Source organism: Microcebus murinus, chromosome X, assembly GCF_040939455.1.
Source record: "Microcebus murinus isolate Inina chromosome X, M.murinus_Inina_mat1.0, whole genome shotgun sequence".
Classification (NCBI taxonomy): domain Eukaryota; kingdom Metazoa; phylum Chordata; class Mammalia; order Primates; family Cheirogaleidae; genus Microcebus; species Microcebus murinus.
In genome coordinates, this window is record NC_134136.1 from 112,843,110 (window position 1) to 113,131,467 (window position 288,358).

The 288,358-nt window shown below is 38.4% G+C and overlaps 2 protein-coding genes and 1 non-coding gene across 3 annotated transcripts; all 3 read left to right on the top strand.

Annotated features, from left to right (window-relative positions):
- Positions 1 to 4,044: 4,044 nt before the first annotated feature.
- On the top strand, positions 4,045 to 125,618 carry TSPAN7 (tetraspanin 7). Its single transcript, XM_012736681.2, has 8 exons — positions 4,045 to 4,167; positions 103,946 to 104,134; positions 109,179 to 109,253; positions 111,871 to 111,966; positions 113,273 to 113,428; positions 118,411 to 118,494; positions 124,257 to 124,332; positions 124,600 to 125,618. Exons 1-7 carry the CDS (start codon positions 4,087 to 4,089, stop codon positions 124,323 to 124,325), a joined length of 750 nt encoding a protein of 249 aa, XP_012592135.1. The 5' UTR covers positions 4,045 to 4,086; the 3' UTR covers positions 124,326 to 124,332; positions 124,600 to 125,618.
- Positions 93,315 to 93,418, top strand: LOC142866141 (small nucleolar RNA U13). Its single transcript, XR_012916201.1, has one exon. It is a non-coding gene; the product is annotated as a small nucleolar RNA U13 (small nucleolar RNA).
- A 112,248-nt stretch (positions 125,619 to 237,866) lies between the features above and the next one.
- Positions 237,867 to 240,158, top strand: MID1IP1 (MID1 interacting protein 1). Its single transcript, XM_012736682.2, has 2 exons — positions 237,867 to 238,125; positions 238,381 to 240,158. The coding sequence occupies exon 2, from the start codon at positions 238,650 to 238,652 to the stop codon at positions 239,202 to 239,204; it is 555 nt and encodes a 184-aa protein (XP_012592136.1). The 5' UTR covers positions 237,867 to 238,125; positions 238,381 to 238,649; the 3' UTR covers positions 239,205 to 240,158.
- Positions 240,159 to 288,358: the final 48,200 nt, after the last annotated feature.

Here is a 288,358-nt window from a genome sequence, read left to right on the forward strand (position 1 = left end):
AGCTGATAGATATTCACTTGTTTCCACCTTTTGGCTATTGTGAATAGCACTACTGTGAATATTCACATGCAAGTTTTTTGTTTTGTTTTTTTTTGAGACAGAGTCTCACTCTGTTGTCTGGGCTAGAGTGCCATGGTATCAGCCTATCTCACAGCAACATAAAACTCCTGGGCTCAAGCAATCCTCCTGCCTCAGCCTCCTGAGTAGCTGGGACTACAGGCATGCACCACCATGCCTGGCTAATTTTTTTTCTATTTTAGGCAGCGATGGGGTCTCAATTTTGCTCAGGCTGGTCTCGAACTCCTGAGCTCAAACGATCTGCCCACCTCGGCCTCCCAGAGTGCTAGGATTATAGACATGAGCCATTGCACCTGGCCTACATGCAAGTTTTTGTTTGAACACCTATTTTCAGCTCTTTGGGGTATATATCTAGGAGTGGTGCTTGGTGATATGATAGCTAGGGTTCTATTTTGATCAACTGTAGAACAACAGTGTGTTAGTTTCTGGTGGCAGCTGTAACGAAGTACCAAACGTTGAGTGGCTTACAACATAAATTTATTCTCTCATAGTTCTGGAGGCTAGGAGTCTGAAATAAAAGTGTCAACAGGGCCATCCTCTCTGAGACTTGGGGTAGAATACCTCCTTCCTTCTTTCTAGCTTCTAGAGGAGACCATCCAACCTTGGCATTCTTTGACTTCCAGCTTTATCACTCCAATGTCTGCTTCTGTTGTCACATGTCCTTCTCCCTGTGTGTCTCTGTGTCTCTTCTTTAGGAATCCATACTTAAGTCCTTGAATTAAGGCCCCTACTACTCCAGTATGGCCTTGTGTTAATTTAAATAATTATATTTGCAACAATCCTATTTCCAAATAGGGTTACATTCTGAAGTACTGGGTTTAGGCCTTTGACATATCTTTTGGGGTGACACAATTCAATCATGACAGACTGACAGATATTACTGTGCATCTGAATCCTCTGGAACTCATGCTTACATGGGCTTGGAGTGGGGCTTGAGTTGTACATTTTCAACAAGCTCTCTCAGTGGATGTCAATGCTGCTAGTTCAGGAATAGTGAGACCAATATATCCTGGTTTGCCTAAGACTTTCCTGGTTTCAGCAATGAAAATCCTGAATGCAGAGAAACTCCTCAGTCCTGGGCAAACTAGGATGGTTTGTCACTCTATATTATGAACCATAATTGGAGTAGCAAGGATCTAGCTACAAGCTATGTTAATTCATCTATTAATTACATTACCGATTATTCATATTAATCTTTACATTTAGATAGTTTATTTTTGCTAGAACAGTACAAGTTTTCTAGAATCTGGACCTAATAGATATTCCAAAAATGCTCCAGACAAACTGTGAAATGGTGAGTTAGTTTAAGCTGTTGGGTGTCATATATTAACTCACCAAATTATCTACAGTGCTTGGCAGTGTTCCTGTTGGGCCGAACATTGAGATTTCTGACCTCTTTACAGAGTAATTATACATGGCCAAGATCTTTTGAAACTAAGGATACCCACTGGGCTTGAAGTCTTCAGTATCCTTTCCTTGCTGCTGCAACAGTAGGCATCAGCCTGAAGACTGTAAAAGTAAAAGAGAGCTTCTTTCTGAAGTCGGGTCTAAGTTCATCATGGTAGGGGCAGTGGCCCTCAACTCTTGCTTCATATTAGAAACACCTGAAGAGCTCTAAAAAGTGCTGAGCCTTCACCTCCACCCCACCAGATGACTAAGAATAGCTGGGATTGGGCACAGGCATTCACAGTTGTTTTTAAACAACAGGTGATGCAAATGTGCACCCAGTGTTGAGAATCACTGTGCAAAGTCCCCCTTTATAACAGGTACCTTGCTCAGTTTGTCCTCAATCTTCTTGCATCTGCACTCATACTCCACTCCCTTCTATACCCACATACCCTTGTTATATTTTAGCATTTCCTTAACCAGGCTCTTCTCTTCCTCATATTCGTGCCCTGTTTATACAATGACTTCACTGACCTGAGACCAGGTATAACTCATTGGAGGTAATAATTACTGCTGTAACAACTGACCTTGGCAGGCTTTTCCCAAGCCTTATTGACTCTATTTTTTACTCTTTCATAAGAGGTATCCTTAATGTCACCCGTGATTGACATAGCCTGTGACAGTGTTGCTGCTTTGACTGCAGATTCGCTCAAGAATCAAGCTAGGCAGGGCGCGGTGGCTCACGCCTGTAATCCTAGCTCTCTGGGAGGCCGAGGCGGGCGGATTGCTCAAGGTCAGGAGTTCAAAACCAGCCTGAGCAAGAGCGAGACCCCATCTCTACTATAAATAGAAAGAAATTAATTGGCCAACTGATATATATATAAAAAATTAGCTGGGCATGGTGGCGCATGCCTGTAGTCCCAGCTACTCGGGAGGCTGAGGCAGAAGGATCGCTGGAGCCCAGGAGTTTGAGGTTGCTGTGAGCTAGGCTGACGCTATGGCACTCACTCTAGCCTGGACAACAAAGCAAGACTCTGTCTCAAAAAAAAAAAAAAAAAAAAAAAGAATCTGGCTAAATCTCCCACCTGTGTTTCTCTACAAACCAGCCATGGGAAATCTTGGTAGAATGTACATTATTTTTTATTGCAATATAATTCACATTATAAAAGTTGCCCTTTTAAAGTGTACAATCCCATGGTTTTTAGAAATTCACAAAATTGTACAACTATCACCACTATGTAATTCCAGAACATTCTCATCACTCCAAAAGGAAACCCCCTACCCCCTAATTAACAGCCATTCCTCATCCCTGCCACACACACCCCTCCACCACTAATCTATTTTCTGTCTTTATAGATTTGTCTATTCTGGGTGTTTCCTACAAATAGATCATTTTTTACAGTCTTTTGTGTCTGGCTTCTTTTACTTAGCATATTTTCAAGGTTCATCCATATTGTAAGATGTATCAGTAGTACTTCATGCCTTTTCATGGCTGAATAATTTTCCATGTATGTATGCACCACATATGTTTTGTATGTATGCTTTGTATGTTTTGTATGGATGCACCACATTTTACCTATTCATCAGCTGATGGACATCCATATTTTGGCTATGAATAATGCTGCTATAAACATTCATGCACACATTTTTGTATGGACATATATTTTCATTTCTCTTGGGTAGATACCTAGGAGTGGAATCACTGGGTCATAAGGTAACTCTGTGTTCAACTTTTTGAGGAACTGCCAAATTGTTTTTGAACATTATTTTTTAACCTCCTTGATGCAGCTCTCCTTTATGGGTGTGAGGTGTTTTGTACTTGCTAGGGTGGGGCAAATGAGTCTCAACCACTTTAAACATTTTTTTGTGTGTTCCAGTAAACATTTTATGTACAGGAAGAATGATGTCCCATACAGAACCTTCCTATCATTTGGCTTCATCGTTTCAAAATGTGAGGAATCTAAAACATGGCACTTACAAATAACCATTGTGGCAAGGATTTGGGGTCTCTGAGCTCCTGAGTTCCTGTCCATCCCTCCAGCTGCTTCTCTGGCCACCTGTCACAGTCTGTTCCTGGCACAGACAAGGCCTGCTTGTTGCCAAGGACATGAGTACTCAACCACTTCCATCGTAGAAGGACGGGTCGGATGTCCAAATGCAGAAACGTGACTGATTTGGGGGAACATTCATAAACCTCTCATAGCCAGGTGAAGACATCCCTGCAAATGTAAGATTCTACTGTGTACAAAGTAGAAACCTAAATGCCAGGTTGGTCTGGGAGAGGCCTCCCTGACCTCTGACCTGGCCTCTAGGCTCTCCCCTTCCTTTCCTCCCCACTGCGTTGCCCTGTCCTTTCCTTCTCTTCTGCTCGACTGGGGGTCTGAGCCTGCGCGAGATTGCGGGTGCGGACGGCCTTCCCAGCATGCGCAGTCGCTGCCCGGCCCGGCTCCTTGAGCAGGAATCCACGAGTGCGCGCTCACGCACGCGCACGGCCTCTGCTGCGCGCTCACTGGGCCTCTCGCGGCACGCGCCCCCGCCCCGCCCCGCCCCGCCCCGCCTCTTCCCCCCTCCCGCGCGCCCGCCCGCCGCCTGCCGCCGCCGCCGCCGCCGGAGCTCCGTAGTATGGCATCGAGGAGAATGGAGACCAAACCTGTGATAACCTGTCTCAAAACCCTCCTCATCATCTACTCCTTCGTCTTCTGGGTGAGTGCCCACTCCAGGCCGGTGGCCGAGCCGCTGTCCATCCGTCTGTATGATGATGCTCTGAGAAAGGAAGGGGGGAGGAAAACCCAAACCAAAAATCAATCTCAGCCCCCTCTTTAAGAAGACAGGCGCGGGGCGATGGGTCGGGGCTTCGGGATGGCAGGGTGTAGGTCGGGGCTTCTCGGACCCTGGACCCTGTGCAGCACAGGCTACAGGGGGCTGCGTGCGTAGTGGGGGAGACTGCATGTTGTCGACCTTTCCAAAAAAATTTTAATGAACTGATTTCTTTTTTAAGAACGCTATCGCGGGATAGGGTCAGCCCCTGGGGAAAGTTGCGGGTTTATTCGTCTGTTTTCTTCCCTGGACACCCATCTGTACCCTCCCTTACCAGCCGGTTCGCTGCACCTCTTGGAGCTAACCTGTGGCCAGCTAGGAGCGGGCGCGGGAGCACGGGGTTTAATCTCAGATTCCCAGTTATTCCCAACCCCTCGGGGCTGCGGGAGTGAGGCGCCACCAGAAGCGCTTTGCCTGCCTAGCTGGGCAAGGGCGACCAGAGTCCCCCAAGCGCACTGATGAAGGGCAGGCGCTGTCACCGCGTGGAGGCGCACAGAGGGGAGAGGGTCTTACATAAGCCTTGGGCATCTTTGAGCTTTCTTGGTGACCCAGGAGATGAGTCTTTCGACCCTTTTCCTACCTCCCTCCACCTTTACACTCCCTATCTGGTCATTCTATCACTGCATGAAGCCAATCCGCAGCGCCCTGGGGGAGGACCCCGGCCACTTGGTGACAGAGGTAGAGCCCCAACTCTGCTCCCTCTCTAACCAGGGCTGCCACGGGTCCTTGAAGCTCAATGCAGAAGGGTGACGTCAGCCCCTCAGCAGGGGCTGGGGTGGGGAGGCTGTGCGGTGCACCTAGCGGAGGGATGCGCTCTTCTGCGCGCTGGGGAGAGGGGGAGGAGGGGGAGGAGGAGGAGGAGGGGGCTCCAGGCTTGTGCCTTACCTCATCTTGTTTGGCAAATCCTGGAATCAGTGCAGGGCTGGTTCTGCAGTCATTCACTTGGAGAGGTGGGGAGCATCTAAAGACCATTCGCTGTTCTTGTTGTTCCTGTTATGTAGATGACCCCCTTTCCCCAAGTTCCCCATTCTCAAGCCAAGCCACAGCCACCAGGCTGGGGAATGAATATTTGCCCTCTCCCCTCTACCCCCCAACTCCCAATCTGGGTCATTTCAGTTTCCAAGGCAGTCATTTTGAAATCTGAGGCTCTATAGGAAAAGCCAGTGCCGCCTTTGGTTGTTTTTCTCCTGTCCCCACACACCATCACCACCACCACCACCACCACCACATATTAGCCCTAATTTTGCTTTGAAACTGAAGCACAGTGCAGTATAAGGTACCCAAACTCAGCTTGATGGTGAACTGGGCTGTTTGCACTGGTCAAGGCAGGAGCTGAGATTTATTAAGGATTTAAAAAAAATCCCTAATGCCTCCTGAGGCATTTCCTTGTTACTGGTGTTGGTGATTCTTCAGGTTGGGGCAACTATGGATTCCAAGGACCAGACATAGCGGAACTCTGCAATGAGATAGAATAAATTAACTGATATATCGCACGAGGCAAACACAGAAACAGACTTTATTTGGATTGAAAATGACACAGGTTGAAATAGCTCAGAAGTGGAATTGTGAGCTACGCACAGATCATATCCTATTATGATCTGCCTGGGAAAAGCAATAACGCATGCTGATTACCAAAACTTCCCAGTAGCCATTCCTGGGAACTGGTTTAGTTTTTTATGTTTCCTTAAATCTGTTTTTGTTTGGCCCATTATTATTTACTTAACTTCCTATTTGTTACTGGAGTAAATCATATGGAGGATTGTTTTAGCTTCTTGAAAAATACGGTTTACAGTGCATAAAAGGAATGTTTTTCTTTCAACATCTCTGCAATGTGATAGAGGGTCTTCAGATTGAGGCTTTTCATAAGAGCTCCTTAACTCTCCTTGCTTGCATCCCTCCCCACGAATCTAATTACTTAATGCCACCAATACATCTTAAACAATCACTGAATTTTATATCCTCTGGAAGTTCCTGCTGCCTGTGTTTTAATTTTTTTCTGCTTTCAAGAGTTTCATAGTCTTAAATAAAATATTTAGCTGGAACATTTCAATAATTTAAATTGTATTCAATAATCATTTCCTATGTCACAATCAAAAGAATGAGATCTCTTCAGAAGCAAGGGTATTTTAAGCAAGACATTTTCATTAATAAACCATAGTCCCAGTGCTATGTTTTCCATTGTACCTTAAATGCTGTTTTTTTAAAAAAAGCAGCTTTATTGAGACATAATTCATATGCCATAAAATTCACTCATTTAAAGTATACAATTAAGTGGATTTTAATATATTATAAACACTATACATTTTAGTATGTTTTAATATATTTTTAGTATATTCATAGATATGTATAACCATCACCCCAGTACATTTTAGAATATTGCATCACTTCAAAAAAAAACCATATTTCTTTAGCTGTCATCTGCTTTCCCCCGCAATTTCCCACCCTCGCCACTGCCAGCTTTAAGCAGCCACTAATCTACTTTCCATCTCTGTAGATTTCCCTATTGTGGCCATTTCATAGAAGCGGACTCATACAATATTGATCCTTTTGTGACTGATTTTTTTCACTCAAAATAATGTTTTTAAGGTTCATCCATTTTGTAGCGTGTATCAGTACTTCATTCCTTTTTATGGCCAAATAATATTCCATTGTATGATAATAGCACATTTTATTTATCTATTTGTCCATTAGTGGACATTTGGGTTGATTGGGTCTTTTGACCATTATGAATAATGGTGATATAAATATTCATTTACAAGTTTTTGTGTGAACATGTTTTCATTCTATTGGCTATATACCTAGGAGTGGAATTGCTAGGGCACATGGTAATTCTATGTTTAATTGTTTGAAGAACTGCCAGTCTGCTTTCCAAAGCAACTGCACCATTTTACATTCCCTTCAACAATGAGGGTTTCAAATTTCTCCACATCCTTGCCAACATTTGTTATTATCTGACTTTTTGATTATCACCATCCTCGTAGGTGTGAATTGGTATCTCACTGTGGTTCTGATTTGAATTTCCCTGACAAGTACTGATACTGAGCATCTTTTTATGAGCTTATTGGTCAGTGTACATCTTTTTTGAAGAAATGTGTATCCATATCCTTTGAACATTTTTTATTTGGGTTATTTGTCTTTTTTATTATTAAGTTTGTAAGAGTCTTTTGTATATTCTTGATACAAGCCCCTTATCAGATATATGATCTGAAAATATTTTCTCCTGTTCTCTGGATATCTTTTTACTTTTTTGATGATATCCTTTGAAGTACAAATTTTTTTTTTAATTTTGATGAAGTCTGGTTTACCTGTTTTTTCTCTTGTTGCTCATGCTTTTGGTGTCATGTCTAAGAATCCTTTGCAAAATCCAAGGTCACAAACATTTCCCTATTAAATAAGGTTTATAAGAGTGATTTCTCAATTCAGTAAATGCAGTTAATACATTAATCTTTCGTTAGCACCTGGAACTATGTCTGGCACATAGCAGGTACTCAAATATTTCTCAAAACTTCTGGGATTATGCTAGGTAACTAATGAAAAGATGACCTTGGCATTCTTTAAAGTGGAAGATGGAGCAGAATTGTTTCCTGTGTGTTCTTTGTGAGTTGTTTTAATAGGACTTCTTTTCTTACCTCAATTTAGATTTAGGCCTAGAAGACATTTGACCTTAAAATTTGGTAGACCAGTAGCATCAATTCTAAACCAGAATTCTACAGTTATGAAAGAGAGGTCATTGTTTTATTTGGCCTCCTTTTTCTATCTATAATCACTTTCCCTCTCTGATGTGTTTCTCTAAAGTGATGGTTCTCAACAGGATTCAATTTTGCACCCTCTCCCATATTTGGCAACATCTGAAGAAATTTTTGGTCATAGCTAGCAGGAATGATGATACTGGCATCTAGTGGGTAGAGACCACAGATGCTGCTAAATATCCTACAATTCACAGGTTGACCCCCTAACCCTTACAACAAAGAATTACCTTGCTCAAAATGTCAATAGTACAGCAGCCTCTGCACTACTGGACTTACATAGCATATGAAGAAAAATAAAGACTTATGCAAAACTCACTATATTTACTGGTGTTTGGAACCACTATGCTCAACATAATGACATGTAAGAAGAAAAACATTCTCTAAGGTGTAACATAATTCTTTATTTGAAGACAGAAGGTAGGTACCTCTTTGCGTAATTGTATTCAAATGGATAACATGATTTGTCTTCCAGTTAAATAACTGCAATGCAAGGTAAACAGATCCATTATTTTCCTTGATTTGTATGTTTTATTTTCAGGTTTATAGAAAAGGATGGAAAATCATACCTAAGAGTAAATTATCCTGTGCTTTAAAGACTAATAAATAGTGCCTAGCACATAGTAGGTTTATTTAACAAATATTTACTTAATGAATGAATGAATAAATAAAATTTTGTTGACTACTCTTGACTTGGGCTCAGTTATTTATTTCAACTCAATTCAATGGAGAGGCTTTTTAAAACAGTGTTATTTCCAGTCTACCTGTGGTAATTTAAATGTTCTTTTCTCATTAATGTGTGCAAAGGTAAAAAAGAAAACTTTACTAATAAATGTTCCACTAATAAATGTTCCACCATTATATTTTTTGTGATCAGCTAGTTTGCCAGACATTCTGGTTATCTAAATTTTTAATTGGAATTTAATTTGTTAAGCTTGAATAAAACTGTATCTGTCTTGCGTTATATAAAACAAAGTATCCTTCCTTTATGACAAATATAACTTTTTCAAGAACAAGCAGGAAGACATTTTAAATATGTTGCTTACCAGGTAAATTGTTTTGATTTATAAATTTTTAAATGTATTTTAAATACTCATCTGAGTCCTAAGCTAAGATTTAAATCTATCATATCTAAATGCGCTAAATAATATTGAAGAGAAATATCCCTTGCCTCATTCTAGTATATGTTGGATTTGATTTTTTTTCTTGATTATCCAAAGAGGTAATTAGCATATTAATAGTGCTATCAAATTCTCTTGTGAAATACCTGACTTTTTTTTTTTTCATTTGGGAAGCATCATTAATCTTTTTTGGTAAAAAAATTAAAAATAATAGTCAAAAAAATTTTTTTTCATTCAGAAAGTTTAGGTACTTGGGTTAAGTAGAAGGGAAAAATATCTTAAAGAGCAGCCCCTACCATTTTACAGAATGTTTGAATTTGGGCATATATTTTATAGTTATTCTTTTGTATATTAGTACAATTCAACAAACATTCATTGAATGTCTGTTACCTTCCAGGTACTGAGTATTCAGTAGAATATTTACCAACATTTACTAGCTGCTGCTTTTGGCATTTTACCTACCTTTTAAAGTATGTATTCTACTACTTCTCAACTTTTCAGTTGTAGGTGTTACATATTGTCTTCCCACTATGGAAGATGAAGTTTTAGCTTTCCTGCCCCTGTTCCCTTCACCCATACTCATGTTTTCCCTATATTGTATTAGATTCTAATATATTATTTATCATTTTGTCATTATCATATGTCATATTGGTTAGAGCAGGAGTCAGTGATTTCATTAATATGACTAGGTAAGCCTATTCACCGCTGAGTCATGTAGTGTGTATATTATAATTACTTGCATAGCTTTTTGTTTTTCCTGCAATTAAGAATTGCCTTGTTTTATCTTTCACTCATTTGTTTCCTATGTTCACTGCTAATTTAGCTCCATATTCTCCCGAAGAACTGTGTTTCTTCACTCAGTATGTTCAAATACTTCATGTATCATATCAGTTTCTTCTTGGAGACATTTTGCCCAAAGTATTTTGATCTTCAATCTGGACCAGTGTTCTGTGGGCCTTTGAAATAGCAGACATCATTATAATCTTCCTTCACCATTGTTCTAGGGAATCTTCTCTTTTATGTTGGATCCTCAGTTTCTGAGGTGTCATTTCTTTCTCTTTCTTGGTTTGTTCCTTTATTTTGGTGAAGCAAATCTAGTAATTTTCTGGAAAAGGGTGAATGGGAGATTAATTTTTGAGGCCTTACAGGTATGAAAATCTTATTTTTCTCTTGCACTTAATTTGATAGTTTGGCTGAGTATAGAATCTTCATTTGGAAATCATTTACCTGAAGAACTTTGCTGTCTCTCCCTATCCGATAGGGAGAGATCTCTATCTCTCCCTATTCTTGTTGTTAGTGTTGGGAAATCAGATGTTATTCTGATTCTTCTTCAATCTTGCTTTGCTTTTCTGAAAGTTTTTGGGATCTCTTGCTTGTTCTTAGAGCTCTGAAATTTTACAATAATACTTTTTGGTGTTTGCGAGTTTTTAACTGTTTCCCGTGTACCCTTCCAATCTGGAAATTTTCTGTGTACCTTTCAGTCTGGTCCTTGAGTTTGAGGAAATTTTCTTGAATTGTTTTTATTTATTTATTTATTTATTTACCTGTATTTTCTCTGTTCTATTTGGATGTTGAATCTCCTACTGAACCTCTAATTTTCTCCCCTTCTATTTTCTACCTCTTTGTCTTTTTGCTCTACTTCCTGGAAGATTTCATCTACTTTATCTTATTCCTATTGCATTTTTCATTTGTTTTGTATGTTAATTTCCAGAAACTTCTTTTTGAGGTCTGAATGTTCTTTTTTAATAGCATCCTGCTCTTGTTTCTTAACTGTAATATCATTTTAAAATCTCTCTGAGAATATTACTAATTGCTTTTTTAAAAAGTTTGTTTCTTCCTGCATTGTTTCCTTTAGACATCTCTGTTTTATCGCATATTACTGGCTTACCTCAATTTTCTGGTCATGTTTTTCTCTCTGTTTTGTACATGTTTAAGAGAGGGCACTAAAAAGCTGATCAGAAGCTCTTAGCATAAAGTGGGAGTTTGTCTCTGTATGTTGGGTGATTTGGCTGGGCAATTGAGTTTTGGAACCAAGATCAAGAATATCTTTAGGTCTTTTGGTCTCATCAGATTTCCTACAAAATAATCTTTTAATTGCTCTCTGAATAAAGAAGATAGGAATATGTAAATTTCCCTATGCAATATATTAATCTTTGCTTACACTTTTCAGTATAGAATCCACATCCACTCTGTTTATATTCCCTAATTCAGAGACACTCTGTTTCACCCTCCAAAGAATAAATATCTGAACCTATGGTAGAATGAGGCAAGGCCAGAGACAGGAAGCTGGAGGAGATCCAATTGTCTTTCAGAAAACTTTTTACTGGATCCTACTTATTTTGTCCCTACTTCCAGGTGTGCATGGAGCTGCTAACTCCTGAGTCTTTTAGGGGTATTTGGGTACAAACACTTTATTCTGGGCTTCTTTCAGAGCTACCATAAGATTTGGCTTTTTGTCAGCTTCTGGGATATCATTGTGGTTGTCTCCTCTTCCATTCTCTTTGTTATTGTGGGTTAAAAAAATCTTTTTAGTGTCATTTCAGTGGAGTTTTGGGAGACAGCCAAGATAAATGGATGTGTTCAATCCATCATCTTTAGCTGGAAGTCTTTTATATTTGTATCTCTACATTACATGGTACTAATTAAATACACAGTTGATTGTGAGTGATTGAATAGAGCATCTGAAACAGCAATAGTTGAGCCATTCTAATACAAATTGGTGTCTACTTTTCAATTTTTAAAAAGCTTTTGGATTTCAAGAGAAGTGTTGTAGGTTGAGACAGGATTACTAAGGCACATCATCTATAAGTACAGTCCCCAACCCCTGGGCCATGGACTGGTACTGGTCTTTGGCCTGTTAGGTACTGGGCACACAGCAGAAGGTGAGTGGCAGGTGAGCCAGTGAAGCTTCATCTGTATTTACAGCCACTCCCCATCACTCTCATCACTGCATAAGCTCCGCCTCCTGTCAGATCAGTAGTGGCATTAGATTCTCATAGGAGCTCAAACCCTACTCTAAACTGTGTATACGAGGGATCTAGGTTGTGGTATCCTTATGAGAACCTAATGCCTGATGATCTGAGGTGGAGCTGAGGCAGTGATATGAGCACTGTGGAGTGGCTGCAAATACAGATTATCATTAGCAGAGAGGTTTGACTGCACAGTAAATGGAATGTGCTTGAATCATCCTGAAACTATCTCTTCCCTCCGTCCCTGGTCCATGGAAAAATTGTCTTCCATGAAACCAGTCCCTGATGCCAAAAAGTTCGGAGGCCGCTGCTCTATAAGGTCATCTGGTCATCAGGTACTCGACAAATGGGAATGACTCTGAAGGTTGCTGCTGCTTTTTCTGCCCCTCATATTTCTTCCTATCAAGTAAAGTCCCATGTGTCTTCTAACCTAATTTAGACCTTGTTGGATTAATTTAATGTTAATAGTACGATATGTGTGTGTGTGGGGGGGGTTGATGTTAAACTGATTATTGCTCTGCTATATTTTTGTTACTATAATGATAACCTTTCATATTTATTATAGGATTTGAATATTATAATCTGGAGTCTTATTTAATAAACTTTATTTTCCACATACAATATATAGTTAGGATGAGTGCACTACCTTTTATAGCATTTGGGGAACATTAAGTCTTTTTACATTTAGTAGTTGCTTAGAAACTAGCTGAATTTTGGTCCAAACAATGAAATACTTTCCTCTAGTCTAATCACAGCTAGAGTACTTGATTTGCCCCTACCATGAACTATATTACTTATGAATCATTGACTGTTCAGCATTATATACTGTTTTAAGTATCTCAGAAGATAATGAGAATTAAAAGTCATCTGTGATTGTGTTTCTTTGTTTAAACATGCTGAACCCTTGACATAGATGACTAATGCTAAACCAATTTGAAACATACTTTAAAAATATATCCTTATGTCTTTTTCTCCTTTAGTCCCATCATAGTGGCTTCTAATTTGAGTTATCTCCTCATGGCAAGCAGATCATTGGATTAGTGCTCTTAAATTTCTTCTTTTGGCTGTCATCCCTCTTACCATGAAAGAATGCTTTTCATTCTTGGCTGTACATTTTTGTTTTCTTTTATATAGAGTCCTAATATTCATCAAGAAAATGATGTAGGGTAAAAGATAGGAATGAGGTTTTCTAGGTTTTCTTTTTTCCTTTTTGGTTATTTGACCAGTTGAACATGTAAGCATTTTAAATAGTTTGATGATAGAATTAAAGATCAGTTTTACTATGGAAGATTTTCTTTAGTGCTTTCTGTAAATTCCATAATCATCTGTTTTAGGAGAAATTACAGATGCTTTATACTAGAGGGTGATGGTGTGGGTCAGGCACAGGTACTGGTTGAGCAATCTAAATCAGTGATTCTCACCTTATTTGCTTGTTAAAATTGTCTAAGTAGCCCTATAAAAGATGGTCAGATCCCATCCTAAAAGATTATGATTCAATTGGTCTGTGTGGGGGTTCAGTGTTGATATTTTACAAATAAGCTCCCAGGTGATTTAACTGTGCAATTAGGATTGAGAAACATTGATCCAGAGAGAACTCAGTAGATAATAGCAGGCCTAGTTCATCTTGACCCTCCTGTATCTGGAGGTAGCTAGGGAGCATCTAATCTAGTATTTGCCTATTGATTTGGTTTTTGCTGCCCAAGAGGGCCAGGTCCACTGTCTCTCAGTAAACCAAAATGACTTTGTCACTCTTAGGAGACCATGCTAATCATTCCTGACCCAAGGAATGTTTATCAGAATCACTACAGGCCTTTGTAAATCATCGATTCCTCAGTCCTATCTCATGGAGTTTCAATTTTAATTCATGTGAAGGGGAGCCTAGGTGTGTGAATTTTTAAAAAAGCGTTCCCAAGGTGGTTCAGTTTCCTCGGTTGTAGCTCTATGGCCTGTGATGCAGTTTGTTGCAAATGAATTTTTACCTCATAAATGTTTTCCTCTGATGTGATCTGTGATACCATAAAGCTACTCTGAGGAGAGCATTCCACAAAGCAGGATGTAGCCAATATAGTATTTCTTTTACCCACTGAACTGGTCTCTGGTAAAGGTCTCTAAGTGAACTCTTGGAGTTTGGAGTAGTGTCCATTCCTTCGGGAGAATCTCTTTTTGTTCACAGTTTCTTTCAGAAGTTAGGAGAAGTCTTGGTTTGCCCTCTCTCAAAAGAAGAGACCATCATCCAATAAATATGTAAAACAAAAAGCAAAATTCTATTGCTTACCAAAGTAAGAGAGAGTTATGTTAGCACTGTCTATGAGTGAGGCAGATTGTTGATCTTTTTGGGAAGTGTGGTGGTGTTTGGGAGTTGTTTTGGTTACAGAGATGTGAGTGGTTGACCTTGGTCTTGGAAACAGCTATTTGGGTGAGACTATTGTTGATTAACTCTGAGAAGCATGTTCACTGCAATATGTCTGCTACTGATTGGTTGACCTTGAATTGTGTGAGGCTTATAGTAATTGGCTTCAAGAAGTGTGTTCTCTGAAGCAAGTTGAGATGTCATTGATGATTAATCTGAGGTGAATTGCCATAGGTTTAAAGGGTTAGGTTTAAAAGTAGGTGTAGGTGATTACTAGTTACCATTGCTATTTAATAGTCAATCTTTTTCTTCCTAGGAGTATAGAGACTTTTATTCTTGCTTCAGACTAGCCAATTCTTCTTAATGAGGTTGCTTCTGCACCCCAATTACCATTCTCTAGGCATCATCATGGTGATATGTATAACTCTAGAGTAGGTCCATTGTGCTAATCATTCCACAAACACTAATTTAGAGTTTATGATTTCTAGGAATTGGACAAGGACTTCCCAAAGTAGACTCCATTGGATTGAAAAGGAACCCAAAACTTGATAATGAAGATAGGTGGAAAATGTTCCTAAACATCCCTTCTACATCCTCATCTCTACTTGTGTTCCAGTTTTATTTCTAGTGAAGCTTTTGAGGCCTAGCTCCTTCCAATTTCTCTTTCATATTCTAAAGTATATCACTCATGTGGTATTCTTTTGACTATTGCCTTCTATTGCAGGGAATTTGAAATTAGACTTATGGGAAATTTTGGCTTAGACATTTGCTGTGTGACCTTAGGCAAGTCATATCATCTCTTTGAGCCTCAGTTTCCTTTTCAGAATTGAGGATATCTGTGCTTATTCACCTCAGTCAAGTGTTGAAGGTCAAATGACATTCAAGCACTTTGCAAACTAAAGCGTGATACATACTATGTTTTGGTAACATTCCTTAGGGTGTAAAGTGTTTTGTTTTTCCTAGTTTCTTACACATGGGAGACAATATTTTAGTACTTGTTAAATGAATAAATCGATCAGGACATTCTCCATCCTGGAAATTAACGATGATTCACTTTTTGGGTTTTATAGTTTGCTACCAAAGAGAGCTGGGATTCCACATGGGTTTGAATAGGAACCAACAATATAAATAGTTTCGTCACTGAGTTCATTCCTGTCATTGAGATAAGGTATTCCTACATGAGATGAATAAATATGAATCTGACACTTAAAGTCAAATAAAGAATTGATCACTTCCATTCTTTTTTAAATAAACTTTTAATTTTAGAAGAGTTTTAAATTTATAAAAAAATTATGGTGGTAATAAATAGAGTTCTCATTATCATATAACCAGTTTCCCCTATTATTAACATCTTTCATTAATATGGTACATTTCTGATAGTTAACCAATATTGATATATTTTTATTAACAAGAGTTCACAAGAGTTCATAGTTCATACTATATTCATATATTCTTTGTTTTTACCTAATACCATTTTTCTGTTTCAGGATTTCAGACTACCACATTACATTTAGTAGTCATGTCTCCTTAGGCTCCTCTTGGCTGTGACAGTTTCTTAGACTTTTCTTGTTTTTGGTGATTGTAACAATTTTGAGGAGTACTGGTCATGTATTTTGAAGAATGTCTGTCAATTGAGATTTGCCTAATGTTTTTCTCATGATTAGACTGGGGTTGTGTGTTTTGGGGAGGAAGACTACCCAAGTGAAGTGCTTTTTCCATCACATCATATCAGGGGTACGTACTATCAATATGAGTGTTGATATTGACCTTGATCACCTGGCTGAGATAATTTGTCAAGTTTCTCCACTGTATAGTTGCTCTTTCCCCCAATTTCCATATTGTACTATTTCAAAGAAAGTCACTATGCACAGCTCACACTTGAGTGGAGAATTATGCTCTGAGGGTGAAGTATCTACCATTATTTTTATTTATGGAGATGATTTCCATTTAACAAATATTAAAACCACCAGCAAGTATTTGTTCAAAGAGTAAAATGCTAAAATAATTTGAATCAATCTGGAAATAGTTAGGTATTCTTGCCTACCATTATTATTTATGATTTGGTTTATCTAGCAAATACAGTAAGACAATACAATTAACATTGGAGAAAGAAGAGGTAAAATTATCTTTTTACAGATGCATTCATTGTATACTAAAAGACTCAGGAGAAACTAGTAAAACACTACTAAGAGAATTTGGTAAGGTGGCCAGATACAACAGAAATATGCAAAAATTAATAGCTTTTTATTACTTCAGTATAAGCCTTAGAAAAGGAAAGGGCAGAAAACATTTCATTTGCATCCACATCAGAAATCATAACTATTTCAGAATAAAGTTAACAAGAAAGGCAAGGCTCTTCTGTGAAAAAAAAATCTTACTGAGGGTTTTAAAAAATTCTTAACAGATTAAAGTATACCTGATGTTCTTGGGTGGGGGGATTTAATATTATAAAAATACCAGTTTTCTAAAAATGTTTTTAATCCATTTCCAAATAGAATACCAACAGGATTTTTTTGAGGGGAGTAGATGGTACTTGATAATATTCTATTGTTTATATAAAAGAATAAATATGTGAGAAATCAAGAGATATTTGGGGAGAAAAGGAAGAATGTGCCTTCCCCTTTATCAGAATATACTGTTGTGGCAGACTATAAGATGGCCTGAATGATCTTCACTTCCTGATATTCACGCCCTTGTATAATCCTCTCTACTTAGCTGTGGGAGGGACCTGTGATTTGCTTCTGATTAATAGAATACAACAAAGGTGATTAAATGTGTGGGAATACATGTGCATGATTATATTACATAAGATTGTGAAGTATGTCTTGCTGAGGTACTCTGTCTCTTGCTGGCTTTGAAGAATCAAGCTTTCATGTTGTGATCTGCCCTATGGAGAGGGCCACATGGCAAGGGACCTGGAGCAGGCTCTTCTTGACAGCCAGCAAGAACCGGAGGCTCTCAGTTTGGCAAGCTGCAAGCAACCGAATGCTGCCAATAATCAAGTGGTCTTGGAAGCAGATTCTTCCCCATTTGCATCTCAGATGAGACCATAGCCCCACCTGCCACTTTGATTAAAGTTTTGCAAGACTCTGAAACAGAAGACCCAGCTAAGCTGTGCCCAGACTTTTGACCCCACAGAAACTGTGATATAATAAATGTGTTTTGTTTTGAGCCTCTACATTTGTGGTCATATTGTTATGCAGGAATACATAATTAATACAACTATAAAGTCACTAACCAATATGATGTTGGTTTAGAAATCGACAAATAGATCAGTGGAACAATAAAAAACCCAGAAATAAATTCTATCAAATATGATTTAGTAAATGAAAAGGAATATTCATTTCAATAAGAGAATGCTAGGTTTAAATGATGCTGGTAGTATTAGATATTTATATGGGAGAAAATAAAATTAGAGCCCTTAAATTATATGAAAACTTCCAATAGATTTAAATGCTCAAATATAAAAATAAGACAAAATCCTACAAGAAAATATAGAGCCCATATATATTATATAGGAGTCAAGAGACTTCCTTAACTAAGCTGGAGACTCAGAAGCAATTAAATAAAAAAATAATGTATTTGGTTATAATTTTTTAATTATATGGCAAAAGGTACGATAAAGTAAATTAAACAGTTGTGGTGAGATAAGGAGCTTGTGACAGACTTAATTAATATCCTGCTTCATTCAGAAACTCTTGTTACAAAAAGTCTATTTACTTTCTGATGCAAGCTCCTTCTCCATGTGGACTGACAACACAGTTTGCTGATCAGCACTGGTTCACTAAACACACTTTGGGAATTACTAATCTAGAGAACAAGTCAGCAAGCCTTTTCTGTAAAAGGATAGATAGTAAATATTTTAGGCTTTGTGAGCCATATGGTCTCTGTTGCAGCTATTCACCTTTGCCCTTATAGTGTGAAAGCATATACAATATGTAAATGAATGAGCAAGGCTATATTCCAATACAACTTTATTTACAAAAACAGGTGCCCAGCCAGATTTGATATATGGGCTGTAATTTACTGACTCCTGCTCTAGGCAATATAAATATAAGGAAGATATAATCCTTACCCTCAAGAATTCAAAGTCTGAATTTTAATATGGGCCTATAGGAGGGAGTATGAAGCAAGCCTCACATTTTTCAGCTTGAAAAAGGTAGTCATGCACTAACCAATAAGGTAACCACCTGAGCATGTTAATTGTGGCTAGTCCAAAGCTGAGATGTGCTATAAATGCAAAATACATACCAGATTTTTAAGATTTAATATTAAGCATGTAAAATATCTCATTTTTATATTGATTACTTATTGAAATGGTAATATTACATATATTGGCTTAAATAAAACATTGGTAAGATTAATTTCCCCTCCTTTTTACTTTGTGGCTTTTGATTGAAGCTTTGTGAGATCCTAATTTAACATCAGACACATAGCTTGCCAATATATCTCTATTGGACAGCACTGAACTAGATACTGTAAGTCTAAATTAAGTGCTGTGCAACCAAGGAAGAAAGCTCATTGGACAGGGGAATTTAGAAAGTTTATGTGAACATAATCGACTTGAAGAATGATAGTATTTTGACAAGTGATTCTCTGGGAAGATGAAGGCTCTCAGATGGAAGAAGTGGCATAGGTAGAGGCTTAGAGAAAGCAGAATGGTTTCTGTATTTGGGACAGGAGTGAGTTTACCTGTAATAAAGGGAGAGATATGCAGTGAGTCTAGGTAAGTAGGCATAGGCCTTATTGTAGGTTGAATGCATGGGTTTGGGCTTTGGGTCTATTTTGGCTGGCAGGAGGATATTAATTCATGTTTTTGAGCTGGGAGTAGTAACTTTGGGGACTATATGTTACAGATCTTACCTGGAAACAGTATATTGATTGCGTTGGAATAACACAGGCAAGAAGTGGTGAAACCAGGTCAACTAGGTAAGAATGAAGGTCTAATATAGGGTGACAATCGGAATGAAGAATGGAGGATAGCGGATAGCTACTTTATGATGTGGCAGGGATATTTATGAGAGAGAACCCCAGTGTTCTGTGCTTAAAGAACCTGGGTGGTGGTGAGACCTCATGGAAATATGGACCTTAGAAGGAGCTGGTTTGAGACTAATACGATGTGTTCCATTTTGTATGTGTTTAGTTTGAGACAGCAGTAGATATAAAAGATAGGCTGCTTCTCAGAAGCTTGCTTGCCTATGTTTTTTACTGATTGAGTTAGCCTTGGGCAATTCTTTACTTTTGATCATCTTTTTACTTCCTGATCCTCCCCACTGTCCACCACGGTCATGGTTGATTGACCCAAGGAGAAGATCTGACCCTTGGATATTTGTTGGCTCGTCAGTGATCAGGCTTGTAAAACCTGAATGGAGCAGTTCTTTTTTATAATAGGATTTTGAACTTGAGATACAATTCTTTTTTAAACAACAAAATTACTCTGGATACTTTGTTTTATTTCTCAGAGATGGAGTGCCTTTTTAAACCATGTATCTCATTTATGATGCAGCAGAGATGTGGCTGGTATAGGGGCAGAAGGAGAAAGGAACCTAGAGGGAAGTAGCAGAGACAGACGAGTGGTGGACAGCTGGAGTGCGAGCAGGGAACTCTTGGTCACTACACCGTGTAGGCTCTGGAGAGCTCTACAACAGCCATGCTTTTCCCTTCTGGCCTGGAAGAGTGGCCTTTCATGGTTCTGGTGAGGCCTGGTTAAGTGAGTGTGATTCCTAGCCTCCTCTTAACCCCCTTGGCTAACCAAGAAGGATGATCAGGTATATGTTTGAAGTGGTTAGAAAAGCAGAATTGGAATTGAAAGAGGAGGCTGGGGTGGAGATGCAAAGTTTTGAAAAGCCCATATGTTCATCTAAGAGGCATGAGATAGATAGTAAATGGTATTCTTTTCAACTTCCATAGTAAGCCCAGAGTTCTAAATGCAGTTAATGCTAAGTGGCTTGCTGATAATAGGTGTAATAGGTGTAGCAAAGCATTCAGCTGGCAGCACTAATGGAAGCCTGTGATTCCAGTAAGTCTTGTCTAAGGGATAAAGGTTCTCCTACAGGGTAAGAGCAAGTTACTTATTAATCTCTGTAACAGCTGCTGCTCTATTTGGGAAGTAAGGCTAGTGGCTGCTTTAGTTTATATCCTTCAGAGATATTTTGAAGACAAACAAGTAGCTGCTTTGTATGTTGTATTATTTCAAAAGATAACCCTGGTAATCAGAGGTGATAGCTAGCTTAGTGGTTTTCATAAACAACCTAGAACAGGAAGCTCTTTGGTGCCTCAACGAGTGCTTTGGGGGGTGTTTTTTTTTTTTTTTTTTTTTTTTAGTCTTGATGACAAGTAGAGGAAAAATACATTTCTCCACATCATCAAAAACTCAGATCAAAATCTTTTAAGATGTCAGAAGTGAACTCTGGGTATGTAGCACACCAATTATTTTGAGATAAAAAATTTAGGAAAATAGAGTTGCATAGGTGAATATTGTACTCAAAAGCTGTTCAAATGAGCTTTCTGCACAAAATATGTATATATGGTATGCTATTTTTGTAAAGAAAAAACATATGTAACAGATCCTGGAGGGGGATCTTCATCGAAATGTTAACAGTTATGGCTGGGTGGTAAGATAATATATGGCTTAATTTTTTCTATGTGCTTTCCTTTATTTTCCAAGGTTTTTTCCTCCTTTTATGTATAACACAAATTACTTTTGTAATGAAAAAAAAACAGTCAATTCTTTTTTTAAACAACAAAATTTTTCTGGATACTTTGTAGTATATAGTTTTATTTCTCAAAGATAGAGTACCTTTTTTTAACCACATATCTCATTTATGCAGCAGTTCATTGACCCAGTCAATTTTGGGATTGGATTAAATTAATGCAAAATAAAAACACATTTAACTTGATTTTAAGCCCTATCTCTTCAAAATAAAGGGAAATAACTCTTCCTATTAGGCATTTAAAAATTTTTTGATGCATTTCAAATATAATCCTAAAACAGAGAATATGATCATTTCCTGTGTATCTACTAACTAGCTTTATCAGATTTTGGCATTATGCCTTATTTGCCTCAGCTATTTAGTTTTTACAGAAATATTAAAAATTTATAGTTATTGCCCCTACATCTCCTTCTCTGTCATAAATTCAGAGTTTATCAGTTGAGCCTGTTTTTATACATTTACTAATATTTATATATCTATAATTATTGTAAAGTATTTTTTTTCATATTTTAAGACTATATAAATGAATCATGCCATGTTGTCTATTGTTTTGAAACTTGCATTTTTGTTCAACATTGATTTGTTTCCATATTGATAGATGCGGCTCTAGTTTAGGGGTTGACAAACTATGGCCTGTGGGCCAAATCTAGCAAGCTACCTCTTCTTGTAAATAAACTTTATGTATTATCTATGGCTGCTTTCACACCAAAACAGCAGAATTGAGTTGCAACAGAGACCGTGGGACGCAGAAAGCCTAAAATATTTACTGTCTGGCTCTTCACCGAAGAGGTTTGCCAACCCTTGATCTAGTTCATTTCTTTGTATGTCCAGTGTAACATATTAAACATCAAGCAATTTAGCTTTTATATTTTGGTCCCATTTTCCATTCTTAGCAAAATAAAATAAATAATAATAATAATCCAAGGCAGACATGGGCCCTGTTACTTGCTAGGTGTTTTATTTAGTGGTTTTAGATAGAGAAGATATTTTTATTCTGGATTTAGATGTTTTTTCTCAAAGTGGATTATTATTGCTTGAAGAGGAAAAGGCTGTGTGGTCCATGTGGAGCAAAATGAGAGTTATGAATGGTCTTGTCAGCAACAAAGGAGTACTCGATGTATATAGTTAACTGTGTTAGGTTATGGTGATGTTGTGATTACTATTAATAGCTGCTACTATGATTATCGAGCATTTAATAAGGGTCAAGGATAGTACTAAGCACTTCACATGCATTATTTTGTTTAATCCTCACAACAACCTGTTAAGGTAGTAATTACTGTTCTTCATTTTGAGAGGAGGCAGCTGAGGTCCAAAGTGTGGCCAAGGTTGTGTCTAAAGTGAGATTTCAATTCAGACCTCTCCACCCCCACTGGGCCCAGTGAATGTCCAGGAGAACCAGCACGGTTCTCCATGGTTAACTTTTGGAGATTAGTTCGAGGGTATTCTTTGAGAATCCCTGCTGCCGTAAGGGACGAATTCTCATTGGCTCCAGTGTTGGCTCCTGTAAGTTGGCCAAGGCTTCACACCAAAGGGAGAAGCCTCTGTTTTCTAAGAAGGTCAAAGCTTACAACTGTAGTGGACATAATTATCCCACATTGTTCCTTTATAGAAACTGAGGCCTGGGCCATCTTGTCACATTGTTTTCTATCTTGCCAGCTCAAAACTTCAGTTTCCCAAGTGAGAGTTATAATGCTTTACATATAGTGGATGCTAAAGAGATGGTCCAAGGAACCCTACTGTCAGGCCTGATGCCTTGTGAACAGCTGAATAACTGCTTATTCACTTCCAAAGATTTGAATCTGTAAGCATCTTTTCTACCCCTCAGTTTATGGCTCCTGTGGATAAGACATAAAAAATCCTAAGAACTTTCATGGGGATAGATAGTCCTTCCACTCTGTCATTTAAAACAAAATTATCTTATGCTTAAAACATTCCAACTTACTGCCTCAAACTGCATGGGTATTATTTCTTCTGCTGCTGTGAAACATGGTAAGGATGTGAACTTGTATCCTATGGCTATAAGCCCCCAACCACTTTGAACAAGGCAAAAGCCAAATCATTAAAAGATGCTGGAGGTACAGTTTTTTTTTTTCTTCTTTGCTTTAAAGAAACAAAGCTGAAAGCAGTGGAAATCATTGGACATTTTTCTGTGGAGCTGACACTAGCTAGACAGTTATCTAATCCACACATGGACACACAGATAAGGCTCACTGGCACATCGCCAAGTAAAAGATTGGCAGCTGGGGTGATCCTGTGTCCTCTCCCTGAGCCTGCTTTCAGGAAATAATTTGACCAATTTTGTATACCCCCTCTGAATGGCAAGAAAAATTCTTGCCTGTATCAGGATAATTAGCTATATTATCTCGGGTGAGAAGAATTTAAGGTATTAGGGAAAGTCTAGTTCTAAGAAAGAAATCCCTCCTAGGCTGCTAAAATCACATCCTGTAGATGGGCCTCATTTTTCGCTTGTAAGACCAACAGTAGTGATGATAATTTCATCATACATTACAAACACAAAGCTCATTAACATAAATTATTCTTTAAATTATACTAGTTAATGCGCAGATGTTCTACTTTTATAATCACACCAAACTGGGGTAACATTTTCTGTCCCAGATCTGTCAGGTGGCAGAAGGAAGTATTTTTGACCTTGGGGCCTGTTGACTTGGGGACTAGCTTCAACAGATGTAGCGAAAATTAAGTGTTCCTATGTAACCATGGCAATATTTTTCTAACCCTGCTTTGTCTGGAGCCTCTGACTTCTGTCTGCATCAGGTTCCCGTAATTGTAAAGGTTTTAGAGAATTTGTAATTTAAAAACATCTATTTGTAGATGGGAACATTGGTCAGAGAGAAAGAGAAAGCTGCATTCAGATTAAGGCTAAAGTGAACAGAGTGTTCAAAGTTATGTTGCCTTTTGTATGTAAAGTAGTCCGCTACACCCCCTCCAGCAATTAAAGAATGGTGTTTGTCTTTTTTTTCTCCTGCTCCTATCTCCCCCAAATCTGCCTCCCTGGCATATGTTGTATCCTGTTGCCTCAGCTACAAAGCCTAGATTTTTGCTTGTCCTCACCCTCACTCATATCTCATGAATCATGAAGCCTTGTTGAGTCTAAATCTTAAATAGCTCCGGCATCTCTTTCCTTCTCTCTATCTCACTGCCACTGTCTTTTCTCTGATTTGGACCATTATAGCAGTTTCCTACCTATTTTCTCTACCTCTAGCCTCCTCATTTCATCCCGTCTATTCTGTTGAAATAGTTACTCTAAAACAAAACAATCTGATAAAACTGATATAAGATCAGTAGTTGATTCATATCAAGACTCAGTTCAAAATTCTATGTGTGCTGATAAAAGACCTTTTATGATCCTCACTGCATGTCTCCTCCTACCCCCATGTTTTCAGCTTCCATTCTGGTCACTAGCTCCAGTTCCTCTGCTTAGTGAATCTCACTTGTCTTCAAGTTTGCATTCCTTTCTGGGAAGCCTTGCCTTTTCTGACAGCCTCTTCCTGCTACTCTAGAGTCAGGCTCCTTCCTTTATGCCCTCTTTGAACTTTGCCCATCCATTATAGTACTCATATAGTAATCACTTATTTACTTAGTAGTCAGTCTTCCCCATTTACTCATTGCATTTATTTAAGGAATATGCTAGGAATATTGAGTTCCTGTTAAATACCAGATACTGGGATTTAACTGTGAACAGAATGAACAAACATTTGTTAGGGAGGAAAATAGACAATAAATAAGAAAATAAATAATTTCAAGCAGTGATAAATGCTCTGAAGGAAAGAGTTCATGGGTTGGTGGTGTGGGAGCCTACTTGATAAAGTAATCACAGAAGGCCTCTCTGAGGAGGTGACGTTTGAGCTGAGACCTGAGGGATAAGGAGGTCCATAATCTAGAATCTAGATGATGCAGAATTCAGTATGTTTTTTTGCCGACCATTATTAACTTTATCATTCCAGGTATCTGTGCTGAAGCAGATAACTTAGAAGTCAATTTACAGTTTTGGATTGCTGTCACTTACCTCCCCTTGATTGATAGCAGCATCAGATTTGCCTTCCTATTATTAATATTCTGTTAGCATGAAACAACATGGACCTGATTTTTTTTTATTTCAGTATATTATTGGGGTACAAACATTTTGGTTACATGTAATACCTTTGCCTCACCCAAGCCAGGGCTAGATTTTTTGGGGGGTGGTTTTTTAAAGGAGATATAGAAACAATGGAGTAGAAATGAAAAATGTGCATGTGGGCAATTGAGAGATGGCCATTCTTTAAAGTCCTTCATTGTTAAATATAATTGTGATTGGGATAAACTAATGATATTAGGGTAGGCCATTCTGCCATTTCCTGAAACTTGCATGATCTTTTTCTTCTTTATTATTTCCCTTACATCTAAGCTTGAAAATTTCTCCACTCATTTCTCATAGCCAAATTGGTCTGTCTTCATGGCTTATTCACACATACAATCATTATCTTTACTTTTCTGATGATGGGCACTCATTTTTTAAAATATAATACCCTGCTTTTTAATGATGATAAAACCTTTTTGCTATCAAATATATTTGTCAGTCAAAAATTTGCCATGGCTAATAAATTTCAGTTGTAGAATCACCCCACATCTAGATTTCTGTATACAGTCTTAAATTTTTCAAATCCACCTTGTATGTTTGAGTTCTGTAAATGCCTATTAAATATCAATTCAGAGACTTGTGATCTTTCTAAACCCATTGACAGTTGGATCTCTTTTTGTATACTGACTTTTTTGACACCACCAGCTCTGGATTAAATCTGTTATGTGACATTAGTCACATAGTTTTGAAATTATGAACCTAAGTACTTTTCCAGGAAAAGCACCTGATAAAAATGACTTTGTCACATCACATCCAGTTAGCCTGTGATCTTTGTCATCATAGAAATTCTTTATTAAAAGTCTAATGAATATTTTTGTTCTGTCCTCAGAGTATATGATCAATTGTTTAATTCTTCTATGTTCTACTGGAACAAATGACCAATTTATGAAGTTATCGAGAGAGTTGGTCAATCATCCTGAACACACTGAGTTCTATTTTCCCCTTAATGTTCTTTAAGTGTGTACTTTGCATGTGTCTAAGTGGTTGTGTGTCTTTCTGTGTTTTAAAAATGAAGTCTTTATGTTGTGGGAGAAACATAAAGGGCTGTGAAAATGTGCACAGTTTAAAGAATAATTAAAAATCAAGTACTCATATAGATAATCTCCCAGGTTAAAAAATAGAACGTTGTCAGTATTCCTAGAAGCCACCAGAGTTCCCTTCTCTATTATGTCCTCCTCTTTCTCCTCTTCCCTCTTCTTGGAAAACTGTATACAAACTTATTTGCTATCTCCTTGATTTTCTTTATAGTTGTTCCACCTATGAATTAATTCTTAAATGGCCAAATTATTTCTTTATTTTTCTGGCACAATTTGAACATTATATAAATTGAATAATACTCTATGTATTTTTCAACTTCTTTCACTTAGTGTTATTTGAGATTCATCCATGTTGCTGCATAGGGCTATATTCATTCTTTTTTGCTGCCGTATAGTATTTTGTTGTATGACTATACTATAAATTCTCAGTTCTGCTATTGGACATTTGGGTGATCCTGAATTTCCTTTTATGACTAATGCTACTATGAACATTCTGTTTCCTGTTGAACATGCATGAAGATGTAGGTACATCTTTAACTTAATAGATACTCCTAAACTGGTTTTTAAAGTGGTTGTATATTGGTGAGAATTTTAGTTTTTCCATATCTTCTCCAGCATTTGCTCTGTTGAAATTCTCAATATTTTCCTAATCTGGAGGATGTGTGATAGCATCATGGTGCTTTTAATTTGTGCTCCCCTGGGTAATAATAAGGAAGTGTATATTTTCATTGTATATGTATGTGTTCGTTGTCCATTCTTGTATCATTTTTGGGGCCATATTTCAGTTTTTCCTAAGAGGTATCTTATTTTTCCCCTAGCTTCTATGAGTTGAAAGATTTTTTATTAATAAATTGCATTCTAAGAAATGTTTTTATTAATATAATTGTATATATTTGTTTAAAATATTTGTATACAAATAATAATTTTAATACAGTACAACAGTATGTAACTGTTCATCGGGTCACTCATCTACATGACTATGCTTGTTTCTTTGTTTCTCTGAACCATGCAGCTTAGCACTACTACCTGAGTCTTGGTCTAGGTGCTTTTTTTTTTTAAGTCCTGAAAATGCACAGTGGGCCCTCTTTACTACCTTCAAGTTTTCTCAGTGGTTTGGAGACCTGGCATTGAGGATTGCTTAGATTTCTTTCAGCCATCATATGTGTCTGATAAAGCATTATGTCTGTTGTTTCACATCAGTTTGCAGAATTAGGAGTTGTGCAATATTTAACATCAGGAATGCTTTGAATATTTTTGGCCTAATTTCTTTTGAGGGTTATTTCCGTGGAATGTGGAATTATAAAACACTTGATTTCTTTTAACCTTGCATGTTATATAGTAGGAGGATGAAAAGATCAAATTAGCTGCTTACCCAGAATCTGTTCCACATAGGGCCTTATTTAATATGAATTTTGTTAGTTTAATTAGTAGGCAGGGGTAGTATAGATTTTTCTTTTAATTTGACTAAATGTTGAACTTAGGGACTTGAAAGTTTTAAAAGTCAATTTCTTGAAAAATTCTTTATTAAAAGTCTAATGAATATTTTTGTTCTGTCCTCAGAGTATATGATCAATTGTTTAATTCCTCTATGTTCTACTGGAACAAATGACCAATTTATGAAGTTATCGAGAGAGTTGGTCAATGACAATGATTTATGGCTATAAAGCTTAACACAAGTTTAATGATGACTCCTGGAAAATGTACTTGAGCTGTTTCTAAATTTGCACGTGCTCATTAGCTATGGATGAAGGCATTGATTGTATTGATTACCTATATTTGAAAGTGTCATAAGTAACCCTTAAGCTATCAATATTCTTCATTTTCCCCCCTTTCTCTGGGAGTGTTACCTTTCACCATAAGCTTTAGCTCGATTTACATAATGAGCCTTGTTATAAGTGTCTAACACAGAAGTTCCCAACTGGGAGCAGTTTTGCCTCCTCCCCAGGGAACATTTGGCAATGTCTGGAAAGATTTTTGAATGTCACAACTGAAGAAAGAAGGTACAACTGGCATCTAGTGAGTAGAGGTCAGGAATGCTGCTAAATATCCTACAACATTCAGGACAGCCCTCCACAACAAAGAATTATCTGGCCCAAAATGTCAGTAGTTCTAGGACTGAGAAACACTGCTCTAGTGGAAACAAATTTCTCTCCTTCCTTCCATTTCCTCCCCATTCGCTGTTATTTCCATGTTCAGAGAGTAAATCATCAGTTCACATTCATGTTCCTGGGCCTCTAATGTAATCCTGTTTAATCAGCTTAGTTTTGGAGATTATATGTATATATATGTATACACAATAAAATTTGCCAATTTTAAGTGTGCGAATTGATGAATTTTGACAAATGTACAACACAGTTATGTGATCACCACCATAACCATGTTTAATATGTTTAAATTTTAATTCTATAGTTTCAAATATACATTTTTAAAATGATATTATATTCCAGGACAGAAGGAAACCTGAAGTAATTCAGATACTGATGGGTAGTTTGTGAAGGATAACATCCTTGAGCTGGGTTCTGGATTTTACTGTATTTTAATGTTAATTAATAATGCTTTATTTTATTTGGAGGATCATGTTTTGACCCCTGGATGATTGACTGCGTATCTACATTATAGATACATTATAGTATCTACATTATAAAAGAGGAAATCTATATTAGGCTCTATCATAAAATACTGAGATTTATGTCTATAAATTTCTTTGAATTTTCTATTTTGTTCCTGCAGGTATAAAACAAAACGCCTGTTTGAAAGCAAAATCAGAATATATACTTCTCTCCTAAAGGATAATTTGCAGAATATGAGTTGCTTTGGTGATTGAATTTAACCTCAGTAAATGGTAGCAGTTGTCTATGGTAAAGTGGATGGAAACTCTTGCTTCCATTGCTGAAACACCTTCTTAGAGTGAGAGGTCTGCTTTGACCACTAAGTGCTGTAATTGGAGCTGGGGAGATGGTTTGAGATGAGTGTTAGGTTGGTAAGTGAGTCTGACTGCTTGGCGGGTGTTTTCTCTTTCCCTTTAATTCTTTTTCTAGTCAAGGTGACATTCGTATTCAGGGTTTCATAAGGAGTTTGCTAATGTGTCTTCAGGAGAAACACAGAAAAGTTACACAGAAAGATGGTCAACAGTTACTCTTCATTTATGTTCCTATCATTGTGGTATAATGAGAATATAGCAATTCTTGTGAGATGGCAAAAAATGAGGTAAACATTGGAGCACTGAAACATTTAGAGGTATTTGCACCTCAATACTATATAGGCTATGGCTCAGAATAACCATAGGAATCTTGCTGGTTTTATTTGTGGGTTTATTTTAGGCAAGCTATCAACAGTGCTGAAATGATACTCTGTGAAAAGGAAAAAAGAATGTACCCACAAATTGAAAGTGCTGTGTTTGCTGGTTTTCCTCTCTTGGGCTTATCTACCAATCAAGAATTGTTGGAGAAAGAAGTCATGTTGAATAATCCTGCCAATTCCACTATGTAATCTTGGGATCATTTGTGCCTCCACACATGGTAACCTTAGTATTTCAGAACATTTGTGATGAAAATGGTCTTTCAACTTAAGAAAAATCAAGACTCTTTGAAACAATATTTCAAATGCCAAGACAAGACTATTTTGTTGATGTTGTTGTTGTTGTTGGAATGTTGTCCTCACTCCCTTCTTCCTTTGCTTCTTAGCCCAAGGTGCCATCTTTATGTACTGGCTGTCGAGTTTTAAGAGTATCTTATCCAGAAGAAGTGCTGTTTTGAAAATGGTCTCATTTTTTTTTCCCAAAGAAAGCACTGATAGATTGATCCCAGTTTATTGCTTGTAATGGACTAGAATATGAACAAAAATCTCGGGCATTTAAATTCCCCATTTTTCCACACTTTTCTTCAGTGTGTACTTATTATTTTCTATTATCTACTTTCAGTGTCCCTATTGACTTGGAGACCATTTTGCTAATGGATTTTGTGGTTATTACACCGCCAGGTCAAGGCCAGGTTAGCACTAGAAGGATGGATTGGATTTTCTGAGTTCAGAATTTCTATTTGGTGGTACTCAAGCCTTTAGTAGGTCAGCCACTTGATTGACAATGAGCCACAAAGAGGTCACATTTTGGTAAAAGTATTTAAGGAGTAGTGCAAAACTTTCAAAATCTGGAGGAATGCGACGGATTTGGAATCATACTTTCCTAAACAGTTTTGTGTCCTGATGTTTTTTATTCAATCAGAATTTTGTCATGTTTTTAAAAATTCTTTAAAAAATACATTAAATGACCACATATTTTTCCACTGAGGTTCATTTATTTAGCAATTTTCCTGCTGTTGCATATGTAGCTTGTTTCCAGTTTTTCACTAATATAAGATTGTGATCTGCCAGAGCCAGCCTGCGATGTGTGGCACCTGGAGTTAGGGGGCGAGGCTGAGAAATGAAGAGACAACAAACAGATGGGGGCGGGAGAACGGAGTCCTTGGTGACTGCCGTGCCTCGTTTATTTCAGTTGCTATATTTATACAGATAAAAACAAAGGAGAAGTGAAATGCAATGGATACATGTCTTCCTTAAACCAGAAAACACAACAGTTCTTGTTTTTTCTCAACCATGCGTCACTTTGATAACCCCTTTCCTTGCTTAAGCAGTTTTCTCGTCTACAACTTAACTTTCTTCTGATATTAATAAAGCTACAAATACTCAACTATGATCACTCAGACAGTTCACGGGAAAGAGCACCCAAGCATAATTAACAATCCTGGGAAATGAGTGTGCAGGGCTTGGGGGGGGGGCTATAAGCTACGAGGGCTGTGTGCACAGGATTACTTCAGTGACCTTCTATAACTGCTACTGCTATCTCCAGCACCTTCCGTGAGCTGGAAGAAAGGCCAAGAATGTCAGAGCTCTGAGTCAAGGCGCCAGGTGCTGTGTCTCAAGGACCCCAGTTTTCCGGGCAGCAACCGCACTTTAACTCTCCCGTGTCCGGGACAGCTCCTAACAGTGATCAGCACTTAAATCTTAGTCTTTACATTTAATTATTTGCTTAAGCTAACTTCCTTGTTGCAGAAGTAAGTATGAATGTTTTTGAATATTGAAAACTTTTGCTAGAAGAGCTTTCTGAAAGGATGTTTACCAATATCCCCCTGTTAATTGTATAAGAAAATGTCACAACACACACTTCCTTTGACAAAAATTTTATAATTTATAGATTTTAAAATGGTAAATTATATATACATTTTAAATTATAAGGTGAAACGTCAAATCAATGTGTATTTTATGAAATATTTGTTCTTTTGCTCCGGCTATTTTCATGTTTGTTTTATGAGTGTTTATAAATTACACCTCTCAATCCATTGTTTTTATTGCAGATTAGTAAATTTATCATTCTGCTTTTAATTCATGATGTAGAAGTACATAAATTATGATTTTGATAAAACAAAATATAAATTCATATATAGCTATAATGGTATAAAGTAGGTTGGCGTTAATGTCCATTTACATTTCTATAAAGACTTAACAGCATAATTCTAAGGCACTGCGGCTAGGAATTTCTGGTCTGGTCTGGTCTAGTCTGGTGCTCTGGATTCTACTTTTCTGCAATATTTTTGTGATTCCCCTTGCATTCCTAGGAAAAACTACTTGGTCACAATGTATTTTTAAAAAATATATTGTTAGTTTTGATTTGCTAGAATTTTAATTGGAATTTATGCATCCATGTTCATGAGGGTGGTTGGGCTCTAGCTTTCTTGTAATACCTTTGATTTTTGTAAAAACAGAGTGCTAGCCTTATAAACTGAGGTGGTAAGTGTTCCTTTTTATTCTATGTTCTGGCAGTGATTATGTGGAATTGATACTAATTCTTCCTTAAATGTTTGATAGATTTTACCAGTGAAGCCATCTGGGCCTGGAGTTTTTGTGGAAAGGCTTTTAACTATGAATTCAACTTCTTTAATAGATATAGATCAACTCAGGGTTTTTTGTTTGTTTTGAGTGAGCTCTGGTAGTTTGTGTCTTTCAAGGAATTACTCCATTTCATCTAGGATATCAAATTTATTGATAACAAGTTTTTAATAATATTTGCTGATTATGCTTTGATAGCTGTAGAATCTGTGATAATGTTATCTTTCCCAATATTTAGATTGGTAATTTGTGTCTTCTCTCTTTTTTTCCAGATCAGTCCAGCTAGAGGTTTATCAATTTTGTTGATCCTCTCAACGAGCAAGATTTTGGTTACATTGATTTTTCTCTCTTGTTCTTTCATTGTCTTATTTATTGATTTCAGCTCTGATCTCATTTTCTTTCTTCTATTTACTTTGGAATCAATTTCCTCATTTTTCTAGTTTCTGAAGGTAGACACTGAATTCATTGATTTGAGACCTTTTTTCTTTTCTCATATAGCCATTTAATGCTATAAATATTTCTCTAAGTACTCTTTTAGCTGCATCCGCAAATTTTTGATATGCTGTTTTTTTCATTTTCATTTTGTTCAAAATTATTTTAAATTTCTCTTTTGATTTTTTTTCTTTAACCCATGGATGATTTGGAAGTATGTTATTTTGTTTCCAAATAGGTGAATATTTTTTAGAGATCTTTCTCTTGTTGATGTCTAAATTAGTTTGTGAGAAGAACATACTTTATTTGACTTGAATCCCTTTTAAATTTATTGAGATCAGTAGCCCAGAATATGGTCTGTCTTGGCAAATGTTCCATATGCGCTAGAAAAGATGGTATATTTTGCTGTTGTTGGGTGGAATGTTGTATGTATGTCAACATAGATAATATTCAAATCTTCCATAACCTTAACCAATTTTCTCAAAACTAGTTCTACTAATTGAGAGGTTTTTGAAATCTCCAACTATAATTCTGGATTTTTCTATTTCTCTTGTCAATTCTATCAGTTTTGCTTAATGTGTTTTGAACTTCTGAAGTACGTAAACATTTAGGATTATCATGTCCTTGTCACACATTGAGCCCTTTATTATTAGGAAATTATTTCTTTATCCCTGGTGGTATTCATTGCTTTCAAATGTACTTTTTCTGATATTATTAATAATAAAGCCACTTCACTTCTATTTTGACTAGTGTTAGTATGGTATATCTTTTCCCACTCAAAATGTAAACCTATTTGTACCTTTTATGTAAAATATGTTTATCATAGGCAGCATATAATTAAGCTTTACTTTTTAATTTAATTTGACAATCTCTGCCTTTTAATTGAGGTGTTCACTCTGCTTACATTTAATATAATTATTGTATGGTTAGGTTGAAATATATTATAATATGTTATTTTGCTATGTTTTCTATTTGTCCCATCTCTTAATTTTCTTTTTTCTGCATTATTTTTGGTTTACTATTTTTATGATTCTATTTTATCTCATCTGTCAGTTTATTATCTATAATTCTTTGTTTTGTAATCTTATTGTTTGCTTTACGGGTCATAGTGTATATATCTTTAACTTATCAAGATCTACCTTCAAGCAGAACTATAAGTAATAATATACAACCTCACTTATGTTTAAGAACCTTGCAATAGTATACAGTACATCTATTAAGAAATAGATTCCCTGCATTCCTAACATTTTCCCTATTGTTTTATACATTTTATTTTTATCTACATTTAAACACCACACTCCATTGTTATAAGTTTTGTTTCAACAATTTTATTTTAATTAGATTTAAATAAGAAATCCAAGTATTTATTTCCAATACCTTTCATTCATTTATGTAGATTCATATTTCCATCTGGAAGACTTATTTTATCATTTTTATGATTTGCTGCTGATGAATTCTTCCAGCTTTTGTATGTCTCAAAAAGTCTTTTTTTGCCTTTGTTTTAGGGAGAAATCTTTGCTAGTGTAGAATTCTAGGTTGATGGGTTTTTTTTTTTTTAAGAATGTTGTTCCTAGGTCTTCTTGCTTGCATTATTTCTAATGAGAAGTATTTCACCCTTCCTCCATATATAACATTTCTTTTTTTTCTGGTGGTTTTAAAGACTTTATTAATAATCTTGAGCAATTTTATTATCATGTACCTTGGTTTAGTTTCCTTCATATTTAACTTGGGGTTTGTTGACCTTCTTGAACATGTAGTTTTATTGTTTGCATAAAATTTGGAAAATTTTGGCCATTATTTCTACAAATATTTTTATGTCCCACCCTTTTTGGTTACTTTTATGGCAGAATGGTATTTAGAAATGAAGGCCTAGGTACTAGATATGTTTGTTGCTACTGAAGTGTCATTGCTTCTCAGCCCTACAGCAGCTAGGAAATATATGTGAGTATACTTATAATGCAAACACACATGTCTACATCTATTTGCTATGGTTCCCTCCAAAAACTCATGCTGAAATTTAGTTGCCATTGTAACACTATTAAGAAGTGGGACCTTTAAAAGGTGATTAGGCCTTAAGGGCTCTGCCCTCATGTGTGCATTAATGCCATTATTGTGGGAATGAGTTCGTTATCATGGGATTGGGTTCCTTATCAAAAGGACAGGATTTTCTCCCTTTTGGCTCTTTCTTTGCCCTCCCTTTTGCCATGGGATGACACAGCGAGAAGGCCCTTGCCAGATGCCAGCATCTTGATCTCGGACCTCCCAGCCTCCAGAACTGTGAGAAAATAAATTTCTATTCTTTATAAATTACCCAGTCTTAGATATTCTGTTATAGTAGCACAAAATAACTAAGACATTGTCTGCTTTTCTCTCTTTCTCTCTCTTTTTCTTTCTATCTCTCCATCCATCCATTTATCTCTCCATCCATTTATAGAAACTATGAGCTCATACTGATACCCTTGATTCTAATCCAATACTACATGGTTCATTCTAACCTTCTTTCTTCGATGGTGAAAAACACGTAATCAACAATACGTGTAAATATTTCTGTATTTCTTTAATCCTAATATACACAAAGTAGTTTCAGAACTGCTAACCCATACCTTCATGAGAAATACATTTACTAACTAGTATACAGTTCTGGATACAATTTTTGTTTTTTCGGCTTACAGTATCCAGTCAAGATACTGTTTTACAAAGTTAATAAGGTTAGTGCTTTTCTTCCTTGCCCCTTTCAGTGTGGTTATGTCAGTCTTTTGTGATACAATTAGGTTCTTTTCTTAGTCTTTGTATTCCATTTTGCCTCCTTACCCAAACATACATATCCCAGCTGATTTTATTACTTATTTAATATTTTCAGTATATACTATGCTTCTCAGAGTCAGGGCTATACAAAATGGTATACTCCGAAATGTCATTCCTTCCTCATCCCTAGTACCTCTTCCCATTCTTTCCTTTTTCATCTCTGATCATCATCTTTTGATCTATTGCCTTAGGTAACCACTTTCTTTAGTTTCTAGTTTATCATTACTGTATTTCTTTTGCACAAATGAGAAGATATATGAATGTTTTCTTATATCCCCTTTCTTTCTTACATGAAGGGTAGTATACTATTGATTTTTTTGTACTTTGCTTTTTAAAAAAAATGTTTATACAGTTATACAAATAAATTAAAATGTGTTTTTATACAAGTAAAATTGTATATATTTAAAGCACACAATGTGATGATTTGATATATGTGTACATTTTATAATGATTACCACAATCAAATTAATTAATACTTCCATCACCACCATAGTTACCATTGTGTGTGTGTGTGTGTGCATAGTGAGGACACTTGAAATCTGCACTTTGCCTTTTATCTTGCAAATCATTTCATATCAGTTCACAGAGATCTTCCTCATTCTTTTTTATAACGGCATAGCACTTCATCATGTGGCTAACTAAGCCACGGTTTAATCATTTTACTATTTATGGACATTTAGGTTTCTTCCATTATTTTTTAATTGCAAACAATTTTTCAATGAATGATCTTGTGTATATGCATTTTTGTATTGGGGGTATTTTCTTAGTGAAAATTTCTATAAGTGGGATTCCTAGGACAAATAGCCCTTTTTGTCTCTCTGTTTGCTTGACGAATTTCTGATTTGTATCAAAAAATAGCAGCTTTTCTTCACATTTTCTTCCTCTAGTGGCTTTTAGCAAAGAAAAACCAAATTTGTACTGGAGTGTAGATGAGGACTTTTTCTGATGTGTCTGGTGTTTCAAGTACACTTCTCCTAATAATACTTAACCTTCATCCTTTGAGCATTAGATTCCTGCAATCACATTCCCTCTTTTGTTAATCATTTCTTTTCATAGAACTCTATTCTAAAATATTCTCAATTCACAGCTTAAGCTGAGATTTGCTCATTGAAGTATAATCATCAGTATTTTGTCTTTATCTTGTCAAATTTAAAACTACAACAAAACGAGTGTTACATTAGTCAGATATAGTCAAATGAAGACAGTTATTTTTCTTCTTAACTGAAATTGGTACCATGTGTGCTGAAAGAAACTTGGTGTAAAGAAAAAAACTAGCTGTGGATACTTCTCAAGTACCATGGAAAATCAGACTTGCTTAAGTCATGGAGAACCCTATACTTGATTTCAAATGGAACTTTGAGTTTTTAAATCATTAAGTACAAACTATCGGAATCAGTGTCCTGAAATGATGAGTCTTGAATATCCCAAGGGCCTTTCTTACTCTCTGCCTTCAGTGAATGTCTACCCCTCCAAAGTACTAGTGAACACACTTTTCTTTTTATCTGGTTTGTGGCTATTTTTGTGTTTCTGCAAATATTTGAGGGTAACTAATGTTCCTCCAAATTATATCTTGGAAATCAACTTTCCACTGGGGCGTTTGTATCAAACTGCTCCTCTCATTGGCTTTTTGGTGCCACATTTCCTTCAAAAATGACAGATTGTTTGATCTGTGCTTCTACTGCCCTTTATTTCACAAAATCACCTGTGATTTATTGTGTGTATCTTGGGGTAAGAGAACAGAGGCAAGGAGAAGCAAACGCCTTTATCTGCAGATAACAGCTTCCTAATAATCCCAGCCCTTATCTGCATGTTAAAATGCACAAGTGGTGCTTTGCCCACTTATGTGTCAGCTGCATACAAATGAAGCATCTGCACCTTTCAGACAATTGTTGATTTACTTGCTTAATGCTGCCAATGGTCAGTTGGGAGAGGAGAAAAAATACTCCCAAATCTGAGATCTTATTTGGAAAGCAATATTGAGATCCTAATATACTTCGATTTTCCTCACAACACTAATAGATTTAAGAAAATGAATAGCATTGTCTATTCTAGATAATTTTACATGTGGAAGTGTTTGGAAGTGTTAATATTCTGAAAACTTCATTACTTTTTAGTATCTCATACTAAAAAGTGAAGTGCTTTTTATTATCTAAAAGTAATTATCATCTATTGGATCTAGGACCATGTTGGGGCTATGAATTTCTTGAGGGAGCTTGTGATGTTCTGAGATTTGATTCCAGATGTCTTTGTCTCTCAAAGTATGTATAGCATCAGCATCAACTGGGAGTTAGTTAGAAATGCAGAATTCTCAGGCCTCACCTTACATCTCCTGAATCAGAAGTTGCATTATTCATAGGATCCCCAAGGGATTCCTGAAGACAATGAAATTTGAGAAGCACAGCCATAGAAAATGAAAAATTTGTTTAGAAATCAGGAAATTTTGAATTTATTCCTGGTCCTTTTCATTTTTTTTTCTGAAACAAGAACATGCTTATCAATTTTCCAAAGCTTTGGTTTTCTCATGTTTTAAAAACTGATTTAAAACTGAGGTTTTCCAAGCTCATAAGAGATGAGCACAGTGATATGAAGTCTAAAGAGATACTTTTGAACTAATTTGGGAAAAGCACATAACTATAAAGATTTGGCATTATTACTGACTTGCTCTGCTCATCTTCTAAAGTACCTTTTGAGGCCACAAGGCAGGGCATAATCTCTTGAAAATATAGTCAGTCCTCATAATTTGCAGATTTTATATTTGCAAATTTGCCTACTTGTCTAAAATCTATTTGTAACCCTTAAATCAATACTTGTGGTGCTTTTATGGTCACTCAAAGACATGTACAGAGAGGTGAAAAAATTTTAGTCACCTGACACACACATTCCCAGCTAAGGTCATCAAGGCAATACTCTACCTTCTTATTTTAGCTGTCATACTGTAAACAGCTATCCTTTTTGCAGTCTATTTAGTGTCATGTTTTCCCCCATTTTTGCTTCCTGTTGGTAATTTTGGTGTTTAAAGGAGACCCCAAGAATAGTGCTGAAGTGCTGTCTTATCTTCCTAACCATGAGAGAGCTATGATGTGCCTTACAGAGAAAATACATGTATTAGATAATCTTCCTTCAGGCATGAGTTATAGTTATGTTGACTGTGAGATAATGACAATGAACCAACAGTATATATTGAATAATGTGTCTTTAAACAGAAATACACATAAAGTTATATATTGACCAGTTAACAAAAATTTGGGACCAGAGGCTTAAAGGAGCCTAACCCTATTATTTTCCCTAGGAGCAATGGTTCCATGTTTGTTAATTCAGTGTTTGTGGTGACTTCATACAACATAAATGCTATAAATAATGATAATGGACTGTATGTTTACAAACAAACTAGGATTTCAACTGAACATCATTTTTTCTAGATGATAGCGAGAGTAGCTCGCTAATAAGAAATTTTTTGTACTTGATATAAGAAATTAGTTGTACTCTGTGAACACTATTTTGAATAAAAATAACTGGTAATTTACAAAAACATACTTCATATTTAGAGACTTTCTTGAGATTGAAGCAGTCCTCTAGATAGGTTTTTCTCTTCCTATGGGCAAGGTTGCATCCTTTTAGTTGTGGCACTTGAAGCAATTGTACTACAGTTGCTTCTAGACTTAACAGTTTGTGTGTTATGTTCACTTTTTGTTGGGTCTATGTCTTCTTTTTCAGTCAACTTCGTTGCATAAATGTCACAGAAATTGGTGTCATCTCCTGTATCCATCATCCATGCAGCTACTTCAATCCAGGTCTACATCATGTATTGTTGGATTTTAGACTAGTATTCTAACTGCTTTTGCCCACAGCCTACTCTCCAGTGCCAACCATTTTCTGGCATAGTAAACCTGATCCTATCACTTCTCTGTGAAATCTCTAAGTGGTTCCCTGGGATAAAGTTGCTTTGGGATAGAGTTCAAGATGCTCTGAGATTTGACTCCATACTTCATTGTCACTATGCTTGGAGACCCCTGACCACTTGATACCTCTCCCACCTTTGTGCCTTTGCATAATCTGTCCCTCTGCTTCATATACCCCTTCTTATTCATCTACCAGGAAGTTAATTCCTGGGCTAAGACTTTGCAAATTTCCTTTTGTATTATTGTAGTTTTCTTAATTATTATTTTCTTCCTCCATTAAGCATTTGAGAGTTTTATGGAAAAGGAATGTTTTGTTTTGCTTTTCAGATTGATGTCAGTAGTGCCTTGTATCTTGTTTAGCAGTATCTGACCATGAAGTTATTAGAAATGTTGAACAAATTACAATTTAGGAATGAGTTTAATCTGACTAATGCTGTAATAAAGTGGCTATGTAACAGCAGCCCTAATCTGCATCAGTTCTGCTGTCACTAGTCTTTAAAGAAATCCAGTATAGAATACATAATGAACATTCAATCCTGAAAAATATATATAAAAAAAATTGAGGGTGAAGAAATTAGTTATGAAGTATAATTAAAACCATAGCAACTTGTTTTATATGGTAAGTTATTTTAAAACATATGTTTCATGTAGCATTTGTTTGTTTAAGAAATAAAGAACATAGAATGAATTAATGTTGTAATGCTATAAAACATTAATACTTTAAATTTTAATTCCCCATTTTTCCTGATTAACACCATGAGTAACACACAGTAGTAGACATGAATGAATTATTGCAACACACAACACTATGGTGATGAGTCTGATTAGTATAATAAGTAATAAGTTAAAGTAAGGCACTCAGGATTGCATGATGGAAATATGTCAAAGATGAAGACATGATTCTTAATATTGGTTGCATAGGGATGAGGGAGGCAGAGGGAGGGGACGGAGATGACTACATAGGGAGATGTAAGTTATTGTCCATGTTCTAGTCTTTGTGTTAGGTAGTAGGTTCATGTATGTATGTGCATATTAATATCATAAACACAAACAAGGCTATGATGAGTGGTCATGAATAAAATATTTTGATTAATAAGATTTGTCCAATCCTCTTCACCTGAGCTCCATACTTTAAAAAATCCTACTTGGGAATATTAGAGGAGCCTCTACCCTTTACCCTCTCTTAAAGTTGAATTAAGTGCATATGTAGGAATTTTACATATTTTATATGGAGAAGAGGGTGGAACAAAATGACCAAATATAAAATGTAATGTTAATGGTGAATTCAAAGACAATAGGAATTATGAAAATGGGAAAACATAATAACGGGAACATTGCACAAATTGCCAGTCTTTTTGAGTCAATCAAGTACTGGGGATGTGGAGATGAATTGCAATCAGCTTTAATGGAGTCCCCCATTTTGTGGTGCTTGTATTAGCTTGTCCTACATTTTCTTGGCAGCAGGAAGGAAGCAAAGGGCACTATTCAAAGAAAAACAACTGTGTGGGGCTTGTGAGAAAAATATGCATCCTATTTCTTCCATGTTGCATATGATAGAATGAAAGTCTTGCCTTCCAATTTTGTAAGAAATACCCTTCATTTGAAAATGATTTTGTTTTGCATTTCTCCCAACAGCACTCTCTTCCCATGCTCAGTTTCTTGTCAATTCTACATTCTCTTTTCTGCAAGAATCCTTAAAATTTCTTTCTAGTAGCAGTTGGTGCAAGACAATGTGCATTTATTTTGGTGGCAGCCTTTCCTGGTTTTCATGCCAGAATGTCTGCCTTCACAATGAGCTCATTTTAAGGCACTTTAGATTTCAGCTGATTCCCAGTATCAGAAGTGAACAGACAAAATTCTATCTGGGAGTCAAATCTCTCTTTAGGCAGGAGCTTTAGTTACTCTCTTGGCAGAGTCCAGAAAGAAGAATCAAGCATTGATTGGATTCCCAAGTCATTTAAAAAACTATATTATGAGTGTCTTCCTGTCTCCTTGGTGATATGTGACCATTTTGCTCCTGGAAGAGCTATTCTGTGTATTTTTAGTAACAGCAGGAGAGGATAGATATTTGGGTGAGCTGTGTACCCAGCTGGAAAGCCTAAGCGTACAAAGGGTCTTAAGTTTCCCTTGATCTTGTTTTTCCCCCTAACCCCCTACTTTCTTTTTTCATAAAGCACAGAAATGGAAGGCCCACTTATGAAAAGCATCTCACTTAGAGCTTACTGGCTGTCATTCTCTTCTTTGGCCCTTTGTTCTGCTTCTTCTATCAGCAAGGGAAGCATATAAGCTTTGCCAGCTGTTTGTCACTTCCAGAGATATTATGCTGTTTCTGTCGTGTCTGTCCAGCCCAGCTAAGAGTGGAATCTTACAATTTGATGACCTATAAATAGGAGGCCTGGGAGGGTATAATTTAGCAATGTTTTCGTATTGTCCAAGTCTCATTTCTCTTACCTACAAAGCTAGCAAGTGACATAGACTTACTTCCTGATTGAATTTGGTGGTTTCTAACTAAAACTGATGTTCTTTTCTTTAATTACCAGGAAAGCTGCTTAGTATTATTTCTAATAGCAATGGACCATTATGTCAGCACCTGCCTTTCAAGATCAGATACCCAGGGCTTAGAATGAACTGTGGCTTTAGAATAACGTTTGTTTTGAGATGGTGGTAGTGGTGTTTTTGTTTCTGTCATCTTCCTGAAATAGGCTAACTCGTCTGTTTCAGGCCAAATTGTGACCTCATTAGCACCATAATCAAAGGAGTCTGCCAGCATTATACAGGCATTAGATTGAACTATGTGAATTTTCCTTCATGGTAAACAGAGAGTAGTCCACTTTGAGTTGACCATGGCTATGCTCTTCTCAAATGTCCTTTGCAGAAGGTGCCCCCACAAGAACACACCAGCATAGGGGTCCATAATACAGTGTAGAGTATGGAAGAACATGATATTCTGAAACAGCCATGGAAATTAGAGGTGAACAATATATAGTTGTCAATTAATAAGCAGGGACACTTCGCTTTATAGATGTGTCTATCTTTTTTTTTTTTTTTTTTTTTTTTTTTTTTTTGAGACAGAGTCTCGCTTTGTTGTCCAGGCTAAAGTGAGTGCCATGGCGTCAGCCTAGCTCACAGCAACCTCAAACTCCTGGGCTCAAGCGATCCTACTGCCTCAGCCTCCCAAGTAGCTAGGACTACAGGCATGCACCACCATGCCCGGCTAATTTTTTATATACATTTTTAGTTGGCCAATTAATTTCTTTCTATTTATGGTAGAGATGGGGTCTCACTCTTGCTCAGGCTGGTTTCAAACTCCTGACCTCGAGCAATCCACCCACCTCGGCCTCCCAGAGTGCTAGGATTACAGGCGTGAGCCACCTCGCCTGGCCTAGAAGTGCATATCATACAGGGTATTTCATGCAGATGGGATGACTTCACTTTTGGACTTTATTAATCACATAAAACTTCTTAAACAAGAGGCAAGAGAGTCATTCCTAAGAACACTTTGGTAGAGACTATGGTCCCTGCCATGGGCTAAATGTAGTTGTGGGAGGAGCCCTAGATTAGAACTGCAAATGTATCTTAAAGGTTGTTTTACTGAAATATTTTCAGTTTATAAACTTACAAAGTTCACATGAAATAATAAATATAAATGCAATTAGTAATTATGGAAATTGGCATAAACCATCCACCATTTATTACAGGTCTATTCACACAAATATGCATCCTGCATGTTTTTCTTCTAACCCAACATAAACATTTTTTTGTCTGTTTTGAGAGGCACACTGACTGCATAAGACTTCATTAAATTGAATTACAAGATGCATGTAATGGTAAGGGAATGATTACTTATGGCTATGTAAAAATCCATCCTTAAACTTAGTAGCTGAAAACAACCATTGTTTATTTGTTTTCCATTCTGTGAGTTGGTAGTATCCAACTAAGATGACCTATTTCTGCTCCACATGGTGTCATCTGGGTTTGCTCATGCATTTGGGCTTCAGGTGGAGTGGCACTCTATTTCATCTCCCACTCTCTAGGAGGCCAGTGTAGGTTTTTTCACATCATACCAGAAGAGTTCCCAGAGGTAATGCACAAGCCATCTTCATGCCTGTATCTGCATAATGTTTGCCAATGTCCTACTGGCCAAAGCAAATCACATCACCAAGTCCAGTGTCATTGTGTCAGGGGAGACTACACAAGGGCTTAGCTATGAGGAGGTGTGACTTATCGGGAACATTAATGTAATCATCTCCCACAGTGGATCTTTAAGTTGGCAAATGCTTTTATTATTAATAAAATGGAAGTGACACTGCTGGTTGCTAGGATGAGGGGTGAGAGCTGATGATGGAAGAAAACCAAGTTTCTGGAGTTGTGTCATGAATGTGCTTTCTGAATGAGACATAGAACAGTTTGGCAAACGTATTTTTATGATAAGTGTCTTAATTTTAAAACCTAATCACTTTTGTGTATTCTTGGCAAGAGAGCTCATCAAAGGCAGTGAATAAATGTAAAAATTAATAGATTAGGTTACATAAAAATGAACTCTTGTATGGCAAACACCATGAAAAACAAGGAAAACACAAGCTGGGAAAATTATTGTTAATAGACCAAGGCATAATATTCCTAAAAATTAACAAGAAAGACAAATATGCCAATAAAAATCAGCAAAGGTCATGAATAGGATATTTATAAAAGAAGAAATATAAATATGCACATTTTTATAAACATCTGCCAACAAGTATGTGAGAAAACATTCAGTTTAGTAGTCAAAGAAGGGCAAACAAATATAAGTTTCTGACAAATAAATATCAATTCCTGATATATCTTCATAGCACTTATAAAAAGAAGGTAAGGGAATGGAGAGATGGGTGGAGGGAATTGCAATTTTAGGGAAGGGGGACTGGGAAGGTCTCTCAGAGGTTGTGACATTGAAGCAGAGGCCTGAATAAAGTGAGGGCCAAGACCATGTGCTCCAGAAGCATTCCAGGCTGAGGGAAGAGTAATGACAAGGTCCTGAGTGGGGACCAAGCAGTGGGAAGGCCAGCTAGTGTGTGGCTGCAACCACCTGAGCTGGGGAGTAGCAGGGAATAAGTTGATATTCTCAACTACTTGATTCAGACAGACATATTCAGTGTGATAAGCAAAAAAGCAGATGTCACAAGCCACAGAATGGGAGAAAGTTTTACAAATCATATATCTGAAAAGGGAATTATACCAAGAATATCTGAAGACCTCTTATAAGTCAATAATGAAAAGGCAGATAATTCAGTTAAAAATGGGGAAAGTATCTGAATAGACATTTTTCCAAAGCAAGTATCCAAAAGGCCAATAAACACATGAAAAATGCATGATATCATTAACCATTAGGAAAATGCAAATCAAAACTATTAATATAATGAGATACCACTTAACATTCACTGGAATGTCTATAATAAAAAGATGTAGAAAAATTGGAACCTTCATACATTGCTGGTGGGAATGTAAAATGGTGCAGCCACTTTGGAAAACAGACTGGCATTTCCCTAAATGGTTAAACATCGAGTTACCTTGTCATCCAGCAATTCCACTCCTAGGTATATACCCAAGAGATTGAAAACATTTCTATACAAACACTTGTATATAAATGTTCATAGCAGCATTATTCATCATAGCCCAAAAGTGGAAACAACCCAATGTCCATCAGTTGATAAATGGATAAATAAATATGATATATCCATATAGTAGAATATTATGGGGTGATTAAAAGGAGTGAAGTACTGATTCATGATACATCTTGGATGAGCCAGTCACAAAAGATCACATATTGTATGATTCCATATAAAATGTCCAGAATAGGCAAATCTGTAGAGCCAGAAAGTATATTAGTATTTGCCTAGGGCTAGAGGATATGGGGGGATTTGAGAGCAATAGCTAGGGATGTGGAATTTCTTTAACATAAAAATATATCAATATCTTATGCATTTAATATTTTTAAAAAAGAGATTAGAAATATGACTGTTTCAGGAAAATGGAGACTAGAATTATAAAGAGGCAGGACCTAGCCTAACTAGGGGTGAGGGGAGATGGAAAATATGCTAGATAAGACATCAGTTGATTTTGGTCTTGGTACAAGAAGGACTAGAGCTACAGCCTTCTTCAGGGTATCAGATCAAAGTTTTCTAGGATAGTAGCTCATATGGTTAGTATGGTCTTTTGGTCCTGAAATCCTGAATCCTAAGTCCATAATATTGGGGGTCTACAACCTAGAGGAGATGCGTGCAATAAAAGACATCCACCCACAATGTTTTTGCCTCAACAGAAGCAGAACGCCCATACCCAGAGGAGCCCCCTTCATGACGATGTACCTAAATTAAAGCTTGAAATTTTTTTCCAGTGAAAGTACTTTTAAATGATTCGATTTCTTTATAATGTCAGTTTTATTGTAAATCTATTGTTGATTAGACATTTAAGACCATGTATAACACTGTTTGTATGAGGAAATGTGTTTAGGCTTCAAACAAATGATTTATAAACGATGTTTTGGGAACCCAGATTTTTTTGTGAGATAGAACTGCCTACATTTCAGAGCTCCTCTCTGAGCCTTGGTGTGAATGTAGAGGAGGACAGCCTGAGAAAATAAGATAAGGAACTTCAATTCTTTTAGATTAATAGGTAGTCAAGTTCCTATTCTAGATTTGCCACTCCAATTTTCTGGGAACTAATCTAAAAGACTGCACTTTAGCTTTTTAGATGTGATTTGCATGCAGTTGACATCCCAGAACTCCCATGTATGATGAATTTCATTAATCCAGTGATTTGTAAAAAGAGCTTGAATTAAATGTTTCTTCATGCTCCAGAGGCTGCATTGGGCTGCTCTGTATTGGTTGCCACAGTTTCTCCAATTGTAGTGATGTAAAAATGAAAAGACAGCTAGGAATGAAAGATAATCCAGAGATCTTCAAGTACAACATTGCAGATCTTGAATTAGGGAAAAATAATATAGCTTTTTTTTTAGATGTCTCACTGGTTTTTTTCCTCTCTAGTATTGTGAAGACAATTATATTCTCTCTGTGCTTCAGTTTCTTACTCTATAGCAGTAGTTCTTACTTAGGCAAGACTCAAACACCTGGAGAGCTGGTAAACATGCAGGTACTGGGACCCCCAGCCCAGAGCTACTGATCTAGTAGACCTGTACTGGGGCTGGAGACTCTGCATTTCTAACAAGCACCCAAGCAATGCTGCTGCTGCTAGACCAGTGACCACACTTTTAGTAGTATTCATGTATAAATTTTAGAAAGCCACTTTGACTTCACATTTTCTATAATTCTGTGATTTCATATTCTGACATCTGAGGCATGTGCATGAGACCAAAGGTGAGCACTGATGATTGAACTTGCACGACCATCTTTAAGACTCACCTTCTTCCTGATTTTGCAGAAATCAAAACATGGCTATGCTTTATGTCTGCAGGAGGACTGGTTTCTGATCTGTTTTAGCCTTGAGAAAAAAAAAAAAAAGGTGGGAAAGAGGAGAACCAGTTCTGAGTTAGAGTTAAGATTACCAAGTGAATTTTGAATGGCTTTAGAGCTCTATCATTTTGTTTCCTGGGCATCTACAAACCCTGGTAGGGAAAGATCCCAGCCTTTAGGAAGTATGGGGGAATTGGGAAATACCTCGAAGCAGAGGGAGATGGGGAGGGCAGAACTGCTGTAAGAACTAAGAAGTAAATTGGAGACACTAAGCTTTTGTGGCTTTAAGCATTTGTTTCCTTTGGGCAATTTACACTTCCAGGAGAGTTGTTGAGATATCATTTAAAGAGAACAAAATGAGATGACAGAACTGTTAGCATATATCACAGTTAGGGTCTTGAGAACCTAAAGTTCCAAAAAACCTTGACTCGACTCCTGACTCTTTGTACAGTAGAAACTAGTATGGGCAGCCCTCACTTCAGAAGACAGTATTTTGTTTTAAAATGTTCAGTTCCACTGCCTTGGTTTTCTGGCTACTTCTTAGTGGATAAGTGCTATATGGTAACTTTCCTAGGTGCCATTTCTTAAGCTTGTTGTAGACAACTTTTCAGAAATGTGGGAAAAGTAAAAAAAGCTGTCTGTTCCCCTTCCTTATATATATTATATTATTCAATAGATCTTTATTGCATTTTATTTAAAATTTTTATCTCATATTTTATAATTTTATTATACCAGCCATATACAATTGAATAATTAAAAATTACTGGCCAGGTGAAAATTTCCCACAATCTCATTAATCAGAGATAACTTCCTTTAATATTTTGCTGTACATCCTTACATAGGTTTGTGTCAAAGATTAGTATCTTTGTTTTGTACAAAAATAGAGTCTTGCTATCTAAATAACCTAACTGCCTTTTCCCGATGACATTATTGCAGATATTTTTCCTTTTTTAAAAAAATTTATTGCTACATAATAGCTGTACATTTTTTTGAGGTACATATGATAATTTGAAATATTCATATAAACAAATCAGGGTAATTGGGATATCCTTCACCTTAAATATTTATCTTCTCTTTATGCTAGAAGCATTCTAATTATTCTAGCTTTTTGGAAATGTATAATCTATTATTATTAAATGTAATTACCTTACCAATCTTTTTAAATATTTTTAAATTTTTTATTTATATTTCAATAGATTTAGGAGTACAAGGAGTACAAGGGGTTTTTGGTTACATGGATGAACTGTAGAGTTGTGATGTCTGGGCTTTTAGTGTACCCCTCACTCGAATAGTGTACATTGCACCCAACAGGTAGTTTTTCTTCCCTTACCCCCTCTCTTCCTCCCCACTTCTGAGTCTCTTCCATTGTATCACTCTCAATGCCCCTATTGCAGATAGTTTTCCATTTCACTTAATATGTTGCTATGCCACAGGACTACATTGTATGAATATGTTATCCTCTAGGTAACCAATGGCCTTTTGTGCTATTAAGCAAGTTCCTTACATGTGCATGTTTTACATGAGAGTCCAGTTACTTCCTAAGGATAAATCCTTAGAAGCTGAATCCTGGGTTAGAAGTGTCTGTAAATGCTTTTGCTATCTGGGGCCAAACTGCCCTGTAGAAAGGTTGGGCCTATTTACATGCTCTCTCAGCTGAATAATAATCTGCATGCTTAAGAGTGAGTTTTTATTATTTTTAAGAAGTGACTTCATGGCATTAGAGAATTTAAATGTTGGTTTTTGAATGAAAGTATTAGCAAGCTGAACGTATTTGAAGTGTTGTTGGTGCATATTATTTGGAGCTCTCTTCACACAACTTTCCTGTAACATTTTTGCACTGCCTTGATAATGAACCAATTCTATTTCTAGTGGAAGACAGTGTGAGAGACTCTGAAATGTTTACCATCAGGCTTCCTCTGTGTTTATGTAGACCTCCAGGTATGAAAATATTTTTCCTCAAATACCATTTTATATTTATCTGTATAGTTGAATAGCTATTCAACCAAATCTATCTATCTGTTCACACATACATTTCAAGACTGCATTCGGTTTTGATCTCCTGTTTTAAATATCTCCTAGAATTAATGGAGTTCTATGCCTGGTGCTTGGCATGTGGCTTTTTAAAAAAATTAAAGTGAGAAAAATTCAGGGACCTCTGTTTCCTACAAGGCTACAGAGAACCCTTTGAAAAAATATTCCTTTATCTTCTGACTGAGGCAGTGACATACTCCTTTGAAAATAAAAATTTGGAATTCTAAAGCCATTCTTCCCAATTCCTGCAAATATTCAGCATTCAGATTTCACACAAGGACATTAACAAAGACATGGACATCTGAAATGATGAAGAGAAGGGTGGACACAGCAATAAAGAATGTTGCTATGTTATGTTAAATTTCTCTGTTGGACTTCAAAATTGCCCCTTTGCCAGAGCTGGATAAAGTTCCATTATAAAAATAAGAGGTGGCACTAAAAATTTAAGGGATTTTTTGTCCTAGAAATGTGCAATTGGCATCCCAAAGAAAGTTTTATCTGATGTCTGATTTATTTTAGTTAACACATTTGCATATTTTAAAAATAGTTTCTCATTGGGGCTTGACAGAAATTGGTTTGATAGTTTAACAAAGCATTTCTAAGGCATGTTCTGTGTCATAGCAATTGTTATAAGCATTCTACAAATATCAACTAGTTTAATACCCACCATCCTGTGAGGTATAGGTACTCATATTAGCCCATTTCACAGATGAGGAAATTGAAGCACAGAGCAGTTATACACATTGTCCAAGATCACTCAACCAGTGAGTGACAAAGCTGGTAGTCAAACCCAGGCAGCATGACTCAAGATTCTGTGCTCTTAATTACTTAGCTGTACTGCCTGGCATATATAAACATATACACTTTGTTACAGTAGTGATGGTTTTTGAGAAATGTTAGCTTATATTTTGGACAAGAGGAAACCAGTCATATTATTCTCTAATGGACCATAGTTCTCACACTTCCTTGCACATTAGAATCACCTGGGGAGATTTTAAAACTCATGTAACCCAGGCCACACCTCTAACCTGGTAAATCATTTTCGGGAGGTGAGACATCAGTAGTTTTTAAAGCTCCCCAGGTGATTCTAGGGTGCACCCAAGGTTGAGAAGCTCTGATCTTGGAGAAGAGATATTACTGATGGCCAGTACTTTGTCAGAAACCTCTGATGAAAAAGTGTATTTTGGCCAGGTCTTGATTCACTTCACTGAGTCACCTAAGAGATGAACCTAGTCACAAAGGAGCAATCTTCTTCAAGTTTAGGTTTAGGAAAAATTATTCTTTCTGAAGATTTTGTTTCCGATGATATTTTAGAAAAGTTGGGGTGTGGATCCATTTGTGTTAATATAATGTAGGCAGCTATTTCACTGTGGAATATGATGCTCTTACTTAAATAAATGGACAATTGGTTTTGATTCTCTGTTTCTGAACTTTGGGGTGAATCCCAAAAGAGGTCAGAGAAAATCGGTGGTGGTAGGGAAGGCAGGCCATGTCTCAGCCAGATGGCTGAACAGCGTGAGGCTTGGGCTGCGGCATCTTCCATCCTCTGTGAGTCTGCAGAGCAGTTTCTTTTTTCTTTTGGTGAACACAGAAGGGAAACATTCAGCGCATGAGAATTTGGAAAGAGTTTTTCTGTTGGAGCAGCTTAGTGAAATTGAATAGCAAAATGCCTTTCAAGAAAAGTGGCTTTTAGTCATGCTGGTATGAACATAGCATGGGTAGCATTTAAGGAAATCAACCAAACATGGGTCAGTAGTTAATGGTAAACATTGCTGCTGCTTCATGTCAAGCATACTGGGAAAGTGAACCTGTTGTTTGGGGTATTTATTTTGGAATCACCAGTTTGTTCAAACAAGACTAAGTCATGTTGGGAAAGGGATGAGAGCAATCTCTTCTGGCTAGACAGTTCACTTTTGCTCAGAAGCCTGTCAGCGCGCAGGAGTCCCACTGGTCTAGGAACACTAAGGCATTTCTCATTATGGCTGTGCATGAAAGCTAATTACAGAGGGTCTCGTTTCTATTTGTTCCTGCCATAAAGTGTCGTCTAGAATTGCTTTTCTGTGACTGCTATCTTGGGGCACATAAAAGGATTGTGATGACAGGGACAAACTGTGTCTACTGCTGTTTTGGGGAACAACAGAGACAAATGGTACAGATTTCTGTACCATTTGTAACAATCTGTGACCCAAATTGTCTTGTAAATTGTGAAATGTATTCTAAATGCAACAGAATGGTTAGTAAATGTAGGTTCATAGTAAACACCCATGAGCCTACCCCCCTGTTTAAGAAATTGGACAATGGCCATTCCTTAAAGGCCCCTTCTCTGTAACCTTCCCCAGTTGCATTATACTTCCTCCCTTCAGAGAAAACCATTACCCTGACTTGTGTCACTCAGTTTTTTCTCTTTTTAGCTTCTCCACCTGTGCGTGTATCCCTAAACAATATGTTATTTAGTTTTGAAAACCAACCAGCAAGCATAAACCTAGCTGTGCAAGGAAAGGGAGGCATTGCTTCTGTTTGCTGAAGGTCCCAAGAGAAAGCAAGCTGAACCAAGTCTCTGGGAGAATTCTGGCTTCAGCTTCTATGAGCTTATTGTGGGGAAGTTGTGGGCAAGGCCATGAATGAAACTGGGGGGTAAACGGGGCTCCCTACAGGCAGGACATCTGACAGCTCAGCACCCAGCAGGAAGGTGGTCAGGGCACAGGTTGCCCTGTGTTTCCTGTTCTGCAGCTCCCTGCCACCTGCCTCCAGCTCTCAGGAATAGGTTAAAGCAGAATGCTGCTGCAGAGTGAAATGAGAGTCCTCTTCTGGTCCAGGCAGCAAAGAAGAACAGGAATCTCATCACCCAATGGCCAGGAAAAGCAAAACAGATGAATCTGGGACTGGCTCCTGGTCATTGTTTTTAGATTTGACGGCAGTAAGCATCTTGCAGTGAAAGTCCTCAGTGTTCCCCCATCTTGTGTCGCATTGTGCCAATCTGGACTGGTTACCCTCTTTTGGTGCACAACTATCATCCTGGGATTATCCTGCACTCTGATCCAGAGCTTCCCTGACCTCTTTCCTGTGATAGAGCTTCTTTTCCTTCTATGTCTTCCTCTTTGCTTGCTGGTTTTGGTGGAGCAGGTCTTCCAGTAACTTTGGGAGAGAGGATATAAGGGAAGTAACCTTTTTGAGGCCTAGCATACCTGAAAATGTCCATTCTACCATCACATCTGATGGGAATTTGGGAGTAGAACTCAAAATTACCAATCAAAATTCTAAAGGAAAATTAACCCATTACTCTGTTGTCTTCTATTTCTACTATTGCTGCACAGAAATATGAACCCATTCTGATTCCCAGTAGGCTACTTATGACCTGATTTCTTTTTCTCTCTGCAAGCTTGTAAATTCTTTTTGTCCCCAAGGTTCTAAAATGTCACACTAATGGGCCATGGCATGGGTTTGTTTTTTATCAACTGTGCTGGGCGTTCTGTGACATACTGTGCACCATTTCATTCTGACACCTCAATCCTTCAGTTTTGGGAAATTTTCTTGGAGTATTTCTTTTATTCTTCATTTTTCTCCTCATTCTGCAACTAACCTTCAGGAGCTAGAATTTCCATAGCAGTTATGTGATTTTCCATTTTCTCCTATTTTTAATCTCTTTGTACTTGCTCTCATTTTGGGAAGATATCTTCTAATATTTCTATTCTTTTGATTTCTCATAGTATTTTTCAATTCCAAAAATGTTTATGTTGGCTTTTTAATTTTCTGGGTTTTTAAAATCATTTTCTTATTTTGCAGATCCAGTATCTTTCCAAGGATATCAATGATATATATTTGCTTAATTTTTCTCCTAGCTGTATAGTGTCTCCTCATTAAGTTGCTCTTTTGTTTGTTGGTATTGATCTGTCTTCCTTGGTAGAAGCTTTGCTCACATATCTGGTAATCCTTGGTTGCTTGGGAACTAGAAAGCTGCAGTGAAGCTCTAAGCAGGTTAGTGTAGCTTGTCAAATTTGTTTCACTATAGAATGATCTGGATTGGGTGTTTATTGGGAAACACCGGTGTCAGTATCTTTAGGTCTTTCACTTTGGGTCACCCAGATGTCCTAGAGCATCCCCCAGTCTTCTGCTGGGAGGGATGGGTCTGGTGTCCAGTGTGGGAGCTTTTGGGAGAATAAAGAGAGAGGAGATTGGGGGTGGTGGTGTCTGCATTGAGGGTTTGGCATACATCTGTCACTTAATGCGCCTGTTTTCTGTAGAGTGCTCATGGCCTGACTATGCCTCCTAGGCTAGATGCCCTGTGTTTTACCTTCTTTAGGAAAGGATCCTCCAGAAGGTGCAGTCCCTCAGCAGAATGGAAGGGGAGCTAGATGTGTCAAATTCTCAGACAACTTTCTTTCCAGCCTCTGCAGTGTTGCCACCCCTTTTACCCCAGTTCCAGAGGAGTTTGGTGTCCATTTTCAGTTTTCCTCCCTGCTGGTTTGAGAGAATCTTTTTTCTTCAATTTTTTCATCTCACCTGCTGAGTTGGTTACCATTCATTTGTCTGCTTTGCCGCTTCTGAAATGTTGCTATTGCCCTCTGTCCTATTCTCCTGGGTTTGTCTTAAAAAAATTCCTCTAAGTGGTCTTAGTGAGTTTTCAAGAGAGTGAAATTAGATGCATGTGTTTAGTCCATCAACTTAACCTGGCAGCTGGAACTACTTTTTTACATTATTGAATCCAGTACATTTTTTAGTATTCTAAGCCAAAGGCTTCTAACCATTTATGGAACACCTTTATGCCAGGTACTGTTTAGTTCTTTGCATGTATAGAGATGCAAGTAGGAATGGATGTTGTCCTTAGTTTACAGAAGACAAATTGAAACTCAGATTAAGCAGTACACCCAAGGTCACTGCTAAAAGGTGGCAGTGCTGGGATCTGAATGCAGTCCAAGATCTGAGTTTTGAAACCCTTTGAAAGTTTGTTTGTTTGTTTATTTTACCAAGTCCAGCTCTTTCCTTATACCAGGGGCTGATTTGAAATAATGCCTGTGAATACTATCAGGATCTCTAAGAGTTAATTGGACTTTGAAGGAGAAAACTTTTCCAACATGGATTGAGTAACCTTGCTTGGAATTTTTAAAAGTGAATGGGGGGCACCCACAAAGCGTGAGAAGCACCTGCTTTCCCCAGCTGCAGGGACTCTTCATCTCTCTGCTAGCTTGGTGTGTGGCTGAAGGTCATTCATGGGATGTTGTGCCGTCTGTCTGGAGAACAAAGCATGCATGGTTTTCTGGCCCACCCAGTAGAATGTGTGTCTTACGGGTTAGACTAAGCTGTAATGAAGGACTTATTTTCTATTTGGCTACAAGGCTAGGTAACTCATTACCCATTCAGTGTCATGAGCTCCAGCATCACATTTCTCTATTGAGAGGTTTGCTTTTTTTTTTTTTTTCTGCAACAGTATGAAGCCATTGATTTGCAAAATGAATACAGCCACAAATGGGAGCTTTAGAGTCTTTACAGATTTAGTTATTTATTATTTTTTGCAAACTTTTGTCAAATCACATTTTTGAGACCAAATTTTCGTATCAAAAAATGTTTATTTCACAACTAAAGAGCTTCCCATAGCTTTGAGTGTAGATGGGGTGGATTTGCATATTAGAGTATTAGAAATATTGGTAAACAATGAGACCTCCCCTCCTCCAGTGTGGAGAGTGTTATCATGCTTTTAACAGGTTTCAGCTTCAGTGAGTTTTCTAAGCATGGCTGCTTAGTTGTTAAGAATAAAATTGTTTATATTCTTTCCCATAACTATAGCCAGCCCTTTGCCTAGAAGAATGTAATATAAATTCTGACAAATAGCTGAAAATAAGGTGTTTTGAAAATGCAAAGTAAAGTCAACCTGCTTCTGCCTACAAGCCCTTGAAATGAGCTGGGGTTCCATTTCAATGCAGCGTTTCAAGCCAAATTATTTTTAGTCTCTATAGAGAACCCTTTTCATTTAAAAGGATTAAAAGAGCACTGGACCAATTTCAGCTGCTTTAAAATGCACATTTGGGGCCTCTTTATGTACCCTCAAGTTCCAAAGAAAAGAGCATTATAAGGACACTCTGTAAACTGCTTTACTATATTGGCTTTCAAATTTAACTAGACCTTTTACGTACAGAAGAAATTGATGCTTACAATATATGGTGTATTTTATTTAAGAGAAATAAGATGCTTGTCCTTATAATTTAATTTAATTTTTAACATTTTTACATCATGAGAATATCATCTCTTCCATTCTTAGCCAAAGAAAAATATTAATGTTTAGGTGTCTTCATATCAGAAAAATCTGCTATACCAAAGCCAGATTTCGAATCCTAAGAGAAATTTGGAAGACATTGTGAATGCAGACCTGTGATTTTGAGGTCACTGTCAGTTTAGACCTCGCACAAAGGGGCAATACTGGAAAAAGCCTGAACTTCGGAGTCGGATCTGGGTTTTGATTTTGCCTCCACCTTGCATACTCCAAAAAGTCATTTGACTTCTCTGGGCCCTGTGCTGCATCATTAAATGAAGATAATTTGTAGCTTGCATGGTTATTTTAAGGTTCAGAGAGAATGTACTTGAGGGGCCTACTACAGCAAGTAGTGTGTACATTGGGGACTCTAATCATAGTCGTAGCACTAAGCAGTTCATACCTGTTAGTCTCTGTTCTAAGGATTTTATGTATATGAACTCATTGAAGTTCGTAAGACACCTAAACATTAATATTTTTCTTTGGCTAAGAATGGAAGAGATGATATTCTCATGATGTAAAAATGTTAAAAATTAAATTAAATTATAAGGACAGCCTCACAACAACTCTTTAAGGTAGATACTATATTATTTGGGTACTATATTATATGGGAGGGGTGGGTCTGGTGTCCAGTGTAGGAGCTTTTGGCAGGAAGAAGAGGGAGGGGATTGGGGATGGTGGTGTGTGCGTTCAGGGTTTGGCATACATCTGGTCACTTAATGCACCTGTTTTCAGTAGAGTACTCATGGCCTGACTATGCATTCTAGGCTAGATACCTTCTGTTTTACCCACTTTAGGAAAGGATACTGTTCCCATTTTACAAAATGAGAAAACTGAGTGAATTTAATGTGCTTAGAGTTATACAGATAGTAAGTGGTGGAACCAGGCTTTAAGGCTAAATAGTCTGGCTACAGAGCCTCTCTCTTAACTGCTACATCTTAACCACTACACAGGGGTGGCTGGTAATGATATGCTGAATTGTGGTCATCTCTATGGCAGAGTTCCTGCCTCATCCATCTGGGGGACCCATTGCATGCTGTAGGCGGTGGTAGGTTCTCCATAAGTGCTTGCTAAATGTATTAAGAAATTTCCATAACTTACTGAGATGGGCCACTCTTGCTACACAAAATGTGTTTTTCCTCAGAGCTACTCTACTCAATTTCCCTGAACCCTTGTGAACCTCCTCTCACATTTGAGTGGTGATACCAAGCCCTATGTCAGTATTTCTACTGAGCTTTCCATGGCGTGGCTGACCCCATGGCCAACCTGGCCACAGTCGCCTTGCAGTGACTCTGAAAATTTTGCTTGATAAATATGTCTTTGAAAGCTATTCTTCTAGACCAGGGGTTGGCACAAAGGACCAGATAGCAAAAACTTTAGGTTTTGCAGGACATAGTCACAACTACTGCATTGTAGCTCAAAAGCAGCCATAGACAGTATCCATGGCTATGTTCCAAGAAAACTTTATCTACAAAGAGCCTGGCCGGCTGCATTCAGCCTGAGAGTGCTGCTTTTCCAATTTTGTAGTGCTGAAGAATTACCTTTTAAAATAGAGATTCCAGGCCCTACCTCTGTTAAAAGATGCTGTTCAGAAAAAAATGTAAAATCATTACTTTCATACAGATAAAGATGAACATGTGTTATATTTTATTTTACTCACGTGAGAGAACCTGGCAGATGTTATAAGCAATTCAAAGGGAAAAAGTTAAAAAGCACAGATTTATATTGAGTAAAGGAATTGAACTGCAAACAGAGGCAAACTGATTTTTCCCATAAATGGGGTGGGAGGTAAAGCAAAATTTGACAATGACAGAGTTTTTAACATCCACCAGTCACCTACAACTTATAAACTTGCAAAATAGCTCAAAAGCAGTGAGAGCTTAGAACCTGGTACCCTGGAGGGATGTGCTCTATGTAGACAATTCAGAGTTTTCCTTTGAAGCACACATTTTACATATCCCAGAGAGAATGGCTCTGTGGGCCTGATGTTATACTCAGAAATCTGCATTTTGAACAGATTCCTAAAGCTTTGGTCATGCAGGAAGACTACATAGTACTATACACAGGTCCATTATTTGTATTCTCTCTCTCTCTCTCTCTCTCTCTCTCTCTCTCTCTCTCTCTCTCTCTCTCTCTCTCTCTCTCTCTCCCTCTCCCCCTCTCTCTCTCTCTCCCTCTCTCTCTCTCTCTCTCCCTCTCTCTCTCTCTCTCCCTCTCTCTCTCTCTCCCCCATCCCTCCCTCTCTCCCTCCTCTCTCCCTTCTCTCTTCTCTTCTCTTCTCTTCTCTTCTCTTCTCTTCTCTTCTCTTCTCTTCTCTTCTCTTCTCTTCTCTTCTCTTCTCTTCTCTTCTCTTCTCTTCTCTTCTCTTCTCTTCTCTTCTCTTCTCTCTCAATACTTCTTTCTGCTCTTAGAGCCTCTCCTCTGATTTAGGGAAATCAACACTCATCCTGGGAGGCTCACCCCTCCATTTGACCAGATGGGTGACAAAATGGTTTTCATTGTTGTGGGGATTGGTGGGGATGAGAAAATTAGATATTTGGGGAACCTCATCCTCATATATCTTTACTGTTTGTTTGCTTATGTCAGAGGGACCAAAGGGATGGAGGGAGACTTAAGCCATATGATGATAAAAATATTTTAGATGTTAACAAAAATAAAAAATATTTTAAAAATTAGACTAAAAAGGCAGGGTGTTTGCAGTGGAGGAAGAGTGAACCTTGGAAGCTCTTTGTGCAGCGAACCTCAGGAAGATGGAGGAAGGGAGATGGGGAGAATCAGGCCATCACTGAGAAGAACTGTAGGGTGGTACAGGCTGGGAGAGCAGGAAGCATGAATTTTAAACAACCGGGAGTACAGAGACCTCAATAAGCCTGTTAGAGATGTCAGAACTCATTAAGTTGACAATCCATTTACTTTCTTGCTCATCTTTAACTGCCAGCAGCTGTTCTGCTCCATCAGATGCTATCCCTCCCTGGATAGAATAGCAAATTTGGCTTGTGCATTTCCGGAGGATGGGGAAGTTCAGAAAGCCCCAGACTGTCAGCAGGCTGACTTCCTTTTTCCTGGGCTTTATTTCTGTGTGAATAAGCAAAGGGTTGGACGGATGGGTGGGTGTCCTTGATAGAGGATATTTGAAAATTACTGTCAAGTTGAGGGTAGAGGCATAATTCTCCCTCTGATTTGCTTTCCAGTAGGACCAGTCCTTTGTGTCTGAGAGTGAGGGTGGGAGAATAAGGAGGGTGTGGTCTCCCACAGATCTTTCACTCAAACAGTCCAGCTTCTCAGACTATACCCCTAGTAACAGAGCTACCTTGAGAATGGTACCATTTCACACTAGCTGGGAAAGCCTTGATGTTCATTCCCTTGCTCAGTGAGTTCAACAGTTTAAAGGGCATTTTCCCGCATCAAATTCTCTGAAATATGCTATGTAGAGGTCCAGGGGATTCAACAGAAAATGGACCCAGATCCTGGCTATGTGCAGGGAGTCAGTGGTCAGTAGTCTCTCTGTGGGTGGTAGTAGGTGGAGAGGCATGTTGGGTGGCAGAGTCTGTGGGACAAAGTAGTTGTGTTGGTTGCACTAAAAGCTGGCTGGCTTTTTTTTTTTTTTCCTGGCAATGAAACTGTGGCTTTGAACACATTGCCCTCCTTTGGCACTTGTGTCTTGCTAAGGATTCCATGTCCTTCTTGTCTTTGCCCTGAGATTACATCTCAGGACCTGTAAGTGTTGCTGGAAATGCCAAGTTGCCACTTACTCTGAAATCTCAGACAGCCCAGAAATGTACTTTTCTGCAAGTATCAAGAGCCTACATGGTAAGAATGTCCAAGTGGTGGCCACTTCTGCCTCTGGGATATCCTAGGCCTTCTGCTTGACTAAGAGGAAATAGCCATGGCAGCTGTTTGGCCCCAGGGCCCCCACAGCACTGGAGTCTGCCCTGCTGGAATTTGGGGTGCTGCCCTTGCTGCGTTGACTCTGCCTTGAGTCCTTGGTGCTTCCTGATAGAGCACAGCAAGTGTGCTATGCTCTTTGAAGGTGTTATTCTTCATACTCTCACATTTTTTAGACTGCAAAGGGCACCTGAGATAGGGCAGGTCATCAGTGTTAATTAGCTAAGGCATGGCTTCAGCCTTGAGATCCTCTCAAGAGCTACAGGAAAGGTCTTTGCTTTGTGAAATGATCCTTTGCTGCTTCTTTTTAGAGTTAACCACAGAAGTCTTAGGGGGCTGATAGCTGTATGAAAGGGAGGAGCTTGTTTTCAGGCAGGACATATTGTCTTATAGACTCATAACCCCTGGTTCCTAATTGAAACTGAAAATCTGAGCAGCTCTGTGACTTCCACAGTATTGACGGTCTGGATTTTGTGTTCATGGGTTGCCAACACAGATTTTACTGAGATGAAACTGCAAAATTTTATACAATTTAAGAGTGGGATTTTAGATTTGTTTGGGGGCTTTCCCATATCATGCCAGTCATCTTTTATTTTGAAGTTGTAGATAGTAATAAATACAAAAGTTTTTAAAACTTACATTGGAAGAGGAAATTTAAAAAAAGGCACTAAAGCAGTAAACTGTCCAAGCCAAAAATAAAGCTACTCAGATTTCCCTAATTTAAAGATAATATATTTTCCTATTCTTTTCTCTTAAGACAATGGTATCTATCTTCCATGCTAGAGAAGTGAATGCAATATATTTATTGTTACACAGACTCATTTGTAAATTCTGAGGGGCATGGCGAGGGTGGATGGACTTGTCTGCCTGTGCAGCAGGGTAGAAGAAGCTGTGTTTTTGGGGAGTTATGATGGGACATGGAGGGAAAGCAGCTAGGAGAGTTGTGAGTGGGATAGGGTGACCTCTGCAGGAACACAGTTCTGACATTCTCCTTGCCTTTCAGTTGCAACTCTAACCCATCAGTGATGACAAGCTGTCAGGAAAATCCTCTTAGTGGGTCACACATACCCTGACCAAAATCAAGCAAAGAATTCTCCTCCTTATGGGGGCAGATGGGATGGTCATACGTATCTCTTGTTGTCAAGCAAATCCCTGCTTTGGTCTTTGAGTCCATTCTTGGGAGATAGGCCCTGAACATGTGCCATGTGAAAATCCCTTTCTTAGAGCCCTTGGTTTAGAAATTGCTTACCTTTTTTTCTGTTTGAGATTGGGAGCCAGGTTTATCTTAGTTCTGGGTCACAATGAAGAAACATAGTCACTGTGGACCTACAGTTTCTGTCAAGAGAAAAGTTAGGAAAGGGGTCAGAATCCCCTCATCAACTCTAGCAGTGACCTGGTCTGGCCTCTAGAGACTTGGCTATACAGTGTGGGCAGTTCCTCTGTTGTCTACTCTCAGCCTTCTTGGGAGCAACTGCAGCTCTGGCACTTATAACCTCTCAGAACAGTGAAGAAACCCGCCATCATGCAGAGGGCTGGACAGAAAATAGGTGGAGTCTGAGTATATCTTAGTACCATTAATATATTTGGTGAGGTATAAAGAGTGTGGGAAAACTTGTGACTGGTCTCTGCCCCTTGGTGTCCTGAAATTGTTGACTCATGGCAGGCAGGGCATGTGTTTTTCATCGCTCTATTCCCATTTAGCACCATGCCTGGCACATAGTAGATGCCCAGTAAATGTGTACTTAGAGCCTGTCAGAATTAGAGATGCTTTCCCTCCTGAATAGTTTGGGACAGCCTACAGATCTTAAAAGGCATTGATACAAGTAACCAAGGGTGTTGGACAATGTGGCTATTCATTACCAAAAAAAATTACTATCTTGTACTCTAAGAAGCAACCATGTCTTATGTGAGAAGGCTTAAAATATGAAGACTAGGTATCAGCAAGGATAGCATAGATTTTTAGAGATATTTAGAGATTTTAATTTACCCTTAGAGTACACTACATTGATTTGTTCTTTTTTTAAAGCAAGATCAGCCCATCATATAAATGAAATTAAAAAGAATTTCATTTTTTACTTTTAAAGACAATCCTGTCTTTTATCTGTATTTGCCATAGTGGAGTAAGCAGTCTTCTTAACTTCCAGGAAATAATCCTGGTAAACTAAATCTGGTCCTCTAAATAAGATGTTGTCTGCTGTTACACCTATATGAGAAGATTGGTAGATCATAGGTTTTTCAGTGAAATATCCTATACCAACAACATGACAAAACTCAGCTAGAAAAAGCACAAAGAGTTAAGTAATAAGATCTAAGGTTATAAGGAAAAGAGTGGAAAATCACAGGAATTCTCGTCAAAATATTTCAAACAGTCCCCTCAACACATACTGGTATTGGTGGTTGATTTAAGGGAAGGGAATTGGGGGATTAGAGGCCCTGGGTAAAAGATAAATTCTTTTTTACCATATGCTCCTTTGTATCTTTTAAATTTCATATTACATTTATTTATAATCTTTTAGAAATAAATTAACTAAAACCAAAAATACAATGGCTTCCTAATCAGAAAGAGGGAATAATTGTTGTGGCACTTTCATTTCAGAAACTTAGCATCCAAACTGGTGATTGTGGTGACCCATCCCACTTGGTTTTGCTGATGTACTGTAATTACATTCTCCATTGAGGCTGATTTCAGAAACAGATGTAGATGCAGAATTTTAATCTAGGGTATGCTGTATAGATAAGTAACTTCTGCATTTATAATCTACCATTTGATTTTTTATAGCTAATAGTCCAAAAACATCTAAACTAATTTATAAAGTCACAAGAACCAATTTAATATAGTACTCTGCTTCTGGGTCCCCAAAGTCAGAAAAAATTCAGGTTGCCAGGCCTTAGCCAGATCACAGCATATCAATTATTGGCCCTGAAGTTACTTTTTTAAAAGAAATTAAAATTTTTTATGCTTAGCTTTAGGATCTATGCTTTTTTTTTTTTATTTGCCTGGAACTGAAAGGCTCAAAATAACTGAATTTCCTGGACTCTAAATTACATGCTGTAACTTTGCTCAGGATTCTGACTGGTATGTGTTATATTGCATTATATCAGGATTAGGTCCTATGTGGTCTTATTTGGAAGAGTGGGCGGATTGATTACCATGTTGGCAGTTCACCTTCAGAAGAGTGTAAAGGAAGGCCATGGTGGGGCAAAGAGAAACAGTCCTAGTTCTCATGCCTCTGTTTAATTTTGATTTCCATAACTTGTTCAGTTCAGACTGATTCTTTTCCCTCTTTCCCTGTTGTTGATCATGCGATAGGTGATTCCCCAAAGCAGTATGCAGGCATTAGTTGTGTGCTTATATCTCTGTGTTTGCGGTAGCCCTGCCTACTGAGGAGAATAAGAAGCTGTTTTTTTTCCTCATTTATGTAGCAAGTCACATGGTGTGGGAGGCAGAACCAAAAATTTGAGGTCGGAAGACCCAAGTTCTTGTTTGGCTTTTCTGCAACCTAAACGGTTGACCTTAAATCTCAATTGAGTTGTAGTTTGTTGTGGTTGTTATATCTGCGCACTCAAACCTAAACCTCCTCACCTCCCAGGGAGGTTGTGGAGATGTGTGAGGCAGCACTTTGTAAATTCTGAAGTGTGATCATTCAGTTTTATTTACTCTCATTCGTAGACAGACACTTTGGTTTCTGAGAAACTTGGGTTTCATTGGAATGATGGGACAAGCCACTGAAGCTACTGCCATGTGGTAGAGTCAGAGACCTTCCTGGAGTTCAGCTCCATTCCTCCAAATAATCAAGAGAAGGATTGAACTTCAATCACTGAGAATTTTAAAGCTCACTGGGCATTCTGGGAGTTTCTCTTGACTTGGCTTCCAAAGTACCCCATTCTCTTGGTTTTCCTTCTATCTCACTGGTTGCTTTTTCTCAGCCTCCTTTATCTTCTTCTCCACAATCTCTTAATATAGGGTGAGTTTCATGCTGTGGCTCATTTCTCTATACTCCCTTGGTGACCTCATCCCATCTCATGACTCAAAATACCATCTCAATTCTGAAAACTCCCAGATTTTCTCCTGAAATTCAGACTCTCATCCCACAGCCTTTTCCACATTGTTATCTCAAACTCAATGTCCCAAACATATCCTCAAACTGAACTGATCATCTCCCCTCAAAATAAAAACAAACCAGTTCTGCCTACTGCTGCACCCTTCCTTAAACTCTTACTTCTTCTTTCCACAAATTATTTTCTAGATACTTCTCTGGTAGAGTCACAAGGAGAAGAAATAAGCATCTCAGTGTTAGAACTGAAACACGACCCACGTTGTCATCCACTATGCTTATTTTAAGGATGAGGAAACAGAGCCAAGGTCATACAGCCAGGTTACATGGATTCTTATTCTCTTAGCGAACAACCATGTGAGCTTTTGGGTGTTTTTGTTTTTGTTTTTTTTCAGAGCCATCCAGTGTAGTCATTTATAAAGATGGGATAGCTCAGGCTGGCTCCAGGCAAGAGATAAAACCAAATAATATATTAGCCATAATTTTCCTTTCAGCACTTCTGTTGTCTACCTAGTAAGCTATAACTCCAGCCATCAAAATATTATTTCAAATTTCAAATTGTAAAGCTGTATCAATCCTACTAGCTGGAGGAAATGTTGGCAAATTGGTTCTGACCATGCACATTTCTTGAGATCCTTAAAACCAGATTCATGGTGAAAGGTGCTATCGAAGGACAGATTACTATATTTATTTTTAGGTTATTAAATTATTTATATTAACAGTTGAGAGACTAACAAAGGTTGACTTCTCTTAGTAAGATCTTCTTTTTCTTTTCTATCTTTTTTTTTTTTTTTTTGAGACAGAGTCTTGCTCTGTTGCCCAGGCTAGAGTGCAGTGCCATCAGCCTAGCTCACAGCAACCTCAAACTTCTGGGCTTAAGTGATCCTCCTGCCTCAGCCTCCCAAGTAGCTGGGACTACAGGAATGCATCACCATGCCCAGCTAATTTTTCTATTTTTAGTAGACATGAGGTCTCACTCTTGCTCAGGCTGGTCTCAAACTCCTGACCTCAAGTGATCCTCCCTCCTCGGATTCCCCAAGTGCTAGGATTACAGGTGTGGGACACCATGCCTGGCTTCTTAGTGAAGTCTTAGTGGTGCTCAGTAACCTCACAGGTCACTTAGAAATAGGTCTCAGTTATTAATGTTCTCTAAGATATGTTGCCTAGAAGTAGTTCCTAGAGCCTAAAGGATTGAGGTAAGAAGAAACAAATGATCAAGGCAGGATTATCTTGCTTCATTATAGGTAGTTTATTTAATCTTTCTCACTTGAATTAAAAAGCAAAAATACAATATTGAGTGTCTCTTCCTCTAGGGTGGTGGTTCTCAACCTTGGCTGTATATTGGCATCACTTGGGTGTTTAAAGAGTACTGACACCTAGAGCATCTAATTTAATTGGTTATAGGTGCGGACGAGGCATTAAGGCTTTAAAAGCTCTCCAGGTGATTCTTTATGTGCAACCCAAAGTTTGAGAATCTCTTACAATAAGGTCTTGAAAGCAGTTTGCAGAAGTCTGTCCTATTTTTTTTTGTTTGTTTTGTTTTGTTTTGTTTTCTGGAAAAGACCAGAACCTCCTTGGAATTTTCCATATCTTTTACTCATTTGTGGAAGATATGAAAATGAAAAACAATTCCTCTTTGCCTTTAAACAGTATACTTTTCCAGACTCTAGAGCAGGCGTCCTCAGACTACGGCCCTTGGGCCTCATGCAGGTGTTTTTGCCCATTTTTTTTACTTCAAAATAAGATATGTGCAGTGTGCATAGGAATTTGTTCATAGTTTTTTTTTGTTTGTTTTTTTGTTGTTGTTTTTTTAACTATAGTCCGGCCCTCCAACCATCTGAGGGACAGTGAACTGGCCCCCTGTTTAAAAAGTTTGAGGACCCCTGCTCTAGAGCACTAGCAAGATGCACATAGCCAGTTGCCAGGGCACGTGGCAGATACATTTCCAACCCTATTCAGTTTAGGAAATTCTTATCAGTGTCTCCCTTAATCTGTCTAAATCCCTAGACCAGCTCATCATCACTCAGCCAGTAACTATAGGTCTAGAGATTTGAACCCTGGCACACAGCCTCCTTCAAAGTTAGATGAGGTCATGTGACTGGGTTGTGATTGATACAGTGAAGGCAGAAGTAATGTATGCCACCTCTGGGCCTGACCTCCCCAGGTGATCCTCCATTCTTTCCCCATCTGTCAGCTACACGTGAGGACTACCTTTGGATGGCTGCCTACTAAATACTCACAGTGTAATTCTATGTGAACAAGAAAAATATGTTAAGGGAGAGATTTAAAAGTTTATCTGTTTGTGTGACTAGTTCTATGTAAAGATATTATAACTACTGTGTATTAATGACCCAGTGCAGAGGGGAAAACAATGGTGTAGAAATCCTGGGAGATGGGATTCAGAGCACAAATGGAAGCATTAGTCTTGAACAGGACACATTGTCTTTGATTTTGACAATTAGGCAGGAGAAAGAATCAAGTACGAATGCATGGAAATTTAGAGGTATGGTAGGACATTGAGGCATTTTTTTCTGATAGCTTCAATTTTGTTTGTGATGTATTAGATATGTCATCTATGGGATCTTCATGGGGCAGTGTAGGTAGTTTGAAGAGGTAGTATTTTGAGAAACACTATCTTGTGGATGGTGGGAAAGAGATACAAAGGAGATAATAGCAGTCAGTGCCAGGAATGTATTGGGGATGGAAATCAGGTGAATTTGTCATTGCAAAGACTATGTTTTTTTGTTTGCTGCTGTTTCTTCAGTGGCCAGTGTTGTGCCTGGGACATGATAGGTTTTGAATAAATGAAGAATAAATACAGTGTCACTAAAGAAGTGAAAGATGGAAAAATGGAGTTTTTAAATTGACTATTCTGGAGGTAGAGTGTTTCCAGGTGTTGACAAATTTTATGATGAGAACAAGTGGCAATCACGGAATGGAGGAGAAGGTCATTGCCATTGGTGGTATGTCAGGACTGAGATGATAAAGGCAAGAAGTCTCCCTGGATGATAAGGCATGGAATAAAGAGTGTAACTGTCAACCAGCTGTCAATATTTAAAAATATATAGGGATTAGGACTTGACATTAATGGGAAGAGATAGAGTGTGGCATAGTCAGATGGTCTGAGCATCAGGGGAGCAGGACAGCTATTTAGGAGTGGAAGGGCAATGGTCTGGAAGTTGCATTGGGGCACAAGGAGTGCATTGAGTGTAGGAGAAAGGGCCACAGAAGGCACAGTGTCTTTAGAGGAGAGTTGGGTTCTGGGGAGGGCTAGGAGGTAAAGGCACTTTCAGAGGAGAAGCGTTTATTCCTGAATAAATGAACTCAGTTACAATGGGAAGACTTTGGAAGGGGTTTGCAGTATGTGCTAGTTATCCCTTGCCATATTAATGCTGCATAACAATCAGCCATAAAACCTCAGGGGCATACAACAATAAGTGTTTACTATCCATGTTTCTGGAGTCAGTTGGGGGTCACTTAGGTGGCTCTGATGATCTTGGTTGGGGTTACATGCCTGGGGGGTAGTTACCTGTCAGCTAACCTGTGCCAGCCTTGGCTGCAGTAACTTGGCTCTTCTCTGTGTGTATTTCTTCTACCTCCTGGGACCAGTGGACTAGTCTGGGCATGGGCTTATCATAGTGAAGACAGGGCAAGAATAAGAGTGAGCACAGTTGTTTAAGCACTTTTCAAGCCTCTGCTTGGGTCAGCCATGTTTGCCAACATCCAATCGAGCCAAGCAAGTCACATAGCTAAGCTCAGAGTAAATCACAAAGTTATATGGCAAAGGGTATGAGTATCAAGAGGGGTGGAGAACTGGGGCCATTTTTGCAGTCTGCCACATGTTGGGAAAGTGGATAAAGAGAGACATTGAAGAGACTGTGACGAGAAGGGCTTACTTCTATGGATGACCAGGGACGGCTTATCAGTAAAGCAGGTGTGGTGGTTGGCTAGCAGAAGCATTAGTTCTACCAGGCATCTGATGGATTGACAGCGGACACTCTGATCCCTCTCAGAGGAACGTGCAATCCACTTATACTCTTCATCTTAGTTTCCCTATGTGTAAATGGGGATGTTAACAAACCCTTACCCAAGCTGCAGTGACTCCAACCACAGGATTCCTAAAAAAAATTTCTTTTATCTTTAAGAGACTATCAAACAGTGGATGCGGTTGGGTAGATGTCACATAAGAATATAGACCCTAAACCAGTAATAATGTCTGCCTCCTCTAGAGGGCAGTGCCCTCTACCCAGACGCTGCTAGGTTATCTGGTGGCCACAGTAGGACTTGGCAGCTCTTTCTTCTAGAGAACCTGCTCAGAGCTCTCTGGACTTGAATATGGGAAACAAACCAGTCTAACTCTCAGGGTGGCTTGCTCTGGGCTGGCTTTCTGACCTCCACTGGCTGAAGGTGAACTTCTCTTCTGTCTAGGACAGGCTTTTCAGATGCAAGGGTCTAGAGCCTATCATCTCTCCTGAGCAGTGTCCAAAAGTGAATCCATTAGCATTAATTCCTATTACTCTCCTCATATCTCCCCCCCATCATAATGCCCACATGAGGCATGGGACCTATGTTGGTAAATGGACTCCTAAGAGTGTCCTGTAGGTCCCAAGCAAGTATGCAAATGATTCCTGGAGTGATCCTGATCATATCTCTGAGTGAGAACATATTTGTCACGATGAATGTGGCTTCAGAGGGACTATGGAAGCTATGGGCTTTTTATCTTGGGAGCACTTAAGGTGGCAATTCTGTTTAAAAAAAAAAAAAAGAACTGAAGTTTGCTTTACTGAATAAGGAAAGAGCCCTTGCCTATGTGTAGTGGGCCAGGAACATAGTACCCATCTGTAGAGGCTTGTAGATGAATGACATGCATTTTGGATCAAGTAACACAATAAAAATTTCTGCACGCAAGGTTGTACTATCTGCTTTATTCTTCTCTGTTTCATCTCAGGTCAGTGTTAGAGCTGAATGTCAAAACAACTTCTTTTATATTCAGCAATCAACTAGGTGCATGGTTGTTTTTTTTTGTTTTGTTTTTTTTTAAACACTTCTGCCCTCTTGACCATTCCTTGGTGGATTTGGAAAGCTGAGTTATTTCAAGCATCTATATTTATCAGTTTAATGACTTGATTCTCATTTCACATTTACCAAGTATTTGGTTCATGGGGATTTGATGGCATCATCATCACGTCACCTAGTTTTGTAGTGGCCCAGAGTTGACTATGTGTACTCCTACTGTGAGCTTTTAAATTTTGACCAGTGACCAACTTCTTTGCAAATTTAGTTGGATACAAATATATTGCAGAAACTTGGCAAACAGTTTCAGAAGTTCAAAACTTATAACCAGCTTATTCTCTGCTTATATATTTAAAGAAATGCATTTGTCACTGAGCATTGTTGCCTGGAACAGTGTTAGAATCAGGGTGAGGACTGTCACTCCAGTGTCTCAAAGAAATGGAAACAATGGTCTAGCCCTAGCAAGACACGGAGGCATTGTCTGTGGTTCCTCTGATAGGGACTCTTGTATCTCATGTGGGTATAGGTCCTCAGCTTCTCTGCCCTCAGCCACCATGCTCTGCTGAGATTGCTAACTCTCACATAGCTTGACTTGGGCCCAGAGGTTTTTGTTTTTCTTAATCTGTGAACCCCATTGCTGCCCCTACCTGTTTTTCTATACCACCTGCCTAGTGGCTTTCTTTGAATTCAGGGCTTAGCAGCAGGGAGAGTGGATTTATGTTGAGTGAAATATCCAGAACATCTCCTTTACTTCTGGAGTAAAAATGAGAACCTCTGACCTAAGGAATTCAGTGCAATGCTGGTGGCTCTGCGTTTTTATAGCTATTTTTATGGTCAATAAATTTTAGGCCTTAGATTATCTTTGGGCTTGTGCTAGGTAGCATATATTCAAGAACCATGCCATGTATTTCAAATGTTCTTCCCTTTTGATATTTTGGTTTTCTTTTTAAAGACAGTCTACAGCAATTTTGTTCAATAGAAACATACTGTGAGCCTCATGTAATTTAAAATTTTCTAGTATTCACATTAAAAAGTAAAAAGAAACAGGTAAGATACATGAAATGCATGAAATATTTTGTATTCTTTATTTTTCATACTCAGAAATCCCGGGTAGTTTTATACTTACAGCAGCACATCTCGATTTGCACTAGCCACATTTCAAGTGCTCAGTAGCCACTGTGGCTAGTGGGCTAGTGGTTACTGTAATGGATAGTGCAGACCTACTACATTAAGAAGGTGATATGATGCTGTGCAGAGAATCTTACACCATAGTCCTTAACATTTTGTTATTGTTTAGCAGAGTATCTTGATTAAATTTGGGACAATACACTTCAAGTACTTAAACTGCATTCATAATCATCACACCATTCCCTTGATGATCCTTTAACATCTTGTGGCTTTTTGAGTAGTGTAGCAGGAAAACTTGAGAACCACTGCTGTTTCTGAAAGAGCTTTGGAGTAGCAAAGCTAAGTGGAACTATTCGGCCTGGCCGCTATGAGAGACTATGTTCATGCGGTTGCATATACATGATTAGAGACTTGCCACTTCAGAGTCACTCCTCTCATGAAAAAGGACAGGAGGTGTGATACTCAGGGCCAAAATATCTAAGAGCATTAGAGCTTGTTCCAGCTTAATGCTCCCCTGACCTGAGGCCCTCAAATGCCCTGAAATATATGGCTAGCATCGCATATATATGTAGGACTTTCAGGAATCTGGCCTTCTCATGGGCTTTTTTTTCACCCAGACTTGTTTCATTTTAGGTCTCTGTTCAATTGCTGTTCTACAGTAATAGAATGCCTTTAGAATCTTGTCTGTAAACTCTGGAAACCAGTCCATTTTCATCTAAATGGCATTGGCTTTTTTTTTCACTGGACTCTGAAATCGGCTTAATTGTATAGTTATGGCCAGGGTGAGTTTTGCTTCCAGCTTACAATCTTGTACCATGGGAGATTAATGCTTCTTGTGGTTATGTTTGAGAAGAATGAGGCATTTTCAAAATTTAGAATGTTGCTAAGCAGAAAAGAACAAAAAGTGATAACTTTAATTTCCCCACTTCAGTTTAGTTATTTTATGCCAAGTTACAATCCAAAATGTCCAAACCAGTTTAGAAAATGATTGTGCCCTTCATGTAGTCTAAAAAGTGTTGCCATGCACTGTTAAGTTTGATTTATTGCCAAATGTGTAATTATTTCTTGAAGAAAATATGTAGTAGACACACCTCTTGGTTCTGTAGCTGTCTTTATATTAATGATTTTTGAAAATCAACAAGCCATGGGTCTAAAGGGTAGTAAAACACACCGGCCTCTCCTAACAAATATTAATCTAAAGAGTTTTTTTCTTAGTTTCTGTCGCCTGTGGCAGAACGGAATTTACCTCCATCTAGACTCAAAGTTGAGCCTCATGATGAGGACTATGTCATATTGGTATGTCCAGGTACAGACTGTTTATGGATATAGCAATATCCTCAATACAATGTGATTTTTAAATCCAAACATACAAATATACAGCCAAATATACATAATATGGCAGTTTTTGCATACATTTCTACTATTCTTATATGTAAGGGCTATGTTGTGTTTACTGTATACCTTTAGACCATTTGGGGAACAAGCATGTCTTATCAATCCCTCTTATTTTTTCCTTCAACCTATAGAGCTGTCTTTTTAATGTGATCTAGGATAGATCCAGATGATCTCTTTTTATTCCTTAGTAGCCTTGAGAAGACCCTTGTGATACAGCACCACAATTGTGCAGAAATGTCCCATCTGTGATGACAAGTAAGCGCTGCTCATGTCCAGCTCTGCACAGTATGAGAGCAGAAATAAAACACCAAGGACTGCATAAATCTCAAATACTAGCTTTTTTTGCCTGTGCTGCTCATGTACACATTTGTTTGGGGTGAGAAAGGGTTTTTGTCTCTTTAAGTTGTCTAGTAAATGATCAGTTGGCTAGAATTCTTCATTATCCATAGGTGTAATATTTTTTTAAATGTGAACTTTTATTTTCTTAATTTTTTTATTCCACAAAGCTTGAAAGTAAATATTTTCCATCTGAACCTTTAAACATTGGTTATGCAGTTTTTAATTCTGGCATTCAATGGTGGTGGTGGTAAGTGCATTTTATGGCAGGAAGTTTGAGAATATTTTAAAGGAGAACTAAGTGGGGAAGATTGACATGATGGCTGTGTTTTTGAATTGCTAAACAAGTTTTTTGGAATTTCAGCTCCTCGCCTATTTGCATAGAAACCATTTGAATAAGCATTGCTTCGCTGCTTATTTTGATGTTTTTCCAGAATCTCAGATCTAAAATGGAGTAATTGCTACAGTTTCAAGGCATCTCATCCGTTATTTCCTAATTTGGGGGAAGTGGATTGAAGAAATAGCAGTTGCTTCTTGGCTGCATGGTCCATTATATTTTAATGTAAAGCTGAACGTGCTCACCTAAAGTCTTGGCTTGCGTGCTGTAACTGTACCCTTCCAGGACAATGCTTTTAATAGATGTAAAACTTCCAAAGGTTTTTTCAGCTCTGTACATCTGATACAGCATCTTGTGACTGTTAAACTATGGAGGACACACCATTTAGACAACATTCTCTAGTGGATTGCTTCTAAAATTAAACTTGCCTTAATTGGTGTAAACTGCCCACTTCCTAATTGTGCTAATGCCATTAAGATTTCAGTAGCACAGCATTGCAGAAGTTTCCCCAGACAATTGATTGGCATTTTATACCTGTGGCCATGATGATGCTAATTGGTAAAATTTCTCTGGACAGGATTGTAGGATTCTGAGTTGGTATGTTATTTGTTTCATTTGCATAAAACTCTTCTACTCACAGCTGCTCCAAAATCAGTGGAGCCTTTAGCCTATTAGCCTTTTTTAGAAAATTTTATTTCTAAAGCAACCCTGTTATGAGATATTCTAAAAAGTAAGATCACTAAAATAATAAGTTTGAGCTGGGGGCAAAGAAAATTGTGTTAACAAAAAGAACCAGAGTTAATTTCAACTACTAATTTTATTGAGCTACTATACCTTCAGGAATTCACTTCCATTTGCTTGCTGGCAGCCAGAAAGGAAGATTTGAAATGATTGGCCTTTTGGTGCTTAATAAACCTTGGAAAAAAGTTGAAGTCCAGTTCAACTTCATGATTTAATGTCTTCATATTCATTGACTGTCATTTGCCACCATTACACTGTCAGGAAGGTATCTCTACCAAGTGTTACACATGTGAATATCTACAAAATGGCTGTTATCAGGGAAGGAACATTATAAGGCTTAAATATTTGTTGTTGTCATGGCTATCAGTGAGAAGAATTTTTTTCCTCCAGTATTCAAGAATACAAACCAGATCATTAACTGATAAAGAGGAAGAAAGATAATTTGTAGGAGGGTAAACTTAAGGAGGATTACAATGGTAGAAGACTAGAGGTCATCTGGTCTAGTTCATCTACTGCAGAAGTCTCTTCTGATGTTTCCTGGATCAAGGAGCATCCAACCTCCAGAGATGGGGAATGTACAACCCTGCCAAGTATTCTGAGGCAGTGTGGCATAGATTTGCTTACTAGGAATTTTTCTTAAATGTGTCTTCTTGAAACATCTATCCTTTTAGTTTTAGTTTTGCTTTGGGGAGCAAAACAGAATAAGTCTATTTGAACTTGCATGTGATAAACCATTAAGATGTTTAAAGATATCCATAATGCTTCCTTGATGCTGAAGTCAATTCAATTTAAACTATTTGTCAGGGAGAAAATTTATTTTTGTTTTTCTACTAAGGAGCCGTCCTCCTAATCGATTCAACTATCAGGTAGTTATTGAAAACATACTTTGATTAAGGCCTACAAAGGTAAGTAATGCCTGAATTTGGCCTTAAGGGAACTTGTCCAATAATAGAAGCTATGTATACAAATGACAGTTACAAAGTGGGCCACAAGACCAGTGCTCTTATATAGATGATATTAAATTTAATTTTTAAAGACACTTCTAATTCCTTTAGCAAAATAATTTTTACATCAAAAACGTTGTATTAATTGGTTAGTATATTTACAGTGTTAACTGAGATAATAATATAGCTACTTTCCAAGGAAATCTAACTGGTTAACTTAATCATAAGCATCTTCTTCAACATATACATTCACAAAGCAAGTACTTTCTTTGACCTTCTATCTATTTGTTATAGAATTTGAAATTTTGATACTTTATTCATGTCAACATGAAATTATTGGGCTTTATAGCTAACTGAGAATTTCTTATTTATAGGTTAGTGCGATTTGATTTCTTAAATTTTATTTTCCTTCTACATTTCCAAGTGTTTTCTCAATTTGAATTAAGTAGGCCACAGAAGGAATATTTTAATACCTATAGGTTATATTGCTATTTGATTAAAAGTGTTTAATTAATTAACACCTAATTAATAAATTTAGTGACCTCTTATACTGTGTTCTTAGATGGTATTCACCAATTTACCAATTTGAATTTTAATTTGTTAACTAACTTCTGCGCTCAAATTTTATTATATTTAAGAAGATTGCTAGATATCTATGTCAGAACTAGTTCATATTAGTAAAAGATTGATGTGAGATAGCACTGTAATCCTAGTTCATGGTCATTGATGCTTGAAAGTACACAAATCAAAATTTTTAGAACGTCATTCTTTTAACTCAAATTGATTTGTGTATTAAATATGTATACAAGCTGGGCACTGTGGCACATGCCTGTAATCCAAGCTATTTGGGAGGAAACTGAGGTGGGAGGATCAATTGAGCCCAGGAGTTCAAGACCAGCCTGGGCAACATAGCAAGACTTCATCACAAAAACAAAACAAAACAAATCTGTATACAAATGTTCTTAATGCAAAGAAATAACTGACAGAAAGGTCCTTGAAGTTGGGTACCTCACAGTAAAGGCTACTGGGGCATCTGAAGATTTGGGGAGAGGAAAGGGCAAATCGGCACACATCCTTAAGAATCCAAAAGTTCCAACAGACCTGTGTAAGGCTTTAGAAAATAAACACCATCAAATACTCCTCTATCATTCCACAGCTTGTATGTATATGTGAATAATTGCAGAATTTTGTAAAAGGCGTGTCCATATCAGTTTAGAGATCTGTCTAGCACTTGATTTAAAACAGAACCAATGTTCCTGGTTTCTGGGATTTGGCACTCACCTTGTTCCCCTGTTAGGGCTATGACTCCCCTTGTCTGTGTTTCACCTGGCGATCTCCATCCAGTTATTTTGGCCAGGACCCTGGTTCTACCCTCTCTCTCTCCATCCAAGATGGACTGAGTTTTAGCAGTGGGCAGGAGAGATCCACCATGGTAGCAGCATTACCAATTTCTCCATCTTCTTGGGGACTTTATTCTCAGAATCCAGATTTTCTTTTCTTTTTTTTGTCCCCTTTCCTTCATGAGGGACCTCACATTTATTGACACAACTCTCTTCAGCATCCAGGGGGTCCTCATAAAACTTCTTTCTAGCCTCTCAGGAACAAGAGAAAATTGAGACTCAGAGGTACAAGAACTAGCACTTGAACCTCAGCCATATGATGTTTCTGAACTACTGCTGTTCATGTGCATAGCCTGATAAGAAGCCATGATCAGGAGGGATCCGGGGAGCGAACCCTTCCCTGAAGCACAAACATGAGGACACTTATCTAGGGCAAAGGCTACAAAGGAAGCAAGATGTGTCCCCTGGGGAGGAGGGGCATAGTCCTGCTTCTGACTCCATGGCAAACTTCCAGGCAGTGAACTTGAATGCATGCTGCCTGGACATTCTGCATACGCCATTGTTTCAACTTCAGATTATGCTTCTTCTCCCTGCTTAATAGCCTTATACAGATGTGTATTGGGGGATACTTCTATGACTTAAAACTTCCCTTCACAAAAAGAAATTACACCTTTACCTGGAAATATGAAGGTTAGAAGACAAAAAGAGCTAATTAGTCCAGTCAATGAAATCAATTTTGAATTAATTTTAAAGAAAACATAGCCCAAGATCTAGTTTGAATTTTCCACTTTACATTGGGTGTGGGGATTTTCTGGTAGAAGCTGAGATGCCTTTGAAGGAAGAAAAATGTTATGAAATGTCTCTTCTGCTAGGTTTTGGCAAGACTTTTGAGGGCAGAGGTGGTGTCATAAAAGGATCTTTCTTACTTCTGTACTATTTCAGTTTCCTGAGGAAGACGATGTAGGTCTCTGGTTAAATTTCTTAAGAAATGAACACCATTTCCCATATCTGTTAATGAGGATTAATGTTCTCTTCCTTTTAGAGACATTCTTGCCAAAAAAAGGAAAAATAAAGCAAACTCTGGAATAATCTAAAATGATGATAATGACACTTAATGTCTGTTGAATGCCCTGCACTGTGCGTTACCCCATTTAGTTCTTAGTACAACCTTGTGAAAAAGGTAGTACTATTATCTTCATTTAACAGATAGATGATAAAACAGACACAAAGAATAAGTAACTTGCCCCAAGTCCTAAATTGCAGAGTGGGCCTCTAATGCAGCTCTGTCTGACCCCAAAATTCATTTTCTAAACCACTGTTACACTAGCTGTGTGGGCTTTACCAGGTGAGGTGGGCCATAGGTCTGTGTGGCCACTGCATTTCGAACTGCAGGGGTAGCTGGGCAAGCCTTGCTTTATGAGTAGTACCCCATGAAATTCATCACAGGCTTTTCATTTCTGGCAAAGAATTCAATTATTCATTTTCAGACAAAACTTTTGAAATGCCTTACTGGCAGCCCCACTAATTTATATGCACCTGATAATTAGGTTTTTTATTCTAAAACTTAAATGGGTTATACTCTAGCATCAGACAGGCCACATTTGAGCCAGAGTGTAAAAACCTCTTGCTGGTGATGATCAGAACAGTTAAGTATACTTGCCCTCTCCACTCTTTAGTCAGTCAAACTGCTTAACAGTAGGTTAGAGCACTTTCTTTTGTTTTCTTTTCCCTTGCTCGTACAAATTGTTTCATAACCATTACTATGACTTTGAGTGAATAGCTATTATTCATTCTTTCCTCAAAGAGAAATGTTTAAAATTGCAAATTACCCTCTGTTCCTAACAGTTGTCCCTGTTTGAAATGAAGTTTCTTGCACTTAGGATCAGTGAGACTGCTAAGCAAATCCCCAAGATAAGTTTTGGATGAGAATTAGCTCAGAGTAAAGCATCGTGGCAGATGTTGCAACTTCATGTTGAGGCTGTCATGTTGAGTAAAAGATGACAGCAACAGAAGAGGACAGTGCTCAGGCACCTGGTGGGAGGAGCAGGTCCATGAAACTCAGGCCTATACTCCTTGTGACTTGCAGAGTCAGTGTGAGGGGTAGGCTGGGATTTATTTTCCTGCAACTTCTCTAAGAAAACTCTATAGTCCTATTGAAGAAACATCACATTGGAAATAGCCAAGATGTTACAAAGTATGTGGCTATAAGAACCCCTTCATAATCCGGGCTCATTGTTGTATCCTGACTTCCAGGGAGATGTTTCCTTAGCTAGCCATTCTGGGAGTTCCTGTGTCCTGGTAGAATTTCAGCTTACTGCTGCTTTTGGTATCTTGTAATTTGGTCTTTGAGTATTCTATTGGGCAGGTTTCCTTCCTGTAAAATTCCAGAAACACTTTTTTTCATTCATATGACCTGTATGTTCCGGTGAATACAGTTATCCTGATGTTGCTTTAACCCTTGTGCACCATGGCAAATATTGGCTGCCTCTAAAACTACTTCCCCAGTTTGCTTCTGTTTTACATTCTCAAGGCTGGTCTTTTCTAAGAGATATTTAATCTTGTATCTGTGGTCCTAGACTTAGAAATGTCATGGCTGTCATTGCTTCAGTTCAATACCAGATCCCTTAGGTGGCCCAGTTCAGCAGAGCTTATTTGCCTTCATGTGCTGCTCGGTTATTGTTGGGGATTCTGAACTCAGTGTTTCCTTTCCGGTGTCTCTTGAAACACAGCCATCTTTCCTCACAAGAGAGCAAGCCCCTGCTGATAGGAATCTTTCCATGTGCACATGCACACAGCAGTTTGCCAACATGGGTGGCTGCCAACGATTTTTTCCTAGTTGCAAAGAGTTTATTTTCCCTGGACGACAGTGCTGTGCCACACAGGGGGCCCGTGACACAGTAGGCTCCCCATTGATAGAATCTTCTTTGTGGAGAAGTGCCTCTGGTGTACTTGGGGTTCCCACAGACATGTGTGACAGCTCAGTGATTAGAAAAAAAGTTTTTACATTGCAGTGATTTTCTTCTTATTCTGCAGCAGAAAGATATGTCAACATTAGGGTATGCTGTAGACCAGGCATCCTCAAACTACGGCCTGCGGACCATATGCGGGTGTTTTTGCCCATTTGTTTTTTTTTTACTTCAAAATAAGATATGTGCAGTGTGCATAGGAATTTGTTCATAGTTTTTTTTAAAACTATAGTCCAGCCCTCCAACGGTCTGAGGGACAGTGAACTGGCCCCCTGTTTAAAAAGTTTGAGGACCCCCGCTGTAGACCCTGCAAGAAGGAATGGATTGACCTAGCTCCACGAGGGCTGGCTATCTGTTACATCAGACCTAGAGTCACTGGAGTGCTCTCTCCCTATAGACAGCCACCTATGATTGGCCTACTAAATGAAAGTTTTAAGGATTTCCCACTATTCACCCCTAGTTTGTAGGACATGACATGGGTTCCTGGCTAACTCTGCAAAGTTAGCCATGGACCTACAGCTGCACCTTAGGGAGCTATACATCTCCCCCAACTAACTTTCCAATTCTGGTAATATGCTGCAGTCTTTAATCTTATGCCCATTTTTTTGATTGAAATTATATTGACTTACTTCCTTCACCCTATGTGACTTTCTGTCTCCAAAAACACACAGCAGGCCCCCTATTTTTGTACAATCTGAATGATACCTATAAAAAGGTTTTTCCGACTGTGGGTTACTGAGGACAATTTAGTGGGTCAGGACCAACACATACAAAATTGAAATACAATAGAGTAGAAAACAGAGTAAGTGTTCATAGTGAGAGTAAGTATTGCTTTGAGAAACCCTTGCTTAAGTTATGTACGTGTATATATGGGGATTCGGCATAAATCTTATTCCTTATGTAGATCATGGTCAAGTCTGAAGGCCCTTGTCTTGGGGGGCTCTATCTTCTACCTTAGTCTCAAATGGTCTCCCAATCCCAGCAGCTTGCCTTTGCAGTTAGCCCAACTTCTGATCTGCAAAGCCTCAAGTGTGTGGAACCTTCTTTAATTATATGGACCGAGGGCACCAAGACAGATTAAATTATGGCACACTGCATGTTCTGAGGCAAGGGATATACTCATGAACTTCAGATTTTTTTTGAGTTAAGACAAATTGGTTTTCTATTAATTCTCAGTTAATAACAAAACTCAATGAACCCCAGCAGGACACTCTGTAAGCATTTTGGTTATTTAAGGCTTTTCTCTGGAATGCAGGAATTTAAGGCATACAGCAAGCAGGGACCATGCTGGGGAAAGGCTTTGGTGCCTTTTGTTTTCATGTTTTATTAGGTAGGAGCTTTGTAGTGTATGCAGAGAAATACATTTAACTATCTATACAACACCCTTTGCCTCTAACCCATGGCATGAGTAAGAAATTGTTCTAGCAAGCCCTTCCTAGTCACATCTAGAAAATCTCCTAAAAGGCATATTTATTTCCTCTTTAGAAGGGACTCTCCTGTGTGATAATGAGATGAAGGAATTGCAGCAGATCCAGGTTATTGGATATTTATTATTAGTCACAGGCCTAAGTGATTTAGTTTACATTATTTCATCGGATCCCCTTAACAGCTCTCTGAGGTGGCTATCAATGTCCCCCTTTTAAACATGAAAAATAACTGGGTCTTAAAGAAGTTTAAGTAATTTGTAAGGTCACATACCTAAGTGAGTGGTGGAGAAGGGATTCCATTGAGTCCAATGCAGGAGCCCAGGACCTGCATGCCCCCTTACGTTGTTATTGTACTCTCCCTTCTGCCTGGAATGTTCTCTCTTGCCCATCCCCAGGCACCAGAATCTTGTCTATCTAGTAGACCCTAGTCCGACTGCTAACTTTTGTGGAGCTCTTTTTGCTTTTCCTTGTGAAAAATGATTTCCTATTCTCTGTACTCATGTGGCATGTAGTTGTCCCTCTTGTGGCATGTCACATTCTGGCACATATTGGGTTATTGTTGTCCAATATAAATACTAATTGCTAGTGGGTTGCAGTTCTCATTGGATGGCTCTCTTGCTTCTTTGGTTTTGGGAAGGAGGAATGCAGTATCAGTAGGGTCTGTTTTGGCAACTTCAAGTTCATCTCTTTCCCTCATCTCTGAGCAATGATTCTTGTCCTTGAGGGATGAGAATATTTTTCTTCACCTTCATAGTAATTGCCACATTTTATATGAGGATCATTTATTTTCTGACTGTGATTCTATTTACCAGAGTGATTAATCTAGAAACCTCAGCTGGGAATGGGATAAGCTAAAATATATGCACAAGCAAAAATGCACAGTTTTGCTCTACAATGGATCTGTTCCATGTTTTGCTGTTATGTACCCTTCATTTATTTTGAAAGGGGTGAGGAGGATGCCAGAAGAAGTAGAAGTAGGTTTAAAATATGTTGTGGTCACAATTGAATTTTCTTTGTATTTTAGAAGTCTGAAGGTAACTGAAATTTAGTTGATCAAACTTGAATGTCTAGGATGCCTTCCTTGGAAGGGAAACTACCATTTCTTGAGCCCCTGCTCTGTGCTGTGCTCCATATTAGAAATGTTTCCACTCCTCCTGGCTTCTTCCCCACTCCCTTTCAAAACTCATAAATAGCAAAGTAGCAAAATATGGGAACAAATGGGCAATTCCCAAGATTGCCTCTTATCACTGTTTTTATAGATATGGAAACTGAGGCTCAGTGAGATTGTGCTCAAAGTTACACAGTACCTATCTGATAGGAACCCAGATCCATCTTACCCCAAAGCTCTTTGTCCACAGCATTTTGGTGTTCAAGAAGCCTGGGAATTTTCTATGTGTGATAAGAAGGAGACTCTTTCAATGAGTATCTCCTGAGCAAGCCTTTGCCAAAGCTAACTTGATTAAATCTCATACACTTTGAGAAGGATTGCTATTTTATTGCCTGTTAAGTGTATTTTCTCTCTTAAAATGTTAAAATTCAACTATAGAATATTCCTTTAAAAGTGAAATTTCAGGGACTCTGGCATTTAATGTATGGGAAGGAAAGATTGGAGCAAGATCCTATCTCATGCTTCTTAAATCACTTTAAGTAGAAAGCATCTACCTATGAGTTGAGGTTAATTCTGATTTGAAGCTTAAATAACAATGGTTAGCAATACATTTATTGAGCACTTGTATGTCTTAGGCACAGTACTAAGCACTTTAGCTATATTGCATTTAATGCTCACTGTACCTCTGAGATAGGTTATCTTCACTTGACACATGAGTTAAGGGAGGCTTTGCCCAAGGTCAGTGGTTAGGTATTCTTGGGATCTGGGTTTTACATCTGGTCAGCTGAAAATCCAAAGCCAGTGCTCAGTCTTTCTGCTAGAAAATTTGTGTGTAAATTCTTGGCCTTGGAGCCTGGTGCACACCCTCCCAATAGGAGGTCTCAAATATGTTTGCAGCATGATTGGTGATCAGGATGCAGTCCCTCTAAGTATTTCTACTGTCTGTGATTCTGAAGAGAGGCTTTGAACTTTCTCAAGCAAAGGTTTTTCCTTCCAGATGTGTTTGTAGTTGAAGAACAAAGGAAATTGTATGACACTAGCAGTGCAAGTTCCCTTGTGAAGGCATGTATTTTGTTTTTAGCTTGCTGAACCCAAGTTCTCACTTATCTTTACCTTCAGAATAATGTAGACAGAGTTAAATATGAGAAAGGGAGTCCAAAAGCTTTCTCTGAAGGAAGCAGCCATCCTCTGACCACCTCTACCACCTCTACCCAACAGTAGGGCTCTGTCTGTGATGCCTTTCCCTGGTATACCCTAAAACTGACATGTATAGAGATGAACCACCATTGCCTCTTCACTCCCTCCTCCTTCTTTTCACTTTCCCCTCTTACTTCACCTTCTCATTCTTTCTTTAAATTTCATTCGTGTACTCCTTCAAACTCCTACAAACAATAAGGTTTGATTCAAGGGTGGGGAACCTGTGGCCTTCTGGATCCTTCAGTGTGGCCTTTTGACAGAATCCACATTTTGCAGGACAAATCCTTTTAATAAAGGGATTTGTTCTGTGAAGTTTGGGTTCAGTCAGGTGGCCACACTTGGGGATCTGGAGGGCCACATGTGGCCCTGAGGCTGCAGGTTCCCCAATTTTTTTCTGGTGCCTTCCCATTTTATCCCCACAGCACAAGTATTATCTTCATTGTATACAGATTGGAGGTTGAGGCTCAGTGGTCTTAGCCGAGATCACAGCAAATAAGTGGCAAACATAAATTGTAAAAGAAGAAGGTAAATAGGGACCAGAAAAGAAGAAATACTTTCCCCCTGGGTCTCCTGCTTCTAGTCATTTGGAAAGCCTTCTTAGCATTTGATCTCAGGATTTATGAAGTCTTTCTTCAGTAGCTATATCCTCATGCTGCTACTGCCCCTTCTTTTTCATTACAAAGTGTGAAATAGTGATTTCTGTTAGGTACAAAGAATTCTCCTTTTGCAGTAGATATTTGTCATCTTTCTCCTGAAAGCCATTAGCAGTTTCTGTTCTGTTTCTGGCATGTTCTGGGGTGTGCATTTATATTGCAAGAGTGAATTGGCTGCTGCTTTCAACCCTGTCTGCAATGATTCCCAGGGGTAAAAGAGAACACACTTCAAGGTTATAGGTACCATTAAATAGAGCAGCTGTGGCTAGGATATCTCAAGACTGAACTTAGGATTCAGGGTGACTATGACTAATTGAAAAAGTCAGCAAAATGGTGTTTAATAAGGGCAAGTGGACAATACAATCATGGAAGGAAAAAAGTCACCCAGTTTCCCAGTGGGTATTTAGAGGACAATTATGCTTTGATCATCACTGTGCCTAGTACTGTGGTGGATTCAGCAAAGGCTAGGAGGTTGTCTCTACATTCCAGGAGTTAAAAATCTAGTTGGAAAGCTAAGACCTAAAAACACATAACAAATAAGGAAAGAATAAATGCCTATGAATGTAAATGCAGTGGTCTTTGTGATCTAGGGTGCTAGGGGAAATTGACTTAAATGCAGCAAACATTGAGAGAATGAAAGATTCAATAACATATAAACTCTGACCTAAGGAAGCCCCCCTGTACTAAGAAGATGCATGTATGAATGATTACACTGCAGTGTAATATGTAATATGTAATAGAAACAGCTACAAGAGTAAGCAGGTGGAGGGCAGTGGTTAAAAACAGATAGGAGTGATGCTCCTCTGGTTCAAATCATGGCCCTGGCATTTAGTGATCATGTAATCTTCGGCAGCTTATTTAATCACTACTTACCTCCATTTCCTCATCTGTAAAATGGAAAGTAATAATAGTACCTACTTCATGGAAGCTCGGATTGTTATAATGATTGAATAAGTTGATACATACTTCAGAGAGTTCCTGGCCTGTAGCAGTGCTTTTTATGTTGTGGTGATGGTGACAGGGAAGAGCAGCCCAGAAGGAGAAGAGAACCTCTGCTGGGACAGGACAGGGTGGAGGGCAGGGAAAGTTCATAATGGGTGCTTAGTGCTGGGTTTTTAAAATTGTCTAAGAAGATGACAAGGAAAGGTACAGAAATGTCCCAATGAGTTGGGGAGTCGGGCTACAGCTGGTTAGGTATTGTTGCAGCATCAGATTTGAGTGTAGGGGATTTAAATCCTGGGAGAAAATATAACCCAATTTGGGCTTCAAAGAATGGGTAGAATATTGGTAGTTGGGAAGGAGTGCTTTTCAGATTGGAGAGAATGTGTGAGCAAAGGTATAGAGTAGGGGCTGTTTGTTCAAACACATATAAAAGGGTATGTGTAAATGAAGCAAAAAAGGTCACAAGGGAGGCATGTTTCTGCAATGTGGTTGGTTGCTAACGCTCAGCAGAAAGTACTTAATACTAAAACATTGAATTAAGGTTTAGCCTATAATAAACTAGAATTTCCCCAATTTCACTGAGGAGAGCAAAATTGGGATGGAAGCTGGGCATGAGAGGAAAGATCAGTCTGAAGAGGACTAAGCATAGGTTAAGGAGTGAGAATTTTAGGAATTCAAAGCAGTTTTGCTTTGGTGATAATGAGTGAGAGATGATGAGAGGGCAGGAAGGGTGGTATCTTGGCTATAAAAGACCAACACGGTAACTCTCTGGAGTTCATAGCATCCCACCTATGTGCTTCTGTCACTTTGACAGTATCTATGAATGTTGCTCTCGGCGTAGGTTGGATGGCTCCAGTGGGTATGATAAAATTAGTGGAGCCCAAACTCCCCCTTCTTCCCAAACTGTGCTGACCTCAAGAAACTACGCACAGGAGAGGGGTTTTGATTCAGTAGGGTGATGTATAGGTTAAAATTATTCTGAGTCACTTGTTTTGGGGAACATTTTGCTGAGAAGTGCTGATGCTTCTGACCTTGAGTTTAAGAAACAGCAGCACTGTTGTTCCAGTGGCATTCTATGATGTTAAATCTTCATTTCAACCTTGTGTGACCAGACAGCGATTAGGAATGGGGAAAAGGCACACTAGTATGAAAATAAATCTTCATACTGTATACCATGGCTCAGCTTTCCAGTTATTTAATGAGTGTCCCTTTTGATTTATATCTTTTGCATTTCCTTAATGAGTTTTGAGTTGCAGAATAAATTAAATATTGTCACTATAAACAGTCCTGATAAATCTACCTATGTTCCCCAGAAGACTCTTTTACACTGCCCCTGGTAATAGGAGTTGTTTACAGGTGATTCTTTAAAGGTGACATTTTGAAGGACTCTACGTGGATGAATGAATGACTTGGATTCTAGTTCTGGCTCTGCTTCTAACTCAACGTGTGATCTTGAGCAAATATTTTGCTTCCGCAGGCCTCATTCTTCTCATTTGTAAAATTGCGGAGGTTGTACTAGGTGATGATGTTGATGAAGGTAGCAGCTAACATTGCTTGGATGCTTCTGATGAACCAGGGATTATTACAAATACTTTATACGTATTAACTCATTTAATCCTCCCATCAACACTAGCAGGTAGGTTACTTGATCATTACTATCCCCGTGTTACAAATGAGGGAAGGCACACACACAGGTCACTTGCCAAAGATCTCCCAACTGATAAATTGTGTAGATAAGATTATTCTAACCCAGGAAGATGACCCCAGAGCCTGTCCTCATGGCCACTGTAGCCTCCTGACTCCTACTCTCCTTGCTGACAGTAGATGATTTCTAATGTGGTATCCAGTGGGGCTTTAGAAAATGTTATGACCTCCATATTTCCATTGAAATCACCCCACTCACCTGCACCTGGCAATGCCAGCTTGAGCCCACACAGGTTGCTCATTGCTCCTGCAATATGTGGCGTCACCTCAGTTAGCTAGGGTGGAGACACGAGGCAGCCTTGGAGCCCTTACTGATTCCCAGGAGCTTCTGACTGCTGCTCTGTGAGCACCTTGCTGCCTGGTTCGGTCTGGCCTCCTTGGCCAGAGTCCCCACAGTAATCCTAAGGCAGACCAAAGAACTGACAAACTACATGCTTCTTCCAAGAGCTCAATTTCAAACAGCTGCGATTGCTGATTTGAAAATTAATGACAGCAAACTTTCTGCTAAGAAGTTAGGTAGGAATGGCTGGGCAGAAAGTGAAGATATCAATATTTTCTAGGTGCAAAACAATATGATTTATTTTTCCTAAAAGCCAGAGCAGATCTCTGGATTCATAACTGTATAGATATTTAGCAAAATGAAAGACTCTCCCAAGAGGCAATTCAGAAAATAAAAGGATTCTAGACAGTACAGATTCTCAGTAGCATGCATGGCTGTGGAAATATTTGGAAGTGCTCAATAATAACAATATTAATAATAATAAAATAACAATAGGGAAACCACTGCTTTTGTTTAACATTTCCTGTTTATCAGGCTTGAATATCTGCTGAGTGCACCAGATATATTATCTATTTAAACCACTCATCAACCCTATGAAATAATAAAGTAGAGCCAGTTGACATGTGAAGAGCCTGAAAATATAAGGGTTGTTTTTGGGGTGCCTGCCCAACTCATGTTTAAGTTAGAGTATTTCTTGTCAATCACCTGACAGTGAGCTACTGACCTGGCAAATTCTAGACTTTTACTGGTCAAACAGACTTAAAACTTTGATTTTAGATTGGTAACAGTTGGCGTACTTTCAAACAAAGCCTGTAAGGATATGAAAACCTGGGAAAAATCATCTGGCAAAAAGTATAGATTCAATACCACAGAGCTTTTGCTATAATAGCTTTTATATTACATGTTCACTAAAGAAATAAAAGGCTGTAGGATTTCGCGCAGACAGGATGTGGCTATGACTTCAGTAAATAAATTTTATTTGGAGGGTTGGTTCATACAAATATTAACATGTAGCTGTGGGACTTGGGGAAGATAGTGTTTGTTGTTTTTCTTTTCCTATGGAGGCAGTGCAATAGAGTAGAAAGACTGGGAGGGATGGATGCTTGTAAAAGAGGGGTTCTTAACAGAGGAAATCAGAAACTAAAGGAGAGGGTGGATGTAGTTGGAGAAAGTGTGTTCGCAATTACCATTCCTTGGAAGAGCTTTTGAAATTCCAGATAATCTTAAAGGGGAGGGTATGAGCTAACCAAAGTGAGTATAAGTTTAGAAGTCGAGAAGCTCTAATTACTTCCTAGTTCAAGGACATAATGATGTGTGATTTATATGCTGCAATTATATGCATTCATGTGGAATGGAATGTCCCCAAATTTCAAATATTGCATTACAATGGTAGAATTTGGTGGTAATATTTAATTTTTATAATTCTGCCTTTAATAGAAAGATAGACTGTAAGCATGAGAGATTGTATGCACGCAAACACAAGTGCAATCAAACAACTTCATTGCTTTTATCTTTACTTCTGGGATATATGTGTCTTCACGCTGCCAGAGATTGGTGGCCACAGGAGAGCAGGTTGTCTCAGTTCATGGTCCCTCACTGAGGTCAATGCTTAAATTCCCCAGTGTTCCACTTAGAAGGAACAGTGCTGATGTGTATATTTAAGATAGCTCAACCTGAAAACTATCTGACCTGTGGTGAGAATTAGGGGTACACTGAGGGAGACAATAGGCATCAAAGTTTGGAGAGAGCTGTCCTGCCTATATATTTTTCTAATTATACTCAATAAGAAATGCATACATTTAAAACATTATGCTCACTACTCTGTTTTAACACAAAAGTTTCTACAGTTTGTTTTTATTAGCTAGAGACTTTTAGTTAAGCTCTGTAAATTATTCCCCCACTTGGATTAAAGGGAGATAACACATATAGTTAATACATAAACCATCATGATAATTTTTTCCTGAGTTTTACTGAAATATTTTTTGCCTGTGATACAGAATTATGTGTCACAGAATTCTATTTTTAACACTATTATTTTATAGAAGGTTAAATATATTGAGAAAATATGCATTTATTGAGTGTATATTATATGTAGGACACCATACTGGGTGCTCCAAGAAATATAAAACACAACAATTCAGTCCCTAACCTCAATTGATTGCATGCTATTAAAATGACAAGATGGAACTCATGAAGTTTCAAGACAGATTGAAACTATAATCTTCAAAATGACATAATTGTGGCAGTATTAATATAATAGGCTTTATTTTAACCCTTTGATTTTTAGTGTTTGTTCTTATGGTTTGATTAATGAAGAATCCAAGACACTGGATGTTAGGCAGAGATCGAGGGATTATGGTAGTCAACTCTGATTCCTATATGTTTAGACAATGTTGTTAATAAATTGTTCAGGGGAGTTTACACTGTAGACAACAAGGTTAGGCACAAGTCAGACACACAAAATTCAATGAACTAAACCAAGCAACCAGAAAAACTAATTTATAAAAGTTCCCAGCATGGTGTAATCAAAAGGACTTGGCCTTTAAGTGAGGGCATTGTTCTGTCTTGGTCCCTTATAGACTGTAGGACTTGGGACAACACTTAATTTTCTCTCAACCCTCATTCTTGTGTGCAAAAGGTCCCTGCTACATTAGTGGTAGTCACTTGCTAAGCTTACAAGTTCAGAAGGGAGTAGCAGCCTATCTCAAAAAAAGAAAAATAAAAAAATTAGCTGGGCCTGGTGGCATGTGCCTCTAGTCCCAACTACTGGGGAGGCTGAGGTGGGAGTATCACTTGAGCCCAGGAGTTTAAGACCAGCCTGGGCAATATAGCAAGATCCCATCTCAATAAAAAAGAGGGGGAGGGAGTAGTATTTAATGAGATGTGGTGAGATGCTTAATGCAGGCTGGCGGGAGGATGTCCAAAGGATCCTGCCAATATCATTTGATCATTTAAGAGAGGCCTACTTTGAATGGTCCATAGAGTATAGTGAGTTCGGCAACAAGCCAGTTCCTTCAGGATAGTGTTTCTATTTGTTTGAGGTCACTTGGCATGGAGCCTTGTGTGGTCAAGGGCCAGAGCCACCTCTGGGGAGGAGCTGAGGGAAGGATCTGGCTTCCCAGGAGTTGCCAGTGCTGCATCTCCTTGCATTCACCCTGGTTAGGCAGCCCTGGCATTGTCAGCTGCTTGTGCTTTTCCACAGGATGTCTGTGACCCTCCAGGAAGCCCCGTTGCTCAAGGTGGCTCGTGTGGCTTCTCTTTCCTGTAGCCACATGATCCGTGGTTAAGATACTTTGTGATTGAACGATGCAAGGCAGATTGAGTTGGGAGAATAGTTTAGCAAAAACAAAACTCATTGATTTCAGAGGTCAGAATATAGCCAGGGTGCCTGCTGGTCCACCCTGCCAGTGCAGCAAGCCAGTGCAGTCTGTGGTCACAGTCACTCACAGTGTGTGCCAGGGCTTTAGACAGCCTTTGGCTTTGAGTGAAGGCATATGATAAGATCCAGTGGCTTCCCTATGCCCACAAAAGTGGGTCCTTGACCATTAACTTGTGTGGAGCACAGGTAGAATTCAGCCATTCTGTCCCCTTCCATGCTCCTTTAAAGAGTGGTCAGTGGGCCAGTCACTTTCAGCTGACACTGTCAGAGGGGAAGGATTTCTGCTTCTTGCTGAGAAACCTAGCTTTCTAAAATAAATTGCTGATGGTGACTTTTGGGGAGGGAGGAGGCTTACATCAGTGGTCCCTGATTAGGGCAGCTTGATTACCAAGTTGTACTTTTCTGGACTTCTAATTTGCCTAGAGCCACAGCAGTCGTATTTGTTTCTAAGCACAACATGGAAGGAATGCAACTGCTTTTAATGCTGGTGCTACACTTGACTGTTGTGGCTCTGAAGCCTTTTTTACTTGTCAGGCCCCTGCCCCACCTCTCCCATTCAGTGCCCTCTTAGCAACTTCAGAGACCAAAGGGAAATGCCCTGTTGTTGTGTCCTTGATGAGAGATTTGCTGTCAGAACACTCTTTCTGACCACGTTTCATTATCAAAAGGAAACACTAGATACCACCGGATATATATAGTTAATAACAGTCCCACAAGTGACGCATCTGTTTTCGGGGAGCAGGTGACTGGGGATGCAGATAAGGTGTTGACAAAGCCTTAGAATGCAAGGTAAGAATGTCATTCATAAGAAATATGTGGAAAATCTTAAGCACGTTCAGAGGAGGATGAAATGATTATTATCTTTGAGCATCAGGAAAGGCCTCATGGTGGAAAGGGCATCTTTGTTATGCTCTGAAGGGCAGGTGGGAACTGGCTGGACAGTGATGAGACAGGAGGGCCAAACGCGTAGAACCAGCACTCGCCCTGCAGGAGCAGGTTCAATGGCTGTGTTGCATTGGGGGTCAAAGCGGGGTTTATTTGCCCCTATAACCATCTAAGGAGCTATGCAAGTGTTTCATAGGTATAGAATAGATCTCAGGTGCAATATGCCATTACTAATAGCACCTTATTAGACACTTTCTCTTTTTGGTCCCAATGCGTATCAGGTTTTTTGAAAGAGTCATTGCCTATATGTGAAAAGTATGAAGGTTGCATTTATAGCTTTTGTAAATTTATTTTTAACCAGCTTTACTGATTCTTAAAGTCAGCCAGGATTTCTAATTTTGGCTGAGAAATGGTAGAGAGTGCATTTGCCTAGGGAAAATAGAAGTATTAAAATAATAGGGTAAATGCTCCTTCAAGTACCATAGCCCCTTTACAAGAACACAGTTCCTTTTAGTTCCAACCTCATTACACTGAATTCATTGCATGAATTTTGCATGAATTTTGCATTGCATGAATTCATTGCATGAATGTGGCAAAATTATGTGGCCTATCACTTCTTTTTGGAGGTGAAAGTAATGAAACTTGAGGTCTGGGGAAATGGTTTTTCTAATTTCTGTGCTGCTAGAGCTCCTTTTCATGCATGCATGAAAATCCAGGGAGATAATTGGCTAGGAAAATCACAAGGCTTCCGGGACAGTAGTCAGGATGAGAACAGCTTTTGAAATTCAGTGCAATTCAGCCTTTCCTGCTGGCTTCCCGTCCATAGGACTTCTGTCCCATGATTGCCTCTGGAGACTCTACAGGGATGCCCAGAAAGCTGTTTACCTTCTGTTGTAACACCTCCCAAGGCAACCCGCTCCATTTTGGGCTATGCCTATTATTAGAAAGTCCTTCCTTGTATTGAGCCAAAAATCTGTTTCCCTATAACTTTCCCTAATACTGGCTTAAATATAGATGTTTGAGTTCTGGCCTAGAAACACAGCCACTGTGTATAACACTGTTTCCCAAAGAAAATGCATTTTCAGTTCCAAACAGGTAATGTAAAGTAATCTTCTGGAACACAGCCCAGTTCATGGAACTGGGAACATGCCCAATAGGGAGCCTGGGAGGCATGGCCCAGGAAAGGAGAAGGGACAGGGCCAGTGCCTACAGGGTCAGTCTGTAGAGTCCATCCATCTCTTCCCTCCACCCTGCCTTCTCCCATGTTTCTTGGCTGTGCCGATTAGAAACTGCCCAGGAAACCACGCTGTGGAAATTGGTTCAGAGTGCTGGTTTCCTTCTAATTCCCTCTTAGGAAGCCCATAAGCAGTGTAAAGAAAACCAGGTTTCACCTACCTAGAGAATAGCATCGGGAACTGGGTAATATTGGGTGGAAAGGAACCCAGCTGTAGTCCCTGCCCGCTTCTGCTTACACTGCTGCAGGGGACAGAGTATCACAATGGCAGGGTTGGACAGGATGGATTTGACTCTGGGCCGTACCACATAGTAGCTTTGTGACTTTTAAGCAAGTTGCTGAAAGTCAACAACTGAAAGCCTCAGGTCATCATCTGCAAAAGAGAGATTAAGAATAAATGTGATGAAGCATGTGAGGAGCACAGCACTGCCCAATAAATGCCATTTATCACATGACAGACACTATTAACTGTGTTTCCGGACTGTGCCCTTCGTTTGTGAATGCCAATCAGACCCCCTCCCAGGCTGTGCTGTGAGCAGATATGATGCCCCTGCCTTTAGCTGGTGACTCAGCCCATTGCTTTTGGTCAGAGTGACTTTCAAAGTCAGGTGATTCCACAGCTTGTCAGGTGAACCCATTCCAGAGTGGGTTCTCCTCATATATATTACAGCTGTGGCCTCTGTTTTTCTTCTCAGGGCCCAAACCAGAGTAATTCAGTTTCTTAAACTTTTTTTCCAGAATGTACTTGGTAGAAAAGCAATACTCAAGACACTAAAGTTTTTCTATTTGTATGTCATACTTTATTGATTCTTCTGATTGGTTCTCTTGTAGGTGTGTGCATGGTGCTTGTGATGATGAACATTTCTGGTCCACCCTGACATATACATGAGGATATTTATTCCCCATCCTGGCTTTTACAGATTAAATGATAGCTTGGAGTGGAACATGCTTTCATTTCTATATATTTGCCTACTTGAAAGGAGGAAAATAATGGATAGTATTTTTAAATAAATGAATTAGTGCAGATTTTATGTGTTAATTGTGGCAGTCATATTCTCAGGGTTGTTTCAATGACAAATCAGTGGACAACACTGGTTTGTGAGCTCTTCTTGTAGAAGAGTGTGGAGGAAGAACCTTCTGCAGACAAGCTAAAGAGGACATTAAGGGAAGGCAGTGGTTGGGGGCCAGGGCTTAGAGTACCTGTTCTGCCTCTTACTGGTGATGACCTCAGGCACATTTCATAGGGTTATTAGGATTGAGCCAGATAGGGGTGGGGAACTTGCAGCCTCAAGGCCACATGTGGCCCTCCAGATCCCTAAATGTGGCCCCTTGACTGAATCTAAACTTCACAGAACAAATTTATTCTATAAAATTTGTATTCGGTCAAAATGCCGCACTCAAGGATCCAGAAGGCCACATGTGGCCCCAAAGCCTCAGGTTTAAAGCATTAAAGCACTTAGCATAGTGCCTAGCATTTAGTGAGTACCCTGGTTGTACATTTTTAAAGAGAGAGAGAGAGAAATCTTACTGGTATAAACACTGTTCATTCTCTTGGCTCCTAGTCATCAATTACAGACTTCATGAAGTTATAGGATGTTAGAGCTTTAAATTACTTTTCCATTAGTGTTGATACATTAGAAGGACCCTTTCCCATGCTTTCTCATTTAGTCCCCCCTTGTGGCCAAAAGCAGACATTTATGAAGCAATGTGCTGGATTAGAAGCAAATTGATCAAAGAACAGGTTTTTCTCTGAGTGTAAGTGCCCAGGCCTTAACAGGAGTCAGGCCTACTGTTTGGCCCCTTTAGTGCAGTACTACTGACAACAGACTTCACAGCCCCTAAGCTCACACTTACTCAACTGCCTGTCATCTTGTATTCAGTTCTTTAACAAATATTTACTGAGCACCTACTATGAGCAGGCATTTGTCTTGGTAATGCACCGATGAATAAGGCAAAAATTCGGCCCTCGCAGAGCTTACATTCATTTTGGGAGACAGACTAAGTAAGGTAAATAGTATACAAAGGTGATAAGTGCCATGGAGAAAATTCAGCAGGAGTCCTGCGGGAAAGCAGGGTTCTGGTTTTAAATGGGGCCATCAGGGAAGGGCTCAAGGAGGAGCAGAGACCTGAAGAAATAAGAGATCTTGGAAGTCCAAGCAGAGGGAAGAGCCAGTGCAAAGTCCTGAGGCAGAAGCATGCCAAGAGTGTTTGAGGGCCAGCGAAGAAGCCTGTGAGGCTGAGATAGAGTGAGCCAGCGGAGACTGGAGGCCATGTCAGAGGAACCAGTGAGGGTTACAAGTCAAGTAGGGCCTTGCAGGCCAGGGCAATAATATTGGCTTTCTCTCTAAAGGATGGAACGTGGTGGAAGGGTTTGTAGGAAAGAAGTGATGTTACTGGATTTAGCTTGTAACAGGATCACCCTCACTGCCGTGTTGAGAATAGGGCATGGGGGCATCAGTGGAGGCAGGGACAGATGGAGGCTTGACCCAGGATGGTAGCAGTAGAGATGGCCAAGTGTCCTCTTTGTGCTTTTCTGAAATGACTTTTTTTCTTTTTTGTCAAGAACATATTACCTTAAAGTTATTTTGTTTGCATAATTCCCTGTCAATAATAGATGTCTGAATTTTCCCCGTACATCTTATTTGGTATCAACATCACATATGTGTGCAGTGTGGGCATGTGAGTGTTGAGAGGAAAGTTAATTGAATCACTAAGAGAAATAGTTTTTTTATATATTTGTTTTCTTTAAATCATCTCAGGAGAGACTGGGTGCAGTGGCTCACACCTGTAATCCCAGCACTTTGGGAGGCTGAGGCATGAGTATTGCTTGAGGCCAGGAGTTCAAGACCATCCTGACAACATAGTGAGACCCCATCTCTACAAAAAATAAAAACTAGCTGGGCGTGGTAGTGTATACCTGTGGTCCCAGCTACTTGGGAAACTGAGGCTAGAGAATCTCTTGATCCCAGGGGTTTGAGGTTGTAGTGAGCTATGATGACACCACTGTACTCTAGCCCAGCAACAGATCAAGACCAAGAAAGAAAGAAAAGAAAGAAAGAGAGAAAGAGAGAGAGAGAAAGAAAAGAAGAAGAAGAAAGAAAGAGGAAAGGAAAGGAAGAAAGGAAGGAAGAAAGAAAAGAAAGAATCATCTGAGGAGAAAATTAGAATCCCCAAAAGCAGTTACCGCCTCACTGTTTATATGAGAATCTTGTTCTTGATTACTGCATACATGCTTTCTTCCCTAGGTGTTTTCCCATTTAATAGTAGGTCCTATATCCTTTTGCAGTTCATAAGCATGATGATTGGATTTTCACACTGATGTGTGAGATGTGCCTCCCTTGAACCTTATTACAAAGCAGGCACATTGCCCATCTGATGTGAGGGAACAAAATAGTAGGTCCTCTTCTGACATTATGTCTTGTACAGTTTCACCTGAAAAGAAACCACCCCAACCCGTCACACCCATCAATGCTTAGGCACAAAGAGCACGGGAATTCAGTGCCTTCTTCCCCATCTGAGTTCTAGCTGCTTCCAATGTATAATGTATTTATTAGGACTATGGTCTTGGTTTTGGTATTTTGAATATGATAATCCTATATAGAAATTATGCAAAAAAATTCTCCCTTTTGAAAATAACAAAATTCCAGGAAAGCCAAATCTGTTCGGCAACATAATCATGACAGAGACGTGTGCTGCTCTGTCACTGGTTGGCGTTCAGGTTCACAATTATGGAATAATTGTTAGGATTAGTTAATGTAGGCTCATTCCCATCCAGTGACTCCCGAGGACACAGCCACTTTAAGGGAGCTGAATTTGAAGAAGAGCTGTCTGCTAAGATTCATCCTGTATTTATTGTCCTCCTACTATGTGCTCCAGAGGTATATTGTGCTATAGGCACAGTGACTGGCTTTCACATTTAAAATTGGGAATCATAAATAAGCAGTGATTCTGCTTAAATGGATTAGGATAGAATGTTTAAAGGACATGTTGTCTTAGAAAATAAGGCACAGGGCATGGCTGAGGCTTATAGAGAAGGAAAGAATTTAAAGACTTTATTCCCTCCCACATGACTCTTTTTATTTATTTATTTATTTATTGGGACAGGGTCTCACTCTGTTGCCCAAGCGGGGGTGCAGTGGTATGATCATAGTTCACTGCAGCCTCCAACTCCTGGGCTCAAGTGATCCTCCTGCCTCAGCCTCCCGAGTAGGTGGGACTACAGGCGCATTCCACCACTACTAGCTACTTTTTAAAAAATATTTTTGTAGAGCCTGGGTCTTACTATGTTGTCCAGCCTTACTATGTTGAAGCCAGGCTAGTTGCAAACTCCTGACTTCAAGTGATCCTCCTGCCTCAGATTCCTAAAGTGCTGGGGTTACAGGTGTGAGCTGCCACACTTGGCCCATGTGATTCTTAAAATTAACAATACACAATTAACAATACAAGGCAGGATAAATGTGTGGTCAGCAGAAACTTTCTGTCAGCACACATTAATCACATTAATATAGTTGTAGCTCTTATTTATAAGATTACTGTAACATGATCTCTTTTCAAAGTATCTTTTCTTATTAGTGTGGAATTTGATCCATCTTTTCATGGTGTTGGTCACCTGAGGAATGGAAACAAGAGAAGTGATTTGTTCTACAACTCTTTCTTCAGTGGTGATTGGCTGGCTATCTGCTAACAATGCTAAGATTGTCGGTGCTCTTGGCATTCATGTGGCCTCTGTGTGTGTTAAGTTGTGCCAACAGATTTTAAATACAAGTGAAATCAACTTGGGGGTTTCACGGAAAAGGTGTGGCATAGAGGGAATCGCCCAAACATTAAGCTTCTGTCACTTTAATCACTACAGCTGGTCCTAATTTCTAAGTACATAATCTCCTTGGCTTTGCTGGCCCCAATTCCTAATAGGTATTTACCTATATGACATCTATTTATATATCTGGGTCATTGTGAAACTGGAGGTGTGAGCTACATTCATACAGTCTTAACCTCTGATTTGCTCACTTCCTTTCACATGTTCTTGAACACTAGAAATTGAAATAAGATACTCTCTATTAATGTAAATCAAAAACCTAAGTCTTATGGGCCAGGCGTGGTGGCTCACGCCTGTAATCCTAGCACCCTGGGGTGCCAAGGCAGGCAGATTGTTCGAGGTCAGGAGTTTGAAACCAGCCTGAGCAAGAGTGAGACCCCGTCTCTACTAAAAATAGAAAGAAATTAATTGGCCAACTAATATAATGGAGAAAAAATTAGCCGGGCATAGTGGCACATGCCTATAGTCCCAGCTACTCAGGAGGCTAAGGCAGCAAGATCGCTTGAGCCCAGGAGTTTGAGGTTGCTGTGAGCTAGGCTGATGCCACAGCACTCACTCTAGCCTGGGCAACAAAGCGAGACTCTGTCTCAAAAAAAAAAAAAAAAAAAAAAAAAACAAACCTAAGTCTTATTTTAAAATTTTTCAAGGAGAAATGAACAATGCTTATAAAGAAAAAGTAATGCCAAGAGGGTCACAATGAGCTACCCTTAACATTCCTCCCTGATATAGTGGAATGTTTCTCAGTGTACTGATACACATGGAGTTAAATTCTTTTTTTTTTTGCTTTGGGGGCTTTCTTTGGGGATTTATTTTTTAAGGTGGAGAAGACCTAAAGTCCAGAAGCTTTTAGAGTAATAAAAAAGAAATGAGAAACCAATTCATGGCTGCCCTTTCTTTCTTATTTCCCAGTGGGATATACAGAATCCCTAATAACATGTTTGGAAATTCTCTGTGACCCTATTTGTTGAATAATGAAATTAAGTATAAGGTAGAGCTTTTGGGGCCGCATTCAGAGGGGTTTAGTTATATGAGTAGTAAAAGGCTCTCTTAATAAAGTGGTATTTATTAGCTATATAGCCCTGATTTTCTGTGATAGGCCAATTTTAAAGATCTTTACCATGTTCAGACACTGTTTTTAATTCAGAAAATACTGTCATCATATGGGTCAATTTCTACCACTTCAAGGGCCCACTTCTAAGACATTAAGGAGTGTTCAGTCTCCAGTCACCTCGAGCCATCCCCCAGCTAGACTGCCACAGGCTGAATACTGAGCCCAGGCAGCACAGGCCCTTGGTGAATGCTGTTCTGTTGACCAGTGTGTTCTGTATCCTAGCTAATAGTTGAACTTGATCTTGGTCCCTCTGAAGACCATTGGGCAATTCAAAGAAACACTAAGAACTCTAGTACTAGATAGTCCCCTGTAGATGTCACTGGAGCTAGTCCTGTTACTATATAGATGACTAAGGTGCAGATATGCGATATGACTGGTCCAAGTTGATGATTGCAACTTAAAGATAAGTGAGAGAAGAAAACATTGTCTGTTGGACTTACAGCATGCCTGAAGCCATTTCCTATGAAATGATCAGTTGCTTTCACTACACACATAAAGAGCCTGTGATGGAACCACAGCCCGAGCTGGAATTTCTGACTTTTCATAATGCAGGTTGAAGCCCTTTTCATATTTGCATAAGTATCTGCGATCTGTCAGACAATCTTCATTTCATATCCTGACTGAATGGTCACTGAAAAAATCCAAATAGAAGCTAGAGTTTGTGATAAATTGCTCTAGGCTCAGGATCTAGCTCCTGAAACTTGAAGTCTATGCATTTGCTGGAGGATATAATAATATTTAAATATGAAATATAATCTCAGTGGGCTTTACTGGGCGCATGAGTAAAGACTACCATGTCAGCTCATTAGTATATCTGGAGTCAATGAATTATGCTGGTATTGTATTTCCCAGAAGTCTTTTTTTTTTTTTTTTTTTTTTTGAGACAGAGTCTCACTCTGTTGCTGGGGCAAGAGTGCCATGGTGTCAGCCTAGCTCACAGCAACCTCAAACTCCTGGGCTCAAGCAATCCTCCTGCCTCAGCCTCCTGAGTAGCTGGGACTACAGGCATGCGCCACCATGCCCGGCTAATTTTTTCTATATATATTTTTAGTTGGCCAATTAATTTCTTTCTATTTTTAGTAGAGACAGGGTCTAACTCTTGCTCAGGCTGGTCTCGAACTCCTGACCTTGAGTAATCCACCCACCTCGGCCTCCCATAGTGCTAGGATTATAGGTGTGAGCCACTGTGCCTGGCCCCCAAAAGTCTTAAAAGAGGAAAAATGTGTTTTTTTCCCCGTGTCTCCTACTTCTACTATTGGCAGCTACCTTCGTAGAATTGGCCACTCTGTTCTGTGCCTCCTGTTCCCATCTTCCAGAGTTGTCCTCCCACGTTTTAGTGACAGTAGTCTTCCTTGAGCCTTACCCTTGACTTTCCCACCATCCTCTGCTTCTTTTTCCTGAGACTCGTTGTTCTCTCAGCTGTCACTTCTGGCCTCAGCCCTCACCTGCAGGTCTGACTCACTCCCGAACTCCAGCCCCAAGTCCATAACTGCCATCTGAACATGTTACCTATGCGGCCTTTGATCACCTCAAGCCCAACAGAAAATGGGGCCTGGACCAGAGAGTCTTTGGATTTCCTATTGGTTCTCAGACTCAGTTTTAACAAATCAGCATTTAAGATTATCTCCTCTCCCTCTTCTCAACTTCCTTATCTTTTTTAATGATGCCATAAATCTCTCAGTCATGTGACATATGTTCTCTTCTTTATACCTCCCAACATGCACCAAGTACACATAGACATAAAAATGATGGATCAAAGGGTTGAATTGGCCAAAATACTTGCCTAGAGAGGAATAGTTCAAAGCATATGTCATATTGCCATTAAGATAACAGCAGCATCTTCATGTATAAAGAAAAACTTTTGTTATGCTAGTGAGCTTATGAATTTTTAGGTGTCTGTGCAAACTACAAATGGGTTCCCTGCTGGGCATTCTTCCTTCCCTCTCTTACCTAGGAGCCTCTTGCTTCCTCAGAAAGCTGACAGAACAGTGGCCTTCAGATCTAGAAAAGAGCCAACTTTCCTACCTATACTTCTGGCAGTTTATCAGTTACAGGGAGAACCTTATAAACTTTCTTTTGCTTGCTTGCCCAAAGGGACATGAATATATTTGAGATTCAGATTTGTTGTATCAGAATGTATGAGCTGGGGAGAAGCACTGGAAATCAGGTTTCTCCACCTCCTGATCTTACTGAAGAGGGAATTGAAGCCCAGAAAGGTTAGGTGATTTGCCCAAAGTCACACAGCTAATTATTAAAAAAATAAACAAACAAACAAACAAAAAACTGCAACTGAAGCCCTGATCTCCTAACCCCAAGCCCAGAGCTTTAACATTCTTTTAAATATATTGAGTCCCTTTCTGCCACCCATCAGGAGTGGGTTCTCAATCCCAGTGAAAAACAGCAGTAAATTTTGGTTCTTAGTCTATTTTATTTTTTACACCAACAAAGCAAAGGCCAACTTAGTATATTTTAAAATCTACTAAGTATACACACAAATAACTTGTAATAAAATCTTAGATTGTAAATACAATAGATTAACGCTGTTACTTCTTTAAGACTTAAAGAGAAGATCGTGAAATTATAGAAGCCTCTGGTTTCTTTGCCTTTCTGGTCACTTTATCTGCCTCTACAAAATCCGGTTCCCACATTGTGTAAAAACTCACCTACCCCTCCTTCCCCTCATCACACAGACTCATATAAGATTCAGCTGAATGAATAGTTTGTTGACTACTTTTCTTCTTAAAACCTAATGTCTGAGGAAACCTGTATTTTAATTATTTATGATATATGTGGAATTTCTGTGCCATGCATTTTTTTCTGAGTTATAAAACTGTTGGAGTGGAGGAAGGATATTTCTTTCACAGTACCTCTGTGTGTAGTCGCCAAGGAATTAACCTGTAAACCTCTGGGATGATTGAATTGTGGCTTTCACCTAAAATGCAATCTAGCTGAGATTTCTGCCTATGATCTCTTCTGTGTGTTTCTTTTGATTGGTTTTTAGATGCAGTATTTTCTATCCCATATGGCTTCTTAGGAAGGAGTCTCTTCTAGGTAGCTTATACCTCTATGATTCAATTTTTGTTGTTGTTTTTTTTCTTTAATTGCATGATATAACAACAAAAAAAAAGAACTCGTGTCATCATTAGAATAGTATGCATATCTTCTTTGAGAAGGTGGGCTTACAAACTATATATTATGGATTTAGTGAGAGAAAATTGGGACGTTACCCTCTCAGACCCAAACCTGGCACTACATGAGAGCAGCTGCAGTAATTTCATCAGAAGGTCTGTGATCTGTGTGCAGAAAAGAGAGTGGGCTCAAGTAAAATGCCTCTGAACATGTGAGAAAGATGGAAACTCTATATCCCTGGCTCCTCTATGAGGATCAGGAGGGAGGATCAGGACAGAGTCAGCAGGGAGACTTTTCAGCATTAGCCCAGTTGACCTGGCAGGAGCAAGGGGACTCATTTATGTCTGCTGCCTACTCCCCTAATATCTACCTTAGGATTAAAATGAACCTCAGTAAATCCCTCCCAGAGCATTTCAGATACCCCTTGGCATATTGTCAAACCTATCTGTAATTTTCTTTCAGTGTAATTTTAAAGTAATACGCACTATCACACAAGAGCTTTTCTAGTTCTGATCTAACTTTTCTAATACTACAGTTATAGTTTTGCTCAGCCTCATTGCCAAGCCTAAATTAGTAATAGCTAGTGGTACTTTACTACCCATAAATTTGAGCTGTGGTGTGGGCACACAGAAAGATGAGATGCTGGGAATGAGCAGGAGACTGAGAGCCTCAGCCTAGGTACTGCTGATGGAGTGGTACGCCTGCCTTCCTAGCTCGTGGTTGATTTGGGAGCATGAAACATGGTGGTGATTCTTCACCAGGTTATTCCTGCAGTTTAGCTATGGTCTCTGTTCTGTCTCCTCCTCAAACTGCAGCATTGGCTGCTTGCTAATTGATTCTTCTGAGAAAGAAGCAAAACTGCCACGGGAAAGGTAACTTGCACTCATGATTGATTTAGGAATTTGAGGTCTCTGAGGAGCTCAGACACAAAATTGCTTTGGTGAACTCTGAATTTACTCATTGTGCCTAAAAGTAGGAGAAAGACAGATGCCAAAAGAACTCATCCCTTGCTTTTGACTTTGAACTTTTAAATGTTTGAGAAGTGGCTTTCCTGTGGGTACTTGCAAAGGTGCATATAAGGGTGAGTATGTGTTGACAGGAACCAAGAAAAAAAAAATCATTGTATAGATGACTGTGACTTTTGTCTTTGTCTTTTCTTTGTATGTTTCTTATTCTTTGTAAGAAACATTTTCATACTAGGAAGAATATGAGAAAGTGCTAGTTTATCATAGTGTTTTATGGATTTTTAGCTCCTTGCTTGTAGGTTATTTTTGCCCCCTTTAACTGGCTGGAAATTTCTTCTAACATTCACCCCAAGTCCGCCACCATTACTACCATCAAATATGGTCTTACTCACCTAACGGTGCACTGCAGCCCAACCATTTTTTCTTCCTTGTCATTTAATCTTTTCTTCTTTGTTCTTAACATTGTTATTTCCCCAAGATTACTGGCCTATTCATTGGGTCACATTGGCATCCTTACCATTGCTGATAGTACCTCACAGTGGTTCAGAGAGTATAGCGGGTGGATGGCAAACATGTAACTTCTTTCCCTTTCTTAACTCTACAACTGGCTGATTATTCATTCATTCAGCCTACATGTATAGGCATTGAGTGTACAAGACACATGGCTCCTGCCCTCAAGGGGATCATAGTCCTGGCTGTGCATGGGAGAGGGATGGGGCACAGCAGGACAGTAGCATTCTGCAGAGGAAGTTTAAGGAGGCTGGGAGGAGTGGGTATAGTGTGTACCAGAAGAGTTTAGGATATAGGCAGGGAGCAATAGGAAGGAAAGGAATTTTAGGTAAGAGGATCATCATGAACAAAGGTTGGGAACCACACAGAGAATAGCTACGTTTTTCTGCAACTATGTAGAGTAAATAAAGGGCAGTGAAGGAGATAAGGCTGAAGAGATGAGTTGTGGTGCGTGCAGAAGGCCTTACATATGTGGAGTTTAGGCTTCCAAACTCAGAGCCTGGTCCATTAGGAGTGTTTGAGTATGAATAACAGTGTTGGAGAAGGCCTTTTCTCTCTGGGTTATTCTTAGATTCCTAGCACATGTGTGCTGGAAGGGGCTGGTCTAACCCAGTTTCCATACTATTCAGAGGAACATGAGTCCCTTAGAGTGTGATTGACTTGGTCAAGGTCAGGATGTTGAATGTTTTTTCTCCCATGCAATATGGTGCCCATAGTGTTGTGTTTGTTTGCACCCATTGGCAAACTTTAAGAGGCACCATTGATATCTGCAAAAAGAGTCTTTTTCCAAAAATGGAATATTTGTGTAATTTACATTATATGAACATTTTTAACACATTGGCATTGTAGGCTTCGTACTTTTCATAAGGAGAGGTTTCATATATGCTTCATATACAAAGAAATGGTTGTTTTGGGATAAATTATGTTTGAAAGGAGAAAAGGCATAAAAACAGTTTTAATACTGTTTGCCTTAAAATCAGGATTTGTGTTAAATTTGACATACTGCATATAAGATTTGTTATGGTAGTAACTGAACTTTATGAAATCACTGGTCATGGAAACGTAAGATAATAGACTTTTATACTTGATCAGTAGTGTACACTTTCATTAAAGCAATCACATTCCAATAAGGATCAGCAATAATAGTACATAGAATGCAGCTGTTCAGTTCATATCTGAAGTGCTATTGAATCTTTGGGAGAATTCCCATGAAGTCACATATCTAAATGAGACTTATATTCAGCCTAAATAATGACTACCTTAACTGAATTTTTGTTTTTGTTCAATACATTTATGTTGTGATATTTGCAGCTTTAGTTTGATAATGCTAGGGTGGAAAGTATGGGGGAAGTTTCTCTTTGGTTCTATTTTAAATGACCTTACAGTTTTTACCTGATGTAGATGTTTTGTAAATATTTGGAATTTTACAGGCTCTGTTTTATAAAATACACATTCTAAAACCCAGAGAAATTATTATTATTATTATTATTATTATTTTTGGTCAATGAATAGTAAACATTTACTCTGTGCCTGGCACTGTGCTAGGCATTAATAAAAGATAGCTGAGGATACTTATTTTCTACATAGCATTCACTGAGTTCTTACCCCTAAGGACTTGAGAGTTGATTCTTACATTTTTATTTTAGCTGGTAAAAATATTTTATATTTTTATCTGGGGGAATATGGCAGAAGAGGCTGTTCAAGGAAGGTACTTTTTTCAGCAACCACCAGGTGTCAGCAGAGGACTTGGAATTTTTTGGCAACATTTGTGTCCTTGGTTTCCTTAATTCACTTAAGGCCATCCCCATTGGAACTTTTCAAAGGCAGTTAGCCTCCACTGGGCCACGTTCTCCCAGATATTAGTGTCAAACACTTTCTCCTCAAGACTGCATCACAATAATTCACCTTTACCTAATAAAAGTAGCGTAAGTTCCTTGATCTTTTACTGATTTAAAACTTTTAATTCTCTTTCAGTGATGGTTCTACAAAGTAGAGAGGCAATTGGGGTGGGGGAGAGTCACCAAGATCTTATTGTTTTTGCTGACCTCTCGCCCCATGTAGGTAGAGCCCACCCTTACCTGATGGGGGGAAAGGTACAGGGTCCATTCTTTTTCCTGCTCAGAAAACAGTCTGATAATGGAGCTTGATGGTCCAAACTCTACAGCAAGCGATTTCAGAATGTAAACGAGAATGGCCTAGGCACCTTTACCATACCAGCCACTTGGTTCATGGTATATAGCATGTATTCGGTGGTGGTCATAGACGTTAAGGAACAGTGTGTTGATTGACAGGGGAAACCTTGGCAAAGTGGGTATCGATTCGTTTCAAGCTGATTCTTTCTAGCTTCCCATCTTGCCTCCTCACTTGAGTGGGCAGGCTGGACAGGGGTCAGAGGCATTTGGCATAAGACATTGGGCTCTAGGATGGGACAAAACTGGGGAAGGGCTCCCTCAACACACAGGTTCCTTTCAAGCCTCATGCAGTATCAGAAGTAGTAGCAGTTATAAGGCTGTCAGTTTGGATGAGTTGCTAAGCTATTGGCAAACTGAAGGAGAGACCAGCTGGGGAGATGGTTAGAGACATGAAACAACCCTGGTGGCTTCAGCAGCTGAAGCCACCAAGGTGTGTGGCCTGCAGGGGGTGGAGAGTTAGGCATAGCTTGCAGCCTCAAATCTGTCCCCTGATGTAAGGGCCTGATTGATGCAGGGTTCTAGTTTAGACATGCTGTAGGGATTTCCTTTAGACTGATCAGTGGGATTCGACAAATCGCATTACAGCTAATTCCAGGAATTATTCAGATTCTTCTGTTATTTTATATTGAATAAAGTATTGTAAACGAGACAGCACATCAATAGGGATTCAAAAATATTTGGAATATTTTGTTTTTGTGGAGATTTTTGCAATAGTAGTCAAAGAGAATCACCATGTTCTTTAAAACATTGTGCAGGATGTTCTTAACATACTGTATACACACATGCCATCAAAGAGGGCAACTGACATTCTTTCTGGGGTTGTACCCAGCTTGGTGTCAGACAATAGCTGGAGGAAGGCTCTCAGACCTGTCTTATGATATACTTTTTAAGTAGCTTTTTAAAAAAAAAAAAAAAGGAAAAGTTCTTTATTATTGGTTTGACTTCCAGTTAACATAAGAACCACATATGGGATTATGTAAGGGGCAGATCTAATAGGACAAAATCAAAGTGTCTTTACTCTATGATGCTTTTAGTCTCTGACATTTCCTGTTGCTCAGGAAATCCTACAGCAAGTACTGTCTTGCTCAGGGAAGTTTGAGTCTCCAAATTTGGCCACGTTGTTTTGTGTTGATTCTCACCTCTCTCAACAGTGGTTTTGCACTCTCTTTTCCCCCTTTTCAGATCACTGGGGTGATCCTCCTGGCTGTTGGAGTCTGGGGCAAGCTTACTCTGGGCACCTACATCTCTCTTATTGCCGAGAACTCCACAAATGCTCCCTATGTGCTCATTGGAACTGGCACCACTATTGTTGTCTTTGGCCTGTTTGGATGCTTTGCTACATGCCGTGGTAGCCCATGGATGCTGAAACTGGTGAGTATGTTACAACATAATACTGTCTTTTCAACATTTTTTTTTGTAAAAATATAAATCATATACAGGTGAAGTGGCCCTTCTTGAGGCCACAGACAATGCCTTAATATTCATTGATTTTAATTTTAGTCGAGACTCTTACCTAATCTACCCTTTAATCCCAAACACAGCCTGGCACAGTAAATCAGTCCCAGTCCCTCAAGGTAGATGATGACAAAGCAGTGGCCAACAATTGTAAAAGGCTATTTATAGCCTCATGACAAGATGCCCTGTTCCAGTTTTGAACTCTTAGAAATCTCTTCAAGCATGTGATGTACATCTTTGGTGTGCAAGGCAGCATCCTGAAGATGAGCACCCTTTCACCTCCAAGTTCCCATTGGAGATATACTTTCTGCCTTCTTGAGCCTGGCCATACATGGATGCATGTGCATGTTCACCTCTAAACCTGCACTCCTTAGCTCAGTCCTATGAGAGTTGAGCTAAGCCAGAGTCTCCCCAGTCAGATGGTTGATACAGTGCCAGGTATTGGCTACCAGGACCTATGCTGGGTGCCTATATTCTCCCCAGGACAGACAAAGCAGTGATGCTTCCCAAAGGGAAAGGATGGGCTATTGAAACTGGTGAGCAAGGACCTCTCCTCAAAAAAAAAGCTTTGTTGAAAGTGATTTATTTCAGGTGTCTCATTCCATGAACGGGGCAAGCACAGAGTCCATCAAGACCATATGACCTGTCCCTGTTTAGCCCTAGGATGTAGCAACATTTAATACCATCTAGTGATATGTCTGTGTGCTGGAGGGTGATTCACTGGAAAGGAACCACCTTCCCAACTGGCACTGGGCAGTCAGCCTCTTTGTTGGCAACCTCATGGAAGTAGTACTTGAATTGGCCACTTTCCATTCTGAAAACCATGCAGGAGGCTGATGCTTCAGCTACCACCAACTCTTCCAGGTTGGTGGAAAGGCCATAATGAGGCCATATTGAGGCACTTCTGCTGCTGTTACCTGCCACTCTATCCTAGCACCGTGAACCTACCTTCTAATACTTTCCATAGACATGAGAGTTTCTTTTGGTCTAGTGTGGTTCTTAACTCTGGATGTATGTTTAAATCACCTGGGAAACTGTTTGAAAACACCTCTGCCAGGGTCCTACCTCCAACCAGTTGAACCTAGAATCTCTGGTAGTAAGGCCCTGGCATCATATTTTCTAAAAAGTTCTTCAGGGAAGTCTATCGTACAGCCAATATTGAGAACTTCTTGTTTAATACAATGAGTAGCAAGCGGAGATTAACTTCGAAGGCATAAAAAAGAAAGATAGCTAAAAAACCATCTGTCCAAACAAAAAATAAGGAGGAGACCTGGTGATGAGACCTGACTGATTCCAACACTAACTGGCTTAAGTCTTCAGTGGCAAGGATGTAACCTTCACTGGGCCTTTGTCCCGTTATAAAAAATAGTATTGGACTAAATCACTAATGTTTCTCCCAGCCCAAATACTATGACTGAAGGAGGGCAAGCGAGAGATACTTTCATGTTCTAACTCTATGCTTGCTTTTGGGGCAGAATTGTCCCATAGCTGAGTATAATGTTATAAATAAGATGCATGTGTAAACAACGGAACAGTTATCCCTGGCCTCTTCTAGAGGTGGTTTCACAACATACTACCATTTTCTTCTTTTAACACTGGATATTTTAATGGCAGGTGAGCCTTTTGGGAGGTAGAGAAGTTTTTTGGTATTTTGGTTTGATTTTACTTGATTTTTGTCTTTTAAAATATCATTTAGATCAACTTTTTTAGATTCCACATATGTCTAAGATCATGCAGTTTTTGCCTTTCTGTGCCTAACTTACTTCGCTTAACATAATATCTTCTAGGTTTCTCCATATTGTTGTAGTACATGACAGGATTTTGTTCTTTTTATGGCTGAATAATATTCCATTATATATATATGTATATATATATATATATATATATATCTCACATTTTCTTTATCTGTGCATCTGTTGATGGACACATAGGTTGATTATGCTGCAGTAAACATGGGTGAGCAGCTATCTCTTCAACATACTGATTTCATTCCCTTTGGATATATACCCAGTAGTGGGGTTGTTGGATCTTATGGTAGTTATGTCTTTAATTTTTTAAAGAACTTCCATACTATTGTCCATAACGACTGATACTAAACATTCCCACCAAGAGTATTTAAGAATTCCCCTTTCTCTACATCCTTGTTAGCATTTGTTATTTTTTGTCCAGCAGCCAGAGAGGAGAGGAGAGAGAGGGAGAGGTTGGCCAATGGGTGCAAAGGTACAGTGACATAGAAGGAATATCTGGTGATCTAGTAGGGAGACCATAGTTAATAATAATGTATTATATATTTTAAAATAGCTAGAAGAGAGGATTTTGAATGTTCTTGGCACAAAGAAATGATAAATATTTGAGATAATGGATATGCTAATTACCCTGATTTGATCATTATATAATGTATTATATGTATTAAAACATCACACTATACCCCATAAATATGTACAATTATTACGTGTCCATAAAAAAACAAAATGAAACTTTAAAAATATCATTAAGTTCCTTTTATGTGCTAGATGCTACATGGGGTACATATTACATTTTATTTATTCCTCACCACCACCATACAGTGTAGGTTGTATTTTTGTGTTAAGTGATAGAGTCTTGGAGGTTACATAACTCGCCCGAGTTCACACAGCTAATGTGTGGAAGACTGAAATTTGAACCCATGTATGTCTCTTTCCAAAACCAGGACTATTTCTACTCTAATGTTTGCATTTGGAAAAAAACTCTAACCCCTACCACCTATATTTAATATAATATAAGCTCTTCCCAATAGGCTTTTTTTTTTTTTTTAGGCAGAGTGAGTCTCACTCTGTTGCTCCGGCTAGAGTGCCATGACATCAGCTTAGTTCATAGCAACCTCAAACTCCTGGGCTCAAGCGATCCTTCTGCCTCAGCCTCCCGAGTAGCTGGGACTACAAGCATGTGCCACCATGCCTGGCTAATTTTTTCTATGTATTTTTTTTTAGTTGGCCAATTAATTTCTTTCTAATTTTAGTAGAGACAGGGTCTCACTCTTGCTCAGGCTGGTTTTGAACTCCTGACCTTGAGCCATCTGCCCGCCTTGGCCTCCCAGAGTGCTAGGATTACAGGCGTGAGCCACCATGCCCAGCTCCCAATAGGAGGCCTTCCATAGGCGAAATAGCCACTCTCTGGAAGCTCCTGGTGGCAGAGAACTTGCTGGAGACAGAAAAGTGCTGATCTGGCTGATGAGAGCAGAGGTCACTTGATTAACTGTCAGTCTGGAATTTTATGGTCCTAATTTAACCTCATTAATTTTAAAATAACTTAAAATAACTGTGTCTATTTTATGGAGGCCCAGAGAGGCTGCCTCTTTTCTAAGAGTTAGTTCATAACAAGATGAGAACTCAAACCTATGAGGACTTTCAACCACAGAGAAAATGTCCTTTCTTCTACCTCCTGACAGTTATTTTCCTATGTGACTTTCTGGTGAAGTCTAGGCCTACTGTAAGACTCTTTCCACAGTAAAGTATGCTTCTAATTGCATTTTGTATGAAATTGAGAGAGACAAGTCATATACATGGGACATTCTACTTACAACTGCATATTTAATATTTTATGTGCCATGTAGACAATTTTGTTAATATTTAGAACAGAATTTGTATTTTAAGCCAGTATTTCCTTCTTTTAATACATGTGCCACTAGCTAAGAAAAATGATCTATGATTCTGGATACATATGTATACTTTACAAGACATATGTACACTTTACAGGTAAGTAATGTGCCCATGTGTAGTCTATCCACATTCCACACCATCATTTAGGGCCATTGCAAATGTTCAGAACCATTGTATTTCATTTTGAGATGAGAAGCAACAGATTGTAAGACGTGTCTTGTAGGTAAGGAATCAATTCTCCTTCCTTTTATCTGCTTTTCAAAGTCACAAAGATGGAAACCCTTCATATCTCATAAATACCATGTAATATCCCTGAATTGAGATATGCACACATGTGTACACACACACAATCAACTTGGGGAAATACAGGCAGCATGAGATGAGAAGCACTAAGGGTGTTAGATGGCTGCAGATGTCGTTAGTAGTGTAGCATATTTGCTTTTTGAAAGGCTATAAACTCACTGCAGCATTGGGAACAAGAAAGGCAAGTAGCCCCACAGAAAGCTGCCAAGGCTACTATGTTCAGAGATGACTGCCATACTGGAGAGGAATGTCCTCCTGTGCACATTCTGCTCTTTGTGCCCAGATGGGAGTGATACAATTCCAAATGAAGCAGTTTTGTAGCTGTTTTGTCTGAGACATGGTTAAGGAAACTGGAGATATGAAGAGAAGCAGCAGGTTCACATCCTCGCTGTGTCACATACATGAAGGGCTAGTGTAGAGAACAGAGGTGGGGCTGGTTCTTATATCTCCTGAAAGCAGAACCAACAGCAGCAAGTGGAAGTTAAAAGTAGACAGACTTGTGGCCAAGGGAAACGAAGTCTTTCCAACAATTGGAACAGTTTCAAAACAGAACAGGCTGCAGGGGGTGGGCTTGCAGATGTTAGATGACCATCATGAGGAAGGTGGTTAGGAGGGACCCCCAGACAGGGCAGAACTGTGTCCTGTGAATTCCAAAGCAGCTTTTTTTTTTTTTTCCTAGCTCAAAGATTCTAGTGTTACAAATAGTGGATAGCTTAGTTATAAAAGGCCTTTCCAGGCTTCTCCTGATTGAGCTGAGCTGACAGGCGCAATGCTAGTCTCTCAATGAGCTCCCCTTAGCATGTGTACCCTAAAATGCTTATGCATATTAAACTCACCTCCCTATATTGAGGTTTATGTGTGTAAATCTGAAGAAGGACATTTTTTTAACTTTTTCTAAACTTTGTCTAAGGAGTGTGAGGATTTGTCTAATTCCCCCTGAGAGGAAGTAACCTGCCCTGCAGAAGCCTTCTTTTTAGTCCTGACATATCTGACTTTGTCCTTGTCCACTTGATTTTCAGTATGCCATGTTTCTGTCACTGGTGTTCCTGGCTGAGCTCGTAGCTGGCATTTCAGGGTTTGTGTTTCGTCATGAGGTGAGTATACAAGAAGTGGAGAACTCAGTAAAGGGTCTTTGGGAGGAGGATTTTTGAAACCTCTTGAAATGTGTAAAGGGTGCATATGCTACCTGGTTTCCCCCGTGGTATTGCTGTTTTCCAAATGTCATGTAATAGGACCTGAAACTCCAGTGAAATTTAAATGCAGGAATTTCACCAAACTCAAAACCTAAATTGTTGATCTTCACTATATTTCTCCATGTAGCTATTACATAAAATGATTTGCTACCTGTTTTAAAGCAATGACCTTCAATATATATTAAATACTCCTTTAAAAATAATAGCTGCTTCAACAAGGCACAAATGTGTATCTGTGTAACAAGATTGTTGAGACTGCAAAGGCAAGCCAAACTAACTGTCTCGCTGCCTCAAAAATCCATTATTGTACCCTCTGTAAATAGGAAGAAGGCCAGAAGTAGATACACAAGTGTGAAAAAGTAAAATACAGGTGAAAAACACACTGACGTAGTGTGGGTCTTGAAAGTCTGGCATCCTCTGTCCCCAGGCCCTGCTTTTGTGCATGGCCAAGTTGAGTTTCCAGTGAGCTTGCCTAATGTGCACGCTGCTCCTTTCCCCATTGCCCTGGTCTTTCCCTTTGCCAGAGGCATTATCCCAGATGCCAAAAGCTGACTTCCAGAAGCCATTTCATAGGAGTGCTATATCTGGAAGTACACTCCCCTTTCTTATTCTCCAGTGAAGTGAGACCTGATGAAGTCATGGCCTTGAAAGCCCTAACAGGTGTCCCAAGTACAGTATGAACTCCAGACGCTCCTACCTGAGCCCTTGTTTGCTTTCCTCTCATGTGCTGCTGCACCTGTGCTCTATAGAGCGTTTTTTCTCTAAATGGTTCCTACTACTTATGGCCTGGAAAACCTCATCTACATAACCTCTTTTCATCAAAAACACTTAGGGTGTGGTGGGCAGGGGTGCAATGCCACTCTTTGACCACCAGTACTGGCTTTCACTTTGGCTAAAACAGTCCAACTTACTTGATAACTATAGGTCACGTTTAGCACCATTTACTCAGAAGGATATATTGAAGGAAAGCAGAGCTTACCTGTAGGGCAGTACCAGGCCTGTTTCTTCAACATGAGTCCTCAGAGTGGTCCAGGGCCTATTTCTGTGTAGAGCTCCCCACCCCAAAGAGACAACTCGGATGTAGTGAAATGAAATGTCACAGCTGGGTGTGGTAGCCACCTTGGCTTAGAAGCTCCATGTAACTAGTGTTTCTTTATCTCTTGTAACTGTCTCATGGGCATAGTTTAGAGCAGCAGTACCAGGGGCCAGTTTCATGGAAGACAATTTTTACACGGATGGGAGTCGGGGAGGCAGAGCTCAGGGGAGCGGCTGTAAATACAGATGAAGCTTTGGTCACTGGCCTGCCGCTCACCTCCTGCTGTGTGGCCTGGTTCCTAACAGGCCATGGACTGGTACTGGTCTTCAGCCCAGGGATTAAGGACTGCAGGTTTATCGTATTTCATTAAGAAGTATGCCTAGTTAGGCGAGCCACCATACTTAGCCTTAAGCTTTGCACAAGGTAATTACTGTCATTTGCTATCTTCCCAATCCAGTGGCATTTTGCCAATCAGATCAGTTTTACCATAAGCAGGGATGCCAAGTAACACATCTGACTTGTCATCTTCATCAGGTTTCCAGGGGAAGGGAAGGTTACCTCAAGGTCATATGTGTTCACAGAGAAGGAGAAAGGATTTTGTTAACCCTTTCTTTTTTTTGAGACAGAGTCTCATTTTGTTGCCCAGGTTAGAGTGCCATGGCGTCAGCCTAGCTCACAGCAACCTCAAACTCCTGGGCTCAAGTGATCCTCCTGCCTCAGCCTCCCGAGTAGCTGGGACTACAGGCATGCGCCACCATGCCCGGCTCATTTTTTCTATATATATTAGTTGGCCAATTAATTTCTTTCTATTTATAGTAGAGACGGGGGTCTCGCTCTTGCTCAGGCTGGTTTCGAACTCCTGACCTGGAGCAATCCGCCCGCCTCGGCCTCCCAGAGAGCTAGGATTACAGGCGTGAGCCACCGCGCCCGGCAACCCTTTCTTAATAAAAAAAGTTCTTGTCTTTTAGCCTTTTTTTTTTTTTTTTGCCTCAATAAAGACAGGTAAGTGAAAGTTGATTTTGCTCCACTCTTGGGTGGTAGAATAAGGATCAGTTTTGAGCCAAAACATCAGTCTTCCTGTCCCCTTAATGGTCTGTCTTCTTATCATTCTTGTATGCGAGGACAGAGAAAGTTGTAGAAAGAAAGATGGACCTTAATTCAAAGAAAGTAACTAGAAAATTTATGCCTGAAGTTTGGCAGGTCACCATCACAGCACTTTCAGAAACAGACTGGCCACTTCAGTGGGTCATTTAACATGTCAGGTTTTCTCTGGATTGGGGCTGGCAGGAACAAATTTTTAAAAATTCCTGAGCTAATAAACCCCTTGGTGAATTTTCAAAGCTCTTTTGTCTCATAAAAGAGCTCAGCCTACATTTATTCAGAGACCTTCAGAGGAGGCTATGTTGAGATAGAAGTCAGTGTGGATCTGAGTCAGTTCAGGCTACAGAGGACAGCAACTACATCCTTCCTTGTCTTCCATAGATCAAGGACACCTTCCTGAGGACTTACACGGATGCCATGCAGAATTACAATGGCAATGATGAGAAGAGCCGGGCAGTGGACCATGTGCAGCGCAGCGTAAGTTCCAGGAAAGGAGATTGGGATGGGAACCACCTGTGAGGTCTCGGCTTAGACTCGTGGGCTGCCAGTAGTTTGGGCCAGTAGCATTTGCTGTTAATTCTCATTCTCCAACTTGTGGTCCAGTTCCATTTCCAACAGCTGGCACCCAGTCCTTGTCCAGGCTCCAGTTATCCAGGTAATTAATGTCCAGGAGAGCCAACTCCCTTGAGTGTGCCATGCATCGGCAAGGGTTGCAAGCATGCCAAGAACAGCTCGTTTGCCCATAAGATCTGAACCCTGAGAAAGGAGTTAGGCAGTGAGTATATGAAAGCCTTGCTTAGTTGACTCCCAAAGGCTGGCTTTCTGGAATCAATGTCTTCAGACTGGGCAGAGAGCTCAGGTGAGCTGTGTTCACTGTCTGGGGAAGTGGAATGGGAGTGGCGACTGGACCTAGAAGAAACTGAAGATCTGTCAGGTATGAGAATGGCTTGGGCTTCCTTTGGGTTTTCTTGTTTTGTGGTTTTTATTTGTTTTACTCCAGAGCAGTATTTTTTTATAATTTATTTTGATAAAATTTCTGACTTATACAGAAAAGTCACAGGAATACTATAAGGAACTGTATACTCTGTATGCAGATTCACCAATTAATTATATTTTTGCCCCATTTGCTTTAATAGTCTTTGTATCAGGGGTTGCAAACCCCTTTCTGTAAAGGATCAAATTGTAAGTATTTTAGGCTTTGAAGGTCTCACACGCTGTCACAACTGCTCAACGCCGCCTCTAGCACAAAAGCAGCCACAAACAATATGTAAATAAGTAGGCATGGCTGTGTCCCAATAATACCTTATGTACAAACAGCTGATGGGGTATAGTTTATGTACACCAGCTCTCTCTCTTCTTCTATGTGCGTCTTAAAAAAAAAAAAAAAACTATTCATTTACTTACTAGCATAGATCCCAGTGGAGAGTTTTTACAAACCATATTTACCTCGGCTCCCCCATCAATAATCCTGATTTAGTTGACATCCTTATCTTTAACAGCACCCAACTCACACAGGACAGAGAAACACTGCTTTGTTTTGTGGAGGTGGTAAGAAAGCCAACAGAATATATAATGTAGCACTTCCTCCTTTGAGATCAAATGGGCATCGAGGTGAGTATAATTGTTAGTGGAGCTTCAGTTCATCTTTACTCACCAGAGCTGCGCATACTGTCTTAGGGGCTTAGCCCATGTTTCTCTTTTAAAAGTTGCAGGGCAGTGAGTGAGCAGACCACAGTGTCTTTGGTCTGCCACTCTTTGATTCTTTTCCTTTCCCTGTTAATAGCTGAGCTGCTGTGGCGTGCAGAACTACACCAACTGGAGCACCAGCCCCTACTTCCTGGAACATGGCATCCCCCCCAGCTGCTGCATGAACGAAACCGATTGTAATCCCCAGGATCTACACAATCTGACCGTGGCCGCCACCAAAGTTAACCAGAAGGTACCTGCTTTCTCCCAGCCCTGATGGGACCAGTGGTGAATGTTTGAGAGGGCTTTTTTGTTACTGTGAAATTCTGAATGGTAGTCCGGGAAAGAATCAAGAATCTTCCTTTGTGGTCCTTAATTGCCTGGGAGAGACACTTGAGGCTGCTCACTTCTAAAAGAGAAAGCTGTGACTCAAACCAGCCTCTCATGTCTCTCCTGTAACAAAAATCTACCAGTCACAGGCATGAAGGTTTAGCAAGTGGTTCCTGTTAACCCTGATGCTTATGTCAGACAGTGAATGTTGGCTTTCTTCTTTCTGGGTGTCTTTCTTCTGCTTAATATACCGTCTAAACATGAAATTATTCGCAGCTGGGTGCCAGTCTTTGGCAAGAGGAGTGGAGTAGAATTGACAGACAGCATCTGCTTCTGCTAGGAGGGTGGCCTTTATTTTAGGGAATTTACTGCCATAAGAAAGAAATCAGCAACTCCAATTCAACTCACTGTCAACATCCTGACTTCCAAAGAAATTAGAAAGAAATGATGGCTAAAAAAAATTTGAAAGTTAGTACATAGTGGAAATGAGGAAACTGACGTTTTAGTAGTCAGAGACAAGGAAAATCCATTCTGTATTTCACTTTACACAGACTATGATGAAGACCTGATAGAACTTCATTTGAAGGCTATCTACATTCTTAAATGTTTAGAGAAATTTTATATATAAAATATGTTTTGGTAAAATAAAAGGGAGGGGAAAAACCTATTGAGTTTACCTGTGGTTATTCAGCCATGGGGTACATTTTCTTACTAAGATAAAATTCTATCTAATGTCTTCAAAATTCTATGTGATCTGAGCCAACTACTGAATAATTCAGAGAAAAGAGAGACATTCTCTCAAGATTAGAATGTTAAGATGTGGTTTCTGTATTTTACTCATTTAATGTTGGCATTTGTAGCATAAGCACTGCAAGACATTGTTGCCATTCTGGAAGCTCATTTTGTCATTCTGGGCTTACTGCTTTGTTACTGGTATATTTCAGTAAGATTCTGTACTGACAACTCTTTGTTTTGGTTAAGAGGACATCTGTTCTTAACAGAAATTTTTCATGAACCCAACCTTTGAGGACTTCTTTGCCTTTTGTTAGTTAATAAGGTGACTTCTGGCTTCTTCATGGATGTGTTTCCACTGAGCACCCATGTGTCCATTTTATGAAGTGCCAAGCATACCTGGCATGTGGTGGATGCTCTGATTTATGTAAGGCAATACATGCCTTATGGCAGTATGATATTTGGCATAATAACAGCCTCAGGAGGTCATTTGTAAAAGCAGCACCCATCAACTTTTGGTAAAAGCCTTTTCTTTTTCACCCAAACTCCCTCTTGTGAAAGTTAAGGATCCAAAAGTCAGGAGCACAGCGTCTAATGACAAACTCCAGTTTAAATTCTGGCTCAGCCACTTGCTGTGTATGTGGTCTTGGTCAAGTTAGTTAATTTATCTAGGTCTTGCTTTTCCCATCTGTGAAATAGTTCCTGCCCTTTAGGCTTCATGTGAGGATTGAATAAAATAAAGTATCTAAAACACAGTACCTGGCACCAATTAAAGATGCAATAAATGTTAATGTAATGACGATGGTGGTGAAGTTTGTCTTCTGTATCACAGTGTGTCTTTTATTAGATGTGATACAGCAGGTCCTTGTAGGGAGGATCTTTTGTTAGTATCTAAAAGTAAGTTTGAAGGCATATCAGTAGTATATCTGCAATCCTTATAATTATTTCCAGAGACAAAAATAGGCATTTTTTCATTTCACTGATAACTTATACATTGACCTCCCTCTCTGCCTTCCCACTACATTCTGATTTCATATTTCTCTGGGCACACCAATACTTGGAAGAAGTGCTTGACTTCTCTCACTTCCTTTATACTCTTCCATGTGGTTCCCTGAAGAAAAAAGGTGAATGAAAACTGAAATTTATCTACTGAGTTTCATTAGACATTCTCATGTAATACCCACAAGAACTTCTGAGATAAATTACTTCTCCTGAGTCCCAGACTTCTCCTGAGTCCCAGACACCAAATCTATAAAAGGTAGGTGATGGAAATGGGGTAATAGTAGATGCTCATAAGTAAGTTCCTCCTCCCCAACTCCTTCCCCCAGGAGACTTAACTACTGCCACATTCTAGTTACATGGAACTCAGGATTTAGAATAAATGGGTTGTCCCTGTAAATCCTTTAGTGTCTTGAACCCTACACTCTGATAGCACAGAAAGATGATTCTTGGCTCTTACTGGCAGCCTGAGGAACCAACCTTGTGCAGATAGCTGGCAGAAAACAGGAGGGAGGTGTGAACAGTTAAATGGGATATTTATTGTTTGGATTTGGGGACAAGTTTTCTTTTGGTTTTGCTAGCAGGATGATAACATTTCTGCAGGTTCAGTTGACCCATAGCATTAGCTGAGTCCCTACTTGATAGGAATTCTTTGCCAGTTTGTAAGAGCAAAAGAAAGTATTATTTTGGTTGGCAGCTACAGAGATACCTCTTTCCAGAACCTGTCTGGTTCTAGCCTTCTACTCCTAATAAAGTCTACCACTTGCAGATGTTTTCCATTGGTGACTATGTTGATTTAGACATGCTGAGTAGGTGAGCAAATTAACTGTTCTGTTCCTGAGTGTTTCCTAGGAGACTTAGCAGGTCTATGTAGATTTATCTCACACCTGACAACCAGACTTTCATATTAGGAAATTGAGATAGATTGTTGTGGGTTGATAAGATCATGGTTTAGTGAAGAACTTAAAGTTGAATGTAAACATGGCCTGTGGTTGTAGTATCAAAGCAGTTCTTCCAATATAAAGATCTATGCTGAGACCTGGAAAATGGGATTTTGAGTCCATGTGGTGAATAATGGAGAAAAATCCAGAGATGGAAAACATTTCCTTTGACATCAATTTGTACTGTTTAAATAACAACAAAAAAGCTAAGTCACTTTCATCTTATTTTAAGTAATCTTATCACTGATATGATTCATTAACTGGCTTACTTATTTGGAATAAAAAATAGTGAGGGAGCTTTTCTTATAGAAGCATGCTTCTTGAAGTTTAATGGGCATGCAAAGCATCTAGAGATCTGATTAAAATTCATTCAAAATTTATTGAAGAAGAATAACCTATGGATCTGGCAGATTCTGACTCAGTAGGTCTAGGGTGGGACCTCCAATTCTGCATTTCTAACAAGCTACTGGACGATGCAATGCTGCTCATTTAAGAACTACACATTGAGGAACAAGGTTTAGAGAAAACTACTTTGCCACACTTATACTGATGCCAGGCAGTTATTTTATTTTTCTGTTTTCTCTTACTGGTCAGAGTGGACTTATCAAAAATAATATGACTGACTCTAAAATCTTCTAAAATGTTATAGAAATCCTGCTTTAGAAGAATATATTCAGCTTAGGTGTAGAATTGAAGAGCATAGAAAAAGCAAATGTCTGCCAAACTATTTTGCAGCATAAGAAAATATCCTACCTTGCCTCTCTCTGGGTTGTATTATAAGGTTTGTGTTTCCATATTTGAGCTGACCTAACACTGGGTGCTGGTCTGGACCTCATCCCTCTGCCCCATCATCACTGCAGGGAGAAGATACAGTGACAATGACCAGCCCAGCAAACCACCATCTTAGCTGCTTCCATTTGGGAAAGTGTTCGAATGTCCACCTCTCTTTCCAATTTGTCGTGTTCCTAACACAAACACCTCTCCCTTCTATTACCTTTTGAAAAATAGTGTGATATGTAGTTTCACTAGTAAAAATGAAATCAGCAAGCTTCCATAGACAATCCAATTTTAAAACTCTTCATGAGCAATAATGTATTTCCTTTCCCACCCCTACCCTGGCCTTCAAATTGGCATCAGATAACTAGGGAGTATAGTTTGTCAGTTGCAATGAAAACATGTGTCAAAGCACCACTGCTAAATTAATGCACCTTTTCCCCTGCAAACAGACTTTGAGTGTATAAAATGTCACTTTATTAGAAGATGCAGCACTGGCAGAATTTTCATGCATTATAAGAAATGTTATATTGTAAAATTTAGAATTTAAAAATGGGAGACATGATAGCGATTTTTTGTTGTTATTCTGCAGATGTTATTGCAACTTAGTGTGCCTTTTTCCATAAATAAGAACCACCTTTTACCCTGTTTACTAAATTAATGTCTATTTTCCGCAAACTTTATACATTCAAGTCAAAGTTCTTTTTCAGAAAACTGGAAAAAGACCATGTCTTCCTAGCTGAATAAGTCACTTCAGCACTCTAGGTTGATCTGGCCAGTTACAATAAATATTAATATAAATACACTCTCCCTGGAAAAGATTACTCTAGAACATAGGTTTTTCCTATTAAATAAATCTTAATTATCTCCGTAGGAAGAACCCTGAAACTCCATAAACTTGGCAGATATTCAAATACGTCCCTCTAGCCAGATGATTTCATATTGTTTATCCAAGATTTTGTCTTTCATTGTCAAAATGTTAGTTAACTATGTTTATCATGCTGAGGTTTCCTGTTCAAGGATGTGGACTGCCTTTTCATCTGTTCAAGTCTACATTTTTATCTCTATAGTGTTGACTTCATAGATCTTACATATTGATTGCTAAATTTAATCCCACTATGGAAACATTTGTGGATGAAATTATGTGTCTGGGATTGGCTTTAAAGTAATGCTGCCAGCGGATGGGAGTCGGGGAGGTTCAGATGAAACGAGATCAACCATATGTTGTGATGTGAGGAGAAGGGTCATGGGGGGTTCATTGTATTAACTATATTTTTTTATGTTTGAAGCTTTTTGTTATTTTTTTTTTTAAGTTTGGAAAGAGTGCTAGTAAATTCTTAGCATGAGTTGCAATTGTATTTGCTGGATTAAGGTTGGAGTGTATGTGGGAGCATTTCAAGTGCATGTAGCCTGGCCTGGGTGAAAACATGTCTCTGAGACCATTTCTCTGTGTTTCCAGGGTTGTTATGATCTGGTGACCAGTTTCATGGAGACTAACATGGGAATCATCGCTGGAGTGGCATTTGGAATTGCATTTTCCCAGGTATCCTACATAATTGTGCAGAGCCTGGTCTAGTCTTTGCCCCACCCTTCCTCCCTGGCTTCCAGGTTCTTGGAATGCCTTCCTATGCCTTGGGAAAGGCTGATAGATTGGGTCAGAGCTCATTAGTCCTCAGGTGATCTGTTCATTGATTTTCCTTTTTCAACTTAAATGAAGTTTTGTCATCAAGGGAATATTGGTTCAACTAATGACTACCTCCAGAAAAACAACTAGTTTCTTCTGTAGGTCAAATGGAGGTTAACTGAACAACGTGCTGGCATAATTGGAGCATAAACAACTGAAAACATCAAATGGCTGATCTGGATTTGGGGGAGGCATTTTTCTTCATTGACCTGTTCATTTTTAGTTTTTTCTTAGTGGATTATGCATGAAATCTCTCCCTTTAAATTTAGCAAACTTCATCTTGTGGTAGTTATTTTAATCTCTAAATTTGACTACTCTGTTTTTAGGAGGAACCAAAGTTTTGTGTGTTAAATTTTATATCCCATTATCTCTACCCACCCTCTAAAAAACAATGGGGGGGGGTGATTATGCTAATTAAGTAAGGCATGCATATGGATGGAACAAGATTAAGGTAAATCTAAAATTTAGCCCACCTCCATCCAGAAGGGTACAGTTCCACAGTCTCTGATCTCCCAGCCAAATGATACATCCTTGCTCTGATATTACTATGAGTGGAAGGATCAACATGGGTATTCAGAAACCAAATAAAAACTTTATTTATGTTTAACTCAGACTTTATTCAGACCAACAGATCATTTTTCAAACAAACCCCAATTTGATATTGTCTCAGTAATGTTTCCACAGCTCTAATTTCTATACAGGCTTATCTCTGACTCTAATATTTTTTACCTGCCTGTCTGTACCTTGGCTTTCCTGCTTAGTGATGCAGATGTACTTTAATTTTATTCAAGTTTGTTCCTAAAACTTTAAATCGCAATATGGAATGTACAGAAAAGTACGTAACTTATAGTTTACAGCTTAATAAATTACCACAAAGCGAACATAGTTGTGTAACCCTCACTTAGATAAAGGAATAGAACCTTAGCCTGATAGTTTTTGTAAATAAAGAGCCTTAGATAAGTAGAAAAGCTTTTCTTTCTAAGCAGTTACAAACGCCTGTGTGACATTTCATCTCACAAAAGCATGTGGGCTCAGCCAACACGAATGTGTTTCCTGCTGCAATTTCAAAATTCTTTTACTTTGCTTAATTTTTTTTTTATTTTTGCAGCTCACCAAATGAATTAAACCTTCCGCATGCCCACACACAGACAACCTAGAGTGGGTTCACAAACAATGCCGATTAGCTCAGTCTCCAGAGACATTTTAAAAGCAGTGGCTGCCCTGAACTTTCTGCTGGTTGCTATAATACTTTAATAATAAATAATAGTACGATCTCTGTAATGGTCAGGGGAAATTTTAGAAGATCCTGAACCTAGTTACTGATGCCATTGTGCAAGATGCACTTGACAGCCTTGAAAATACTGCTTACTAGAAAATACTACTACTAGTATTTTCATACTACTACTTGAAAATACTTGAAAATATTGCTTAAGTCTTCCTTAATAGCTCTCCTAGAACCATAAAGGAACATGATGCCAATACTGTACATGACAAGAAGAGAGCCTCAAAGAGCCAGGAATCTCATGGATGAGGCATCTCATCATCCAAGAATATTCCCATGTGGCATGAGTGTGTGGGTGGTGGGGAGGAGGATCCTGTTTTTATTGGTGAGATGAATCAAGTCAAATGGATCCTTCTCTAAGTCATAAAGAATCTGATTAATGCTTCTCTTCCATTCCTGTCTACCACATCCCTTTGAAGAAATTTATTCTTAGACAAATAGTTATCTGGCCTGATAAGCATTCATCTGTGTTGGCTGCCTCAAAGAAATTTGTCATTTGGGGATTGTTGAGTATGCCCTGTGGCTCTCTAGGGCAGTGAGAAAGCGGCTTCAGCACAAAGGAACCCCAAAGGGGAAACTCTGCAATGAGTTTAGGTCTCCTCAAGGTACCATATAATTGTTGGGATGAGAAAACAAAACACAAAGCCCAGTGGTATCACACATCCAGTACCAGTCACCCATGTGGCCAGACAGGTCTACAGGGCAGACTTGAGACCTGCTATGCTCAGCTTTGGGCAGGGAGAGGAATGGCTATGACTGGCTTTTACCAGCCAGATGCTCTAGGAACTGCAGCCGTTTATGGTGCCAGCAGCCTCAGGGTTCCTGGAAGCTGAAGTTGGCTTCCAGACACCAATTGATGCAGGCCTCACCCAGACAATGGTGGCCATTTACCAGATGCCTGTTCAGAAAGAACCAGCCCTGCTGATTTTGGTCAGTGACCCAGAAGCAAAGCTTTAGCTATATTTGTTCAGAAATTTTAGAGCCAATATTATAGTAAAACTTAGCAAATTGTGGCTGATATTGATGAACCAGTTGTGTTGGCCTATGCCTTGGCCTTCCTCTATAAAAGCAGGCTCTACTGAGTAGAGGCTACAGAGAGGCAGAGTGGGTAGGAAAGAACAGAGCTCATCCTCTCTCCCTTCCACTTTCCTTCACCTGCCATCCACCTTCTTTTTGCCCTTTTCCTCGCCTGTTCTTGTGACCTCCACACTATCATCTGTTGGAAGAAACTGGCTGTGCATATCTATTGTCTCAGAGATTAAAGCTGGTATAAAGTACAAGGAAAACTAAGCTGAATGTAGCCTTTTAATAGACTGTGCAAGAACTAAGTCCCCTGTTAGCTAACTGAAAGCCCTTGAATTCTGTTTTTGGACAGGCATTTATTTAATACTTTTCTCCACAAAATCCCATTGCCTTTGCCCTTTCAAGGAAAAATCTATTTGTCTGGACTTGATGGACAGATCCTGCTGCGCTATAAGTTTATAGCAAGAGGTGCCTCTGCTCTGCATCTTTGGTGACTACACTTTCACTCAAGAGGGCAAAGAGACAGAGAAAATATGCATGCACATCACCCATGCCCCACTCTCAAAATGGCCTAGAACCAAAAGCCATGGGATGTCTGGGTCTGGAGACTTATATTGTTCAATTTGTGACATTGTGTGCGGTGGGAGGTGGGTTGTCCTCTGGGCCTCTGTACTTAGCACTTCTGTGTCCAGGATAAACAGACCCAGGGCTTTGCTAGACTTGGAACCTGTTAGGCTGAATTTAATCATTAATATCATGGAATGTTATAGTCTTAAGTGGAGACAGAGTTGTTTCTAAAAGGGGAGGGTTGTGAGTGGCTTGTTTGAGGCTTGAGGTTGGGTAGCTCCTGTAGATCCAGGATTACAATTCTGACCTCCTCACCTGGTCTGCTGTATTATGTGTTAAGGCTAGAGATCACCCTTGTTCCTGCCTCTGATAGCACCTAAAGGAAATTCATTTTGTGCTTTTATGACAAAAATATTTGAAACTGTGGGATTAGAAGGAAAAAGGTACTTATCAACAAATACAGATTCTACTCCTACTCAACTGTTCCCTGACCCTCACCCCCTGCCTGGCCTCCCCCAGGGTCCACACAGGCTTCTGGAATGATCTATTATGTGCCAGTAATTCTTCTTTAGGGCCCTTGAAGAAACCTGTTTACCTTTTCTATGTAGAAGGTAGGACAAAGCTGGGGCTATTCTTGGATAGGGAAGAAGGTACAACCTTAAGCTCTGTGGATTACCCATGTGGCTTAAGGGAGATTCTTTAACCTCCTCTTAACTCATTTTCTTATCTGGAAAATTGGGATTATAATATTGCACAGCGTTGTGGTAAAGATTCAATACATTCAGCCCTCTGTATCTGTGGATTCTGCATCTATGTATTTAATCAACTGTGGATTAAAAATATATAAAAAAATTAAAAATAACAATACAACAATAAAAATGCAAAGCAATACAGTATAGCAACTATTTACATAGCATTTACATTGTGTGAGATTACAAGTAACCTAAAGATGATTTAAAGTATACAGGAGATGTGCGTAGGTTATATGCAAATACTGTGCCATTTTATATTAGGAACTTGAGCCACCATGGATTTTGGAGTCCTTGGGAGGTCTGAAACCAATCCCTTGAGGATTCCAAGGGACAACTATAATTTTTTTTATGCCTGAATATGTTATGTACCTCTGATACTCATTTTTTTTATGGCCAGAAACTGATTTTTTACATTGTCAAGTGTGTTCTGGTATTTCTTGGTCTTGGGAAAAGGAAGTTCTGATAAAAAAAAAAGGGGGGGGCAAGCTATAAGGTTCAAAGTCTTTGCACTCATAAGGAGATTTTAGTTTCTCATTTGGTAGAATATTCTGGAGGTTACAGCTATGGTATCTTCGGCCACTTGGCAATAAGTGCATGATACTATGTATTTTGTGGCATGAAATGATGTTGGCCAGAGCCTTGGTAGGAGATGGGTGAGTCCAATAAGGTGATCATTTTTCCTTACTTGACAGAGGTTACACTTTGCCTATTTCACAGCACAATTTTCTAAAGGAAGATAAAAGTTGGGGACTAGAACTTGCATGGGTGAGTTCAGAGTCAGGAGAATGGAGTTCAGGTGTTGCCCTGACCAACAGTGGGACCCAGAGTGGCTGCAGGTGTTTCACCTGTGAGAGAAGGGTGCCTGGGTGGACTGGATGAGTGGCCTCCTGCCCCAGATAGCTTATTAAAACACCAATTGCTGGGCCCCACCCGCTATCCAATTCAGCAGGGCTGGGGCCTGAGAGTGTACATTGTTAACGAGGTTCCAGGTGATACTGATGGTGTTGGTCCTGAGGCCACACTTAGAGTGATACTGCACCAGATTATCTCTAAAGGTCATTCCCACCTCTGATTCAATAAAACATGCCCAATTGCTTACGGAGTAGAGACTGTTAATACATTGGCTAAGAGAAAGTGGCTTCTAGACTCAAGTGTGCAATTGGGCTCCTTTGTGAAGGATGCTGATCCTCCAGATTCATGAGTGAGGATTTGGTTCCCAATGAGCAGAACAGGATGTGCTTAAAGGTATCTTGATAGTAGCAACCATTTTTTATCAGTTTCACCTGTGTCACAGGTTAGATTAAAGGCACAAAGCTACATGATTGAGAGACAAAATTTAAAGTCCCACTTTCCTCTCCTACCTCTTACAAGCTGTGACTTTCTTCACTTCAATGGCAAATATGCCTGGTCAAGGATAGTGTCTCTATTCTTGTCTCAAGGAAATAACTATTATTCTGTCAGTTGGGTATGGCTAGAATATCATACTATGCTGAGAAATCTTCCAAATGAATGTGCTATGGCTTTGAATTAAATTTTTGTCTTTTAGTTAATATCACACTAATTCTATGTTACTTAGTTTTTTTCATTACTCTCATAGCATGAACAAATTTTAATACTAAAGTGTCAAAAGTTGCTCTTAAATGGCTAGACTGAGCTATAGCTGGAACCTTATGACCAGTTTGAGAACCTCCAAACCTCCTTTGAGAACTGTAGTTGGCCCTACAGTTAGACTCCCTACAGAGTAGATTCCACAACTGAAATTAGTTTGATCTTTTGCTCTCATGCCCTTTCCCCATTCTCATACGGAAATGCTTGGTTGTTAAAAAATTACATCAAGGGATATACATATATCAAAACATCACATTGTGCCCCATAAATATATGCAATTATTTATCAATTAAAAATCAAAATTTAAATTTAAAAAGTTCCGTCTAGGGGACAAAGGGTATAGTTCAGTGACTTGAGATTCTTGTTTTTGTTTTTCTCCCTGGCAACAGTTGATTGGCATGCTGCTGGCCTGCTGTCTGTCCCGGTTCATCACAGCCAATCAGTATGAGATGGTGTAAGGAGAAGGTGAGTGATAGTGGGGGCTATTTAATTTCGGGGGTTCCCCTTTGGGACACATACTACCCTTCAAATAGGCAGGAGTACTGCCTGACCACTCAACTACCTGATCTTGGCAGTACTTGTCCACGTGCAGAAATCTCATTTCCATGGTGCTGGGGAGGAGGTGTGATCAGTACTATTATGAAAAATATGGACATGCTGTTTTCAGCTTGTTACCTTTTTTTTCAGGTTTTTATTAATGGTGAATTACTCACATTTTAATTTCTCTCTTAGTCTTTCAAGAACGACGACAGAATAAGAGACCTGTATTAAAAAGGAACTGCAGCAATGTTTGAAAGACTTCCAAAGAATGTTAGAGCACAGTACATAATACACCTGCCCTGCTCCCCTCTATCCCTTACCTCCCCCCACGTGAAACTGACACTCCCACCCAGTCTCTGCTCCACCTTTCAGCCTGTGTCATGTGTAGTGTCCATTTTGTGAAGCCCTGTTGTGGCACAGAGTGTAGCCAGGTCCCCCATGCAGCTAGTCCTAGTGAACCCCACCCAGAGGCCCTGCGTGTGCCAGCTCTTCCACCTGTACTTGGTCCAACTGCAGCTTGTTGTAGGTGACTGGCTATCACACCACCGCCAGCCCCTTTGGGCCCTGCATGTAGTGTGGGAGGCTTCTGTTAGCTCCTCACCGTGGTCCCTAAATGCCATACACTTTAAGTAGATAAGAGGATGATAGTTATCTATTTTTTTTGGCTTAATTTGGTTTGGTTTTCCCTTTACTAAGGCTCTTTCCTACCTTCTTCAGGCTGCCTAAGACATGTAAAGAGACAGATTAGTAATTGTCAATGAGGAGGAAAAAGCATGTGTCATGCACGAAGGAAATTATTGTTAAGCATTAGGTGGCCTCCTTGCTTGTTGTTACATAGCTGAGTATGTATAGGCAGTCTGGTGCACCTTTGCCTCTCAGTTGAAACTTGTATAATCCTGTTACAAAGCTGTGTTGTTGCTTCTCGTGAAGACAATGATATTACTTTTGGTTTTCCCCAATTAATTGATATTGTGTGATTAATTGATATTATTTTACTTCTTTTGTGTTTCTGTAATTTTTTTTCTTGCATTGACATTACAGACATTGAGGACCTCAGCAGATCAATTTAAAAATGAGTGTGAAGGGGGAACAAAAGTGAAAATATTTTTAAAAGATCTTCAAAAATAATGCCTCTGTCTAGCATGCCAACAAGAATGCATTGATATTGTGAACACTTGTGATACATGTATCAATAAATAGAGCAATTACAAGTGGCTGTGTTCTGGTGTTGTTCTTTGGTTATTGTGAAAGTTTTGAAACACACATTTCTATTCTATCTTGCTCCCCAGGGGACTGCAGGCAGACCACCTCACACAAAGACACGCCTCTCAATATGTGCTCCCACCCCACCAAAATAGCATTGGGCAACAGAAAAGCTGAAGGGTTAGATTTTTTTTTTAATTATAGACATTTCAGAAACTTGAATCATTTATCATGTACAGGATACATTGTTGGCTACAGAAATAGGAACTTCATATTATTTCAGGCCTCTGAAATCCATCAAAATAAATACAAAAATTTCAGCTTTTTAAAAGTCTGGATTTCATTTAAAAAAGGAAATGAACATCTATTCTTTCCTTCATTGTTTCTAATGAGCATGTATTCTTCCCCTCCGTCTTTCTTCTCCGGGTTGAATTGAATAAACGCAATCTAGAGAAGAGATTACATCCTACTATTCAGCTGTCCCAATTCCCTAATTTGTACTAAAATTTGGAACACTTACACTTGATTTAAAGAGGGTTTTAGTAATAGGGGCAGTATAATATATTATCTGCGGTCAATTTTTTTTCCTTCTTGTTGAGTCATCCAAAAAAACAAAAACCTAGGAAAGGCATAAATTGATCTGTTCCCAAATGAGTAGATTTACAAAGCTCCCTCTTTTCTGTAGAGCAACCTATAATTAGGATGGAGATGGTTTTCTAACTATATGCATTTATCGGCCTGAACTCGGCATGGGGTAAACCCTGCTAGAAGGCTGGCAGTGGGCACTTCCCAAACCTTCAGATGTTTCCTCTTCAAAAAGTCAATATTTTTAGAGAATTAAGGATAGCTCTTCTATGAAAACATATATAGCTCAAAACTTTTCAACATCTCATTTTTTATTTCCATGTCATTGTTTATTGAAATGAGGCTTTTCTATAAAATCCTAAATAGAGTTCAACCTAGGGTTCACCTTTTAGCATACTATGCATTTATTGGTATACTTTGTTAAGTAAGAAATCCATATACTTTCTAAATTAAATTCAGATCTCAGCATTACATACTTTTAATGTGAAACATTTGGACCAAGGTTGATTTCACTAAAAAACTAAAGTATTCATATTTCAACTCTGAATGACTTGTGCATAATGTACTTTCCTCCTTCAAATGAAATTAAAATGACACAAAATACTTTTTTGAGGTATAATGTTTATGGTAAAGTGCACAAAATGTTAAGTGTACAGCTCAAATTTTTACATATGTATAAACCAGTATAACAACTGCCCAGATAAGATATAGAATATTTTCAGTGCCCTTGAAGTTTCCCACATGCCCCTTCTCAGTCAGTAACCAAACCCCTCTTGCATCCTCCCAACCTCACCCAGGATTAACCACTACTCTGAATTATATTACCATAGATTAGTTTTGTCTGTTCTTAGACTTCATATAAATAGAATCATACAGTATAGACTGTTTCATGTACCTTCTTTCAACACTGTGTCTGCAAGAGTTAGGTACATGGTGCATGTAAACATAGTCTTATCTTCCTTGTGGTATAGGATTCCATTGTATAAATGTGGCATAATTTACCCATTCTTCTGGGCATTTGAGTTTTCAGATTTGGACTATGAATAGAGCTGCAATGAGCATTATGGGATATGCTTTATAGTGGACATAAACACGTGTGGATTTGCTCAGAAATAAGGTATGTTTAACTTTAGAAGGTACTGCCTAACATTTTCCCAAAGTTGTTATACTAATTTATACTCCCACCAGCAATGTAAAACAGTTCTAGTTGTTCCACATCCTCAACAACACTTGCTAGTCTCAGTCTGCTTTATTTTAGCCATTCTGTAGGTGTATAGTGGTATCTCATTTTAATTTGCCTTCTCCTTATAATTGATGATATTGAACACTTTCATTTTTCATTGGCCGTTTTGATATCTTCTTTTTGTAAGATGTCCAAATCTTTTGTGTATTTTAAAATTCAGTTGTCTTTATTGATTTGTATGAATGAACTTTTTATATATTCTGGATACAAATCCTTTCTTGGATGTATATATGGCAAATATTTTCTTCCAGCCTGTCACTTACCTTTTTGAGTACATTCCATTCTAGATTAACACCACTTCTGGTTAGAGGTGGAAGCAATGACACAGATAATTTAAAATATCAGAAATCCTTTATTCCTAGCAAAAGCAGTGTTTGATTCCAAGGGCCTCCATTATTTATTTAGTAGCTTTGCCTTTTATGTGTGTTGCAGTTATTCTAATACAATTAGTTTACATTTCCTAAATATACAAAGATTTGGGGCTGGAAGGAGGAAATAATTGAAGCATGTCATTAAAAAATGTTGGGACAGTCTAAGAAATTTAAGATTGAAGTAATGGGAAATACACAAGGCAAAGGTTCTTACTGTTTGCATACATTTAATGGTCCATGTTAAAAGCCTCTGGACAAAACTAAGGCTTAATAGATATTTGCGATTATAATCATAGCCCAGAGATTGATTTCTTGAGGTTTGGCCTAGCCATTGAGATTTTTCTTTTTCTTTTCTTTCTTTTTTTTTTTGGAAAGCTCACTGGGTGATTCTAGCATACAGGCAGAGTGGAGAAACTCTGTAATAGAATCTAGCTTCACCTTACCTTTTTCACCTTATGCCCACTCTGTATCCCATTCACTTGAAATTATTTTATCCCCATGCTTTCCCTCTCATTTTTGCTGTTTGGCATGCCTTCTCCCAAGGCCTACCATCTTCAAAGACCATCTTTTCTATGATGTTCTTCCAGATAACTCCAGTTCCAGCCAACCATAGCAATTGTCTTCTGGACTCCACATTTTAAATCAAATATTTTCTAGAACACTGCCCATTTCTTCTGCTTTCAAGTTTATCAAGTTGTTATAGTAATTTCCTGTTTTTGAAATCTTAATGGTATCTACTCTTGTTCCCTTTTCCATTCCTAATATTTTTTCTCTCTTTTTATTCATGCTGAAAATTTGTCTATTTTATGTCTTTTCAAAGAACCAGACTTTTGCTTTGATCATCTCTATTATTTGTTTTCTATTTCATTAATTTCCACTTTTCCTTGTATTTTCTTTGGGTTTCCTTGGGTTTTTCTCATTTCTAGATTCTTAGCTCATTAATATTTTAAGCACCTTTTGAATATTTTTATGAAAATCTGTAAATTATCCATCTGCTTTAGCTGTATTTCAGTGTTTTTTGGTTATTCAGGATATTATGGGGGTACAAACATTTTGGTTACATGTAATGCTGTTTGCCTTGCCCAAGCCAGGGCCACAAGCATGCCCCTCCCCCATATAGTACATTCCACTTCCATTAGTTGTGAATTTACACCCCTCCACACCCCACCCCATGCATTTCAGTTTTGATTTGAAATGTTTTGTCTTTCAGTTCTATACATTTTGAGATTTCCATTAGAATTTATGCATTGGTCCATAAATTGGGAATCATTTTTTATAGTTTACAAACTTATTGATCTTAGGGCTTCCTCTTTGTTCAAAATCTTGGTTTGTATGATAAACATTCTTTGTTATTTGTTGATGCTTGCTTTATGCCCTGGTATGTGGGCAGTGTTTGTGTGTGCTTAAAAGTATGTATCTTCTCTAATTGTTGGATGCAGGATCAGGACAAGCCTATAAATATATTCAAATAGTAAATTTTATGAATATTAATAAAACACTCTGTTTTATGTATATTTTGTTTATCAATTTTTGGGAATGTTGTATTAAAACTCCCCACTGACTGTGGATTCTGTCAGTTTTTGCTTTATATATTTTGAAGCTGTATTATTAGGGACATGCAAGTTCATTATAGTCTCATTGGCAATTTTTTTTGTCATTATGGACTAACCTTCTTTACCTTCAATTATAATTTTTCCTTTAACATTCTTTTTGTCTAATATTACAGTTATTATAATTCCTTTGATTAGTATTTGCCAAAAGTATGGTACTACTTCCCTTTGCTTTCAGAGTTTCTTTGTAATATTTTAGACATGTCTCTTAAGCAGCAATACAACTGCATTTTGATTTTTTTTCCAATCCAATCTGAGAAAGTCTTAAATGAAGAGCTTAGTTCAATTATGTATTATTATTACTGATGTACTTGGTTTTATTTGTACCATATTATTTTTTCTGTCTACTGTTCATTTCTTTCCTGTCATTCTTCTTTCCTGTCTTCTCTTGAATTATGTTATCTTTATATCTCTTTTTTGGAAATTATATTTTATTCTTTATTTTTTTTTGAGACAGAGTCTCACTCACTCTGTTGCCTGGGCTAGAGTTCCATGAGGTCAGCTTAGCTCACAGCAACCTCAAACTCCTGGGTTCAAGCAATCCTTCTGCCTCAGCCTCCCGAGTAGCTGGGACTACAGGCATGCATCACCACGCCCAGCTAATTTTTTTTCTATTTTTGGTAGAAACGGGGTCTTCTTCTTGCTCAGGCTTGTCTTCAACTTCTGAGCTCAAATGAGCCTCCCACCTCAGCTTCCCAGAGTGCCAGGATTACAGGCATGAGCCACCGCGCCCAGCCTATATTTTATTCTTTTAATACTTAATTTCTTAGCATGCATATTTGAAATTTAAAGTTAATCAGAATCTCCATCTTTCCCCAAAATAATAATTTAAAAAATTTGGATGGTTTTTAACTCTGGTCACCTCTCACTTCAATATTTTTTTTGCTTGACATTTTATTTCTGCCATCTCCCCAAACGAGTCCTAACTGTTAATGGCTTTGCAGTTTATTTAAATGTGCCTAAATATGTACCAGTTTTGTTTTCTTCCCCCTATTTTGCATCTCAATCCTTCTGGGTTCAGTGGTATATATGTAGCAAATTATCTCAATTTGTATCAGAAAAGTCTTGTAAAAAGACAAAAGTACAACAAATTTGGTTTAAAGATTTCCATTGGCTTTATTTGAAATTCTAGAATCAGACAATACCTACTCCATAAAATAGAATAAATGTTAAAATGAGCTAAGCACAAGAGATTGGCTTTATAGACAGAGAAGGGCTGAAGAAAGAAAAAGCAAAAAAAGAGTATATTAGTCCTTTCAAAGCTACTTTTGTTGTGGTGGGTGTTGTGGTGTACTCATGTAGTCACAGCTACTCAGGAGGCTGAGACAAGGAGGATCACTTGAGCCCAGGAGTTCGAGGCTGCAGTGAGCTATGATCCTACCACTGCACTCCAACTTGGGCAACAGAGTAAGACCCCATCTCTAAAATAAACTTAAAAAAAATTTTAAAGCTACTTTTTTTTGTAAGATGGGAACAAACAGAACCATGGAAAGATAAGTGATTAGTTAACAACAGGCTACTTTTTTGTTACAAGGATTAAAGCAGAGGGAACTTCAGTATGATGCCCATTGAAGAATCAAACTGGCCTGTTGGTAAAATTGGCTACCATTTCCCTTTCCTGATTTCTTGGAAGGTCAAATAACTCAGTTTGGGTTTGGTGATAGGGAACTTGAGCATGAGTGACTCCATTTTGATTTTTAGTCTGATCTATTAGAGCTTGATGCAGAAGCTTAATGCAAAACTATAATTTTTACTTAACAGCCTTCATTTTTGGGGAGAAAATTGGCCCATTTTAAAGTTCAGTTTGATTATGTGGCATTTAGCATGAGTGACTCCATTCTGGTTTGGCCTTGTCTATTGGAGCCTAGTGCAGGATCTTAGTACAAAACAATGGCCTTCCATAAATTACATTTAGCAATGTATACTTAATTCTTAAACATATTTTTATCCAGTATTAGAGGTTCTGCCAAGTATGTATAGTTCCCTTTTTTTTTCCAGTTTGCCATGTTGCCAGTACCTATATTACTTGCAGTTTATTACATGTTGCCTTCTAGTTTTCTCTTTCATGTGTAAGTAATTTACTCACAGTTGATTAGGATCTTTTAATGGTGTTGAGGGCAAGGGTGATATCAATACTGCCTTTGTATCCCCACAGTGACCTGCATAGAACTAAGCACTTTTTAGGTTCTCAAATTACTTTACAAATGACAAATGAATGAACTCCAAGTCCTTAAACTGTGTTCCAGAAGCTTAACTGGTCTGATGTGAATGTATTTTCTTAGTTTATTTCAGTTGTTTCTTAAACCCGACTTGCTGTTTTATCTCTAGAATTCAGTGGCATTCCATTTTTACCTCATGTCTTCTTTACCAGTTAATGTATCACTATTTTTATCTCATAGGTATGGCATAGTTTTTCCCTCTGTCCTTAAAATGAACGTCTTGAGTAGTACTGGTGTGATTTAATTTGATTTCTCATCCAGACTTAGAACCCCCAGATTTTTGTTTCTTGGGGGAGGAAAGGTGGTGGTCTTTGTCTCCAAATAGAATCTAAAACATGTAAAAATATGCTAATAAACACTAAAAGGATCCAAGAACAGATAAATGAACTTCTCCTAGTCCTGGTAGCTCTCTACAACAAACAGTACTGGATAATATATGCGCAGAGGTTTTGACCTAATGTGTGGTATTTCCAGGGAGTGAAATAGTTTAATTCAAAAATGATTACTTGAAGACCTACTGGATTTGGACCATGAAATATCTGTCTTTAAGCAATGTTGATTAATTTCCATGTATATAGTAGATCATGCAAGCTAGTAGTCTTTCTACTAGAGTAGTTCAGGTTTGTATGGTTGATTCTGAAAATGCCAATATAATATCTTCTATGGCTACAACTGTATTGTCTATTTCTTTATAACAAATTGCTGTATCACTTAAGTGGTTTCAAATAACAAACACTCAAAACATGTTTATGTTCTTGAATACATAAGGAAGCGAGAGGCAATAAATGAGGCTGCAAAAGAAAACTGGGGTCATATGATGAAGAATCTTGTCTACCATGTTAAAGAAGCTTAAATTTTATCTTGGAGGGAGTGGGGAGCCATGGAAGGGTTTTGTGGAGAGCAACATAGTCTGATTTGCTTTTGTGAAGATCAGTCTGGCGGATACTTGCAGGATATACACGGCAGGTACCAATGATGATCCCTGCCAGGTTTGACTCGCTTTATTGTAACTCATGCAGTGCCCTGTCACCTGTCTTCTCACTCTAACCTCACACAGCAGAAGTAGAAAGGGGTCTCTCTAGACTTCTTTTATAAGGGCCCTCATGCCATCCATGAGGAGTCCACTTCCATGACCTAATCACCTCCTAGAGACCCCATCTGTTAATACCATCACCTTGGGGGTTAGGATTTCAACATATGAATTTTAGGGGAATCACAAACATTCAGACCATAGTACTTGGGTTTATGGACCTTCCTGTGATGACTAACATAACCACATTAAAGGACCTATCTAATTACCCTCAATCAATTCAAGGCTGATTGTGATGGCAAGGGTGGTACTGCTGCAGGTAGAAGGAACAATTTCTATTGCCCTCTCCAGATATTAGTTGATAGAGGCAGAAATGTCTGGGAGAGGAAAGTCATAGACTTTTAAAGTTCAGGCTCATGGATTTGGGGGTGATAAAATTTAAAATTTAGTGACACACACACACACACACATATATAAAATTGTGGGTTCCTTGGGTCTAATAGTCTTTGATAAGAGAACCATGCTTTTCGTGTCTTTTCCTTAAGCTCTTTTATCCAATTAAAAGGATTTATTTAATCCAAAAAATAAAATAAAATAACAAATATTTATTATCACAGTTATTGTGTGTCAAGAATCCAAGTGTGGCTTAGGTAGATGCCTCTGGCTCTCGGGTTCTTTCATAGGTTGCAGCCAAGCTATTGGTTGGAGCTATAGTCTCCTATGAAAACTCAACTTGGGGGAGGGGAATCAGCTTCCTAGCTCATTCAGTTGATTGTTGACAGGCCTTGGTCCCTTGCCACATGGGCCTCTCCACAGGGCTACCTCAAGATTTCGTAGCTGGCCCCAAGATGAGTGATTGAAGAGAGTGTTCAAGGCAGAAACCACAATTTTATAACCTAGCCTCAAAAGTGGCATGCCATCACTTCTGTAGTATCTGTTAGAAGTCAGTGAATAAGTCTAGCTTATGCACGAGCTGAGAAGATTACACAGGAGTGTGAATGTTACGAGATTGCGATCACTGGGGGCTTTCTTGGAGGCAGCCACACAGTGAATGCCACACAGTGAACAGAGAATAGCAGCTAAACTAAGGAAGGGGACCATTTTACAGGTATCTGTACTACCACACATCTCTTAGTAAAATAACCCTGAAGAAAAATCATTAAAAATAACTTACTTGATATTTGATTTTACCCTTTCTTCCATTACCTTTACTTCACGAGGATTCTTTTAGCCCTTTGCACTTGCTTGCTTTTTTTCTCGATTCCTTTATTTTACTCAGGATTTAATTTTTAAATACCCCAGATTTTACAAAGCAAGGCAGTAGAATAAAAAACTGGAGTTTCTTCTCATACAAACTTATTTATTTGGATTTTTTATATTTCAAATTATTGATACATTCAAAGAGTAATTTTAATCTCCATAATTTTTGCTAACCGTGTCGAGTCACACTTGACATCCGAGTGCAAAGGGTTAAATGATAGTTGGTACCAGTTAAAGAAATGGAGCCGTGGGGTTTTTATCTGTAATTGCTTTGGTAGTAAAAATAGTACATTTTTTAGTGACCATTGATGAACTGATAAAGACTATGACCAGAGGATTCTGCAGAATAGTAAGGGTCTAGATATCAGGTTACAGTCCAAGGAATTTGTGACAGTCTGGTTGTGACAGTTTGTGCACAGGGGAGTGGGGCATATTGAGGAGGTACAGCAAAGCATAGGAAACCACCTTCTTCTTTAAATATTGAGTTCCTGAGGGCTCAATAGCCTATCTTCTCCATGTTCCCCTCCTGAACAATTTCATCCATCTCAGTTACTTTAATTACCATGTAGATGACAGTGGCTTCCGTCTTCAAATACCTAGCCCACACTTTTCTTTGGAGCTACAGGTGTGTACAATTCAGCTGCCAGCCACTGCTCAAAGTAGGATAGAAACCCAAAATGGTGATAATAGCGAGACCAACTTGCACTGAAATTGAGAGAAGGTCAAGATGAGTCTGGTTTGGATTAAAAGGGAATTTTTGGTGGAGTTTCTTTATGTAATCATTCCATAGATATTTGTCAAACACTTACTATGTGCCAGGCAGTGTTCTGAGTGTGGGGCTACGGTGGTAATAAGACAGACCAAGGCCTTGCCATCATGAAATTTACATTTTCATAGAAACAGGCAGATAGTAAATCTATGAATAAATAAGGTTAGTTGGTAATAGGCTTTAGAATGAAATTGAAAATGGGTAAGGTTGGTGATGTTACTTTAATGGTTGAAGTTTTGCTATGTTTGAATTAGTTCATGAACCTGGGCAATCAGGCTCTGATATCATCTCATTTGAGCTAATTTAAAGTAGGTCAGATTTGTATGTACCCAAGGCTTTGGTTGGGGTAATGTGGCTACAGGAACTGTGTGGAAACCAGCCATTTATGGTTGTATAATCAAGGCTAAAAACCTTCCCCAAATTAGGACCCTAAAGAAACTTTCAGAAATCCAATTAATTGCTAATGATAGATATTCCCTTTCAAAGAAGAGTTAACTTCCGGTGGAAGGGCATAACAATGATCATGGTGTGTACATTGACAAAGAATGTATATGCTGTAATCATGGTTGATTAGTTTTGTCGACTGGCTCTGGCCCTTCACCCTTGGAAGCACCCCAATTCTACCTGTAATTTATATTAATATGAGGCTTTGCTGTCTGATTGCATTTGAAGAAACGGCTTCATAATATCAACCTTATGATTAAGTATAGAGTTTATTCACCCCCAAAGCTTGAGGATGGTCACCTGGGAGCATAGATTCACGTTGCCCTAAATATATACTATGATTAGAAGAACATACAAGCTTTAAAGAAAAAAGGAGAGGCAGTTCCTAAGCTGTTTATCGATAATTTACATTAAAATAATTTGTTGGCTATACATTATTCTTTGTATCACAAATGCCAGGAACAAAATAATGGGCAAAGCATTAGTCAGGAACATAATGCCTTTAAATAATTGCCCCTAGGCATGGGTTGAGGGGGGCATTACTGAAGTCCCACATTCTTGTCTCTCTCGGCCTGAGGTACCTCACATAGCTCAGACTTCTCTGAGCTATTTTTCTTTTCTCAAAAGCTTTAAGAAAAAAGTTTGAAAATCAGTGAGTTAGATGATGACATTTGTATATGGACATAACACCCTGACATGCCCAATCTCGTCTGATCTTTGAAGCTAAGCAGGGTTGGGCCTGGTAGGTACTTGGATGGGAGATTAAGACACTGTGAGAGGAATCAGAGTTACACAAAGTGTGGTCTGGATCAGCAGTGTGAGCTTCACTAGGAGCCTGTTAGAACTGCAGAATCTCAGGCTCCAGCCAGAATCTGAATCAGAATCTGCATTTTAACAAGACCTCCAGGGGATTCATGTTCACAAAAATTTGAGAAGTACTGATTTAGGATTTAGGCCACTGGTTTCCAAACTTAGCTGTATTTTGAGATCACCTGGGAGTTGAGGAATAGGCCAGGCATTGGGATTTTTAAAGGCTCCCCAGAGGATTGCGATGCGCAGCCAAGATTGAGAACACTGATTTAGGCCACAGACTGAGGCCTAATATGATTGGTGTCCTAAAAATGTGAGCTGTTTGGTCACCCGGAGAACCAAGTTTATATGTAAGTCCATCAGCTAGAATCCTCTACCACTGGGGAAAGGTGACAGCATCCCACCTGACATCCTACTTGTTTATGAAAGCTAATACATAAACGAATGGAGAATGGCTACTCTGGTAAGCAGATGGGGCAAGTGTCAAGGGCATTGACAATTCCCTTCCAAGGGACGGTATCATTTATCAGCTCGTTTAGATGGCAGTGAGATCTCATTTAGATGCAGCAATTTTCCCTCTTCACCAGGGATTAACTCAGTTGAAACACTCAGAAAGGCTAGCCTGCCTGCTACTCACCTTGTTCAGTTTAAATTTATTTTATGTAACTGCAATAATTTATCTCTGAAATTCCACCAGGGGAGGAAGCCACATGGATAGCTCAAACTGCTAAAGACAGTAAATAGAATGGCCTTATGTATCCATTAAGTCATAAAGCAAACAGCAGGGGATTATTGTGGAAGGGGAGAAGGTGACTGAACATTCAGAAGAGGACACCTTTTGGGGAGGGCACCCCTTCCTTTTTCCACCCCTCTCTGTCTCCCAGAAATGTGGTTCAAAAAATTCAGTCTTCATTAAGTCAGTTCAATTTTTTAAATGAAAATTGAATAATGGGAATGGGCAAGCAATAGCCTATTTTAAAAATTGCAATAGTTTAAGTTCTCCATGTTCCCAAAGTCACTTTAACCAAGACACAAGTGGAACTGAGTTAGGAGAAGGTATGTATGAAGTTCTATCTTCTTAGAAAGCAGGCTGCAATGAGCTTTTGGTTATGCTTCATGTATGCGTGTCATGATAACACGAGCAAGTAATCAAAGCTGGTACCCTGAGAGGGTAGGTATTCTTTTTATTTCATAGATGAAGGGACTGGGACTTCCAGGAGTCATGATCTTTAAAACCCAGTGTCCATGATAGCTGAAAATGTTAGAATGTGTTTATATTGCAGAGCTGGAATTCTTACTCCAGATATGAATTCCATTTCACATAAATTAACCATGGAAATACCTATTGCCCTACCAATGCATATGTGATCAATGGGTAGATGTAGAGTGGCCAATCCACTTGGAAATAAGTTATTACAAGTGATTCTATATCCACCCAATTCCTTTGAAATAATAGCATTTCATTTCAAAAGAGACTCTGGCCCTTCTCTGTAGAGGTTATATGCTAGCCTTCTTATAAGCAAGGGACAGGAAGTCTGAAACCTGCCTGTTTGCCCAAGAATAACACTTATTGTATTAAATTGTTTTTCAATTAAAAATATCAAGCTTCCCAGCAACTTTTATTCTTATTTAACTTCTTGTAAACAAATGTATATATCATAACATCCTTGTTATATGGGAAATAATGAACTGGTTTGAAGATTTTTCACTTTTTAAAATTTTGGGGGTAAAATGTACATATATAATTTACTATCTTTATCATTTTAAATGAATAGTTCAGTAGTAATAAATACATTTAAATTCTTTTTTTTCCCTCCATCACCCCTCCCTCCTCTCTCTCCTCTCCCTCCTAGCCTCTGGTAACCACCAATCTACTCTATCATCGTGAGATCTACTTTTTTAGCTCTCACATGTGAGTGAGAACATGCAATATTTGTTTTTCTGTGTTTGGCTTATTTCACTTAACATAATGGCGTCCAGTTTCATTTATGTTCCTGCAAATAACAGGATTTTATCCTTTTGTGGCTAAATAATATTCCATCGTGTATATAGACCACATTTTCTTTATCCACTCATCCACTGATGGGCAATTGGGTTGATTGCATACCTTGGCTGTTGTGAATAGTGCTGTAATAAGCATGAGAGTGCAGATATCTCTTCGATATATTGATTTCCTTTTCTTTTGGATACATACCCAGTAGTGGAATTCCTCAAAGGAACCTCCATATTGTTCTCCATAGTGGCTATACTAATTTATATTCCCACCAACAACAGTGTACGAGGGTTCCCCTTTCTCCACATCCTTGCCAGCATCTGTTATTGCCTTTTTTATATAAGCCATTTTAGCAGGGGTGAGATGATATCATGTTGTGGTTTGGGTTTGCATTTTTCTGATGATTAGTGATGTTGAGCATGTTTTTTTTTTTTCATATACCTCTTGGCCATCTGTATGTCTTTTGAGGAATGGCTGTTTGGATCTTTTGCCCATTTTTAAAATGAGATCATTATTTGTTTTTACTATTGAGTTATTTAAATTCCTTATATATTCTGGTTAATAAGCCTTTATCAGGTAGTTTGTAAATATTTTCTCCCATTCTGTGGCTTATGTCTTCACCTTGTTGATTATTTCCTTTGCTGTGCAGAAGCTAAATCATTTTTTTTTAATCTTCCTGATTAGTGCCTTCATACTTTCACTGTTCTAAGGAAGGTATAGTCCCATAGGAACAAAAATAGTGGTAATGAGGGGAGCATAGAAAGTTAACACCATTGCTTTTGAATCAACTAGAAGATTCAGATGATCAATAAACTTTGTCACAATACCCCTCAAATAATTTTATGTTAACCATATAGATCTGTTGATGTAAACATTGATTACTAATCTTCCAAATGTTCACCTCTTGATTCTGAAGGTAAGATTTGGGAAGATTTTGGGGAGGGTGAGAAAGATGCTTTGGAGGTAGAGGGTCTGACCACAAAGGTAAATAATACAAGGCTAGACCATCTCTGGCCTTGTTCAAATTTTAACTTTAAAAATAAATTGCAAGAAATTTTTGAAACTTTTAAAACAGAGATTTCTTAATGTAGCAATTTTCCTGGGATGAGTTATGTATAAGTATTGAGGGAAACATAAAGCCAAAGTATTAGGTACCACTGGCAATGAAAAATATTCCAAAAATGAAGTCATGATGGTTCTGAAATCATAAGTCAATGAGAAAATAGGATTAAAAAATCCCTTTACATAGAACTTTCTTGGATTGCATGTTCCAGGCCACCAGTAGCTTTTCCTTATAAGCCTTACATAATTAAAGATCCTGCTAGCAGCCTTGAAGATATGTTTGTGCCATTGGGCCATGTTAGGAGGAATATTCCAGGGGCCAGGGCATTTCTCTGAACTGACAATCAGTCACAACCTGCTTTCTAGACCACAGCTGAAACATGGTGATAAAATCTGAGCTGTCAGCCCAAAGGCTGGTAGTGAGTTATTTTCACTCCAACATAAACACTACCTTATTGTACTGACAACCCAAAATAAGTGACTGAGGCAAAGATCTCAATCAATGGAGGTTTATTTAGCCAAAGTTTGAGGACAGACGTGGGAATAGCACAAACCACAAAAACATCTATGACCCATGCTCTCCAAAGAACGATTTGGGAACTCAGTATTTAAGGGGAGAGGGTATGCAGAAAGTAAAAGGAAGAAGGGGTGGGCAGTGAGGCAAATTGTTACATTCTTGTGAAATTTTCATTAGTGCCTGAGATATCTACATTTTACATAAGATAAGGTTAATGTTTGAAGAGAAAAAGGGAGTAAAGGAAGATCAATTATGTAGATGTCCTTGGATAGGTGAAAGAATGATCTCTTTGATCTGCACCTGGGAAGATAAACTTGTAATCAACTTTATTAGTGTGGAGCAGACTTTAGTTTTAGAAGCTAGACAGCCTACAGAGCTAAAGTTGCATTTTTCATGTCCTTGTTTATGGGAGGCAGCAAAGAATTTCCTTATGAACCGGATATGCGGGAGCAGTCCTTGTAGGTGCCTGAGGCCTTTTACCTTTCTGTGGGGATCAGGCTAATGCATATTGTTAGTAACAGCTATTCATTTGGAAGTGGAAGTTGCAAGACCCAGCCTCTAGGCTTGATCTTCACTTTTGCATAAGGTGGTGGGGGGTGTCCTGAGATTTTTATTTACCTTTACAGTACTTATCTCTGTAGTCTCCTAAAAATGAAGTTCTAAGGAAAACTATGCTTCCACTAGAAGAGCTCAAGGGTGGTCACCAACCACATTTCTTCCAAATCCATTCACAGCTCACCCCCTACCTTCAAACTAGCAGCCTAGCAGAAGCTAACCCCAAAACATTTTTGTAACAAAAATAAAGGGCCATTAATAACTTCCCAGGCAGGAGTCAGGCCCTTTCCCAGAGAGTCCCATGAGATTTGGGGAAGATATTTAAAGTTCAAAACAACTACATATTAAAATAATCTACATAGGCAAGTAGGTGAGAATCAATCAGTCACATTGGTTGCCCTTCAGGCAAACAGCTTACCACTTTTTCATAAAATGGTAAAATATTATGAAAGTTATTGGCTACAGGAGGGATAATTATACTAATTCAGTACTATTTTCTGCACAGTGCCTGATGAATAAAGGTGTGGCACAGAGTGAAGTGGACCCAATGGCTGTAGAGCCAGCCCTAGGTGCTTCATATCTTCAAATAGGAAAACAATTATAACCACAAGGCTAGAGTTCCTCAAGTCCCACTACCTACCTTGATAAGTTGTTCTCCCTAGAAAGAGAAGGCAATTACTTTGGTGGTTTTTGCTTTTTGTCTGTCTGATTTGGTGTTTCTCTGTAACTGATTTAGCTGAAGAAAATCAAATATACCCTTTTCATTTTTTTCCCTGAGGACAAGTCTGGTTTTTTTTTTTTCCCCTGGCATATTCTGAGGATCCCCTGCTATCATCAACTCCATACAAGGAAAAGACAAACAGGGAGCTTTGGGGCCAGGGAGCTTTGGGGTGTATGCAAGAGCTTACCTGCTGTTAGTTATGCTAATTCCTGATGGCCTTGTAGAAGTGACTGTCCATGGGAGAGAAGAAACTACCATATGATCCAGCAATCCCATTTGTGGTATATATCCAAAAGATATAAAATTAGTACCCCAAGGAGTTATCTACACTCCCATGGTCATTGCAGCATTATTCACAATAGCCAAGATATGGAAACAACTTAATTGTCTATCGACAGATGACTGGATAAGGAAAATGGTGTATACACACACATACGATGAAGTATTATGCCTCATCAAAGAAGACAATACTGCCATTTGTGACAACATAGATATACCTAGAGGATATTATGCTAAGTGAGTAAGCCATATATTAAAAGACAACTACTGACATGATCTAACTTATCTGTGGAATCTAAAGAAGGCAAACTCATAGAAAGAGAGCATAGAATAGTGAAAGCCAGGGGCTGAGGGATGAGGATAATGGGAGATTTTGGTAAAAGGGTACAAACTTTCAGTTATGAGTAAGTTCTGGACACCTAATGTCCAACATGGCAATTATAGTTAATAGTAAGGCATATTTGAAATTTTCTAAGAGAATAGGTCTTAGTGTTCTGACCACAAAGTAAAGGTAATTGGTGAGGTGATGGATATGTTAATTAGCTTGATTGTGGTAATCATTTCACAATATATGCATACATCAAAACATCACATTGTATACTTTAAATATATATAAGTTTTATTTGTCAATTATACCTCATTAATCTAAGGGAAGAAAAGGAAAAGAAAACCTATCTTTTCATTTCCAAATTAAATGCCCATGGAATATTACAAACTCATTTTTCACCAATGACTAGTTTTTGATATTACTGTGGTTGGTATCAGGAAGTGCCTGACTCTACCTTTCTCAGATTAAAACATACTCACCCCAGTCCCCAATGTCTAAATTACTCACAAGCAAGAAGTAGGGTAATATTAAGAAAGAGGATGAATTACAAAATCGAAAGTGAGGTACAAAAACAGCTGGATTGGTTACAGCTCAACATTTGCCTTATTTAAACATGGTTTGAACAGTTGGTCACCTGTGATTGGCCCAAACTCAATGATTGGTACAAAAGTAGGCTAGTTTCTTTACACATCCAGTTAGATTTCAGTCCACTATGTACGGAGAAACCTTTAGGCCAAATTTAAAATATGTAAGGAGGCAATTTTAAGCTGAACTTTTAACAGTAATCAAAAGGATCTTGCCTCAGTCATGGGGAATAATTAACTCTAGAATAAACATGGCTCTGCCCCCCTAACAAGTCTTAAAAGAAAAACCTGAAAGGAATAAATTGTTTTGAAGTAACTAAACTGTATTTCAGAGCAAAGCTCAGGAGTATTTATAGGAATACACAAATATCTACAATTCAACAAGGTAAAATTCAAAATGTCTGGTATCCAATAAAAATTTACCAATATGCAAAGAAGTGGGAAAATATACCCATAATGAGAGAAAAAAGCAATAAAAAAGAACCCGTAACTAAAACAGATGCTAGATTTATGACATTAAAATAATTACTATAATTGTATTTGGATTGCCCAAATTTTTTTAGAGATGGGGTCTTGCTATGATTTCCAGGCTGGAATACAGTGGCTATTCACAGGCATGATCATAGCACACTACAGCCTCAACTCCTAGGCTCAAGCAATCCTCCTGCCTCAGCCTCCCGAGTAGCTGGGACTATAGGTATGTACCACTGAGCCTGGCCAGAATTGCCCAAATTTGATAAAAACTATGAACTCATAGATCCAAGAAGCTTAATTAACCCCAAGCACACACACCCACAAAGACTATAATAAGGCACATCATAAACAAATTGCTCAAAACCAGTGATAAAGAGGAAATCATAAAAGCCAGCAGAGGAGAAATAGATTATATGCAGAAAAATAAAGATAAGGATGACAACAGACTTCTCTTTGGAAAAAAAGTATGAAAAGAGAATGGAATAACATTTTCGAAGTACTGAAAGGAAAAAAAAATCTCTATTAATCTCTGTAGTACAGAATTCTATACAAAAGCATTTTTCAAGGCAAAGGTGAAATAAAGACTATTTCAGACATAGAAAAGCTGAATTAATCACCAGTAAACTCACACTATAAGAAACGTTAAGGAAGGTATTTTAGACAGAAGGAAAAAGATACTGGATAAAAATATATATCTACACAAATGAAGAGCACCAGAAATGATAACTACTTGGATAAAATATATAAGATTTTTTTGTTATTTAAATGTCTTTAAAAGATAATTGACTGTTTAAAAAGAATAGGAATATAGTGTGGGTTTCATAATATATGTAAAAATAAAATGTATAACAACAATAACACATAGACTGGGAGGAGAGAAATGGAAGTATACTATTGTAAAGTTCTTATGTGAAGTGGTATAATATCACTTGAAGATAGACTGTGATTAAAGATGTATGCTATAAACTCTAAAGCAACCAATACAATTAAAAAGTTATAATTAATAAGTCAATAGATAAGATAAATAGAATTTTTTAAATATTCAATCTAAAAGAATGTAGAAAAAAGGAAAAAGAAAACAAAGCATAGGACAAAAAGAACATATATAAGATGATAAATTTAAACCTAAGCTGGGTGTGGTGGCTTGTGCCTATAGTCCCAGATGTTCGAGGCAGGAGGATCACTTGAACCCAAGAGTTTGAGGCTGCAGTAAGATATGATCACACTTGTGAATAGCCACTGCACTCTAGCTTGGGCAACATAGCAAGACCCTGTCTCCAATTATTTAAAAAATTAAACCTAACCATGTCAATGTAATGGGGTCTAAATACCAAGTTTAAAAAGCAAAAGTATTTTACCCAATATGTTGAGTAAAAAAGCAATATCTAACTATATGCTGCCTCCAAAAAGCACTTTTTAAAAATACAAATAAGTTAAAAGTAAAAGGGAAGGAAAATGCATACTATGTCAACACTAATAGAAAGCTGCAGTGGCTATATCACTATTAGACAAATAGACTGTAGAGCAAAGAATATTCCCAGGGTTAAAGAAAGTCATTTCTTAGTGATAAAGGGGCCAGTTTACCAGGAAGAAATAACAATCTTGAAAGTTTATGGAACTAATAAATAAATCAAGCAAAATCTGATAGAACTACAAAGAGGGTGACAAATATGCAATTATAGTTAGAGATTTCAATGTCTTTTTCTCAATAATTAAAAATAAGTAAAAATCAACAAGGATATAATAGACTTGGACAACAAAATCAATCAACTTTGCCTATGAGACATTTTTGGCATATTTTACCCAGCAACAATGAAATACAGAGTTTTTTTCAAGTGCACACAGAACATTTACCAAGATAGACCATATCATGGGCCATAAAACAAATTTTAATAAATTTAAAATGATTCAAACTCAAAGTATATTCTTTGACTTCAGTGGAATTAAAGTGGGTATCAATAGCAGAAAGATCTCTGGAAATTCCTCAAATATTTCAAAACTCAACATACTTCTTAAAAACTCATGATTCAAAGAAGAAATCAAAGGAAAATTAGAAAGTATTTTGTATTTAATGAAAATAAAAAGACAGCATATTAAAATTTATGGAATACCACAAAAGTAGTACTTAGGAGTAAATTTATAACACTAAATGTCTATATTAGAAAATACTCAAATCTTAATCCTAAGTCAATAACATCAATTTCCAGCTGAAGAAACTAGAAAAAGAAGACAAAATTAAGCCCAAAATAAGCAGAAGAAAGGAAATAAATGTCAGATAGGAAATCAATGAAATGGAAAACCAAAAAACAATAAGCAAAATCAGTTAAAAACAATAGCTAGTTCTTGGAGATGAATAAAATTGATACACCTATAGTCAGAATGATCAGGATAAAAAGAAGACACAAATTAATATATTAGGAATGAGGGACATGCCATGAATACAAATTCTGCAGATATTAAATGGATAATAATGGAATATTTTGAACTACTTTATATCAATAGATCTGATAACTTAGCTGGGTGAAAATTATTTGAAAGACAGAGAATACCAAAGTTCACTCAAGAAGATAAATTTAACATGCATAGCCCTTGTATGTATTATAGAAATCAAAACTATAGTTTAAAATCATACCCTGAAGAAAACTTCAGGTCCAGATGACTTCACTGGTAAATTTTACCAAATAGTTAAAGTATAAATGATACCAATTCTACACAAAGTATTCTAGAAAACTGAAAAGGGGATAATTCCAAAATCATTCTATGAGGAGAGCATTACCCATTACCAAAAACTGAAAAAGACATTTAAAAAAATTCTAAACAAAATCTTGATAAATTCAATGATTCTCAATCAAAATCCTGATAGGCTTTTTTCTTTTTTCATAGAATGGACACTCTGATTCTAAAATTCTTAAGGAAATGCAAAAGGATTTAGAATAGCCAAAATGACTCTGAAAAAGAAGACAAAAAAATTGGAAGGCTAACGTTACTTGATTTCAAGAATTAGATAAATCATTAGTAATCAAAACAATGTGGTATTGGAGTAAATAAACAAACAGATCGATGGAGCCAAATGGAAAGTCCAGAAATAAATCCACACGTACATGCACAACTGATTTTTCACAAAGGTTCAAAAGCAGTGGAGTGGGCAAAGGATATCTTTTTTATCAAATGGTGCTGGAACATTTGGATATCCACATGCAAAAAAATGAACTTGCAGCAATACCTTGCATACAAATATTAATTCAACATGAATCACAGACCTAATGTAAAACCTAAAACCATAAAACTTCTAAAATAGGAGAAAACATACCTTAGTTTACACAAAGATTTCTTAGCTAAGACACTGATAAGAGAGTGAGAAGACAAGCTACAGACTGGAAGAAAATCTTTACAAAGCATGAATCTCATAAAGGATTTGTCTCTCAAATATTAAAAAAATATCTCAACATAAGAAAACCCAGTAAAAATGGGCAAAATAGTTGAACAGATATTTCACCAAAGAAGACATACAGATGGCAAATAAGGACATAAAATATACTTAATATCATTAGTCATTAGAGAAATGGAAATTAAAATTACAATGAGATATTACTACTCATTAGAATACTTAAAATGAAAATTATTTACCATATCATGTGTTGATTTACCATAACAACTAGAAAGCTCATACACTGTAGGCAGGAATGTTAAGTGGTCCACGACTTTGGAAAACATTTTGGCAATTTCTTAAAATGTTAAAGAAACCATATTGTAATATGATCTAGCCATTCTATTCCTAGGTATTTACTTACCCAAGATAAATGAAAGCCTGGTCCATACAAAAATTTATACATGACAGTTCACAGCAGCTTTATTTGTACTAGCCAAAAATTGTAAACAACACAAATGTCTATCATCAGGTGAATGGATAAATGTTGGCATATTTATAGATTGGATAATAAAAAGAAATGAACTATTTTTTTTTTTTGAGACCGAGTCACACTCCGTCACTCTGAGTAGAGTGCCATGGCGTCAGCCTAGCTCACAGCAACCTCAAACTCCTGGGCTCAAGTATTCCTCCTGCCTCATCCTCCCAAGTAGCTGGAGCTATAGGCATGTGCCACCATGCCAGGCTAATTTTATTTATATATGTGTATTTTTAATTGTCCAGCTAATTTCTTTCTATATATTTTTTAGTAGAGACAGGGTCTTGCTCTTGCTCAGGCTGATCTAGAACTCCTGAGCTCAAACAATCCACCCACCTCGGCCTCCCAGAGTGCTAGGATTACAAGTGTGAGCCACCGCGCCTGGCCAGGAATGGACTATTGATACACACAAGAACATGGATGAATCTCAAAATGCTGACTGAAAGAAGGCAGACAGAAGAGTATGTACTGTGTGATTCCATCTATATAGAATTATGGAAAATATAAACTCTTACATAGTGACAGAAATCAGATCAGTAGTTGCTTGGGGACCGGGCTGGGGCTACGGAGGGACAAAGGAGCATGCGGAAATTTTGGGGTGGGAGTGATAGTTATGTTTGTGGTCACGACTGTGGTGATGGTTTTATGTGTGTATACACATGTCGTAACCTATTAAATATAACATTAAATAGGTGCAATTTCATTTATGTTAAATATGTGTGTCAAGACCCAGCAATTCCACTCAGGTATACATAAACTCAGGAGAAATGAAACCATCTATTCACACAAAAATTTGTATTCAAAGGTATAAAGGCACGTTAATCATAATAGCCAAAAAGTAGAAATAATCCAAATGTCCATCTACTGATAAATTGCTAAATAGAAATGGTATATCCACACAACAGAATGCAGAGGTCCCTCATTTGCAATAGTTAGACTTAAGATTTTTTGACTTTATAATGGTGCAAAAGCAATATGCATTCAGTAGAAACCGAACTTCAAGTACCCATAAAAGCATTCCATTTTTCACTTTCAGTACAGTATTGTTACATGAGATACACAACACTTTAGTATAAAATAGGCCTTGCGCGAGATGATTTTGTCCACCTGTAGAATAACGTAAGTGTTCTGAGCATGTTTAAGGTAGGCTAGTCTAAGCTATGATGCATTTTCAACTTACAACATTTTCAATTTACAATGGGTTTATCAGTATGTATTCCCATCCTAAGTTGAGGAACATCTATATTATTCAATCATAAAAAGGAATAAAATACTGCTATACATACAACATGGATGAACCTTGAAAATATTATATATAATTTCATTTTTATAAATGGTGAATAATATTTATAAAGACAGAAATTAGATTTGTGGCTGCCTAGGGCATGGCGGGGTGGATGTTGGGGAGAAAGGGAGAATGACTGCTTAAAGGGTATAGGGTTTCTTTTGGGCATGATGAAAATGATGTATAATTGATTGTGGTGATAGTTGTACAACTTTGTGAATATATTAAAAACACAAATTGTGTACTTTAAATGGGTGAATTATATGGCAAGTGAATTATATCTCAGTAAAGCTGTTAGAAAAATATGTATGTCAATTATTGTCTATTAATTATTTTTTAAAGATATATTTTGTGTTGCTGAATTCTTCTGAGTCTTCCCCTAAGGGTGGTTATTTTAAAAAGTGGATAAAATTCGTATGCAGGTTAGTACGAATTCTATTTCCATTGTACTGTGTCAAATTTTCTTAAGTTTATTCAGGTTTTAACATTATATGAAAGGCATTTGAATTCCTTGAATTCTTAGCACACCTGCTTGCCTCTGAATAGTCATTTCTGTACATGTAAATATTTTTAAAATTTGTTTCTACAAGCAATTGTGTGCTTTTCCTGCCATGTGATTGCAAGCTGAACTCAATGAAGGAAGAGAAGATCTTTGTTTTCAAACTTTTCATTGTGGTGAAAGACATACAGAAAGTCCTTATATCACAAGCACGTTTTTGATGGATTTTCCCAAACTGAACACACCCATATCAGTAGCACTCACATCAAAATGTACACCATTCCAAGCTCCCTAGAAACTTCATAATGTTCAGAAGAAAATTTCTTTTTTTATATTTTGGTAATAACCACATAACATAAATTTTACTGCCTTAACCACTGTTAAGTATGCAGTTCAGTAGTGTTAAGTATATTCACACAGTTGGGAAAAAGCACTCCAGAACTTTTTCATATTGCAAACTTGAAACTCTGTACCCATTAAACAACTCCCCATTCTCTCCTCCTCTAATCCCCTGTGAACCACTATTTATTTCTACTTCGTGTTTCTATGAATTTGGCTACTTTAGATATCTCATAAGAGTAGAATCACACAGTATTAGTTTTTATGGCTGGCTTATTTCACTTGGCATAACATTGTCCAGGTTCGTCCATGTCTTCACAAATGGCAAAATTTCCTTCTTTCTCAGGGCCAAATAATATCCCAATGTATGTATGTACCACATTTTGTTTATCCATGGACATTTGGATTGCTTCTACCTCTTAGCTATTGTGAACAAGCTGCTATGGATATGGGTGTACAAATATGAAGATGTCTTTTAATACTAAAAATAGCTAACACTGCTTATTGGCATTAATGTTTGGAACTGTTCTAAAGGCTTTATATACATGATCTCATTTAATCTTCACAATAATATAAATTAGGGACTGTTCTCATTATCTCCATTTTACAGATTAATAGGCTGAAGAACAGGGAGGTTAAGCAACTTTCCAGAAGGTCACACCAGTAGGGCTGGAATTCTCACTGAATCAGTAGTATGGCAACAAGACTACACTATTAACCACCATGCTATACTGCCTCTTCTTTATTTCCTATAATAAGCTACAAAGTGTCTCCTAAGAAGCATTGCTCATGTGTGCACTCATAAAATGTTCAGGTCACCCAATTACAGTCTCCTTTAATTAAAAACATGAGGATTCCCTCATGGAGCCTCAAATTTCCTTCAATTTTGACTCATTTACAAACTACATTATCATAAAGCATATTTATTAAGCACCCGACCTTCTAGAGCTCCTTTACTTTTTCAGGCCAAGTATTTCAGATATGCCATACATTGGAAAGAAGAAATCAAAATTAGCTTCAGTGCGCAATTCCATAAAAAAGTTATTAGCAATTAGTACAAACTTAAAGAGTGGGGAGTAATTAGCCATCTTGCCCTGAAAATTAATGGATCTTTTTCATTATACCCCTAAGGTGTATTTTACTCAATAACATTCCATTTCAGATTAATGTAAAACGAAAACTACATTATTTGAGAATGCTGGCTACATAACGATTATCAATCACAAATCTCACAAAGATTAACAGAGAAGGAAGATCATGCAGAACAACGAACTATTAATAATTCTAGACAGGGTGAAGGTAATCAAATCAATGTGTCAATGATTCTACCAAATCTAGAAGCCACAATAATTTTTGAAGGCATGATCAAGTTTGTGTAAAGTAAGAGTTGATATAGTTCTTTATAGGTTAAACAAGGCTTTCAGGAGTATGTAGTTACTGGGTAATTACTAAAGAAATTAACTATACTCCATAAATTCCAATTTTTAAATGCAGGGGTCTATACACAAAGACACTCACGTCTTTCCATTTCTAGGGGAAATCATATTCCCTTTCCTGAACAAAAGGCAAAACAACAACAACAACAACAACAAAACAACACAAAAAAACATGGTTCAAAACAGCACAGGTTGAGTGTCAGCAATTCCAAATGAACCACTAGGGGGCAGAAGCCAACAGAAACTGACCAAGAGGGAAGGCCATTCATGCTGGAGTGACCTGAGAGAGACACTTCTGATAATTGCCTCCTGTATTTAAGTTGAAGTTGAATTTATCTTATTTCTTTACTAAGACCCAGAAACCAAGATAAAAATTACCCAATTTTCTCTTTTTTTTTCTCTATTATGATGCTTAAGTAACCATTTGTAAGAAATACTGACCCAGGAGCTGTGATAGCAGCTACGTTAATGCAAGGGCAATACTGTTTTATTTCTTTTCTTCTCCAACTCCAGTTTAAGTTACTCTTCTTCTTGACAGCCACTTGGGGCATTCTGGCTTACTCTTGTCATTCCTCTCTTCACTGGACGACTTGTGGTCTGATTCCAGAAGCAATATCCAAACAGATCTGATTTTATGAGGCAGCCCATTGCCACACACATTTAACCTACACCACAGTAATTTCATAACATGTGTAGAGTTCACTTCTCCCACTCCATAACACTGGGTTGAAATGTAGCCAGGAAAAGGTTACAAAAGATAGAAAAACAGGCCAGGCGCTGTGGCTCAGGCCTGTAATCCTTACTCTGGGAGGCTGAGGTGGGCGGATTGCTCAAGGTCGGGAGTTCGAAACCAGCCTGAACAAGAGTGAGACCCTGTCTCTACTATAAATAGAAAGAAATTAATTGGCCAACTAAAAATGCATAGAAAAAATTAGCTGGGCACGATGGTGCATGCCTGTAGTCGCAGCTACTCAGGAGGCTGAGGCAGAAGGATCTCTTAACCCAGGAGTTTGAGGTTGCTGTGAGCTAGGCTGATGCCATGGCAATCCAGCCCAGACAAGAGAGTGAGACTCTGTCTCAAAGCAATAAATAAATTAAAAGAGATAGAAAAACTAAATGTCAAACATATGTAATAAGTCATGGCATTCCTGCCAATTTCTGAAATCTTCATCTCACATAAATCCACAAAGACATATCTTTTTATAAGACAGTTAAAACTGGATTATGAAGTACCACCAATCTCATCCACTACTGAAATTGTTGTCTATATACTGAGGAATAAAAATTAATGTTTTTTCTTTCAGCAAACTGGACACTTAATATGTGTCACATTAAAGATGTGTAAAATAGGAACCCTGTCCTCATGGAGCTTGCAATTGAGTGGGAGGCCAGATATCAAAAAGAAGAAATGTGTCATAATCAAATAGAATATCACATTCCATATGAAATTATAGTGATTTGGACAGAGTATTGCTTAGCTGGGAGTGGAGGAGGGATCAGATAGGGGAAAATGCTTTGCTTTCTGGGGAAGGGGACCCTGAGTTCAGTGTGAAAGGCTGAATACAGGTGGCCAGGTAAAAAGAAAGTGGAAGAGCATTAGAGCCAAGGTAGACATTTAGAGCAAGAGGCAAGGCAAGAATAGGATGGGTATGGTCGAGGGAAGTGGGCAGCTGTCACAGAAGTTCTGTGTTGTTGCTGTGCTGAATGGGAGTTGTGACAGACAGAGCAGGAGTATGCAAGGGATAGAGCTTTATGGGCCTTAGATGCCAGGCAGAGGATCAGGGACTTTACCCTTCAGACAACAAAGAACAGGGGAGCCATTTTGAGCAGGGGAAATTGATCATTCTGGAAGGATTTGAGGGGCATGAGATTAGAGTCAGAGTGACTAATTAGGAAGTGATAAAATTACCAAGGGATGCTGTAAGCCTGAGCTAAGGCACTGATAGGTGGGGTGGAAAGGGGAGACATTTGGGGTTCATATTGTCAGGGCTTGGTAATTGATTGGATATGCCAATGAGGTGAGGGTGAAGGAGGAATCAAGGATGAGTCTTGAATTTCTACCTTGGATGGCTGAGAGGATGGTGGGACCACCTGTGTTCTTCCTATGGAGAACACAGGAACAGAAGCAAGATTGGGGGGCAGCAATGAGTCCAGTTTTAGATAGGTTGAGAGTTTGATATATCTCTGAGATATCTAGGTGCAGATATCTGGCAGGCATGTGAATATCAAGCTAGTGGATGTAAGTGTGGCTCCAGAGATTGTTTAGACTGTACTCTTAAGCCATTGGCAGCAGTAAAGATGAGGTGGATGAGATTTTTCCAGTGGATGAGTAGAGCAGAAGGGTGAGCAGAAGGGAACCCTCAGAAAACCTCAGGATTGAAGGTATAGGTGGAAGATGCGAGTGACCAGATTGGGGCAGAGAAGAAATGGCCAGAAGCGGGCATTTGGTGATAGAAAGTTCTGAGAAGGACCTCAGATTACAGGTTAGAAGTATTCAAAGTTTCTATTAATGTCTTTCAGTTAGTAAGTATCTGAGTATGGTACTGTGAGAGTCCCTATGGGAGCAGAGGGGACACTAAGAAATCTACCATGGTACTCTTGGACTCAAGAGCATTCTAGTGAGGGAAACAAAGCACACTCATAAAGAGGTCAAGTGAAAGCCTAAGGAAGAGCCAAACGGCTGGGCAGGGCAAGGGGTAGAGGACTCCATGGGAGTAAAGGAGCCAAGAAGATTACAAAGAGAAGTAGGACTTGGCTGACCTTGAGGGTCAAATGGGTCATGGATGGAGGATTTGCCAAGGCGAGGGACATGACACAAAGGCCTAGAGGAGGACAATGTAGTATCTACTGTAGACTGGGAAGCCACTTTACATTAGAGCAGGCGTCCTCAAACTACGGCCCGTGGGCCACATGCGGGCTGCCTAGCACATTTATCTGGCCCTCCTGGTATTTTTGCCACCGCTGCCTGTCCTGCTTAGCAGCCGACTCGTCCTGGGCCCACAGTGCACATGTGTGGAATGCATGCCACACTCTCCAACGGTCTGAAGGACAGTGAACTGGCCCCCTGTTTAAAAAGTTTGAGGACCCCTGCATTAGAGAATAGAGACAGACTCTACTGGAGAGGTAGCTCAAAATTAGGTCTCAAAGGGCATGAATGCCCACCTGGGGAGTCAGATGCTGTATAAGAGGAAATGGAAAATCCAGTGCAGGGAAAGGATTATCTTCGCCAACAAGCAGTGACCAAGTGTGTATTCTCCAAGGAGGAATAAAAAGAAAGGTTCCCAACCTTCAGAGAGAACTTAGAGCAATGTTTCAGAAAAATTAATGCAATGGTAGTGTGTATCTTTTATTTTCTAATTCTGAAATAGTCTGACAAGTTAACTTATTATTTCATTTTCAGAAGATATAATTTCTCCTTTCTTTTTGTTGTCAAATTACCTGGTTACTGTTATTTTCTGCCTAACCCTCAAACTTCAAAAAAAAAAAAAAAAATGTGCTACCTCAGTAGGACTTAGTCTTTGGGATTCTATAAATTTTATAGTTTTAGAGTAGCTTTTCTTCTTCACAGAGCCTCAGAGAAACCTAAGCCCAGATTCTTCAGAAATCACTAAACTATGAGCACATTAGCCAAGTGAATGATAAACTGCAAGATCAATTTGTGCTATATAGCAAAAGAACTTTCGAAAATGTGATTGTATCCTGCCCCTATTTTAAATCCTTAAGTCTTACAATTCAATAAAAGAAAGGCTAAAAAGTTAATGGAAAATGGGCAAAGGGCATGAGGAGGCATTTCAAAGAAAAAGAATTGCATATGGCAATAAGCACATGAAAAATGCTTTCCTTCACTCTTATGCCTCACTAACATTTAAAGAAATTCATGTAAAACAGACAAATTGCTGCCTTTCACATCTGAAAACTTTTGCTACCATCCTCTGTTGGTGAGGGTGTAGGGACCCTTGTCCATGTTAATGGGAGTGTAAATTGGTACATCTTCTGGAAAGGACAGTTTGGCATTCACTTTCACATTGTAAATGCATACACTCCTTGACCCAGCAATTCTACTTCTAGAAATATCTCCTACAGATATTCATGCACAAGGGCTTCAAGGTGTGTGTAAAAGAATATCCATTGATAAAGTTTTCATAGATTTTTTTTCCTTTTGTTAAAAATAAAATCTAGTTCATCCAGCAAGAGAGGGCTGGTTAGAGCAACTGCAGCAGCTACATACCCTGGATACTGGGAAGTCATAAACACAATGGTGTACATTGAGGTGTGCTGGTGTGGCCTTGTCCATTCTCTACATCCTTAGAGACCTTCTACCCCCTCCCTTAAAGACTCTGATTTGTTCCTGAAAACCTTGTCACTACATGAAGAGCTGTTACCTGAAAAACTGCCTGCATTAATCCTACTGGAGAAAATTGTGTTGTGCTCTCATCCAACCCCAAATACCCCCAAACGTTTTGCAGATAGAAAAATAAATCAATTGAACTATGAAAACAGGTTTGTGTAAGTACTAAACATCGATTTGCAAGTGTGTAAAGTGTGTACAAAATGAAAGTCCATTGTTCTTGCTCCTAAAAGAAGAGACTCGACAGTGCTGGATGCAGTGATGGAGCAGGGTGCAATGGAATCGTTCCTTGGAAGGTGAATTCTGCTTTCTGTGTGTTTTCTTCTTCATTTTGCGGCTTATGGTTATCTTCATTTTGCGGGCAATAAAACTGTTCTTAAAAATAAACTTACACCATAGAAAAACATTTTAGGGGCAAAGTAAAGGCTAAACATGGAGTGCTTTGACCATGTGGACTAGACTGAAGATGTGTGGTCTGTGTACACAAAGCAAAGCATTTCAGCTCCGTCCAAACATGGTGCACAGTTAAAATTAGTTCCATACATGTGATAATCTCTGGCCAAAGACCATTATTCGAGCCAATTGGTGAGTGTGTCTTTGCCTGAAACTATAATGTCAAAAATTTCCCTTAGTATAGTGCATTTATTTAGTATGTTTTGTGGAGGAAACATCGTTATCCCAATTTTCAAAAGAAGTCATCCCAAATAATGGTGTGACTTTTCAAAAGCAGTTATAACAAATATTAGTAATTAAGTGAAAAAAAAAAGAAGAGGAAAGTTGCAGAACAACAAAGCACCATCTCCTTTTTAAAATGATATATATATCTATAATACTTAAATGTTACTGGAGAAAAAGTCCTGAAAAACATACAAGAAACTGTAGCAGTGGTCTTTTGGGAGAAGGAAGAATGGGGGCAGGAAAGACTTGTGGGAATTGTTTAAATTTGTACTATGTGAAAACAAGATTTTTATAATACAAGACAGGCTAAATAAAGAATACTTCAGTGATTGGTGATTTTGCACAGAATAGAGAAAGGGGTTAGAGTTAGAGTTTAGATGTTAATGTAAAGGACACTGCAGGATGTGTCCACCCACACAAGCACACCCTCATAGCCCCCTGTGTCTATTACAATTCTACCAAACTACTTGCCATTCCCAAAATACGCTATGTATCCCCAAACTTCTGTGCCTTAGTAGTGTTTCCTCTCTCTGGAGCGCCCTTGTAAAACTCATCTACTGGAAGACTTCTCATCTTTTAAGCTGTAGTTTAAGTGCACCCTCCTTTTGGATGTTTTTCTTGACTTCTCCAAATGCTAGTCCTTCCTCGGCCAGATGTACTTTTTTGGGATGAATGTATGTGGCTCAGCTGAAGTGCTGTGAATGGCTCTTCCTGAGCCAACCTTAGCTGCTTGGACTGTCATTTTCCAGTCTGAGAAAGGAGTACCTGAAGGTAGGGTATGGGATGCATGTAACATCTGCCCCAATCAGGATGCAGGGTTTACTGGCAGATATCATGGCATCTCTCCCAGCTTTTATCCATCAAAGCCAAACAGCTGCTTTCTGGACTTACTCCCTTAAGACTGTTAGATTGAAAACCAGAGACTTTTATTGGCTAAGACTTGGGAAGATGGCTCTCTTGACTACTTTGGGTTTAACTACCTTATTTTACTTGGTGAGATACGTTAATTCTTCAGAGCATGCTTCTGCTGGGTTACATTGGCCAATGCAAAGTTAGTCTTAGAGTCATAAGAAAACTATTTACCGTTGTTTTTTTAGAGACAAAGTCTCACTCTGTCACCTAGGCTGGGGTGCAGTGGTGCGATCACAGCTCACTGCAGCCTCCATCTCCTGGGCTTAACTGATCCTCCCACCTCAGCCTCCCAAGTAGCTGGGACTACAGGCACATGCAACGCCACCATATCTGGATAATTTTTGGTAGAGGCAAGATCTTGTTATGTTGCCCAAGCTGGTCTCAAACTTCTGGCCTCAAGAGATCCTCCAGTCTCAGCTTCCCAAAGTGCTGGGATTACAGGCATAAGCCACCATTCCTGGCCAAAGAAAACTCTTATCTAAACTTAGTAAGTTAATTCAGCCTCAGTGTCAATTTTTTAACAAGGGGAGAAAAACCGTCTATAAAAAAAAGCTCCTATAACATGTGCAGAGAAGTCTGTTTCATTCCTCGCACCCAAGGTTAAATGACCACAAAGAGAACTATAAGAAATATTCACTAGAGAAATATGCAAAAGTAGCCAATGAAATTCCAAAAATGAAAAATAATATGAGAAAACTAACTCTACCAGAAATTAAAATATACAGTGATGTCTCAGCAATTGGAAATGTGCTTGAATAAAGAATAAAACCAATGGAAGAAAATTGAAAGTCCAAAAAATGAACCATGTACATGATGTTACTACACGATGAAATATTATCTCTAAGTTTACTCTATAAAAGAAATTTGAATTAAGAGCTTGTAGAAATGTAGTTGATGCTAATTATAAGCACACTCAGCTAAAAGATATACAATATTTAATCAGTTTGGAAATGCACATTTAGTCACATATTAACATCTTTGAATTTGGGATTGGATATCTCTGAACTCAATGATGCCTCATAGTGATTTGTGACTTCTATATCTAAAAAGGCTTAAAAGAGTTCTTTTAGTATACATAAAAAGCTAAGTAAAAAAAAATAGCATCTCTAACCAGTAGGCTCAAGAGGACTTTGGACTACTGGATTGTGATCTGAAAAAATAAAAAAAAAAAAGTTGGATCCATACCTCAAACTGTACACTAGAACAAGCTCTACATGAATCAGAGATTTAAATGTAAAAGAAAAAAAGGAAACAAAAAGAAACCATAAAAGCATTTAAAGACATGTAGGTGAATAGACAAATAACATAAACAGACAATTCACAAAAAACTAATGTAAATGGCCCCTAAAACATGTAAAAATACCTAATCTCAATCATAATTATAGAGATGAAAATGAAAATTACACTGAGGTATTATTTCTCACCTCTCAGTTTGACAAAAATCTAAACATGTAAGAACACATTCTATTGGTGAGGTTGTGGGCAGCAGGTATTCTCGTACGGTACAAGTGGAAATGCAAATGTTATTAATATAACTCATATGAAGGGCAAATTGACACTTTCTATCAGAATGACAAATGTGTTTGCCTTTTGAACTTATTCTGCAGATGCACTTGTACATGTAAGAAGTGACATGTTTATGGTTATTCACTGAAGCACTGTAATAGCAAAAGACTGGACACAGCCAAACTGTCCACTAATAGGGGGCTGGTTAAATAAACTTTGCCACATCCACACAATGGAATATCATGGAGCTGCTAAAATATGATGAAGGCACTCTTCTCTATGTACTGATATGGAAAACACTAGTATGATGGGTCACCTAAAGGGGCAGTAGAGAAAGGGGTGGATGGAGACAGTGGTAGAGGAGATATGCCTTAATATATGTCTTTCCATATCACTTTAACTTTGGACTATTATGAATGCATTTCCTTTTCAAAAAATACAAGTAAAAATTTTAAAATATGCACTACAGAAATCTAAGTTAAGTATGTTTCATTGTATTAACAAACAAACATGTTAATAAACTTATTAGGATCTATTGTGATCCTTTGGTGTGATGACTCTGTCATATGTCAAACTAGAATGTCAAGAGAATGACGTTTGATGGTCAAAAAGTGATTGATTAGGCACATCAGCTCTTAGTGGAAACTTACAGCAGATTTTCTCACTAAGATGAAGCCATTAAACATCACGATTGTTAGGGAAACGTATTTTGGAATCTTATACAGCTTTTGTGGCCATGAGGCTGATTTTACCCTCCACTGTACCAACCCTAGATTTTGTTGTGGTGTTGTGGATCAGAGGAGTGTCATGATTCAAGCTTTCCTTTTCACAACTCCATTAACATGTTTTTCTTCATGTCCAGCATTAGAGTTTGCTCTATCCTCTCTCTGTCTTTTTGCCAGCACATCTCTCTCTCCCCATCTTTTTGATGCTGTTCAGTCACCTAGAAAGATGTGCAGTGGCATTCACAGCCAATGATTGGCATCAGATTTTCCTCATTATTCTGCCATAGAGTCAGCATTGAAATTGATGGGAAACCAAGTGCAATCACATGAAATTGATTGCCATTTGGGTCCTATTGATTATCCTGCCAAACCTAAGACAAGAAGAATAGCTATGCTGGATGGCAAAAAGGCAGTGACTGTACATGCTTCACTTACCATTTGGAGTTGGTTGAAATGGCACCTACCCATTGATATAGACCAGAAAATATCGAGGAAATGCCCTTACTTAAAAGCATGCCAGTGGAGGGAAAACATTTATTCTTGCTCACTAACAATGGCCTCTTAAACTTATCTTCAATTTAGTAATTCACTAATTCTCGCTTTTTTAATCTAAAAAATTGTTTGAGAACTGAGGACTTTTGGGATTATGGTGGACTGAGTTACTAAGGATGATCCTCCCACTAGAAACACAAAGAGATGCTGGCTGAAAAACATCAATGATAACTTTTAAATATGTAGTTTACTTCAAAATAAAGGAAAGGGAATACCTACAACTATAAAACTAAGAGGGAATCAAAGCAAGGCCCCATGGGTTCAGAGTGGGGATAGAGTGCAGCATCAGGCCCAGATGTAGAACTTTGTGGCCAGATGTTGGGATATAATGCCCATATAGGGACAGAAGATGTGGTGTTATGTCTATGAATAACAATGAGTTGGCATTTATTCCATTTTATAAAGCCACAATTCCAGAAGAGCTGTCCTCTCAATGAAGGTAGACTGGAAAAATTCTACTGATTTGCCCAAGGATTTAACAAGGGAGGTTGCCATTTCCCACAACTGTAGATGGATTAAAAAAATTTCTTATAAGAAAATGATGCCCCCAGGTGTGTGCCACAGTGGGTGTGGAATATGAATTTCCACTGCCCATATGGCATAAAAATAAGAAAAATTAATATAAAAACAGGTTTCAGACAAACAAAACCTCTGAGTCACCTGGCTGAGGGAAATGGAAAAACATCATGGAGGAATTCCACAATCTAGGACACATGGGATGTTAGAAATGTGGTTTAAAAAATATTAGCCAAAAAATTTCGTATGTTCCACTGAGGGGTGGGATTTCTGTTCCCTCCACTTACATCCAGGGAGACTTGTTAGTGCTTTGATCAACAGAATATAGCAGAAGTGATACTCTATGATTTCTGAGGCTAGGTTTTAAGAAGTCTTGAACCTACTACCTTGTTTGCTGAAATATTTATGCTGAAGCCCTAAATCTCCATGTAAAGAAGTATTAATAAATACACCATCCTGACACTGCCATGCTGGAGAGTCCATGTGTAGTCAAGCTTTTCCTGATTTGCTGACCCACAAAATCATGAGAGATATAAAATAGTCATTTTAAGCCTCTACATTTTGAGAGAATTTTAGCAATAGATAACCAGAACAAGGTGGAAGAAAAAATCTTTGCCAAAGAGATGCTCACTAATGCAAATTATAAACATGAAAAGAAGTGATCCTCAATGAGAGACAAGTCCACAGGCAATATGTAGGAAGATACTGAGAACTGGATACAATGTAACCACCTGAATGAGACTATATGTGCAGTATGTTAAAAATGATTAAGAAGTTTGACAACATACTCTGCTAATGAGATTGTGGAGAATCAGGTGCTCCCATGCATTGTTGGTGACAGCACAAATGTTCTAACCCCTATGGAAAGCAATTGGGTTATATCAATCAAAATTACAGATTCAGATACCCCTTGACCCAGCAATCCCACTCAATGACTGTATTCCACAGATCCACCTGAAAACAGAACATGACACAAGTGTAAGTTATTTATTACAGTATTATCTTTAAGAGCAGAAGGCCGGAAACAACCCAAGTGTCTAGTAATAGGGCACTGGTTAACTAGGGTATATCCACACAATGAATTATTATGCCATTATAAAAAAGAATGAGGTCATCAGTTCATTTGCAAAAAGTGGGACGCAATACCATTTATATAATACATGATGCCACTTTATTGTAAGAAAGGGAGAAAATCAGAATATACATTAAAAATCCTTCAGCAACACTGAGAAGGTACACAGAAAACTAATAAATGAAGTTACTTATGGGAGAGGAATAAGTTGTTTTGATTCTTAAGCTGTGTAAATAAAATAATTTTTTTTTTTTTGAGACAGAGTCTCGCTTTGTTGCCCAGGCTAGAGTGAGTGCCGTGGCGTCTGCCTAGCTCACAGCAACCTCAATCTCCTGGGCTCAAGCAATCCTGCTGCCTCAGCCTCCCAAGTAGCTGGGACTACAGGCATGCGCCACCATGCCCGGCTAATTTTTTCTATATGTATTAGTTGGCCAATTAATTTCTTTCTATTTATAGTAGAGACGGGGTCTCGCTCTTGCTCAGGCTGGTTTCGAACTCCTGACCTTGAGCGATCCGCCTGCCTTGGCCTCCCAGAGAGCTAGGATTACAGGCGTGAGCCACCGCACCCGGCCTAAAATAAAATTTTTAAATGAGACATTTCAAAATGACAAAGGAAGGAATCAAGAACACAACAAAAGAAAAGGCTATAAAAAAAGCGAAGACTACAAAAAAGGGAAATGAAAACTAAAGTCATTAGAATTAAAAACTCAATGGCTAAGTTTAAGACACAGCTGAGAACAAATGTGAGAAAATTACTCATAATTCAGCAAAGAGAAATGAACAGGTTGAAAATATGACAAAGAAATTAAGAAACATGGAGATGAGAATTAGAAGGTCCAAAATACATTTCATAAGAGTTCCAGAAGGAGAGATTAGAAAGCAGTAGAGATAATATTTGAAGAAATAATAGATGAGAATTTTCCATAATTAAAGACAGTCATCATTTCCAAAAATAGAAAATAAAAATAAATTCTAATATAGAAACATTTCAACGAAACTACAAAATACCAAAAACAAATAGAAAATTGTAACGTAACCAGAGAAAAAAGATCAAGGAAGAAAAATTAAGCTAAAAACAGACTTAGCTGGAGCAGCAACAATAATGCCCGAAGACAATTGAATACTATTTAATATCTTTAACTGTCAACCTCAATTCTATTCTCAGCTAGATTTGCATTCAAGATTAAGGCAAAACAGATTCTCAGAAAAATAAAGAATATATATATCTTGACCAATCAGCATTGACCAATCAGAGACATTTGCTGAAAAAACACTAAAGGTTATACTTCAAAAAGAAGGAAACTTTACCCAGAAGGAAAAAGTGGGATGCAAGAGGCAATGTGAATTAAGTCATTGTTCAACAAAGTGTTAAAATTCCAATAAACATTTACTATAAAAACAATAACAAGGAGGGTGAGTAATGGAAGGTTAAAAACAAGGGGCAACTAAATATGAGGTAACTTCAGAAAGTTCATGGAAAATGGAATTAAAAGAAAAATAAAAAATATAAACTTTATTTCTCAACATAAGCACCATAAAATTCAATATACTTTTGTAAGCAATGATACCAATATTTAGTCCATCCCTAAATAACTGAGGGTCCTGGGAATTTAACCATGTGAATGCAGTTGTTTTACGTTACTAACTGAAGAAAAATGGGTGTTCCTTAAAGATGTTTTTAAGATTAAGAAACAAAAAGAAGTCAGAAGGAGTCAAATCTGAGCTGTAAGATGGATGCCTAATGGTTTTCCATCAAAACTCTCACAAAATTGCCCTTGTTTGATGAGAAGAATGAGCAGGAGCATTGTCAAGGTGGAAAAGGACTCTCTGGTGAAGGTTTTCTGGGTGTTTTTCTGCTAAACCTTTGGTTAACTTTTCCAAAACATTCTCATAATAAGCAGATGTTATTGTTTTTTGTCCCTCTAGAAAGTCAACAAGCAAAATGTCCTGAATATTCCAAAAAACTGTTGCCATGACCTTTGCTCTTGACTGTTCTGCTTTTCCCCTTGACTGGACCATTTCCATCTCTTGGTAGTTATTGCTTCAGTTGTGTTTCGTCTACTGGTAAAGCCATGCTTTATCTCCTGTTACAATTCTTCAATGAAATGCTTCAGGATCTTGATCTCACTTGATAAAATTCCATTGATACCTTTGCTTTTATCTGCAGCTGAACTGGGTGCAAAGGTTTTGGCACCCATTGAGTGGAAAGTTTGCTCAACTTTAATTTTGCGGTCAGAATTGTGCAAGCTGGTCCAATTAAGATGTCTATGATGTTGGCATTGTTTCTGCTGTTGGTAATCAGTGATTCTCTTCAATTTGGGCAAAACAAGATTTTTTTTCCTCAAAAAATTGAGGTGGATAGTCTGCCTTTGCAGACTTTATCTTCAATATCATTTTGCCCCTTCTTACAACAAGTTATCCATTTGAGAATGCTGATTTCTTTGGGGCATTGTCCCCATATACTTTTTGTAAAGTATAAATGATTTCACCATTCTTCTACCCAAGCTTCACCATAAATTTGATGTTTGGTTTTGCTTTAATTTTAGCAGAATTCATATTGCTCTGATAGGGGCTCTTTTCAAACTGGTGTCTTATCCTTCTTAGTGCTTCAAACTAGATCCTGTTCAGGCATAGTATATAACAAGTTAATATGAGCTTATTGTGGTGCAAAGAAATTTTGCAATCCCTGAATAGGTGTTTTTTTTTTTTTTTTTTTTTTTTTTTGAGACAGAGTCTCACTTTGTTGTCCAGGCTAGAGTGAGTGCCGTGGCGTCAGCCTAGCTCACAGCAACCTCAAACTCCTGGGCTCAAGCGATCCTCCTGCCTCAGCCTCCCGAGTAGCTGGGACTACAGGCATGCGCCACCATGCCCGGCTAATTTTTTTATATATATATCAGTTGGCCAATTAATTTCTTTTCCATTTATAGTAGAGACGGGGTCTCGCTCTTGCTCAGGCTGGTTTTGAACTCCTGACCTTGAGCAATCCGCCCGACTCGGCCTCCCAAGAGCTAGGATTACAGGCATGAGCCACAGCGCCCGGCCCCTGAATAGGTTTTTTATAATTTTCCATGAACTTTTTGAAAACTCCCTCATGCTAAGCAACAAAAATATGGAAGATGGGAGGATTGTGCTTTGAGTTTGTGTTCCAAGTTCTTATCTTGTTCAAGAGGAGGATAGAGACACTAACTTTTCATGTCAAGTATGCATATTAAGCATTTATGAATCACCCACTAAAGAATGGAAATGGAATGATAACTTCTAAACCAGAAGACTACGGAGAGGAAGCAATAAAAATTAAGGTCAATTCAAGAAAATAAAAGGGATACCATGAAAAGTTATAATACAATGAAAATGCTAAGTAAGATGTTAGAAATAAATAAAAATATATTAGAAACCACAATAATATATATGAATTAAACTCAAAAGTTATAAAATAGTTTCTCACTTCATATTTTTTTAAAATCCAGAAAAACTCCTTAAACATAATGACGCAAAAGTATTGAAGAGGAAAGATATATGAAACAATGGATAACAAAAAGAAATCAGATACAGCAATATTTATGTCAAATTAAATAAACTTCCAGGCAAAAAGTATTATTTTATATTAAGAAGCTCATTGCATAGTAATAAAAAGAAATATATAACAGCGAAGAACTGATATACATCTAATAATGAATTTTCAAAATTTATAAAACAAAAATCAATAATATTACATAGAAAAATTTAAAACTCTATAATTAGTAGAGAGTTTTAACACGTTTCTTTCTGAAACATACAGATCAAGAAAGGAAAAACTTAATCAGGATATAAATAATTTAAACAATATAATTAATAAGCTTTATGTAATGGACATGCATATAACTGAGTCCAACAACTTGTGAATTTTCTCAGAATACCTAAGAATATGTATAATTGACTATGTCCTTGGTTATAAAAATGTCTCAAAAATGTCAACTAATATCTCATTACTAGGGGAAATCACTATATAGAAATAATTATACTACCTTACATCATCTATCATTGGACTTATTCAGTGTTTGTTTATGCATGCATGTGTGCACACACCACATGCACGTATCTGGGAAGACAGATGAAGAGTGGGAGTTTTCTAAAAAGAAAATAGATTTGATGTAAATATCAGAAAAGGTTATTTCTCCAATTTCTTGAGTTATTGTCACCTATGATTTCATCGTCCATGTGTTGCTATTTTCATTGTGTCATTAAGCTGTCAATCAAAAAGGTGGTGTTTAATTGGCATCCATGAATGAAACATTTCAGTTTGACCTCTATGTGAGGTTGGTGGCAAGGATGAAATGTAGGGTAGTAGATGAAATAAGAGTTCTTAAAAATATCTCGTTTTCTTTCTTGTCAACGTATTTAAACATTCTTATTAGCTTCGTAGTCTTACAAGAAAATAGATGAAATATAGAGAAACTCATTGCCTTATTAAACATTCCTGTGATCTTATTCCTGTGAACTTGACAGCATAAGAGAACCTGTATTGCCAAATGATGTCAAACAATAAATTGAGTCTGACCTCTTTCTCTATTACAGGCTGAGGGGCTCCACTGATGTTTTTGTTTTTTTTTTTTTTTTTTACATCAAGCTCAGTACAAAATTCTATGGTCCTCAAGCCTACATATATGCCTTGCATATATGATGAGTATAAGAATTAGGGCTGTCTTTTTAAAAAGTTGCAGTTGTTACATTTTCTAAACAATATTCTAATAGGAGATCACCTGGGCCTGGGATGAAAGATCTTGTCTATGTAATAGAAACATAAATACTTAGTCTCCAAATCGGTCTCATAATTACAAAAACTTTAGGGGCACTCACCCAATTTTATAATATCAATACAGAGCATATAGCATCAATTGATACACAATGTTGGGACTTGTAGACCTATTATATTGGACTGAGATGAGAATACATCAAGAAGAATGCAGAACTATAATTGCACATAAAATACAGGCATAGAAAAATTGGCCAATCTGGTCTTTTATTATTCCAGAAATATCTATTAACCATCTAGATAGATGGATAGATAGGTAGATAGATGAAGAAAATTAATCATAATTAGTTGTAATAATAATTGTAGGATATAGTGGGTGAAATATTTTTGTTAAAATAATGACTATGAATTGTAAGATATTTTCTTTATTTCAGTATATTTAAGGAGTACAAGTGTTTTTTGTTACATGGATGAATTGTATAATGCTGAAGTCAGGGCTTTTGGTATGCCTGTCTCTAGAATAGTGTACATTGTGTGCGATAGGTAATTTTTTATCCCTCACCTCCTCCCACTCTTTCCTCTTCTTAATTTCTAAGAATTGCAAGATCTTAAAGTTATTTCTGAGTTATCAAAAAGGATGTGTCAGTCCCCTTCAATGTTAAGTATATTTTTTTGTATTCTCAATCGTGGAAAAATTGTTGTTCTTTGTATGAGATGAAAAGAGCAGAAGGAAAAAGACATTATTTCTTGAATGCCTTCTATGTACTGGCACTGGGCTGGCTAAGTGCTTTGCAGAAGTTATGAAATCCTCAGGGTTGTCTATTGTGTCCTGTTCCCAAGATGCACCCTGTAGGCATAAATGTCCCCATTTGACAGACTTGAGACAGATTGGGCAGTGCTTACTAATTTCAGGAATCACCTAGCTGGTAAGTGACATCTTAGCATTTGACACTAGGTATCCCTTATTCCAAAGCTTATATTCTTCCCACCACATGGTGCAGCTATATGCTATACAAGCTGTACACTTTGAACTATTTGTTTAATTCAAATGAAAGTACATTTTGTATTAACACTAGGATCTTAATCAACCTTGTAAAGGAAAGTCAATGTGGTTGCCTCATTTAAGTCTCAGAAGCAGCTCCATTCTCCCATATTTTGAAGAATGCACAACCAGTTCTATCAAATTTCATGTAACAAACTATCACAAGAAAAATAAATCTTATATTTTAGCGTGCAGCAATTGAGTTCTACAACTTTATTTACTCGCTCATTGTTCTCTTCGTTAACAAGCATCTATTAAATATCTATTATGTGTTCGGTATCACATTAGATACTAGAGAAGATGGAAAACAATAGAAGATATGGCCTCTATCGTGGAAGATCTTGTAATCCAGCTGGAGAATAGAAATATACAGTTAAAAACAAATCAACTGTAGAATAATATGTAGACAAATGTGAGACAGCATGTTACAAGCTTCAGAATTCAAAGAAAGGTAAATGCCACTATAAAGTGTCATTAATGAGGCAAGACTTAAATGATGAGTAGAGTTGTAAAGACTTGAAGAAGAATGTGGTTGAATGCCCGTAAGAGAGCGGCTTAATTTTAGAAAATAGCAGGAACACAACAGAGTACAGGAGTGAGTCCTCTTTGACCTCCTAGGCAGACACAGGCTTCCTTCTTCTGGTCCTTACTTCAGCACCAATCACATTTTTCTGAGACTGTACCATGTTTCCCCCAAAATAAGACAGGGACTTGGATTTATTTTTCCTCCATAAGACACCCTAGGGCTTATTTTCAGGGGATGTGTTTTGTTTTTTTTTTTTTTTAAGTACAGTACAACAATCTACATTTATTCAAATATAGTTAAGTCGTCTTCTTCTGGAACATCATCATAACTCTCCAAACCCCGAATTCCATCCTGAATTTCTTGCGACTCTATTTCCTTTAGAACCACTGGCCCCAATCTCTCATGTTGAGCAATAGAACTCTCATGGGGCAGATGAGAAGGGCTGCTCGTTGTCTTTACCACTACGCAATGAAATGCATGGGTTGTGCAGATGCGCTGCGTAGCCACACCCATCACTAGGTCTTATTCTCGAGGTAGGTCTTATATTGTGAAAATGCTTAGAAATCCTGCTAGGGCTTATTTTATGGGTAGGTCTTATTTTTGGGGAAACGGCGGTATGAGGCTGCCTGCCTTATTCAGTAATCAGGGACTCTGTCCCCTCATTGAAACATCTCTGGCAGAGGGGAGATTTCACATATATCTGGTGAATGAATGAATGAATGACAGGTGACCTTGGTTGAGGAAGAACTTTGATGGGACCTCATGGACTATGATTCGAAATGTTCTTGATATCTGCCCTTCTTCCACAGCCCTATTCTGCCAAAATAAACAATGCTGCATATACTGAGTGAAAATTATATATTACTGCTTCATTTTATTTACAATATAAACGATTTCTTTAAAAAAAAGCCATGGTATCTTTTTTTACAAGGTATTGATTGGGCAGCTCTTGTAAGCTTTAGTTCCAAATTAAAAGAAAATATTTTTCTGTTTTGTGCTTAAATTAGACCACATGTGCCCTGCCAATTAGGATCACACCGTGTCTCTTCCTATTTTGTATTTCAGCCTGTTTGATAAGATGTGCCTGGATAAAGACTGTTGTAGAAAGCAGTCTTTAAAAATCTGGTGTATAATTTCATCTTGTTTGCATATATCAAAACATCACGTTGAAACCCATAAATGTATATAATTATGATTTGTCAATTAAAAATAATTTTTAAGAAAATAAAATCTGGTTTAGTACTTAGTTAATAGTTAATGATTCTAATAAGTGTTTCAAATCCAAAGGTTTTCATGTAGCTTCTGATTGGGGCAAGATTATGATGGCAACGTAGTTTTTGAATATCTCCAAATCCCCTCACAACTGGGAGAGTTAAAAAAAAAAAAAGAAAAAGAAAAAAAGAACAACAGATAACATTTTCAAAAAACTAAAAGGCAAGTATGCCCAAGAACCCCAGAATCTGGGGACCTAGGTCCAAACCTTGACAGCAGCAGGACCCCCATGTGTTTAGCAGCTGTATGAGGTTAATGGAGAGAAAACAAGGGGGTGTTCTGATTATCTTAAGACACTCAGGACTTGCAAATTGCCAACAAACACTAACTTCCGAAAGAAGAAAATCTCACTTTGAGTGGAATGCTCAGTGAGCAGCTTTGATAGTCATGGGAAACAGCTTCATAGTTTCCATTTACACTTGAGTCCAGAAAGGACCATGAGGGTCCACTAAGGAGCTGCAGGAAGGTCACAGGGCACTAAGATGCATTAAGCATCCAAGAGCCACAGAAATACCCAATGACATCCCCCGTGGAGAAGAATTGAGATCCACTCTAGGGGAAAATCTTCTTGGGAATGGAACACAAATTGAGCAAGCCCAAGACACTGGTGGGAGAGAGAGAGAAGGTTCACATGCTGGCTGTGAGAGGTCCAGAGGAGGCCAACTCTAGAACTTCAGAACTGTTCAGGGGGCTACCTGGAAAGGCCATGATTTTAATACTCCTTGGTGAGACCAGTTGCATAATTTGCAGAGCACAGTGCAAAATGAAAATTCAAGGCTCCACCATTAAAGATTTCATGGCCACAACAGCAGAGTAGGCAACACAGAGCAGGAAGGACCCTGCATGACTGCAAAGGCCACACACCCATAAAGCCAGCCCTGCTTCTCAGTCAAAGAAGAGAGGAGATTTGGAGATATTAAGAAACTACATGGCCATCATGATATTGCCCCAATCAGAAGCTACATAAGAAGCTCAAGCATGTAACCTAGGAAAGTAGCTGTCAGTCGTCGGTTTGGGGTGATATAAAAAAGTACTATAGAGAGGGCGGAGCAAGATGGCGGACGAATAACACCGCCAAACAGAGTCTCTCTGCAGAAAAGACAGATTCTAGCAGAAATTAGAGGAAAGAAGCAAGAAGACGAGCATACAGCGGACAAGGGCCGGAAGGAGGGGTACCTGAGACCCCGGGAGACTCCACGGGAGGAGGCTGCAGAGGAGAACTGGAGGCTGAGACCACCGGAGCAGCCCGGAGACCAGCGGCAAGGGTAGGTGGATTTGCTGTTTCCCCTCCCCTGCATTTGGGACTGCTGGTGGGCTCCCCAGCGGGTGGACAGACCTGCGGACACCAGCCCAGAGACAGCCGCCGCCGCCAGCCAGCGGTGAGCCTGTAGCAGACGTGGCACCAGGTTCCCAACTTCCTCTGGGCACCTCAGTGTGCACAGACACGAGCCGCGCGGCAGGCGCCATATTGCCTCCTCCTCCCCTCCGCCGACCCTACCCGAGGCTGCCCAGAGAGACAATACAGCCACCAGCCGGAGGCACCTCCAGGGAACGGGACCTTCCCTATTGGGACATACAGCTGACTCAGGGGGACTCAGACTGTGAGCTCCCTACCCACCCGCCCTCCCAGGTGCTGCTGGCACTGAGTTCCCAGGAGAACGGTGCCGACTCAGAGGCTGAGAGACATAGACCCAGCTTGGGCTCCCTGTGGGTGAATTGGGACCAGAAATCCTCTCCCTGGTGGGGATACAGTTTGAACTCTGGGACCCAGAGGTCGGACCTGCAGACCAGATCCCCTGCACCGAGGGCTAGCATTGCCCAGGGCACAGAAAGGTTATACGTGAACAGCCTACTGAGGTGTGTGTGCCTCCAGAGGCGGATCGGCGTCCTAGAGGGCAACCCTCTTCCCAGGAGGAGGCCGTGCGCCCAACCCAGGTGGCGTTCCTGTGCAGGGAACCTCCCTGCCGACATCACAGTCCCAGGAGGCCTGGTGGCTTGTGGTCTGGCCTGCTGGCAGAGACCCAGGAGTAGCTGCGGACTTGGGGAGGGTGGAAAGAAGCGAGGCCTGCTCCAGACTGCCAGTCTCAGACAGCCCCGCCCCCACACCCAGACTTTCTGGCTGAGCGGGACCATTCCAGCCCTGCCCTGACAGCTATCCCTGGAAGCAGAGAACAGAACTTTGACCCCTGCTAACGGCCTGAGGGCAGGCTTACACAAAATCCACAGCATAGCCTGTTCCTCCAAGCAAACGCCACCTACTGACAGGGACGGCACCCTGCACAACCTTTTCACGGCACCCACTGACTCAATATACAGGGAGTGGTCCAATTTCACCCACAGACACCACCTAACGCCTCAGAAACTAAACAAGGTGTGTGAGTACCCAAACAATAACTTAAGGAAAGAAACAACAACTGATCGACATGGGAAGAAATCAGCGAAAGAACTCAGGAAATATGAAGAACCAAACGGAAAACACACCCCCAAAGAGGAGCACCAGCCCCCTAGAAATGGACACCAACCAAAATCAGGCAACCAATATGACAGAACAGGAATTTCGTATGTGGATCATAAGAACACTCACCGAGCTGAAACAACAACTCAATAACCAACATAAAGAAACCACAAAAAGCCTCCAGGATATGGGAAAAGAAATAGACACAATGAAGAAAAGTGTAACCGAACTCCTGGAAATGAAGAATCAATTCAAGGAACTACAAAATACAGTGGAAAGTCTCAAGAACAGGGTAGAAGAAACAGAAGAAAGAATCTCAGAGCTTGAAGATAACACCCTCCAATTAAATAAATCAGTCACAGAAATAGAGCAGAGAAACAAGAGAAAAGAGCAAAGCCTACAAGAGCTGTGGGATTATGTGAAGAAACCTAATGTGAGGGTTATAGGCTTACAAGAAGGGGAAGAAGACAACACTCAAGGGTTGGACAAGCTGTTTGAAGATATAATAGAGGAAAATTTCCCAGGCCTTGCTCAAAATCTTGATATACAAGTTCAAGAAGCTCAGAGGACCCCTGGGAGATTCAATGCAAACAGGAAGACGTCACGACATGCAGTCATCAGACTGACCAAAGTATCAACCAAAGAGGCCCTTCTAAGAGCTGTAAGACAAAAGAAGCAAGTAACATACAAGGGAAAGCCAATTCGAATAACATCAGACTTCTCTAATGAGACCTTACAAGCAAGGAGAGACTGGGGCCCCATTCTCACTCTTTTGAAACAAAACAATGCCCAGCCTAGAATATTATTCCCTGCAAAACTGAGCTTCGTATATGAAGGAGAAATAAAAATATTCTCAGACAAGCAAAGGCTCAGAGAATTCACCAAGACAAGACCAGCCCTACAAGAAGTACTTAAAACAGCGTTACGTACGGAACATCATAATAATAACCCACGAATATAAAAACAACCAAAACCCAAAGATATTAAAGGCCAGATATTACAATGGCTCAAGACAGAACTCATAGCAACAACATCCAACCCAACAGAATGAACAGTAATCTACCTTACCTATCAGTTCTCTCAATAAATGTGAATGGCTTAAACTCTCCACTCAAGAGACATAGGCTGGCTGAATGGATAAGAAAATACAGGCCAAGTATATGCTGTCTTCAGGAAACACATCTAACCTGCAAGGATGCATATAGACTAAAAATCAAAGGGTGGAGATCAATATTCCAAGCAAATAGAAGCCAAAAGAAGGTGGTGTGGCAGTTCTAATTTCAGACGATTTAGTTTTTAAACTAACAAAAGTAGTGAAAGACAAAGAGGGTCATTATATAATGGTGAAGGGCACAGTTCATCAAGAAGAGATAACAATTTTAAATATATATGCACCCAACTTAGGTGCACCCAGATTCATAAAGCAAACCTTACTGGAGCTAAGCAAATGGATTAATAGCAGCTCCATAATCACTGGAGATTTCAACACCCCACTGACGGCATGAGACAGATCCTCCAAACAGAAAATTAATAAAGAAATAATGGCCTTAAACAAAACTCTAGAACAATTGGGTCTGACTGACGTTTACAGAACAGTCTACCCAAAATCCACTGAATATACGTTCTTCTCATCAGCTCACGGGACATTTTCTAAGATTGACCATATCCTCGGACAGGAAGAAAGTCTCAAGAAATTAAAAAAAATAGAAATCATACCATGTACCTTCTCAGATCACAGTGGAATAAAACTAGAAATCAACTGTAACAGAAACTCACATTTCTACACAAAACGTGGAAATTAAACAACCTCCTACTAAATGATTACTTCGTAAATGAAGAAATCAAGATGGAAATAAAAAAATTCTATGAAGAAAACGACAATGGAGAGACAAGTTATCAACTCCTCTGGGACACAGCTAAAGCAGTTCTGAGAGGAAAGTTTATCTCCATAAATGCCTATAACCAAAAGGCAAGAAGATCACAAATAGACAATCTAATGAAACGACTCAAAGAGCTGGAAAAAGAAGAACAGACCAACCCCAAACCCAGCAGAAGAAGTGAAATCAACAAGATCAAATCAGAACTAAACGAAATGGAAAACAGGAAAGCTATTCAGGAGATTAATAAAACAAAAAGTTGGTTCTTTGAAAAAATAAACAAAATTGACACACCATTTGCTAAGCTAACGAAAAGCAGAAAAGAGAAATCTCTAATAAGCTCCATCAGGAACAAAAAAGGAGATATCACAACTGATCCCAAAGAGATACAAGATACAATTTATGAATACTACAAAAATCTTTATGCACACAAACTGGAAAATGTGGAGGAAATGGACAAATTTCTAGAAATACACAACCTCCCTAGGCTCAACCAGGAAGAAATAGATTCCCTGAACAGACCAATCTCAACAGCTGAAATAGAAACAGCAATTAAAAATCTCCCTAAAAAGAAAAGTCCCGGTCCAGATGGCTTCACACCGGAATTTTATCACACTTACAAAGAAGAACTAGTACCTATCTTGCAGAAACTATTCCACAACATCGAGAAGAACGGAAACCTCCCTGACACCTTTTATGAAGCGAATATTACTCTGATACCAAAACCAGGAAAGGATGCAACAAAGAAAGAAAACTACAGACCAATATCCCTAATGAATATAGATGAAAAAATTTTCAACAAAATGTTAGCTAACCGAATCCAGACACTTATCAAAAAATAATCCACCACGACCAAGTGGGCTTCATCCCAGGGATGCAGGGATGGTTCAACATACGTAAATCTATAAATGCAATTCACCACATAAACAGAAGCAAAAACAAAGACCACATGATTCTTTCAATAGATGCAGAAAAAGCTTTTGACAAAATTCAACACCCTTTCATGATACAAACACTTAAGAAAATAGGTATAGAAGGGACATACCTAAAAATGATACAAGCCATATATGACAGACCCATAGCCAACATCATACTGAATGGGGAAAAATTGAAATCATTCCCACTTAGAACTGGAACTGGTTCCAAGGCTGCCCACTATCTCCACTTCTGTTCAACATAGTGCTGGAAGTCTTGGCTACAGCAATCAGACAGGAAAATGGAATCAAAGGTATCCAAATAGGGGCAGAAGAGATCAAACTTTCACTGTTTGCTGATGATATGATATTGTATCTAGAAAACCCCAAAGATTCAACCAAGAAACTCCTGGAACTGATCAATGAATTTAGTAAAGTCTCAGGATACAAAATCAATACACAGAAATGAGAGGCATTCATATACGCCAACAACAATCTAATTGAGAACCAAATCAAAGACTCAATTCCCTTCACAATAGCAACAAAGAAATTAAAGTACCTAGGAATATACTTAACCAAGGAGGTAAAAGACCTCTACAGGGAGAACTATGAAACACTGAGGAAGGAAATAGCAGAGGATGTAAACAGATGGAAATCCATACCATGCTCGTGGATCGGCAGACTCAATATCATCAAAATGTCTATACTACCCAAACTGATCTACAGATTCAATGCAATACCTATTAAAATCCCATCAGCATTCTTCACAGATATAGGAAAAATAATTTTATGCTTTGTATGGAACCAAAGAAGACCCCGAATATCAAGAGCAATTCTAGGCAACAAAAACAAAATGGGAGGCATTAACATGCCAGATATCAAACTATACTACAAAGCTGTAGTAATTAAAACAATATAGTATTGGCACAAAAATAGGAACATTGACCAGTGGAACAGATGTGAGAATCCTGATATAAAACTATCCTCATATAGCCATCTAATCTTTGATAAAGCAGACAAAAACATATGCTGGGGAAAAGAATCCCTCTTCAATAAATGGTGCTGGGAAAACTGGATAGCCACCTGTAGAAGGCTAAAACAGGACCCACACCTTTTACCTCTCACAAAAACCAACTCACGCTGGATAACAGACTTAAACCTAAGGTATGAAACTATTAGAACTCTAGAGGAAAAAGTTGGAAACACTCTCCTAGACATCGGCCTTGGCAAAGAGTTTATGAAGAAGTCCCCAAAGGCAATCACAGCAGCAACAAAAATAAATAAATGGGACATGATCAAACTACAAAGCTTCTGCACAGCCAAAGAAATAGTCATGAAAGTAAACAGACAACCTACAGAATGGGAGAAAATTTTTGCATCCTATGCATCCGATAAGGGACTGATAACTAGAATATACTTAGAACTCACGAAAATTAGGAAGAAAAAAACAAATAACCCCATTAAAAAGTGGGCAAAGGACTTGAACAGAAATTTTTCTAAAGAAGACAGAAGAATGGCCAACAAACATATGAAGAAATGCTCAACATCTCTAATCATCAGGGAAATGCAAATCAAAACCACAATGAGATATCACTTAACCCCAGTGAGAATGGCCTTTATCAAAAAATCTCCAAACAATAAATGCTGGCGTGGTTGCTGAGAGAGAGGAACACTCCTACACTTCTGGTGGGACTGCAAACTAGTTCAACCTCTGTGGAAAGCAATATGGAGATACCTTAAAGCGATACAAGTGAATCTACCATTTGATCCAGCAATCCCATTGCTGGGCATCTACCCAAAAGATCCGATGACACTCTACAAAAAAGACACCTGCACTCGAATGTTTATAGCAGCACAATTCATAATTGCAAGGCTGTAGAAACAGCCCAAGTGCCCATCAATCCAAGAATGGATTAATAAAATGTGGTATATGTATACCATGGAGTACTATTCAGCTCTAAGAAACAACAGTGATATGGCACATCTTATATTTTCCTGGTTAGAGCTGGAACCCATACTACTAAGTGAACTATCCCAAGAATGGAAAAACAAGCACCAGATATATTCTCCAGCAAACTGGTATTAACTGAGTAGCACCTACGTGGACACATAGGTACTACAGTAATAGGGTATTGGGCAGGTGGGAGGGGGGAGGGGGGCGGGTATATACATACATAGTGAGTGAGATGTGCACCCTCTGAGGGATGGTCATGATGGAGACTCAGACTTTTGGGGGGAGGGGGGGAAATGGGCATTTATTGAAACCTTAGAATATGTACCCCCATAATATGCCGAAATAAAAAAAAAAGTACTATAAACTGGGTGGCTTGTAAACTACAGAAATTTATTTCTCACATTTCTAGAGGTTGGAAAGTCTGATATCAGTGTGCGCTATCATAGTTGGGTTCTGAGAAGGATCCTCTTCTTGGGTGTGTACAACTGACTCCTTCTTGTATCCTATCCTCGTATGGAGGAAAAAGGGAGAGAGAGCTACCTGGGGTCTTTTTACAAGGGCACTAATCCCATTCATGAGGGCTTCACCCTCATGAGTTAATCAACTTCCCAAGGTCTCACACCTCCTAATACCATCACATAGTGGGTTAAGTTTCAACATATGAATTTTGGGGAGACACAAACATTCTGTCCATAACAGCAGCTCTAGTTTGCTTACTTCCCATTCAAGATCCATCCCTATCCTAAAAGTACAAGAAAACCCACCTCATTTAAACATGAATAATACAAAAAGATCATGATCAAACCCCTTACAAAAATATGACAAGTACCAAGAGGGAATGAATCAAAGATACATCAACAGATAATGAAGGCACAGCAGAAAAATATGACCAAAAGACAAATGAAACCTATTATGTAGTAACACAAAATGAGGTAAAAGAAAATAGGAAAACTATAAAGCTACGAAATAGCAGCATAGATCAGATATGGCAATGCTCTGAAATACTATGGCTAACCACCAGGAGGATGTGAAAAGAGCTTTCAGGTTTTGGAAGAGAATCAGCAAATAAAGAAAAAATCATTTCAGAAACAAATACTGAAAGTAACACTAGAGTGAATAGACCTTATGGAAAGTATAGTAAGGTAAATAAAGGATAGAAAAAGAAAATGAAACAAATAAAATTCTTCTGTGAAAGAGCAAATTTCATGATATCTAGCCACTTGAATCTTACTTGACAACAAAACCCACAATGTTTATTTCTCTACTTGATTTGTTGAAGTTTGATTAATCTTACCCAAAGAGGTTATAGTTAATTAATTTTTTAAAAATCCAGTTCAAATAGATATTCCTGAAACCAATTTTGCATCTATATCCTTCCCAATTCATTTGATAATTTGAAAACATCAACAAAAACATTTTTAATCTGCTTTTCAAAGGGAACATCTGTGCATTATTGTTTGTGGCAGTGGCTTTGTTAAAGCAAGTGAAACATCTGTTGAGACTTGATTACTTGTTGACAGAGACTCCAATGCAAAACATAGGTGAATGATAATGTATTCTCACTGGGCTCAAATGAATAAGCCCAGTAGATGGGGGTTGACCTAAGCTAATATGCTGAAGCACAGCAGTATTTGGGTCCTGTTTTTATTTAATAGAGACAGTGTCTCACTCTGTTGCCCAGGCTGGAGTGCAGTGGCATGATCATAGCTTACTGTAGCCTCAAACTTCTGGGCTTAAGTGATCCTCTTGCCTCAGCCTCCTAGCTAGCTGGGACTATGTTCACATGCCCCCACGCCCAGCTAATTTTTTATTTTATTTAATTTTTTAAGAGACTAGAGTCTCACTATGTTGCCCAGGCTGGTCTTGAGCTCCTGGCCTCAAGCAATCCTCCCACCTTAGCCTCCTGAGTCTCTGGGATTACAAGTGTGAGCCACCATGCCCAGCTCTGGGTCTTTTTATTCTGAGCTATTCCTTGTGGTGAGTCTATATCTGTGGCCACTTTTGGTTCTTACCCAACTTGAAAAAACATAAATTAAGACCCTTTAGCTATGTTTTTTACTCTGAATATTAGGTATGGCCCATTCATTCTCATTCTTATGTTAACTCTCTCCTAGAAACAAAGAAAATTGAAGTCTCAATAATCCAGACTGTTTGAATCCATGTTAATAGCATTTGTCAGTCTGTCTTTTTTTTTTTTTTTTTGGTAGAGACAGAATCTGCCCTCTGTCACCCAGGCTGGAACTCCTGGGTTTAAGCAATTCCACCACCTCAGCCTCCCAAGTAGCTGGGATTACAGGCATGAACCACTGTGCTAAGCTAGTTTTTTAAAATTTTTGTAGAGACCCTAGGGTCTTGCTATGTTGCCCAAACTGGTCTCAAAATCCTGTCTTCAAGTGATCCTCCTGCCTCAGCCTCCCAAAGTGCTAGGATTGCAGGTATGAGCCACTGCACCTGGCCAGTCTTTTCTTTTTGATATTGAGTTTCTGTTAATTTGATTATTAGAGGTAGTTGGATAGTATTCTTATTTGTAAATGGACAGCTCTAGGACTGCAGAGATAAAGAGGTGAACAATTGGCTTCTAAGACCCCAGAAGATATTTATTGACCATTTTAACTTTATTGCAGCTTAATTAGGTAAATAATGTAATACGTATGAAGGTGCCCAAAAGCAGTAATTATGTGCTAAGAATTCAATAAAATTTGAATCTGAGTGTGGCAAACTACTGGTTATAAGCACAAAAACTATTTCCTCCTCCCTTCTTGATGGCAGAGAAACGTCCATCCTAGAGGTTGAAAATATCAGCTTCTCACTTTCCAGCCTCCTTTGCAGTTAAGGCATAGACATGTGATCCATTCTAGCTAATGAGAACTGAGGAGGGGGGCTTCTGGGAAGACTTCTTCCCTAATAAAAAAAAATCCCTCATGAGTGTAGACATTTCTCTTCTTCAGTTAGACATTGTTATGTTTTCATTCAATGCCTGGAACCATGGCAGCCATTTTGCAACCATGAAGGGACAATCCTAGGTACCCAGGGGATACCCTGAAGAGGGAAGACCAGAAAGATGAAGGAAGACTGGGTCATTGGTGCCAGTGTGGCACTACTGAACCAATGTTGATACCACTCATCTATGGATTTTTGGTACATTAAAAATGAGAAATATTCTTAATGTTGAAATTATTTTAGTTGGGTATTTAGTTACATGCAGCCAAAAGCATTAAAACTAATAAGCTGAAAGAGCACTCTCATTTTCAAATATCTGAATAAAACCCAAACGCAATTTTCCCTTAATGTGCCCCATAAAATGTATGACAATACACTGCCACCGGAAATAGCAGGTCCTCACCAAACTCTGAGTCCATTTCCACATCTGCCACTGCTTGTCCTCACATTTTCTTGCACATCCACAAAATGGAGATGGTTTCTGTTTGTCAACTCATTAAGTGTTTATGATGACTGGTAACCTAATTGATTTGTGGTCCCCAAATTAAAGACACTGGAAAATATTTTTTTAATGGTGGTATTCCATATGAACTCTACCCAGGCTGTGCTGTAATTTATGGATGTGCTAACAGACTAAAGGACAAAGTGATCTGTAATTCATCGGCAGAACCCTGAGAGCCTGCATAATATACATTACTCCCCATCATCACACAAGTAATAACCATCAAACACACTGGTGGGCAACGAGTGACTCCCTTGCTTCTGAACTTGTACCCTGCATTGGACCTGAGCCCTGTGACCAACAGCCTTTGATGGTGACATCCCAAAGAGATCGGGGGCCCAAACCAGAGGAGAACAAATTAGCACAGTTCCTCACAGAACGCAGCCCAGATTTAAAAGCAATGAACAATTACAGGATATCAGATTAATATTTAATGAAGATGTAAATGATGAGAGTCAATACTGAATTTCTTGGTGAAATCTATTCCAGCAAGAGAAAGCAGCAGTGGTCTGTAGAAGGAGGGGGAACTGTCTTTCTTATTAGCCACTGTTCTTTAACTTCTCCCCAGCTCTAGCTGAGGCCTGGGCTCAGATTCCCCAAACAGCTGACAGTTGCAGCAAGAGTGAAATAAATCTTATAATCCTTCTAGCCATTTTATTCTTAATTTCCCTCTTTGTATGCCCTTTCTCTTTTCAGACTGTGCACTCAGAGACAAACTCCACATAGGGTTTCTGACACCAGACTTGCCTATTGCCAACATTCTGTCTGTCCCTCTGTCAGCTGGGTGTCTGCATTGATGAGAGGGGCATGATGACTCCAAGGCAATTCATCACCTTTGCAATGTGGGGAGAGCTGCTGAACCCAATTGTGTCAGAAGAAGCTGCCAATTCTTTAGAGGTGGGGAGTGGATCTGAAGGTGCTGGTCCATGAAATAACACAGGAGAAAGGGAGAAGCCGCCAGGAAGCAGTGGACAGAGAACCAAGGGCTACAGGGTATAAGTGAAGAATGATCGCTGGTTGTGCAGGACACTCAGCCCCTAAGGGGCCAAAACATGCCAGGGAGCTGTCTGTATTGCTCGGTTTCCTCTTGGGCCACCATCCACAGGAGGCAATAACAATATTAGGAGGGAGAGGGGGAAAACAGTTGCCCCAGTCAACAGCCCTACCTCCCAGTCAAGCTGAGGATTGGAAGATGAGGAATCAAACCCAAGGGCTTCTTTTCTGTTTTCCCAGGTTGATCTAGGAAAGAGCAGCTTCTTTATTTACCAAGGGGAAAAGAATGCATAGCCATTCCTGATGCACCAGTCTGTAGGAACTGGTGCCTCGTATTGGGGGCTTAAATCCATTTCCAGAGCAGCCAGGCCATGACTTAAGCAGTATGGAGTCCTCGGTGAAGCCACCCAAGTCCCAGAGGATTGGGCTTGGCCTTCTATGATCACAATTGTGTTCTCCCCTTGTCCGGCCCTTCGACCTCCCCTCAGACTGCTGTGTTTCAGGAAGACTCTGCAAAAGGGAATCCCAAGTATTGCTGCTGCCAGGAGAGAATGCACACTCTTGCTCATACACCTTCTCTCCTTGCTCCAGAATGTTCGCCACAGAGTGGGATGGTGAGAAGAGCTGCTTAGTCACTCTGTCATCACCTTTCAGAGCTGTTGCTGTGCTATCTGGTAGCTCAACGGGTGGTTTCCTGTCTTAGTCTATTTTATTTGTGAAGACTGATTCTAGGACCTATAGGACTCTCAGTCCCACATTAATTTTTTTCTTTTTCTAAACAGACTTGTGAAGGCTCAAGTGAGGCTGCATGTCATATAAGATGAAATGTTTTCCCCTGCAATGTTAGAAACAGAAACGGCTCTAGGTGTTTTAGGTAGAAGGGGGTTAACACCAGAAGCTGGTTGTATGTGTCCTAGAATAGTGAGAAGTCAAAGAGGGGCTCCTAAGGCAACACAGAGATTAGCCATGGCAGGAAGTTGCTACCACCCTTAGGACTGCGTGGATGCGGAGAAGGTAGTGTTTCCAGAAACCAGAAGCCAAGGCCATATGGCAGTAGCCAGAGACTGCTGGCCTATAGGAAGTGAGGCTACCAGGTGGGGATTGTGTTTGTCTATTGCTGCATAACAAATGATTCCAAATCTTAGCTGTAAACAACAAATTTATTGCCTTACAGTTTCTCTGAGTCAGGAATCTGGGATTAGCTTAGCCAGTGGTTCTGGCTCAGGGTTTCTCAGGAAGCTGCAATCAACGAGTGAGTTGGGGCTGCTGTTATCCTAAGGTTCAACTGAGGGAGGATCTGTTTGCAGGCTCATTCACATGGACACCGGCAGCAAGCCTTTGCTATCTGTTAGTTGAAAACATCGATTCCTTGTCACATGGGCCTCTTCACAATATGGCCGCTTTCTTCTTCTAGATTGAGGGCTCTAAGAGAGCGAGCGTGTGAGAAAGGGAGAGCAAGACAGAAGTCACAGTCTTTTTTTAACCTAATCTTGGCAGTGACATCCCAAACCTTCAGCCATATTCTACTTGTTAGAAGAAAGCTGCTAGGTCCAGCCCATATTCAAGGAAAGTGGATGACACAGGGCAACAGGGCAATGATACCAGGAGGCAGGGTCACAGGTGGCCCTCTTGGTGGCTGTCTGCTATGGGGCTGGAGACACAGAGGTGGAGGCAATGGAAGGTTTTGGGGAACTAAAGCTTACATGATCTGGGAAACCCTTTTTAAGAAAAAGAATATAAAATTACAAATACAAAATTATACAGAGGTCTATCAGCTGGTGAATGTTTAAACAAAATGAGGACTATGCAGCCAATAAACATTATTTGGCAATATAAAGGAATGCAGAATTGGTATATGCTACAACATGGATGAACCTCAAAAACATTCTGCTCAGTGAAGGAAACCAGTCACGACAGACCTCATACTGTGATTCCATTTATATGAAGTGTCCAGAATAGTCAAATCCACAGAGACAGAAAGTAGATTAGTGGTTACCAGGGCCTGGTGTTAGGAGCCTGGATTGATTGAAAACAGACACGAGGGAACTTTTGGGGGTGATGGAAATGTTCTAAAACTGGATTGTGGTGATGGTTATGTAACTCGATAAATTTATTAAAAACCATTGAACCATATACTTACAATGGGTGAATTTTATGGCATGTAAATTATATTTCAATAAAGCTGTTAAAAATTATACACACAGGGCATTGGACGAGGTCTGTGCAAGTGAGAGGCCCTGGAGCTTCAGCTTCATTAACTTTTCAGGAAATTTGTCTCTGTGGAGGAGCCATAGTTCTTGCAGAGACGCTGCCTGAGGCAGTGAAAGTGTGGGGAGATTGCCTGACTTATCCCTTCTTTTGTCCCTCTAGTCTTCTGCCTATGCTTTCTATGGGCCCAACCTGCCCAGAAGCCAGGGAAATGGGGTGCTTTGTGATACAGAGTGGAAGATGCCAAGGGCAAACAGATCAGAGAGAAGAGAGGCAAATGACAGGCTCATGGGCCAAACCCTGCAGTGGTGTCTTCATATCCACTTACCAAGACCACCCGGAACAACTACCTTTTGGTGTTGATATCTTGAGAGGAACTCCAGAGAAAGTCTGTGTTTCAAATGAAGGCCTAAGCTGTCAATTAATTGTCATCAAACATGATAGGACACTGGACTTGACAGTTAGCTTATCATTCATTGTCTGGTCACCTGAAGGCTCAAAATCATTTATTCATGTATATGTAAGTGTGGGGGGATGGGGAGCAGGCTTTGAGTGGGTAAGAGGAGGGGAGCAAGGAAATAATTCATGGAAGAAGACTGTATTGGAGATGTTAAATATTCAGTATTGAATGTTTTGTCCTGGAAGCTTTTCTTTAATTCTTGGAAGCAATGAGTACCAAAAACAGGGCAGTGGGAGCCCTTGACTCCAGGTATAGGCAATACAAGGACACATTGTTTGTGGAGAATTTAAAAACAATCGTAAAACTAACAACAGGTTGGTCTCTTTTTTGTTATCAGCATGTCCAAGCAATTCTAAACAATGGCAGTGATAAAACACTCCTCCCTTACCCCCAAAAGATCTTTTTGGATTAAGGCTACAATTGCCAAGGTTACTGCTGTGTTTTAAATAATATATATGTAAGCTTCAAATTGGCATATTTTTATCACATACCTTTTAATAAAGTGTTTTCTGCACAGAAGATCACACAGAGAACCTCCGATATACAGCACGCTGTTGACAAATGTGGACAGAGTTAGCTTGTGTTGGTTTAGAATGATTTGAGCTCGCTGCAGATGCAGTTTGTGTCTCTGGTTTCTGTGATATTACATATTCCTGCATTTAAACAGTAGATTTGAAAACACAATGAGAGGACAGTGAATGTGAAAAGGGAGAAACAGAACTTGAGATGTTTCAATCTGTCATTCTGTGTGCAAATCGCTCTTGGAATCTTGCGTGTTCACTGGATTGGACATGTTTCTTCTTTTGGGTACCTGCTCCTTAAAATACATTAATATAAATCAAAATATTTCTTTTTTTTCTTTTTTGGGTGTAATATTTTTATTTTATTTTACTTTTTCTTTTACTAGCATGAAAGTTCAATAAAAGAAAAAAAATCCCACTGTCCATGTTTCTTTGGGGCCATTATAACTGTTTCATTTCATGATTATCACTGAGAAAGATTTTTTCATACAGAGGAGGGGAATATTAAAAATGATCTGCTCTGCATGGCAAATATGCCAGGTATGCTACTGCTTATAACCAAAAAACATTATCACCATAAATAAGGAAACTGAGGCTTAAAGAGATTTAAAAAATCTTGATTAATATCACACAAGTAGTAAGTCATAGACCAAGGAGTCGAAGATTGTGTAGTATATATATAGCACATATGCTTTTCACATACAGATTCATTTAATATGAACAACCATATGAATGGATGTTATATCCATTTTACAGGCAAGGGAATTGAAGTTCAGTGAGGCTAAATGACTTGCCCAAGGTCCCACAGCTAGTAAATGGCAGAACAAGGATGTGAGCCCGGGTAGTATTACCGTGGACACTACCTGTATAACATTCACAGTGGGCTTCCTCATCAACCGAAGTCTACTTCCAAGGCCACGTTCAATTCTCATGTCAGCAGCAGCTGAGCAACTCATTCCACTTCCAGCTGCTCTGTCCTCTTCCACGATCCTCTCTCACCTAGAAGGAAATCTCCCAGCAGATGCAGTCGGGGAATTGCTAAGGGTACAAGCTGCAAAATGCTCTGAATTTAGCTCAGCTTGGCTGTTTACCAAAGACTTTGAGAAGGGAAGAATGGGAAAGAAGACTGACTTTTTTGAAACAGGATTTGTGGTATTACTCTAAGATATATTTAACTCTCTTAGACGTCTTTGCAAACTTTAATAAGATCTGAAGAAAACTGCTGGTTGCTACCACTGCAGGTAATACTGACCTACAACACTAGATGGCAAAGTGGTGCTACATTACTATGTTATGTATGCTCAGGAAAAAAAAAAAAAAGTCTTCCAAAAAAAAAAAAAGAAAGAAAGAAAAGAAAAGAAAAAGAAAAAGAAAATCCAAATCCACTGGGCTTTAAAAAAAATCTAAATTTCTAAATTTATTTTGGGAAAACAAAGTTCCATGTGAAGTTAATATCGTACTTTTTAAAGTCATTGTTTAGAAATGCCCTATTTTGAGTTGTCCCAGTCTTTCAGGCTCTATCAAATAGGTAAATATCTGTCTCTTTGCTTAATGGCCAGCTGGTCAAAAGCTACCTCCTAATTGATCAGATAAAAAAGGGAGGATAACAGAAGATAATGGCAATAGTATGAAATGTACTTTCAAAAGCTGCATGTTAACATAAGTGTGACGTAAATGTGACAAATGTATATGGCACAGATGTCATCTGTCATGGCCTCTTCTGTTTAAATAAACTTAGAAGCAAATAACAAATTGGACACACTGCTGTTCCTCATTTCATTTATTCAAAAATAAGCACCTCTTATATACAAGGCAGTTGTAGGCAGCACAGAATACAAAAAGAGTTCTCCTCTGGCATTTAAGAAATCTGTGTTACAGAGGGGGGGACAAAAGACAAATGCACCAATACTGTCAACAGTCAGCTCCTGAATCATTCTTTCTCTAGAGCCTCATGGTATAGTTAGAGCTGCTAACTCCCCCTTCCCTTCCCTTTCCATGCAATCCTTGGGACCACCCAGGATTCTGACTGGGGCAGGCAGCACACCAACATATCAAGACTGGGCCCCCTGCAGCAAAGGCTCAGTCCTGAGTTTGTATCGCTTTCTGAATTGCCCCAACAAATCAAATCTAGCATAGTGCCTGCCTTTCAGAGGTGCCCAATAACTGTTAGTAGGATAGGAGGGAATCAGGAAGGCGGGTGTACAGCCACTGAGGAGAATTTATCTAGGAAGTTTCTAGAACTTTTCCATGGGCAATGAAGAGAAGGTGGAATTACAGGCATGGAATATTATCAGTAAAGGCACAGAGGCAGAGAACTCTTTTCTGGCCAGGAGAGCCTGCCATGTTTACAGCAGTGGTCCTTAAGGGGTGAGGGTGGGCCAGGCAGCGTCAGCATCCCCAGAAATTTGTTAGAAATGCAAATTCTCAGGCTCCACTCCAGACCTAGGGAATGAGAAACATTGAGGGAAGAGGACCTGGTCGTCTGTGTGTTAACTAGCTCTCCATGTGATTCCGATGCAAGCTCAAGGTCAGAACCACTGGATCAGAAAAGTCCCTGCCAGGAAAGATTGATAAACAAGACGAGGTACACAGAGGTTAGACCTTGAAGGGCCTTGTGCTAAGGACATTGGTTTTTTTTTCTGTTTTATCTTGTAGGCAATATGGGAGCCATTGAGGGTTTCTAAGAAGGGAAGTGACTAGAACAGATCTTCACTTCAAATGCATCGCTCTGGTGATTGTATAGAGGACAAAATGGAAGGACAGGAGACGTCCTCCTTCAGGGAAATTCTAGCTTCTCTTCTACCTTCACTACAAGCTCTACCCCTGGTTCTCTTCTCTTCTTTTTCTGTAGCCTTGTCTCCTGGTGATCTCATCCACTCTCCTGGTGTCAGCCACCCCCCCTCTGCAGGTGACTACCAAATCTAGCTCTCCAGTCTGTATCTTTCACCAGACGGACTGGTTTAATTTCCTGCACACCCAGCTGCCACCTCACACAAAACACAGCCAAATCTGAACTCATCATCCACAAAACACAGTTACCCACCCCTGGTTTCTTGGCTTCTGTCAATGCCATGACTGTTTACATTGCCATTTAGGCTACAACTGCCCTTGGGGTCATCCCCAAAGCTGCTTGAAACCTCAGACTCAATTAATCACTTCTTATTCATCAGTTTAGGAATCCTCAGCACATGCTTTTATTTTTATTTTTTAATTTCTTTTATTTTCTGTCCCCGCAACCCCCAGGCACATGCTTTTATTCCAACACATGGACATGCATATTGGTCTTTGAGAGTGAACATCTGAAGGGAAAAACCAGGCCTCATTTGTGTTTGCCCCACACTGCACCCATCAGAGATAAGGTAGACAATGGATGTTTAGTGAACAAAGGATTAAGTTCTGCCTCTTAAAGCTGAGAGAGAAAAGCAGATCAGAGAAGAATAGAGAGATGCCTGCAGCGCCAATGGGTACAGTGACTGCAAATCCCATAGATGATCCCTGGTAAACCCTTGAATCTGTCAAGCCAGGTGGCATGAGAGAAAGATTGTTTATGAGGAAGTGGGATTAGGTTACAAGAAATTAACAGAGGGAGTGAGTATTGAAGCAAAGAAAGCAGGTATAGATTAATCTTTCTAGAAGACTGGGGAAGAAGGGAAGTCAGATTGACTAGCATTTCATAGATGGAAGGTAAAGGGAATGGCATTTTGTGGGGAATATTATTTAATGTTTAAGATAGACAAAACGTGAATATGCAGTTCAAAAAAAAAAGCAAAAAAGCAAAAAAATCCCAAAATAAAACGGTGGAGTAAGAAAGACTTAGAATGGCAGAGAAGGGTCCAAGAATCACAAAGAGTGAGAGATGGATGAAATTATGGACACAGAAGGAGTTGGTCTAGGAGCAAGGGATTTGTCTCAAAAGCATAAAAACATGTGCTGCATTTGTATTTTTTGAACATGTTATCTCTGAGAACAGTGAGGAGAAGGTGGATAAAGATAAAGAGATATCGAGGCTGCAAGCAAAAAAAGTCGGGAAGTCCGTGTGGACATCTGTGATGTTGAAGACAGATAAATGGAGGCAGGAAGGGGTTGGTGGCCTTTGGGAGAGTGGAAAATGTTTAGAATAAACATCCAGAATTTGATACAGTAAGCAAGAGGGCCCAAACATAAGTTTGCATGCTTTATTTATAATATTCTACCTGCCTCAAAAATATTCCAGGGCTAAGGAGGTGAGGCTACTTATACCCTACACCTGGCAGTCAGTCATTCGTTATTGCCTTTGCCCTTGAAGGTCAATCGCCCCTCATGGGCTGGGCACAGTGGAATCCAACAGCCTGATGACAGTCCCCTTACAAAGATGCAGGTATTGGTCATTGGAAATGAGACTGAAATACATGGAAATGTTATGTGCTTCAGATGTGTTGTGGGCTGAGCACTAGTGTCATATGCTACACCCATTGTGGTTCTGGCTTGACTTTGTAAGTGGAACTGAAAGGGTTCCATGGGATCTGGAATTCCCCTTTGGATAAGTGGAAGAAACAATGGAGCAGAAGCATCTGGAAAGATCTAGAGTGATACATCTTCTCAGTCCACTGTGGCAGCTTCCAGGCTTTGTCCACACTGGGCTGATTCCCTGTATTGCCTTTGCTCCTCCCTTCTACCTGTTGAAAGCCTTCTTCTCTTCAAGCCCCAGGTTGAAAATCACTTTCTGTCTGGAATCTTCCTTGACCACCTCCCTCACCCTTTCCCAGGCACAGCTGTTCTCAAAAAATAAGAATATGTAGTGTTTTACAGCTAAAAACAGTTGCACACACCTTTTGTTATATACATGATGTTAATTAGCTGCTCTCTCTTCTGTAGTTACGTAGCATTCTGTTCATTACAGGAATTCAATGCTTTATCAGTTCACATTCCCAAAAACCCAACAAAACCCTAGATGTTCATTTTGTCTACCAGACAGTGAATTTATTAAAAGCCAAGGTCACATTGGACTCACTTTTGTAACCCATGTAGCTAGTACAGTAGCCAGTCCTTCTTAGAAACTTAAAGGCATGAATTGAATGAAATGAATGAACCTCTATTTAAAACAAACATATGCTTACACAAGCCCAGTTCTTCAAGACCCAGTTCAGTGGCAATTTGTTCTTAACCCCCATTAGTAGTATCTTCTCCAGAGTAAATAAATGTATAATAGTTCTTCCTATTTTTTCCTCAGAAAGTGTATTTTCATTCTTTAGGTTTCAAAGTGATTTTGTTCAGACTTCTCAAAATTATTTTTATATCTTTAAAGTTATGGATTCAGAAATGGCCCCAGCAAATTCTGAATCATAAATGCTTCATTATTTCTGGTTTGGCACAGGTTTGGGGTTGGCTTTGGATTCCTTTTCCTTCTAGTTACTAAAAAGTATTAATAGGCACAGCGAGGTTCTTGCCCCTAAATTCAGTTAGAATTTCTCTTCATTGTTAAGTGGTGAGAGCTTCTGTCTTGAAAGGCACAGTAGAAGACTGCCTTTTTTCTTGGGTTCAGCTAGAGTAAATTTTAAATATGCAGGTCAATTTTAAGTACATCCCAGTGATTTTGATCTGTAGTCAACTCAGAACCCTCTGCTCAACCTATGGTATCCATGTGGGAAATAAAACAAACAGAATGACCTCATGAAGTCTAAAAATATGAGGGCAGGTTGCTCTAATCCAAACTTCACCTACATTTTTCTAGAATTTGTGGAATTCCCAGCAAGAAGAATGTGGTGAAAGCCATGTTTTAACACTGAGTACAACTTCACTGATGGCTGCCATTTTCTGCAAGCCATTCCTAGCTCCTCTTCTAAACTGGGCTACACATGAGGATAACTTTATATATTAAAAGTATGTATTTTCTGGGCCTTACTCCCTTCAGCTGGCCTGAAGTTGGGCCAAAGTGGGGAAATACACACACACACACACACACACACACACATATATATATCTCACATTGACTGCCACACTAGAAAAACAATTTTTTTCCCTGTGGCCACAGTGTTTTATTAAAACAAAATGATCCTTTCTAATTTGTTATTTTTTATGTTTTCTGTGTGTGAGTTATATATAATGCAATCCACTTTTTTGGAATTAAATTGTCAATATTAATTGTAACAATAAGAACATCAACAAGTAAGATTTTCACGAACCAACCACAGGGTTTTGCTTCACGAAGACCTGGGATCAAAATTAGCCTGAGTTAAATACGACTCACATGAAAGTCAATCTGGCCCAACTTCAGGCCACCTGAAAGGAATGACACACATGCATACATATGCATACACACACACATATATACATACATGTATGCACACACACACACACACACACACACATACATATATATATATATATATATATATATTTTAAAGTCTGAGATTCAGCTTTCTCAGAAGCAGACCCTGAGACTTAAGAATGTGAGAGCAAGGAGTTTATTTGGGAAATAATGCCAGGAAGCACTGATAGGGGAATGAGGAAGGGGAAAAAGCCAATAAGGCATATGTTATTGAGCAGGTTACCACTGTGGGAAACCACAGCTCAATCCCACTGGGAACTCATGGGGATAGTAAAGAACACATGTTAGAAATATTTCACCCAAGACACAGATAAGGTTGGGTATTTGTCAATCAACTTCCATCATTGACTCCCAGGCATTGCCAGCTTGATATACAGGTGAACCAAGGAGGTTCTGGCAACCAGAGAAAGTCCAAAGGCAAAGAGTTGCAGGTGTGTTCAGTTGAAGACCATCTGGTTGGCTTGCACAGGATGGTGAATGACCAGGGGATATGGAAGGGGCACTAACATTGTCTGCTACAACAAGCAACCCTGGTGTTTTTGGATATAGCCAAGGCTCATGGTAGAACAGATTTGGGCAATCTCATTAGGATTTTATGCAAAAAACCAATAATTTTATTTACTATTTTGTCATGATCTTGCAGCTCACACTTCCTCCTTTAATAATAACCATCAAGAAAGATGACAACTCCAAACTTTTACATTGAAATGAATTTCAATACACGCTGAAATTTTAGCTACAACATGTATTACCAAACAATTCATATGAATAATGCAGAGCTGCCTATAAATGGTTTGGATTAGAAAGAAAGAAAGAAAGAAAAAAAACCACAGGCTATCATCTATTGCAAGAAAGGGTGGAGAAAAGAATCATACATAGTCCACATCAAGGTGTCTAAATTGTCTCACTAGCTATGAAGTCAAGGATGTTGACATTTTCTATGCATCGAGACTGCCTGAGATGCCTTCCAGCTGCAGCATTGGGACCTTAATAAACGAGCCATATTATGTTTATACTTTACTGTTTAAGTAATGCTATTTCACTCTGTGTAAAGCCACTTAAAACACCAGTGGAAACACATGCATGGACCATGAAACAACTTTAAATGGATAATCAATTTTTATCACATATTGAGAGTTAGACTGGTATATCTGAGTGAATTATGAAAGTCTGTGTGTGCTCTGGCTAGGAGTGTTTGCATACCAAATCGTCGTCTTTGTTACAGAACCAATCTATTGTGAGGGAGTTAGGAGTTCCCAAAATCTAACACTGAAAAACTCCTTTCATTCTGGAAGAGTTTTTCAAAACTTTAAAAACATGGGTGTATTTTATTTGGCATTAGATGTGAAGGACTTATTAATAATTCCTTTGTATGATAATTCTCCCCTAAAATAGAGGTGATATGATCAACATTTAGGACACCAGGACGATATGACCAGGGTGAACATGAGCATACTGATGAAAGTCTAGTATGCACAATATACCCTAAAACTTACAGGGCATGGTTTCAGAACAAAGATGAAAAACTTGTTTATGTGGTTACTAGTAAACACATGGAACTTATTATACCTGCAAAGCTGGGCAAGATGAGAAGGTGGATGTGGTCAAGGCGAATTTGGATCAACTCATGGATAACAGAACTGTAACAGTTCACTAAGGGGAAATTAGGCAGGTTCAGGTTACGTCCCTAACCTCTGAGGATGATGTCATGGATGCAAATCACCACATTCTTACAAAGCATCGGTATCACCTTCGGAGACAGCACAGATTGGTGGGCCACTGACATGTGTAACATTTTTTTATACTAACTAGAGGAAAATGTCATAAAACCTGAGTGCCTTTAACCACCAAGAAGCTATCAGCTCTTTAATCTCTCAACTTCCTTGAAGCACTTGCCACTCCTTTACTTTTTTTTTTTTTTTTTTTTTTTTTTTTTGAGATAGAGACTTGCTCTGTTACCCAGGGCCAGAGAGCCATGGCATCAGCCTAGCTCACAGCAACCTGAAACTCCTAGGCTCAAGCAATCCTCCTGCTTCAGCCTCCTGAGTAGCTGGGACTACAGGCATGCGCCACCGTGCCCGGCTAATTTTTTCTATACATATTTTTAATTGTCCGGCTAATTTCTTTCTATTTTCAGTAGAGAAAGGGGTCTCACTCTTGTTCAGGCTGGTCTCGAACTCCTGACCTCAAGTAATCCTCCCACCTCAGCCTCCCAGAGTGCTAGGATTATAAGCGTGAGCCACTGCGCCCGGCCACTCCTTTTCTGGTCCCCAAAGTGCATGAGGTAGAGAAGGTGTCCTGTCACAATTACCCTCCTTATACACCATGCAAAATACATACCAACTGTGAACTAAGACTTCCTAAAACTCCTTCCAAAAGCAATATTATCCTCTACTTGTACATGAGGACCCTACTACCCTAGGGCAGTAGGCCAATGCCTCAAACAGACATTAATTCATTCATTCAGCACGTTTGACCATGTTCTAAGCACTAAACTAGGTTCAGGACCAGTACTCCTACCAGCATATCCTAATCACCAGTTGGTTTCACTTTTAAACCCCAGTATTGTGTGAAGTTTGACTAAGTGACAAGTCAAGTGAGACCATTTATTTCAATCAACTCTCCCCACTTGATATTTATCTACTTAACACATACATACACTAAGGCACAGCACGTATTCCTTAAATCTGCATGTTCACATCATGACAGGTTTATATCAAGAGCTCTGATGCTATAAGATTCGATTTTGTACATGTGAAAATTTTAACCTGTATTAATTGATTTCATTAAATTTTGAAATATCTTTTGACCATAGTCTGACCCATGTGCTAAAATGAATAAATACATGTATTAATGTAAAACACTCTTACATGAGAAAGAATATTCTGGTTTTGTTTTATGTCATCATTCACACAGATCTTTTCTAACCTATGTTATTTTTCAAAATGTTCATAACTCACTGAGAATTTATCTCTATTACCTCTGTCCCTCTTTATGATTTGCAAGTGAAGTAGAAGAAGAAAGAGGAGAAGCAGGAACAGGAGGAGAAGGGGGAGGGTAAGAAGAAATTTAAAGAGACTGAATTTATCGTCAAATAGGAAAAGATTTTTGCATAACAGATCAGCAAATCATTTAGGTCAGACCTCCATTTTTAGTGATAAACATATCAAGCTCATTTTAACAGTAAATGGCAGTAGTATTCATTTAATTGATATTAAATATATTTATAGATTTTGGTTTAAAAGAAAAATAACTGAAACTTTCCACTTTCAAAAGTTGCTATTAGATGCTAGACTTTGGGATACACCATAGGATTCTGGTTAAATCAAGGAATATTTTGAAACAAAAATAATGCATGAAAACTATTTTAAAAATTAAAATGAAAATAGTTTTTTCCTGATTGGTAAATGTCATAAAAAAGGAGCAAAATTATATTTTCACTTAATTTCGGTAAAGCTCGAAACACCTAGTTTTGATGCAAAATTGGCATAAAAATATAAGAAAAAAGCAAAGAATTGAAAAGAATATGAAAATATAAAAATGCTGTAACTAAAGCCAGCAAACTAACATTCTAAATATTTTTATATTTCTGCATCAGTTCCTTAAACTCTCAGCCTAATTTACTAAGATAACTCAATGGTAAATAATAGCAAATAAACAAATTCATTCATTTGTTTAAAAGCACTTTTAAGTACCTGAATGTGTTATGTATTAAGCACTTTATGAGAACAATTGAAGGGAAGTTACAAAAGAAGTTACAAACCATTTTTAAGTTGTAATTAAATTGGGAAGCAAAACACATAAAACAATCAGAAAATTATAAAATAACACATTAATAAGGAAACAATAAAATAACATAGCACAATCTGTACACACAAATGCAGAAAGACCATAGATAGAAATGTCTGTTTCAGGTTACAAAAATAATTTACATACCATAGTAATTAGTCAAATAAAAAAGATGTATTGCATATGCATATACTCTAAATATACACAAACACAGGCATACATATAATTAGACATTCTTGTTCCTTCCAGATTATACTAATAATCAGGTAATTCTCTAGTTAATACTGTATCCATTGCAGTTTTTATTTTTGAATTCTTTTGTTGGAGTTTGATAGTAATATTTAGCAGTATTCAACAAATTGTAAGTTAAGAGGAAATAGCAGATAATCTTCCTAATGGGGAAATTCCTATATATTTCCAAAATGATCTTTGGCTTTGCCTAATTCATATAAAATTCCTCACATATTTGTTTTGAATTATGCCTCATTGCTAGGCAAAAATATGCAATATTGCTATATTCTATCCTAATATTCTTCTTTACATATATCTAAATCCTAACACATCTATAACACTCATTTGATGAATAATAACATTTTGGTGCACTAGGTAATACATATGTTTTTTATTTGCCATAAAGAACCGTATTTCCTCAATTGATTTATGTACCACCTGGACAAAATTATTTTTATTATAGTTTATTTCATTTTCTCCAGCATCTACAACTGAAAAATACTTGTACACTGCCAATGACATGAAGACAATGCTAAAAAGAAGAATAGTCTTGCAATTCAAAATCAAAACTACATTTCTTCAGAGAACCCCAATGAAAAATGCAGCTGAAACACTTTTAAACTAGCAAATTCAAAGAAAAACAAACAGCAGCCTATCTTTTTGCTGTGTTTCCTTATGGACAACTACATAAAATTCATAGACAGCTCCAAAGTTTTCCAAAACAGAGATAATCACTTGGGTTTAGAGTTTGCATAAGGGACTTATAAAGAAACTATCCAAACCATAAAAAATGATCATGACATAATAACAAAGAATGTTAATGATATTTTCTAATCACATGACTTCATTTCCTGAATTATACTTCGTCTAGGACCTGAGAAAAAGCACAGAGAGCCTTCTCTTATTTCTAAGTTAAAAGTATTTCTTCACAGATCATTGTAAGGTATATTGTTTAGATGACTTCTATTGAATTTTCTTGATAATTTTTTAACCAACAAAATTGCAACATGTTAAAGCCAGCAATTCTCAGAATGTTTGGGAAACATGTCAAATGTTTGAGGCCATTTGCTTAATGAATATAACATGGACTCATTTCATTTCTCCTTTCCTGGAATTGCTTTGAATTTCAAACATTTGTTAGCCATTAACTATACTTTACATCTAATACTTCATATGCACGTAATGCATTTTAGAGTTCACATGTAAAAGTAACTTATTTGCGATCCTATACCTATACTAATGGTCCTGTGCAATAACCACTAATGTCAACCCTCTCCCTGCATCCTGCATCTGAACCATTAATTCTAACTTGAGCTAAACAGACCAACAGAACCCTCCATCCAAAGATATTTTCTGTGCTTGTCAGTGTCACCCAAGCAAAGTTTTCAAGCATCTTCTCTAAATGGTTTATTGTTTTCTTTTTCTGTTTAGCTTTAAGTCTTACCTAAGTCAACATTTGCATTACTATAAGCCCTCCTTCAAAATTTGGTGACACAAGTTATTTTTGAATGATTCCATGAAGTCAATCAAAATAGAGATGTTCATTTGCTAATGAACAGGTTCCTAAATATAGGCCATAACACATACACACAAACATACACACGCACTCACAATGTAGGTATTTCTTGACTCAGGAATGACTAATTTAGGAATGTCCTTATGAATACAAATAGCTAACTAGTGATGGCACCAACTGCTTTGTCAATTGCCTTAAGAGTCTTCTCTAATGCCCAGTTTCATTCTCTCCTCAGACTGATCCATAGACTTTGGGGAGGGGAAAGTGAGGTGCTCCGAATTCCATCAAATAACATACATTTTTGTAAGTTGTAGATTTTCAAAGTAATTTACAAAGCAATTACACATACCACTCCCCATGCACACAGACAATCCACACATGCTCACAGAGCCATGGCTGTATGTGCAATCTCTATATATACTCACATTCCAGACAAAATGTCTTCATATGCATTATAGTAGCTTCTAGAGTTTTCCAGACACAGTTTACAAAATTTATTTGGGTCCCAATCCCAAGACCAACTGCATAGAGTGACCTGTATAACCTATTTGGGAGCTGCAGGTCAGTTTCCAGAATGGCATAACTCAAATGTACATAACAGCCAGTGAACTCTGCTGGATGGGTTGGATCATTCCTCAGAGTACCCATAACAAATGGTGACCTTTTTTCTGTGAGTAAGCAGGATAGATAATGCTCATTCCTCCATTGAAGAATGAATTTATTCTACATTTATTGAGCAGTCACTGTGCTCAAAGCTGTGTTGTTTATGGACAAAGAGGACACGCACACACACACACACACACAATAGTAGTTGCTATCAGGGAGGCCCACATGGAACTAAGAATTCAGAGGCAGGAGATATTACCTTTGACTGAGTTGTTCAGGGATGACTTTCTGAAGGAAGTCATGGTTTGGCTATGCCTTAAAAGATGGGTGCAAATTCAATGGGTGGAAATAAGATTGGGAGAAAGAGGTGGGCATTTGGACATGGAATGAAAAAAGTAGAAAGTCACTGAAAAACAGTACAATCTGATCAGAGGATGGTGTATATCACGGAGAGAAGATGGAGCTAGATAAGATCAGTAGCTGAAAGCAGATAGAGGGAGCTCTAATTAATAGGAGGAGGAATTGGGTGGGCAATAGAGACACATAAGAAGGTTTTTATTATTTGTTTTTAAATGTTTGGACAATTATAAAGTATAACAGCAATTCAGGGAAGTGTGTAAATCATAAGTAAGGGAATTTTCATAAAACACACACTGAAGTCAAGAAATAGAGCAGGGCCAGCAGCTCAGAGGCCTCCTCTTCACATGTCCTCCTAATCACTGCATCACTCCCTCAAAGGTAACAACTAACCTGACTTTTATGATAATGATGTCTTCACTTTTCTTTATAGTTTTGACACCTAGGCATGAATTCTTCAAACATATTTGCTGGTTTTGTGTACTTTATATGAATGCAATTACATAATATATATTATTTTGCATCTGGCTTGTTACATCCAGTGTTGTATTTGTGAGTTTCATTCATGTTGTGATAGCTGTGGTTCATTCATTTTCATTGCTGTAGAGTATTCCTTCATGTGAATATATTAATATCACATTAATCCATTCTGCTGTGGATGGATATTTGGATTGTCTCTGGTTTGGGGCTATCGTAAATAGTGCTGCTATGAACATTCTTGTACCTGTCTCTTGATGCATATATCATCCCCTGATGAGAGGGGTGCTGCACTTTAAGACAATCAGCACCACAGCAACACATAAAGATGGAATAGCCTTCAGGGAGACTTGTGACAGGGAAATTCCTTTGGAGAGCAAGAAACTAGGTAGACAGCCCTTAACCAGTCTTGAGGGTTCAAGTTGGGTTGTTCCTTCACTTGGTGAAAACTCACTAAGGCAGAAAATCTTTAGTTTCCAATATTCAAATCAAAGTACGAGTATGTTCTTTTCTGTTTTTTCTTTTGGCATTGGACTATAGGAATAAGGGATTGATCCATGACTGACTCCATCATTGGTTCATTTATGGCCTACTTTAATTTTTCACTTTATTTATTTGGTTAGTTTGAATAATGTAATAAGCGCTTGCAAATCTACAGCCCAGAACAAAAACTAGGGCTTTGGTGATGACTACAGCTAACCATATGTTTCCCCCATGGTTCCCTACTCTGTCCTCTCCCTACCTAGAGTAGTAGCATTTTTGAACATTAAGTAAAACCCTCAAAAAGGACTACTGACCCCAAGTAAGTATCCATTTGTGCTAGGCAAGTAGAAAAGAATATTGATTTCATTCTCTTTATGTCCTATTACTTCCAGGGAGGCAGACAAATGATAAAACGATAAGTTGTGTGAATCATGTGAACACACATTTTTCCGGGACAAAGCAACTGCAAGGTCTTCACGTGTTTTTTATATGTAACTACTCATTCCCTTTAGAAAGGTTTCTAGCCAAAATATAGCTTATGCACCAACAGATTTCAAGATGATCCAGGTAATCTGAGAAACCTTTTCCTTGGTGAGAAAATTGAACGCCATGACGTGTAAACTTCTTTTTCACATGTTTTGCCACTAAAATTGCTTGGTTTTCAATTTAATCATGAAAATATATCTTTGATGGACTGAGTAATGCCAAGACAAAATGTAAACGAATCTGATCCTGATTTTGAGAAAAGGACAATAAATCCAATATTGCAAAGTTACAGTAGATGGTGCTAGACGGGTACAAAAGACTTCAACAGGCATCTGGGCCACCTTCAAGATTTCTCCTGAGCTTAGCAGTTTAGAAAATGTGCAATTTAGATTTATCAATTCAGGAGAGGCACTCAGATAAAACAGTTGAATTAGTGAGATCAATGAATGCAGAACCCTATAATTAGACAATGTTAAGGTTTTTATGGAAATTAACAATGAAGACAACTTTAAAGCCGAGGTCAAATCGTCTATCTTTCTGGGGTATTGGTGCCAATGTTAAATTACTAAAAGAATGATTTCCCATTCATTTAAAATAATGTCATCTGTAAAGTTAATTTTTAAACTAATTTACTCTCAGTATTAGTTATTTATCATCTATGCACTATTTGTACACTTTGTAGGTTGGCTTTGAGATTGAAATGTCCTATGTAATATATGCAAAGTGATTTACAAAGCATTACCTAGTGTAAATTATTCTACACATGTGAAGTATTGTTATTATTATTATTATTACCTAAAGTGCTTTTTAAATATTTGTGTTCATTACTTTTTTACAGCCACTTTGTCCTGGCTATTCTTATTCTTTTAGCTTTTTAGGTGAAATGGCTGGGACATAAGATAATGAAGTGAATAACTTTGAACATGTATAGTTTCTCCTTGCAGCCACAGTACAAAATGACTCTCAATCAATGAGCCAGAGATCAGGTAAGCACCTGTCCTTAATGAGAGGGTTATCTAGGGTTAAGAAGAGAAATTCCAAATCATCTCACTGGTGCGTCTCTGTAACAGATGCTTCCCTCCCATGAACTGCTGAGCACTCTGTGGATGTGTTGGTCCTTGGCTTCCCTTGAGAAAGGAGCAACACGACAGTGCTAACCACACTCAGGATGTGACTTATCTCAGAATCTGTCAGTGACTGCACGAAAATGTCAGATCTAGCGTGAAGCCACCCCCTTTTTCTCCCCAGAGCCATGTTCAGTTTAGGTTCATTTATCGGACAGGGTGTGGAGGAAATTCCTTTTCTGAAAGGTAACCAACATTCTCCAGCATTCGAGAATATGCCCAGCCTAAAATACTCTCTCTTAAATGTATGTTAGCAAATCCTTGCAACTCCAAAGGCCTTTTTAGAGGCTGGAAGGTCAGACTTTTAAGTGAACTCTCTATATTTATGAATCATTATGGCCTATTGATTAAATGTGTGAGATATATTTCTAACATGTCTGTCTGCCTTATCTAAACAGAATGGAAAACGTCCTATGAACTGTGATCCTATCTATAGTGATGGGGTTTGTGTAGTGTTTTGCTTTTTATAGAACTTAGTATCTAAATGGTTAAATAATTATGAATAACAATAGTTTTAGTATTAAATAATAGTAATAGTAATATGAATATTTCTTTATATTCCGAAATGTGTTTAGCGTTTATTGTCCTCGGAAGAACGTGCCTCGTCCTTACAGTGATCAATCGCACAGTAGTCACGGTGGAGATGGCTTCTCCAATTGCACTGACAGTATATCCAGAAACTAATATGCAATAGGTCTGTCCAGTAAGTAGGAGGAGAAAAATCCATATTTTTAAATGTCATAGAAGCTATTCCTGCAGTTACCCAGCAGCCGACTTTCAAATGTTAATAATTAGGCTGTGGGCCAGGCCCATTGCTCAGCAGCTAATGCATTGTGCATGCTACTGCACGGGAGACCCAGAGCTGGTGCTTGCCGGAAGCTCTCCTATCTTCCAGCTGGAGCAGGGAGCACTGTGGAGGTGACACTGGGCGCCTCAGAGGAGAGAGCTGTGTGATGTATCACCACTCACCAGCCCTCGCCAGAGACCTGTTTAGAGCGAAGATTACAGTCTCAGCAGAGCCTCTCATTTCTCCTGACCACGGGGTTACAGAGCACTTTACAACTTGTGCTACAGGAAGGGAGGGAGGGATTTAAATGCAAGACTGGAAAAGACCCTCCATAAACCTTAGCCAGAGCAGCCCTGACTCATACGAAGTTTCTGCCTCCGCTGGCTTAGGGACAGCCCGATCAATGTTTTTAGAAAAGTGTAAGTTTTAAACATGGAATGGAATATGAGTTGACCATATTTCATCTGGTCACAAATTTAACAGACAGCTTGGGAAGCCTCTGAAAGTCTGGCACTAAAAGGGCTCTTTCTCAGAATTGAGGTATCTTTACTACTGATCTCTATGGAGCACCTACTAACACTAATGGGAGAACAACCCTAATAAGGTCAACAAAAATGTTCCTGTAATAGTGTTCATTAACAGCGTTGCTCAGTGACTGTTTAAAATTGCTCCTGCTACAGTCTCTCCCATGGATAAAATCATTTGCTTCATTTTAACCACTGCTTGGAGTTCTATTGATTTCCAAATCTTCATCTATGTTCCTTACCTTTAAGACATGACCTAACCATTTTAGTTTACAATTTCTGGGGACAGTTTCAGTGGTTTTTGCAACCTTTTTTTTTTTTTTTTTATTTGAAACAGAGTCTCACTCTGTCACCCGGGCTAGAGTGAGTGCCATGGCGTCAGCCTAGCTCACAGCAACTTCAAACTCCTGGGCTAAGGCAATCCTCCTGCTTCAGTCTCCTGAGTAGCTGGGACTACAGGTATGCACCGCCATGCCCAGCTAATTTTTTCTCTATATATTTTTAGTTATTGAGCTAATTTCTTTCTATTTTTAGTAGAGATGGGGTCTTGCTCTTGCTCAGGCTGGTCTCCAACTCCTGAGCTGAAACGATCTTCCCGCCTCGGCCTCCCAGAATGCTAGGATTACAGGCATGAGCCCCTAGGATTACAGGCATGAGCCTCGTGCCCGGCCAGTTTTTGCATCTTAATCTATCAAAAAATGAGATGATATTCCTTCCTTGAAATTGCTATCAGTGTTACCATCAAAGGGATCATCAGCTGCCCAGGCTCATAACATCTTCACTTTGCTTCTTCTCCTCTCTTTTGCCTCCCACATATAATTTACCACAAGGCCCAGCTGTTTTTATCACCACAATATCTCAAATATCTATTTGTTAATTCAATAAATATTTATGAATTGCTAGGAACAATGCCACAAGTGGGAGTTGTAGGCTGGGACTGCATGTGAGCTATATTTATTTTCTTAGTCATCACTCTGCAGCAAGTCTGTGGTGGATTAAAGATGGTCACAAATTCTTTGACAGTTTTGTCATTGAGAAGTTTTATACATTTCATGAAATTATAAGCCTTTTAGGGTATAGATTTTATGCGGTATCTGTGAATAGAATATACGACCCACCACAACTAACATTTGTTGGCCCACGAAAAATACTCATGTCAATTAGAACTTGGCAGAATCCTGTCAGTGTTGATGTGACTTCTGGAGGCCTTCCAAAAAGTCTGGAAAGACTTTTATCTCTAGAATCAGAATCTTTGTACTGACTTGTCTAAATTTTGACAAAATTCCCTTGAAAATCTCGTTACAACTCTTTCTTATGATGGTTAATAAAAATTGTGTTTTTTTCTTACTCCATAAATAAATAAATAAAATTTCCAAGAATTTTCTGGTGGATTTGAACAGATTAGATCTGCATAACTGTTAAAGGGACCCCCATAAGTAGTTTGAATCTATCATGTCAATTTTATTGGGCAGCAGTAATTCATTTCCTTAGATTAATTTTTTTAGCTTTATTGAGGTAAAATTGCTATACCCCAAATTACACACATTTAATATATTCATTATGAGGGGCTTGGTCATGTTCTTAAATTTAAATGTTGATTTTAAGTTATCAATAAACCATTTAAACTCTAAAAGTGCTTGGCAGTCATTCTGGATAGAACCTAACTAACTTAATTGGAAATTTAGTGCAGTTGGCAAAAAGCTACTAAGAGCAAAGTTGATGTGTCAAAGCATGGTAACTTAAAAACTACATGAATATGCTGTGCAAACAAAAATAACAACATTCAAATGTTCAGATAATTCTTATTTCTTCAAGAATTCCTTTGGGCCCTCACCCACCATCCAATAGAGTAAAACAAAGCAAGTAAAGGGATGAGTGACATTCATTTGTTTTTCAAGGCCATAAGCAATGCTGTCCCTGGTTATTATGTGTGCTTTATTTTTACAGACATTTAATAAAAACAAACAATTCAGGAAATAGGTATTGATCACTTAACCATGTAAAAGCCCTGTGCAGGAATTGTTTTTCTGTGATCTACTTGGATGAAGGGAGAAGAAATATACATAAATAACCAGAAAATATTGCATGATATAAATTGCAAAAATGAAATATTAAATTATGAGCACAATGCTTTAGGAAGACCAAGGTGGAAGTGATTAATTTCACTTAGGGGAAAGTGTGAATGGGGACAGCAATCAGTAAAGGAGTCCTACGGGAGATTTGTTTTCTTTTGGGAATTGAGGATAATTTCAATCACCATGGAAGGCAGAAGTGGAAGGGGAGGGACAGGAAGGAAGAATAATTCTGGTTGAGGGAACAGCATAAGTGACATGCAGGGTAAATTTGAGGAATGAAGAAGGTAGGTTCCACTGTGACTGCCACACAAGATATAGCTGGATGATGGAGAAACAAGGCAGATTGCCATGGACTTTAAAAGATCTACTGAGGCATTTGAATATTGTAATCAATGGAAAGCCATAACAGTTTTTGAGCAGGGAAGTGACATTGCTACCAAATTTATTTTTATTACATTAGGTGTCAATAAAAGTATTTGAAATAACTCAGATGTTCAATACAGAAGACTGATTGGAAAAAGAATAGTATTAACATATTCCCAAAATGGAATATTATACCACTGTAAAAAAGGACCATGGGTGATTTCTATACATAAATGCATCTGTAGGATGTGTCATTAAGAAAAAAAAAGATACAGTAGTGCATTTAGCATGCTATCTTATATTAAGAAAGGGAGAAAATACTAATAAACACATACAGACAGAAATTTTTGCTTGTGTTTGCCAAAAAAATAAATCACTGAAGGATAAATGAAAAACTAATGAAAATATTTACCTATGGAGGAAAGGGATGAAGGGCACAGGAATTGAAGTGAAACTTTTCTATACATGATTTGTTACATCACTTTGACTATGTAAATACAGGTCTGTTTCAGATAATTAAAAGCAATTTAAACAGGAAAATATTGGTGGCAAATGTAGCAGAGAAAATGGAAGCAAGAATGTTGCTTAGGAGGCTATTGTAATAATTCAGTCAAGGAATAAGAAAGTTCCTGAACTATATCACTGGCAGAAGGTGGTGGGGAAGAGGTATAGACACGGGTGGTGGCAAAGGCACTACCTTTAAATGCTGCTTTTCTGTGTTTATTGGAAGTGTCTGTCTGATTAAGGACAATTCATGCAACTTTAGAATTTATCCCTGGAGACAATAGGAAGTAGTGGGTGAGCCTCCACAGTTGTATGAAGTCAGTAGTCTGGGAAGCAAAACCTGCATTTTATTAAATATTGATGGATCTTTTTTTTTTTTTTTGAGACAGAGTCTCTCTTTGTTGCCTAGGCTAGAATGAGTGCTGTGGCGTCAGCCTAGCTCACAGCAACCTCAAACTCCTGGGCTCAAGCAATCCTTCTGCCTCAGCCTCCCGAGTAGCTGGGACTACAGGCATGCGCCACCATGCCCGGCTAATTTTTACTATATATATTATTTGGCCAATTAATTTCTTTCTATTTATAGTAGAGACGGGGTCTCGCTCTTGCTCAGGCTGGTTTCGAACTCCTGACCTCGAGCAATCCGCCCGCCTCGGCCTCCCAGAGAGCTAGGATTACAGGCGTGAGCCACCGCGCCCGGCATATTGATGGATCTTTACTTACTCGACCCACACTAGGCAGGAGTGTGGACAGACAAGGGTGTAGGTGAAAATCGCTGCAATCACGAAAACAGCTTCGGCGCTGAGCCCCCTACACCTCACAGGTTACCTAAAACCTCAAAGTCTATTCACACACTCCAGAATGGCTCAGGGACACTCAATTAGGTTGCAAATTAAAGTTGCCCCCTCACTTTAGCTACACAAGTTTTCCTGCTGGCATCTCTGGTGCTGTTGCTATGTCGTGGTCTTTGCTTTATCCACCTAGAGTGTTCATCACAAGCTGTTCTTGCCACCAGCACGCATTCCCGCTTGTCTCCCAGTCACTGCCCACTTTGATGCCACTGCTCCCAAGGCTGCACAGGCCACCTCACTGGGGTGGCCTTGCTCTGATTTCTCCAGCTTCTCTCAGTGCAGATGTTTTCTGAGGCTGGGGAAAGGCACATCTGAGAAGCAACAGCCAGAACTGTACTCGCAGCATGCATCCGATCTGGATTCTGGGGAGGCAAAGGACCTGCTCCACCCCAAAGGGTGGGGGAGACTTTGTCTTCTTCACATTGAAGAATTTTAATCATAGGATCAATGATATTTAATTCCTATTGTGACAACTTCTATGAAGACCACTTTGAGGAACTGTCACGGGCAAGTGTGTGTGCCTTAAACTTTGTGGTGGGCAATATTTTTTGTTCATTGCATCATGATTCTTTACACCTTACATATAGGTTATAATTCTTTTGTATTTATTCAATATTTAATCAATATTTAAAAATACTTGATCGACAACTCAGCAGAGTTTTGAAGTTTTCTTCATGTGGGTTCAGGTCCCAGCTGCAGCACTTACCAGCTGTGCCTTCTTGGGCAACTTACTTAACCTCTCTAAGCCTTGATTTTCTTATCTGTGAAATGGGAATATCATAATATCTACCTCAAGGGCAGTTGTAAGGATTAAATGAGAAAATACACATTAAGTGCTTAGCCCAGTAGTACTATGTACATAGTAAGTTCTTATTAATGTCCACTATAACTTAAAATATAATGATGGGCAATGATATTATGAGAAAATACACATATTCATAATTTGATATATGTATACATTGTATTATGATGAGCACAATCAAATTAACACATCCATCATCACTCATGCTGTACGTTAGATCCCCTGAACTTATTCATCTTATAACCTAAAGATCATACCCTTTGACTAAATTTCCTCACTCCCTCCACCCCCCTACCTTGCTAACCACTATCTACTCTTTGCTTTTATGTGCTCAAGTTTTTTAGATTCCATATGCAAGTGAGATCATACTGTATTTGCTTTTTGTGTCTGGCTTATTTCTCTTAACATAATGTCCTCCAGGTTAACCTATGTTGTCAAAAATGGCAGGATTTTCTTCTTTTTATAGCTAAATAATATAATAAATATGATATATATGAATATATGATACATATACACACAATGAAATATATATGTGTATACATATATATCAATCACAATTTCTTTATCTATTTATCTCTCAATGGACCCTTAGCTTAATTTCCATATCTTCACTATTGTGAATAATGATGCAATGACCATGGGAGCACAGATATCTCTTTGACATACTGATTTCATTTCCTTTGGGCATATACCCAGAAGTGGGATTGCTAGATTGTATGCTAGTTCTATTTTTAATATTTTGAAGAACCACCACTCTGTTTTCTATAATGGCTGTACTAATTTACATTCCCACCAACAGTATGCAAGGGTTCCCTTTTCTCTACATCCTCACCAATACTTGTTATCTCTTGTCTTTTCACTGATAGCCATCCTAACACTATGAGATGATATATCATTGTGGTTTTGATTTGCATTTCCCTTGTGATTAGTGATATTGAATACCTTTTCATATACCTGTTGGTCATGTGTATATATTCTTTGGGAAAATGTCTATTCAGATCCTTGGCCCAGTTGTTAATTGAGTTCCTTGTCTCTTTGCTCTTGAATTATCCTTTCATGATAAAAACTCTTAACAAATTAGACATAGAAGGAATGTACCTCAGCATAACAAAGGCCACATATAACAGACTCACAGTTAACGTCATACTCAATGATGAAAAGTTGTAATCTTTTCCTTTAAGATCAGGAACAATACAAGGGTACCCACTCTCACTATTCAACATAGTTCTGGAAGTCCTAGCCAGAACAATTAGGCAAGAAAAATAAATAAAAGGAATCCAAATTGGATAGGAAGAAGCAAAGTTATATATTTACAGATGACATGATCTTAACATAGAAAACCCTAAAGACTCCAAAAAACTGTTAGAACTAATAAATGGATTTGGTAAAGTAGCAAGATACAATACAAAAAATCAGTTGCACTTCTATACACTAATGATGAACTATCCAAAAAAGAAATTAAGAAAATAATCCCATTTACAATAGTGTCAGAAGGAATAAAATACTTAGGAATGAATTTAACCAAGGAGGTGAAAGATCTGTACACTGACAACTATATAACATTGATGAAACAAATTGTAGAAAACACAAATAATTGGAAATATATCTCATGTTCATAAATTGGAATAAATAATAGTATTAAATTTTCCATACTGCTGTAAATGATTTACAGAATTAATGCAATCCCTATCAAAATTCCAATGGCATTTTTCACAGAAATAGAAAACAATCCTAAAATTTGTACGGAACCACAAAAGACCCTGAATAGCCAAAGCAATTCTGAGATAGAAGAACAAAGCTGGAGCCATTATATCTCCTAATTTCAAACTATATTATAAAGCTACAGTAATCAAAATAGTATGGTATTGGCATAAAAAGGACACATAGATTAGTAAACAGAATAGAGAGCCCAGAAATAAATCCACACATATATGTCTAAGTGATCTTCAGTGAGGGCAGCAAGAATACATAACGTGGAGAGAAAAGTCTCTTCAATAAACAATGTTAGGAAAACTGCATATCCACAAGCAAAAGAATGAAATTAAACCATTGTCAGATACCATATGAAAAATTAACTCAAAATAGATTTAAAGCATCAATGTAAAATCTGAAATTGTAAAACTCTTTGAAGAAAACATAGGGAAAAAAAACTCCTTGATATTAATTGGCAAGGATTGGCAAGTATTTCTTGGGTATGACATAAAAAGCACAGGTAACAAAAGCAAAAATACATAGGACTACATCAAAATAAAAGGCTTTTGCACAGCAAAAGAAATCAACATAGTGAAGAGACAACCTATGGAATGGAAGAAAATATTTGCAAACCATGTATCTGGTAAGGGGTTAATATCAAAAATCTATAAGGAATTCATGCAACTCAATAGCAAAAACACAAGTAATCAGGTGATTTTCATTTCTTTTTTATACTTCTGCATATTTTCCAAGTCTCCACCACTGAATCCAGTAACTTTAATAATTTGAGAAAGAATGATAAGTGTTATCTTAAAAGAATAAAAGAAGGTGAGAAAGAGTAAAACATCCTAGATTAGAAGAGTGAGAAACAATAAGAAATTTGGAGAACTAAGTAAAGCAAGGTAATGTAGAGTCTTCCAAGCTACCTTAGGGCTGTGAGACTCGATCATTGAATGGCATTGAAAGCTCATTCAAAGACTTTGACCATGAGAGGAGCAGGGCTAAGTCTGGATATCTAAAAACTCACACTAGATTCTGGGTTTCACGCAAAACATGGTGAAGTAAAGGAGTATCTTTTGCTCTAACCCCACAGATTTGAAGAAAGGAAAACAAAAGAAAATCCCGGCCATAACAAAACTAAGAAATGGCTACTACAACCCAAATAGTGCAAAATATTTTCCAAGTACAGTGAAACTTAGACAGTTATGGGCAGATGATGGGAACTAAAAAAATAACTTTCCAGATCTCAAGGAGGACGTAAATGTCTCTGCACACAAGTGACAGGGTTTTGAGATGTCTACGGGCAAGCCATTAGAGGTAATGTTGAAGAAGGGCTATGAGAGTGTGGGCCATGGTGGAATAGGAACCATCACTATCCAAACTTTTTCCACCCTGAAAACGTACAAGAGAAGTGATGTTGAAGAAAAGACATTATGGTTATGCCATTTTTATTTTCCCCAACCCAGATAAACTTACTCTAGATGACATAGGAGTGACAACAGCTTTCCATAAGGCTACTGGTGGTCAGAGTACAGAGCAAAGAAAAACAAAACAAAAGAAGATAGAAACCAATAAATCTGTGAAAGAAAAAAGTTCAGTAAGCTGAAAGGTTGAGGCAATGGCTCTCCCATGTGAAGGATACACTCCCTGAAGGAGATACCTTTTTATGTGCCAAAAGTGATAAAGACAAGTCACATCCAGGGAAGGGACCTAGATTTGGGCACAGAGTTTTCTAAGTCATCATACCTGATTTAAAGTCAAAGGCTACCACTGCATACTCCCTTGTATCTTCCTCACAGTGTTACTTTTTTTTTTTTTTTTTGAGACAGAGTCTCACTTTGTTGCCCTGGCTAGAGTGCCGTGGCATCAGCCTAGCTCACAGCAACCTCCAAACTCCTGGGCTAAAGCGATCCTGCTGCCTCAGCCTCCTTAGTAGCTGGGGCTACAGGCATCACCACCATGCCTGGCTAATTTTTTTAGTTGGCCAATTAATTTCTTTCTATTTTTAGTAGAGATGAGGTCTTGCTCTTGCTCAGGCTGGTTTCGAATTCCTGACCTTGAGCACTCCCAGAATGCTAGGATTACAGGCATGAGCCATTGCGCCGGCCTACTTTTAAAAAATTATTTCAGAATATTACAGGGGTAAAAATGTTTTGGTTACATGGATTGCATTTATATTGCTTGAGACAAAGTTGTAAGCGTGCCCCTCACCCAGATAGTGTACATCATACCCATTAGGTGTGATTTCACCCATCCCCTCATCCCCCCTCCCACCTGCATGATTTCCATTGAGTTTTACTTCCATCTGTGCACATGAGTGCTGATCGTTTAGTTCCAATTTAACAGTGAGTACATGTGGTGTTCGTTTTTCCATTCTTACAATACTTCACTTAGTAGAATGGTCTCTAGTTCCACTCAGATTGTTGCAAAATATATTAAGTCTTTTTTTATGGCTGAGTAGTACCCCATGGTATACATACACCACATTTTATTAATCTGCTCATGAATTGATGGGCACTTGGGTTGATTCTACTTCTTTGCAATTGTGAATGGTGCTGCAATAAACATTCTAGTGTAAGTGTCTTTTTTATAAAATGACCTCTTTTCCTTTGGATAAATACCCACTAGTGGGATTGCTGTATCAAATGGTGGGTCTACTTTTAGTTCTTTGAGGAATCTCTACACTATTTTCCATAGAGGTTGCACTAGTTTGCAGTCCCACTAACAGTGTGTGAGTCTTCCTTTCTCTCAGCATCCGCACCAGCACCTATGGTTTTGGGACTTTTTGATAAAAGCCATTCTCACTGGGGTTAGGTGCTGTCTCATTGTAGTTTTGATTTGCATTTCTCTGATGATTAATGATGTAGAGCATTTTTTCATATGTTTATTGGCCATTAGTCTATCTTCTTTTGAAAAGCTTCTGTTCGGGTACAGTTTTCCTTTTTGTTTGTTTGTTTGAAATAAAATTTACATGCAATAAAAGGTACAAATCTTAAGGGTACAATTCAATGAGTTCTGGCAAATGTATGCACCTCTGTAATCACCATCCCAACGAAGAACAAAATAGAACATTTCTACCTTCCAAGAAAGCCCTTTTGTTCCCCCTTGCAGTCAATCCCTAACTCCTTTTCTCCTCATCCCCCACTACAGGCAATCACTGATCTGATTTCTATCACCATCAGTTAGTTTTGCCTATTTTTGAACTTCATATCAACATAGAGTATATAATCATTCCTGCTTGGATTCTTTTGCTAAACGTATGGCTTGGAGATTTATCCACGTTGCTCCATGTATAAGCAATTCATTTCTTTTTATTGCTGACTAGTACTCCATTGTGTGAATATACTGCAATTTATTTATCCAGTCTTCTGTTAATAGACATTTGGTTTGTTTCCAGTTTGGGGTTATTATGAATAAAGGTGCTATGAGCATCCTTGTACAAGTCTTTTTGTGGATATACATTTTCATTTCTCTTGGGTAAATTAGGTTGGAATTAATGGTCATAGTATAAGTGTGTTTCACTTTAGAAGAAACCAACAGTTTTCCAAAATGATTGTACCATTTCACATTCCCACATCAATGTTGAATGTCAGTCATTCCACATTCTCGCCAAAAGTTAGTGTTATTAGACTTTTAAATTTTAGCCATTTTAGTGGGTATGAAGTGGTATCACATTGTGGCTCTAATTTGCATTTCTCTGATGACTGAGGATGCTGAGCACATTTTCATGAGCTTATTGGCCATGCACTTTGTTTTGTGAAGTATCTTTTTTAAGTATTTTGATCTAATTATTTATATATATTTTTTGAATTGACAGATAAAATCATATGCATTTACTGTGTACAACATATTGTTTTGAAGTATATATACATTGTGGAATGACTGAATCTAGTTAATTAACATATGCATTACATCACAGTTATCATTTTTGTGGTGAAAACACTTCACAGCCACTCTCTTAGCATTTTTCAAGAATACAATATATTGTTAACTACAGTCACCATATTATACAATAGATATCTTAAACTTATTCCTCTTATGTAACTAAAATTTTGTATCCTTTGACCAACATCTCCCCAATGCCCCTTCAGCCACCTTAGCCCCTGGTAACGACATTCTTTTCAAGTATTTTGTACATTTTTAAATTGGGCTTTTTGTGATTTTATTATTGAAAACATTCTTTATGAATTCTGGATACAAGTCTCTTGGGAGACATGTATATCATGAATATTTTCTCCCAGACTATGGCTTGCTTTGGCATTTTCTTAATTGCCTTTGAAGGAGCAGAAATTTTTGCTTTTGATAAAGGTCAATTTATAGTTTTTATTGATTAGTATTTTTGTGTCCTGACTAGGAAATCTTTGCCTCCCTAAGTCATGAAGATAGTCTCCCACATTTTCTTCTTGAAGTTTATAGTTTTATCTTGTTTGCTTAGATCTATGATTCACCTAGAAGTAATTTTTTGTATGGTGTGAGGTAAGATTTTTTTTTTTGTAATATATAGACAACCAGTTGTTCTAGCAACACCTTTTGAAGAGATTTTCCTTTCTCCCATTAAATTGTCTTGGCCTTTTTATTGAAAATCAATTGACTACGTATCTATATCGATCTTTCTATGTATGTATTATATGTTGTTTCATTAACTTATTTGTTTTTCTCTCTGTTTTGATTTCTGACTTGATTTTGGTAGCTTTATCAGTAAGCCTTAAAATCAGATAGTGTGAGTCCTCCAATTTTGTTGTTATTTTTGATCCCCAAACTATATTGGCTATTTTAGGTCCTGCTCTGCTCAGTTCCCTCCTCTCTGATACCCTGTCAGAAAATTCCATGTGCTTTGACTGCCTCAAACTCTGATCTCAGTTTAGCGAGACCTAACATATTCTGCTTGGTGTCCACCTTCCGGCACCATGATCCAAAAAGTATCCTAAAGCAGAAACGTGGATACAAGGCTCATCTCTTTTGGATGCAAGGCTAACCTCCTGTGTTTTCTGTCTCCCAAAGATCACACTCCTATACTGCCTGTTGTCCAATACCTGAAAACAGTTGTCTCATATATTTTGCCCAGTTTTATAGTTTATGGTGAGAAAATATGTCAGTTTTCAGGTACCCTATCATGGTTAGAAACAAAAATCCATCTCCTCACATTAATTATTAAGTAGTGGCTCTTTCCAGAACTTCCACCATTTAAAGATGAGCAAAATGAAGGAAGGACACTGCATGATGCCTCTCTCTCTCTCTCTCTGTATACACACACGCACACACACACACATATACCACAACCACTTCCCCATCCACAAAAAAGGAAAAAGAGAAGAAAATAAACATGTAATACAAATTAAAAGGAGTATTTGTATCAGAAGAGTCATTCTTGGAAACAAGAAAATGCCAGATACTACAGACCAGCACTCCCTAATAGAACTTTCTGCAATGATGGAAATATTCAACTTCTGAGCTGTTCAACATGGTAACCACCAGTCACATGTGGCTGTTGAGCACTTGAGATGTGACCAGTGCAACTAAGGAACTGAAATTTTAATTGTATTTAATTTTAATTAATTTAAATGTATTTAATTTTAGTTAATTTAATTTAGGCTAGTGGCTACCAACTGAATAGTACTGCTCTGTACTCTCATTTTATACTGTTACATGGACTCCTTTGGGGATAAAAAAGGAGATATTCTGAAAATCAAGTCAAGGAGGGGAGACTTGCATTACCAAGTATCGGAACATACCAAAAAGCCACTTTTATCAAATCAATATGATATTGACATAAGAAGAAAGCAATCATTGGAAAAGAAGAAAGAATCAAGAATTATGTCCCAGTATCTATGAGAAATTAATAAATGACAGAAGTCATAGTTCAAATCCCTTTTTGGGAAAAGTATGGATTTGTTAAAATAAGTGGTACATTACAATTGGATATCAATCTGGAAAAAATACAAATGGACTCCATCTTCCATGAAATAAAATATTAATTTCAGAAGATATAAAAATTAAAATGTAAAATTAAATGACTAGAATCCTTAGAGAAAACTACGAGGCTATAGATACAATATAGGGTCAGGGGAAATATTTTAATCAAGATTAAAAACACAGAAGCTATAAAGGAAAAAGATAGATATATTTGGCTATGCATATTCAAAAATGTATGTAGGTTATAAGGATAGTTGTTGATGGTGGAGGCTGATTGCAACACTCTGTCTGGGACAGGGACTCCAGGTGGAGCTGCTGCAGAATGAGGATTTCCACTAAGGGGTTACTAGGTTATATGACCACTTTCTCCCTTTCAAAATGGGAATATCTATTATCTGCCTGTCTCACCATTGTACAGTCATGTGTTGCTTAACAACAGGAAAACTTTCTGAGTAGTGCATCCTTCAGAGATTTTGTTATTGTTTGAACATGGTTAGAGTGTACTTACAGAAACCTAGATAGCATAGCCTACTACACACCTAGGCTATGTGGTACAGCCTATTGCTCCCAGGCCACTAAGCTGGACACCATATTGTCTAGCATACGGTACTGAATGCTGTAGGCAATTTTAACACAATGGTAAGTATTTGTGTATCTAAACATAGAAAAGGTACAGTAAAAATATGGTATAAAAGATCAAAAAAATGGTACACCTGTATAAGGCACTTACCATGTATGGTGCTTGCAGAACAGGAAGTTGCTCTGGGTGAGTCAGTGAGTGAGTAGTGAGTGACTGTGAAGGCCTGGAACATTCCTGTACACTACTATTGACTTTATAAACACTGTACACTTAGGCTACACTAAATTTATAAAAAAAATTCTTTCTTCAATAATAAATTAACCTTAGCTTACTGTAACTTTCTTTCCTTTATAAACTTTAAGTCTCTGTTGTAATAACACTTAGCTTAAAACACAAACATTGTACAGCTGTACAAAACTTTCTTTAGATTCTTATTCTATAAGGTTTTTTCTATTTAAAATTGTTAAAGATTTTTTTTTTTTTTACTTTTCAAACTTTTTTGTTAAAAACTAAGGAACATCAATATCACCATCTTCCACCTCCACATCTTGTCCCACTGGAAGGTCTTCAGGGACCATAACACTCATGAAGTTGTCATTTCCTTTGAAAACAATGCCTTCTTCTGAAACATCTCATGAAGGACCTTCTTGAGGCTGTTTTACAGTTAACTTTTGTTTTTAAAGTAGAAGGAGTACACTCTAAAGCGATGATAAAAAGTAAAGGATAGATAGTATAATAAATACGTAAAACAGTAACATAGTCATTTATTTTTATTACCAAGTATTATGTGCTGTAGATAATTGTATGTGCTATACTTTTATATGACTGGCAATGCAGTAGGTTTATTTACACCAGCATCACCACAAACACATAAGTAATGTGTTTTGCTGTGATGTCACTAGGCAGTAGCAATTTTTCAGCCCTATTATAATTTTTTTAAATTTTTTTATTTATTTCAGCATAATAAGGGGCAGGGGGCACAAATGTTAAGGTTACATACATTGCTATTGCCTTCCCTTCACCTTTGAGTCAGAGCTTCAAGCACATCCATGTCCCCGACAATGCACAATGCACTTATAATGTATATATATAAACCCACCCCTTCCCCCCACCTGCCTGACACCCAATAAATGTGTTTTTTATTACATTTAGGTTAGATTTTATAATTTTGCCTTTACTTAGCAAAAGTTAGAGGTCTGCCCTTCCCCTCCACACTGTTTGGCGCGTCTCTCAGATGTGGGTCTATCCCCGCACCCCCTGAATCTCTGGTGAACACCACTACCCTTTGAGCACCATATTGAAATTCAGTCAGTACCAATGTGACAAGTACATATGGAGCCCATTTTTCTGATCTTGTTTCACCTCACTTGAGATAATGGGCTTAAGCTCAATCCAGGATAGTATAAACTGTTAGCTCGCTGTCATTTCTTAGAATTGAGTAATATTCCATTGTAAACACATACCAAATTTTAATTATCTGGTCATGAATTGACGGGCACTTGGGTTTTTTCCATGTCCTTGCAATAGTGAATTGCGCTGCCAAAAACATTCGGGTGCAGATGTCTTTATAATAGAATGTCTTATGCTCTTTTGGGTAGATGCCTAATAATGCTATTGCTGGGTCGAATGGTATTTCTATTTTTAGCTGTTTGAGGTATCTTCAAATTCTTTTCCACAAAGGGTGCACCAATTTGCAGTCCCACCAGCAGTATAAGAGTGTTCCTATCTCTCCGCATCCTCACCAGCATTTATTGCTTTGGGATTTCTTGATACAGGCCATTCTCACTGGGGTTAGATGATATCTCATTGTGGTTTTAGTTTGCATTTCTCTAATGATTAGAGATGTTGAGCTTTTTTTTATATGTTTGCTGGCCATTATTCTGTCTTCTTTGGAAAAGTTTCTGTTCATTTCCGTTGCCCATTTCTTGATGGGGTTGTTTGATTTTTTTCTTGTTAAATCTTTTGAGTTCTAGATAGATTTTGGTTATCAGACCTTTATCGGAAGAGTAGAGAGCAAATGTTTTCTCCCATTCTCTAGGTTGTCTATTCGCTCTAATGATAGTTTCTTTGGCTGAGCAGAAGCTTCTTAGTTTGATCAGATCCCATTTGTTTATTTTTGTAGCTGTGGTCATTGCTTTGGGAGTCTTCTTCAAAAATTCTTTGCCTAGGCCAATGTCTGAGAGGGTTTTTCCAACATCTTCTTCTATGATTCTTAGGGTTTCATGCCTTAGGTTTAAATCTGTTATCCATCTTGAGTGGATTTTTGTGAGAGGTGATCCTGATTCATTCTTCTGCATGTAGCTAGCCAGTTTTCCCAGCACCATTTATTGAAGATAGATTCTTTTACCCAATGTATATTTTTGTCTGCTTTATCAAAGATTAGGTTACCATATGCAAATGGTTTCATCTCTGGAATCTCAGACCAATTCCTAACATCAGTGCTTCTGTTCTTATGCCAATACAAGGCTGATTTAATTATTATTGCTTTATAGTACAGCTTGAAGTCAGGAAGACTGATGCTTCCCAGTTTGTTTCTACTTAAGATTGCTTTGGCTATACGCGGTTTTTTCTATTGGACCACCATTGTACATGCAGTTTGTTGTTCACCAAAATGTTGTTATGCAGCACATGACTGTATTTTGGAAGCAGATAACTTATTTTCTAGTTTCACAGGTACACAGATGGAGAGGAATTTTGCCCCAGAATGGACCATACCAAGTCTCACTGATACCTGATTTAGATGGTGAGATTTAGAACTTTTTGAGATTTTGAAGTTTTTGAGTTGATAAGATTTTGAATTCAGAATTAATTCTGGAATGGGTTAAGACTTTGGGGATGTACTTTTTTATTTTTATTTTTTTTTTTTTAGAGATGGGTTCTCCTTCTGTCACTCAGGCTGGGGTGCAGTGGCACAGCAGAGGCCACTGCAGTCTTGAACACCTGAGATCAATCCTCCCACCTCAGCCTCCCGAGTAGCTGTGACTACAGGCGGCAGCCACTGTCCCTGGCATGGGGATGTATTTTGCATGTGGGATGAATGTGAAATTTTTGAGAGGGGCAAACAGAGAGCAGACTACACTGGCCTGAATAGTGTCCCTGAAAAATTCATGTCCATGAAGCACCCCAGAATGTGACCTTATTTGGAAATAGGGTATTTGCAGATATAATTAGTTAAGGTGAGATCATAATGGATTTGGGTAGGCTGTAAGTGGAATGACTGATGTCCTTATAAGAGGGCCACATGAAGACACGCAGGGAGGAAGGCCATGAGGTAATGGAGGCAGAGGTTGGAATGATGTGTCTCTAAAGTGAGGAATGTCAAGGATTGCTGGTAACCACCAGAAGCTAAGAAAGAGGCATGAAACAGATTCTCTAACAGAGCCTCTAGAAAAAAAAATAACCTTATTGACACCTTAATTTCAGACTTCTGGCCTCCAGGTCTGTGAGACAATAAATTTTGGTTGTTTTAGTAAGACCTGAAACTATAAAAATTCTAGGAAAAAATGTAGGAAAAACTTCTGGACATAGGCCTAGGCAAAGAATTTATGACTAAGACCCCCAACACAGATACAGCAACAACAAAAATAAATAAATGGGACTTAATTAAACTAAAAAGTTTCAGCACAGCAAAGCAAATATTCAACAGAGTAAGTAGACAACCTACAGAATGGGAGAAAATATTCATCCGTACATATAAATATGACAAAGAACTAATATCCAGAATCTACAAAGAACTCAAAGAAATCAGTAAGAAAAAAACAAATAGCCCCATCAAAAAGTGGGCAAAAGACATGAACAAATTTTTCTCAAAAGAAGATAGAAAAATAGCCAACAAACATATGAAAATATGCTCAACATCACTAATCATCAGGGAAATGTAAATTAAAATCACAATGAGATACCACCTTACACTGTCAGAATGGTCATTATTAAAAAGTCAATAACTATACGTGTTGGCACAGATGAGGTGAAAAGGGAATACTTAGACACTTTTGGTGGGAATGTAAACTAGTACAACCTCTATGGAAAACAGTATGAAGATTCCTCAAAGATCTAAAAGTAGGCCTACCATTTGATCCAGCAATCCCACTACTGGGTATCAACCCAAAGGAAAACAAGTCATTTTACAAAACAACAACAACAACAACAACAAAAACACCTGCACTTGAATGCTTATGGCAGCACAATTCATAATTGCAAAAATATAGATTCAACCTAAGTGTTCAACAAGTGATGAGTAGAGATATATATATATATATATATATTTGCCATAGAGTACTATTCAGCCAAAAAAAGGAATGAAATAGAGTATTTTGCAGTAACTTGGATGGAACTGGAGTCCTTATCCTAAGTGAAGTATCCCAGGAATGGAAAAACAAACACCGCATGTTCTCACTTATAAGTGGGAGCTAAACAAGGGGTATATATGATCATGAAGTGTTATCATAGACATTGGAAACTAAGAAGAGGGGAGGGTGAGAGGGGTGTGAGGGATAAAAAATCATCTATTGTGTGCCATGTATTCTAGTGATAGGTGCACTGAAAGCCCTGACTTTAGCATTATACACTTCATTTGTGTAACAAAAATCGCTTGTACCCCCTAAATCTTTTGAAGTAAAAAAATATGAAAGGTTGACAACAATAAAAATGGCCACTAATTGGGAACTATTGAAATAAACTAATGCTACATAAAGATCTCCAAGATATTTTGAGAAATGTAAAGCATAAGTCGAAGAACAATAAGGAATAAGAAATCATTTATGTAAAATAAAAACAGAAAAGCATAAAGCATTACTATACTTTTCTAGGCATTGCTATGGTTTGAATGTTTGAGTCCCCCCCAGCCCCCTGTCAAAGTCATATATTGAAAGCTAATCACTAAAGTGATGGTATTAGAAGGTGGGGCCTTTGGAAAGTTATTAGGTCCTGAGGGATCCACCACCATGAATGGGATAGTGCACTTATAAAAGAGGCCTCAGGGAGCTTGTTTGCCTCTTTTACCATGTGAGGATGCAGCTAGAAGGTGTCATCTATGAGGAATAGGCAAATCTGCTGGTGCCTTGATCTTGGATTTACTGGCCTCCAAACTAACTATAAGCAATATATTTTTGTTTTTTATAAATTAAAAAAATATTCTGTTGTTTAAAAAATTCTGTTGTTTAAAAAATATTCTGTATCACAAACCACCAAGTTTGTGATAACATTGTTAACAACAGTTCAGCTCCTCTTTCAGTACCAGTTAACCCAAGTGGGGTTTCTTCTGTTAGATAACAATTGTTGGGGCCTCAATCACATGTCATTTACTTGTGACTTCTCAGTTCTCTCCTTTTACAATTATTTTGAGGTAATTAAAATACCCTATTTTATTTCTTTTTTGCATGCAGTGAGGACTTGGAGGAAACTACAGGCAGTATCAAAAGATGATCTTTCATTTTCCATTCAAACTTCTGATGATTACATTGGCTTAGTGGCAGTACCAGTGTTCCTACAACCATTTAACTTAATAATATTTAACCAGTAAAAATAGCCACAAACAAAACTTTTACATGACAAAGGATAACATAAACAAAGTTAGTAAACAAAGACCTTAAAAATAATTGCAACCCATTACCTATAATATACAAAGAGCTATTACAAATTGACAAGAAAATTAAAAACAACTCAACAAAAACTGAAAACAGGGTAGTAACAGAAGTGCAAATTCAATGGCAAAATTATATGAAAAGATGCTCAAATTTGTGAGTAGTTAGATGAAAAGTGAAGAAGCAATGGAATATCACCTTATACACAACAGAGTGGCAAAGATTAATAAAGAACAATGCCACCTCTTGTGGGCAGCAATGTAGGGAAGAATGTCATAAATTGCTGGCCAAATTGAAGTATTGTAGCCTTATTAGAAAAGTAATCTGGTAATTTCTATTAAAATTAACAATAAACATGCTTTTTGATGCAGGAAATCTATTCCTAGGAGCCACCCCAAAGAGATAAAAGTTCTTGTATATAAGGATACTTAAGAATTTTTTTCTGTACTGTTCAAAATGACAAAAAAGAGAAACAAATTGAGTACTCATCAAGGGAGGATTGGCTAAATAATTAAAATAGTTATAGTGGAGTCATAAGATTAAATAATATACAGCCATTTAAAAATTGAATTAGAGATAAATAAGGTGACCTAGAAGTATTTCCATAGGTGTTGTTGAGAAAAGGAAGATGCAAATAAATTACATAATAAGATCATATTTTTGTAAAGCAGACATTGATCAAATGAAGGCATATGTGTTTGTTTATCATATCTGTGTATGAGATAGATTGCATTAATGGCCCTAATTTTGTACCCCTTCCTGTATCCATGCCCTTGAAATGTAAATTCATGGTTTCTTCTGTCAAGAGATAGAATACATTTCTGCAGCCAATGATTATGAGTTTACCCAGTGAGATATTAGCTGGTGTGACACAAGCAGATAAGTGAAAAAGTACTTGTGTGATTGGACTTGTCAGCTTGCATTTCCACCATCTACATGGGAAGGATATTCCTGGGCTAGCCCACTGATCCCAGGAGGAAGATGAGAGACAATTGAAGCAGAGCTACTCTAGCTAAGTTACCCAGATAGTCCCAACCTAGAGCAGAGGCCCTAGCTGATCCTGAAATATTTTTAAAATGAAATGTCCAATTTTGAATCAAAAGTGTAGTTTATTATATCTCAAACAAGAAGCAGTACAATTAATCAAAGCATGAGACTAAACTATCGACACAATTTTGCATCTTAACAGTAGCTTGTTTATGCCAGCAGCAAAGAAGCCTGGAAAGCCAGTGACAATGAAAGGCATTTTCCATAGCTTGTTGAAAACTAAATATTTTTCCTTGCAAGAAGTGGTCCAAAGCCTGGAAAGAGTGGTAGTCAGTTGGTGCAAGGTCTTGTGAATATGGTGGATGACAGAGAGTTTCCAAGTCTGGCTTCTGTAGTTTGAGCAGCATTGTTTGTGCATCATGTGGTCGAGCGTTGTCTCGCAAGAGGATTGGCCTGTCTCTAGTGACCAATCTCAGCTGCTTAATCACAAGCATCCTCATCATTCCATCCAATTGGTTGCAGTAGACATCCACTGTAATTGATTGACCAGGTTTCATGAAGCTGTAGTGGATAATAACAGTGCTAGACCACCAAACGCACGCCATCAGCTTTTTTTGATGAATGTTCCGTTTGCAAATGTGTTTCAGCACTTCACCTTTATCCAACCATTGTGCTGAACTCTTGCGAGTGTCAGAAAGAATACATTGTTAATCACAAGTAACAATATCATGTAGAAATGGTTCACTTTTAAGTCCTGACAGCAAAGACGCTTGTTTAATTCATGTAGAACCTATCTACCCAGATTCTTTACCCTGTGCATTTGTTTCAAATGGTCCAATATTGTTGGAATAGTAACGTCAAATAGTAACGTCAAACTTTGCTGTTAATTCATGCTTAGGTTGAGATTGATTCGCTTCCACTACAGCTTTCAGCTCATCATTATCTACCTTGGTCACCCACGTGGCTCTTTTTCAAGATTAAAATCACCAGGAAGGAACTTCTCCAATCATCCATGTACTATGCGTTCATTAGCCACATCTTTCCCAAACACTTCATTGATAGTTTGAGCTGTCTTCCCTGCATTGGTTCCACGATGAAACTCATATTCAAAAATAACACAATTTTTTTACTTATCCATGGTTTCACAAAAGTTGCTCTAAAAAATGTGAAGGATAATCACAAGCCAAAATGTGTGTTTGAAAGACTGAGGATGTATCTTCACAATAAAAATAAAACAAGAAGTGTCAAAGTGAAATGTCAGAGATATCAACTGTCTAACTTAGTACTTAAGGAAATTGGACATTTCATACTAAATAACCTAATACATCAGCAAGAAATTCATGAAAATATCAATCTCATGATTTATGAACTATAATAATAAGTAATTGCCATATTAAGTCACTGAGTTTTTGGGTAGTTTATTATGTAAAATCACTAACATATTGTGTGTGTGTTTATCTGTGCATGTATGATACATTCTCTCTGTATACAGTTTGCTGTCTGTGGACAAAAATAAAAGTATACACAATAGGTTAACCTGGATTATGAAGGTGGTATGAGGTAGGTTAAGGTGGGAACCGAGGGAGAAACAGGAATCAAGCAAAAAGTTAAACATAGATAAATAAATACCTAAATAAATGGACTGCTCTAAAATAAAAATGCATGTATCTATCCCATTTATGTATGTTTAAAATTATGAACTGTGTAGTATGTCAAATAGTATCTCTGTCCTCTCAAAAAGATATATTCTGAATCTCAGGATGTGACCTTATTTGGAATAAGGGTCTTTGCAGATGTAATTAAGGTAAGGATCTCAAGATGAGATTACCCTGGATTAGAGTGGGCCTTAAATCCTATGACTGGTGTCCTTATAAGAGACAGAAAAGGACAAGGCATAGAGAGAAACCCAGAGAAAGGCCATGTGAAGACAGAGGCATTGGTTAGAGTGATGTATATACAAGCCAAGGAAAGCCAAACATTGCCAGCAGCCACCAGAAGCCAGGAGAAAATAATGAAACAGACTCTCCCTCACAGCCTCCAGAAGAAACCAACACTGCTAAAACCTTGATTTTGGATGTGTGGCCTCCAGAACAATGGTAGAATAAATTTCTATTCTTTTAAGTTACTAAGTTTGTGGTGCTTTGTTATTGCAGCCCTAATACATACTGCATATGTGGCATTCATCCGTCAAGGCGGTGTTCAGCTGTATGTATCAGAAAACTGACCACAATAGTTTAAATAACTCAGGATTTATTTTTCTCATGTAACAGGAAGTATGAAGGTAAAGAGTTCATGGCTATAGTTGCTCATAGATGTCATCTACACCCAGGTTTCTTATAGACCCATGTTTTATTATTGATATGTGTGGCTATCTTCCTTATGATGACAAATGGATGCTGCATCTAAGGTATCCAGCTGCTTTTCTGACAGTAAGAAGGGAGGAAGAACAAGAATAAAAAGGCAAAAGGCACACACCTGTGTTGTCTGTCTTCTTTTAAAAAGTTTTCCCAGAGGGTCACAAAGAAATTTCTTCTTTCACATTGTGGGCCAGACCTGACCTCTCTTAGCTACAAGGGGGCATAAAATGTGATCATATTCTGAAGATATTTTGAAATTCGAGCCAGTGTGATTTTTTTGATGGGTTAGATGCAAAATTAGGAAAGACATAAAGGAACCAAAAATGCATAAATGGAAACATGCAGCTGCCCTCAATTAAGAAGAAATGTGCAATTATAAATAAATTACATGGAAATATGTTTTTTTAAAAGAGGAATGGGAAAGAGGCCCAAGGAAGAGATAGCAACTAATGATAAGATGCTGAGAAAGAGATATAAGATGTGCTGGAAGAACTCAGGAAACATGGATAATAATGAACAATTATAGAAATAAAAACCACATTTGTAATGTAAACTACGAACTTTGGGTGATAATAATGTGCCAGTGTAGGTTCATGGATGGTAACAAATGTACCACTCTGGTGGGGGATGTTGATGGTGGGGCAGGCCGTGCATGTCTCTGTACTTCACACAGTTGTGTTGCAAAACTAAAACTGCTCCAAAAAATAAAGCTCCCTTTAAAAATAAAATGAAACATACAGAAAATAATAAAACAGAAAACCATTTGCCACGTTTTCAAAAATCTTTTTTTAAATAAAGTATTAATATATCAGATTGTTGAAAAAACACAGTGCATTTAAAAAACAAAAAGCAGGACAGATATTACTAATATCAAAAGCAAGTCATATAGAAACAAGCTTTAACAACTATGAGATATGAATTGGAAAAGGACAAATAAATGAAAGTAAATAGGAAAAAAATGACAACTATGGAAGAGAGCCAAAAGAGTGTTCATAAACTCCAAAAGAATAGAAAACCTAAGGGAGAAAACATATTCAATGACAAAATTAAAGGAAATTTTCTTGAAATGAAGAACGAGATGAATCTGTGGATTTAAAGAGTACACCAAATTTAAGGAAAAAGTTGATTTAGCCTGCTAAATAGACAAATACTGGTGAAGTTACAGAACCTCAATTAATGCATTGAATCTTACAGGCATCCATAAAAGAAAGCTGGAATAAATCCAGTGGACTTCAGACTTCTTCACAACATTATTCAACCTTGGAGGATAGAGTAATACATTCAGACTTCTGAAGAGAAAAAAATGACCTGATAATTTATAGTCAATCCAGCTGTTGTCCAGATATAAAAAATCAGAAATATATTTTAAAACATGCAAAAACTCAGAGACTATTGCATCTACAAGCTTTTCTTTAAAAAAATCATGTGATGACAAAATCCAGTCAACAAAGAGATGAATCAAAGTAAAAGATTTGAGGAATGTGAAAGCTGGTAAAATCCAATTACCACAAAAACAGTTTGATTACAGAGATTTAAATTAAAAGAATGGCCAAAAACATATCAGGCAAATGGAAACAAAGTGAAAATAAGTCACCAAAATTAATATCTGGTAAGGTTGAATTAAAAAAACATTAATATGGTAAAGAGAACCAATTTTCAATAATAAAAGATATAATTCAGATAGAGAACTAACACACTTATTCATCAAATAACATATAATCAAAATACATAAATTAAAAACCAAAAGGACCTACAATGAGAAATTGATAATATGCTTAAAAGTAGGAGACTTTGACTTACTCTGTATGGTAAGACAGATCACGTACACCACCAAATCCCCATCTATTATACTACCATCATCAAAATCTAAGTTAGTATATTATAAAGGACTTAAATCACATAATTAAGATAATTGATTGAATATATATATATATATATATGTATATATCTATATATATATATATTGAGCACTATTGCTAAGGACTCAATATTTGTGTCTCTCCCATCCAAATTCATATGTTGAAATCCTAATCTCCAAAGTGATAATATTTAGAGATGGGACCTTTGGAATTTAATTAAGTCATGAGAGTGGAACTCTCATAATGGGATTAATGTCCTTATAAGAAGAGACAAGAGAGAGCTTCCTTTCTCTCTCTCTGCTCTCCACCATGTGAAGATACAGCAAGAAGATAGCCATCTGCAAACCAGGAAGTGGATCTTAACCAAAACCCCACTGTACTGGCACCCTGATCTCAGACTTTCTGGCTTCCATAACTGGGAGAAGTAAATTCCTGTTGTTTAAGCCATTCAGTTTATGGGTTTATGATAATTTGTTATAGCAGCTCCAAGTGATTAAGACATCTGTACTCTGAAAACAGAGAATATCTCTTCTTTTTGTGTATCCATAAAGCAATAAAAAATATTATCTTTAATTCCAAGATATCAACAGTAAGATATACCAACAATTCAATAGGAGATGTAGGGGAAAAAACTTAACAGTTGTCAACTTTCTTTTAATAGAGACTGTGAGATATGCTACAGTTTTAGAATGATTTAAATAAAACACATTCATTAAATTTAAGATGGCATCATATGTTAAGGTCTAACATTATCTCAGGTTGCTGATTATAAGTGTAAGATGCCATTAATTGTTGATAAGATGCCCCATTTCAGAGACATTAAAATGTGTCTTAGATTAAATAAAATGGGCAGTAGAAATTTGTATTAAAATTGAGGGAATAAGGCATAAGCAAAGAAAATGTTAATAAAGCCCTAAAAGTAGAAGTCATGCAGATTATATTTGCTGACCACAATATAATAAAATCCAAGTTAATAACAAACACAGAAACAAACCTAACTATGTAGAACTTTTAAAACTCTCTCTTAAAACAACTATTGGACAAAAGAAGATATTAAAGTCAGATATAGAGGCTATCTAAAGAAGAATAATTAAAACAACTAAAGCAATAATCAGAGAAAAAGTTATACCCTTGAACACTTTCAAAACTAAATAGGGAAGATGAAAAAAATAAATTACATAACCCACCTAAGAAGTTAAAAATAGAAAAGCAAAAACAAGCAAGGAAAGCAGAAGGAAAAATTCCTAAGATAAATAAAAAAATAGTAAATTAGAAAAATGACAGAATTCACAAATAAATTCAAGAGCAGTTGTTTTTTTTCAGAAGGAAGACAAATTAGATAGCCTAAACAAGACAGAAAGAAGAATATGAGAACAAATACAAAAATCTACATATGAGATTAGGATTATCACAGAAACAAGGGAACTTGAAAGAACTAAAAGAAAATATTTGGCATGATTCTGTGGATGAAATGAATAATTTTCCAGGAGGATAAAAAGTATTAAAATTGACTTAAGAAGAGATTTTAAAAACCCAAATAGACTAATAACCAAATTTGTTGTGTCAATAAGGGTTCCTCCAAGAAAACAGAAACACCATCTTGGTATTTTAATAGAGAAATTTTATAGGGGAAATTAATTGTATTTCAGCCCTTTGGAGGGCTGAAAGAACAAAAAAGGGGAAACTGAGGTAATGCAGAGATTATAGCTGTAAGAAGTAGCTACTACCCCTAGGGTTGGGAGAACAAAAAGAAAGAGGTTGGCATTACCCAGATCTAAGAGCTCAGAGAAGAGGCCCTGTGACTTTGATGCTCAGACTTTTGAAGAGGAAGCCTGCCCAGCTACCGCTGGTGTCTCTGTGTTCAGAGAAGGGCCTCCACAGGGCTGGGACTCAGACTTCTGAGGAAGGGTGCTATCTGCTGCTGCTATCACTGCTGCTATGTCTTAGGGGATGCCATGAGGCTGCTTCTGAGAATACCAAAGGAGTTGCAGGCTGGAACCACCCACTGCTGCTGTAGTGAATTGCCACTGCTGGGACAAACTGACAAGGATAGCTGAAAATGTAAAAAGGAAGTCCATTGTCCCTCTGTTCACATTCAAATTTCCCTCTCATTCCTCCTGGTACCAGAACTTAAGATGCAGCTGGCTGGCAAAGGAATTTGGAAAACGCAGTTTACAAAATTTTAGTCCCTGCATTTTTTACTCTTGAAAAGTTCAAATTTTGACATATTGGTTGATTCTATTTGTCTATATGTATGTGTATATGGATATATATTTAGGATTTTCACATCAATATTCACTAGTATGACTGGGCTATAGTGATATTTTAAGTATCTCTGTGAGGTTTATGTATCAGTGTCACATTGGTTTAAGAAATAGAATCCACCAATACATGAAAAGAATGATACCCAACAACCAAATAATGTTTGATTTAGAAATTTAAGAATATTTTAATATTAGGGAGTCTATTAATATAATTGTCTACACAAACTGGTCAAAAGAGAAAAATTGTAAAATCATTTCAATAGTTACTGTCAAGGCATTTTATTTCTTTTTAAATCATTCCTGATTTTAAAACCTGTTAGTATATTATAGGACATATATGCTTATTAGCATCAAATTACACTTAATGCAGAAACGTTTCATTCATTGATCCAACTAATTTATTAAATGTCTAGTATATTAGGCCCTATACTAAGTGCTGGCTGTATAGCAATTAACAAAACAGACAAGGTGCCTATCTTCTTATATTCTAGTTGGAGAAAGAAGATAAACAAATACACAAATTAATAAAGATAACTACTGACTGTGATAAGTGCTATGAGGCATCTCAACAGGGTAATGGAGTATGGAGTAACACTGATGAAGATTGGTCTTTGATAGAATGATTAGGGAAGAGCCCTCTGAATTAATATCTGAAAGACAATAATGAACCAGCCATACACAAAGCAAGAAGAGGATACCAGACAAAAGCAAGGGGGTTGAAGGTGACATATTTGGGTGCGAAGAATGGAGAGAGAAGCGTCAAGGATGACCTTCAAGTTTCCAGCATGAGTAACTGGCTGGATAGTGGTACCTTTCATGAGAAAGGTGAAACCGAAGGGGAGCAGGTTTGTCAGGGTGAAAGTATCTTTCAGACATGTTAAGTTTGGGATACCTTGGACATATCTATGTGGAGAAGTGGGGTGAGTAATGGACTGTATAGACCAGAGGCTAAGAAGAGGAGTTTGGCTAGAGACACATATTTTTGAGTCAACCACATATGATGATATTTGACACCATGGATGAATGATATTGCCTAGGGCAAAAGTAAAACGAGAGAAGAGAACGGGGTCTAAGAGAGAGAGAGTCCTTAGACTCCTTAGAAACTCCAACATTTAAAGATTGGATAGAGAAGGATAAAGTAGCTATGGAGACCAGAAAAGAGAGAGAGGAACACAACTAGAAGAGTATGGGAACATGGAAGCTAAGGAAAGAGCACATTTCAATAGAGATGTGATTAACAGTGTCAAACGCTGACAATGTCAAGTATACTGAGAATGTGATGAGTGGATTTGCAACATGGCTAGGGGCTAGTTACATCAGCAAGAGCAATTTCTATGGAGCAATGGCACCAGAAGCCAGAGTAGGGTGGGTTGAGGAATGAATGGAAGGTGAACAGAGACTGTAGACAACTCTGGGAGAAGGTAGGCTCTGAAAGGGAAGAGAGAGGGTATAGGTAGTGAGAAAACCAGGGATATTTGTTAGTGGTGGATTTTTATAATCAAACCCTTTTTGTTCCACTGAATCCTATGAAAACTAGAATGTAAAAAATACTATGATTCAGACTCCTATATCTGACCACCTATGCAGTACCTTTACTTGATGTCTAATCTCAAAATTAACATGTTTAAAAGTGATTTCTTGATCTTCTCACTCAAACATGCTATGCTGTCTTTCCCATCTCAGTGTTAACCCGGTCTTTTTTGTTGTTGTTGTTGTTGTTGTTGTTGTTGCTTGGGTCACAAACTTAACTTCTTGAGTCTCTTCTTTTTCTCACACCTAAATAAAATGCCAGCAAATTTTACTGGCTCAACTTTCAAAATATACAAGGAACACAATCATTTTTCAACAATGCCATCTTTGGTTAAGTCACTTTCATCTCTCACCTGGATTATAGCAAGGGCCTCCTAACTACTCAACTACCTTGTATTCTTACTCCTCTAAAGTTTATTCTAAACCCAGAGAATAACCTGGCTCCTTTAAAAGTTAAATCAAATCATATCATGTCTTTGCTCAAAACCATCCAATGATATCTTCTTCCCCAGTAAAAGCTACAGTCTTTAAAATAGCTCCCAGGTCCTTATGTTATCTGACCCCATTGCCTCTCCAACCTCATCTCTTAACACTCTCTCCCTAGCTCTGTCTGCTCTGACCACACTGGCCTATTTTTCATTCTAAGCATGTTTCTGCCTCAGGGCCTTTTCACTGGCTTTCCCTCTGCTTGGCCTGCTTTTTCCCCAGATATCTGCATGGCTCAGGTTCTCTCTTCCTTCAATTTATGAGTTCTTTCTAAATGACTTGTTCTTCAAATGACACTTTTCTCAGCCTATATAGTTTAATAGATTTAAACCACAAGTGTTATAAATGTTCACATTATGTATGATCAGGAATTTGTGGATTGTTTTAAGAATGTATGCCGACATAAAAAGCATAGTGAGAGGTCTGACAGAAAAAGGAGGGAAGGAAGGAAGGAAGGAAGGAAGGAAGGAAGGAAGGAAGGAAGGAAGGAAGGAAGGAAGGAAGGAAGGAAGGAAGGAAAGAAAAGAAAAGTTGTACATCACATACCCTTAAAATTTGCAAGTGGGAAAGATTCAAGGACTCAACAAATGTTTTACACTATAGAAGACAGTTGAGCTACAAAAACATACCTGTATTTATTTTCAATCTCAATTGTCATATATGGCATCAAGATGCATACTAATACAGTAAAAATTATCACAACCAGGCAACATATTTATATTTACTACTTACATATCCTTGATACTCCACAAGGTACACACTTCATCTTTAATCCTTCCACAAACTCTGCAAGGTGAGGCGACTGAGGCTTACAGAGAGCATCTGTCTTCTCTGAGCTCACAAGATAAGAAGTGGCAGAGAGGTAATTTACATGATGATGGGGGAATGAGGGGTGGGTTGGACTCCAGACCCTTTTCTTTTTCATTACACTAGGTGGTCTGCCACCCCAACACTCTGAAGTAAATAGAATGACTGTTAGAGAAAATTTATTTCTACTTATTTTTGATATTATAACACAAATTTACTCAGATGTTTTATGGCCTTTATACTAATGCAGTCATAATTCTAAAATTAGTCACTTATTTTGCAATATATGGTAGATTTTTTTGTGAATTATTGTATAACCTTAGTATCTTGTAGGTGAACTTGACCTTGCACACCTTGCTTTTTTGAGTGGATTACAGAGCATTCTGAAATAATTAGGGGCTTGGGAGTGCATTATCTTCTCATTAGGCATTCCTCCCATTTCAATTTTTGGCTTTTTTTGATGGGGAGAGAGAGAGAAGAGGAAAGGAAGATTGTTTCTATCTAGAAGATAGGTCGGGGGTGGTGTTCTAGAAGGAAGGCAAATAAATGCCTTATGCTTGAATAGATAGAAAATAGAATTTTGAATGAACATGAAATTAGGTAGTAATAACCCAAGCACTCTATTTTCCTGCCATGGAGGAATTACACAAATGGTATAAAGAAGTGTGAAGTACTTGAACCAATTGGTTGAACATATGAAAGGTATGGTCTCTACAGTAGGTCAAGAATAACATTTATAAAAGCCAGTGAACTGGCCATTCTTAATGGCATCTAATTTGCTTCAACCTGGATATAACAAAGCCGAATGTGCTATTTGAAACTAATTTAATTTCTTAATTTAATATTTCAGAGACTGCCAAGAATCTTCAATTTGGAACATTCTGGATTAATTCTGCATCCAAAGTCCTATGATTTAGATAATCTCCTTCTAGTGGAGGAGACTAAATGAGAGAGGTGTGCATTAATACCTGGCGATGCGGGTTCTTTTTTTCTTTTATTTAACAGACTTGTAAGTAAGTCAAGGTTGTTCTTTCTAAAACTCAAGATCTAATGACTATGTGAATCACCTCAGCATTTTCACTTACATTTGCTAATAGTTTAAATCGGGATTGGAAAGACATTTGAGTCTCTCCTATGGAAACTAAGGGGATCATTTCTATAGAAACTGGGTAGCCCCAAATAAACATTTAGTAGAAATATTACTGACTGAACTTCATGCCACAAATGAACACTTTATACTTCCAGCCAAGATAATCACCTACTTTGCACAAACCAAAATTACATAAGACCCTCTGTGTCTTAAAGATGGAAAACATGTTTCCTTGTTTAATATTTTTCCAGGAACAAAATAATAATTATAACTAAGTTCAAGGTGCCTATTAATGGTGTACCCATGAATTTATTTCTAAATTTTCACTAAATGCCAAACCATTTAGGAAACAAGGAAATTAACCATGTACCCCAGTTGAATTTTGAACTGCCCGGAACTAATGCTGATCTAAAGTCCAATCTTGGTAGGTCAAATTGGTAAGGATAATCTTTGCATAGTAGCAGGTAAAAAGAATATGTAGGATAGATAAATAATATACCCCTCTAGTCAGATTTAGGGTGTAGATGAGGGCATAGGGAGATTCTTAGAACTCCACTAACATGATCTTCTCTATCTTTAGTAAAGAAGTACACACTTCATAGAAAGTATAGTAGATATAAGGTTTCCAGATCCTTTGAATCATCATCACTAGATAAGAATAGCAGAGATGAATATCCATCCATTTAATGTGCTGTGCGAATATACTTTTAGAAACAATATTTAGGGGGTTTACAGAAAAACAAGAATATCATCTCTCCAATAGCAAGGCTTGGAAGCTGCCAATATTGGACTTCTTAAACTACAGTTGATAGGAGTAGAGAGTAAGAACAGTGGTTTCTGCCCTAAGAGTCTGAAGTTCAGAGGGCTTACTGATTTTCTATTCCCACTTAATTAAGTTGGGTTCACAAATGTTTTTATCCAAAAAATACTGAAAGCATTTAATTCTAAACCAGATCATCAGATGAAACAGTTGACTCTTTCTCTCCCTCTCTTTCCCACAGCTCTGAGAATTTTATACGAAATGAATTTCAAAAAAATTATTCACGTATAACATATATGCAAAAAAATGTTCAAACATAAGTGTCAGCTTAACAAATTTTGCTAATTGAACACTCCTGCACAACTAGCACCTAGCACCCAGATGAAGAAACAGAACATTATTATACATAATACTTTAAGTGAACTTGAGTAGTAACTAAAGTGACACTGAAAGAAATACTAAATTTTGTTTTTTTTAATTTTTTTGAGACAGAGTCTTATTTTGTTGCCTGGGCTAGAGTGCAATTGCATGATTATAGCTCACTGCAACCTCAAACTCCTGGGCTCAAGCAATCCTCCCACCTCTGACTCAAGACTAGTTGGGACTACAGGCACATGCCACCATGCCCAGCTAGTTTTCTTTTCTTTATTTTTTGTAGAGACAGGGTCTTGCTATGTTGCTCAGGCTGGTCTTGAACTCCTGGGCTTAGGTGATCCTCCTGCTGTGGTCTCCCAAAGTGTTGGGATTACAGGTGTGAGCCATCACGTCCATCTGAAATACTGAATTTTAGAAAAGAGAATCTTTGCTACAGAATAAATTGGCTCCTAAAAGATCCCTCTAAGTTGAGAAAAAATATTTTGAAAAGAATTAAGATGTTGGTATCTCTATTTTTTTAATGACAGAATTTGACTTTAGACATCATTGATTGACCTGCTGTAATGAAAGTTGATTAGCTTTGCTATTCTTTATTCCCCTATCTTCTAATTTTGTTGCTTGTATTATTTTTTTATCATCAGGGTTTGAAATATTTATTGTTTTACTTTTTTCTCCATTTAAAAAATGTTGTATATGTTCATGGGGTACAAGTGCAATTTTGCTACATTGATATATTACATTACAGTGAAGTCTGGGCCTTCAGGGCGTACATCACTGGGGCAATGCACATTGTACCCACCAAGCAACCTCCCATCATTCACCCCCTCACACTCCCCATTGGCTATTGTTCCACATTCTGCTTTCATGTATACACATCATTTAGTTCCCACTTATAAGTAAGAACATGTAGTATTTGTCTTTCTGTGTCTGAGTTGTTTCACTTAAGATAATGGCCTCCAGTTCCATCAGTGTTGCTGCAAAAGACATTTCATTCTTTTTATAGTTGTATAAAATTCCATTGTGTACATATGCCCCATTTTCTTTATCCAATCTTCTGTTGATAGACACTTAGGTTGATTCCATATCTTTGCTATTGTGAATAGTGCTGCCATAAACATGCAAGCACAGGTATCCTTTTTAGGGCTTAAAATATTTACATTCTGTTCTGCAACTATCATCCACACTGATTAATCTTCCTTTTCTATATTTAAATAAATTTAAGCTCACCATGAGTCTCTTCATCAGAGTTTCTTCATTCTTGAGTTCTTTAGTTTGATTCATTTTTTTTTGTTGGTAAGATTTTACCAAGAAGTTTCTCAATAAAAGCTCTGAGTTCATGTTTGAGAACGTCTGAATATTGTTTTTCACCTGAGTGATGCAATATTCCTGAGTCACATATTCTTTCTTACAGCTCCATTGACTACTGTCATGGAATGTTTTTGTAAAGCTGGCTTGTTTCTCCCTTCCCCTGCGACCACGATCTTTTTGGTGACTTTGTTTCCTGCTTGGATACTTGAAGACTGTTTCCTTCTTCCTTGAAGCTGAAAAATATAACTAGCTTGTTTCTCAACTGCTCTGCAAAATTTTACCTGGTACACAGTATGCCTGTTAAGTCTGCAGATGAATGTATTTTGTAAAGAAAAATTTTCTGTATTACATCTGAAGTTATTCTATTTCACTTGTTGAGGTCTCTTCTTTAGGGACATCAGTTATGCTTATATTGTGTTGTCTTTGGCTTCTATATCCTATATCCAACATTTCCCCTCTATTTCCTTTAACTCTTTTGTGTCTTTTCTTTGTGATTATCTCAACCCTTCACTCTACATCAGTAATTTAACTTTCTGGCATGCCTGTTACGTTCATTGTTATTTGTAGTTCATATATTAACTCTCTAGTGATGTTTTTGATTCAAATTTTGCTTCCTTTGCTCTGCAATTTCCTTTTCCAATCTTCCTAATGGCTTATTATTTTTCCTATTCTTATCAAAGTCTTCTATAGCTGGAAGGACTTGTGGGTTTTATTTGCTTCCAGATTTATATCTTTCATGTCCTAGCTCTGTCCAGATCATCTAACATGATGTAGGTGAATTCTCCTTGACACCAGTGTACCTTGTCTAGGTCTACTTTGTTTTATTATTAGAATTAAAAGAGTAAATTATGGAAGACTTGGCATGGAACTATTTCACTTGTCTATCAGATAATATTGTTTTTATGACATTGTAGCTTCCACAGAATGAAGCTACAACCAATATACACGTGTGTGTGTGTGTGTGTGTAGAGAGAGAGAGAGTTCTAATCTATATATGTATATATGGGATATATATGGGTTAGGACATGAACATATGAAATATTGATAATTATATTTTTTCTCCCTATGTTGATTTGGTGTTATAATTTGTACACGTTGAATCTAATTTCAGAATTTAAGCTAACCAAATTGACACACTTGGAATAGAGTGAAGGAAGAACATTATTGTTCCTTCTATGCTGATAGTATCAAAAGGTCCTGGAATTCCAAGGGATCCAAGAATAATCAAATTGAGACATACATAATGAGCGTGATGCACACTGTTTAGGGGATGGACACACTTTAAGCTCTGACTGGGGAGGGAGGGGAGCATGGGCAATATATGTAACCTAAACATTTGTACCCCCATAATATGCTGAAACAAAAGAAAAAATAAAAGCAAATGAGAAGTTCAAATTTAAAGTATTTAGAAAAAGAAAAGAAAAAAATTAAGTATTTAAAAGTAAAAAATAAAAAATAAGAAAACCTATAATGATTCTTGCCTTTTTCTTATCTACCATATTCAAATTGAATGTATTATTCTCGACAGAGAGTTCTCAAAGATGTGAAAACACTGAGAACACAACAAAAAGTATTTTCTAGTATTCTCAATTTTCCCCATGCTTTACTTCCAGATTCAAGGCTAAAGAGGCTTTAAAAAATAAGATTGTGACAAAATGCTAACTCCAACATATTCAGTCATTCCAAAACCTGAACGTAGAAGATTTGAGGGCAGTAGATTCACTACTGCATGCTCCTAGGGTTTAGCATCTTCTTGTCTATCTTCTGTCACCTAAATCTTCATGATGGTATTTCCGGTAAGGACAATCACAACAAGATACACCCCCCTGCCCAATGGTAACTCAGAATATTATGATGCTATTCCTGCATTTTGTATCATGTGACAGTGGTTTATCTGTAATATGTGACAAGAATTCCCTTCTTCTTAACTCCATAGGAAGAAAACCGGCCATTAACTTGACCTCAACAAAGCATTTAGCAAGGTGTCTCATAATATCCTATGGTCAAGAAGAAAAATATAGGCTAGATGACTGTACAATTAACATGATTCATAGATGGCTGAAACAGCATATGCCAAAAGGTGCTAATTAATAAACTGATATCAAACTGAAGGAGCTCTCCAGATGTTCTACAGCACTTTGCCCTTTGCCCGGTGCTGTCTGGTACTGGTTATCAATAACTTGAATAAATATATAGAATAGTTATCAAATGTATGGGTAAGATTCAAGTGCATTACAGCACAGAATCAGGACCCAAAATATGAAAACAGGCTGGAATAATGGGACACATTCAATAAGAGAAAGTGTAAGTAGTATAATAGAAATGTCTGTACTTTGTCCAAAAAGATCCCCACTGCTCAAGAATAGGATATACAAAATTTTGTTATATGGATAACAGCATATGCATGTAGCTGTTAAACAAGTCAATTAACTATTAGGCAGCATTGAAAGAAGGAGGCATTTGAGGTATTTGTTGGGTAGTAGAAAGAACATTCATTGGATCTGGCATCAGAAAACTGGATCAAACTGAATTCTTCTACTTTGGCCCTTAAAGTCTTTGATCCTTACTTTCTTCTCAGGGTTGTTGTGAAGCTAACATGAGTTAACATATCTAAGTTCCAAGCACTTGTTCTCAATAAATGTGACTTAGACAAGTTGCCATTCACAAGAAAATAGGTGGCTGTGCCACTCCATTTTGTCTTAGAAAAGATGGCACTTGGAATGAGTTTGCTTGCCATACTTGCAAGCAAACTGGAGCTTCTTCCAAAGATAGTGACTAGGATTGGATGAGCAACTCAAAAGAACATGAAGGATTGCTATAGGAAGAGGGGACAACTGACTTGAAGAATAGTGAACTCAAGGAGATCATGTCTATCTTTAAACATCTGATGGTGAGCTTTATGGCCTTCTGGGGAGCTCCAAAGCAGTAGAACTAATACTGGAGGATGGAAAACATAAGAACCTGGGCCAGGGTGACCACTTGGTGGGGATGTTGTGAGCAATTTTAGCACAAGTGGATGGTTAGACTACATGGTCTTTAATGGGACAGTCTGACTGTCATATTTCTAGGACACTTTTCATGAAGGGGTTCCTTCTAAATTCTGTCTCAAAATAATCCAGGACCTCTGTTATCTTGGGTTGGTCTGTTTCTAGCCTTAAAATATCGCCTAATGTCCAGCTTTGGGCCAAACTTCTTTTAATCTTTCTTCCAATCTGCCTTCTCCCACCAGTCTACTCTTGCTCACTACTTTGTTTAGCAATTTCTGGTCATCTTTAAAATGTCATCTTTTCCCTAACTATCCAAAGTAAAGGGTAGAAGGGGTTGTTTTTGGACAGTTTTTGGGAGATGAGCCCACAAAGCATGATTTTGTGGCTGCTAAAGCAGGAAGGTAAAGTGGGAATTAATAACCAGAATTTAAGAGCTCCAGAGTTGGAGCTGTGGGCCAAGAAGTACCTCTGACAAGGTTTTTTCTGGGAATTTAGCATATTCGGTAGAAAGTAGAGATCAAAAGCCCCTCATCTTGAGCCTGTTGGCCTACTAACAGGACTCAAAAGTTATTTGCTCAACACATGACTTCCCTTGTTTTCTGGAGGCAAAATGAGTCCCAGGCAGGAGGCTCAGCGCTTCCATACAGTTCCAGATCGCGACAGGGAAAGTGCCTGGGGCAACCAGACAGGATGTCCGCCTCCTGCTAGGCCGTGGCCAGCCCGCTCCCCTCCCATGTGTCCTCAGGGAACCGTTTTTATTTTTTTACAGCCGCGCTTAGGGGAAAACTGGCTGCCTGCCGGTTGCCAGGGACGCGGCCGCCAGCTCTGCGGGGCTGGGGTGAAAGAGGACGCTGAAGGGGAGCGCGGGGGGAAGGGCTTGGTGTGTTCTGACTGGCTGGAGTGGGAAGGTTTATTTGCATAACATTCTTTGACGGCTTCCTATTGGCTGAAGCCCGAGGGGCGGTGGTGGGGTGATTCCAAGGACCCGGAGCTCTGGCCCACGGACCTATTCGTTCTGGAGTTACCCTGGTGGGTGTGGGTTGTCGCGCGGGACCGGGGGAGCTGAGGGGCCCGTTTTGGGAAGTTTTGCAGTCAAGTGCATGAGCCATCTTTCTCTGACGGTGTTTAAGAAATGTGCCAGAACAGTGGCCAGAGTCAAGAAACTAGGGAATGGAGAGTGACCTCAAGACCAGACAGAAGGAAGGAAACACATCTAGGGAGGGGTGGAGGCCAAAAGGAAAGAGTTAGGGGCTTTCTCTCAAGCTGGACTTTTTTGCTGGGTGGGATCCCTTTGCTAGCTCACTTGGATTTCCGTTTTCTGTGAGTTATTATTACACTCTGTTGGAACTGGGAAAAGAAAAGGAGACAAGATTCCGGCATTTAATAATTTAAATCTGAACACCGAGTTTTCATCTGGGTGCACAGGTACTTAAAATATCGAGAGGGGCTGGGATGGGGGACAAAATATGTTTCAATTTATGAAAAAATCAACTACTGAAAATTGTATATCTGTTTTTCTCGAGTTTTTCCCCTTGCAATGTCCTTTGACTCTCATTGGATCTAAGAGTTTAAAACCAGCCTGGACTATTTTATGCTCTCCTTCTGCTTAAGCACTGGGGAAAGGGTCTGTGATACATCATAGCCCATTTCTACATTTTTAAGTTTCTGACTCTTCACATAAACACCCCCAGACTATGTTGAAGTTCATACTAAGCACAATTAATCTTTCAAAAGTACTTTACAATTTACATGATGATTTTTACATCCTTTATCTTATTTAACCTTGACCAAAATCCTTGGCACAGTCCTAGGGAGAAGCATCATTTTATTGAAAAGGAAAGAGGCTAGAAAAGTTTCTAAGGTTCTATGTGTGCAAAGAGGAAGGGTGAGATTATTTTAATGCTTCAAATTAATACATTTTTCTTTTCATTGATCGCCCACAATTTGATAGGTATGTCGAGCAGGTAACATTATAAGAGTTTTACAGATATGAAAACATGGGCTATGATCTAGAGCTAGTAAGTCCTGGGTTGGGGGTGGGGTCTCCAGGTTTACTGACTTCTGTTCTGCTGTCAACTGATCAGTCCTTGTGGTACCAAGTCAGCGTTTCATTCAAAAGACAATTAGGAAGATGGTTTGCCTTGGAAAATATTTAAGTATAGGTCTTCGGTGAAAGAAAGAGGGAGAGAAAGAAACCCCTTATTTATGTGCTACCTTTTGGCACTTTTTGTCCTGAAGGAAAACGTTGTACTAATTTTAGAGAATAAGGATTTAAAATGAAAAGCTTGAGTTTTGTTGGACATAATTATCTGTAGGACTATGAGAGAAGACATGGATGGAGAGAATGGCAAGGGAAGTGAGATAAGAAAAATAAAACAGGCTGTGGCTTGGAAGTCCCAAAGTGAAATTTAAGGTGCAGGATTCTTAAATCTAGCGATTTGGTACATAGCTTCTTAGGCCCTATTAAATGACCCTGTGCTTTAAGAAAGAACTATTTTTTAAAAGGAGAGTTTCACACACACACCCTAAAAAATAATTGGACGCATCCCCACTTTTCTGTTAAATGATGAAAGACACCCAACACCAGGCCTAACTACTGTCACCCTTTCTTGGCCTCTTGGCAGCCAAAAGGCCACATGGCCCAGCCTCTCCAACAGTGCATAGCTGACTTGGACAAAAGTCAGGAAGTTGGCTTTTTCTCTCCATTGCCACTTTGTAATCTCTTGAAAAAATCTGCAAATCTGATGTTAGGCCACTCTTCATCCCTGGCAGTAGTTGTTATAGTAAAGATTGGGAAAGACTCCGCTGGGAGGGAGGCAAAAGCCTCTGATGCTCCCCTCCCCCAAAGGCTGGCAAAGGCTGGGGCCAGGGCGGGAGCACTTCGCGTCCAAGGCCAGGGCCACTGTGGGAGCACCGCACGTCCACATGCACCCGGCATGCCCAGCCACTCTTCTTACGTAACAGTCCTGGGCTGGAGTTGTGGCTGCTGCGGCCCCTCTTCCCCGACGGCTATTAATAAACTGGGGCTGCTGATTCAGGGCTGTGGCCACTCTAGACTGGGGGTCGAGAGGCTCACTTTGCAACCAGGGCACGTGCATTCCGGTCACCCCGCGCGCAAGGTCCGCCCAGCCCCCGCACGCCAGCCCGCCCTATAGTCTGTCCGGACACCGGCGCCTAGTTCACCGCACAGTGCCTGGCCCTTCCCCCGCCGGCCAGTCTAGGGCTTGGCGCTGGCGGGCGCGGCTGTTCCTGCCCTCCTCTGCCCTGCCCTGGCCTGCCCTGGCGCCCTCCCTCAGCCCGGGTATCAGGCCAGAGGCGGAGCTGGCCCGGCGCGCCCCGCCCCCGCTGTAGAAAGGGCCGGGCTAGTGTTACTCGCGGTCATCCGGCTGCGGCCTTTTATCTTGGTGCTGCCGGGAGAGGCGGGAGGAGGAGACACCGGGGGTGGCCCTGAGCGCCGGCGACACCTTTCCTGGACTATAAATTGAGCACCTGGAATGGGTAGGGGGCCAACGCAGCCACCGCAGCCCTCAGTCACAGTCCGGCCACTGACCGCAGCAGCGCCCTTGGGCAGCAGCCGCTGGCAGTGGAAACACTGAAGTACCAAGAAACAGAGAAATCTCAAGGCGTTAAGAGGAGGTGGGTATCCCCGCCTCGTCGCTGTCCCGGCCAGCGTGGTTGCTTGAACTCAGGCTTTTCCGAAGGAGAAGTAGGGGGTTACCCCTTCTCTCCGCGGCCCTCGGCGGGCGAGGAGGTGGGACCGCCCGGCTGTGGGGAGCCACCCAGGCGCCGTCCCGGGCAAGCAGTAGTCTGGGAGGGAGGTGCTTGCAGGCAGCGGCGTCGGGTACCCTAGCCGGTGAATAATCTGTTCTTTCGTCCCCCCGTCCCAAACAGGCCAGGGTCCGACCCACCGACCACCCTCCGCATCACTAGCTTCCGGGCGCCAAAGCCAGGAGAAGCCGCGCATCCCGGAGGGCCGGGCTGCAAGTGAGACGAGAGTTGAAGAGGAGAGGGCGGAGGAGGAGCCGGGAATCCCGCCACACCGGCTATAGCCAGGCCCAGGGCGCAGGCCTGTGAGAGTGCGTGAAGGCGGGCACCCCCTCGCCCCAGCCGATCATCCTCGTGCCCCTACGTCCGAGTGCTCCGGCACGAGCGCAGCCACCATGATGCAAATCTGCGATACCTATAACCAAAAGCACTCGCTCTTTAACGCCATGAATCGCTTCATCGGCGCCGTGAACAACATGGACCAGACGGTGATGGTGCCCAGCTTGCTGCGCGACGTGCCCCTGGCTGAGCCGGGGTTAGACAACGACGTCGGCGTGGAGGAGGTAGGCGGCAGTGGCGGCTGCCTGGAGGAGCACGCGTCCCCAGCCCCGGGCCCAGGCACCGCCAATGGCAGCTTTTTCGCGCCCTCCCGGGACATGTACAGCCACTACGTGCTGCTTAAGTCGATCCGCAACGACATCGAGTGGGGCGTCCTGCACCAGCCGCCGCCACCGGCGGGGAGCGAGGAGGGCAGCGCCTGGAAGTCCAAGGACATCCTGGTGGACCTGAGCCACTTGGAGGGCGCGGACGCCGGCGAGGAAGACCTGGAGCAGCAGTTCCACTACCACCTGCGCGGGCTGCACACTGTGCTCTCCAAACTCACGCGCAAAGCCAACATTCTCACTAACAGATACAAGCAAGAGATCGGCTTCGGCAACTGGGGCCACTGAGGTGGGGCACCCGCGACTGCCCAGCACCCTCTCTGGCCCATCTCTCATCTCTCCTTCCTCAAAGCTATTTTCTTCCTGGCTGTGGGGCTCGAAGGGGCAGACTGCAAAGTTGGGGGGCTGCGTACGTGCAGGGAGCTCGGCGGGGCTGTGTGGAGGAGGGGGCCCCGTTCGTGAGAGGAGAGGAAAGTGGTGGTGGGAGAGAGGGGTTTAAGGACCCCTCCGGGTGGGGGCCTGCGTTCTATGTGGACAGGAATGAGACTGGGCTAATGCCCCACATTTCAGCCTGTGCCTTTCCTAGGGTTTCTTTTCTGTTCTTTCCGGAGGAGAAGGGCCCCAGAAGGGGCCATGCCAGGGCGCGGCGCTGGGTTGCCACACTTGGGAGAGCCGCCTGGAGCTGGGTGGTGGGGAAGGCGGGGCACACAGCCTCCCGCCGCTCTGTCGTTGGGCTGGTGGAGGCCCAGGCGTTGCTAGGATTGCATCAGTTTTCCTGTTTGCACTATTTCTTTTTGTAACTGTGGCCCTGTCTTAAGTATTTCAAATCTCTTTGCTCTGAAACTTCGGCGATTCCATTGTGATAAGCGCACAAACGGCACTGTCTGTTGGTAACCGGTACTACTTTATTAATGATTTTCTGTTACACCGTACAGTAGTCCTGTGGCACCCCCACCCCATTCTTTTCACATCACCCCTAACCCACCCCCACCCCACCCCGGTGTGTGTAAACTGGCAGTGTGCCAGCTTGTAAGAAGCTTGCCACTCAGCCAGTGGAAATAATAACATTATTATGAGAAAGTGGACTTATCCAAAGTGGAACCAACTGACATTCTATCTGTGCTGTACATAGAATGATGAAGGGTTCCAATGTTGTTATATGTCTTAAATTTATTTAAAACTTTTTTTAATCCAGATGTAGACTATATTCTAAAAAATAAAAAAGCAAATGTGTTAACTAAACTGGACAAGCGTTTGTTGCTTTTTAATCTGCCAAGGAATGGTTTAGTTCTATAAAAATAAACTTTCTTTTTTTGGCAAAAGTAAATTTTATTTTCTCTCTGGTATTTCATGGTGGTGGATATTCACCTCTGCAGGTTTTTAGTTTTGTTTGGGAAGTAGCTGACAAGATGTACTACCAAGCTTTATTTCTAATTTGGTACCAAAATAGGTCTATACATCTCACTAAAAAGTTCACAAATATTCAAAGTATTTGGGAAGGTATATATACTGTATCTTTCAACCAATTTACCTAGCTTATTGGAGCACTTAATTAACATTTTGAATTTTTTGAAGAAGCTCAAGCACAAGCTGAAGTGTAGGCTGAAATTTCACTTGGCTACTGAGAAGTGAAAATTTGAAAGGAAACACCAGCTAATACTAGCGTGCACACGTTGTAGGTCTTTATTTACAAGTCTTTTATGTTGATCTTAGGAGATACTTAAACTAAACGTATTATAATATGAGTGATGGCCTTTTTCACTAGTTCCCAACAAACGTGCTCAGCTTTGTTGGGCAGTGTTTAGTAATGCCTCCAGTTTTTCGGTGAGCCAGTCTGGGACTGTGGACAGCAGATCTGATCAAGGCTGCTGCAGTGCCTTTGGGAATGCTTAGCTGTCATTGTGATGCTCTACTTGGCTGGTGGGACAGGTGAAACACAGTGCTCTCTGCATTTTCTTTATTTCATGATTTGTTGTGGGGGGATAAATGTCATATCAACTTCAGTTTTTAATCTTGACGTCATGAGGCATTTTCTAAACTCACAGGGCTTGAATTTAAAATGAATATAACTTTACAGTTAAGAAAAAACAGCAAAATGTTTTTGGTTTTTTGTGGTGCTAGTGGGCAGGGTGAGCTCAAGTCTATTATCAGCTTTTAACAGCAGTGAAAAAAATGGGGAAGTGTCAAGACTGGGGTGCCTGCCAGTTACCAGAGAAAGTTAATCATTAATTTATAAAGATAAGCTGGGCAGCACTAAAAGGAAGGCATATAGCCTCTTGTGTCCCCTTTAAAATATCAAAGTGCAAGCAAAAAATAGGGGAAAAAAAGGAAGCTAAAAAAGCCGCATGGTAGAGAGAAACACAAAGATTTTGGAGCCAGGAAACTGTGTGTGAAAAATCCTCTTGCTACTACTTAATAATTGTGTGTATTTAACTCTTCGAGCTTGTTGCCACATTTGAAATCAGACATAACTACAATGCTTGCTTCATGGAATTACAGTGAGAATTAAATTAGATGATATGTAGTGTGTTTGACACTTAGAACTGTTTCTTAAGACACTACTGTAGTGACTTACAGGTCTCTCTCTTACTCTAAATGTTGGTTCATGTCTCCATTTCTGCTCCTGCCCTCCTTTCTCCATGAATATATGAAGCTTAGGACAATGTGTTCACTCTAAGGAAAAGCACAATTTTAATTACACACATGGAACAACAGGTAAACTATTTCCTTTCTCAAAGTCGTGAGGAGAACCTGACTTAAAACCAAAAAGTCACATTGGGGCAAGTGATGGCAAGAACTTTGGGATATTCACTAGAAGTTGTTTTTAGAGTACTCTTGCTGTGTATACAATATAAAAAAGTATATGTAGATAGCAAAACAAAACTGTAAATAAAGAATGATCAATTATTCACTTTATTTTTGAAAATATTACTTCATGTAAGAGTATTCTTATATATAAACAGTGATTTTGACCTAGAAGTAATGACAGTCACTGTTCTAGAACATTGGAATATTTATGAACCAATAAGGTTTCCTAGGCCCAGTAAGTACTATTTCACTAATAGCAACTATTTTATACTATTTTATTAAAGATCAGTTTATGAAACAAAACCAGGACAAATCCCCAACAAGCTTCACCTGTTAAAACTTCTCAAGCTATTTAAAATTTTGTTTAACGTCTGAGGTAAAGCAATAAGTGCCTTCATATTTTTAGAAGGTCTCTCCTGAGGAACCTCAAAGTCATAGATTTGAAAAGTTGAGAGCTCAACTCCCTGAAAGAGCTCTCAGAGATAATGGCTGTTTGACAATGTCCATCTATATGGGAGTTTGTGTCTAAAGGGAAAGATATTTACATGTGATAAGAATTAGACCGAAGCTTTTGAGAAAGCCTGGGTTTTGCCTCTAAAAACTGCTTTCTGCTTTACTTACGTGGGGATTTTCATATTTTACATTTATACGATGCCCCCTTAGCAATATGGCCTAATTTACTCTTTCTCTGAACCTGAACACAGTTTGTTAGAGAACATGGCATGGCAGTTAAGATTCTTATTCTTTTGACCAATTTGAAAACTAGTCTACTGTTGATGATTCTTTAAAAAAAAAAAAATGAAAGAAAATGAAGGTTATTGGCATTTATATATGCCTCGTCGTTTCCTATTATTTTTAGTTACTGAACAAAAATCATTTGGGAAATGGTCTCTCTCTCTCTCTCTTTCTTTTCCCTATCCCTTCCTCCCCCCTCCCTTTCTCTCCCCTCTCTTCTCCCTCTCTTATTCTACATTGCCAGTGGTTCTCAGATGTTTGCAAATGGGACACAGTTCTGGTATAAGATCTCAAATCTTATACCATGTAACTTTTTTTCCCCTAAAATATTTATCTTTTGATGAGATATCTAGTAAATCTTACCAATCATCACATCTTTGTGTGATTTATTTTGAAGAGGTTTTGGATAAAATAATGACAGAAGGAATATTTTCTTTAAAATTTTGGACATGATTTTTTTCCTCCCAACTAATAAAAAAGGTTGATTAGAAGTTTTTGAAAACTTTAAACATGTGGAATATTGGGTTGGTTTCTAAAATTAATTACTAGCCTTTTTTAAAGTATAAAACTTTATGTTGTTTCTGATTAAAGCTAATTTGCTTTAATTACCAAGATAATTTAATTTTAAAATTATTTATTTTTCAAGATTATGCCCAGTTTTTTTTTTTTTTCAGTAACTCAGGGAAATTTAAAGGTTGTTCTTGAGTTACTCCAAACACTTGACTAAGCCTCTAGTTAGTTCATTTGGAGCTGTGTAGAACTTTCTGATAGGTCGTGGACGTGATGATACTGTACTACCAACAACTGTTTCTGTCTCTGGAAACTAGTACCATCTTTTGATTTATGCAAACTGGGGCTCCTGCTCTGGGCTTCCTATTGTAGAGGGTCCCCACTCTGATTGTTCTAATGCCTTGCCACTCCCCATGGGGCAAGGAGTCCTCAGAACCAAGAGAATGGCAAGAACTGTGCCCCCATTTCTAGACCACACTCTGCGTTTCAGAAGTCTTTTCCAGTTTTGATAAATGAGGATTCCATGGTTTTTCTCCCTATTCTCCACATTCCACAGGAGTCTCCTTGCTCCATTGAAGAATGGTGTTTAGCTTATGAAATGTTGGTTAAGGAAAAGGAAAACCACATCTGTACACAGAACTTTTCCTGCTGCTTGCTGTTCAGTGCTTGAATGGTGGCCGGTATAGCAAAGACAGCTACTCTAGACTCAAATAGGTATGTTTTCCTTAAAACCATGAAGATTTCACCTCCCCAATTATTCTTTCATTTTTTTGTTATTGTCATTGAGTTAGCTGTTTTCTTTTTAGAGTCAGAAGTCCTGGACAAGTTAAAGCAGAAAATGAGGAGTTGTGCATGTGTCTAAACGAGGCCCACTAAAACCACAACTCTCTTGTCAGCTCCATCCTGTTTTGGCATTCTCTACTTTTAAGAGGAACATATTTTTGTACCTTCTCTACTTTTAAAGGGAACATGTTTTGTTCCTTCTCGTGCTTTTTCTTATATTTTATTACTTTTTTGACTATTCTTTCAGAAAACATTGCCTAGCAGTTTTTAAAATATATCTGTCAGTGTGCCCAACTTGAACAGTCCCAAATGGGCAAGAATTTGGCTTGGAGAATGTCCTTATCATCTGGTTCAGAACAGGGTTGTGGATAGTAACTTTCTGTCCTTGGATTGTCTAGAGAAAGTGTTTTCTAACGCAGTAGATAAGAAAATTACTAGCAAAATATAGAACACAGTTCTTTATTTTAGCTAGCTCAACAAACAATGTTGGAGGTGGGGCATTTTCTAGAATCTATTTTACTTTTCAATATCAATCTGACTAGTGTTGATATGTGCACTTTTATCAACGAGCATTCAGTTAACAGGATGAAACTGGGCATGATTCATTTGATGTTTTCAAAGATAGAAACTAACTTTGTAGTTTTTTTTTTTTTTTTCCTTTTGAATACCACACTGCTGAGGTAAAGAATGTTGTAGCTTGTGGGTGAGCTCGATAGGGCCAATTAAAACCTGACTACTCCTCCACCATGTTGAAATACCTGACAGAACTTGCTGTGCCCTGGGATAATGGCCTTTTTTTTCTTCTTCTTCTTAGACATCTAATTGAGGAGATTTCCTGTTTGGTAGTCAAGGAAAGATGAAAATGAAAGTACCACATTGTTGGTTCTGACCAAGGTATTTAAATTTTCTGGTTGTTCACAACGTAGCATTAATTTTAAGCCTGGCTTTTTATTAATAAAAAATGAAACATATGCATTGTGAAAGAACATGTATATGTTCTATAGCAGCCAAAGTATGTATAGAATGCAAGGAGTGTAGTTAATGTAGTTTAGTCATTCAGAAGAAGGTGTAGTATTTTATGACATCTAATTGACATTGTAACTTATAACTCATAGAAGCTTTTGGGGGTATAATTTTGTTTCTATTGTGATAAGTACTTGTTGACAATTCCTTCATAGCTTAAATGTTTGAGGAGAAAGTGCCAAAAATTTAGATGGCTAACTCTGGTATTGAGGTCTACAAATAGCAGCATCTCTTTTCCCTTAGTGGGTTTGGGAGCAGAAGAAAATGCCTGCTTCCTGCAGCCAGATTGGCCTCGTGTTGAAAAAGGGAGGCGCCAAGACAAGTCTGCCTAATTTAGTCTTTGCAAATTTGTCAAATGTCACCCCACTGTCTCTGTGTTGGTGTAGGAAAGGGAGTGATGGAGAAAGGCAAAATGTGTTTCAGGACACTCCCACTCATTAGTAACCTGAGGACTGGGGGGAAATTGTTCTCTTCTGGTATCAGGCTGTGGTCCCTTTTGCTTTGACTACACAGCCAGCAAATGCTAAGTTGAAACATATGAAATTGCCATTTTTATTAGTTCAAATGGCTGAATAATCTCTGATTGCAACAGTTAGGTACACCTCTTGTGGGCATGCTGTAGTCCTTTTTCATCACTTTATGAAACTTGTTCGCCAACTCAGGGTTTGCCTGATCTTGAAGTAGAAGGAGTAGGGAACAAAAAGACACCAAGGAGGGTAGGGCATATAAAGAAGACAAGTAGAAAGGAAGAAAGAGGAGGAGTCTTAAAAATGAAGAGAGAAAATGGAGAAGTGGCAGAGAACCTGTGGCAAATTGTATTTTTTGAAAGTGGCTGCAAAGTTATTTCTTCCACAACCTTGCCACCTTCCATCAAGAGTTAATATCTCTGTCTCCTCCACTTGAATTTAGGTAGGGCTTTGTGGCTGCCTTGATAAAATGAATGTGACTGTCACTTCCAAGCCCACGTCATAAAAGGTGATATCTCTTCATCTTGCATGAGATACATAGCTCTCTATTGAGATGCTGGCTCTTGAAACCCAGCTACCATGCTGGGAGGAAGCCCAAGCCACTTGCAGAGACCACACATAGGTGTTCCATCTGATTGCACCACTGAGGTCCCTGCCAACAGCCACTATGAACCCCAAGACATGTGAGCAAAACTTTAAATGATTCCAGCCCCCAGTCTTCAAGCAACCCCAGATGACGCCAAGTGGAGTAGGGACAAGCTGTCCCCATTGAGCCCTGCCCAAATTTCAAACTTGTGTGCAAAATATATGTATTCTTTTAAGCCACTAAGTGATTTGTTACACACTAATAGAGAATTGGAACAGAGACGTTTTCCAACTTTCAGAAGATTGTAGAACTAAACTGAAAACAATTGAAAGTAGTATGTAATGTATGGACCAGGGCCTGTTTTATCACGTTTACTTGAATAGCAGTTTATAATAAACCTGCAACCTTTGGAAATATTTATCTGATGGCTGGCATAGAGAATAGAAGGATTAGAAATGATGGATGATTAGAGAGATGCTATTAAGTAACATTTTATAGTTCTGTTAAAACTCCATATGGCAGGCAGGATAATCACCCCCCAGAGATGCCCATGACCCATTTGCTGGAACCTATGAATATTTTACCTTGCATGGCAAGGGGTAATTAAGGTTGCTAGTTACCTGTCCTTCAGATGGGGAAATCATCCTGGATTATCTGATGGGCCACTGTAATCACAAGGGTCTTCAAAAAGACAAAAGTAGGAGTCAGAAGACTCAGAGTCAGAGTGATCCACCATCAGAAAGAATCAATTCACCATCTCTGGCTGTGAAGGTGGAAGAAGGGACCATGAACCAAGAAATGCAGGCAGCCTCCAGAAGCTGTAAACGACGTGAGACAGATTCTCCCCCTGGAGCTTCAGAAGGGATGCAGCCCTGCCAACACCTTTATTTTAGTCCCCCTGAGATCCATTTTGGACTTCTGACATCCAGAACTGTAAGATAATAATTTTGTGTTGTTTTAGGTGATTAAGCTTGTAGGAATTTTTTACAGAAGTAATAAAAAATGAAAATACTTGGCTTCCAGCCTATGATAGGCCAGGAAATGAAAAGGTTATAATACTCTTGGCACCTAATCCATTTGTTGTCTTTGGGCTGGTTAAAATAGAATTTCTAGCATAACAACTTGTTGAAAACAGTATTGAAAGGTTCTTTTTGTCTTGTTTTGTGAAAGAAACTTGATTTTTCTTTTAAGCTCTAATCTTGGAGACAATGGCCCTGCATAAAAAGACACCACTTAGAGTGCTGCCATTGTACTACTAAAAAGGTTTGCCTCAAATGTAGCAGCATTATTTATTATGCATTTGTGATTAAGATCTCAGACACACCTTCTCTTTCTTTATGCCCCGTTCCCACTTCTTTCCCTTCCAAAACATTTTGTGATTTTTTTCATGTGTAGTGTTTATTTCTGCAACCCCCCCATTTTATTATTTTTGCTTTTATTGCTATATAATTACATGTAATAAAATGCACTGATATTAAGTATTGGTTTGTTAAGTTTTGACAAATGCATACAGCCATAACTAATACTTCAATCAAAGTACAGAACACAACCATAAACTTAAAAAGTTACCGCATGTTCCTTTCTGATCTATGATGCTCCTCCGCCCCTTCCCCAGGCAATCACTATTCTGGTTCCTATCCCCATATGATTAGTTTTGCTTGTCCTTGAACTTTGTATAAAGAAAGTCATACAATATGTACTCTTTTGTGTCTTGCTTCTTTCACTCAACATAATATTTCTGAGATTCACCCATGTTCTTGCATAAGTCAGTAGATCTTTCCTTTTTACTGATCACTAGCATTCTATTTTATACATTTCCATGACTTGTTTACCCATTCTTTTGTTGATGGACATTGAGATTGTTTTTATTTAATTAATTTATTTGTTTTAGCTATTATGAATAAAGCTATAAAGAACATTCTAGTGCAAGCTTTTCTTTTCACCAACAATGTATGAGAGATCCAGTTGTACAGTCCCTTTAATCTGTGGCTCCTCATCATTTCTATCTAGTACTTTTAGCTCTCCTTGAATGGTGATGAGTTACTGCTAGAATGGAGCATAAAAGCTTTTCAATGGCAAGAAACATATTAAATGCTGTCTCAGTGAACATAAGGGTCATAATAAGAGAGGTGGTAAGTGTTTGCTAGTTGTTAATTAAATATGAGGGCCAGGGAAGGGAGAATAAGGAAACCCTTGAGGAGGGAGCTGCTACTGCCTCTGTTTTTCAGAGACAGGGTCTTGGTCTGTTGCCCAGGCTGAAAGACAGTGGTTTAATCATAACTGCTGGGCTCAAGCAATTTTCCTGCCTCAGCCTCCCTGGTAGCTGGAACTATAGGCATGTGCCACCATGCTCATGTAATTAGAAACAAATGTAGAGATGGGGTCTCTCTATGTTGTCCAGGCTGATCTCAAACTTCTGACCTCAGGCGATCCTCCTGCCTCAGCCTCCCAAAGCATTGGAATTTCAGGCATGAGCCACTGTGCCCAGCAGGAGCTTCTTTTTTTTTCCTACCTAAATTATTCTTTAAGGTTTTATAAGAAACTGCAACCAAATTTTGGATTATTCTGACTGGTTATTTAATCTGTGGATTTTCTAGGCCTCTCTCTTTATCCTCTTTTTTCTTCCTTCATTTACTTCACTGCTTATTAGTATATGCACTAATGACAATTCACATTAGAAGCTTTAGATTCTTGTTGATAACTCTCATAAAGACTTGTAAAAAGCACAAATTCAAACTCAAAACAATCATTCTGGAATTAGGGCCTGCAGGGAGAGGGAAGGTGGCTCAAAGAACTGTACTGGTTCCCATCCCCCACCCCTCCACACTGTGATTTTGGGAGGCAGAATAAACAGGAAGTGGGGTATGATGGGGAGAAGTAGCTGGGAGAGACACTCCAAAACAGCTTGCACTTGCTCAACACAAACTCAGAAAGAACAAAGTTCTAAAACAAAGGCCCAATCCCTCCCTTCCTCCTTTCCCTGTATATCCTTCCTAACTGTGTGTTAAGGTGCAGTGGACTCAAATCCAAGGGCTCAGATGTCTTTAAAGGAATTCCCAGGCTTGTGGCAAAGACCAAATGTAGACAGACAATTTAACAACACCCTGGGCATGATAATGGAATTAGGCAGATTTCTCAGAACATGCAGGAGGAAGCTTACCTTGCAGAGGTCAAGGAGGCTTCATGGAAGTGATACTTCATTCAGGAAATATTTACTGGGCACCGACTATATACCAGGCATTAGGCTATGTGCAAGCAATGATAGTGAACATTATACAGTCTCTGCTCTCCAAGGCTTATCTATGGTTCAGAGTAGGGGAGAGATAAGTAAACAGGCAATTACAATGCAGTCTAGTAAGTGCTATGATGGCTGGGTATGGGGTGCTATGTGAAGTCACAGAAGGGACCCTAAATCAGGCCTGGGGATTGAGGAACAGTCTGTTGGATAAAGTGACCTCTATGCTGAGATCTGAGGGAACAATATGGATTAGCCAGGTGACAATAGGGTTGGGATGCATTCTCTTGGGCTATGTCTAAGAGCCTGAAAGCAGGATGGTCAGAAGATGAGGGTGAGACACAAACAGAAGCAATGTTATGAAGAAGGGCTTTAAAACATGCTACAGATATGCCTCCTGATATGATGTACTGAGAAGGACACATCACTTCTGTGATATTCCTGCTAAATACGCACAAGCTAAGCTTAATCATGAGGAAACATCAGGCAGATACAAATTGAGGGCCATTCTACAAGATATCTGGTCTGTACTCTTTCAAAGTGTCAAGGTCATGAAAGATAAAGCTGGAGGAACTGTTCTAGGATTAAAAGAGACTTAAAGAGATAGGAAAACAGAATGCAATGTGTGATCCTGGATTAGATCTTGAACCAGAAACATCAACTTCTCTATGTGTGTGCATATATAAGATATAATATATATGTAGATATAGATATAGATATAAAGGACATCATTTGTGTAATTGAAAAATGTGAATAAAGTCTATAAAATCTGTATATTAAATAATTATATTGTAGCAATGTTAATTTTCTGATTTTAATCATTGTACCTTGGCATAAGCTATTTTTCTCATTCCGAGGAAGATATATACTGACATATTTAGGAGTAAAGTGGCATTGTCTTTGCAATTTATTCTCAAATGATTCAGAAAGAAATAAATGAGAGATAGAGAAATAAAATGGGATATCTGGGTGAGAGGTATATGGAAAAAATTTTGTACGGTTCCTACGATTTCTCTGTAAGTCAGAAATTATTTCAAAACAAAAAGTTTTAACAAACCAAGGACAATAGGAAATGGTGGGCCAGTGGAGGGTGTTATGCTCTGGAATGATACCCCATGCTGTAGTAGAGTGAATGGTTCAGTCTAGGGCAGACTCATCACTAGTTTGTAGGTTCTTGTGATAATGTAGGTGAGAGATGATGGTGGCCTCAAATAGAGTGGCAGCAATGGAGAAAGACGGAAGTGAATAGACAAATGAGTTATTTAGGAAGTAGACATCAGAGGAGGTGGTGGGATGTTTTGGAGGTTATAGAGAGGGAGGGGTCAAGGGTGGCACTTGGGATTCTTCCTGGAGTGACTGAGTATATCTGTGTTGAATGTGTGTGAGATAGCACTACACGCAAAATAGCACATTTTAGAAGGAAAGATGGTTTTAGATTTAGACACTACCCCCAAGCTAGCTCAAGTTACAGCCTGCCCCATCTAAGTTGATGCCAACTCCATCATTACTGTTGCTTAGGCCCCAAACTTTGGAGACACAGTTGATTCCTCTCTTCCTGTCATAATCCACATCCAATTTGTCAAGAAATCTTGTTGGGTCTGCCTGCAGAAAATATCAAATACCTGACACTTCTCACCATCTGTACTGATACTTTTCTGGTTCAAGCCACCATGATATTTCACCTGGTCTCTCTATCTATACTTTTCCTCTACATTGGCCAGATGATGTCATTAAAATGGGGGTCATATGTGACTCCTCTGATGCAAACTCTGCAATGACTTCATATCCCTCAGTGTAAAAGCCTTCCAAAGGCCTTCAAGAACCTGCATGGAATGGCTTCCAGTACTGCTTTGATCTCATCTCTCTCTTTTCCCCTTGTTCACTCTTTTCCAGCCACTTTGATGCTCCATGCTCCAGCCCTTGCTCTTGCTGTTCTCTCTTCTGGAACACCTCAGATATCAATATAATAGAAAATGCTGACACAACAAAGACTTAAACTAGAGAAAATCCTTTCCTTGCATAAAGGAAATGTGAAGGTTAGTTGTCTGGGAATGCTACTGTGGCCTCATGGTATACCATCAGGCTCCAGGTTCAGACATTTATGCTTCCATAGCCTCAGTACTCCTCCTTAAGGATAGATACTTCATGGTGGATGCTGGAACCCTGGATATCATGTTTATGTTTCTTGCTGCCAGCAGGACCATGGACAAAAAAACCCAAAACAAAACAAAAACAAACAAACAGAAAAAACCCCAAACCAGAGGAATATTAAGGGACTGCTCTTAACTGAATCAGTTCTATCACAAGCAGCAATCCCAACCTTCCACAAATAATTTTGTATATACTTCTTTGGTCATAGCTTACCCACAACTTACAATTTGAAGGCCTTTGGATGGACTTTGGCTTTTACATTGATATACCATACTTAGTTGCTACGAAGGCTGGAAAATGCAGTTGTTTCAGGTGACAACATGCCCAGCTAAAAATTAGAGTTGTGCTACTAAGGAGAAAGGGGAGAATGGGTACAGGCACAGATAGGTAGTGGTGTTTAACACAGATCTTTTGTTCCTGATGTTGATGATCTCACCATTCTCACCATTCCCCTTATTCTCTGCCAGTGTGATCACAGGGCCTACTACTACCTGACCCATCATCATTGTGGGAGATGGAAGGTGGGGAGCCTGGGTTCCAAGTCACACTGGGGAATAAGTGTGAAGTAGTAGGAAGGAAGGACAGGCCAGGAGAGAGGGTATGGAAACCCTGGACATGTAGGAAGGGGGAGGAGAAATAAATGCAGGAGCCAGGGCTCTGATCCTTGATTAATTTAAAACTAAACTGAAGTTTGAGTCTTGCTGTTGATGTTTATTCTGGTTTCTTTTTCCTCGGAAACCATAGACACTCAGGGCAGTCTCTGCATGATTTGGCATAACATAACTTGGTTGTTCTACTGGGTCTGGCTGTGAAATCTGTCCATGTTCAGAGTTTCTCATATTTCCCATTCTATTTTCATTTTCACTTCAGGAGAAGACATTGGTAATGTTTTCTAGCCACACGCAATATTATCTAGTGCAACTTGTATAAAGAGACAAAAGTGTCAGTGAAGCTTTGCTACAAAGAGGTAAAAAGGATAATAATTGCAATACTATATTTTCTTAGATATAAACTTCTTTGGGGCTGGAATGTATAGTAAATTTATCTATTTTAATAAACTAGCAGAATTAGGGGATTACAGGAGTTAAAAACATAAAACCCAGGAGATCATTTCCTAAAATTTGACATGTCCACAAATACCTTTTTAAAACAAGGTAGGCAAAATATACATATTATAATATATCCCATAGAAAAGTCTTTAGAGATCTCCCACATTCTCCAACTTTTGGTTATCTATGCCTAAGCAGTAAGAAGAATTTTGTTTTTTATTATCTCTTTTAAAAGGATTGGTTTGCATAATTTTTTAATGTACATAAAAACCCAAGGCAGGCCAAATAGCCAAGGGATGATGGATATTACTCAAATAGGGGGCAGCTCTCATGTGACAAAAAACACTGTAGCCTGTGGCACTACAGTGGTGGCACACATGTTGGAGCTGGGGGAGCCCCTACTTATGCCAACTCCTGAGTGACTAAGAAACTTTGCTCTGATTTGGTACAAACCAAGTTTGGGGGAGGTGTGGTTTGGCTGAATAGCTTCCCATGCTATTATAGGGCTAATGTCCAAGCAGGAGGCCGCTGTGTTTCTCTATTAAGAAATCTAGGGCACAATAATCAGACCCTAGCTAACACAAATGATTTGTTCTAACATTTCTGAGTCATGTCAAGATTTACCATGCAAATACCTATTTTGAGAAAGACTGGGGGAAGGATAGAGATCTTTGAAGTGTGGAACACTGGGAAAGGAAGATTGTTCTAAAAATTCTAAGCCAACAGTGATATGGACACCTGGCAAAACATTTAAATGTATGTTGAGTATTTAGCAAAATCGGAAAGCAGAGGATGGGGCTTGAATACTGAGCTGTGGAGAAATGGAGACAGAGCAGCTGAGATAGCATGAGGGGCGTAGAAGGCAGCTCTGGTGACGGCAGGGAAACAGGGAAGAGCATGGGGCATAGCTGGTCAGGATGAGCCCGCTGTTGAGGAAAGGCTGGGAGTCCACACACGAGGGCAGAGCCAAGGTCTATGGGCTAGAGGACAGGAGAGAGTCAATCTCAATATTTTTCCTCTGGAAGATGCCTCTCAGAAAGGTAGAAATAAAGATCTTGATGTTTGTTTTTTGTAGGATCAAACGCATTCCTACCTCAGCAAGCTAATTCCTTCCTCAAAGATGTGTTTGTAATTCTGTGGAAACAACCTAATTCTATGATATAATGCCTGGTAGGAATTCTAGCCTTTTCTCTATAAAGGTCAATTTCTCACTAGCAGTTCTCTTATGGAAACAAAGATCTGATGATTATTCCAAGAAAAAATTATTGTCTATATTTGTTACTTTAAGCATTTTGCCAAAGGAAACTATTTCTTCTTTCAACTGAGAAAGTGATCTTATTTAAAAAGCGTAAGTTACTATTTATGATACAAATTTATTTTTCAAGACTAGTTTATAAGTCTATGCATTCATGGACACCATGTCTTGATAGTTCATGGCATGAACATCACTGTTATATTAGAAAGAGGCCCTTTGGTTGGATTTTACTCCTCGACTCAGTAATGATGCTACCCTTGTGTTAATGGTAGAGTAATTTATTTATTTTGGCTGTTTTAACATTGTGGCTTTTAAAATATGTTTCATTCACATGTGTTTGCAGGAATTATATTTGGATTTTATCCAACTTGAAAGACCAGTATCTTTTGTTTCTAAATCATGAAAGTTAAAATGCAGAAAATAACCCACTGTGTATTTGAATCTGATATTTTAATCACCCAAGTCAAAGAAGTCAAGATTCCATTTTCAGGACAAATATAATTTGCAGATGACCTTATTGTTTATTTCTATCTGTTCCTAGGGTGAACTAGAGGTTCTACAAAAATCTTCATAACAAGAGAATTACTGAGGTTCATACTACTAGGCTGACATCAGAAATGTCCCTTCCCACAGGTTTGTCCCCAGCTGAAAAGCAGATGAGTTTATGACCTTAAAATAATCACCTGAATAAGGAATGTATCTCACTGAGGGATGTTGTGTGGGGAAAAAAAAGTGTCAAATACTGAAAACTCAGGTATAAAAAAAGCAATATGATACATGGAGAAGTGGAAAAAATTATAATCTTGGCTATATGAATAGGAATGAGCTAAGAGATGACCTTATTTATCCCTTAGGACAAGAATCAATGTGCTCTGCTAGAAGCTTGTCCTGACAATAGTTGTATCCTTTCTCAGTTACTCCTAATAGTTTCAGATTCAGGTGACATATATTTCCTCCAAATAGTTCCTTTTCCCAAAACAATTTATTTCCATTTAAAAAACCCAGGTTGACTTTAAAAAGTCTCCTATGAGAATTAAATTGTGTATGATACTTAAAAACTTTGTAAACATTAAAGTGTCATGTGAATGCTTAACCTTACAACAGGGGAACATAAATATACCTTAAAATAAAGATGTAAAAGGCAATGCTAAATCTTCATCAGATTGTAACTAAAATAATAATAATGAAGACATATTAGTATTATAATTCTTGTAATTTGAGTAATAATTCCATATAAGAAAATAATTTCACAAATGCTTTAATTCAATGCTCTTCCTCCCCAGGATCACTTTAAAGTGAGTTAAAAAAGTGATAAAAAGGTTGTTTATATAAATATATGTAGTCTATTATTTATATCTGTATTGAAAGCCAGACAATGGAATTCATAAAAGGTTATAGTTAAAATGAACCTTAGAGATCACCTAGTATATTTTCCATCAACTAGTTTGTGACAGAGGCAAGACTAAAATTTAGGTCTTTCAACTTCTAGATCTTTGTTCCTTTCATTACACTGAGTTCTTTGTTGTGACTATTTAAATTATTTAATTTGCTCAGAGAATTAGTAATTTCACCAATGCTCTTTTTAAATTTTATCCTTGGAGATGAATTTCTAAAATTTTGGAGATATCGCCTACCAGCTTCTATGGGAAGGGATCATTTCATAATGTATATTTTAAATAATTTTTAAAGCTAAGAAAAAGTTTTCTTTATCTCAACATAAGTTAGAAATGCTTACTAGCAAGAGAAGTCTCTACTTTTTACCTTGAAATACTTTATTTTTATTTTATGAATTTTGTAAACTTTTTTCCCTTGATGATCATTTCGAGCCCCTATATAAATCAAAGATTAAATTCCCAAACTCATAACATAAGCATTCAAAGTTTTGGTAGTACAATTTTAAGGAAAATATAAAGTTCTTTCTTTGTCGTCTTATTCAGATCGCAATAAATATTTCATTCCCAATCTAATGGATTTGGCTTGGAGGTGCCTTACATAGCCATATTGTAATGTTCGGGTTTGGTTTGTTTTAAAAATTTATAGCAGTTCCAAGCAGAAGTTAGATTTGTTCTCACAACTGCCAATACCGCAGGCCATTTTCTATAAACATCTTTAAAAAAAAAAAATCAAATGCACATTACCAAAAGAACCAGAGACACAGCTGTTTCTGGTTCTGATCTTGAGAGACATCAACTTTTGCTTAGCAAAATGCAAGTGAGAAGGGAATTGATGAAGTCTGATCACCTATTCTAAGGAGTTCTGCCTGGGGATGGAAAGAATGGAAGAGGAGGCCTCTGACATCACTTTCTTATTTAATTCAAAACTTATTTCCTAGCTGAGATGAGAAAGTAGAAGTAGTGAGAGAATCCATACAGTCCAAAATAAGATAAAGCACCATTTACTTCATATTTCTTACTTTAAAAATATAAGACCTTTGAGTTAAATATATACTTACCATATGACCCAGCAATTCCATTTCTAGGTATTCATCCAAAAGAACTAAAAACATATGTCCACATAAAGACTTCTACACAATTTTCATTTTATTCCTAAAATCCTCCAAAATGGAATCAACCCAAATGTCTTATAGTATAGTATAGCCATACAATGGAATACTATTTAATAAAAAAGGAACAAACTACTGATATGTAACACAATATGGATGAATCTCAACATTATGCTGAGTAAAAGAAGCCAAAGCCAAAAGAAGAAATAAAGTATGATTCCATTTCTATGAAGTTCAAGAACAGGCAAAACTACTCTATGACAAAAAAAAAAATCAAAATAGTGGTCTCCAGGGACAAGGAGTGGGGATATTGACTGCAAAGAAGCACAAGAAACTTTTGAGATGTGGCTGTGTTTTGAATGGGAGGAGTGGTCACATGAATGTATAACAAGTTTCTCAACCTTTACACTACTGATATTTTGGGCTGAATAATTCTTTCCTGAGGAGGCTTTCCTGTGTACTATAGGATGTTTAGCAGCACTACTGGCCTCTACACACTAGATTCCAGTAGGACACCTGTTTTCTCAGTTGTGACAATCAAAATTGCCTCTGTAAATTGTCGAATGTCCCCTGCTGGCAAAATCACCCCCAGTTGAGAACCACTGGTGTGTAGTTCATCAATCCTTATCAAACTCGGCACTTAAGATAGGCACATTCATTTTACTCCATGTAAATTATACCTCAATAAAATAAATGGAAATAAGCCCTTTTGGGGGGTAAAAGAGTAACTTTATAGTGGAGAAATCTAACAAACACCATCTCGGCCAGGTGATCAAGATCAACATCAATAGTGATCAGTCATGTTAATGGTGTGTACCCTTTATGTGACGTGAAGAGAATGACACTTTACTTCTGTGGTCTTCCTTCCAAAAGCACATAACCCTAGTCTAATCATGAGAAAAACATCAGACAAATCTCAATAGGGGAGCATTTTACAAAATTCATAACTAGTACTCCTTAAAACTGTTAAGGTCATCAAAAACAAAAAAAGTCTTGGAAATATCACAGCCAAGAGAAGCCTAAGGAGACATGATCACTAAATGTAATTTACTATCCTGGATGGGATCCTGGGACAGAAAAAAGACACTAGGTAAAAACTAAGGAAATCTGAATAAAATATGGACTTGAGTTAATAATAATGTATCAGTATTTGTTCATAAATTGTGACAAATGTATGACACTAATGTAAGATGTTAATAATAGGAGAAACTGTGCATGGGATGTATGGGAACTCTCTGTAGTATCTATGCAATTTTTCTATAAATCTAAAATTATTATTTTTGTATTGAATTAAGTTAAATCCTACTAAACCCCAACATGTTCAGAGCAGGTTTTAAGATCATTTATGAGATCAAATGACTAGAAATACATGACAATGGCTTAATATAATGTCTTTGTCATGTTTATGGTTAGCAGTATTAAAAACAAACAAAAAAACCCCCAAATACACAACAAAAACACAAGTCTGTAGATCTTTGAATGCTATATAAGCTCAGTGTCAATTCCAAAAGGGATTATTTATATTTTAAAATTTTTATGTTAAAAAATAAGCCCTTTAAGAATTGACATTGAACTTACATAGCATTCAGAAATCTATAGACTTGTATAAACAACTATATGCCAACAAATTAGAAAACCTAGAAGAAATGGTTACATCCCTAGATGCATACAACCTACCAAGATGGAATCATAAAGAAATAGAAAACCTAACGGACCAGCACCTAAGTGGACATATAGGAGTAACATTTATCGGGTATCGGGAGGGTGGGAGGGGGGAGGTGGGGAGGGGTACATACAACCACAATGAGTAAGATGTGTAATGTGTGGGGGATGGACATGCTTGAAGCTCTTACTCAAGGGGGGAGGGGAGCAGGGGCAATATAAGTAACCTTAACACTTGTATCCCCATAATATGCTAAAATAAAAAAAAATTAAAAAAAAAGAAAACTTGAACAGATTTCAACACAATAAAGGCCATAAATGGCAAACCCACATTGAATGGGAAAAGTTGAAAGCTTTTTCTCTAAGATCTGGAACTAGAGAAGGATGTCCACTTTCATCACTTCTATTCAACAATTTACTGGAAGTCCTAGACAGAGCAATTAATCAATAGAAAGAAATCAAGGACATCCAAATTGGAAAGGAGGAAGTCAAATTATCCCTGTTTGCAGATGACATGATCTTACATAGAGAAAACCCTAAAGATGTCACCAAAAACACTAATAGAACTAATAAATGACATCAGTAAAGTTGCAGAATACAAATCAACATACAAAAATTAGTAACATTTCTATAAGCCAACAGTGGACTATCTGAAAAAGAAATCAAGAAAACAATCCTATTTATAGTATCTACAAAAAAAAAAAAAGAAATACCCAGGAATAAATTTAACCAAGGAGATGAAAGATCTCTAAAATGGAGACTATAAAACATTGTTGAAAGAAATTGAATATGACAAAAATAAGTGGAAAGATAGCCCATGTTCATGGATTGGAAGACTTAATATCACTAAAATGTCCATATTACCTAAAGCAATCTACAGATTCAATGCAATCTCTATAAAAAATACCAATGACATTCTTCATAGAAATAGAAAAAACAATCCTTAGATTTGTATGGAACCACAAAAGATCCCAAATAGCCAAAGCAATCATGAGCAAAAAGGACAAAGCTGGAGGCATCACACACACTACTAGACTTCAAAATATACTACAAAGCTATAGTAACCAAAACACCATGGTACTGGCATAAAAACAGATACATAGACCAATGGAACAGAATAGAGAACCCAAAAATATATTCATGCATCTACAGCCAACTGATTTTCAACAAGGCAATAGGAAAACACATTGGGGGAAATGACAGTTTCTTCAGTAAATGGTGCTGGGGAAAGTGGATATACATATGCAGAAGAATGAAACTAGACTCCTATCTCTCACCATATACAAAAAAATCAACTCAAAATGGATTAAAGACTTAAACGTAAGAACCAAAACTATGAAAATACAAAAGAAAATATGGGGGAAACACTTCCTAATATTTGTCTGAGCAAGAATATTTTTAGATAGAGCCTCAAAAGCACAGGCAACAAAAGCAAAAATAGACAAATGGTATTATAGCAAACTAAAAGCTTCTGCACAGCAAAGGAAACAATCAAAAGAGTGAAGATACAACTTACAGAATGGGAGAAAATATTTACAAACTATCTGGCAAGGTGTCAACATCCAGAATGTATAATGAACTCAAATAACTCAATGGCAATAATAATAATAATAATAATAATCTGATGTAAAAATAGGTAAAAGACCTGAATAGACATTTCTCAAAAGAAGATATACAAATGGTCAATAGGTACATGGAAAAATGCTCAACATCACTAATCAACAGCGGAATGCAAATCTAAACCACAATAAGATATCACCTCACTCCAATTAGAACGGTTATTATAATAATTACCAAAATGGCAAAACAATAACAAATGTGAGAGAGGATTCAGGGAAAGGGGAACTCATATACACTGTTGGTGGGAATGTAAATTAGCATAGCCATTATGGACAACAGTATGGAGGTTCCTCAAAAAATTAAAAATACAACTACCATATGCTCCAGCAATCCCACTACTGGTTATATATACAAAGAATATAAAATCAATATAGTATGTTGAAGAGATGTCTGCACTCCCATGTTTATTGCAGCACTGTTCATAATAGCCAAGGTATGGAACCAATCTAAGTGTCTATCAATGGATGGATGGATAAAAAATATGGTATATATACATAATTAAATACTATTCAGACATAAAAAAGAATGAAATTCTGCCATTGATGAAAACATGGGTAAACCTAAAGGGCATTATTTTAAGAGAAATAAGCACAGAAGGGCAAATGCTGCATGATCTCACTCATATGCAAAATCTAAAAAAGTTGAAGTCACAGAAATAGAGAGTAGAATAGTGGTTACCAGAGCCCGGGGAGGGCAAGGGAGAGAGGGGGAAGGAGAAAGGTTGGTCAATGGGTAAAAAGTTACAGTTAGACAGGAAGAATAAGTTCTAGTGCTCTATTGCACAGTACAGTGACCATAGTTAACTATAATATAATGTATGCTTTCAAAAAGCTATAAGAGGCCGGGCGCTGTGGCTCACGCCTGTAATCCTAGCTCTTGGGAGGCCGAGGCGGGCGGATTGCTCAAGGTCAGGAGTTCAAAACCAGCCTGAGCAAGAGCGAGACCCCGTCTCTACTATAAATAGAAAGAAATTAATTGGCCAACTGATATATATATAAAAATTAGCCGGGCATGGTGGCGCATGCCTGTAGTCCCAGCTACTCGGGAGGCTGAGGCAGTAGGATTGCTGAGCCCCGGAGTTTGAGGTTGCTGTGAGCTAGGCTGACGCCACGGCACTCACTCTAGCCTGGGCAACAAAGCGAGACTCTGTATCAAAAAAAAAAAAAAAAAAAAAAAAAAAAAAAAAAAAAAAAAAAAAAAAGCTATAAGAAAGGATTTTGAATATTTGTACCACAAAAAATGATAGATATTTGAGGTGATGAATATGCTAATTAAACTGATTTGATCATTATACATGTATCAAAACATCACACTGTACCTTATAAATATGTATAATTATTATGTGTCAATTAAAAACAAAAAAAAAGAAGAAAAGAAGAAAAGGAAATTTACAGACTTGTGTTTTTTGCTGTTCATTATTTCTTGTTTTAGTTTTTAATACTGCTAACCACAAACATGACAAATGCTTTTTTTAAAGCCATTGCCATTTACCCCTAGTTAGACCTTTGATTTCATAAATCACCTTAAAACCTGATTTGGACATATTGGGGCTGAGCAGGATTTAAATCAATTCACTAAAAATTTATTGAGCATTTACTATATACTAGATATTGAACTAGTTATTGGGGATATGCAGATGGATGACATATAGTCCTTGCCCTCTAGGATCTCAGATACTTGAAGGAGGGCACCACCTGGTATAATGGTAAAGTTATTTATTACAGGAACATCAAAGTGAAAAATATTGTATAATGAGAGAGGCTTTTTATCTCCCACAAAACAGATTGCAATGATTCTGGCCTAGAAAGGGGCTCAAGCCTGGATTATGGTGGTCAAGGATAATTTGAAGAAGAGGGAAATACCAGTCAATGGAAAGGAGGAATCTTTCTTCAACATGCTCCCATTTTTCTCAATGCTCTTTTCATGTTGGCCTGTGGGAGTGGTTGGAAGAGTTTTGTGAGTCATGACACTTGCTTCTTGTATTAACAGCAGAACAATTGCATCCTGCCAGCTAGGCTTCCTGCTCTATTGACCTCCAAATTTTCCTATGGCAGTGGACAGTGCTTATACCCACATCTCTACATCTGGACAGAGCTGTGAAAGTTTCAGGCCAGATATTGGATAAATCACTGAAACTCCTGCATTTCCATTTTCTGAAGTGCAAAGAGAGGAAAAGCTCAAATCTCAGTAGACGGTTAGGGTAGGGTATACAAAAATTTTTAATCAGTGGTTAGGTGGTTTGCAGATGTTTGTCATTTTTACTATCCAGATCTCTTTCTTGACCTGGAACCTACATGGACCCTTTTATCCTGTGCTCCTTTGCTGTTTTAGAAAATTACCTACCATAAGGGAGTTGGTGTAGCCTGGTGATTAAGAACATAAACTTTGGAGTCAGAGAGATCCTGGGTTTAAGTCTCAGCTTGATAATTTTCCAACTGGGTAAATAGAAACAGTGTGCTTTCCTTGGAGGTTCCTGTGAGGATTACATGAAATAATGTACAGTTAAGTGCCAAGCATAGTGATGTTTCTTGGTGGGTGGGAAACATGTGATAATGAAAGTTGTTATTTTATCCCATTTCTTCATCTATGTTCTGCTAGAATGTAAACTTCATGTAGACAGGAATTTTCTAAAAAAATTCATTCACTAATGTATTCTAAGTACCTAGAACAGTGGCTGGCATATGGGAGTGCTTATTAAATATTTATCAAATGGCTGAATACATCTGTGTGCTTCACTCCAGGCTCTATTTGCCACACACAGCACAGAAGATACTCTGGTAAGGACAGAAAACTCTATGGCTCAAGAATATTTGTGCAAGTTTCTAATATCTCAATAGTTCCATTGCCTCAGGCAGGCAGGCAATACATTCAAGATCCCCGGTTATGGTGTCCTAAAGATGGCCACAATTTTTTTACCCTCTTCCCATAGACAGATGAGGTCTGTGACTTCTCCCCATGAATCTGGACAGGCTCTGTGACTGCTTTGACTAATAGAATATAGCAGAAATGAAGTTATGCCAGTCTTCAGGCCCAGACCTTAAGAGAATGGTAGCTTCTATTTTGTCTCTTGGATGTCAGCCACCATTTAAGAAGTGTTACTATCCTGAGACCACCATGCTGTAAGAATTGCCCAAGCTACATGGAGAGGCCTTGAAGAATGATGCACCATGTGGAGAGAGTAGACAACTGGAGCACTGTCTCTGGGGAAAGAAATTAAAAACTGTGTAGAGACTATGAAATTTGATTTCAGAGTGGCCACTTATTTTCATCATCCCTCTCTCCTTTGTTCCCAGAAATAAAATTGATGATCTGCCTGCTTTGAGCAGAGAAGAGGAAGAAGGAACTGGCCTTATCAATGAACTTAACAAATTCCTCTTTGGGGTGATATTATGAAACAGGTGGGCCCACAAGTTACCATAATTCATTTAATGGTATAAAGAAATTATAGTTATAATAACTATAACTTATTATATGTAATTATATACTATTATAACAAGTTATAATAATTCCACCATGGCAGCCAACCATCATGGGATCTCAGTGATCCTCATTGCCTGGCATTCACATCCTTGTGTAGTCCTTTCCCAAATGCATAGGGTTGACCTGGGTCTCCAGCAAGATAGAGTGGTTTCTGATGAGTGATACTTCTGGGGCTAAGTCATAAAAGACATTGTAGCTTTCATCTTGCTTCTCCTGGTTACTTGCTTTGGGGGAAGAGAGCTGCCATGTTGTGAGGACACTTAGCCCTGTGCAGAGATCCATGTGATAAAGAACTGAGGCTTTCTGCCAACACCAGCATTAATGTACCAGCTGTGTGAGAGCACCACCATCTTGGCAGTGGATCCTCCAGCCTCAATCAGGCCTTTGGATGAATGCAGTCCTGGCTGCTGACATATTCACTGCAACCTCATGAGAGACCATGGCCCAGAACCACTCAGCCAAGCTGCTTCCAAATTCCTAAGCCACAGAAACTGTAGAAGATAATACATGTTAATTTAAAGTTTTAGGGTAATGCGTTACACAGCAATATATAATTAGCATATTCACTATCCACATTCATACTGTATTTGTTTTTGTTTCTTTGCTATTTTATTGCTATGTTTACTCAGGTATAGCTTATATTTGGAACTCAGCGCTTTAACAACAAAATTGTTTTCTAGCTCTATGGCATCTCAGGAGAGTAGATCATGCTTTATTGATCTTCTGTACTTCCTTTGATGGTAAGTAGACCCATCCCCTTGTCGTTTGCCTTATAAAAGGCAGACTCTTAGAGGTGGTGACCCTCATAAGCGAGCCCCAAATTGCCTAACATATATATGTTATATCTGAAACATATCACTAATATTACCATTTCAGCTATATACAAGTATATCATTTAAAAAAAAACCATATTATTTGTATGAGGAAATTCATGCTGAGGTCTAACTAGGCCTTGTCTGTAGGACATGAGTCTCCCAAGCGCCTGCATCCACAGACCTACAAAGAGGGATGACAGATGAGTGAGAAAAATAAGAGACTACTATTTTTAACAGCTAACAGTAGAAACTTCTAACATTGTAACTTAGGCTCTGCTTTCTCTGCCTTCTTACCAGAGTTTTGGCAGTGACACCAGAAACTTCTAACCTAGGTTTGCTTAGGAGAATTTACTTTTCTAGATGAGTAATTCTCCAAGTGCTTGGAATTATTTCAGAGCAGAGCAGTTGTCTACTTGCTAGCGAGGTGGCTTTTGAGGTGGACTTCCTCACTTCCCATCTATCCATCTGGCTGTACTTTCAAAAGTTGAGGACTTCTTTATAATACTAAAGGATATAAAGGTTTGGGGGTGGTAGAGAGGAGTTCTAAAAGTTCTGCTCTGAAAGTTCTCAACTTTTAGAACTAGTTCTAAACTTTTAGAACTAAAAAGTTCTAACTTTTAGAATTCTAAAAGTTCTGAGATAAGAAAGAATAGACTTTAATAAGGCAGAGGATAATTTCATCAAGTATAAGGACTTCTTGTTAGCTGGGTCCGGAGGACCCAGGGAAGAGTTTATGAACTAGAAATGTAATGTTATGATTTGGAAGAATTTTAAGAGGAGAACTAGCAACAATCTCACCTGAATTTCTTGTCTTGTAAGTGGGACACTGGATTATATGACCTCAAAAATACTTTGTTCAATTCTAAGATTCCATGAAGAGCCCCATCTGGCGTATTTTATTCTCTATATAACATACTGCTTTCTCATTTTTATAAGAGCCTAGGAGCTTTAATAGCTGCTGTCTTTATTTTTGTTGTTTTGTGTAGATGCTGTTACAGTAATGTAAGTCGATTCTACTTTTCTACATCTTCTTTCTTTTCCTATAATTTCATAAAGCAGGTTTATGCCCAACTTGACTATCTCATGAATATGTAGGGAAAAAGTAGTTAACTACGTTTGCATCAAAATAAGTTCAAAAAGGCTGAGCAGGAGCAGCAACAGAGGCTAAAAGTAACTCTACTTCATGGACTAGGAACAGGATGAGAAGTGAGATAATTTATAACCAACTGGCAGCTGCAAGGGTAGTGAATTGATAAGGCCACAGTCACAGACCTTTAATTTATGGCTCTACCATCTGTATAGAAACCGTGTGTAAATAAGAACGAATGGTTTGGGCATAGAGCTCAGTATGTTTGTGTGATCGACTCACAGAAAAAGAGATGGCAAAAAAAAAAAATCAATTTAATCCCCAGAGTTTATGTTACTCAGTCTCCTACTAGTTGAGAATATTTTCTCTGTCATGGATTAATGAATGCCTTATCTTTATGACTCAAGCAGAGAAGCTTCTACAACAACGTGGTAACAACAAGACCACAAACCTCTACCTAACAATTATCCTTAGCCGGCATGTTCAGGTCAAGTCTCTGAAGCAAGCAAGAAAACAATCATAAAAATGATCTGCATGCATTTGTGTGGACTTGACTTCTGCTATGGGTCCACATTTCTTCAGCTCAGGCTGTATTCAGGGGATAGGTGCCAGAAGACCTGTATTTTCAGGTGTCTCCCATGTGGCACACCTGCAATGATTCAGACTGAGAATTATGATCTGCTTATTTTGGCCCTGTTGTTAAGGTCACCACGTGGATCTTTGACACATGATGAATGAAGAAGGTTGAGCAGCTTCACAAGCACCAGAAGGTACATGACACCTGCTAGTTAGAAGGAATGGAGAGGAGGCATCTGGTCTCCTCTCATGAGCCATGCAGTAAAACGCAGGGTTATATAAAAAAATCCACCTTGATCCATCCACTTGGTGCTGTACTCATAGATGAAGATATAGAAATGAAAATAAAGAAACTTATGCTACTTTGGAATCCCAGCAAAGCAAGTATGATGGCGCTCCTAGGGCCAGACCACAGCAAGCGAAAGGTCTTTACTGTTGTATAAGGCCATGTTTATCTCTGTGGAACATGGATACCTCTTGAAGGTCATATTAACTCTGTTTTTGTTTTAAAACTTCCAGCCCCATTATCTGAAAAACTTAGTTTTTTTCCCCTTTATAAAGGCAATATATTGACCATAGTAGAAAATTAGGAAAAGTACCTAAAATATATAGTAGGAAATAATGGCTCCCCATAGAACAAACCCTCAGAAATAACCATTGTTAATATTTGGTGCATTTCATGAAAACCTTTTTCCCAATGTGTGTGTGTGTGTGCGCATTGCAAAATTCAGATTAAACGTACATTTTTCTATTCTGTGTTTATTCAATATAACTCATTGAAAGTGAATTTTAATGCAGAGTATTCTATGATATAGAGGTGCTATGTAAGTAAGTGCTATGCAGTTGAACAGATTTCAATTCTAGTCTTGATTCCTCCAGTTTCCAGCTCTGTGAATAGCCAACTGATCTCAGTTTCTATAAAATGGGTATGGTATTAGCTACTTCATATGATTTCTGTAAAAACGAAATGAAATAATATCTATGAAACTCTTATGTAGTTTCTGTGGATAATAAATTTGAAATATATATTAGCGAGTACTGAATCATTGCCCAGTTGTTGGAAATGAAGTCTGTTTCCAATAGTTTGCTCTTTACAATGTTGCCTTGTTTATCTACATTTCAAATTATTTCCTTTGCATAAATTCCTAGCAGTGGAATAAAGGGCATAAATATTTTAAAGGCTTGATTTGGATGCCTTTCTAGACTGATTGTATCTATTTACACTCCCACTAACATTGCATAACAGTGGTAATCTGGCTCCACCCTTGAAAGCACTGTGTATCATCTTTTGTAACTGTGCTAATGTAATAGGTAAATGATGATGTCTCATTTAAATATAAATTTTGTTGGTTACCTAGTGACATTGAATATTTTTTCCCACATTTGTCTTCTTTTGCCAACTGTCTGCCCATCAATCAACATATATCATCAGGTACTACTTCTGTGCCAGACACTCTACTAGATATATGACAAGAACTCATTTGGGTCTAGGCAGACATAATCCAAGATTTGATAATACACCATTTATTGAGGGTACTTCTCATGTCAGGCGCTGAGCTAAATGCTTAACTTTATGATAATGGTAAACATTTTGGATTTTCTGGTTAATAATTAGCATCCTTTGGCTAATCTGAAGCCTGTTTTGCCAGCTTCCATACTTTGGCCACATTCTTCAGTGTTAAGGATGCTATGTTTATATATTCTGGATAAGTAAACTGTTATGGTATGAATTTAAATTTCACATACATATGTGAAACCAAGATGAGCGGATGGACTTACTAAAAAGGTATAAAGGTATAATAAAGGTATAAAGAAGAGATGGATAGTGATGAAATAACATTTGGGTGGACAGAAGAAACTGAAGAATATGTGAATCAAAGTAAACAATTTTAGCATGTGTAAAGCTGGTGCACTTGATCTAAGTTAAGGTAGTGTTCTTTGAATTCCCAGGTTTAAAATCCTGTCCTATATTTGGTAACTCAAGTGGTGGCATCTTGCAGTAGCCACCCACCCATCTGCATACCCATTGTCCAGTTATGTCCTAGATGAAAAGATCAACTTTGGTTCAGTAACTGGACAGTCACAGCTTTGTCACTCATGTAGGTGAATTAGAATAGTCCAATGGCAGGTATTGGTAAAAAAGTTTCTCCTTACTTCCAATGGTCTGCATAAGATTCACCAACATCTTACAACAGTTTCAGGGAGTTGCCATTCACAGGGGTGTTCACATCCCCTTCTGGCATGTTGGTGCCTTCCATTATAGCAGAATATTATTTATTGCCCTCTGCAAAAATGTCATACAGGAGGGAGGAGAAGCTAGTTCATGGTTATTCTTCCATTTCATATTTTTATTGAAATTTGTGGCATTTAACAAATTTTTATACATATTATCACAATGATTCTAGGAGGTATCAAAAGCTCGTTTTCCAAATATCACCAACACAGTCCATTGATAAGACAAAGCTAAGTTTCTTGCTTTGGCAGTATCTCAGAGAGGGGAAGGTAAGGTCAGAGTTCATTGAAAATTGAAAGTTTGGGTTCAGATGGGTCTTTTGATGTAGAGGGATTTGATTAAGATTTGGTAAAAATCACCATACAATAGTCCAGGAATGATGAAATAGCAACAAGAAGATTTTGATATGAAGGATCTTAGGGTGCAAACTGTCTTTCAAACTTTTCACTGAAGAGTCAATGGGTCTTTCAGCAAGGTAACAATCAAATCATTTGTTTGAGCATGACAGTCCTGGAAAAGCAAAGTCTTACTAATAAAAACAGTGGAATAGCAAAGTCATGTTAGTGTAACAGGTAAGATGTAGTTTGGGTTCTCAGGGTCTAGGTTCAGTGTGGGGAAGACAGTTTTGGTTCTTAGAGGAAACATGTTTATATCTCCATTTTAAAGATGAGGAAAATGAGTCTCAGGCAGATTAAGTGGCTTTCCAAGGTCAAACATCTAATTAGTTCTGGAGAGAGAACTAGTCCTGAGCTCTTTTCCATCTTGTCCGATAAGAACTTTCTCTCCTATGCTGTTCATTTTGCCCTTGTCTCAAGTTTCTCTGGGCATTGATAAGTTGTTAGAGCAAAAGATAATTTCAAATTGATTTTAAGGTTTAAGCCACACAGTCCTACTTGAACAGATGATAAAATGCTTTGGTGAGAATGAGTTTGTCCAATGAGTCTAAGTGCCCTCCACTCTATGTTTCAAAGATAATCTGTGGATGAAGAAAAGGCACTTGTGTCTTTACTAGAAATTTGATGTGACAAAATGAATCATTAACATGGCACTGGCTGCTGTATCAATGGTATGCAGGGAGTAAAAATCCTTTACTGTTTTTTTTTTTTTCTCTAAGTTTTCTGGTAGGAATATCTTTAAGTGGGAGTAAGAAGGACCCAGGGAGGAAGGGAGAGAAAGCAGGGAAACTAAAGAGAGTAGGCCTCTCTCTCTCTCTCTCTCTCTCTCTATCTCTCATTTGTGCTATGTCATCGGGATTTCCTTTAGTTCATTTTCACCTCTCTGGGTCCTCTTAATCTCCTGTCCACCTCACCCTTACCTCCTATGGGTTGCTTCTATGGGTATATCTCATGAAAATAAAATAGCCTCAATGGCTATAAAGAGAAATATGGTGCTGAGAAAACATTAAAAAGTTTATTAGTGGGAATCCAAGTCTTAGAGGAGTAAATGTGATACAGATTAGTTTTTACAAGCCCATTGGAATGTAAGCTTCAGATGATCCAAGGTAGAGTCTCTTTCATCTTGGATTTCCAGTGCTGAGACCACACTGTAGGCATTCAAAAATATTGGACACCAGTTACCATTTTGCTTTTGAGGTCAACTCAAGATGACTTTTTTGCTTTCTTAACCTTGGTCCTGGACATGCTGATCAGTGCTTATCCTAATGTCAGCAGTGTGTGAATCAGGTAGGCAAACATTAAAGGGATTTGGTGGTGTCTTTGTCCTTCCACTGCTGCTGAGAGTGCAAGTCCTTATCCAGGTGTGGGTGGTAATAGGGTGATGGAGACAGAAGCTTCGAAAAGAGACATTCTGAATGAGCACTGGAATGAATACTTAAACAGAGCCTAGAGAGACAAGCATAAAGAGATCAGGTGACATTGGTGAAGAAAAGCTAGTTTGATTGGAAACTGAATGGGTTTTAGACAGGTTAGCTGGTTCTAAGCTTTTCTATGAATTATGCTCTAATGTTGTTATCCATTCAATAACTTAAAATTAGTCCCTGAAATTCCAGATCAGAGACTGAGGCACCAGGGCCCAGTTGTAAGCATAGTGTAGCCAAAGCTTCTTGTTTTAAAAACTCATCTAAAGGTATGTGCAAAAATATTATAGATTTTATTAAAAATTGTTAGCTGCTGAAGTGATCTAACAAATATTTTAAAATTTTAACAATATAATGTTATATATTGTGATGTACATATTGTATATATCAATGTACCCACCTGTCTATGTATGTTGTACTATTGACAATTGCTCTTAATGTTGGCTATGTGTAAGAACAACTTTCCTGTAGATTGTATTTCTCTTTATTTATCTATTTAGTAATTAGATTTCAAATCTAATTATTAATATAAGGGCACATCACTCAGAGTATTAGTTAAGTAAAAATATCTGTTGAGTCTAGTTAATTTTAACAGTTATGGGGCACCAAATTAAATATGAAATGCAAATATATACAAAATGCAAATACATGAACAAACTGATAAAATTGCTAATTGCTCTGTCTTTTTTAAAAGGCTTTTGTGGCAAATGTACATAAGAAAATATTATTACTAGTTATAAAATGTCTTTGTTCCAGGCTTGATGCAAATAGATTAGGGATATAATCTGTCATATATACACATGAAAAGGTAGGTTCTTGGAGACAAAGATTGCAATGAGCATTTTTATTAACCTCTCTCTTAAGTATTGTATTTCGTATAATTAAAAAGTAAATCATTTTCATTTTCTTTTTTAGAAATAAAGTCCCAAGATTGGCACGATAATGAAATGGCTAGTAGAATAACATGATTGAAACCACTGTTTAATAGTCATTATGTCTTTTGGGCCACATAGAAAAGTAAAATCAAAATAATTCTACTGTTGAGGAGTTCCATGGCTATTTGAACATTTTTTCTTAATTAGCTCTGTGTCAATTTAGAAAGAGATTTTTGGTAGTGTGTTCCAGACCTCTAACCGTGGCCTTTTCTTTTTTTTTTTTTTTCACTTTTATTGGCTTTTTGAATGAAGACCCCAAAAGACACACAAATCAAATTTAGAAATGAACTAAAGCTGAAAGAGATTGTTAGTCTAAGAGTGTTGGGGAATAAATCAGATGACAAAATGTAGCTTCAAAGATAATGTTACAGATTAGAATTAGGAAACAAAAGCAGCAAGATGAAAACTAACAGAGATAAGTGCAAATTTCTCATTAAAGGTTCATAATTTAATCACCTGGGTATAAAATGGAGGGAAATCTCAGAGTTCTTATGAAAATGAACTGGTCCCCAGTTTAATACAAACTAATAAGTCTGCAAAGCTGTCCAAAAGCTATGATTCCTGTAGGTATATAAGTTACTAAAGGAGGAAGAGCCTGTTTTCCCTCCTCCCTTCAATCTATATCCAGGGAACAGTATTGTTTTGGATTCATCCAATTCTGGGACATGATTATGACATATTTGCCAGTGGGCACAGTCATTGTGTGTTAACAGGTCAGCACTTGGGTGTGACTTTCTTGCTGCTCTCTCTGAATCACTATTTAAGTAGAAAGGATCAGGACCTACTTTCTATAGGAGACTGCTGTCCTCTCTCTTCTTTTTCTGCCATCCATATGACAGAAATGATAAACTGACTCAGGGCATACTCTCTTGGAACATATCCAAACAACTAACTTACTTTTCTTTTTTATTGACATGAGGCTGGAACATGGTAAGACTCAAAATTTGAGAGCAGGTGAAACATTTTCAGGCCTCACTCACAACCTGTTTTTGGCTGAAGGCATTTAGGTTAAGTAACCTAGGAAAAAGGTTATGTTCCACATGGCCCAGCCTAAACATCACAATATCTTTTTAGGAGCTTGGGATAGAAGCTCAGAAAGTAATAAGGATTTATTTCATTTTTCCTGTTTCATGATGTTTTGTGTGTGTGTGTTTGTGTCTCTTTCATGAACGTTTCAAGTGTGGGTGGCAGTATCTATGGTGGGATATACATATTCTTGGATTCACAGGACATGTTACCATTTGAGAGCACAGCATCCTATCCTCCACTGTCTTTAACAGCTAGATTAAGAGGACGGTTTAAGAGTTAACATGCCTCTATATTCAAGACATATGTTTTTAACTATATGGAGTATCTCAATTTGGGTTTCCCATAGGCACCTCAAACATTTATTTTCAAAATTCAACTTACCTCTTTGTTCCCTCTTCCTCTGACTCTCCACCCTTACCACTGATTTATAAATGTACTTCTGCTGCTATGTGAGTATTCCATCTTCATTGAAGACATCATCATCTACCTTCTTGCCTGCTTCCTTTGACCCTCCACATTTAATCAGTTACCAAATTCTGTAATCAAAAACAAAAAAAGTATTTTGAAGATGTCTACTCCTGCCCTCACATAGTTTGCTGTCACTATATGTCACTTGGATTATTTTTTGTCATGACGTATATTTTCATTCCTGCCACAATGCCTGGCACATAGTTTGTGTCTGACTATGGAAAATATAGCTTTTATGTCTACCTTCAAATGTTTAATGGAACTTGCTGTTCGAGAGACAATAAATTTATTTTTGGTTGCTTCAGATATCAGGAAGGCAAATTTTCATTAATATTAATATAAAATAGAACTTAAGATAGATTGACTCTAACTATGGACTAAGCCATTTCATAAATCTTTGAGCTCTTCATCATGAGGACTATTCAAGGAAAGACTGGCTAGGCTTCAGGGAAGGGTACTGCCAATAGGATTCTGGCTTTGGTCAAATGTTAGACAGTATGACATTTAGGGTTCCTTTTAACTATAAGATTTAATGGTTTACATATTAATTTTAGAGGTTTATGTAAAATCAAAAGCATTATTAACATCTATTCTGACTGGTATAATTAGAGATAAGTATAATTTTCTTCTCACTTATTTTCTCTATTTTTAAAGTTTTCCAAAATAGAAGCATATTCCTCTGCAACCAGAAAAATTTCATCTTTAGTAAACATGAAGACTGTTTACTTCTTAAAAGAACATTTTGATCTCCTTTGAATATGACCATAACCTTCATTACATGCATCAAAGAAACATTTTTGTTTTTGTATATATGCCAATTGTTATTTTGCTTTAGGTTTGGCTGCATATAACAGAAATGAAAAATAACAGTAGGTAGTTCTCCTTTGTGTAAAAGAAGTTTTCATGTAGGCAGGCAAAGGTGGTATGGTGGCTTCATAATGTCAGGCACCAACACTCCTTTATCTTGCTCAGCTGTGTGTGGCTACAATTCCCAAGGTCACTTCATGGTCCAAAATAGCCACTGAATACCAGCATTACATATGTGTTCTGAACAGCAGGAAAGAGGAAGGAGAAAAACATGGACCTAACTCCTTCATTTTAACTCCTTCCCAGAAATGCCAGACAACACTTGTGTATAAATTTCACTGGTGAGAACTTAGCCATACCTAGCTGCAAGGAATTAGTGTGGGAGTGAGGGAGTCAGGGGTGGGGGGGCTGGTGATCAGGGCTTTGTCTCTAATGAAGAAGAGAAAGGATATTGGGAAGCTAATAGCTGTCTCTGTTACACCTATTGACTAAGGGCAAGCATAATACAGAATCATTAAGGAAATGTCACTGGCCACAGCTTCTTTGCTAATAGTTTTAGAAACTTCCTATTGGGATCCATTTATTTAGATCAGTCAACAAGTATTTACTAAAAACCTGATGTTCGCATCATTTTTTTCTTTTGTAGAATGGATCTGTACCTTACCTATGGGATTGTAGTGAGCATTAAATGAGATAATATATGTAAAACACCTGGAAGAGCATCTGATATATATTAAGTGCTCAGTACATTTTCTGCATGACATTCTTGAGGGCCAAGCCTAGGCCTTACCTGTCTTGAACCCTCAGTATTTAGCACAGATCTTCTACAGATCATTTACATAAATGCTTGCCAAATGGCTGTTAAATGTTTTCACATAGCACGGTGGCTGGATTAAGTGTGAGCCTTCAAAAAAAGGAACTGTATCTATTAGACTATTAGTCATTATACTGATTAATCTGATTAATATTATTTGTGAAAGAATGTGAGATTGAAGACACAGTTCTTGCCTTAGGTTCCTTCTCTCCTGGTTAAGACAATATACATTGACATGAAATAACTTCAGAATAAGTGTGCAATTAAGAGCCACATAATAGGAAGCAGAACGTATATTTTGTAAATATTTAAAGAATGAAAAAGTCCCTATAAAGGGGTGTGTGTGTGTATGTGAGATCAGGGACTATTTCATGAAGACCTAAGGCTTTAGGTTTTATGATGGCATCTTAATTTTCTCCTTTGAGTAGTCACAGAATTTCATTTCATCTCCCAGAGAGGTTAATTGCTGGTGTGTGCCATCTCAGGCTGTTAAGGGTCTTTCTGTTTCTTAAAAGTTCTGGGGGAGAGGCCACAGGCTCCCCAATTTTATTTTACATCCATTTGTGAAACTGTCAGTATTAGCTTTTTTAGGGTAAAAGCTCATGGATTAAAGTAAAAAAATTTTTTCTTAGTTCAAGAATATGGTACCGATTTAAAATTGTATCAATTGAGTGAACAACATCACAGGTATGGGTGAGAATGGATAACCTATTAGAACAGATATTGCCTGATATTTTTTTTTTGAGAAGGGAAGTCTTTCCTAGCATTGCATTCTATTTTATGCAGTACATTTGCTGAGAGAATTCAAAAGAAGAGATCAGGCCCATTGTCCTTCATTCCAGCAGTATTGAAGGCCCAATTTCATCTTTTGAAGCTCTTAAGGAGCATACTACATAAAAAGGAATGGACTGCTTGCTATTCAACCATAGCTGGAATAGCAATACCAATCATTATACTGTTATCTATTTGAAAAATGTGGATTTTACTTGGAGATGGTATTTATTGAAGCCTGCAAGAAATTCGTTTTCTGTCTACCTGGCAAGAGCAATTTGAAACGGAAAATTCAAGCTCAGAAATCCAGTTGAAATTTGACCTTCTCTATATTGCCATAGATTTTGGTATGATGATATATGCAGGGGTGTGGGTGAGGGGTGTCCATTGGCTTCCAATCCTGTGCTGTGTTTGTCTCCTGCCGTACAATAGGGCAATCTAAGGGAAACCTTCTTCAGCTTTATTAAAATAGGGAGGGCGTGGAATGCTGGGGCTGATACACTTAAAATGCGCTCTGAAGCATCATGGAAATTTTGCAAAAGACTTTTTATGTAGCAACAATTCTATTGATAGAGTCAATGAGAGTTTTGTCTGTGCAAGAACTGCAGGATGGGACCCTAAGTCACATGCTTTCAAAATTATTCTCCCTTTGTTGGATATCACAAAGGATATTTTCCCATGAAAACAAGATCTTTTGTTTCTTATGAATTCATTCTAATTGTGAAGCCGGCTGATAGGGTTACTGCGTGTTCTTCTCTCACGCTGGCAGGTGGCCTGTGGGAGCTGGTGAAATGGGCTCAATCATCTATTAAGTATTTTCCTGGTCTTAATGTCATTCACTTCTCATTTAAAACCATAGTCCTTGATGTTCATTTCCAAAGGAGTTAATTGTTAGGTCACAGATACTGATTTGTTTCTGTTTGGCTTTAAAAAGTAGCAGGTGAGATATCCCTGCCTTTCTGGTTTCTCTACTTTTCTGCAAGTGTGTATGGCTAACAAAGAAATATGCATTAAAAATATAGACAAGTAGTGAAAGTTGAGACAAGTTATAGATAGCATCAGTTTGCAAAAGAACTTATCAAATACTCCATTGCATGTGCTAGGTTCTGTGCAGAAAATAAAATAGATACAGTTCCTTTTTTGAAGGCTCACACTTAATCCAGCCACTGTGCTATTTGAAAACATTTAACAACCATTTGGCAAGCATTTATGTAAATGATCTGTAGAAGATCTGTGCTAAATACTGAGGGTTCAAGACAGGTGAGGCCTAGGCTTGGCCCTCAAGAATGTCATGCAGAAAATGCTATGTAATGATATGGTGGCACTACAGCAAAATGATGAATTTAAAAGTGCAATGAGAAATCAGATGAGAGGAAATTCAGCATATAAACACAAAAGACTATTGTTAAAAGCCCACAATATATTAATGTGGACTAAGAAATATATTTTTAAACCATCTTCTTATGTGACCTATTCTGCAAAGCTTTGGCCAGGTCTTTTGCACTGAAATCTTCAGTAAGAAGTGAGAGGGTACAGGCTGCTCTATGTTACAAGAAGGGGGCTGAGGCTATGGACTTCTCTAAATAGTAATAGTAATCTGTGAACTGTTCCTGGCCATGCATGCACACACAACCATGTGAGCATCAAATTTCCTGAGAGAATATATATGGAGCAAAGAAAAATGAGTTGAAAGAGTCTCATCCATTTATTTTGTATCTTTGATCTTGAGGACATCTATTGTATCTTTTGTTTGCTAGTTCCCTGCCCAGCATGTGTTATCATTTCATCTATCTTGTAACCAGAGCTGTCCTTTGAGGTCTGGCATAGCTCATCCATGGTGGTTTTTAGGGGACAGGATGGGGCAAAATATAATCGGGGGCAGAGATGATTGGAGAATATCATACATGCTGTCACCCTTGGATCAAGAAAAGAGGACTTCATGTTGGGTGGAATGTGAGTTGTTTTCTTGGCTGGAGAAAGGTAGATTTCCCTCCCGCTTTTCTGGTAGGGGTAAGGAAGGAAACCCTGGTTACCAGGAATGAGCAGGGAAAGGAGGTGTTCTTAGCCCAAGCATGGGGTCAGGTGGAGCATAGGCTTAAGGGCAACAGGAGCATTTGGGTATCATTGAGCATCCTTGAGTCTGGTTTGAATGTCAGTTATTGAAGAGCAGGGATGCACCATTGTGAGGGAAAGCAGGGGGTGTGGATTTGGGACCTGATACAATGGTCCAATGACCATAGTCTTGCATCAGAAACAGGGACACATGGGCTAATGAGAGACAGCATCCCAGAAGGAATAGAAAAGAGACAAGGTGGTGCAGGCAGAGCCTGTGATTTTAATAATCATAATGATGAAATAACCAGAGAGGGATTGTATTAAAAATAGGGCTTCTAGTGAAGTCTAGATTGCAGGAAGAAAAAATTATTGCTTTATATCCATCAAGCAGCATGTACATGAGATGTTCAAGGTCTTTGGATTACATTAGCTGCTTATTGTACTGTTTTATCAGACTTCAGAAGGCCTTGGTTGCACACTAATCTATAAATACACAAAAGCTAAAATCGGTGATTGGTACAGTGAAAAGAGGTTTTTCTTTTTCATGTGTTGTTTTGAAGAGGGTGTTTAGGAACTCAGTGATTCTCACATGCTGTCCTGCAGTATAAAGGGACTTCCACTTGAAGTAGGTAGAAGCATTTAAGCATTTTCTTCCCCTATTCCTATTCCTTCCCTTTTCATGACCCTAGCTCTAAACATCTTTAAGAAAAGTACTTAGAAAAATATAAAAGAAAAGCAGCCAGGGGTGCAGGGGAAGTCTGCCTTGAGTATTCTTTGTCAACGCTGCAGGCATTAAGTGAGCCAAGGCCTCATGGAAAGAGCTCTTGCTTGCTCAAGTGTCTGAGGATTTTGCTTTGGACGATTTCTTTGAAAATCTCCTTGACATAACCGTGATGTGTCTTCTTTCTCTTGCCTGACTGCAGCTGTACCTGACTCTTATTTTGTCACTTGCCAGAGGCAGGAGCTAGCAGATACATCTTCCTAATTTCAGCTGTTTGGATTAGTATCGCCATAAGTGGATTAATATGGATTTCATAAAAGACAGAATTCCACAAGGCCAAAAACTTCAGTGGGCCAAATCTACCACAATTTCTTGTGAAACTCCCACTGATAGCAAGGCTATCAAGTAGCTTAGGAAATGATCCTCAATTCCATAGCCATCAAATAGGCAAAGGACAGCAGAGCTTTTGTAAACATGCATCTAGCAGTAGCTGGCACAGTAGTCCTCAATGTTTGACTAACTGGATGTATCGTTATCAAAAGCCTTTTTAGACTTAACAGTCTTGTGAATTGCCTGGTTGCTATAATAGTACAGAAAATAATGCAATAAAGAATTAACTGATTTTTTGGAAGACTGATACTAGCTTGTGCTTTTAGTGCTGTGCTGGAGCCGGCTTATATTGGCTCTCAAGAGCCATTTGTTAAATTTTTGAAAGTAGCTTAAAATTGGCAATGGTAAGAATATTTATACCATAAAAATTAGCAAACGCTGCAAATCAGGGCTTTTAGTTTTTTCTTTCAAAAAGCTGGTTGTTAAGCATTTACCAGAATACCACTAGCTCCACTTCATTCATGGATACTACTAAACTAATTGAAAGGCTACAGAAAAAAACATGGATGAATCTCACAGACATAATTCTGAGAGAGATCAGACACAAAATATCACATACTGTATGACTCTATTTATATGCAGCTCTAAAACTGATGAAGTAATCTATGGTGAAAAATCAGGATGGGGTTACTTCTGGAGGGAGGAATTGACTGTGAAGGGGCACAAATAATTTTCTGGGGGATGAAAATATTCTATATCTTAATGTGGGTATGGGTTACACAAGTATGTACATTTGTCAAAAACTCATTGACTTGTACACTTAAGACTAATGCAGTTTACAAATTTTACCTCAAAAGCAAATGCAAATTTTACCTCAAAAGCAAAAAACTACAAACAAATATTGTACCTTAGTAGGTTTGCTTTGTGTGGTTGTAAGAAAAATTTTGAAATTATTTGTGCATTCTAGGCTTGAGCAAATGGGTAAATATATTAAGGATAATATGAACTAGGTTTTTCACTGTTGGAGAAAAAAAAGTCCCCAGGGAGGGATCCCAGGTTAGAATGCAGACTGTGACAAAAGAATTTCACTCTATTACAAATATATGAAACAACCTCATTGAAATGGATAGGCGCTCCGGCACAAGTAACTTAGGAAATGACTGGATTTCATAAGACTAAAGTCAAAAGGAACTGCATATAAGCATTGTATCCATGGGGGTGCAGATTAACAATTCTGATCCTCTACACATGTATACTGGAATCGAAGAACAATTTAGTCAATGGACAGCAGATGGCTTCTCACTGTTAGAGTGGGAATCTACAGGTAAGCAAGGAGAAGAACCTGGAATGATCCATGTGTTAATGGATTAGAGTTGGAGACATCAGTATGAACTCAATGTTTAGCTTAATATAGACACAGATGATTACATATAGAAATGTTTATAGACGTGTGTATACACAGGTTAGTATGAATTAAATTTTTTTGCTCTGTCAGCTGAGGGGAGCTAGAAGCAATGGCATTCCCGTAGCAAAATCATACCTAGTGGCAATATCTTGGTTTCTAATACAATTCTCCAATAAAAGAAAATGGGGCAAATGGTTCATTCTAGGACCGGGACAGGAAATATACAAGATGAATTCAGATCATCCTTATAGTGTCAAAAAATAAGGAAATGCCATTGATGAGGGTAGTCGAACAGGCACAGGGACCAACTGAAAGAGCTCCCAATGGCCAAAGCTGGAAACATTTGAACGGGAAAATGAAGTAATATTGATTAGAACCAGAAGTATAAAATAAATGTCCATGAGTCCATATTGATATAAATAAATAAATGGGCTAGGGAGAGACAAATCTCTTGTGCAGATGATTTCCAAATAATTTATCTAGGTTCTCTGCCTTCAAAGAGGTGGAGCAAAACTCTCCACTCCTTAAGTGTGGGCTGTCCATGGGGACTTCTTTCCAAAGAGTACAATATGAAAAATGGGAGGAAAGAGTAACTTTACAGTAGAGAAGTTTGATAAACATGACCTCAGCCAGGAGATCAAGGTCTCAATGATAAGACATATGATAATATATACCCTTGAAATGATATGATGAGAAGGGCACTTTACCTCTGTGGTCTTCCTCACGAAAACACATAACCCCAGTCTAATCATGAGAAAAACATCAGACAAATTCCAATTGAGGGACATTTTACAAAATACATGACAAGTACTCCTCTAAGCTGTCAAGGTCTTGAAAGGCAAGGAAAGTCTGAGAAACTGTCACAGGCAAGAGGAACCTAAGGAGTCATGATGATTAAATATCATGTGGTGTCCTGGATGGGATCCTGGAGCAGTGAAAGGAAATGTGAATAAAGTTTGGACTCCGGTTACTAGTAATTCATCAACATTGGTTCATTAATTGTGACCACACAAATGTACCACAATAATGTAATATGTTAACAATAGAGAAAAACAGATGTGGTGTGTTTGGGAACTCTCTGTACTATCTGTAACTCAATAGCTACAATTTTTCTGTAAATTGAAAATATTTGTAAAGTATAAAATCTATTTTTAAAAAACCCTCTGATAGATTGCTGGCAGTGTAGAGGGAACTGCGGCTGGAATGCAGGCATCTGCACCAACCTGATATCTGTAGATGTGAATGATCAGAACAGTCCTAGGTACCTTTCTGGGGGATTTTGAACATTCCCCTCTGTAGTTAACATCTTCTCTTGAAGAATTTGCACTGTACACCTCAAATCTGCCAGCAGAGAGTGAGCTCTGATTAGAGCCTACACAGTGGCCTCAGGAGAGCTAGGAGTCCCACCAGACCACCAAGACCATCTGAGACAGAGACTGAGGTCCTTGCCTGTGCAAGCTCTGTTAACCCACTAGGCAGAGCAGCTTGTCTGTATGCATTGGCCTATCCTTATTCCTAGGAAACATAACAATGCTGTCCCCCTATCTGGGCTAGTTTCTTGGGGCTTCATGAGAATCCAATCTGGATGAGCCAAGAGATTCTGCTTTGAGAATTTCATTGTAATCTCCCCATCTGACATGATCTGGCAATTTCAGCTGAGAAAGTCCCCAAACTATAGAACTGAGGAAAGCATCTCAGCTCTGCAGATGCTCACCAAACTGTGGCTGCTGTGTGAAAAATTTGAATATCTAAACAAGAACTGATGGTGCCAATATCTTCATTTCTGGATGAATCATGAATGAACAAGGGTATGTTTGAACTCCACAGGCAGCCAGGAGCATAGACTTCTCTGCTCATGATTGTCTGGTGTATTTTGGTCAAGACTGACTGAATGGTTCTCTACCCATGATTCCCAGGAAGTAAGATGACTAACCTCAACCTGGTCAGTATGCCTCAAGGCAGCCATGTAAAGTACAAGGTCTATTCTATGTCCCATTGTACTGGCCACAAATGGTGACTAATACATTTGAGAGTGGCATATACTTCCAATTTCCCTTTGCAATTTTAAAATTGGGAGCCTGTTGTTTCATGGCCAGCAGGTAAGGCGTTAGATGGCAGTTAATATATTCTTTTTCTATATTAGGTTTTGGAAAAATACTATTGAGTTGTGTGCAGGCCCTGTTTCATATCAGCATAAAACTAGAGTAATTAGGATGGAAACAAAGCATTAGCAAAGAATGTTAGTACCTTCTGTCTTGCCCAGCAGGGAGTTCTCTCACCAACAGAGCTGGAAAAAAATGGGCCTTGGGAAAAAGAAGTTCTCTCTGACTTTTTGTCTGGAGACTTTTTATCTATTTGGTAAGCAGATATCATCAATAAAACTTCATTCCTAACTGACTTTGCTCTGGGCTTTCGTATATGCACAAGTACGAAGTTGATAAGAGATGCCAGCCTCTGTACCTATTGATCTAAGATTGGGATTTACTGCTGCCTGGAAAGTTCTACCCAATTTCAGCCTCTGCAGTGTACCCAGTGGAGGGAATGATAAATACTACTGTGCCATTGGAACTGTCACTTTACAGAGTGACATGAATGATGATAAAAGACAAACACAAATTCCAGAAAAAGTTGGATTGGCTTTCCTGTCAACGCCACTGAAATGGGAGTTGGGAAACTATTGATAGAAAGCACTGAGTGTCCCTTATGCAATGTTACATAATAATGACTGTGCTATGCAAAGGTACTTTTCACTGTCTCTGGAAAAACAGAAATAAGTTCTCCTGTGTTCTCCTGCTTTTCGAAAAGATTCTCATATTTTCCTCCCAAGGGAAACCAAAGCAGAGAGAATGGAATTTGAAAAGTGTCAGAGAAAGTTTAGGACACCATTAAAGACTGCAAGATTATATTTGGGAAATCCTCTGACTGCTCTCTCCCTCTCAGTACTTGAAAGGGATGACTTTATTCAGGCTTTGGAAAAGTGGCTTGGGTTATTTTGTCCCATGGAATGGGTAACTTGATTACTTGCTTTCCCTATTGCTTGATGCAGTTAGCAATACTAAATCGTTTTCAGGACAGCTAATGGGAAAAAAATATATATATATATATATATGCAGAGTTTAGAAAAGTGTCTGAAATATAGTAAGCACTCAGTAAATACTGGCTATTAGAGCAGGCACTGTTGATGTCCCGCCTCATATTCCTTGGCCTACCTCTGATTTTGTCTGCAGCTGCCTCTGAGTTTCTGTGCACATCAACAAGTTTCCATTTTGAGAGCTGGGCTTCCTTGGCTTCTCTGTCCAATGACCTCCTCAGGCACCTACAAAGCTTGTACACTTCTTGGCAGGAGAGCCTAGAAGTGCTGAGGGAGCTAAGGGCCCTAGTAGCAATGCTCAACCAGTGAGAAATGGGAGGCAATGGATAAGTACCCCAGTTTCCATGTCCTTAAGTGGGACAATTCTGTGATGTGTTCTACAAGTTTCCTCAGAGGATCCTCTTCTGGATTGAATTCCAGTTGCCCACTGTGGAAGCTCACTCATTAAAGCACTCTTTTCTTGTATTTTTTTCTTTATTTTGTGTTTTGAGACAGAATCTCACACTGTTGCCCAATCATAGCTCATTACAGCCTCTAACTCGTGGACTCAAGTGATCCTCCTGCCTCAGCCTCCCAAAATGCTGGGATTACAGGCATGAGCCACTGGGCCTGGCCCTTTTCTCTCTTTCATATCTCACTTTCTCCACTCTCTCAATTATGCTTCCTGGGATCATCTCCCATATAAACTGCCTGAACCTAAGTCCTTTTTCAGGGTCTATTTTTTGGGTAACCAGAACTAAGAAAAATATTATTGGCATTAACCACTGCAAGCATGGGAGCCATAAAAGTTGTAGCACAAAAATTCATTACAGTATTATGTAGTATGGCTACACAATGATTTACCATGTGAAGACAAATAGATGAATGCTGATTTTTGGATTTATAGAAAAAGACCACAAATTACTGAAGTAATATGAAACAGGCTTTGGGGATAATAGCTATACCTCAAAACCAAAGAAAAATGTTCATATTTACTAAAATGTAGGAAGAAGTAGTGACTGCATGGTAACATGTACAGCAACTCCTGTGCTCATGGGTCATAAACTTTATCATGTTCCAATATGGACAGCAAGACATGTGCAGTATGCATGCACCATGACCTGCACAATTGTATTTGCTGCATGAAAAAAAAAAGCTGTTCAAGGCTTTTAGTTCAGTATAAATTTCTTCCTCTAAAGGAAAATGCCATCCTAAACATTTTTTACTTGCAAAACAATCTTCAAGCTATAGAGCAATTTATTTCACATGACATTTACAGAAAATCAACAGAAGTAGCTTTTATAACGTGTGAATCCACAAATCACGTTTCCTCGCTATGGTTATGCATTGAAATCTCTTGAGGTCTCTTCTGGCGCTGCCCCTGGGAGAGGGCCTTTAGAGATGATTGTTTCTGTTCACATAAGTATCCTTTTCTCAATGGAAAATTTATATTATTCCCTACTGGAGCACCACTGTTTTCTCCATTCCCAGGCCCACAAAGACAGTAATTGACAAGGATTGCTACCTTCTGCCTTAATGCTTTCATAGCCTCCAACATTTTGTATGGTGCTTTGCTTGAAACAAACAAACAAAAATTGAAATGTGAAATAAAAAATGGAAAATTGAATAAGTAAATTCAATAGTAACAGAATGTAATTTAACTGATACAAAAATAATTAATATTCATACCTAATGGGTGCAGTGCACACCGTCTGGGGGATGGACATGCTTAAAGCTCTGACTCGAGTGGGGCAAAGGCAATATATGTTACCTAAACATTTGTACCCCCATAATATGCTGAAATTAAAAATAAAATATGGAAATGTGGGCGAATTCAATGAGTATAATTATAACAGAATCCAGTGAATTTCAGTAACAGCAATACCACCCAGCCTTAACACATCATTATTCCAAATGACCTTTTCCCCTTCCCACTTATTCCTTCAATAGTAGGAGGGTGCATTTCATAATGTCAGCTGAGCTCAGGGGGTAGCGTGGGCTCTCACTCAGGGATGCTTAATCACAGCATCAACTCTCCAGCCTGGGCTATTGCTATTTACCATTTAATGCTGGTCAACAGAAGACAGATGGTAAGTAATCACTTTCTAATGGCTTGTTCAGAAATAATCAGTATATTTAAAATTTTAATTTATTAAACATTTTTTGTTTTAATTGAGCCTAGATCTTTGATCTGAAAAACATACAGGTTTTGAGCAGGAACACATGATTGTCAAAAGGAGGATAAACACCACATGTACTCTCTAATAACTGGGAGCTAAATCATAGGCACACATGGGCACAAAGAGATGTGAAGGACTTTGGAAAATAAGAAAAGGAGAGGGTGGGAGGGGGTGAGGGGTAAAAACGTACCTATTGGGTACAATGAACACTATTCTGGGCATACTAAGAGCCCCAGCTTAAGCATTATATTAATACAAGGTGTCCATGTAACACAAACATTTGTACCCCCTTAATATTTTGAAATAAAAAATAAAAGAGGAAGATAAATTAAAATATAATATTGGGACAAGCTTTCAAATGAGTGACATAGTGTTGGAAGGGCAGAGGATGTGCTGTCAATAAAATATAGGTGTGTAACAGAGGGAATGGCCTGAAAAAAAATGGCAAAATATATTTTCTGTCTCTTTAAAACATCCTCTACTCCTTTTTGAGAACTAAAACCTGGATCCCTGCCTCAGGTCAGTGGCTGGGAGGGGCAGAGTAATGTATTTTGTTATTTGTGCTACAGGAGATGGCTCAGCCTGGCCTGGCAGAGGGAGGTCCCGGGTGGAGGTCATGGGATTGTCTTCAGAGGGGATGGGATGGAGGTGATGGTCAGTATTATCAACTGTAGTTGAACAACAATTGCTTGAAGCTGAGAACCTATCCTTTAAAAGCTCTGTATTTCTGCTTATTATTAGGACAATTTCAGACAGGAGTCTCCATCCTCCTCATTTGCTGGCAAATTAATAGACTTCTCTTTCTTTCTCTTCAAACCACTTGTCCTCATTCTTCTGATGTAGCCTCGGGGACAAGCGCTGCGCTTTTGGTAACAGGTGAACACAGGGTTTAGTTGTGATCAGCATAGTTTGTATACAGTAAGCAAGGCATCTGGATGATGGCCAATAAGAAAGCAATCCCCAAAGATAGGTTTTTGTTGAGTGTCCACTAGCCCAAAGAAAGCAGGGATCTTGTCAGATCCTCTCCTATCAGCCAACCTTTTTGCCATTTTTAACAGCCTTTAACACACAAAACCACCCTGTGCAAATGAATGGAGACTGCTTCAGACTCCTTTTGAGGAATTTGGCCACAGGGATTATGCAAAAACTTGCAAACTGGAGTTACAGAGAAAAAAAATGTTTCTGGATAACCACAATGGCCATCTCAGGAGGGTGGGTCTTATTAAATCAGGGCTTTAAAAAAAATTGTGATAAAATTCCCACAAAAAATACTTTAAACCAGGGCTTCTTACTCTTTTCTTGTGTTATTAACCTCATTGGCAGTCTGGGAAAATCTACAGACCCCTTCTCAGAATCATCTTTCTAAATGCATAAAATAAAATATATGGAATCTCATAGGAAGACAATTACTTTGAAATTTTGTTACCAAAACAGTTTAAGAATCAAATATGTGAAACAGTGATATATGTGCTTCTTCATTAATCCATTAATAGCAAGATCTAGCAGGCAAGACTAAGAACTAGCATAATTTTAAGGTAGCAATGAACAAAGATGATATTTTGATTTAATGGCAACAATTGTAATATGAGCTGAAAATATCTGTGACTTCTCTAGAAGGTCTCTAGCAGGACCTTCTCAGGTCCTGCTAACATTGCTGCGGGTTGTTGCCTTGATTCATAATAGAAGCAAATACTAAATTTTTGTTGGAGGTTAGTAAAAATAAAGTAACATCTTTCTATCTAAGTTTATGGACCCCCTGAAATCTTAACACCAGATTAAAAACCTTGCATGAAATGCAAGCTTTTTTTTTTCTCAGTTATTTGAGTTTGGAAGCAGATAATAGAGGGAGGGGCTCAGCCTGGAAGGGACACAAGGCAAGGCTGGTGCAATCATGGTGACAAAGTGGTAAAGGCAGACATTCCTTTGTTTAACTCAGAAAGTTATCTTCATCATGTGATGTGAACCACTTCTCTGTTTTCCCCTGAACCCTTCAGTAAAGCCCAATATGTTCCAGAATGTATTATGGGAGTGGACCTTGGGAAGGCTCTGATTATATGCTTGAAATGCAAAGCCCACTGATCACCCAGGCAGAATCTGGAGCCCTGAAAACCTCAAGCCCCTGCCTGGGGAGTCACTGAAGTTGGGGGCTTGGGTTGAGCTAGACCTCCAAGGAACAGAGTGCCTGGATGATATCCAGTTATACTTGTTTAATATAAAATAGGTAGAACTACCGGAGGGGTAAGACAGACCCAGTACTCTCCCTCACTCTTCAGCTAATCTCTGAAGTCTGGAGAAGGTATCTGTTTTGTAGTGGAGTTGAGAGGTGGGAACTAGGATTCTAAATGAGGAGCACCATCTTGCCCACTCTGACCTTACCCAAAAGTCACTGCTCGCTTCAGCACTTGGATTGCCCCAATTACCATTTGCTTACTGTTCTCTGTTACCATATTGCAGACATGTCTGGGTATGAGAAAGACAATGACATCACAAGCAGAGCACTGCCATGGATTCAAAGGCCTGAGTAAGATGGTGAGGTATAGTGGTCTAGACCTCACACTTTGGATCTGATGCAAGTTTGAATCCTGGCTCTGCTACTTACCTTGGGCAAGTCCCTTCACCTCTGCAAGCAACAATTCATTCCTGTGTAAAATGAGAAAAACAAATTGCACCTGATTCATAGGGCTTTTGCGAGGATTAAAACAAATAATATGTGTAAAGCCTTTAGTGTGGTTTGTGATGCATAGTAGGTATTTAATAATGTAGCTTTTATTGTTGTTATTATTATTCCTAGCTTCATCTCATAAGAGAGGTTTCACTGTGAGCATTGTAGAGGGGAAGGGCATGCCTCTAACCCTCGCTAGAGAGAGGCAAAGACATAAAATGTAACCAAAATGTGCCCTCACAATATTCTGAAATAAAAATAAAGAGAGGTTAGTCCTATTTTTTATATTTTAGTAAAAATCTCAGAAAATCCTTACAGAAAAGATTTTAAAGATTCACAATAATGCCTTCTCTCTATTCCACTCCCCATTCATATACGCCTCTGCCAATTTCACTTCCTCATCCCATTTCTCCTTCTTGCCTTCCTTTGGAATGACAAAGCTGAAATTGTCTTTAGAAGAATGAAGTTTTTTGAGAAAGTATTCTCATTCTTTGCCCTCCATTGCTACCACTGTAAACACATGCACGTGTGCACACACATGCCATGCACAGCCGCGCGCACACATGCACACATGCACGTGCACATGCACATGCATTCCTCTCTCTCTTCCTGCAGTAAAAGAATCAAATCCAGGCTTCCTGCCTGGGACTGCAGAACATTACCATCAGGCTGGTCCATTAAATATCATTTGAAAGTCAATTTTATCCCAGAGTGGTAAGTAGTATGCGTGCTTATGTCTTCATCTACCTTAATTAGGAAAAGCAATTTGCTGCACATTTCTTTAAAAAAAGGGGAAAAAAAGCTGATCAGATTGGAGCTCCTGATAGATTGAAACACAGCGTATGTTGTGGTGGTGGTACAAAGATGTGAAACCACTTCTCACATCTAAATTATGGCTTGGTCTAAAAACAGTCCAGCCTATGACTCGTGTGTTTTCTAAGTAACTTGTGCAATTGCCCATAATTATGGAAATAGGGGCCATCGTCTGAAAGCTAGCCCCTCCTCATTTTGTTTCTCAAGCCCAGAATAGAAAACTCCATTTTGAGTCTATCACTGGAGATGTTTGCATTCCATCATATTTTCTGTGATTCTGTAACATTAACGATCTCAAGACCATTTTCACACATCTCCTTTTGCCAAAATGGTTGGAGTGGCTGAGAAGCTACGGCTCTGTTGAACACAGGTCTCTGCTTTTCTCATTTGTTTCTTTTAACTAGGCCAGATCAATTTTAACTCATATGGGTGCCTCAGACTTTAGTCCTGATATGCTGATAGAGGGCCAATGGCAATGTAGCTGGCACGCCAATGGCCTTGGAGTGTCTGGAAGGCTGCAGAGACAAGTCCGTCAGAAGTCTTTGTGTTTGAGGAACTAAGGAGCCTCCTAAGAAGGCACAGACCCTCAGAGAAGGATGAGCTAGAGAGGAATCAGCCTAGCCTAAGGAGCATGACCCAGTAAGAGAGCTTTGGACTTCTGAAGGGAGGTATGATTATAAGCACATGCCCTGTGGTCACTAGCACTCTTAAATGACCCCTGTGTATCCTCTGAACTATTTCTGGGTCCTGGTGAGAGATGAGCTGTCATTCTCCCCTCTCCACGCACCCCCCACCTCTTATATTCCATTTGCCACACAGCAGCCAGATAACTATTTCTAAATCATAAATCAGATCACTCCTCTGCTTAAAAACCTTCTATGGCTTTCCACTCCACTTAGCAGTAAATAAAACTCCCCTTCTGAGAGCTTACAGAACCCGACCTAAGCAGATTCTGCCTGCTTCTCCCACCTCATCTTGTACTTTTCTC

Excerpts from the sequence above, each read along its gene's own strand:
- TSPAN7 (XM_012736681.2), top strand. The coding sequence starts at position 4,087 with ATGGCATCGAGGAGAATGGAGACCAAACCTGTGATAACCTGTCTCAAA. Across the intron at positions 104,135-109,178 it reads GCCCATGGATGCTGAAACTG|TATGCCATGTTTCTGTCACT; the intron begins GTGAGTATGTTA and ends CTTGATTTTCAG. Across the intron at positions 118,495-124,256 it reads TTGGAATTGCATTTTCCCAG|TTGATTGGCATGCTGCTGGC; the intron begins GTATCCTACATA and ends CCCTGGCAACAG.
- MID1IP1 (XM_012736682.2), top strand. The coding sequence starts at position 238,650 with ATGATGCAAATCTGCGATACCTATAACCAAAAGCACTCGCTCTTTAAC.